The 223351-nt window shown below is 45.5% G+C and overlaps 8 protein-coding genes and 2 long non-coding RNA genes across 12 annotated transcripts; 5 read left to right on the forward strand and 5 right to left on the reverse strand.

Moving 5' to 3' along the window:
* Positions 1 to 320: 320 nt before the first annotated feature.
* Positions 321 to 62451, forward strand: LOC146207333 (oxysterol-binding protein-related protein 9-like). The gene is made up of 20 exons (XM_084576576.1): positions 321 to 419; positions 1559 to 1621; positions 3343 to 3421; positions 4070 to 4155; positions 5227 to 5325; positions 5760 to 5834; positions 6354 to 6404; positions 9900 to 9996; positions 10799 to 10939; positions 14942 to 14972; positions 19285 to 19352; positions 20520 to 20647; positions 21464 to 21672; positions 32941 to 33158; positions 35655 to 35829; positions 38417 to 38513; positions 41010 to 41135; positions 46344 to 46435; positions 51003 to 51108; positions 61899 to 62451. Exons 1-20 carry the CDS (start codon positions 321 to 323, stop codon positions 61989 to 61991), a joined length of 2133 nt encoding a protein of 710 aa, XP_084432702.1. The 3' UTR covers positions 61992 to 62451.
* A 67-nt stretch (positions 62452 to 62518) lies between these two features.
* On the reverse strand, positions 62519 to 72209 carry LOC146207334 (U6 snRNA-associated Sm-like protein LSm8). Its single transcript, XM_084585976.1, has 4 exons — positions 71923 to 72209; positions 71586 to 71626; positions 66752 to 66879; positions 62519 to 62693 (listed from the first exon to the last, which is right to left on the reverse strand). The coding sequence occupies exons 1-4, from the start codon at positions 71951 to 71953 to the stop codon at positions 62603 to 62605; spliced, it is 291 nt and encodes a 96-aa protein (XP_084442102.1). The 5' UTR covers positions 71954 to 72209; the 3' UTR covers positions 62519 to 62602.
* A 33-nt stretch (positions 72210 to 72242) lies between these two features.
* mRpL2 (mitochondrial ribosomal protein L2) lies at positions 72243 to 80166 on the forward strand. 2 transcript variants are annotated; one of them, XM_084585870.1, is made up of 5 exons: positions 72243 to 72334; positions 72681 to 72965; positions 74526 to 74774; positions 76699 to 76835; positions 79870 to 80166. In XM_084585870.1, the coding sequence occupies exons 2-5, from the start codon at positions 72704 to 72706 to the stop codon at positions 80128 to 80130; spliced, it is 909 nt and encodes a 302-aa protein (XP_084441996.1). In that variant the 5' UTR covers positions 72243 to 72334; positions 72681 to 72703; the 3' UTR covers positions 80131 to 80166. The 2 variants fall into 2 exon arrangements, with proteins under 2 accessions (XP_084441996.1, XP_084442042.1); XM_084585916.1 differs by having other exon boundaries at positions 72296 to 72413.
* Positions 80167 to 83411: 3245 nt separating this feature from the next.
* On the forward strand, positions 83412 to 113722 carry LOC146207336 (uncharacterized). 2 transcript variants are annotated; one of them, XR_014702623.1, is made up of 3 exons: positions 83412 to 83721; positions 99908 to 100178; positions 113599 to 113722. It is a non-coding gene; the product is annotated as an uncharacterized LOC146207336 (long non-coding RNA). The 2 variants fall into 2 exon arrangements; XR_014702637.1 differs by lacking the exon at positions 113599 to 113722 and adding an exon at positions 109481 to 109612.
* On the reverse strand, positions 87440 to 133706 carry LOC146207337 (ankyrin repeat, SAM and basic leucine zipper domain-containing protein 1-like). Its single transcript, XM_084586048.1, has 12 exons — positions 133484 to 133706; positions 133165 to 133315; positions 132033 to 132155; positions 126318 to 126432; positions 120972 to 121083; positions 117900 to 118040; positions 113632 to 113738; positions 109494 to 109629; positions 103863 to 103948; positions 99924 to 100175; positions 91762 to 91987; positions 87440 to 87697 (listed from the first exon to the last, which is right to left on the reverse strand). Exons 1-12 carry the CDS (start codon positions 133583 to 133585, stop codon positions 87509 to 87511), a joined length of 1740 nt encoding a protein of 579 aa, XP_084442174.1. The 5' UTR covers positions 133586 to 133706; the 3' UTR covers positions 87440 to 87508.
* Positions 133707 to 138816: 5110 nt separating this feature from the next.
* LOC146207338 (protein arginine N-methyltransferase 6-like) lies at positions 138817 to 159314 on the reverse strand. The gene is made up of 13 exons (XM_084586153.1): positions 159031 to 159314; positions 158894 to 158941; positions 158680 to 158813; positions 158567 to 158608; positions 158384 to 158484; positions 158237 to 158284; positions 157052 to 157120; positions 152807 to 152880; positions 148482 to 148564; positions 148222 to 148331; positions 145627 to 145736; positions 144968 to 145075; positions 138817 to 141866 (listed from the first exon to the last, which is right to left on the reverse strand). The coding sequence occupies exons 1-13, from the start codon at positions 159099 to 159101 to the stop codon at positions 141782 to 141784; spliced, it is 1083 nt and encodes a 360-aa protein (XP_084442279.1). The 5' UTR covers positions 159102 to 159314; the 3' UTR covers positions 138817 to 141781.
* A 182-nt stretch (positions 159315 to 159496) lies between these two features.
* Positions 159497 to 171742, forward strand: LOC146207339 (pre-mRNA-splicing factor ISY1 homolog). Its single transcript, XM_084586277.1, has 9 exons — positions 159497 to 159672; positions 159793 to 159815; positions 159889 to 160055; positions 160434 to 160546; positions 161117 to 161178; positions 162627 to 162682; positions 167767 to 168014; positions 169266 to 169358; positions 171544 to 171742. Exons 1-9 carry the CDS (start codon positions 159670 to 159672, stop codon positions 171652 to 171654), a joined length of 876 nt encoding a protein of 291 aa, XP_084442403.1. The 5' UTR covers positions 159497 to 159669; the 3' UTR covers positions 171655 to 171742.
* A 703-nt stretch (positions 171743 to 172445) lies between these two features.
* SerRS-m (Seryl-tRNA synthetase, mitochondrial) lies at positions 172446 to 174442 on the reverse strand. Its single transcript, XM_084586227.1, has 2 exons — positions 173405 to 174442; positions 172446 to 173127 (listed from the first exon to the last, which is right to left on the reverse strand). Exons 1-2 carry the CDS (start codon positions 174194 to 174196, stop codon positions 172606 to 172608), a joined length of 1314 nt encoding a protein of 437 aa, XP_084442353.1. The 5' UTR covers positions 174197 to 174442; the 3' UTR covers positions 172446 to 172605.
* Positions 174443 to 182144: 7702 nt separating this feature from the next.
* Positions 182145 to 184422, forward strand: LOC146207341 (uncharacterized). The gene is made up of 5 exons (XR_014702782.1): positions 182145 to 182234; positions 182400 to 182543; positions 182695 to 182841; positions 182982 to 183115; positions 184229 to 184422. It is a non-coding gene; the product is annotated as an uncharacterized LOC146207341 (long non-coding RNA).
* A 10504-nt stretch (positions 184423 to 194926) lies between these two features.
* LOC146207342 (uncharacterized) lies at positions 194927 to 205966 on the reverse strand. Its single transcript, XM_084586371.1, has 4 exons — positions 205704 to 205966; positions 203892 to 204039; positions 200230 to 200363; positions 194927 to 198508 (listed from the first exon to the last, which is right to left on the reverse strand). The coding sequence occupies exons 1-4, from the start codon at positions 205762 to 205764 to the stop codon at positions 198240 to 198242; spliced, it is 612 nt and encodes a 203-aa protein (XP_084442497.1). The 5' UTR covers positions 205765 to 205966; the 3' UTR covers positions 194927 to 198239.
* Between the last annotated feature and the right edge of the window lie 17385 nt (positions 205967 to 223351).

Raw genomic sequence — 223351 nt, forward strand, 5'->3', positions numbered from 1 at the left:
AATAATAATAATAATAATAATAATAATAATAATAATAATAATAATAATAATAATAACAATAATAATAATGCGAGATGGCTTGGGGGCTTTCATCTGTTTACCGTTCCCCCTGCAGCCCAGAGGAAGTGAAGCCAAACACAGCCCAGCGGTGCAGCATCTGATTGGTTCGAAAACGGCACCCTGTCAGATCCACCGGAATCCAATCCAAGGCGTCCATTGAGCGGCCATGGCTGTGCGGACGCTCCGCGCAGCGCCGTCAGACACGGCCGGCGAGAGCCCGGTCTGAAGACGGCCGCCAAGAGGGCGCCGTCCCAGGCGCCATGGAAGGACCGCTCAGCGTGTGGACCAACACAGTCAGTGGTTGGCACCTTTGCTGGGTGGTGCTTGACGACAAGAGCGGCATGCTTTACCGGTTTAAGGTGAGCACACACGTCACCCGCCATGGCCGAGGCTTCAGGGACGCGTCCGACCCCCCAAATTATGCAACGTTATCTCAGCAGCACGCGGTATATAATTACTTGATATGTGATTAACCATTAGGAAGACCTGAACGATTTCTATTTCTCAAAAATGAACAGCTAACAATGGCTTGAAGTGTCTTTTACTGATGGGGTTGAATAGCGATATGTTGCCATAAATATGAATAAAGAAAATGCATTCCATTAAATTAGCAACCTGCCGTGGTGGTGCAGTGGTTACGGCGCTCGACTACTGTGCCCAAGGATGCGGAATCGAATCCCGGCCGCGGCGGCCGCTTTTCCATCAAGGCGAAAAGCAAGGCGCCCGTGTGCTGTGCGTTGTCAGTGCACGTTAAAGAACCCCAGGTGGTCGAAATTACCAGAGCCCTCCACTACGGCGTCTCTCGTAGCATGAGCCGCTTTGGGACGTTAAGCCCGGTAAACCAAACCAATAATCTGATGCAATTTTAAAAAGCTGCTACCTTCTACGCATGCATATTGAATACCCTAGCGTTCTATTCAGCCAGTCAAGCTCTTGGCGGGATAGCTGATTTTTTGACGACAGATTGCAACAGTCAGCAAAACATCGTCCCTGTCAGAGTAGCTCAAAGCCGCCAGATGCAGCTGTCTCAATAATTCTCCCCGTCGAATAGGTGGTGAGCGGACAATAAAACATGAACTCCGGTGTAAATATGTTTGCTTACGCATGCGTATCTCGTTCATAACAAACGCAGTTTCAATGGCGAAATATAATGCACAGCACATGAATCTGAAAAGCAGTTTTTATATAGAGATAAACTAATTTAAGAGTCGAGGCTTGGAAGACTAGGAATGACCGACTAGGGAAGTCTCGCATTGCAAGGCTCGATTGAGAGTAAGGAAAGTGCGCCTTTCGGCTGGAGTCTTCGGCGGAATCGAGGTCTCAGCGGACGTCTTCGCAGTTTTCCCCGCCGAATAGGTTGCACGCGGGAAGCTAACCTTTCCGTAATTAACCGCCACTTATATGAGCGCACTATCTTGGCAAATCTGTGACACTGCAGCCCTGACTGCGCTTTGCGGCAGCAGCAACTTGATCTCGCGGTGTTCTTTTTCCCGTGCAGTCGCATGAGCAAAGGCGCCAACGGTTCGGCCTGCTGGCGAAACTCAGCGGAATTAATCTCCTGGTGAGTGCTGCTTCGTACTGCTGCTTCGCCCAAGCAGCAGTACGCTAGTCGGTTCAAGAACTTACGCGTTTAGGCCTAAAATGACGTGCAAGCAGCGCAGCTATAACGTGTGCCCGAATACAGAGTCGAATGTCGCTATTGCGACCAGGACGTAGTGAAGGTATAACTACTTTCGCTAGGAAATGTTGCAGCCTCGATTCGACGTCCGTGCATTTTTTTTTCCTATCGTGTCATTTTTTTCCCCATGCAATTCAGAAAAACATCAATCGTTAATAAATCCGCGTTGGGCACTGTTTACATTATAGTCACTATAGTATACACTATAGTGTAGCGGCTACATGACACTATAGTGTCATGTCACGGTCATAGTAATGCAGGGAGCACTTCGAGGATAACACTCCTTTTATCCCTCAACTAAGTAACAAAAAGAGGTTGAACATAACGCCTACCCTAACAAATATTATTGAGTTTATAAATAAAAGCGCGAAGCCTTCATGCTCGTTTCATGTTCGTACTTCGAAAGAATATGCTCAAAACGGGGAACTGCGTTTCATATTATTGCAGCCGTAATTACGTGCATGTTGCCAGCCCGTCAGGCAAAGCCAGAAGTACGAACATGAGGACCGAACATTATATTAGCAAGCTATAGCGACCAGGTAGACCGCATTTGTGCCTTACTACAATGCAGCGACATTTTGAAAGGGGAACAGCACAGCAGCTTGCAAAGTAACGTCTGTACGGCGCACACTTGAAATAAAGCCCTCCTCCAGCTTGTCATGTCGACCTGCTGTCACGACATCGCTGCCAGCAACCTTGCGCGTGGTAGCGTGCCATCGCAGGCGGCCAGAAAGGTAAATTCGGTGGACTGTGATGTTGTGAGGAATAATCTCAGATGAAATTCGATGACAGGTATCCGCAGATATTTTTGACAGGACCCACGCAGCCAGGCGGGAGGGGGAGAGCGCACCGCCAACATTCGGTGAATCTGATCAACTCGCGTTTGACGAACATTTAGGCCGTGTCGTCATCTTCGGCGGCCGGAACATCGTGACACGCTACACGTCATGGCAATGGGTCGATGCCGCTGACTGGAGAACCTTCTTTATACTTCATACGCTACTCCATCCTTGAGCTGTACCCGACTGTAGATTTAGATTGCGGGAAACTGAAACATGTGCAATCTGGAGACGAGTGATGACCGTAAAATACTTACTACTTTGACGCAGTCTACAGCAGACGATGCGGGCGCCTCAAAAAACACGCGTACTCGAGTTCACTATTGCCCTTATCACCGCTATATATGGTGGAAGATGTTGACGAAATCTTCACTGTCTTTGTATTGCAAAAAAAAAAAAAAGAAATTTAAATAGGTAGGGTGAAGAGGTAATTGGGTTTTTAATAAGAAAAGCTGAGATCTTCCTCGACGCGATTTGAAGGGTGTGGAGATCCTGAGGTATTGTGAGGCCCCTCACAGTATAAGCTTATTAACACCGAGATTTCTTCCTGAGCACACACCTCTCTCTCTCTCTCTCTCTATATATATATATATATATATATATATATATATATATATATATATATATATATATAGTGTGTGTGCACCTTTGAGCAGAAATAGCCCGGCTGTGTTTAAAGTAGCTTCCTGGGGGTATGAATGTACCGAATATACCCTTGACAACTTCCCTACGCCTCTGATGATTGGAGTGTCATGGCGCGCACAGGGCGCTATTGTGACGAAGGACCCCAGGGAGCCCACTGGTTTCTCCATCGTCTCCGAAGGCCAGGAATACCGTTTTCAAGGTGAGCGGGTGGCTGCAGCGTAGTTCCCGACCAGGCCGCGTACAGCCGCGCACCGATGTCGATTCTGCTGCAAGCGCTTCTTAGGGATTCTTTTTTTTTTTTTGTAGCTTTTCCTAATGGGCAAACGTCGAGGCTAATCCCCTGCCGGGAAGGAAAGCAGACTTTTGATGATATTGGCATGTCTTGAAGCAAGGGATCTTCCACTTATATAACTGGAACTGCGATCCACGTATACATATCTTAAAATAGGTGGAATGGCATTTTTTATATTTCATCTGGGAGCGTGTCCCCCATATTAATTGTCTGTCTTACGTGGAGTACCGTTCTGGCTAACTTTCTCGGCTATAAGGAGCTTGCCACGAGAAGAAACCGCTGTGCGGGCACGAAGCTACACCGTTCGCCATATAAGTGGCGGTATATTCAGCAGCATATGAAAAAACTGTGAACATGCGCTGCACACATCTCTCCCTTTGATTGCCTCGGCTCGGCATACGGTGTAGCCTTGCATCATGCGCAGTGTACAATGTTCGTTCAGTGCAATGAAATGAACCGTGAAAATGGGCACTAAGAGACGCCGGCATGCATGCGAGAACAAAGATGGACGGCTGCCGTCGGCGGCCGCGAGTCGGATGAGCACCTCGAACGCAGCTCCCAGTGAGGATGAACGTGACTCGTGGGTGATGGAGCTGGAGGAGGCCGTGCTCCGACAGATGGTCTGCCGCCGGGCTTACCACGTGAGTACACCAATTCGGCTCGGGCTCATTTTAAATAGAAAAAGAGTCAACTAAGGTGCGGTGAGACTGAAAATGGTTTTCAAATGTTGGTTGTGTAGCAGTAACAAGAGCTATCAATGCGAAATTTGCCAAAAATCTATGAGCGCAGCTTACAGTATAGTTAAAAATAAATGAAAATAATGTATAGTATTCTTCGTTTTTTTTTTATTTGTGTTTATGTGCCTTTTTTTTTTTTAAGCTATTGCATGCTGATTGAGTCCGCAAGTTTTGTACCGGAGTTGAGACGGTTATGTTACACAACCATCGCTAAAATTATGCGGTCTGAGCAAATAAGATCTATCATTCTTTTTTTTTCTCGATGGCACAAAAATACAAACTGCTTATTCTGAAAGTTCTGAAATTAACTGAAATTGAGTGAAATTTGCTTGCGCCTTAAATGTTTTGAGAAGAAGGTATATAATCCTCCAATGATGATGTCTCAAGAAAAATGCAGATACAGCCTCTGAAAACGCTAGGCGAAAGCGGAAGCGAATTCCAGTAGAATCCTCCCTGGGCTGAAAACAAGACAGTATGTGAATGGAGATCGCTTTAGTCTCACAATGGACGTAATGAGGAGGGTGGCGATGGTATTAACTCATGTATGGTTAAATTTACAAATTTAGCATAAAAGCGCACTAAACGTGCACACCATGTCTATACGCATGAGCTTTCTATGAAAACCTGAGCGCTTTTGACTGTGCCTAATGAGCAGTGGGATTCGCAGAGTGTCGCTTCATCTGAGCAGTAAATCATTCTTAAACTTGTACGAAAAAGAACAGTTCAGTGCCTTTTCGCCCTCAGTGCATAAGCTTACGAAGGGCTTCTACACCCTCTTCGCGCCGCCGAGGCAAATGTTTCAGTCATCAAGGGGCGGGGGAAGTGAAAATCGTCAACCCAGTTACGTTGGCGACTCCCGGTACGGCGTCTGTTACATCCGCTACCGGTGCCAAAACATTGCAAAACGTCCCTTATAGAGTCTCCGCTGCGTAAACTGCTCGCCCTCGTCGACCTTCGCGGCGTATGCCATTGCAGATCTGGGACAGGCGCTACATCGGGCCTACCTTGGCACTGGTAAATGCCAAGCTGCAGGACGCCGGTCTCCTCTACGAAGAGCTGGCGTGCAGCTTGCAGGTGGGTGCCCGAATCAGTCGATCTGGCCGCTGTATGGTTATTATTTTTTATTTTATACGGACAGCGGGCGGACACCAAAATCCCCATCATAATTCGCGTAGACTGCGCGTCGACATGTATACATCGTTCGAGCAAACTTCTCACCTTAGCCACGAAAGAACTAGACTCCACTGTAGTGCCGATATTTTGAATAGTGCGCTCCTCTAAACACTGGTGTTCTGCACTTACTACTGCTTGGCGTGGTCATCTATTGGCGCATCCGTAACATCTTCTCCTTAATAGCCCTTCGTAATGAGTGTGCAAGCTGGTCAATTCTGAACAGTTACAAGAGCCCAAGGAGCAGCATTAAATGCAGCTGTCTTGGCTTCAACAGGCAGTAGAGGACCTTCGCAGCGGCGCACTTGGGTGAGCAATATCTTTTTTATTTCTTGCAGGAACTGGACAGGCGGTGGTCCACCGAAGATGCCGGCCAGCGAACGCGCTGGCCGGGTGTGATACGAGACTTGCTGGTTGGTATTCCGTCGCAAAAAAAAAAAAAAAAAAAAAAAAAAAAAAGAACGAAAAAAAAAAAAACGCTTGTGCGGTATCCTGCAAGGTACTAAGCGGAATATAGTAGGTGCCGCGCAAGGGCATTATTTATTAGCCTGTCACTTTTGTTATTTTGTAACTGTGTACAGGCTTGTAACTGTGTACAGGAGTTACTATATATATATATATATATATATATATATATATATATATATAATATAGCCCAACAGAGCGCTTATGGCATAAATTTCGTCTTCCAAATCTTTCCCGGGACTCAATTAACAAAACTTCATTGTCAGCATTTTTAATGCGAGTAAATGATAGACAATTGTCAATAGCAAAGTAGACCGCGCTTTCTATATTCGTGTCTCAGAGAGTTAAAGGACATTTTTTATGGACTAAACACCTCGTTTTCCTCCAGAAAATCATGTGTAGCGAATCGACCAACTTCATTCTCAGTATGTACAGCGCGTCTTTTCAGCTTCAGTATTTTTGCGCAGGCTTTTCTCACAACTGCTCGTGCTACTATGGCTTTGTTGGAAAACCTGAAGGTGAGCAATCCCTCAATCCTTAATGCAGGGAATGGAGAAAACATGCATGAACTTACACTAATTCAGCGAAGAAGAGAAAATTGAATCGCACTCAAAAATAACTTTGCCCGTTTTGTTTCTTTATTTAAGCTTAACGTGTTAACGTCGTTTTTTGAAACGTTGTTATTGTGGCGTTATAAGTGAATATAAATAATTAAAGATTTATCACTTTCAAAATTTGAATTACAACGCCCGATCATAACATTATCTCCAGTTTAGCTAATCGTGTTGCTTGCTGCAGTGCACTCGTGTGACCACTATGAACATCGCGTAAAGCCGTATTTACACAAGCTTAGTAAACTATGGCACCCGTATATGTATTTCTACTTTGTTTCTGAATATTTATTGTACAGTGATGAAAGGAAAAAAAAAATCCTTGGGGCAACTACTGCCTTGATCAGATACAAACTACCTAATAGAGTGAGCGCAGTGAACTCGGGCGTCGAAGATTTTTGTTTCATGGTTCAAATAGGTCGTGCCTTTGCGATCAAGAAAATGTCCAGATAGAACTTGGTGCCGTCTCTAATGGTAATCCTACAAAAATACACGAGGTCCAATAGGTTCAGTGTATTTTGACCTCATCAATTTTACAGACAGCGAGCTCCCTTAACATCAAGGTCCAAATACATTAAAACTGGTCACGGTAAAACCTCATCATTAAAGAAATCCATGTTAACAGGGCCGTAGTAACCCGGCATATTTGTGCGCTTTGAATAGTAGACGGGAAAAAAAGTCGAACGCAGTATAAGAGCAATGTATTTTGACGTGTCATCAGAAAAAAAAGAACGTTCTATAGAAAGACTCGAACCCAGACGAAACGTCAAAATGCATTGTTCTTTTTCTATGTCAATTTTCTCGTCATTTATACCCGTTGCTTGAGCGAACACTTCTAGAAATAGAAAATAGAAAAAAAAAAGATTTGCTGTAACAAACTGATAGCCATAGTGGACATAATTTCGTGCAAAGCTCTCCTAATCATACAGCAAATTCACTAAAATGTATTAATTTTAGCTAACGCAGTACGGTTGTTAGTGCCAACAGGGAGATAGAAGCCGTGGACAAGATGGTGCCGTGTCTATTTTTGAAACCTTGAGAAACTAATTGTCTAAAGCCCTGCAAAAGAGGAATTTCAGCGCTTTTTCCGCACAAAATCAGAACTGAGCCTGAGAAGCTCGGTGCAGACGCGACATCAGCCGATGACCCGTTCAAAAGTGACTGTAGCGCCCAATTCGAACTGCATGCATTTTTGTGTCGCGTATTTACCGCTGTTTCACAATTAGCGGGAAACTGGGCACGCGTGTCCGCTTTCGTTATTAGTTGCCGTCTCTTTTGTAAGTATGCGGGTGCGTGTACATGTCCTAAATCTTGGAACATACCACTTACACGTGATTGTTTTTCACTCGTATAATAGACACAATAGGCACATATATTGTACTGGTTGATTTTGGGCGCGCCTACTTAAAATGTGTATGTTTCAATGTATATTGTGCCCCTTTCCAGCAACGACCTCAAATGCAAGGTCAGCAGTGTGTTTGCATTAATCATTTAATTAATTATAGTAAATAATAATTTAATTGATTGCTTAATTAATTGGTTGATTAGTTGATTGATTGGTAGATTGATTGATTGATTGATTGATTGATTGATTGATTGATTGATTGATTGATTGAATTATTGATTGATTGATTGATTGATTGATTGATTGATTGATTGATTGATTGATTGATTGATTGATTGATTGATTGATTGATTGATTGATTGATTGATTGATTGATTGATTGATTGATTGATTGATTGATTGATTGATTGATTGATTGATTGATTGATTGATTGATTGATTGATAACCGCTCTCGTCGAGTGCCTTTGCGAACAGGCGGTCCCAATTACAACGTATGTTATTCTTCTACCGATTCTTTCCGGCTGTCGACGTAACGCTTCGCGAAGTCCTGTGGTGCCGCTGCGTTCCCAGTTTATCTTTAGGTGCCCAACAGCCTGTATGATATTTTGTTCCGCAGCTTTCTTGAAGAAAAAGAGCAGAACTTCCGATTACGAAGCGATATTTTAACACGATCGCTCTAAAGCCCCGTTCACAAAAAGAAAATAATAATAACGGCGTAGGCATTGACGGCGTCGTTGTCGGGGTAGGCGTTGTGAGTGTAAAATCAGGAGAATGGTGTTGGCAGCTGGTAGCTGGCAGCTGACATGGCCAAGCACTGAATGGAGATAGGGTTGCCTGGCGTTGCGTTCGGCAGGAGCTGCCAACTCGGGGCTCTTCTTTGATATGGGATGGTGATATTTCAGAATCAGCCTGGCAGGACCCTTGCATTCTGAGTCAGGCCGGTTACCCTAAAGCCACGCAGGCGCGTTCTTATGGGGTTTTATATGTTCGGTAGTCGCCTACGCTAGCGCATCATCCCCTTAAACGCGAAGCTTAAGTGTCGCCCATAATTTATTTCCAGCGACGGAACGAAATAATTTGTATGACGCGTTACAGTAAAGGAGTCAGTTCGAATTGGCACCGTAGTCACTGGAACACGTCAGCTGTGGATGTCCCGTCAGCAGAGAGCTTCCTGCGCGACCAATGCACGCTGTCTTGGTTTCGTGTGCATGAAAAAACGCCTGATTTCCTCGCGCTGCGAGGCTTTCCCTCTTCGTTTCAAAAACTCATACAGCGTCGCTTGTTCACGGCTTCGAATCCCTCATTGACACTGACTACCAAAATGCATTAAATAAAAAGTTGATTACCATGCTTTAATTAATTAACTGTCTAAATGGAACAGTTTGGTGCTTAATTGTGTCCGACGAGGCTGAGGTTACCGCAAATGTTTCTTTCTTTTATATTTTGCACTTCTTGCTCTTGCGATTTTTTTAAAGTGTTCGCCAAAACGTCCTGTACACAAAAATGCCGTGGTACCATGTGGCGCAATTTGAAGGTTATCACGCGAGCGTCGGCCAGCCTAGCGTTCCAGGCGCCTAGCAGCTGTTTTCACAGCAGGGAAAATCACGATTTCGTATTCTTCTCTCCCTCCTTCGCTGTTCCATGCTAGAACCATCCCCCCCTCCCCCCGCGACAAACACACCACCTTTTCTTCTATTCTAAGATTTTCCTTTGCTGCAATAAAGTGCGCACTTGATTACCTCTTACCATCTCTGGTGATAACAGAATTGGGGGAAATATTTCAAATAAAAAAGAAAAAATTACAAAACTACTAACTCAGAAGAGAGTGGCGGCCGCTTAAGAAAGAGCAAGAAAAGTGAGGGAAGCTTGCCTGATACCTACGTCGCCACGGCAGAAGATACTCACGTTCTCGGTCGACTCTCGCGCGATAACCTTCAAATCGCGCTAGACTGTGACGCGGGCAGTAACAATGGCAACACAGTAGTAGTGAACTGTTCACAGGTGGCGCGACTATTGCGTTTGGTATAGATGAGAGCAAGGCACAAATATGCTGCAGGAAATTATCCTTCCTGGGCTCGTGGCGCAGCTGGACACGATGCATCCACGAAAGAAAGCTGCCACCATGATGAGCTTGCTGAGGACGCAGGCGGCCGGTGAGTCAAGGCGGGAGAAGAGGGGGCCAGTCTCGATTAGCACTGCGGCTATCGGAAGAACGGGAAGCGCATCATAATGCATTCTCTGCACATCTTGTCTAAGCAAAGCCAGTACAATCGAAAAAATCGAGCAAGTCTAACGAGAGCCAATAAATGGCGACCAAAATAAAGTCAATGAAACTTGACCCTAAAGAGAGTGAACAGAATTTTAACAAGACCTGCGGATCGTAAACAACTGTGGCGAAATAAACTGCCATAGAGAAGAATCCACAAGTGGCCATCTGTTGGCTTCGAGATTATGCACAAAACACTTTCTTCCCGTTCTTCCTTGGGGGCGCACTCGTGCACTCCTTGCATATAGCCATAAATTCCATGTCGAATGTGCAGGTGATTCCTTTTGTCTAACGCACTCAGTGGCCTGCACGTGCAAATACACTATCGCAACGCAAATCTTCAGTGCGACTCTCTCCGGCTGACTGAGTCTACCGCAGAATCACCACAATGCATTTCCATCAGTTGAGCAGGTGGCGGTGGCGGTGTAACGACAACAATGAGCCACTGCCTCAAGGAGCTAAAAAGAGCATTTCCTTCAGTTACACCAAGTCCTAATGGGCCCCCTAAGCAGTGAGTGGAGCAAGCTACTTAAAAATTGTACCTTATATTAAGACTGAACTATGTGTAGTTAGCCAATTACGAGGCGAATTTCTTTCTGAGGATTTTAAATATGGACACATTACAATTTTCCTCTGATCGAAGGCTGCAAAAGCATATCAAAGGCCTTGTCTTTTCACTGGCCGCGCAGGGTTGGCAGTGGACCCGCTCTCGACGCTTCTGCGTCGCAATCCGGAACCGACTCCAGAGGGCGCCGCACTACTGCAGCCGGCCGCACGGAGATGCCACCGCATGCGCCACCGCCCGATGCTGACCTTCGACCACGGCTTCGGTGCGTCCGGAGTGACAAACCGAAACAGAGGAGGACAGCCCTAACTCCATCCATGGCCTTAACATCGGCCTTTTCAGGATTGTACCTGTTTTTATCGAAAACCTAACGGAGGGATTGATAGCGTTTCTCTGAACCACAGGCCTTTACGGCCGATACACCGGCTGTGTCTGTAGCTAATACTTGGACTCGACCTGCGCGGAACCGCAGAACCGGTGGCTGGCCGTTCGACGACGCCCGAGTGCCGCGTCCCGAGCCCCCGAATGGCAGCGGTGGCGCCGACCGACGATTCCTCGGCCGGTTCGGAGAGTGCCTACTCCTCGTTGCTGCTATTCGAGACCGCCGCCACGAGCGCAGAACGCTCCGCCGGTAACAATATTAGTTACGTAAATGTTTCCAGCTTCCTTGGTGCAACATCTCAGTGCCGATAACAGTGAGAGCAAAAGCGAAACCGGTAAAAGGGTAAATATAATTTGCAGGGATTACGCTGATTACGTAAATCGCAGAAATTCTACAACAGCTAGGGTAACAAACGTTCCCACCATATTTTTTTTAATCTCCTCTTTTACCCACTTCCTTCCCTTCACGGCACTGCCGCAGCGCCCATGTGCTGTGTGATCACACCGCACGTTAAAAGCCCCGTGGTCGAAACTATTCTGGAACTCCCCATTACGATGCCTTTGTTCGCTCCCTCGTTAATCCCTTCCTCCACTACAGGGTTGAGATGCCAGGGGAAAAAGATTGTCGCCTTATAATATTAACGATCCTAGCACCTTTCCTTTCGTTAAACCCAATTTTGTTTTCCACTTAAATGCATGCTGCCATTGTTTTCCTTAAACCTACAGTCGATCCTCGATATAAATAAACAATGCATAACAATATTATGGGCATAACATATAGCAATAGTCAGTCCCCTTGCAAGCTTCCATAGAAACCTATTCATTTCGTATCTGGTTATTTTACGAAAGCACACTTAAGCTCCGCCATTAAGGGCATGACGCGACAACGGTAATGGCACCCGTCTGCAGCTCCCTTTGCGAATCCTCGTTCGCGTACACGCACTTCTCCACCCTCTCAATCTCCAATCGTCGATTTTTGCCCCTAATAAATAAAGCCCAAATACGAAACCGTAAAAACGTGCCTGTGTGCTCTAAAGGTAGCATGTCTGACTCAGAATGGAGGATTCCTGGAAGGTTTCATTCCCCTCAGCCTCCCATCTGAACTGAGAAGCCCGAGCTGGCAGAGTCTGCCAAATTGACCATGTCACGTGGTCGCCTGACGTCGCGCAACCCTACAACCCCAAAGTGTCCAGGCCATGTCAGCTTCCACCTATACCAGCTGTCAGAGCGATGACCATGGATTTTTACGCACAACGTCGGCATGGGATTTTCTACAGAACGGGGTGTTTACGCCATCGCTTTAAAAGCGTTTTTAAACTGCGTGGCGAAGTCTGCCATAACGGAGAACTCGTAGTAAAATCGCCGAATCAGTTCGTTCTGCAAAATTTTCTGTTGATTGTCATGCTGCCGTCAAGGCCGTGAGTTAAATATGCAAAGGGTTCATCTTTTCCCTTTTTTAAATTTCACTCCTCTCCCGATTACATGGACCATTCACTCTAATTGCAAAATACAGAATTTATTTACAGGTCAGCTATATACACATTGTAACACTTCTCTGCCAGGGTGCGGCCTCTCGTCACGGCACCCGTAGCCCGTCTCCTTTTTTCCTCCTGCGTCGATCGGCTCGCTTCAAAGTCGCTCTCTCCCTCAAAGTTTTCCTCGACAGGCTCCTTCCTCTGTCGTTTCGCCACTTCTATTTGTGGCATGGTGAAGGCGTCTTCGACCACCGCTACAACTCTTGACCGCCAGCGCCCGTGAAATTATCAGAAACCGACTCGCTGGCCCGGCGCGGGGATGGTTGCAGAAGCATCGGGTGTCTCTTCGCAAGCGACTCTTTTCTGCGGCCATTATTCTTCAGCTGGCCGTCAGTGCGGCGCCTTCACAGGCGTCTGCCATGACCGCTCTGTTTGCTTACACTCACACAAACGCAGACGCAAACACATACACATACACATGGCAATCTTTCCAACTGTTCGTTCTGCCCGCGATCAGGGCGCTCAACCGTGCACTTAACGCCGTGGAAAGTAGACGGTTGAGTCAAGAACGCAGAAATGGCTACCTACGCCACCAACGCCAGTTTTATATACAGGGTCTGCCACTGTTAGCGTGAACATGCGAAGAGATGTTCGCTATCTTCGAAAGGCCGTTGCTTACGGTGGACCCGGAGGTGGTGATTTGCATGGGCTGTGACTTGGCTTCAATACGCAAGGGGGTATGACGCACCGGATCTTCGAAAAGAGCGGCCGCGGGCTCGTGCGTTCACCCTAAGAGTTGACGGCTTTGCAGCCGCAGACAAATGTGAGATGGCGGCCGAAGGTGTTCCCGATGAACAGAATAAGCGAGTGTGTCAAACAGCTGCGAGGGATGATAAGCGCCCTGCCCAACATGATGAACAGGAGCGGATGAACGCGCGATGCATGTAAGACTCCAAAAGCGGTGAAGAAATTGAGCGCGTTGCTCAGCTGAGAAAAGCGGCTGGTTGTACCGTGGTAACATATCGTCAACCCCTGGGAGGACATACGCGCTGCCTTGCTCGAAGAATTAATAGAAGCTTGAGGGAAGACAGAGGCACACTTGGCAGCATTAAACCTGACCGATAACCAGCGCGGCCTCCACCATTTTTGAGGGGTCTTAGAATGCATCACGCATTTCCTACAAGACATGCTGCGAAGATGCTGCGAATGTTTTTGAATATTTTGAAAGGTATTAATGCTTGACGCGAATGGAGTCCTATATTCACAAAACGCACGCATACTACGAGAGATCAGCCGCTCCTAGCTCCGTCCAATACTGTGGGCACTTATTGTAGACCATATCACTCACATGTTGGATGATATGGGCGTGAGCGATATAGGCACCCACTTCGACTTGAGCCGATTATCCGCACCAGAGTCAAACATTAAAAAACATTAAAATATATTTCTCTTTCCCCAGTATTGTGTATGCTGAAAGCGGCAAATGAGGCAGGATGTAGCTCAGTAAATGCTGTGGTAAAGATAGATTAGGGCGAGATCATGAGGTTACCATTTTAGTGATATACATATAATATAAATTATGCAGGATAAATGAGTTGTGATGTTATACCTAGATATATGTATTTATTTATTTTAAAATACTATCAATCCCTTTCGGGATTATTACAGGAGAGGGCAAACCACACGCATATAATATAATGAGCTAAAGGACTGTAAATAAGAGTAATTTGAGCCGTAAATTCAAAGGTAATGTAAACATTGCGCGCATGGCATTCCACATGTTAGCTTTCTTCTACGGTCCAATAATTAATTACCCCGCTTCCTTTAAGTCATGTAAGCTTGCTGGATATTATCGTCATCATACTCTTCACCAAAGTAGAACAAAGAAAAATTATTATTACTAGTTGTATGGTAAAAGTTATTGTAGAGACAAGGCAAAATAAAAAAGCACCCGAGAATGGATCCTTGAGAGGAATTACGACATCCCGTGACGTAGTGTACTCAACGTTACCCACGTGCGTAGCTGTGGGGGTGCTATTTATAACGTGAAGCCGCTGCTTTTAGAACACACGTGTCTACTATGCCTTGGAAACAGAGGCTGGCGACAGGTCTTCTTTACGCACCTTGGAAAGCCATGTTGCTGTGACAAAACATTTCATCGGCATTTGGGTAGACGTGAGTCATCGCTCGGTATGCCGTTTTCTGAGTTGTCTTCACCTCGGGTAGAAAATATCAAAGGGATCCATCATTCCATGTAGCATATTTGAAAGGCAGGAGGAAACGAGGCGATTAAAGCGCTCGTTTCCAGCAGACCGGTGACGTGCCTGGGCTAATGCAGTACCGAGAAAGAAAAAAAAAAGACAATTTCTTAGCGCCAAACAGACTGGCCTGACTTTTTTTTTTTTTTTCAGAGACGCACGCTGACAAGAGCTCCAGGTCCATGTGAGTTTTCCAATTCTTCTCTGCAGATCACATTTCAGCAGTGATGTACTAAAAACATAAGGCGGCACGTTAACGTTATAAGTGCCTTCTGGTTAAATAGAGAGTTGGCTACTGGTGAGCTGCCATCGATATTGGGAAGTGGAATGTAAAGACAATGGCAGCAAGCAACTCACACCTGTCGCCGCTTGTATTCGTGCCTCGTTAGAGTAGCTGAAGTGTGTTGATCACTTCACTCTCTCTGCGAGAACTCCACTCCGTATCCGGAGGTTGCCCTGCATGCTCTGTACTCCGTATTCATTAGAAGTACGGGCTTTGACTTGTTCCTGTCACTAGGCTGTTAAAGTACGGAAATCTGTTACTCTTAATCTGGCTCCAGAGCTTTTGGGACTTGAGTGGAGCCTAAGTGGAATAGGAGACCAGTAGGATTGAAATGGGCCTAATAGCATAGGTAATCGGGCTGTTCAACAGCACAACCGTTTTTGGTCACTAAAGGAAAAATGCGAATTACACTACACGATTGCAATATCTCAACATTATATCTGACATTTAACTGTTGTTCTTCTACTTCTTGACTTTTTATATTGGCCAATTATTTATTTGCACATTATTACCTTGCTTTTCTTGCTGAACCTTGTTGAGAAAACTGCTGAGCAACTTGACTCTTTTTGTCAAGCCATTCGCCGTTATCAATTGGATAGTCATATTTCTGGTTCTTCTCGTGGGAGCAACCTTCCGGCATCTGCCTTCTCACCCCTAGAAGTTGACAAGGGCTTATCTTTCAATCCACTTTACGACCAGCCCTTTCGTGCACGAATCGTGCACCAATCGTGGCAGGTCACAACATGGCATACGCTGATACCCGCTTTTTCTCCCGGTGGGGCTTCTAATAAGCAACAACTACCCATAGTAGTATCTTCCTGGTTTGATGCACCATTGTCCTAGCATTGAATGAGGTCATATGAGCGGCTTCGTCAAAGTAGATGTCAAGGGAATCTTTTTCAGCGCACGTGCAATTTACCATCTAGGCCCAGAGGTCCTACGTACTCTTCTTAGCAAATGAAGTCGACTACATTGAACCTTGATTTATGACTTCTCGTTACGTTTTCCAAGAGCCGGCGCGATCATTCCCCTGTGCTCGGCAGACGAGCTGGACTGGAAACTGTAGAATTTATGCAATACCCTCCGTGGGCATTTTTATTATGGCGGTCTCTATGGAAGGCAAGGAAGGAGGTGAGGGGAAGAAAGAGGCCTGTGTCTTGCAGTTTCAAGTTTGGGGTACGAACTGAGAGGAGAAGGAAAGCTTTGTAAAAACAGTTAAAGTAGACTGTGGTAAGTAGCTGCTGGGTTAGGGAGAGACAGAGTGTAGTGTAAAGAATTTGTTTAACTGCGAGAGAGTGCGAAGTGGCTTAAGATCACAGTAGCAACGCCAGCGATTCACTTGCACTTATATATAGGCAAAAGTTGACACTGCCTTTGAGCGAAAAAGAAAGCATGACAGCCATAGTAAATACAGAGTGGTCTGTTCTGTTTGCCATTAACCTAGACGTTTCCTCAGAATTACGGCGCGCCTTTTCCCGCACAATGTAAAGAGCAACTATCGACCACTAAGTACCTGTGCGACGAGAGTGCTTTGCTGACGTTAAAGCCACTCAATGCTTCTGTGCGGACACTAGAAACTGCCAGATCTCTCTATAAATGCTGCTTTTCGATGGGAAAAGTGTGAGGAAGACGATGAGGATTGTTCAGCGCAGCGGCACTCCAGCGCCATCGCTGAACTCTGACGTGCATGTCTCGCGCTGGAGCTGTTGGTTCCAGCTGGCTGTCCTGCTGTGCTGCGTCCGTTAGCGTTAGCCACTAGTCGCCGTATGAAGTCAATAAATCCCCTCTTCATAAGTTACTTCTTTGCGGCAACAAAATTTACCACAAGACTTTAACCAAATCCGTGCCAACAACGCACAGCATGTCATGCTTGTTTGTCAGGTGGCTTCGTTTGTACGTGTTGAATAAAACGCTGAGCCGTCGCTATCGTATACAGAAAGCGTTATCTTCACGCCGTCGCCATTTACATGATAAACTTAGAATGCCACAACGTGTCGTGCACTACGAAGCAGTACGTATAAAAGCCCTCAGAGAGTCTGAATCACGAGCCTATATATCGATCGGCGATGCTGAACGCCACAACTTGCATTCACAATCAGCCGCGGTGAATACAAATGAAACCACTCGGTATATTAAAAAAAAAAAAAAATACGGCTCCAATCGAGCAAATCAGCGGCTGTCAGCGCGCGGGGGAAATCTTCATCACTGAATAGACTAAAATAATCTGAGGTGAACACAGCGAAGGCTAGCCATGCAGCATAACCAGGAAGGAGTTCAACGCTGATCACTCGCGCAGCAGCTTGCTGTCGCATACGTACAATTACCAAAGTGAAACAAAAAAAAAAAAACGTGAACCTATTCGTCCAACTTTCCCTTCTGTTGAACTTTACGCGGCCCTCTGTCTCCTGTCGCCTTTGTTCCTCCCCGCCTGAGATGTCTCATTAGTGCAGAAATTCTAAATTTTTGTGCTTCCATCGGAGCCAGTGGCGGTAACTGGCGGCTTTTCAATCATGAATGGCAGCGCAGTGTACACCGCTGTTTCCATGCTTGCAAAGTTTGGGCAGCACTGATGCCGGTGAAGCATGCCTCGCATTTCCGCGACTAGCATCAACTCAAAAAAAGAGAAAGTGGTGGTGTGACTGTGGCTATTGCAGCCTTTCTGGTGCTATAGTGTCCGGTTCCAGCGGTGTTCTCGAACCAACAAAACCTATGTTTTCAGCTCTATGCAGCGATTCCGCTTCCTTCAGCTCGAAAATGGAAGCTCGTGTAGGCCCACCCGCGATTACAGCAGTTTAGTGCGATTAGTACTTGAAACTATTCGCAAACAACCTCTTCTGTCCGTCTGGGGGAAGAATGGAGAAGTGCGTGTCGCACGCACGCGCCGCCTGCGTTTGTCTAGCCCCGGTGACTCGCGATGAGGAAAGGAAACGATCCGTATGTTATTTTCGAGGAGGTATTGTGAATGTGAAGACGGTGGTCAGTTGAGAAAAGGTTGAGCTGCTGAGGTAGTCAGCGGCCTCGAAAAGCTCCAGATAATCATGCAGTCTGGTGTTCTCAGTAGAGGTCTTGTCCTCGGTAAGCGCTTGTCCGTGTCCCCTTTCTTGTTAATGTCTTGTTAGCCTTTCGTCCATTTTTGTAACAGGTCAGGGAAGCAGGTAAAGCCATTCGAAAAAAACTACAGAAAACTTCTGTTGTTACGACAGAATTTCTGTGCGTTTTTTTGACAGAAAACCTGTTGTGACAACAGAACTTTCTATAGTAACATCAGAGCTTTCTGTAGTTACAGCAGAAAAGTGCGACAGAACTACAGACAACAGAAAGCTACTACAGAAAAACTACATAACTACAGAAAAGTACTACAGAACTACAGGAAAATTTGACGTTTACGACAAATTTTTGACATATTTTTTTTTTATTTTTTGACGTATTTTTGACATAGTTCTGTAGTTTTTTTTTTTCGGCTGGGAGGATAAAAAGAGGCCAATGTCATGAAGTTTCTTGTCTAAGGTACGAACTGGGAGGAGAAGGGAAGCTTTGTATAGAGAGTTAAATGGGACTCTGGTGAGTTGTTTGGTGAGAGATAGGTAAGGTATAGTGTAAATAATTTTTTTTAATTGTGACAGTGTGTGGACAAGCTGACAAACTTGTCGGTCTCAGAAACCAGAGGGCTGTTCAATGACCCTTCGCGCGAAATGGATGACAGATTGGCAGCGGTGACAGGGACGTCCAGGTTGTTTACAACTTTGCTGCAGCACGCAGTGCAGCGGTTTTGTCGAGTAGCATTATTACGAACTACGAATATTTGGGAATACTGCCTCCTCTATGGCTTTATGGCAGTGCTCATGGCACTATTACAGCACGTTGTGTTACGCGATAACAAGATTCTAGGAAACAACGACATCAACATGCTCCCTTTCACAGAAACATCAGAGAACTTTTTGAGCTCATTGCCATGCGGGGCGAAAATATCGATATATTTCAACAGGATGCTAGTACTGACACGCACGCAGGCTTGGGAGCAGAAGTCAAGCGCCAAGGAACTTTTTGGGCGCTATCCTTTTTGTGCCACAGAACGCCGAGCACGGCATAGAACAAAGCAATAGCAGCAACTACAGCTCCGCATGCACGTAGTAATGCAAGCACAGCATGTATGAACGAAATTGTGCGCTCTCACTTGCTATTTTCTCGAAGCTTTGTTTTTCATTGGCTCCAGGGCGACCGCCCTTACTGTTCCTTCCAAGCGCCCCAGCGCGCAGGTGGCCTCGGAGCGCAGCGGTACCTGTAAGTGCCCTCAATCTTTTCACTGATCTGTGAAATGCACGCTGCAACTGATCGCCTTGGTACAGGGGCCCAGCTTGATTGGCGGGCCAAAATGTGGTCACGGTATTTTGTTGTTCGCCCAGTTCCGCACTTTCGAACGCTTGAAAATTAACAAAGTTTTCCGGTTGTTTCTCCTCATTGTAATGCGTTTTCGGATACAGCTAATGTTTATCGAAGTGTGGCAACTATGGGCAAAGTGTGGGATGTAGATCCAGAACCGACTGTAATCACCCGTTGAAAAGGGTTTGGGTCATATCATCCTCATCATGTATCTTGTGTTCATACCCCTATTCGCACTAGCCAGCCGTGGCTTCGCGCTTCGGCACCTGCTTCGGCTGCGGGAGGTTGTGGGTCCGATTCTCGCTGCTGCCGGTCTACGCAGCCGGTCAATCCAATGGGAACAGGGGTCCTCCGGCCAAGCGTCCGGCTCTTCGGGGGTGCACCACCTGAGAAAGGAAAGCCGCATACGGTCCCATCGGCGCAACTATTTTGGTCACGATCCCTTTCCCAAACATTTCACCCCAGAAGAGCCGAGCATCAGGCGGGGGGAAAGCTTGTATCCATTGAACACCGGTGGGTACCCGGTGGGTACCCGGTGGCAGCGGGGATCGAACCTGGTACCTCCCGAATGCGAGGCGGATGCTCTACCAAAGGCCACGCTGTAGCCGGAAGCAGAAACTGGCAGTTGGGAGTTGGCGGTGTCCGTAGACGCATGAATTCGCTTGTCGAGTCCTTCCTCTGCATCGGCATTACAAGGCCCCGGCTGATCTTCGCGCTTCAACCAATGTCCGTTTCCCTCCACGTTCTGAAGCGTTTGACGCATTGTCTTACTCCTCGTTCGATTTCCTCGACGCGCCTGTCGCGCCGCAGTTGGATGGATAAAACCCTTTATTGGGCCCCAAAAGGCTATTTTAGAGCTTTGTAAGGTAGACCTCCTAGTCCGGCAGTCCGTTGGCCTTCAGCCCTGTTTACCTGTTGTCACTGGTGTTGTGCGTCTTCGCTGCACACACGAGTGCCGCATCGCTAGATGAGGCGGGTGTCTGGCGCGCGCAGACGACGTTGGCGTGCTAACGTGGCATGCGCAACTGTAAAAAACGCAGCCTAAATGCTGCGTCACTGGACGCGCAGCGGCAAACAGCAGCGCGCAGGAGGCTTCGTCGATAGCCGACCGGGCGGAGCCCGGCTGGCAGCAAGACGTCACCCAGCCTTGGGAAGCCCTGGCGCCGCTTAAGAAACGCTCTAGGACGCCGACCGTGGTACGTACTCTTCAGACTCTCGGCGACTGTCAATGGCCGCCAGCGACAAGCATGCTGGGCGTCAGTAACGTTCATCAGTAGAGATACCATGTCATAATGCTGAGAGCCGCGACATTCGCTTTTCGGTTCCATGTTGTGAGAACAGCTGACTTCCATGTGCAGAAAACATTGCTCTTAAACAAGTGTCTCCTATATGCCGACCGAATGTGGTATCAGTCACTTCAGCAGGCAGTTTGCCTCATTAAAAACAAGTGCCTTCTGAGCGAAGCGTGATCAAAGAACGAAGTTTGCTGCTTGGGTATACAGTGAAGCCCTTCCAGCACTGCTAAAAGCCAAAACGTCTTCAAATGTGAGGACAAGGCTTGTCCTTACTATGCACCTTACCATACACACATTTAAAGCGTCACGCACCTAATAAGCTCAAAGCGTACGTTTGCAGGACGTTTCCCCTCGTTGTAATGCGTTTTCAGTTACAGCTGATGCTGATTGGAGTGTGGCAACTATGGGCAAAGCGTGGGATGTCTTTTGTGTTCATGCCGCTATGGTCGCACTAGCGTGATCGGTAAGGCCCAAGTAAACTTTAGCAGGAACCTATATGGGTACGAAATAAATCATATTGCCTGGTTTTTTTGGGCAAAGACGCTACATATCTAGAACAAGCTGCATTTTACAACCATCCCGAAGCTGTGTTCACATTTGTTTCCTCATCTACGAAAAATGTTTGATGAATACATCATGCACTGTGAGTATGTTCGGCGCCCTTAAGTAGCATAATCAGATAGATACACCTTTTAATTTCTCCTTGTACGCCGCCAGCTGCCCACGGCGTTGCTTTCCGGCAACACTGCTTGGGGAGAAGAGGATGAAGTGTGGAGTCCGACGGCGCGTGACCTCCGCGGGCTATGTGGCCCCCTACGGTTTGGCGCGAGTTTGCTGCCGTTGGACTACCCAATGTCGCTTCTGCAACCCCGCTCGACGCTGCAGGCACTTGCCGACCTGTTCGCCTGCCCCGAACTGTTCACCGAGTACGTTCGCTCCCGCCAAGCGGTCTTAGCTTTGCAGTACCGCAGCATTGCTTGCCTCGCTGGTTCCAGTTCTCTGCTGAAGCATCACGAGATCGAGCACGCCTCTGTTAGGTGGTAGATGGAGGTGGCACGACCGGGCACTGATTGGTCAGAGGGCTGCGTGACGTCACGAGACAACATGGCATGGGCGAGTTGGCAGTGTCTGGCAACTCGGGCTTTTCCTTCAAGATGGGAATCGAACGTGGGAGCCTATGATCCAGAGTAAGGCAAGCTACTGATGGGATATACAGGCACTTTAGTACGACTTGGTTGAAATGGGGCTCTATCATGTCCGGTGAACATTCACATATTTTGGTAGCTTACGACCATCTGTTAGTGAGTATTTGTGAGATAATAGACGCACGCATTAAAATTAGTGATGAAGCTAGTAGCAAAGTGCATGCACGCTAAAGAGGATCCGCAGGGGGGGCCGCTGTCGCGTCATATTCTTAATGACGGAACTTCTTAGCTTTCTCCCAGTATAGTGTTCGAGATTTAAATGCTGCAGTCTCATTTACGCCTCTGTGACGCAACGCAATCTGCATAAATTTTTGTCTTGCAAAAGCGTTTTACCGAGCTTTCGCAAGTCCCCCACGTAATACTCCTCTGAGTCCTTATTTCTCGTGTTTAATTCAATGCATGTAAGAAAGGTTTATGACCACCTCCAAAGCAAACAATAAAACAAGCGGTGAAAATAATGCGAGTTCTATGCATCATTTGGCCATCCTAAACATCACTATAAGCATTACGCGTTACTTTTTGATAGGCAGGAAATAGACACATGCAGGACAACATACGCTGGCAAATACTAACACCAGCTGCAAAAATTGTTATATTCAATCAATTGCTTAAGAAGAACATCGATGCCGACAACATTACTTTCAGGGGCCTACGTAATTACTTTAACTCGTACAAAGCAAAAAAGAAACAAGGCAAAAAATAGTATCGCTAACGTTTCATTTACCTGTCCTTTCATGGCGGAGATCTCTTTTCGTGTCTACTGTTGTAATTCCTGCCCAAATTATATGATTTCTTGTTTAAACCAAGCGTTATATAGATGTTTCACTTTGTTACGAAATTTTCTATATTTGTTGATGATCACTAAAGTTTGCTGTATGTATGGTGTCTTGGAGCTGTGGTGTGCCTATATGTGTACGTTTTAAAATGACATCTTAGTATACATGTGCTTTTCTTTTTCTTGTATGCTTGAATTTTAATGAGTGTGGGTTTTAAGTACGTAATTGATATGAGTCGCTCACTGATACGTGAAGTTGCCAGTACAGGAAGACTGCGGCGTTGTCAAGCTGCCAATATGGCGGCTTTTTGTGCGCGGCTCCGGAATAGTGCGAATCGAGGTCATTCCCAGACGTTTAACGGGTGTGGGAACGAACGTTCTCGAGACATTGCTCACAAATGCGCTGCACGAAGAAATGTTTAGATTCGTGCCGACACCTTTCTGAGACTATATAACACTCAATGGTCGCACAGTCGTGGTGGCAAAGCACTAATTGCAAAATCGCAAAATGGATCACAGCGCCCATTTGCCGTACTGCCGAGGGTCTAATTGCATTCATTTTTTTCTAGGGGGGGGGGGGGGGGGGGGGGGGGGGGGGTAACTACGTTTCAGAGAAAAGTTTCAAATGTAACCTTAATAACATCCCAGTAGGCCCTCTATCGGCACATTCAGTGTGGGCCGCGCTGTTTCATTTTTATACATTACAGATTTTAGCAAATTTCAGGGTAAGCAAGCGAAAAATAAAACCATTTGGGCCGCGGATCGAACAGCCCTTTGTTAGACAGTCAACAATGCATGACGCCGCAAATATGTTTAGCACCCTTTACACTAAAAGCTTTTCTCTCAAGACATGGTGGCCTCTTCATTAGAGAAAAGCGCGAATGATTTACAGTATATGTGTGCATAGCTCGCGTTTCTCAAATTAACTGTTTCTCAGCGCAGCAGAGATGAGGGCAGTCGCATGTTGATGGACTCATTCACGGCCTAGTGCACTAATAAAACTTTTTATTTCAGACAGCGATATGACCTGTTAGTAGGCGGCCTCGTATGATATTACCGTCGTTGTGCCGCCGACATTGAGCGTTAGTAAGAATGCATCTTTCTTTTGTCTAGGTCCTTGTCTCAGCAGGCTTTTTTTTTGCGTGCCTTTTGGGTGAAGGCAGCATACATCTTGTGCGGTCTGTGTCGAAGATGCATGCCACCTTTGCCGTGGCAGTTTCATATAAGAGACCCGCTGTAGTTCATCGGTTCGTTTTGCGAGTTTTTGCATAGCAGTCATTCCAGTCATGCATTTATGTTCCCTGCTCTGACTTTGTCTCCTCGTCAGTCAGTGGGAACTCCTTCACGAGGAGCATTTTGGCTGCTTGTTAATGGATGTGGGACCGGTAACTGTAGGCAATGGTGCACGCTCTTGAATTCTTGCTTGAGGAAAATTCAAGAATTTTTGGAACTATGCCTATATTCTGGTCGGCAGAAGGACTCGCTAGTTTCTAAGACCATACCACACGAAAGCCTCCACAAAGTCTACGTCCTAGCTAGAAACTTATTCTGCGCTTGTAGTAGCAATGCACACTGTATGGCTGACTCCTGTTTCTATAACTTCTCACACTTTCCTTAGGCCTCTCTACGTAATGACGGTTTTCCTGAGAGTTGTGTGATAAAAGCAGTTTGCGCTTGAACTTGGCACAGCGAGTGGCAAGATTGGAATAAGCCGCTGTCTTCAGGCATTCTTGTGTTCATTCAACAGAGCATTGATAAGCCGGCCAGTCTGCCCAATGTAAAACCGATTGCATGGCAAGGTGGTATGTCGCTTCACAAGGCTGTAATGGCTCATATGCAGTACTTTACCTCTCACCCTTGTGCCAATGCATTGCAGTTGCCACAAGGAAGTTTTATTTATTTTTTCTTTCTCAGTAAATGAGGCTCTCGGCGTGAGCGTTGAAGAAATTATCTTACTCAGTGTCTGCTGCCTAGATTTCTCAGTCTGCGGTACAACATGTGCAGGTACGTAGTATCGATAAGAATTTTTTCCAGGTTAGAGAAGTCGAGTGGTCAATGACATGCGTCTTGGAAATAGGGTCTGAATCAATTTGATGTAGACACAGGATGCGCTTATCAAATATCCAATGGCGGCAGGTTTCCGTTCTCGGCAAGATAAAACATGCTCTCGAAACAGTGGCGATTCCGACAACGAAACTGAAGCTCAGCTGCGGTTCCTAAAGTCGAAAACTTCCGAAATATTCCAATTTCTTCTGTCCAAATGGCGTCCAGCAGCAAAACTCTTTAAGTTGCCGTCTGCGCAGCACCTCGAAGTGTGTTCAGATTGGCAGATAGCCCTAGCCAGTGACTTAATAGCCACCGTCGTCACCTTCAATACATTCATTCTGCGCTGCTGGATGTTAATACGCCTGGACACACCGTGGAACCGAACTTGTCGAGAGGTACAGAGACTCACCACTGTCACCAGTGGCAGTATTATGCATGCCCCTCACAAGGTTGAGAAGGCGTCCAAGGCTAGAAAACACTTCGATAAGGTCGAAAAACAGCAGGCTAGCGCTACAGCCCGTCAAAGCGTCAACACCTCATGCAGAAAGCAGAGAGCGCCGCCGAGTGCGGTGTTCATGAGGAGCGGCCGGTAGTGGTGTCAGATGCCGCGAAGCTAAGGAGACTAAGCGTGCCGCCCGGCTTGGTAAAAAGAGTAGCAATGGTTAAAAGCGATTAAACCAACTTTCACGAATGGTACCTGCGTTGCATGGTTCCGCTAATACCACGTGTTCAGCTTACGTCATCGCGCCTATCACGTGATCTCTCACGTTCTTGAGAATGAATCACCTTCCAGGGTCAATGGTCAAGGTCAAGCGAAGGTCAAAGGTAGTTAGTCATGGGCAAGTGGTAATGCACCTGCGTACGGTGTAGTCTCCAGTTTGATCGTGGCTCAGTTTCAAGGTCACCCGGAAGGAATCAAACGGTCCCCGGTTTTGTACTTGTAGGAGTAGAGCTATCACTCTAAAAATTCAGGAGAAACGCTTAGGTCTGTGAAGGCGAAAGCTCCCAAGCGGCTAGTAGCGCGACGTTCTCTGTACTCTTTGTGCTTCTCTGACGAAGCCCACTCCACTCACCGTCAGTTTGCAAACTCCTCTGGGACTCCGCGGCGAAACGCGGCCTCATTCCATTACCATTCGCGAGGTGACGCTTTCTGCGCTGTTAGCCCGGTCGCACGATCGTTCCTTAGCCGGCGCTCCCTGCGCTCCGCGTTTAACACCAATTTACGCAGGCTATTCCGCTTCAGAGGCGATATTTTCAAAAAACTGCAGAAGCATTTCAAGCATTGCTTTTTAGTGTGTAAACAAAGCGGCATTGAAAAAGCAAGAACTGTCCCATGTGACCGAGATGTGATTGAGATGCCTGAATTGCTACGCGAGAGCCTTATTCATGCAGCCTCGAAGACAAATCAGGTCCGCATTCCTTGATAGTATATCGGGCGTTGTTTATAATGCATTTTTGCCCATAATTACAGTCAGCAGCGAGCCAACAACAGTTGTAATCGCATATATCGCTGGAATCTTAAAGTCAAGAACGACTGGTTAATGGTTACAGAACGTTGAATTTCTATAATAATAATTTTAACAGCGAGATACAGATTTATTTCTAATCTCGCTTTTTTCGATGTAAAAGGTCGGTAAATGATGAGAAGAGCCAAAGTACGTTATACTGAAAACAATGTAATTAATCGATAGAAAAACAGCGACTAGCTGACGCCGCTAGCGAGTGGAGCGAGCCTGGAAGCGAGTGAGAACGGGATGCACGCACCGTGATCCGCCGCTGTACGGTTGCTTTCTGCGGATGAAGGATGCGAGCGCTATTGCATCCCCCTCCGGACCGGTCGTCTCGGTGCGCCCGCATACTTGCGGAGCAGGTCGGCGTTTCCGCAACCGGAGAGCACCCTCGCCTCCACTCAGGAAGAGGGGGGGGTCTCCTCTTTCTGCATGCGGCGACGGTGTTCTACGCAGCACGTTGTGTTGACTAGCTAGCGACGTCAGTCAGTCGCTGCTAGCGCTGCCTCCGACGACCCCCTTTTTTTTTTTTCCTCGTGTGCTCCGGTAGCTGCGCGCGCTCCTGCCCCCATCATTTGCCGCTGAGTGTACCCCCCCCCCTCCTCCTGCGAGGCTCCGGTGGCCAAAGCGCCGGCTCGAACGGGGGGGGGGGGCTGAAAGGGGGGCGGAACTGGTTACGAGGCCGACGCCGACGCCGCCGCGAAACCCAGGAACGGCCGCCAAAGAGCTGCGCTCTAAAAAAACACCATTTCATTCGCAGCAATGTTTAAAGCGCTAGAATTACAACAAGTGCCTTTTTTGTTTGCCACAGCCGCCTTTCCTTTGCTCGATAGCTGATGGTTCACAAGTTCATCACACTTTACTAATCGTTGCGATCAACAACTTTTTTTCCATTCCAATACATTTTACTTTGACAGAGAAGGCGAGAGAGGTTGCAAATTTTAATGTTCCAAATAAAGCTCACAACAGCTCCCTGAAAGTCACGGCTTACTCCCAGTTTTCCGTTCGTCGTACCATTGTCAGTGGTAGGTAATATTGTCACGGTGTGAAGTCTCTGATCAGAACTCACCGCGGGACACAGGAGTAACAGAAGTCACAGTGCGGCAGGAAACTAGCAGGCCCGCTTCGACAGAAGAACTTCAGTTTCTTCGCCTCGAGGAGACGAACGTCGGTTTCTTCGCCTCGAGGAGGCACACGCTCGCGATCAGCACAGAGGGAAAATAAAGAATGCAGCGTGTCATTGCCCCCCGGGTACAAGAAGCATCGTCCCGATGCTGGGAGTGTGGGTAGAGATAAAGAAAAAACCATTGCACGAAGGGCAGTTGCTCGCGCACAGAAAGAGTCAACACTATCGGTCGTAATACGGTTTCAAGCGGACCACGTGGACCACGTCCGGGAGCGTGGAGCGTCGGGACTTTTTAAATCCATCAGGAACAACCTCATAGTTTAGGTCCCCAACTTGGCTTACCACTTTGTACGGGCCAAAGTAACGACACAGCAGTTTCTCGCTGAGGCCTCGTCGGCGTACAGGAAACCAAACCCAGACGCGGTCTCCAGCTGTGTACCGGGCGTCACGGTGTCGGAGGTTGTATCGCTGGGCATCGCGGCGTTGCTGATTCTGAATTCGCAGCCTGGCCAGCTGACGGGCTTCTTCGGCGAGGTGCAGAAAGGTGTGAACATCTGGTTGTTGGTTGCCGTCGTCTAGATGTGGTAACATGGCATCAAGCATTGTGGTCACTTCGCGGCCATGGACCAGACGGAAAGGTGTCATGTTCGTTGTTTCCTGGACCGCTGTATTGTATGCAAAGGTAACGTACGGGAGCACTTCATCCCACGTTTTGTGCTCTACGTCGACGTACATTGAGAGCATGTCAGCGAGTGTTTTGTTCAAGCGTTCGGTCAAGCCGTTCGTTTGAGGATGGTAAGGTGTTGCTTTCCTGTGTTCAGTATGACTGTGAATTAAAATCTGCTGCAGCAATTCGGCTGTAAATGCGGCTCCTCTGTCAGTAATCAAAATCTCCGGTGCGCCATGGCGCAGGACAACGCAATTGATGAAAAACTTTGCAACCTCTAAGGCAGTACCGTTGGGTAGAGCGGAGGTTTCCGCGTATCGTGTAAGGTAATCCGTGGCAATAATGACCCACCGGTTACCGGACTGTGAAAGGGGAAATGGTCCCAGCATGTCCATGTCAATCTGCTGGAAAGGCCTCGACGGTGGGTCTATTGGCTTCAAGAGTCCGGTGGGCTTAGTCGGCGGCACCTTACGACGCTGACAGTTGCGACACGTTTTCACATAGTGTGAAACGTCTGAGTTAAGTCGAGGCCAGTAGTACTTTTCCTTGAGCCTTGCAAGCGTGCGCGTGACTCCCAAATGTCCAGAGGTTGGTTCATCGTGGCAAGCTTGTAAGATTTCATCACGTAGACACATAGGTACAACAATCAGGTACGGCGTTTGGCTGGCGGAAAAGTTTTTCTTCATGAGGACGCCATTGCGCACACATAACGACGACAGAGCACGCTTGAAAGCTCTCGGAGCGGTTGTACATGCACCGTTTAGATAGTCCATGATGTGACGAAGTTCGGGATCTGCAGATTGTCTTTCAGCGAGGCACTCTGTGCTGATGGCATTTAGCAGTATGGCCTCATCAGGAATTTCATCTGCGGGGGGATCTACAGGGGCCCGTGAGAGGCAGTCTGCGTCCGAATGCTGACGGCCAGATTTGTATGTGACAGTTATGTCGAATTCCTGTAATCGTAGACTCCATCTTACAAGACGGGTTGAAGGGTCCTTTAGGGTTGCAAGCCAGCATAGGGCATGGTGGTCAGTTACTAACTTGAATGGTTTCCCGTAAAGGTATGGCCGGAACTTCGACGTCGCCCACACAATGGCTAGACATTCTTTCTCTGTTGCGGAATAGTTCGCTTCCGCTTTAGATAGACAGCGACTGGCGTAAGCGATTACACGTTCTTGGCCGCCCTGGATTTGAACTAGAACGGCGCCCAGGCCTATGTTGCTTGCATCGGTGTGAAGCTCCGTGTCGGCGTTTTCGTCGAAGTGAGCCAATATGGGAGGTGTTTGTAGGCGGCGTTCAAGCTCTTTGAATGCTTGTTCCTGTGGTGCGTTCCAAGTGAAAGGCGTGTCTGTCTTTGTCAGACGTGTTAGGGGCTCGGCGAGTCGAGCGAAATCTTTGACGTAGCGCCGGTAGTAGGCACATAAGCCAAGAAATCGTCGAACAGCTTTCTGGTCTTTGGGCGGAGGGAAGTTGGCAATAGCTGTCGTTTTCTCTGGATCCGGCAGGACACCAGCGTGGCTTACGACGTGCCCCAAGAACTTGAGCTCCGTATAAGCAAAATGACATTTCTCGTTCTTTAACGTAAGGCCAGAGGATGTTATGGCTTGCAAAACAGTTTCAAGGCGCCGAAGGTGCTCCTCGAACGTTGGAGCGAAGACCACAACGTCGTCAAGGTAAACGAGACATGTCTGCCACTTGAGATCTGCAAGTACGGTGTCCATAAGCCGTTGGAAAGTAGCCGGAGCAGAGCAGAGACCAAAGGGCATAGCCTTGAACTCGTAGAGCCCATCCGGAGTAATAAACGCCGTTTTCTCGCGGTCCCTCTCATCTACCTCTATTTGCCAGTATCCGGATTTCAAGTCCATTGAAGAGAAATATTTCGCGGAGCAGAGGCGATCCAAAGCATCGTCGATACGTGGCAGGCGATAGACGTCTTTCTTTGTAACTTTGTTTAGCCGGCGGTAATCCACACAAAACCTCAGCGTACCATCCTTTTTCTTCACGAGAACGACAGGTGCAGCCCATGGACTCCGCGAGGGCTGGATGACATCGTCGCGAAGCATCTCTTTCACTTGGCGGGTGATAGCGGCGCGTTCAGTCGGAGACACTCGGTAAGGTGACTGTCTGAGAGGTGGCACGGTATCATCCGTAATAATACGATGCTTGGCGAGATCGGTTCTGCCAACACGTGAAGAGTTGGAGAAGGTCGCCCGATAGCGCTGGAGGAGCTGGTTCACTTGGCGATGCTGCAGTTGAGAAAGTGCAGGGTTAATGTCGAAGTGTAAATCGGTGGTAGGCCTCTCCATTTCGGTAAATGACAGCGTCGCAAGTCCAGAGGCTTTTCGAACATGCGTGATACCGCAAATATGGGCCACTACAGTCCCACTGCTTAAATGCTGGTGCTCACCGCCAAAATTTGTGAGTAGGACGTCTGCTTTGCCGTCTTCGAGGCGAACGACTCCTCTGGCTACAGCAAGACTGCGTTCGAAAAGTAAGATCTGTTTACTCTCCATGACACCTTCAAAGTTTCGCAGTGTATTCGCAGCCACAGACGTCATCACGCTGGAACGGGGCGGAATAGTGACGTGATCATCAAGGATGTGCAGTGCTGTCGGTCGCTCTGAAGCACTGTGTATTGCGTTCTCAGTCGATAAGGTCACTGACTTAGTCTGCAGGTCGATAACGGCTCCATTCTCTGCTAAGAAATCCATGCCAAGGATGACGTCGCGGGAACACTGGACAAGTACGACGAAGGTTGCTAAGTACGTTTCTTCTTGCACAGTTACCCTAGAAGTGCAGGTACCGGTCGGCGTTATCAAGTGGCCTCCGGCGGTACGAATTTGTGGGCCTGTCCAGGGTGTAGTCACCTTTTTCAGAGTGGCGGCGAAAGGCCCACTCATCACAGAATAATCGGCGCCGGTATCCACAAGCGCTGTCACGTCGGTTCCGTCCACTGAAATGTTCAGGTCGGCGGTTACGGCTGTGGTGTTACCGGAACGTCGCGGGGTCCGGTCACGGCTGCGGTGTGGTACTAGCTGATTTCGTGTCGTCGGAGAACTGGAGCGCCGAGGCAGCGGATCATTGTGGGGCGCGTCGTGTCGTCGTAAAACGGAGTGGCCATCCGGTTGCAGCGGTGGAGGAGCTTGAGAATTTCGTCGATGAGCAACCTTCCCTCCAAAGGTTGCCGCGTCTAGTTTTCCCGATGGGGGCTAGGGGAGCGGACCCGCGTCAGGCCGGCATTACCACGTGTCTGCGAGGAGTATTGGCCCGGTGAAGGCGACCGCGAGTAGTCATAGGGCGTTCCGGATGATTCAGCCAGGTACGCGTCAATGGCAGGGGGTCGTTCGCCACGCTGCGGCTTTCGCGCGTCGGCGCTAAATCCCGGCAGACCCATTCGTCGGTAATAGCAATCGCGGAACAGGTGACCAGCTTCGCCACAGTGGAAGCACAGCGGGCGATTATCGCGAGTGCGCCAGACGTCGCTTTTGCGTGGACGCACCTGAGAAATTCGAGCGGGAGGTGCTTGACGAGTGTATGCAGGGGCTGCTTGGTGCTGACTTGGAGGTGGACGCTGACTGGGAGGTGGACAGGCACGACGAGTGACTGCGGCGTAGGTCATGGCCTGCTGTGGTGGCATTGTCGGGAGTGGCTCGGGTGGGTTGAGTGCCTGGTTGACCTCTTCCCGAACCATCTGAGAAAGGCTGGATACTTGAGGGGGTGCTGCCGTCGAAAATAGTTTTTGCAGCTCCTCGCGTACGATGGCCCGTATGGTCTCACGGAGCACGTCAGTGCTACCAGTGTCCGCGATGGCGGCAGCAATAGGGATGGACGGCCGCTCGTAGTGCTTAGATCGCATCTCTAGAGCCCTCTCAATGGTAGTGGCCTCGGATACAAATTCCCCGATGGTCTTGGGGGGACATCGCACTAATCCAACGAAGATCTGTTCCTTAATTCCCTTCATAAGATATCGAAGTTTTTTTTCTTCGGACATGTTTGGATCAGCGCGACGGAATAGCCTCGTCATGTCCTCGAAGTAAACGAGGACGCTCTCGTTAGGGAGCTGAACTCCCGTCTGTAGGAGCAGCTCGGCGCGTTCTTTCCGAAAAACGGTGGTGAAAGCTTGCAGAAACTGGTCCTTGAAGGAACTCCACGTTGGGATAGTAGTCTCATGATTTTCAAACCATGTGCGAGCTGAACCGTCAAGCGAAAAAAATACATGTTGCAGTTTCTGGTCGTCGCCCCAGCGATTGTACTGGGCTACTCGCTCAAATTTATCTAGCCAGTCTTCCGGGTCGTCGCCGGGAAAGGCTTGGAAGATGGGTATCTCCCGCGGCTGCTGCAACACGAAGGAGGGGGCAGTGGTGTCTACCTGCGTCATTACGGGTGGTTGTGTTGTCTCCGAAGGTGGTGCTGGAGAAGATGGTGGCGGCCTCGCAGTACGAGAAAATTGTAGAGGCGCGAATCCAGGATCAAGCCCTCGAAGCCGTCGGCTACTCTGATGGGTAGGCGTAATCTCGATGGTAGGAGATCCTTGAGGGCTGGAGTCTCGGCTGGTTGGAGGTGTTCGGAGCATGGGTTGCGTTACCCAGCACCTCCACCAGATGTCACGGTGTGAAGTCTCTGATCAGAAGTCACCGCGGGACACAGGAGTAACAGAAGTCACAGTGCGGCAGGAAACTAGCAGGCCCGCTTCGACAGAAGAACTTCAGTTTCTTCGCCTCGAGGAGACGAACGTCGGTTTCTTCGCCTCGAGGAGGCACACGCTCGCGATCAGCACAGAGGGAAAATAAAGAATGCAGCGTGTCAATATAAACACCCACGGCGAGTTTCTCCCAAAGCCGCGTTGAAAATTGATGTGGCATTGCAGGATCGGTACGTCCACGCGTGCGTCTGAGCGGATGCTGCGCGCTCTGCGCTGGTACCTGGCAGGCCTCTACTACGTCAAGCGCGGTGACGACGTCACCAAGCCTCTGGATCCGGTGCTGGGAGAGACGTACCGGTGCTCCTGGCAGCTGCGCTGCGGTGACCGGGGCGGCAGCGGAGACCTTCACTACGTGGCCGAACAAGTGTCCGTCTACCCGCCACGTAAGAAAAGATGGAACGCCTTCCCTGCTGCGCATCATATGCTGATCTGTTCGTGTCTTCAATTGTCTGCCGTAGATATGTTCGGCTATCATTTTGTACCGTTCAAACATGGGCTCATAAGTGCCAATTAGAAGCTGTGATGAGCGTACGCGTCTCCTTTACGCTTCACGTTCATTGAGCACTATAGGCGCCGGGACTGGTTCCGAGAGGCGAAACTGTCGCCCTATGACCAGGCACGAGCTTGGAGCTTTATTAGGTAGGGCAGCGAGAAAACTTGGGCGGAGTGGCTTGCGGAATGGAACAGATTACGAAACTTTAATCATCCATAGTAAGACATTACAAATAAATTTTTCTTGGAGTAAGGTATTTTGGTGCTATGCATAAGTACAATATCCAGGCGCTTATTTATCAGTTATTTCTTAAAATTTGTTCGTTCGTTCGTTCGTTCGTTCGTTAGTTCGTTAGTTAGTTAGTTCGTTAGTTAGTTAGTTAGTTAGTTAGTTAGTTAGTTAGTTAGTTAGTTAGTTAGTTAGTTAGTTAGTTAGTTAGTTAGTTAGTTAGTTAGTTAGTTAGTTCGTTCGTTCGTTCGTTCGTTAGTTCGTTAGTTCGTTAGTTCGTTCGTTCGTTCGTTCGTTTGTTCGTTTGTTTGTTTGTTTGTTTGTTCGTTTGTTCGTTTGTTCGTTCGTTCGTTCGTTCGTTCGTTCGTTTGTTCGTTTGTTCGTTTGTTCGTTCGTTCGTTTGTTTGTTCGTTTGTTTGTTCGTTTGTTCGTTTGTTTGTTTGTTTGTTCGTTTGTTCGTTTGTTCGTTTGTTCGTTCGTTCGTTTGTTCGTTTGTTCGTTTGTTTGTTCGTTTGTTTGTTTGTTTGTTCGTTTGTTTGTTCGTTTGTTCGTTTGTTTGTTTGTTTGTTCGTTTGTTTGTTTGTTTGTATGTTTGTTTGTTTGTTCCCTAATGAGGTTTCGACTTCGAGACCAGGACATCATAATCTGAGGTGAAGTGGGCGACAAACTGAATATAGTAGTTGCGGTCAACTAATTTAACCACATGTTCGTCTTTCGGTGAGGTCGACTAATGAGATGAGGCTTTTCGAAGTTACCGTGCCTTTAATATGCCGGCGTTGACATGGCACCTACTAAATGGGCCCAGCTGCAAAGCAGCACATAGCCTGATTCGCTTTGGGACGTTAATCCTTATAAACCAGACCGCAACAAAACAGCACGCCGACACACCGCGCTACGTGAGGAGTGTATCAGCGTTCCATTTATGTCCAGCGGTGAAACAAAGAAAAACGCGTCTCGAAGATTGGGTGGTGTGGTGTGCAATTCGGCTGGCTTCCTACTACTGGAAACAGCAGTGACTACGAAAGACTAACACAATGCACTCCTCGTCTTCGCTCTGCGCGGATCGCAAGCCCGTATCTCCCCGAGGCAAGAAAACTGGAGAACTGGCCTTCCCCTGTCCCTGCTGCTCTGTGGTCCTCGGCGACTTCAAGCAACCCCCTCCCGCTTACTTTCGGCATCGCGATCGTGAAGAAAGGGGTGGTTAGAATCCAGTAAATACGGTATATGTAGGCAACAACTTGAGGGAAACAGCTTCGCAATTTCTGTTAGACTGCCAGAGCGTGGATGAATCTCGGCTGCTGCCACTGCTTCACGCTTTCACTCATAATTCCAAGTAAGCGCGCCTGCATGAGGTACCCACAATATAGAGTTTCTTAGCATTACGTAGAAGAAAAGCTGGCAGCGCTGCATTTCATCCTCATGCAGAGGTGCAGGGATATCGGAAAGATGAGGTACGTATGGGTATTCTTGGGCATAAAACACGGAACAAGCCTTACCAATACTACTTTTTTTTTTAGGCAAGCGTCGAAAGAATGTTGTCAAAGGTTTTCATACCAGCCTAACATTTGCGTCAAATTTGTTAAAAGAGTGAAAACACACAAATAGGTTTGCTCCAAGAGTATTTCCCCAGGTCGGGAATTTTTTTTTTATTTCGTTGGAAAACTGGTGGGCACCCGGCGGCACTGGAAATCGATCCAGCATGGTACCTCCCCGAATACAATGTCTACCTACGACAAGGCCACTTCTCGTAATTTATTCTGCGCACAGACGACAGTATTGTGGTACAGTACTAATTTCAATGCAGAGTCCACGTTTTCAAGCCAACACAAGCCAGGCCAAATACGAAACCTTGTCTTCCCGACATATCCGCGTGGGACGAATTTTCAGGATCGCGCATACAGTGGCGCTATAGCTTTCCCCGTCATTAATATTCAGACTCTGGCACCCATCTCCTTTGGGCCTTCATTCGGCTGAAGTTAAAATGAGGAAACGCTTGTTCATCACAATCTGATGCACATTCAACGCACACTATCTGACGACGAAATTTTCGATTAGGCCTAATGCCGCACTGCCGAAGGTTATGGAGACAATGAACCATTGCCTATCTGCTGTCGCTTGATTGTCCAATAGGGCGCATCTTTCTCAACCGCCCTCGCAGTGACGTGTCTGTACGCCGAGAGCACAGCCAACGGCATCCGGCTGTGGGCACAGCTCCAGCCGGAGACCTTCTGCGTGGGCTCGTACCTTCAACTGCGCCTGCGCGGAAAGGTCAGCCTCTACGTGAGCCAGTACGCCGAAGAGTACCACTTGGAGCTACCCGCCGGATGCATACGGTAAGACCACTCAAGGCAGCTCGGAGGGCGTTTATGCTCAAGCGTTCCCCAGCGCAGGCCTAGTACCCAAGATTTGTTAACTACTTCAGCTCCCTCCCATCAACCAGAAGCCCATTCCATGGATTTTTACGTGCAAAATTCTTCGCTTTCACTTACAAGAAAAAAACTGTAAAACTGTAGTCACGATCGCTATCAATACGCGTCATTCTGTCACTCATTGAGAAATATAGTTAGGCAGCACTCTGCTCACCGAGAACAAGCTGGCCAGCTTGTCCACGCTCTCATCATTAATAAAATTATTTAATAAATTATTTACCCTATACCTTACCACACTCTTACACAGCAACAATTCATCGGATTCTTTTCTGCTCTTAACGATAAGTCTCCCTTCATCCTTCCAGTGCATATCTCAAACAGCAAAATATGACACTGAACTCTTTCTTTCCCACCTTCCTCTTTGACTACCACAGAGTCCACAAGCCTCCATGATTATCTTTCATTCTCCAAGACCGCTGGACCCAATTGATCGCTCTTTATGTTCCCAATGCCTTCCTCCCACTTAACCTACGGCTCTCTCCCTCCCCGTCGTATAACACCAGGCCTAGACGATAGGCAGATGGCTCGTGCATGTGACACATCACGCCCCACCGTTCCACAGCTAGTCGGCGGCGTACATCGACATGGAGTTGTCGGACACACATGGAGTTGGCGCTGCGACTTATGTCATCTATCCTCTCACCTCGGTTACATACCTCTGGCCCGTAAAGTTAATTAGCCTCCTGCCCCTATAATTGCCACTGACCACCATCGACATATATGTACAGGAGATTGGCCTAGCCTGTTCCCCTTCAAGATCAGAACTCTTTCTCAACCGCAGCAAGCAATACGATTCAGTGAGTCCACCGATCTCCCTGAAGCTATAGATACCCATCCCAACCCAGTAGCATCAGGTCTAGTTCTTCATTCCCATGGCGCGCACGGAAAAGTCATAAAGACTCCAAACGCACGTTCAACAAATCACCCGACTGATTCGCCGCGTAGCGAGCCATCGGGCTGGCTTACGCGAGAAAGCCACGCTTGCTCTCACACAGGTTTCCATTTTAAGCCTAGCCACATATCTACGACGTGGAAGCAGCGGAATAAACGTTACAGCTCCCATACGGCGCTGGCAGTAGCCGACAGTCGTGCACAGCTTCTAACTCCGGCTCGAGAATCATTCATTCCACCACAGAAGCAAAAAAGGCAGCCATCGCGCTTGCTCTAATCTCTACGTCTGCAACCAATTATCTCTGACTCCAAATCTGTCATTCTCAACTGCGTCAATGGCTACATATCCCGCACCGCTGCTCATTTACTACGCTTCTGGCAGCCCGGCACCCCCTAAGACTCATCTGAACGCCAGCACAGCGCATAGGTCAATTCCCTAGCCCGAGGTCTCACATTTCGGCTGGAGGAGTCCAGCCCCCTCTACAAGCCGGGGAGCGCCTGATCTTCTTCCGCGATAATCCCTCGTTTTACCGGGACAAACGAAGGGACTGCACACGTCCAGTCCCATCCGCCACCACAGCGCAGGCCGCACGCTGGCGACGACTACAAACTCTGACTGCTCCGTACCCTACATTACTACATTCCCAATACCCAGACCAATTCTCTTCCTCATGCAGTTCGTGGCAAGCCTGCAGACTTTCTACACACTCTTTTCACATGCCCCACCTTCACTCATCCCCCATCACCAAACGTCTCAAAGTGGGAGACTCTTGCGACCAGCACTTCCACTGAAGACCAGCGTCGTATCCTATATTCAGTGCTATGGGAAGGATTAATTGGGCTTCAAGGGATTTATTTTGAGTTGTAAGAGTGTCCTCACAGTGGGGGAACACCCAAGAGTCATGCACGGGGCTTCGCCCCAAACATTTGTATATTTGCAAGTAAAATTTCTACCACCCCAAAAATTCTCCCCGTTGTGTGCATCGTCGTCGAATTCACTCAGATGCTCCCCCATCAGTATACAGTAAATAATGGCTCCCTTAAAAAAACGGCCCCTGCAGATTTCCACGACGACCTCACTCCAGCCCTTCATACCCTCCCGCCTGTCATGGTCACAATGTGGTGGATCCCTAACCATGATCGCAAGCTTTGACCTGGTCCCTCAAGCTCGCCCATATGAAACTCTCTTCCGGGCGTCGGTGAGCTCCTGGTCAAGCTCTCCGATATGGAACGAGGCTATGCGCTACAGACATGTCCTCAAGTTACCTTATTCACAGCTGCGTGACTCCTTTCAGACAATGCAAACCTCACTCTCAACTCAGCGTCACCCAAACACTTATTCTCCGCGAGCTACGCGCCAAATACACCTTCTCACATTAGCTCGTCCGCACCTCTTCCGCTTACTCTTTAGAACTGTCGCGTTAAATACCTCTCAAGCGCACAATTTCTGTACGAACGGTATCGATGCCGGTTACCCGCACGTGGACACCACATCCCTAGCGCAACCGCACTGCGAACGAACTGAAGTATTTTCCCTTAATAGACGGTCGTTTTTTCTCCCGTCGGCAGGCGACGTTTCATATCAACATGCTTGACGCAGGAACGTTGCCAGCAAACCGTGGTTCGAGTTCTGTGGAGTCGTCAACGTCGCATGCCACACGACCGGTTATCGCGCCAAGCTGAAATTTATGGCCAAGGTAAGTCTGACTTCCGCACGTCGGCGCTTCAAAATGCGGGCGGTGCAGATAACTATATGCATGTACATGATCGGGGCGGGAAAAGCCACGTTTTTCTCTTGGCGAGATAGCTTGCCATGCATAGTGGCAGGAAGCCCATGAGAGAACACACGCCCTCAAGAGGCTAGCATAAGCCGCGCTGTGGGGAGCTGGCAAAAATGAGCGCACTTGTAAACGGTGTACACAAATGGACGCTCTTGCAATTCTGAACCACAGCATCAGCGTGGATCAACCACAAGGACACTCATACAGACCATGTTCTAGATCCGCTGTGAGTACTGACCTTATTTCTCTGAAAATAAAAATGTTGAGACGCTTAGCCTGATCATGAAAACAGGTCTGTATAGCAGGAGACCATCTTAACAGCGCAAAGTATGGGATAAGAAGACTACGAGCGCTGTCTTTCTTGTCCCGCCCTTTGCTGCGCTGTTTATTAAGATGATCCCAAATCAACTAGCCCACCTGTCTATCCTTGAACAGGAAGTCATCTTCGGCGGTATTTTCATACACAAGTGGCGCAGCATCTGATTTCTAAACGCATATGTATTTTAATGCGGCACGCACAGTTGTAGTATAGAGTTAATCTCGATAAATTCAATCGTGTTTTATTGTGTTAGAAATAAGTGGAATGCCACCACGAAGAGATCGGTGCCCTAATTCTGAAGCCTCTGCTACCTAGTACGATTAACAGGTGGCACAATGGAGGCAAACAAAAACCTCCTGTTTCTTCTCGTGAGGAAGAGGCGTGGGACAAAAGAAAAAAAAAGAATTTATTATACAAAAAATTTGTATATAGAGAAAAGCCTGCTTCATTCAAACTGATAGCTTCTTCAATTCAGAGCATAGGCCAATAAAGACATTGCATATTCACAACTTTGCCTCTACGTTATCAGTCATATCGCACTTTGTATACTCATGCTGAGAACGTCGTTAACGCATACCTCGTCACATATTTCTAGCAATCATCGCATGTTATTTTTTTTTTTCACCATAAATGCAGCAAATCCGAAACTTTATTACGGCCTGCACGCATCTCTCCACGAAGTAAACCATATCACAAAAAGTCTGTCTCTAAGCTTGAGCAGATACAGAGACGGGCGCTACGGTTCATTTTTTCCCGGTATCGACGATTGGATTCAGTGATCCCTCTTTATGCTCAAGCCGATGTGTCTCTTCTTTCCCACAGACGAAAAAAGACTAACTTTGTTTTATTGTGTAATAAATGGTTTAGTCCTGGTTAAGAAAGAACAATACATAAACGAAGCAAAGACGCGCGTCACTCGTAATAAGCATAATAAACACGTCCAGGTAGAAAAATTTTTTAAGGACTGTTTTAAATACTCTTTTTTTCCTGCCACATCATCCGACTGGAACAGCCTTCCTAACCACGTTGTGAATGCTCAATCCCGAGAGCAATTTGCTACCCTTATATGCAAATATTTAACGCAGGAGTGCACATAATTTGTACATTACATTGACTGTATTTTATGAACTGTGTTTTATTGACTGTACTTGCTGTTTTATCGTACTGGCCTGCGTTTATAAATTTTGATGTCAAACCCACTCCTATCTTAGTCCAGATGGACTGATAGTATGTGCAAATAAATAAATAAAGTATACCCCTCGAAGCTTGGAACTTTGATTCAAAGCTCTCCATATATAGCGAAGTCATATGATGCTGCGTCTCGTTGAACAATTTCTTAGTGCTTTTCAATGGTCGGCGTTTTACCAAGTGAGAGTAGAACTGCGGATAAACGAAGTGGACGCTGTCGGTAAGGTACAGCTATATGAGGGCCATTGTTTGCTTGCAGCTTTTGGTCACGTCTAACCATATGCCTTCTAAACCGATCTGCTGCCCATGTTACAGCTATCGTCAGGCGCTGGCGGCGTACGAGTGCCATGCGCATGCGCAGTCAGCTTCAAAGCGCTGATGGCAAGCTCTAACTTTCTACCAACTGCGCATAAAGGTTGAGCACGTTCCCAGTAAAGCTAATCAAAAGCCTTCCGGCATAAAATTACTGTATACTTCAAGGCGCAAAACACGCAATCGGAAACGGCACCAATGTGCCGCTGATATGGGAGCACATCTGCCACTATTCTGCCACATGTTCAGGAAGTCATCAGGGAGCAGTTGGCATGTCGGTGTTGCCCAATGCGCCTAGTCCAGCCGGTGTAAATACGAGAATATTCTAGGTTGTCGTCTAAGAGAACATAGGCTATACTGGTGCTGGTTAACGTCGACTCAGACCAAAAAATGGTCGCCTGTGTCGTGTGTTCCTTCTGTATGTTAACAAACAAAAAAGTCCCTAAAGGGTTACCATATTTCTCTTTCCGCGCAGTTAACTCCTCAATCCTCCGCCCACTTCACATTCAGCTCCATCTTTTCGAATGTCTATTCCACTCAAGCCGTGCTTCTTGGACAAGATGTGCGCAGGCAATGATGTCGCTCTGCCGCAGGCGCCGGTGCCCGGGAGCCAGAAGCACTGCGTCCAGGCCGACGTGTACAACCCCGTCTCGGATCGGCCTTTCGTGCGACTCCGCGGCCGCTGGACGGACAACATAATAGCCATATGGGCCTCCGGCGTACGTGAAGGCGCAAAGCATTAAGGGTACATTGCAATGGCCCATTAATAAGTGTCTTAGATGCGTTCGCGGACTCGAGTGGTGCCAGCGGTTCTGTAAGCACGGAGGAGTCCCGCTCCCCATTTCGCGCTAAGTACGCCGACTTGCAGCTGTGTTCAACAATTCCGCACTCATTTGATGTCCCCAACCTAAAGTGTCGCGCATAACCGGCCCAGCCGAAACACCGTACAAAACACCGCACGAAACGCGCAAAAACCCTTTCGCGCCCCAAGCGGAAGCCATACTTGGACGGTGCTCATCTAGACGATTTGTCGGCTTCGGCACGACTATATATTTAGAGCACATAGATGCTGAAATGGGTTCTCGGGGCGGTATCGCCGCTTCAGCACCTGTAATTAACGATGCGCAATATTTTAAATTTATAGACCCGTACTCTTGGTGCCTGAAGCTCACGTGGGCCACGGAAGAAATTGGTGCACTTTAGCGAAACTGATGTACTCGGTTGGTGTACCCGCACTTGGCTGTGTCGGGTGCGCATATTTAGGCTTCATTTCTTAGGAGTATAGCGTTGGGGGTAGGGAACGGAGGTCACGTGTTCTGACATCTTCACACAAATTCGTACATGTCACCGTAGTGGCATGCCGAAGACATTGCACAGTACACTCATTTGACTGCACCGCTTGCCAAATTCCAATAGCTTACGTACGCCCCTCTGGTGCTCTGAAATTAACCGCAGAGTGAATCCCATCCTGCTCCTCATGATAGGACGCTCTGCTGGCTGCTAATCCAAGAGAACAACTGATTCAAATGGCCGAGTCAAACAAGACGCAGATGCCAGCGGGCTCCTGAACCGCTAGAGGCCCTATCTGGGATACTACGAAAACAACCGTCGTATAATAGTTTTTAACGCGATCGCGCTAAAAGCCTCGTTGTCCAGAAAATCGGGCATCGGCGCTGTGAGAGAAAAATCATGGTCATGACTCTGGCAGGGGACATTGCCGTGCACTGATCGGTCATCGGGCTGCGTGACGTAACGATACCACATATGACGCGGCAGAGCTGGCAGGCGCTGCCAACTCGGGCTCCGCCCATTGGGATGTGAGGATGAGATCGGAATGCACTGCTCCAAGACCCTCGAATCACGAATTAGACGCGCCAGCTGCCCCATGGCCAAGCAGACACATTCGCACGGCTTGGTTAAAGCGGGTTTTTATATCTATGTCGGTTAATCTTTCAAATATAGTGGCAGCTTACGACCAAATGATAACTAATGAATATGTGTGGGATAAAAGGCCCAAAATAAAAACTGGTGATTAAGAGAGAGGCGAGGATAACATAGATACATGCTATCCTCGAACAACACGTTGGTTGGCATGCCCGTTTGGCATTTGACCGTCGTGCGGTAAAGGTGACCGACAGCTTTAAGTAATCAGTTGATATAACACAGAAATAGCGGGGTTCCTGCGACATCATTACAACCAGGCTCACCTCTAATACGCACGTTGCTCCAGTGGTGACACCCTCACTTCCTAAAATTTTCCATCATGGTGTGGTTCACATTTTGTGCCATTTTACGCAGAGAGGACGTTTGAATAGCATTGTACGGGATAATATTCAGTCGCTCGTAGGAAGAAGCAAAAAGTTGGCTAAACTATACAAGGCGGCGGCGATAGCTCCGTGCTGAGGCTCCCTATGCCCTGGCTCCATCGCGGCCCTCATATAGCACGAACTTCCGACGCGAGAGTTCCGAAAGTTGAAGGTAACCCCTTGGGGCCGTTGTCGCTTTCGAAATGCTCGCCACGCCACTAGTGTCGGAGTTGACAAGTACATCCGGGAGTGGATCCAGCCGCGTCGTCTGCCGGCCATGCGGCGTTTGCATCACTGCGTAAACCAGCATCCGCTGCCAATGCACTTTGACACAAGCTTCGGATCATCTTCAGCAAAAATTAAAGAGCACTGCAGAATCTGCATTGGAGTAATGCGAGAGTACGGATGCTGCTGTTGGTTGCTTCTGGTTGCTTCTAGTTGCTTAATTCTTGTTTTCCCATTTTAGTCTTTGATACTTTCAAACTGCGCGTCAATCCCTTCCTATGGCCTTTTTCGGCTCTACTTCCGGTTGCGTGACGTCACATTAATTCACTTCTTGTTTATTCATTTTAGTCTGTGGTACTTTCAAATTGCGCGCCAATCCCTTGCTATGCCCTTTTTCAGCTCTACTTCCGGTTGCGTGACGTCACATCCTTGACGTCACCCTAAATTATTTATTTATTTATCCTCAGGGCCCAAGGGCATTACAGAGGGGAGTGGGGGTGAACTAAAGAAAGTAAAACACAACACCGCAAAAAAAAAATAATAACACAAAACTAAATGGTCATTATACAGTAAATGTTAGCGACTGCGCAACAAGATATAAAAATACAAAATCAGCAGCAACGCAACCAAGCAGTAGATGTTGAACAAGCAAAAGCACCGAAAAATGACAGCAAAAGTATGTTGAACATTGGAGCAAAAAAGGTTAGTAACAGCTGTACGAAAAGCAATGGCATCTGTAATTTCAGCAATGGCACGAGGAAGGCGATTCCAACTGTTAGAAGTGTTTGGAATGAAGAAGTCATTGCAGTATTTGGTGCGACATAATGGAATTCCTACTTTGTGATGGTGATCAATGTGTGATGAAGTGTAGGACGGTTGTGTTAGAAGTTTCTGTCTGAGATATGTATTACAGTGAAAAATCTTATGAAGCAAACGTATCCGAAATACTTTTCTGCGTTCCTTTGGAAGAGGCAATGACAGGGAAGATTTCATGGCAGTCACGCTAGAAGTGCGATAATAGTTAGACAATATAAAGCGAGAAGCACGATTCTGCACACTTTCAAGTTCAGTAATGAGTGAAACGACGCCTGGTTCCCAGACAGAAGCTGCATACTCCAGTTTCGGACGAACCAAAGTTTTGTAAAGGAGAAGTTTGAGTGCGCTAGGACAATGTGAAAAGTTTCTTCTGAGGTAGCCAAGAGCTTGGTTAGCATTATTAACTACGTGATGAACATGCAATTTCCATAACAAGTTATTAGTTATGTGAACACCTAAATATTTGTATGAAGCGACAGATTCAAGAGGAGCAGTGTTGAGGTAGTACGAAGGAGCTGATGTGCTAACGCGAGTGACACGCATGTTTACACTTGTTAATGTTAAGCTTCATATCCCAACGCTGACACCATTCACAAATGCTGTTAATATCGGACTGTAATATAGAGACGTCATGATCATTGTTAATTTTACGAGAGATAACACAATCATCCGCAAAGGGACAAATTGATGAAGTAAGGTTTGCCGGCAAGTCATTTATGTATATGAGGAAAAGCAGGGGTCCTAAGACTGAACCTTGCGGCACACCGGAATCAACTGGGGAAAACCTAGAATCAGTATTATTTGCTGTTACGAACTGAGATCGATTAGCAAGAAAAGATATCTGCAACACTGTCTAGTAAATTATTTTCATTTTCATCTGGGTTTTCCTTCAGGCCGTTTATAATAATATTGTTGCGACGGGATCGGTCATCAAGGTCATCATTCTTTGCAACCAACCTAGCCACAGTTCTAGTTAGTGTGTTAATTTCGGAACGCAAAACATCTGAATCACTGGCGCTAACTGACGCTAGATGGTGACGCTTCAAGTGCAGCCACGCGGGTTTCAAGCGCATCAAAACGTGAGTTAACGGAAGCTTGAAATGGCTTAATATTTCCACGGTCCTCAGCCATCTGCTTCTGTCGTTGAAGAACTTCGGCAAGCATGGTCACAATGTTATCAGTTTCAGTTGAACATGTTACAGCAGTCGATTGTTGAGCGGCCTTTGCAGAGCGCGTGCACAGTACAGAAGGACTGTCATTAGGCTCATGATTTTGATGAGTTTCCGGGCTTCTTTGAGGGGTCAGATCTAGAAGGTCTTGGATTGAGCTCCACGTCTCCACTCAACAAAAGGAGGCTGATATAATGCATGGCGTTTGAACACAAATCAACTGCGTCTTGTGGGCAAAGAAACAGCACCAATGATCGATTGTCTGATTTTAGGCACCGGGTATTCTCAAGGTAGCATACCTGCACAATGAGACGACGCTTTAGCATTGTGTCACAGCCGCTGTTGCCTTGCCCACTGAATGAAGAGGCCTCGGATGGCGCTTTTAAGCTCTTGGGTGGTGACGTCGCGGTGCTCCCGATGTCGACGGTGCGCTCACAAGTACCAAAGTTCCATGAAACAGGCAGGAGCCGGCCGAGCCGTTGATCCACCCGGCAAGCCGTAACTATCGCACACAGGGGCGATAGGGCAGTCGGGCGATGCACTGGCGAAGGTTTCTGCGTGCTGCTCGTAAGTCGATGACCCGTCTGGGAAACATGCGCAGATGACGCCACTTGGATTATTGTTCCAAGAAGCCGGCTTGACGAGGCATCCAAGGATCTGCACAATGAAGAGACAGCCCTTTAGCATTGTGTCACAGCCGCTGTTGCCTTAACTGTATTAACTACATTAGTCTTTGGTACTTTGAAATTGCGCGCCAATCCCTTCCTATGCCCTTTTTTGGCTCGACTTCAGGTTGCGTGAGCCACATTGTTGACGTCACCTTAATTGACTGATTTAATTAGTCTAGTATTCGATATATTCAAATGTGGCGCCAAATCATTCGCTAATGAGACCATTTTAGCCTTTACTGTTTCATTTTTTGCCTCTAATTAATTAACTAATTAACTTATTGACCTAATTATTTTTGCACACATTACGCCACCCGCTATCGATTGACACCACTCATTAACCTCAACGACTTCTCAATTACTCAACTGCTGCGGACAGCTTTTACATTTTTTGCCTGTAATTAATTACCTAATTAACTCATTGACCTAATTATTTTCTCGGAAGCAACATTACGTCAGCCTCTATCGATTGACACCACTCATTAACTTTTACCACTTCTCAATTACTCGCCACTGCTGCGGACACGATTTTGCGGACGCGTGGCTCGCACGCGTGTAAGTGCAACGACCAGTAGGCATGTCATCGCCATGTCACATGGCGAATCCCCCGATGCAGTTAGTCTTGTCAGTTTTTCTTCTGCGCGTTTGTTGTGTAGTTCTGTTTGCTTCACCTTACAATAATAAGCACGAAGTGATTTGTACGTTTCGCGGAACGCAAATGAGGGAGTGTTTATTTCATTCAGGAGGTGAAAGAGATCCTGAACTCACGGCTACTGAAGCGGGCATGGCAAGGAGCTACGTCCATCTTGGAGGACAACGCCAGGAGCTCTACCTTGTTAGTACCTCTCATTTCCGCTGTTGTGACTTGAGCCACGAAATGATCGCATGCGACGGCTGTGTTTTTTCGTGGTGCACAACCAACGATGTTTCAGGCCGCAATAACAACGTGGTCTGGTGGCACCACAAATATCAGCAATTTTTTGTACGTGTGGGTCGATACACTGCAGCACTCAATACATGCTAAGTTTCAAGCAAGAAAACAAAGGTGTTATCCTTTGTTCTGAAAAAAAAGTGCTTGCGAAATCGTCTGGGTCTGCAAGAGCTCTGCGCGTAAAACAATATAATAATTAATTATTTAACTCCAGGCAATGAAAACTCTACTCTGTTCCAAGCCTAGCTTCTTTCTGACATCCCGCAATCCTTGCTGACAACGATGTGTCGTTTAGTCTGCGCAGTGTCCGCACAACCAGCCTGTGAGAAAGCTACCAGTAGAACAAGAGTCGGTTAGAGAACATGTGGCAAGCACTCGCAACAACCACGCCAAGGCTGCTAGGGTCACGGACGCCAGCAGCCTTGGACTCCAACCGCGGACAAAGGAACCGCAACGCAATTCTCGGAGTTTAGTAATGTTTTCATTTATATAGTTTAAACTATGAGCAACCTGTCAGTCCAACTAAAAAAATAAAGGTATCAGTCCGTCAAAAGTCACGCCAAAGGGGTTTGCTTCTAAACAATGAAAGATGCTTCTTGAAGCACACCTAAAATAGCTGAGGTTAGAGGTGAGCACGACATTTCTCGTCTCGTTACAAGTCAAGAAGCGAACTCCTCCGGGCGTACATTTTTGACAGACTGCATATCATTGGCATACAGCCAGAGCACGCGTCCACAAAGCTGAAACTTAAAGGCATGGAATAATAATGACGACTTCACAGTCCTGATTACTTGCGTTCATGATATGCTTAGGATCATTGTTTTTCATTGCATTCTAAGAAAACCGAAAACAAGGCGAAGACGTGCATAAGTGATATGAGAAGGTGTCATGTACTCGCTTCTGCAATGGTACAGCAGCACTTTATCTAATGCTGGCCCACTCGCTCAACCAGGTACATAACGTGAGCATAATAACCAAGCTCTAAAGAAAGAAAAAAAAACTTCATTATGATTGTCCCGTGGCCCAATAATATTATTATCCCTGTTACATTTTTAAAGTGGTCCCCGTTCACCGAAAATCCGGCGTCGATGGCCGTCCGCCGGCGTTGGCGTTGTGAGTGTAGCACGGCCCTGTTCAGCTGTAGCTGGCAGCTGACATGGCCGAGCACTAACTGGACGTAGGGCGTCCTGAAATTACGTTTGGTAAGAGCTGCCAGTTCGCGGGCATCTCCTTACACATGGGAGGGTGATACCAGAATCTGCCTGCCAGGACCCTTGCATTCACGTTACCCCTGGGCCACGCAGGCACGTTCATACGGCTCGGTTAAATGGGAGCTTATATGTGGGCTAAACGCGGAGCTTGAGTGTCTCCCATAATTTATTTCCCTGGCAACATTTCTTTCGTCAGTAGCGATTTCTGCCATGATCGCAGACGCATTAACAGTATTTGCCATAAAACTTTAAACAACTTATTGCTGCACAAGGACAAACACGCACACATGCACAAAAACGGCCGTTACGGCTCAATTGCTTTGTCGATCACCCAAATGTCGCTTGTTATATCCCAGCCACGGAGGCCCTATTTTGACTGAGGGAAAAACACCCTTGCGCTGTGCGATGTCCGCCCAGGGTAGAGAATGCCGGCTGGTCTAAATCAAACCGGAGGCCGTCCCCCGTAGCCTATGTGTCGCTTATGGAAATTAAATACCTAAATGTAATTTAACGGACAAAATAAAAAGAAGTTATAGATATTATTAGATGAAAAAAAAACTGCTATCGCGGCAGCGGAAGCCACTGCAGTCTCGTACTATAGGGACTCCACCTATAGTGCTTGTGAGAGGAAGGCACTAAGCCTGATCCCAGAGCAATCTTATGATGTAACTCCCTCTTTTCAGATACAATAAACGTTTTTACCACCACCACTACCATCTGAGATGAAATAAACACTGAAATAGCCATTGAATTATCAAAAACGAAATCTCTAACGACTATCCCTATAAGTGCATTCTCGATTATAGCGTCACGTGTTAGTGACGATCCCGAAACCGGCAAACAAAGAGACTGGCGTTGGACTGAATGAACTGTTCATTAGGCTGACCTGCGCCAACACCACCTAGACTACTACAAGGTCTGTGCAAGCTTATGTGACGTCATCGTAGTGAGATCATACTGAAAGCCGGCTTCACCCTACGCGGTTGCGTTTTTTTTTTTTTTAATTCAACGCTGCTCTGGAGCTACTACCTGTTGAAATTTTTAGTGCTAGCGATGGAAGAGGGTTATACTTGTGTTACCTGTGTTATTTAATATTGTCAGTCTTTTGAAGTATATGAGAAGTTTGACACAATCCACCTGGCATTTATTTCAATGGCAGAAATGAAGTTGCGAGGAAAATTTTACCTTCATTCAGATTTACTTGAATAAGCATTAAGACAGGCACAAATTTCATCTGAGAGCTCATTTATTGTAAGATGGATAGATAAAGCTAAGAATGGTAGGCAGAGATATTATTCAGAACGGTTACCTTGACGACACTCGGTGTAGCTTGTCGTGAATACGAATGCGCTTTCACGGAAGTGCTGGTCTCAAAGCTGTAACATAAATATAAAAAAAAAGCTGTTTAAGCTAGGAGCAGCGATTGCTATGAGTATATTAACGCAGAAAGCAGCTAACTCGGCTTTAAACCAGTCATAATTACTACGGCAACTACGATCACGTGGCCACTAGCGAAATAAAATTGTTTCCATAAGAAAATAATTTAGGTTGCAAAACAATTTTGTTCCGCACTCAAAACAAGGCGAATGCTACTCGACTATAGTAGCTGTGCTGTCCAATTGTGTGCTCGATATGGGCACGCCTACGCTTTAATCAGTTCAGTCGTGTCCGACTCTTCGTGACCCTATGGACCATATCACGCCACGCTTTCCGCTCTCTCACTATCTTCCTAACATCACATAACTTCATCTGCAGCGCCTCGAGGATGCCATCTAACCATCGCGTTCGCTGCCTATCCCTTCTCCACGGTGACCCTCAACCTTTCCCAACATCAAATCTTTCTCCAGCGACTCCTCTCTTCTCGTCAGATGACCAAAGTAGCTGAGCTTTAACCTTAGAATTTGACCCTCCAATGAGCAGTCAGGGTTTATGGTCGACAATATCGACCATATGCCCTTTAATACACTGTGCTAAATAATCAAATAGTGGTGAATAGCAGCACGAGTATTAGGAATCAAACAAGAACGCTTTCTTACCACGTCATCGGTAATAACTAATAAGTTTTTCCATGGCACAACTTTTGTCCACGCTGCATTTTGAGCCGAGTCCGACGGAAACTTGTATCAGTAGCGCTTTGGATCCATTGGCATAGTTAGAGCGACAGTTTAGCGCACAACAAAACCCAGACATTCAAGATACCTTGCTCGCAAGCGCCTATGCAGCACAAATTAGGAACACAGCAAACACAGGCCTAAAACACGCACACTCAGGCCAAGTCGTTCCAGATCGCCTTGCTTGCGTACACTTGCGCTCGGAGCCGCCGATCTATCCCCAGATCTCACTGTCGTGACGTAGGACTAGTGGAAATGGGGACTTGCGCTGGCCTTCTCTTAGTCTAGTGGGTGTTGCCTGCACCTGTAAAAGGACTAAGTAACTCGGCGACGGCGATAACAGCATGCGTGCTCGTCGGTCGTCGAACAATTCTTGCCATCGCACTGTCAACGCTCAATTTAAAGGTGGCGAAGAAAGATAAAGCCGCGAATGGTGACTGGAATTTTAGAGAACCATCTCAGCGCATCTCCCGCGACAAAGAAAATCTTAAAGCTGCGTCTCACGCCAAGGGCATGAACAAAGAATACGGAATCAATCCATGTGCTAGAATCACAGTGATAAGGCCGCGCGGCGGCTTTCGAAAAAGAACAAATTAACATACGAACGGTTCGCGGCAATATGTTTAGAGGAGAGCTGCAGAATTTTTGTGTGGGGTTTTTAACGGGTCAGCATAGTACGTTCCCAGAGAATGTACTAGAACGCATGGGCTGCAGTTATGCTGTAAAAGCAAATTGGCTCATAGGAAAGAAGCGAAGTATCTGTCACACTTCCCCATGGACACATGAACCACGCCGTAAGAGAAAGAAAGAAGGTAAGAAGTTGCGCCCTAGCGGAAGGCTACTGGATAATTTCAACCACCTGGGTAAATTGTAACCTGGGGATCTTTAACATGTGCTGACAGCGCAGTATACGGACGCCTTTGTGTTTCGTCTCCATGAAAATACATCCGTCACGGTCAAGTTCGAGCCCGGGTACTACGTTTCAGTAGTCGAGCGTTTAACCACTGAGCCACCACGACGAGTTCTGCAGCTATGCTGCTTAACCGTGTTTTATCAAAGGCAAGATTAACACGAAGTTCACCGTTTTCAATGTCAGCCACGGTGATAGCCGCAAATGCCGAGAAAAAAAATGTTTTGCAATAAATGCAGGTTATGGAGCAGTGTTTGCGATGCACTGCGCCGAAGACATCTCAGGGAGGCCTACCAACGCCGGCAGGATCTCCTGCAGTCGTCCGACACTGACTACGAGCCCGCGGTAACTATGAACCTGCTATCTGGTTTTATTTAAAGGTGGATAAATGTTACAATATCGGATATAACATGAAAAATGTAAGCCCAATACTCACGTTTGATTCTTAAATTGTCTTCTATTTTACTTGCATGTAGAGACATGGACATTTCTTTGCTAGAGGCCGAATCACTGCTTTAAATATGCTTTCGTGTCACTAGGCGGCGATATGATAGCGTCGAGGCTATGCTGGGTGATGGCTAGGCGCATGCGTGTCTGCACTGTCACTGGGCTGTGACAAGTTTTCCGTGATCACAAAAGAACGCACAGGCGTAGAAGAACTGAAATTAACTCTTTATTGGGCTGACTTGCGCCCTCAAAATATCTGGACAACTCGGCGGCGGCGATAGCAGCAAACGTGCTCGCTGGTCGTCGAATTATGAATGCCTGTCACACCCGTCAACGCTCGATCTAAAGGCCGCAAAGAAACATCTAGATAGAGCCACGAATAATGACTAACATAACCTGGAACATTACGTGTTACGTGCGGACAGCATTTACGGCGGAGCTCACTGAAGAGTCGCCAAGTTTTTCGTCGAGCGCATTCTCCTGCGACACGGCGCCTCCGAAGTGCTCATCACGGACAGGGGGACAGCATTTACGGAGGAACTTACTCAAGAGTCACCAAATTTTTCGTCGAGCGCATTCTCCTGCGATACGGCGCCTCCAAAGTGCTCATTACGGACAGGGGGACAGCATTTACGGAGGAACTTACTCAAGAGTCACCAAATTTTTCGTCGAGCGCATTCTCCTGCGATACGGCGCCTCCAAAGTGCTCATCACGGACAGGGGGGACAGCATTTACGGAGGAACTTACTCAAGAGTCACCAAATTTTTCGTCGAGCGCATTCTCCTGCGATACGGCGCCTCCGAAGTGCTCATCACGGACAGGGGGACAGCATTTACGGAGGAACTTACTCAAGAGTCACCAAATTTTTCGTCGAGCGCATTCTCCTGCGATACGGCGCCTCCAAAGTGCTCATCACGGACAGGGGGGACAGCATTTACGGAGGAACTTACTCAAGAGTCACCAAATTTTTCGTCGAGCGCATTCTCCTGCGATACGGCGCCTCCGAAGTGCTCATCACGGACAGGGGGACAGCATTTTAGGAGGAGCTTACTCAAGAGTCACCAAATTTTTCGTCGAGCGCATTCTCCTGCGATACGGCGCCTCCGAAGTGCTCATCACGGACAGGGGGACAGCATTTACGGAGGAACTTACTCAAGAGTCACCAAATTTTTCGTCGAGCGCATTCTCCTGCGATACGGCGCCTCCAAAGTGCTCATTACGGACAGGGGGACAGCATTTACGGAGGAACTTACTCAAGAGTCACCAAATTTTTCGTCGAGCGCATTCTCCTGCGATACGGCGCCTCCAAAGTGCTCATCACGGACAGGGGGGACAGCATTTACGGAGGAACTTACTCAAGAGTCACCAAATTTTTCGTCGAGCGCATTCTCCTGCGATACGGCGCCTCCGAAGTGCTCATCACGGACAGGGGGACAGCATTTACGGAGGAACTTACTCAAGAGTCACCAAATTTTTCGTCGAGCGCATTCTCCTGCGATACGGCGCCTCCGAAGTGCTCATCACGGACAGGGGGACAGCATTTACGGAGGAACTTACTCAAGAGTCACCAAATTTTTCGTCGAGCGCATTCTCCTGCGATACGGCGCCTCCAAAGTGCTCATTACGGACAGGGGGACAGCATTTACGGAGGAACTTACTCAAGAGTCACCAAATTTTTCGTCGAGCGCATTCTCCTGCGATACGGCGCCTCCGAAGTGCTCATCACGGACAGGGGGACAGCATTTACGGAGGAACTTACTCAAGAGTCACCAAATTTTTCGTCGAGCGCATTCTCCTGCGACACGGCGCCTCCGAAGTGCTCATCACGGACAGGGGGACAGCATTTACGGAGGAACTTACTCAAGAGTCACCAAATTTTTCGTCGAGCGCATTCTCCTGCGATACGGCGCCTCCGAAGTGCTCATCACGGACAGGGGGACAGCATTTACGGAGGAACTTACTCAAGAGTCACCAAATTTTTCGTCGAGCGCATTCTCCTGCGATACGGCGCCTCCAAAGTGCTCATTACGGACAGGGGGACAGCATTTACGGAGGAACTTACTCAAGAGTCACCAAATTTTTCGTCGAGCGCATTCTCCTGCGATACGGCGCCTCCGAAGTGCTCATCACGGACAGGGGGACAGCATTTACGGAGGAACTTACTCAAGAGTCACCAAATTTTTCGTCGAGCGCATTCTCCTGCGATACGGCGCCTCCGAAGTGCTCATCACGGACAGGGGGACAGCATTTACGGAGGAACTTACTCAAGAGTCACCAAATTTTTCGTCGAGCGCATTCTCCTGCGATACGGCGCCTCCAAAGTGCTCATCACGGACAGGGGGGACAGCATTTACGGAGGAACTTACTCAAGAGTCACCAAATTTTTCGTCGAGCGCATTCTCCTGCGATACGGCGCCTCCGAAGTGCTCATCACGGACAGGGGGACAGCATTTACGGAGGAACTTACTCAAGAGTCACCAAATTTTTCGTCGAGCGCATTCTCCTGCGATACGGCGCCTCCAAAGTGCTCATCACGGACAGGGGGGACAGCATTTACGGAGGAACTTACTCAAGAGTCACCAAATTTTTCGTCGAGCGCATTCTCCTGCGATACGGCGCCTCCGAAGTGCTCATCACGGACAGGGGGACAGCATTTTAGGAGGAGCTTACTCAAGAGTCACCAAATTTTTCGTCGAGCGCATTCTCCTGCGATACGGCGCCTCCGAAGTGCTCATCACGGACAGGGGGACAGCATTTACGGAGGAACTTACTCAAGAGTCACCAAATTTTTCGTCGAGCGCATTCTCCTGCGATACGGCGCCTCCAAAGTGCTCATCACGGACAGGGGGGACAGCATTTACGGAGGAACTTACTCAAGAGTCACCAAATTTTTCGTCGAGCGCATTCTCCTGCGATACGGCGCCTCCGAAGTGCTCATCACGGACAGGGGGACAGCATTTTAGGAGGAGCTTACTCAAGAGTCACCAAATTTTTCGTCGAGCGCATTCTCCTGTGATACAGCGCCTCCGAAGTGCTCATCACGGACAGGGGAACAGCATTTACGGAGGAGCTTACTCAAGAGTCACCAAATTTTTCGTCGAGCGCATTCTCCTGCGATACGGCGCCTCCGAAGTGCTCATCACGGACAGGGGGACAGCATTTACGGCGGAGCTCACTCAAAATTGCTTGAGTGAGCTCCGCCGTAAATGCTGTCCCCCTGTCTGTGATGAGCACTTCGGAGGCGCCGTGTCACAGGAGAATGCGCTCGACGAAAAACTTGATGACTTCTCCTGCGGTACCATTAGGCAGTGCTTTAGCTGCGGCGTAAGGGGGGTAAAGTAATCGGTGGCCACGATGACCCACTTTTACCCGCTGATGAAGTAGGGAAGGGGCCGAGGAGACCAATTCCAATTTGCTGAAACGGCTTGGTCGGGGCTAGTACAGGTTTCAATAGCTCAACTAGCTATTGGCAATAAAACAAAAGCATTTTGCTTGTTTGTTTTGGTTTATTTCTTCAACCCCCTCCAGCATCCTTACGCTAGATAAGGATAATTATGGACAGGAAGACTCCGAATGTTTGTTCGCCATGCTGATAGAGCTATCAGAGAATATTTTGGGGATTCCGTATAACAGGTAATTGATGCTTTGAAATTTCGGCATGTGTACGTACCTGAGTTTATCAGTGTATTGGAGAAAGCTACCAATTTAAATATTTTATATTAAGATATTTTGCCTGTAAACTGGAACATTTTTGAAAATTCGGCCAGTCAGTAAAGACTAAGAAATATCCGCGTAGAGTAGTGGTTATAGAGTGCTCTTCTGGGATACGGAAGGGTGGCGGCTCGATTATAGGCGTGGACAATATTTTTTCTTTGGTGCCAGTTCACGAGGACACGCTCTGGTGACACGCTTTGGTAACATGCTCAGATGACGCCACATATCAGCCAAGAAACGCTTTCTCAAATAATACAGTAGAAAACCACCGTTACACTCCCGGTCGCTTCATTTTGCTGGATATTAGGGTCCTGGATCTCTGTGCCTTCCATGGAATACCATTCAATAGAATCTCCACCATTGGTCTGTTAACAGTAAAGACGCAGTATCTGTCACACTTCTCGCTAAACACATGGAGTGTGGTTGGAGTGAAAGAAAAGTTGCCGTAGCTAGTGGAGGGTTCTGGAATAGTTTCGACCGCCTGGCGATCTTTAAAGTGCACTGAAATCGTACAGCACACGGCCGCTTTTGTGCTTCGCCTCCATCGAAACGCAGCCACCGCGGTCGAGTTCGAACCCGGTACTCCGCCTCAGTAACAGAACGTCTTAAACCTCAATTCTAGGAGTATTAATTTCTGCATCATACATCGCAAAGGTCAGTACGCGCAGCAACTAACAGCAGGCATTTTTAATTCTACGCGGCTTGCCTTGCTTCGAGTTGTGCCCCGAGCACTACAGAGGCTGCAGGCGACTTATAGCGTACGCGAGCGTGGTATGGCGACGGGCACGCCGGTTTTAGTGGAACATCCAGGTAGAACAGTCAATGCCTATATCAGCGCTTGAGCACCCCCATCGCTCAGTGACATGCAGAGCGCTCCTACCAAGAGAAAGCACGAAAACGATACTATGCTGCGGTAACCAACGCGCAAGAAGAGCTGAATAAACTGCGGAATTATTTTTTAGTGCGGAAGTACTAATCTGGAGGTTCAGAGCATAGCAAAATCGTCCGACAGTCTAGCGTTTCGCGTGCCCGAAAACTGTCCGCACCGCTAAAGCCCCTTTACGCACCGCGTGGGGCTTTACGCACCGCGTGGTAGCGGCGCCCTCTCGCCTGGACAAGCACACGGGCTTTCGAGACAGTACCCCGTCCAACCGATCTCAAGGAGGCAAAACGCAATACCACGCCGGTTGTTTTCGCCCGTTAACCAAGTCTGAGGAGTAAATCCCCGCCACTTTTTTTATTGCGTAAGCAATACTACGCGAGGTTTCAGCCCGTCGCGTAAACTCGGCCGGTAGCCAAGTTTGACATTTAGAGCGACTGCAGATGGGGCCCCTCTTCAAGCCGTCAGGTAAACCCGGTCGGTAGCCACGCCACGCCGCCCGGTAGAAGAAAGAACAGAAAGAGAAGCTACGTCGGCTTTGCTTACGCGACCTACCGGGTTTAACTAAAGCTAAACCCCAGCTATCGTTTTTTTTTTTTTTTTTCCTTTTGGAAACAGAGGCATTTGTTTATGTCGTTAGGTTTCTTTGGGAGTCTATGGCTTGAATGAATGGCTTTTGGATGACATTAACTGCATATATAGAAATAAAGCGGTCACCATGAAAAAAATTATGCAGGACGCTTAAGCTCCGCCTATGAAGCTAGCGCGGATATGACGCGATAGCGTGTACAGCTCCGATTTAACCGCCGTATAAGCGTGCCTGCGTGGCCTAGGGCTAAAATGCAAGGGCCTAAATGGCAGGCTGATTCTAATTTCACCCTCCCATGTGAGAGAAGAGGCCAGAATTGGCAGCTCCTGCCAAACGTAATGTCATTTAACTCTAGATTTTCAGTTAGTGTTCGGCCATGTCAGCTGCCGGGTACCACTTTCCACCACTATGTTAGTGATTTTTCGCTCACAACGCCGCCATGCGGCCGCCGACGCCGGATTTTAGATGAACGGGCCTTTAAAGCTGTCGCGTTAAAACTGCTCAGGTCAAACCTGTCGCTACTGCGGCCGTTCTCTGCGCGCAGTTTTCATTCTACATAGCGCTGCAAATTATAGATGATTATGTTGCACTTGAAGGTAAGAGTGGCTGACAAGGACGCACAAATTTCGCACGCGCTGATATTGAAATTACACATCACACTCCGCTGGCCCTAGTTTTCAAATCTGTTCGGCTACTATATATGTTTCCCGACTAGCACGATTTATTTTACCTTCGCGATCCCGCGCAAAATGTATGGCAGGAGGGTTCTATATATAACTCATTTACTGAAGTTTCCAGATGACAGGCCTTCCATGCTTTCTGCTGGCTGGCAGTGCAGAAATATCGCTTTTCACGCAGACCAATGTGCTTGTTCTCTTTATTTGAAGCACGCGGGTTGCCACAGTAAAACCTCGATTTTAAAGTTAGCGTATTTGAAATTTTAACTCATGCTCGCGAATCGTGTCCGTCCGTCCGCCCGTAACGCTTTCGTTACGTGGGAGGCGGTAGCTGTCAGCTTACATAGCCAAGCACTAACTGGACGTAGGGCTTCCTGACATTACGTTTGGCAAATGTCAACTCGGGCCTCTCCTTTCATATGAGAGGGTGATGCCAGAATCAGCCTGCCAAGAACCTTGCATTCATGTTATCCCTAGGTCACGCAGGCACGTTTATACGGCTCGGTTAAAGCGGGGCTTTATGTGTTGGCTGGTAGCTTGCGCTATCCCATGATCGCGAAGGTTGGAGTGAAAACAGAGAAAGAGGTACCGTAGTGGAGGTCTTCGGACCACCGCGCGATAGAGGCTTTCGCCTCACCGCAGTTTAGCGATCCAAAGTGCCCCCTAGAATTTTTAGATAGCCCATGCAAAACAGAATGCTCATTTACACAAAAGTTGTTGACAGTCCGATAATTTAAAACGCTAACTTCAGCAGATGATTCGATTAATCCCCCCTTTTCTGGCCGGACCTCTGCCCTTCCTACACAGGCGACCTCCTAGCATGGTAACTGCAGGAATAGCTACAATACACAGGAGTTCCGCACGTGAACCACAGGCCTGCCCCAATGGGACGGACGGGCGAGGACGTTGGGGGCGAAAAGAATTGACCGTAGTATCGTAAAGCATCGGAGATCTGAAGAAAAACTGCGTGCCAGAGGACAGAGGTGCCTCGCTGCATCGAAGTTCAAGTCCCGAAATGGGGTTAGCGGAAATACAGTGAAGTGGCTCCTTCGAGCCGCTTGGGTTTTTTTTTTTTTCGACAACCGACGGCACCCTGACTGCGGAAACACAGGAGCCTTGGACCTGTTTTGGCCTTGACAGAGCGGACCCGTTTCCGCTTCCATGATAAAGACGACGTCGCCTCTCTGGCCAGCAGCATCACCGACGCCCAGGATCTGAGCCACTGCCCGTGATTGCGACAGAGCACCGACACTAGAGGATGGTGAGCGATCAGACTACCTCCTCTAGACGCCCATTTTCGTAGAATATATGCTTTTAACTATATGGCGTGGATGTTGGTCCGTTCCTTCCTCAACTCAGCGCGAGCCCGCGTTGCAATTTGTGACCCAGATTAGGGGCGTCACAAGTAAAGCACACTCCGATTCTCCGTACGGAATATTGCGGAAGGGGGAAGCTGTGCCGGCGAACGGCTATGTGGCTTGCCGATCATTGTCTTACATCAAGGGGAATTGTACAGTCTGTGCCAAAAATACATAGCCCAAGGTGTTTGCTTCTAAGCCCTGTTGAGGAGCTTGTCGTGAATAATAATGCCAACAGTAATAACAATAAGTTGCTTGATAATGGAAAATTCTCGCTTTCTGCTGCCAACCTGGTGTATGGCTTTGAGTAACGGGAGTATAACTGGGGGGAGGGGGATGCCAGGGGGAAAGTAACTGACGTGAGGTCGGCTATGACGGGCGCGAAGTAAACCACTCGACAGGGACGGCAGGAACGAAATCAGGACAGGACCTGTGGCTTGCCAAGGTACAGGTCCGATAATCTAGGGCAGAGAGCTCTATGCAGCTGGCGGCGCCGGAACAGCAGCTCCAGGAAGGAGGATCGGGCACGCCGAGGCGTGTGGGAGCGCCACGAGGAGTCCGATACGTGGACGTGAAGGCTTGATATGGAAAGTGGGCGCCGCTTGGCTCTGAGCGCGACAACAGCGATGGCGAAACAGTGATGACAAGCTGGTCTGCTGCCTCTCGCAACATGGGTCGGTCCGAAAGGTCCTTTCCAGTGATGATGCAAGGGAACGTTGAATCCCAACAGCATCATGCCGGTAACTGGTCCGAGGCTACACCGCGAAGAGCTCCGGGCACTGGGAGTCGCCCTCTCCACGTGGTCCGCCACCGTAATCGCCACCCAATGCAGCGGGAACGTCCGAGGTGAACGCGAAGACTGGAGAAAGGCTGCTGTCACCGGGAGTTGCACGCGGGCGGCTGGGGACTTGCGGCAGGCAAGCATTCTGGATAGGGCCAGCAGGGAAGCTAGGCGCACTGTCCTGGTGCTACGCTCGGGCGTAGCGAGGACTGCAGCAGGAAGCCACCGCGGCAGCTGAAGAGACAGCTGGAGAATCGCTGCAGCAGCGCGGCGGGTTGGACAACTGGTAGCAGGGCAGCACGTGTTCCGGAAAGCACCTTCGTCCACACGAAGTATGCGAAAAGCAGGCAGCAGACAGGTCTGCGGGGGTCGCCGCGCGAAGATCGCGAACAGCAGCAGGGAAAAACTGTGGGTACCGCTGCTTGCATGGAGGCAGCGCGGAGGGGAACACTGAAAACCTCCGTTGCCGGCGGCACGTAGAAGTCGCGTGTACGCTAACGCACACTTAGTGGTCATGCCGCCGCCATGAGGTACAGGGCGACGGCAGCTGAAGGGCGAAACTCACCCACCCAGTACCGCGGGAGAGCCGCGATCGGCCAAAGAAAATCGACTCGGCGGCCAAGACAAGAATCAGGTGCCTCTCCGAATCTGGGAGGACTGGGAGACCTCACTGCGGTCAGCGGACCCGGTCAGGCCGAAGATAGTCGTCAGCCAGGCCGCATACGTCATGGATCAACATCACATGAACTTTTAGATCGCGAGTGGGGTCGTGCGGAGACCCAGGAAGCCTGCGTGCCTCGAATGCTTCGCATAATGTAATGAAGTTTCTTCCTCCTCGTCCTGTCGTGCATCTCCAACGCTCGCCATCTCGTCCTCGCCCTTGTCCGAGTCTAGAATCCCACCTGTGCTTCCAGGAACTTGGTTGCAGGGCTCTTCGATCGTAACTTTTCTTTTTACAAATTATTTATACGGTACACGCCCCGCCAAAAGCTTACGGGATCTGCTTCAGACTCCTGCAGAGTGCCTCGTTTTGAACCCTCAGCGACCACGATTTCTCGCAAGCGCCCCCGATTTCGACCCTTTAAAGCTTTGGACTGTCAGATATGCTACGAAACCCAGATAAATGTTCATTCTGGCACACTTTGGCGCAGTTGCGGCCATCTTATAAATATACAATGCAGCAAATCTCGTCTGGTGCAGTTGACACATAAGTGGACGCACTAAAATTTGCCCAGTAGTGCAGCATCCATGCTCCCCCTTTCTATTCTATATGCCATTTTTAGCTCCAATTTCACAGTTCATACTGGTGTACAGCCCTTCAGTTTTTATTCATACTACGGCAGCATTCACCAAAAAGATGTTGAGGGCACAATTACTATACGTGCAGTGAAGGTAGAAGCATAAATGTGCCATGGTTAATTTTGTTTGTTGTCATTCTTGATTAACCCCCCCCCCCCCCTTTTTTTTCAGTGTAACAACTGCTGATTGCATCACTCATTCAATTTCGAATTCGGCGCTCTTTCCTGACCAGTCTCCAGAGTGATGATGTCACGGTACTGCTTGACCAACCCGAGACTTCGTACCATTTCGTTCCGTGAACAGCGGATGGTTTCGCTAGTGATGAGACATAAAAGGCTTTCGCTTTAAAATCACTGCCAAAGGCAAACACGTTCCACCGCTGATTACGTGTGATAGCACGATAGCACAGCCGCATGACATTGACGAGTTAGACACCCGATCCTGTGTAGGTTGACGGTTCAGCTTCCAACCGATGGCATGCGCAAGTTGGGACTAGATCTCACGCAGATAATCAGTCTCACACTAGTGCAGCAGTTTGGACCCACATTAGTGCTCCAGAAATAGTCTGCTCAGCTTATCGACTGCAAATTACAAGTGCTCTGTGCACATGCACGCAACCTCATCTGTTTTGACCCAGCGTGCCCTGCGTGGCATGCTGGACTACCATCTGGCAGATGCTATCAAAACCTCGCACAGAAATGCCGCTGCGAGAGCCGGCTTTGTCCACTGGAATAGCATGTATATAGCTAGGAGGGGGCAGAACAAGGTTGACATCCTGCTGGATTTGACTTCTTGGCAAGACTAAAATATTTAGAGGGATGTTCCACATTAGTTTCAGAGTTCTGCCTTAATGAGGGAAATTTCGCACATGCAGAAAATAACACTTGGAAGAATGAGTGCAGTTTGTGAATTACAGCGAGCTAGGCATTGATCGAGACACTACATATGTCAGTCTGGCTTAAGCTTTTTGATTATTCGGGACCAGCTGAAGAAGCCAAACAGAGGCTTTGTGTTCCCCCGGTCCTTTTGGCCAACAAATTTACGTGCTTCCTTCCCTAAAACTAGGTTTCGCGTGTTCATCACATTATTGACTGAACAAGCAAAATCACGGTACCAACATATTGCAGTAAATAGCACGGGCTTTGTAATAAAAAGCATAATTTGGAAAAGTGACGCAAGACATTTGGTTTTCGCTTGTCAATCAAGCCTTGACATTTGAACTATTGTTCTGCATGTACACACTGTCACTTCACTTCTTTGTGCAATACTTCCCTAACGTAATGCCCTTAGAGTGCAACATAGGTACATTAATAAATAAACAAACAAATACCAATGTGGTTTATTTGAATTCCTTGAATACTGCAATTATAAGCATTTTTTTTATTGCAGCTATTCAAGAAAGAAGGGGACATGTTCCTCTACAAGGCTGACCTCAAAACAAGGCCCAAAAGTGCCGGGAACCTTCAACGGAACCTGCACTAGCAAGACGCGACTTCAGTAGGGAAAGCATTGCTTTCCCATAAGTGTACCAGCACATAAAATTCTTTCTCTAGAAGCCCTGAGTCTCAAGCCATTCCCAAAAGTGCATGCACATGATTTCCCATTTTTATTTGCCTTGTGTAAGCCACACTAGTCATTGGTCGTATTGCCACACGTTGCATAACTCTGCAATCATGGCAATGAAGGACAGCATTCACAGCAAGTGAACTAGTATTTTAAGAAAGAAGGAAAAGAAAGCCTCTGGCCACACAGTTTTACTGAGTGCAGTGCAGCACCATGATAGCAGGAAACAAATCTACTTTAGAGCTACCTGGTCTGTGTTTAAAGGTGGCTCTGCTCTAAAATATGATCAAATAAAAAATAGAAGAAAGAGGTACCCAGTGATTCCTTCCCGTTTCTTCCTCCATTGGCACACTACATTGCGCAACTAGTATTTCTCTTGCAGCTGAAAAGCACACAGCAATACTGCATGGCTTGAACCTAAGTAGGCCGCACAATGTGACAGGGCAAAAAGCTCATAAAATATTTTACTGCAGAGCAGCCCTTCGCCACCAGGGCATTTGTCCAGAAGAGGTGCGACGATGGCGCCGCTGCTAGTGGACCACTGCATTCAGTGGCTCAGCACGCATGTTGGCCAAGTCCAGGTGCATGTCTAGCTCATCATCCACTTGCCCGACGACAACCCTGCACAACGGTAAGCAGTAAAATATACTCGGTCAGCTGCATTTCCCTTCTGATGAAAAATGCGACAAACGACAAAAATCCTTTTTGGTGATCCTGGAAGTCTTTGAATCTCGTGTGTGACAAGGAAACAAAACTGATTAAGATATGCTAAAATATTTCAGAACAGATGCCCATGCCTGTTTGAATTAAAATTGGTTAATGCGAACAACAGACTGAATATTTATGGCTGAAGCCAACAGAGGACATGCTGTCACAACATCGTGACCTCTTTGGTTTCTTCCTCCACTATTTGATGATATTGATTCATCAACACAGTAATGTAGGGACTGACCACACATGCACTCACTACAGACAAGAAATGCAAAAAAAAAGATCACATCAGCAGGTTCTAAACATAGTTTTACATCTAAAATATCTACCTACATGTAGAATGCTAATGAACAACACAGTGCCAGCCCAAAAGGGCCAAACTGTGCAGAGGTCCTGCTTTGAAACACTGTCCTCTTTTGATGTTATATGTATTTAATGTTTCTTATTGTAATTATTGCTACATGTAGAATGCTAATGAACAACACAGTGCCAGACCAAAAGGGCCAAACTGTGCAGAGGTCCTGCTTTGAAACACTTTCCTCTTTTGATGTTATATGTATTTAATGTTTCTTATTGTAATTGTTGCTAACAACATCTTAGCACTGTCTTAAGGTGCTGGCCTCTGAAACATTTACGATCTATACTTCGTTTCATACATCAAGTGCAACACTGCCAAAGCTAGAGCCCTTGTTTGCGCTCCCAACATCCGTGATGAAAAATAGTGCCTGCTCTTGACGACAGGAAATAATAGTTGCTTTGTCTGCAAGCTTAATAAATCTTACATTTGTCATCAACTCCACAAAAAGCACCTTTTTTAAGGAGAAAAGATCGGATTCGGCGAGTTTGTATGTTTTGTTTGTCGTTTTCGTTTGTGTCAAGTTTTCGCTGCCCCGCAACCCTGCCAGCAGTGCCCTCCGCGCTGCACAACGCAGCGACCTCGACTGTCTCTTCGGAGCGGATTTTTTCTGTAAGATCCGCACTGCGAAGATGTCCAGACACCCGAAACAAGTTATTGCAAACGTGTATGCTCGGAATAGAGCCCGTTTCCGCAGAAACCACTCTGCCACGAAACGAGCGCGTAGTGATACGCCTCTCTGTTTTTTCTTGCGTACTACTTGTGTAGCTTTCTCTGCGTTGCACCTGATGTATGAAACAGAGTATAGCTGTGAAAGCAGGACTTCACGAGAATGCACTGTGTCGTGGTGCAGCAGCTCCTGTCGCCTAGCTACAGAAGAGAGTGAAAACTCTGACAATTTCATTCTATCATGGCTCTCACTGAAATGCCTGATGTGTGCCTAACATTCACATTGCTGATATCGCACATCTGAAGGGTGGCACATACCCTTAAGCAGCCATCATAAAAACCTGAGTAGCTCATAGCCCTTTAATAGAATGGCAAACACAGCCACAGGCAGAAAGTGTAGCATGGAAGGAAAACACGAATATGATTAACAAAGAACAACTTCAGTTCCACATAACAGTCATCACGTTTCTCGATGTCACACATCCTGATACACATCCCTAGACATGTGCTGCACATTAATTATACTCAGTTTCATACATCATGTTGCAATGCCATCCTAATGCTTCATAATGTTCAATGCTGCCAAAGCTGGTGCACACGCTCACACCAGCCATGTTCATGGCCAAGAAGTAATTAACAAGTACCATGCATCGTGACAAAGCTCAAGTATCATGACTGGCAAAGAAGTTCTTAAAGCTGTTCACCTCATACTATATTTTCATGCTGTCACACATTGAGACATCAAAGGAGTGACATGCAGCGGGCTAATATGCGACTGGCAAACCCAATTGCTCATAGTTCACTTGTGTTCAAGTAGTGGGTCACAGTCAGCGAAAATTATCAGAGAGCCTAATACAGTAGAACCTCGGTGTTACGAATCTCACAGGGTCGCAAAAAAATTTGTATCATCCGTATCATCAAAACGAAAGAAAATAAGTATGCAGAAGCATAGAAAAAGCAGTCGTGCATATCTGTTTACATTCGAGAAGGCTTATTACAGTCGCGCGCTCACTGTTCGGCACTCGTGGCGCACGCAGCGCGACAGACGATCGCAACGTCGGCGAAGCGAGGGCCGTGTGCCTCCGCAGACTTCTCGCATCATGACAAGAGATGGCGACATGCCAGCCGTGCGGCGCCGCAGACTGCTCGCGATGCGTACAGCGTGCTTAGCGGTCGTGATGTCATGTGCAGCCTATGCGCGCCCGCTGCGTGCGCCGCCGACTACTACTCACGGCCGCCAGCCACTGCAAACACTTTGCGGCGTGGAAAACGATCGCGATGCCTGAAATGTACGGTCCACCTGCCTCCGCATACTTCTCGCGGCACATACAGCATGACTGGAGATGGCGACACGCAGGCGGCGTGGTGCCGCAAACTGCTCTCGGATCGGCATCGCGAAGCCAGCGATGTCCAGTCCGTGCGCACCCGCCACGTGGGCCGCCGCCAGCTACGGCAGTTGCGACGTCTGTGGTTTGTGGGCCACGCGCCACTGAAAGCTTTTCGCGACGTGAGCCAAACAAAATAATAACGTAGGCGAGGTGCGGACCACGCGTCACTGCAAACTGCTCGTGATGCGTACATACAGCACGGCTGGCGATCGCGGAGTCAACGATGTGCGGGCACTGCGTAATGCTCAAGGTTGCGGTCACAGTTCGCGCATTCATATCATCCGTAGTGGCGCGGGACAGTGTTCGGAACATCCGAAATTTTTCGCATTGTACACATTGCACTCTGGCTGGGGAATTTCGCGAATTCGTATCATCCCGAAATTCGTATCAACCGAATTCATATCACTGAGATTTTACTGTAACTGGTCACTTGGTTGCCATGAGTGATTTGCAATGCCAGCACTTTATTTTATGTTACCCATTGTTTGAAAGGCATGAGTGACATCGGAGGACGTACTACTTCTGCAGGTTTGCCGATGTTGCTTGGTACATATAAGATGGAGTATGTCTCCTTAGTACAGTAAAACATGTGGAGAGAGGCACATAGATGTAATAGCACTGCTCATTGTGCCCTACAACAGGAGGACGCAGTACCATATATAGTGCAGAAATGGAAAAGGCTACAAATATAGAAGACCAATAATGAAGCACAGAAACACCAGGAAGCAGCAGAATATGAGCAACATGTAAGGATGTTGAATCCTTGGGGACATAACGTGACAAAGAGAGCGGACCTTCCAGAATGAGATGAAGCAAGTGCGGAGTGCAAAGAAGCAGTGACATATGAAGCAAAAGTGAAAATCTGACATTGTCCAAAAGTCGACCACAATTGCCACTCATGCCTGGAATGACAGCAGTGCCGTAATATTCTGGGCAACTACCGTATTACATTACACCGGCACACACTCTGATGGATGCAGCAACTTTTCAAACAGCACATTGTCATTGACATCAGCAATAAATGATGTTCAGTGACAGCCACAGCGCAAGCAGAAGAAACGTGGTAGTACACATGTGTACTGCATGCAAGAAACTTTGTAAAAGCAAAGTGGCAAAGATGCCTCCACTTCTGCCATGGGAAGGAAGTGCAAGGCTACTGACATCCACATCATACAGAGACTTCTGGCACTTTACATTAGCTGTGCCTTTTTTTCTCATTAGAACTGTAAATGAGCACAGGGATGGTACAATTCACACAACTGGCATCCTCGCATCTGAATTCTTACCTTTAATGAAAGCATGCACATTTTTTCCTGCAAGTTTTGAAAACTAATAAAATGATCCCTCTTTAGTGCTTCATTATGATAGACCTTCCTGCATTTTCAACATTGTATAGTTTTAAACAGGGATGAAAGATGCAATAGTTTCTTCCCACCTGGGACAGCAATACACTATGCCATGACACTTGGCCAAGGACCTATTACGACCCCTTTCGAGTTAAGCAGAATTCCATTGCACGTTCCAGACAACTGCACTAAATGTTGTGAAAGACCTACACATTGTCCCCCCGCACTATGTACAGGCCCAGGGGCACCTGCTCCACACCATGGTCCGAGCTGTAGACTCTCTCATGGCTTTCATCCAAGATCAGGTTGATGGTCTGGTCAAAACCCTTCAGCGTGCCCTGGTGGAGTACAGAAGAATCAGGAGGACTATCAGTATTTCCATCACAGCTGTGATGGCAAATGGCACTCAGCTTTGTTTCAGGGCTCATGCCACAGTTGGGAAGAGAACAGCACACACCATGGCCCAACTACTATTCAAACTTCACCCTGTTTGCTTCGTGCACATCTGCTATTGCACAATGGCAGCAAGCATTTTTAGTTCTTAAAGGCACTGCATTTTACACTTAGAGCCGTTAACAGGTACCCACCCATAGTCATTGTGCAACTGAAGCCAGTTGCAGTCATGGTTGGTTTATGGAGTTTAACATCTCAAAGCGACTCAGGCTATGAGTGGCACCATAATGGAGGGCTCCTGAAATTTCGACCACCCGAGGTTAACACGTACTGACATCGCAGAGCACATGGGTGCCTAGCTTTTCGCCTCCCTCTAAAAGCGGTCACCAGGGCCAGGATTCGAAACTGCATCCTTGGGCAAAGTAGTCAAGCGCCCTAACCACTGCACCACTGCGGCGGGACATTTGCAGCCATCATCACCTTCTGGACCACACCCGCAGCAAAGCAAATGCTTTTCCCATATCCCTCCAATTAATCTGGTCCTGTACCCATGCCCATTTCTTCTCACTTTATCTGCTCTGCAGAACTCCTGCACCTTAGCGTTACACCTAACATTTTCCATTCCATAGCTCTCTGCACTGTCCTCAATTTAAGTACAACTCTTTTCGTTAGCCTTCATGTTTCTGCCCCATAGGTAAGTAAGTAGCGCTTCTTTTTTGGCTTCCCTTATCATGGTGCTCTGATTGGTGCCAAACCAAAACACGCAAAGCCAAGAGCAAGAAGTGTGGAGGAGAGAACAGAACAGAAGAAAAGAAATCAGAAAGAAAGGAGACAAAATGGAGGGATGCCATCATGAAGAGAGAAATCAAAAGAGAAGGAACAAGCAGAAGAGAAAAATAGGGTGAAACTGAGGAATGACATCTACTGCTCAATGCTTTAACTAAGCTTAGTTTGGCCTGTTTTCTCTTTCTTTTATTGCAATGTCACTAAGTGCAAAGGGGTAGCGCCAAGAAGTGAGCATGTTTTCGGCCCACCATAGAGAACACAAGCTTTCTACAGCAGCATGGCAGAGGGGGTACTGATATGATCGGGGTTCCAGCTTCAGCGACCGACGACAGGAATCAAGCCAGGCCAGCGAGCAGCAGCCTGAAGGTATCGTGCCAGCGGCAACATCGCCACCACGTGCGGAGGCCACATCGTCGCCACATGCGGAGGCAGTCCTCTCCAATCACCTCGCCAGGCCGCCAACCATTCCGGGAAGCCACCCATTCATGTTTAATTACCTGCCTGGCACTCGCCGGGGTAACCACAAGAAAATTTTCCCTATTGTTGGCGAATGCAAAAGCATGCAGCTTTTCGCCGAACGGGAGTGCTCGTGAAATTCCAAGAATTAAGAGCAGTGTGGTAGTGGCCTTTGCCGGGGGGGCGAACTTCTCAGAATCTTGGACTGCATTTGTCAGCTCAAGATTGCCATCGCTACCAAGGAAGTTCACTCTTGCCACATGAAGCTGTGCAAGGAGGCTCTAGTAGCATCGTCGGCAGTGGGCGGCACCTCGAATGCTCGCAAGTGTCTCCCTGATTGAACTGCCCAACATGAACTCTATTTCCCTAGCTCCCTAGCTGGAGACAACAAACCATATTTAAGAAGTGGAGTTGTATCCACGATCAGTGAGCTGAGTAAGCTCTGTTTTCTCTTCTTGACCTGTATACACTTCATCATGTAAAAAGTGTATATAAACGTCCTTTCTTCGTCACTCTCCCTGCTGCTCCCCGTCCGATGTCTCGTCCTCCTTGTTGCACTATCAAGAAGTCTTGGCTCCTGACACCGTCCACATCAGCACTAGCAGCAGACAAGCATGCATATCAAAGTGTACCACTACAATCCAAGTTGCTTTTCCTTTTTTTCAACGAGCTACCCGAGGTATCACTTTACATACTTTTTTGTTCTTACATTACTTAGAAGAAAGGCCACTCAGGCAGGCCGCAACATGCACAGGAGCAGAAAAAAATTATGGTTCACACTTAAGCTCCGCCTTTAAGGGTATGATGGGATAGCGCAGGCTACCATCTGGCATATAAACCCTTACTTTAACCAAACCGTATGAATGTGCCTTATAGTATAGAACGCCTCACTCGGCATCCAAGAGCACTGGAAGGTTGATTCTTGTTCCACCCTTTTACCTCAAGTATCAGCAACCTGAGTTGGCGGGTCCTTATAACTTTCTGATATCAAGTGGTCCCATTAAGTCACACAAACCATCTAATGATCAGCATAGTACCACCTGCCAGCACAATGCTCGTGGTTTTTCATTCGCAACGTTGATACCAACGCTGAAACTAATGACAGTGGCGAATTATCTGCCTCATGTGCCCTTTAAAGCTACCGAGTTAAAGGTGTCTCACCACCAAAGTGAGTCCAGCAAAATGCTGCTGGGAAGCAACATGTGGTATAAGTCTCGTTTTGTCGACTATGGGGAAATTAAAGTCCACTGAAGCTGTTTGCTATATTTAGCACCATTGCGTAGTCCATCATGCAGTCCCAGTGACATAGGCGCAGCTGCTCCCAATGCAAAACTTAAACTTAGACAAAAAAAAAAAAAAAAAAAATTGGGAAAATGGGGCCCGTGCGTTCTCCTTGCACAGCTATTCCTGCTCCCTTTCGTGCAAGCGCAGCGCTCTCGTGATGCATCTGTGGCGCGCTGCAGTATACCGTCTGTGGTGCGGCTTCACAAAGATCTGCTTGCTTGACTTTTATTTTCCTTAAATATAGAAGAGGAGTGTGCGTTTGATGTGCTTGGGTGTAGAGGAGGAAGTTGTGCTTGGGTGTGAAAGAGGAAATCTAGGTTCCTTTGATTGTACCACAATTAGTTGTATGCACCTGTGTTGTGTTTTCTCTCTTCGTGTTGTCCTTGTTGAGCCACTGTTCTGGGTATCATGCACCTAGCCCCACAAGCAGTTATTTTGGGAAGGAATAGCACTGGTAAGACAGAGGCAAAAGTCTATGCTAGCTCACATTTGTAAGTTTCATAGCAGGATTGATCAAGCCATGAAAAGTGAGAGCTTTGCATTCAAGGAAGAAGATGCCCTAGAAAGGCTGGAACTAAAGCTCACTGTAAGTAAGAAGCTGTGGTGTCCTTCATGTAAGTTATCAGAAGTAACATGCACCAGAGAGGTAATATACAGTGTTTGGACCTCTTCGCCTGTGAGTTGGAAATACATTCATGCTGTATAATGCAGTGCTTCGGTCAAATCAATGCATCAATAGTGAACCCACGAGAAATGCTTTCTGATGAGCAACAGAGCAACAATTCATTTCTAATTCAAGGGGCAGCTTCCACTTCTTTAATGTATCATTAACCTGTTCTCTTCTCATCTCATCCTCCATAACAGGCAACAACACCACTATTCCTGAACCAAAACCTGCTGAATCAAATCTTTTTAACTTTCTGGACAAAGGCATTGACTGAAAAAGTGCATGCCCTGTGCCGCTCCCATCCTGCAATTCGTTCGGAATGAAGGGTGCTAATGCCGGCATTTAACAGGCATCACCCGCCACGTTTCTCCCCTGTAGCCTCGACGGCTCGGGGAGACGCGACGCTGGCATCACGCAACCAAGCTTGAACTAGCACTTGCATAGTGCCTCGAAGAATGCTTGGTTCCCTGATGACAGCTAAAGCAGAAATAAGTTCTTAATTCAAAAGCACCACTGTAATGCCCCTTGGCGCTGTGGGTAAACAAATAAATAAAACAAGCACACAAGCGAGGCAGCTTCATCTGCTGTCATCTGAAGTGAGTACTATGCATTTCTTATGCTTGTACAATATTGGCCTTGAAGAATTATTAGTACTGTCAAGGTATTAAAGAATAGACAGAACTACAGGCAAAAATATTGCTGAAGCATGCTATGGAGACATCGGGTCTACTGACAACACCCTGTCAACAAAATGACAATGCAGATTCTGAAGCATTTCATTGGCTTCCATTTATGTATGCTGTTGCGAAGAGAGAAAAACTAGGCCATCAACATTCATGCAGTGTGCACAAGCATGCATCAAGAAAGCATGCCGACAAATGCTTCACGCAAAAAAAAGCTGCGTATACAGCAATGCATTTGGCAGCACAGCCATGATGGACGGCTTTTGAGAAACTTGGTTCCAGATGATTACTTCTTACAAATGTCTACGCAGTTGACAATGATGAAGTCTGCGTGAGACACCTCGGTAACTGGTGTCAGAGACGGAGACCAACGCAGCAGTCCACAGAACACAAGCACTCTAAAAGCAGTTTGCTATGCACACACTGCTCCTGCTGCCAGACAGATGTTACACGCGATGCATTCGTTAGGAAAGACTCAGTAGTGCCATCACCTTTCTCCCTTATCTTGCATATGTGAAATGCTCGCCGTCGTGGAGACATTTCCCGTGGCGAAGTTCCATGTGCAACGTCGGGAGCTGACACTACTCCGTGCTCGAGTGTCAGCTCGGCGCCATGCAGTTTTAGTAGCATGCAGCGGTGGCGTAAGATTGCTACACAAATACACACACTGAACTCCCTACTAAAATAATTCTGTTACACAGGCAAAATTGAAACTATTACTAAGTAGTAGTGAAAGCCAAAACATGCAGAATATTTGGCTATAAATGGAACTCACCACAATGTGACGCCCGTCAGCAGTTATGATCGATACTGTATCTAGGAAATGAAAGTGAAGGAAATTTATGATGACGGGTGCAGACAGTGTTTACCCATTAGCAGGCGCTACAGCCTTGTGAGAAAGTGATTATTAATTTAATTCACGTTATCGTAACTACCAAAAAGGAATATACATGGATAACTACGATCTTGCACTCAAATCAAATTATGTAAGCAAATAGGCGGCGAGAATGAGTCGCACACATCTCAGTACAGTGCCTTCTGAACTGTGACACCATAACCAAAACATTCCCTCCTTACATCACGTGGAATTGACAAATAAATAAAAAGGATACGATTGACATATCCTTCAAGCGACGCAGCCATCGTTGTCACTGGGACAGGTAAGAAAACGACAATTGGTTTGGGTCTTGGCGCCAAGGTGCAGTATCAGGCAACAGTTCACAACCGAGCTAAATGTCCGTTCATGGCGATATCAACATCACAGCGCCAAATACTGCTGACTACGCGAAAACTACACGAAATTTAACCAAACTAGTCACACGCTCACGGAAACTAATGAATATACAAGGTGCCACTACTCGGACTACTCCGCTTCTATACCGCTTCCTAGAAAACAGCCATGTCTTGGCTACTGTGTAGGCTGCAAAGGCATCGTAGGCTATGGCTAAGACAGGTACAAATCTTAGACAAGACTAGACAAGGTCGCAAGGACCATCGGGATTCGGGCATCGGGTCCATCGTTAGGCAAGATGCAGTTATTAGCAAAGACGTTGCGCATATATTCATTTGTTCGTGCGTCGATGCGCTGAGGTGTTATCTGGTTGTTAGTGATTCTGGCTTATTTAGTGTACAAAATTTGGTGTGCTGACGCCAAACCCCGGCTTTCCAAGGCCACATGAAATTACACCTTGCATGCGCATGGTTTAGCTCCATTCGAAAGGAACCGGCACATGCGCGTTGTACTAACATCTCTGACGAACAGGATCAGTGTATCCGCTCGAAACTGGCTGCGCCGCTGTGCTTAGAGGGTGCTGGTCGCACGCGTGTTCCGAAAGCGCCGTCTTGCAAGTGTTTTCGTCTGATCTTGCAGGTTGTCCAGCACCACATCAATCGATGGCGGCAAGCCTGCTTGCAAGTTTTGCCCGTGCAGCGACGTCGCTGCTGACAGTGCAGTTGGAGACGCAGCTGCAGAGTGTGCGATGCAAATCAATGCGGGCGTCGCGTCGCATTCGAGGCTATCCGCGGCCGCTGCTGGATGGTGTGCCACGTCCCGAGCCACACAAGTACGGCTGGTTGCCCATACTTCCTGAAGATGGTGTGTACACCACCAAAAAGCTGCCCATACGCAAGCTGGGCGGCCGGGATCCAGTTACAGGTGGGCCATGCTGCTTAATCTCGACCGTTTGGTGCACTGTTGTTGTGGCTGTAGGAAGAAGGAAAATAAAATGCACGGGCCTGCTACTGGCTCTGTAGCAGAGCCACCTCCGCTGCCTCGTGCAGACAGAAAAGAAATTAGAGAAGAAAGAAAAGGAATAGGGAAAGAAAGACGCGCGCCGCAACAACAGCCGTCGTCCACCACCGAAACGGTGGCGGGTGTAATGACGGCCTACAACACAACCGTTTGGTGCGCTGCTAGAAAACCGGAGGTCTTAATTCAACATCGTTTACGGGTATACAGTTCCACTGTTGACAAGGCCTTGCCGAGGTGCCGCTTTCTGATGAACACTGTAATGGGTGCCACACGCTTTTCTGGTGAGCAGTATTATTCGTATTGCTGATGCCGCTTTTCATGTTGGAAATATAACTGTGGTAATGTGAAATTCAGTTGCATAACTTTCATGAAAAGTTGCAAGCGACAGAAAAAAATGGCAGTGGCTCAGCTCAGCTGTACCAGGATATATGTAGCGAGAGGTACGTTTCCCTGGCTGAGCTTGTTGTGGTCATTTATGCTTAGCAATGAGAGGCAGGGTATACACATCTCTTATTCATTTTGCTTGACAGAGACGAAGACTGCCTGATGATCTGTGAAGTAGCATGTAGCAGTCTCAATTTTGTCTATACAGTATTTCGATTTGGCAGAGTCTCCAAACGCAGTCACATACATTGGATTACTCACCGGCGTCAAGTCCATTTGGTACCACAGTCTCTTGCACACACTACACACATGTCCAAACGGATTGTTCACAGTCTTCTTCAAATGTCCGGGTACCAGATGCACTTTCGGAAACTCGAATGGAGTGATCTGTCACCCGACATATGCCTTACCTCTTCTGTTGGTTCCCGTTGACTGGACTCTTCTATAGGCCCCATCTCTGCAGCTATGCGCCGTGTATTATGCTCTGCAGTCTGGCACCACCGTTTGGCAAGCCGTTCCTCTCTCTGTTCGGGCGCCTCCTCTGCTCTCTTAGCCTTCTCACGCTCATTCTGTTTGCTGCTGCTATGCACTGTTTCTTGCGCTCTGCCAGTGGATGCATTTCAATGGAGGTGAAACGGAGAGGCGTCCTGTGCTGTGCGATGTCGGTGCACATTAAAGATCCCCAGGTGGCCGAAATTTCTGGAGCCCTCCACTACGGCTCCTCTTTTCTCTCCACTTTCTCTCCCACCTTCCTCCTTTTCCTTACAGGGCTGGTCAGGTGTCCACAGAGCAAGTGTGACAGATACTGCGCCTTTCCTTTCCTGTGAACCAATTTATTATTAATTGTGGTTGCTAGGCAATGGCACAAAAAGCAGTGTGACCACAGCACGGCCACTGCCACAGCGAAAATGCGACTTTGCACCCAATCTAGCTCTCGCTACAGAAAATAAGGGATCTTTGGGATAAATAAGATCATATGTGTAAGATTGGAAAAGTGCTTACCACAACAGAACATGCTGAGACCCTACGTCACAAGGGAAAAAATAAAATACCCGCTTGTGAAATATGTTGTTTCTACAGGGCACGTCGTAGTGAGAACCATAGGAGGAGGAATGAAGCGCTACTTTCGCTGGATTGATCACAAGCGGTTGCCAAACGAAGATGGCACCAAATTGGAGGAACGGGTTTACAAAGTACGGTACGATCCACTACGTTCGGCACGCCTTGCCCTTGTGGCTTCAGGTGACCACAAGCGCTGGCTGACAGCCACCGAGGGCATCAAGCCTGGTGACATCATCACAACATCGGGCGACATCCCACGTATCCCAGGTGCAGTTATTACGTGTGCTTGTGTGACCTTTGTAATATCTGGCACTTGACAGCATATTGGATAGTGTAACTTAAGCTCACCTGGCTTACTGTCTCTTGTTCTTCTTTTAAGCAAATTTGGCTATGTTGATCAGTGTGACAAAGACAGTACTAGCAATGCAAAATGAAATAGAGCAGTAGACTGGCTCACACAGGACCGGAAAGCATGCTCGCTTGTCCTTGTCCATTTTGCACCAACATTATTGCTTAAATCATGTGCCAGTTAAACCAGGAATCTAACATGTGTGTGTGTGTGTGTGTGTGTGTGTGTGTGTGTGTGTGTGTGTGTGTGTGTGTGTGTGTGTGTGTGTGTGTGTGTGTGTGTGTGTGCGTGTGTGCGTGTGTGCGTGTGTGAGTGAGTGAGAGGGGGGGGGGGGGCAGCTTTCTGTCTTGTATTGACAGTAACCTGACAAACGTCTTTGACGGCACCAAAGTTTTAAAGGTGTTTAGGTGTATGTCAATGACATTTTCTTTTAAATGAACAGGATTACATGAACTACCATAAATTGATGGATAAGCTGCTAGGTACTTTTAGACTCCATGGTAGAAGGCTAACCTTTATGAATGAGGTTCCAAGTGATAAGAGCCTTCAGTTCTTGGACACAAAAATTTTTCTTTCGGAGAAGCATCTGTGTTGGTTATATCGTCCCCGAGCTGCGAAAGATCTTGTGACGTATGGATCAGCACATTCGAAGATGATCAGAAGAGGTGTTGCAGCAATGTGCCTTGAGTCTGCGCTCATGAGGTCGTGCCGGCACAGAATGAGTGAGTTTCCTGGAACAACTGTCCCGCTTGGACAATGCGGGCTACCCCTGCACGATTCTGGCGGCGGTAAGTGAAACCCTCCTGCAGAAAATGAAAGGGAAAGTACGCAAAAGGGCCCCAAAGAATGGTACAAAGCCTGTAGTAGTGCCTTACATGCATAAGGTGGCACACAACTTGAAGAGAGTGGCTAAAAGGTACGGTGTGCCTACGGTGTTTTCAGCATTTTTAAAGTTAGGCCAACTCTGCTCTCGCACAGCAAAGGAGAGAACCAGGCCCAGTGGTCGTGCCAAGAAGCATGGCAAGCCCTACGCTAAATGTGCAAAAGGGGTTATTTCACTGACATGTGGAAAGGTCTACATTGGCCAAGCAGGTCGCAGCATTAATGATCATGCAGGGAAGCATGAATGCACGTTACAAGATGGGGAGTGTAGAATGAATTTAACTGAACACTGCCGAAAATCCAAATGCCGGCCGTGACTGAATGAAATAAAGATTGTTGGCAGGGGCAGCAACACCGTAATGCTTGAAGTAATGGAATCTTTTTGATAAGGAGCGTGCACAACTGCGTCAGCGATACGTCTCTTGTCTTAGAAGTGAATCTGCCTTGCTGAAATCTATTTTGTAGGGTGTGATAATGCGTCTTGTTTACCAGGCATGTTGTGGGTATATCTGTCGCGCATGTGCTTACATGTGCTATATTACATGTGCTTACATGTGCTATGTGTCAACTTCTCAGTAAACTAGGTGTTAGTTTGCGCTTGTACTGTCGTGTTTATCTTTCTTTGTGTCGTCTGTTGCACATAACCTTTCATGGCATTACAAGATTCATTGCGTAGACGTGTGTCTTGCTGTAAAATGGCTGCAAGTGCTGGCTGACGGCCACTGACGGCATTCAGCCTGGTAACGTCATAACAGAAATGTGCTGTCGTGTCTGCGATTGTTCTTTCTTTGGCCTTTCATGCTCCCACTATTACCACCTGCAGTGGTTCAGCTGCTCTATAGGTCCCATTGTGTGTATACTTCAATGCACGGAATTTGTGGATGTTCTTGGAAAATTTCTGTGCTCGGATGGACACCAAGGTCTGCTAGTGCAGATTCAAATGTTTATTTTGTGCTGCAGTTCAACCCAAGGATGGGGATGCCCACCCGCTGGGTGCCTTGCCGGTATCTACACTGGTGCACCACATTGAAAAGTACCCTGGCGAAGGAGGTACACTGTGTCGGGCTGCTGGTGCCTCCGCTCAGATCCTTCGCAAGGTAGGTGGCTGCACCTAGAGGAGTTGTTTTTAGCAGCAAGCAGATTTCCTCTTTGAGAGCAGCAGGGACTGGTATGGCACCCTCTCAGTTTTTCACAGCGATGCTAAAGCTACGGTGAGTGCAGAGGTGGCGTTCTGATGGTGTGGAATGTAGTTCCAGAATAAAATGGGCATATGAGCATATGGTATAACATGCTTTAGAGTGCACATTCATGAAACATTATTTCAAATCGAGCCTTAATGTATGCTCACATTCCGTGCATTCACCACTTTTGCCTTCGATAAAATTGCATGGCCAACATAGCAGCAAGCCTGAAAGCAGAGTATCTTGCTTCGGATTGAACTCGCCATTCTTACTGGGTTTTTCAATATGTTCATTAATCATCAGCAGTGCTTCAGGCTTTAGTTTAGCCTCAATTCACCTACAGCAGCTTCCATGAGCGCAAAATATGTATTTTTTATTTCAGTTCTCCCTCCTTCTTTAGGCTTTTTTAAGCCTAAAGAAGAAAACTGGTTTGTTCACAAAAATGGTTGTAGTCAATAAAATTATGGTGCCACTAGGCTGAAATTGTCGCCATGGCGTAGTGGTGCCCTGGTTAACGTGCCCGACTACTATGCCCAAAGGTGCAGTATTGAACCCCGGCTGCAGCGGCCATTTTTCAATGAAGGCAGAAAGCAAAGCGCCCATGTACTGTGCGATGTCAGTGCACGTTAAAGAACCCCATGTGGTCGAAATATCAAGAGCCCTCCACTACGGCATCTCTCATAGCCTGAGTCACTTTAGGACGTTAAACCCCACAAACCAAACCAAACCAAACATAGATCGAAGTAGATGTGGGTATGTGACAAGCAGCATAACATCGTGCAAAATGCACGATGTGATGTTAAAATAACATCAGTAAAAAAACTAGCAGGTGGACAAGAAAATGACAGAAAAGTGACAAATGGCAAAAAAAGCCAGAAAATGCACTTGACGAGTAAACATTCAAAACACAAGAGCTGCATGTGTGTGTGTGTCCCATGTGAATGTGCTACTTCATCATTAATGCCTATTATGCAATCCTCATGGAGGCTCCGAAAATTCCGACCACCTGGAGTATTGCAGTGCACGTTAAAGAACTCCAGGTGGTCGAAATTCCCGGAGTCTTCCACTGTGACGTCCGCCATAGCTTGAGTTGCTTTGTAACAATAAACCCTGTAAGCTAAACCAATTCATCATGTTCCGTAATCTGCACTGACTAGCCTAACTACAAACTGTTGTCTAGGCTATCAGTGTTGATTGTTTTACCTAGCAGGTGCAGAAGACCTTTTAAGATTGTGTTTATTTTAGAAAGTGTCAGAGAAGGCTTGCTGGCACTGCTGTACATTTTTTTTTTTTTAGAAAAAAGGGGGGGGGGGGGGGGGGCATGGAGTATGCGAAATGTCTAAAACATTTCCGTACTCGACTGCATTCCAAATTCTCATAAAATGTTTCAGCTTCTTTTATTAATTTATCTTGGCCAAGGTGCCACACTCGAAACACAATGTTTGCATGAAAAATGTTGCATGTTAAAATTTGAGCATTAGCAGTCTGAGAAAATTATTTTTATTGCTTTACTAATCATGCATAATTGAGCATGTGACAATCAGGCATCAAGCAGTGTGGTATCGAGCGCATCTCAAGACTGCTTTGAGGTGGTTGCTCATTTTTTGCTGCATTGGCAGCTGCATGACTCCAGATACACAGCTGTTCTTTCAGAATGCCACTGAGCTCTGGAATAAAACATGACACCGAAGACTGCTGCCCACTATTGCCTAAACTGTACTGCAAAATAATTCTAGTATCTAATGAAAATTTTAAACAGTGTTCACCTGCAGCATGCTTCACCAGCATATTCAGGATAAAACCTAATGGTGCTCTGAAATGTGGCTGTGTAGGTGCCGAAACTGTCAGAAAGGGTGAAAAAGTGCATAATGCCACAGTTTTTAAGGGACCATGAAATGATATTCACAAAGGCTAGAAAGATTGCACAAACGATTGGCACTAGCAAATGTGACCGCGCCGCAAAAAGTCTTAAGCTGGATTTACTAACATGTAAGAAATCAGTGATCGAAAGTAATCCTTGTCCTCTCTAGCCCCAGTTCAGCACATGCCGCAAGAAGAAAAAAAAATTAGCTGTGGTTTAACTAGTGGTTAAACCTGGAGTTACACGAGAGCTATCAGCATAACTACGCTTAGGTTCAGATAAAGACATGGCTTTTGCACATAGTTTACTTTACGGTTTCATCTTTATTTATGCCATAGGGGAATCACTTCACGTATGAGCACCCCTTGCCTCTCGTCGTTGACCATTCTCATTTGGGTGTAGAAGACTTCTAGTGGTGTGACATTGTCTTTATGTTGAACTCCGGGGCACACCGCCGTCACAACGTTCGAACGAACCTTCTGTCCTAGCTACTCGCTGTTACTGTTTGCCTCTGCCAACTACCGAGTTATCTATCTTCTTCTTTTTCTTCTTCTTCTTTTCCTTCTTTCTTTGCTCTTCGGACAAGCACGGCAAAATGGCGAGACTGTGGCCAGTGTAGCTCTCGCTACAAAAAAACTAAAGGATCGCCACCGCACCCTCTCCCATCCACATCACTTGGGCGTGCCCAAATGAGGAGCCTCACCCAGTCTATCCACTTTACATCAGTAATAGACCAAGAGTAGCTAAAAATGCACAGTGGTGTGTCAGCCTAATTGGTTGCGAGGAAAATTCCTTTAATTTCTAAATTATAGGGTCTGCACAGAGGTTCTTAATTTGACTCAGATATCACAAAGTCCTTTTCTACAGATTTGTTGCATTGTAATATGACTCCGTAATCTTTCAGTGTCCCTCAAGCATACCATGGGGAAGTTGGGAGAGTTGGATGCGAACTCATCTGGTCAGGGACAATCATATTGGAACCTGAAAATGCTCGCAGTGGCTTCTGAAATGATAATGGCACCAGATGCTGTATTGTTACCTTGGCTTTGCATGTTCATTAACTGATTTTAGCCTTTGCTCTTATTGCAGGTGGAAGAGAGAGTGATTATACAGCTGCCATCTAAGCTGCAAGTGTCGCTGAGCGAACGGTGCATGGCAGTGGTTGGGCAGGCTTCAAATGCGCAGCGTCGGGAGACTTTTTACCCAATTGGTAGCCCCAACAGGTTGCGTCGTCTGGGTCGTCGACCACGCTCTGGCTTCTGGCATCGTAAAGATGGCTACTGTGGGCGGAAGATTCGTCCCCCACCACCTGTCAAGGTGTACCCACTGCAGAGGCCTACAATGCAATAAATGTCATGCCTTTGCTGTGTCTTCAGTTCACAAAAACTGATTAAAAATCATTTAGTAACAAGCTGCACCTGTCAGCACATCATTAGGCAGTTGTTCACATAGAAAAATGCTGGTGGCAAGTGCTAATGGTGGTGTGCTGACAAGCACAGCTTGTTCTGGACACCTCTCGTCATTATGTATAACTTGACCTTATGTAGCTTTGACAAGGTCACTTTAAAGTTGCTTCAGTCAATGACATTAGACGGACTTCATCCATGTGAGAAGCTTGCACTTCATTTTGTCTTTGTGCATCTTTGAGAATAGGCTCGTATCAGCTCGTTAAGTTCTGCGGCGTGTGCAAGCAGGTGGCGAAGTAGAGAGAGTAAGGGAAAAAGTGTTAGACGATGGTGGGTGACAATGGACATTTGTCATTTCTGACAGCAACCCCTAACCACCTCTCCAATTCTCTCTACCCCACCGCATGCCTAGCCTGGACAATGAACAACCCACTGCCTATGGCACAGCCGCATTCCATACAATGGCCGCATTCCGCATGGCCGCATACAATGGCTGCATTCCTGTGTAACGGGGGATCTCTGTTTCTTGGGGAGGGGAAGGGGGATAGAGAACCACTATTAATTGTTCATTGTCGTAAGAAATAATTTTGTCGTGAATAAAAGTATCACCACCACAACGAAACGGGAGGAGGGATCACTGAAGCATAGGAATGTGCATCTGAAGAGTGGTTACCACAGGAACAATGCGAGAGTGGATAGCTTGGAAAGAGGAACTTATTCAAGAGCGGAAGAAACTCTAGCAAGTCCCTCAGACTATGTGGCCTTGCAAGAAGAAAAAATGCAGAACATGTCAACAAAGCAGCTTGCTGTATGTCATAGAGCAATTAATGCTAAAGCATTCGTGTTGTACACTACTCACCTCCAATTACAATTTTTTTTTCTGCGCTCTAGACAGCTATTCGTAGACTGCTTAAATGCAAAAAAAAAAAAAAAAAAAAAAAAAAAGGCTATTCAACCTCTTTACAATAGCTGGATGCACATACCTATATGCTGGCAAATGGATAATGTGCACCCATATTTTTGCATGTAGAGTACTACTGAATGTCAAATCATTCAGTATATTTTGATCTTTTCCTATTAGGTCTAGCTGCTTGGTGTTGTGTATTTTTACAAGTGTGTATATGTGTGCACTTAATGCAGAGCATTTTTGTCAGCAAATAAATAATTTGAAAAATTGAGCTTCATTTAGTCAGCTGCTTCATGTAATATCATTATAGCAGTTCTCATTCTATGCAAGATCTCTTGTGCATTAGAATTGAGAATTGTTGGGTATATGCCATATTTAATGTCTTTTTGCACAGTTTGGTACAGTCTGTAGTGCTGTTTATTCATTATGTCACCGTACCAACTCGCCCAGATGTCTCTTCTATTACTAACTTTGTCCAGGATGGTAGTTCCAAAAGTTGGTCCGCTTTCTATGCATTGTCGCAGGTGCAGTAAGACAGAGCTCAGCTAGTTGGTGCAATATTCTCAAACGCACTGTGCAACGGACAAGCAAGTAGACGTGGAAAGCACTGACTGTCCACAGTGTAATTTATTGGAGCAATAGCGTGTGTAACCAATACACACATATATCAAATTGCAGAAAGAACTCTAACGCATGTAGAAACATTTGCACCAAAATTACGACCTCAAAGAGTATGTACTGCCTTTGCATTCATAGACGTAAGCAGTTCTAAGTGTCTATGCTAAATTTTTGCTTTACATTACTTTTATTTTTTATATATCTATGTCTGTAATAGTGTCCCTCCATCTCTCCCCTATTTACATTTTCTTGTCACCGCCCACCCCGTAATCCTTTTCTTTCCTGGCTGCTTTGATCGGTGAACTTGTACGGGCTTCATCCACGCAATGGCTTAAATGAAACTTTTATTGCAAGTTTTCCTCTCTGTCGTCATGGTGGTGGAAGTGGTTTAGGTTCCTAAATAAAATCGAAGGGAAACGAATGCTGCAGCTGGAGTAAATACAGGGACAGATAGAGGTACTGAGGGGAACTATAGCAAGAAAGTTGTTGTTGTGGCTGTAGGAAGAAGGAAAAGCCACCTCCGCTGCCTCGTGCGGACAGAAGAGAAAACAGAGAAGAAAGAAAAAGATAAGAAAGACGCGCGCCGCAACAGCCGTCGTCCACCTCCGAAGCGGTGGTGGGTGCAATGATGGCCTACAACAGGTAATAATTCGGCGGTGGCAGGCTAGCCCCCGCCGCAAGCGGCGTTGAATTACCTGTCCCAGCCCCATCAGTGCTAGGAACAGAGGAGAGCTTTAACATCGAGGCTTTAACACTCTAGTGTACTACACTGGTACAATATTAGACAATATGCGAAACTGTTTGGTTGTTTCGGTTTCCGGAAATAAAGCGTTCAGCACGGCATTACTTCTTTTGTTTTTTTTGCGCTCTGTGCTGCAACTTTTGGTTGGTTGGTTTGTGGGGTTTAACGTCCCAAAGCGACTCGGGCTATGAGAGATGCCGTAGTGGAGGACCATAGCCTCCTCTGGAGGACTCCGGAAATTTCTACCACCTGTGGTTCTTTAACGTGCACTGACATCGCACAGCACACGGACGCCACTCCGTTTCGCCTCCATCGAAATGCAGCCGCCGAGGCCGGGATTCGATCCCGCTTCCTTAGGCACAGTAGTCGGGCGCCTGTGCCCAAGTTTAGAGCCCGGCCTAGAAGTACCTACCCAAGTGTCGGGTGTGTGCGTGCGTGCGTGCGTGCATGCATAACTTTATTAAGATGCCGGCAAACAACGCGTCGTGACGCTGGACAAGCGTCGACCCGTGGTTCCTACTCTCAGTTACATGCATAAAAAAAATGGCTTTCCGATCGAAGAAAAGTATGGTTATAGATAGTTACAGTGCCTATAGCATGCTAGATAGTATGGTTTTACGGGTTAATTTTGTTGCGACGTCTATCGTTAAAATAAAAATCTGTACACATAGCAAACCTTGAAGCTTTCTTTTTTTTTTTTTAAATGCAAAACCTTTAGCAATAAAATAGTGGAACAGATGCAGAGTGCAACTCGGAGAGAAATTTGGTCAAAAGTAAAAATATAAATTGACCACGCCGCGCCGCCATCTGCGCTGCGCTGTAGCAGCCAACGTTTTTAGATTAGGTCCGCACCTTACTCTAAAACCTAAATCTAAAACCCTAATCTAAAAACGTTGGCTGTAGCTGCGCCAAGGTATATATACCTTGGCTGCGCGAAGAGGATTGCGTGAGTGTAAGTTTCCCAACTGGTATGATACAAGCGATACAAGTCAGAGGTTGGCGCTGTTGGCGCTCCTATGTTCAATGTGCATTTGGGGCATATGGAAGTTACGCAACGATTTTCGATCCAATCTTCGCGGTAGTAACAGTAGGACAGTAGCGCAGTTCAGTAGAACAGCCGGACTCGAGCGGCGGTGGCGGCGTGGACACAGGTAGCACGCTCGAAACTACACCGTGCTCGAAACACGACTGTGCTGTGTTGACTGTGTTCCTGAATCTACCAATTTTCATTGTATCGTAGCAGCAGCACCTCTGCGTCAGTGAAACGGGTATGTTTTTTTGGGTGAAAGGGTACAAAACTGCGGCCGAATCACGCGTATGGTGTGAACAGCACTTGTATATATATGCTCAAGCGTTCTTTTTGACTTTTCCAAACAGTCCTTGTATCGGCCACACCATCGGTACTTGTTTTACCAGCCGCATGTTTGGTGCATGCGGCTGGTAAAAGGTCCTCTCAAAAAGGCCCGTCAAATGATTGTCACCCGTGATTGTGCGCGCACAGCGACGCGGGAGATTCAGTCGCAGCGAGCTCGCTCACGTGCGGCGGCTATCGACACAGGGATTTGAGGATAATTGTAATGGGCAGCAAAGCATTATTTTTGGTCAGTGTGAGATAGAAGCATAGCTGTCCGTTCTTGTTTTCTTTTTGTTTCGGTTACTCATCGCGCTAATAGCTGTTGCACATGATCCCACGCACACTGCTTGCGGGTACCTGTGCACCCTGTAGGATGCGATAAGACCAAACTAGGTACGGAGAAATCGTATTAAAATTGGTCTCACGGCCTGTCAGGTGCGCGCGCTACTGAAGACAGCCTTCCGGTAAGTTTGCCCTGCTGGAGGCAACGTTTCATAGCTAACGAGCATCCCATCTGATCGAGGTTTGCATCGGCGTGCACTAGTACAGTGAACTATAATATTTACTACTAGCACTGGGAGATAGCCAAAATATATTTTCAGATATGTTGACGATTGTGGTACGGTGTTAATGCGCGGTTTGTATCTCGTATTATAGGTTTTTTTTGTTTTTCTTTTGCAGCAGGGTAAAGCGCTGAAAAAGAAAAAAAAAAAGAAACTCAACTTATTACGCTTCTATAGCCAGACAAACAGCAGATACCCCTTCTGAACTGCGTCGCCGTCAAACACACTGCTCACCATACTAGCTGCTGAAATGTATTCCTCATATGTAAAACATTCTGCTTTCGCATTCTTTATGAAGAAACCTCGAAAACCAGAGAGCTTTGGGCTGGCATAAATACTTGCATTACATAGCACTGCTTGTTCTGGCTTACCTTGATGTGTAATACTATGGAATATTTTCAGCACTACTGTACACACTTCACATCCCAAAGCATTGTAAGAACCCCTTCTAGGTTTGGATATTTCTAAACAGGCAAAGTGCACAAATTAGGAACATGCAATTAACTGTGTGAAATAGCGGCTACGCACTGTGAAACTGGGGGAGTATAAACCAAAAGCCCACTCGCACTGCCTCCGAATGTAGTCAATTTTCCTTCTTTTGTGCACGACGCAATTAGCGCATCCACATCATGTAAACTGCATAGAGAATTTATCGCGCATATTTGCAAAACAAATGCACTTGCATATTAGATGCACCCATGGAATTAAAATTTGTAAAATTATCGACCGCAGTGCAAATTTTACAGGAGGTGAATGCAATTGTGAATGAATTATGAATAGTGAGATTTTAAGTTCTGAATCAATGCATTGGCTGTCAGGCACTCCATATTGAAGGCAAGCAAATATAACGGTTGGTCCTGTATAACCATAATCCATGCTTTTATGAGCAGTGGACATCGCAAAAAGCTGAAGCAAATGAAAAGGACTGTACCCACGTGGTACATGTAACATATGGGCAGCATGTAATACATAAAAGAGATATGTGTGCTCGCAGTGCCGACAGCGCTTTGTAGATGGCATGAAATTGGTAATCCTCTCAATGCCCTTATGCTGTGGCACAATTTATACCTGCATATCTAGAATATGTTACAACTTCAGGTTCAGAGAACATCAAAATGGCGATTTTTGGGGGTTGTGCACTGTTCAGCCTGTGGAGGTGGTCCCATGAATAACAAGGCAATCATTCACTGCAGGTTCGGGGACAAAAACCATGTGAAACATGTGAATGCCTTCTATCCACCCGAGTAAAAAAAAGAGCTTTGGTTCCTTCATGGTGCAAAACGAGTGGAGATTGTAGCGGCACAGTTTAGAATTGAATCCCGATTACGCAACCTGTAAGGTAAAAAATCAGTGGTTGTTCACAAAATGAGACAAGGCTGTGCGGAATGCCTCTTTGGAGGCATGTGCCTCCATTCTTTCAGTCACAGTTCAGTTCAGTCGTTCAGTCGTGTCCGACTCTTCGTGACCCTATGGACCATGTCACGCCACGCTTTCCGGTCTCTCACTATCTTCCTAACATCAGTCACATTTGGCTGCAAAGACGACATCATGAAACTATGATGGCGATAGCAAACGTGCTTTGCCCAGAAGCCTTTGCGTTTATAGCTAGCAGTGTGAAAAACAAAAACAGCATTTTTAGTTGCGTTCATATCTTTTTTCATCTATCACTGCCATTTACAAGTATGGTTGTCCCAAGTGATGGGTGATATACTCCTCTGGAACCTGGATGGGATGCATTAAAATCTGCCAGTTATCATTGCAGTCAAGTTCTAGCACATTCTAGTGAACTAGTAAGTACTACCTTAGGACTCTTGTATTAGGCAACACACAAAATATATGTAATGCCTTCCAGTCTACGTACACATTCATCTGGGTCCGAAAGCCATTACTGCACATTAAAATAACTATAGAAACTTCAATACTTCACGAAATAATTTGAGACTCTTAGAAGACATTGCAATTTTGCCATATGATGGTACCAGTCCTAACCAGCATCCATTTTTATTGCCATTCCTGCCGCTAAGACATGTGAATTCACTGCATCCGAACTCCGCGGTGTTGAAAAGATATAAATGGAGTGAAAATTAATTGTAAAGCAGAGCAGCAGTCCAACCAATTGCAGGCAGCCTAATATCTGTTGCCAAAAAATGGCATTGCAAGCTGCTCAGTGTAATATGCCGATCCTTTAAGCCGGTGAGCCCCGCTGTGGTGCTGCCACTGAGTGGTTAGGACGCTCGACTGCTGGGCCCAAGGATGCGGGATGGAATTCTGGCAGCGGCGGCCGCTTTTCAATGGAGGCGAAAAGCAAGGCGCCCGTGTGCTGTGCGATGTCAGTGCACATCAAAGAATCCAAGGTAGTCGAAATTTCTGAAGCCTTCCACTACGGCATGTCTCATAGCCCGAGTCACTTTGGGACTTTAAAACCCCATAAACCAAACCACAACCTTGGAGCTGTTGAAAATACTGTTAGGATTTCATTTCTCCTGTCAGTCAACACAACCTACACTGTACTAACAGAAATTAAGAAATCAACAATTGATTTGCATCGCGAAGACTTTAAAAGTTCTTAATTGCCTCTTGTAATAAATAAAATTCCTCTGTAAAATTTACCATTGCTTTGGTGTCAATTGGAAAAGATTTGTCATTTCAAAAACCCCACTGACAACGTGCCTTGTTAACTCTGTCCAATTAGTTGTGCTCCATGGCGCGTATGTGAATTTCGTGCAGGCCAATTCTGCGATTCAGAGTGCCTTAGAAACGGACTGGCCCCATCACAGGATGCCTTGGGACCCCAGTAGAAGCCACCACGTGGTGCCTGATGCTATTCCCATACCACACAGCAGGCGCCACGAGGTAATCAGAGACCTCCGCCATTCTACCAGGGAAGGCAGTGACACACCTGAGACACACTCGCACAAAGCTGGGTCAGCTGGAAAGAGGAATGCCAGTACAATGACAGACCCACAGCAGAGGAAGCCTCCAAACCACAACACATCAGTGCCCTCAAACTCAAACTGTTCCAAGAACAAGGTGCCCTTGGAAAATGTGCCAAGAGAAAGGCCGCGGAGCTCGAGTGAATGAGGTATGGTTTAATTTGAAAATTACTGCAACAAAAAAAATAACCAATGCGAGACATTTTTACGTCAGATGTCGAAAAGACCATCGTGGTTTAAGTGGCAGCGGCCACTGTCCCAGCACGCCAGCTGCCTTGCACGCCCACAACGTGGTCGCGAGAAGGCACAGAGGCAACCACAGTGAACGCTGGCTATGCTTTGCCTCAGCTGGCAGGGGTGGCCACTGCGGCTGGTACTCCACGCACCCTTCCACCTGCATGGACAAGAGACGGTTGCTTTGCTGTTCAAACTACCTCATACTCGGCAAAATGCAGTGACATTAACCTCGCTGCGTCAAGTCAAGGATGTTATTACCGATGAAAGCAAGAGACCCCCTCCGCATACCCTCAATGGGCCACTTTTTCGGAGGCAACGAAACTCAAGGATGGCTACTCAACAACTTGATCGCATTCATATGCCAGCTGATACTCCGTGCAAAGACCGAGTGAACATGAACGAGCTAGAATCATCGATCAAGAACAACATACAACCCCCTAAGACTGCTATTAGTGATGTTCCGAACAAGGAAGTTTGATTTAAAACTTTGACATGATTTCAGCGATGCTGCTTGTGCGCTTATGGCATTATGTTGTTTTAATGTGTGTTAGTTCCTAGGTGGACTTTGTGGTACAAACAACTCACATATACATAACCAGACTAAGGTCTGCTAATTCCCTTGGTACTTTACAAAGCAGTGCCTTGAAACAACTGTACAAAGCTAGCATGAAATGTACAAGAAGTTATTTTAGCAGGAAAGGCCTCCCGAGTGACAGGTCACAAGAAATAAACGGCTTTGTTCAGTACCACTCAACAATGTTGCTGCATCCATTTCTGCTGAAGTCCTTTACATCATGTGTGATTTTGTATGAGAGAATAAGGGTTTTTACGTTACTAACAAAACTATGCAGTGGCATGCCTCGCTACAGTTCACCGCCATCATCCTCATTGTCAAAAGCAGCAGCAGCCCAAATATAATGAAAGACAAAGACTTCTTTTTTAAATCCATCCTTCCAAGTCACCTTGTCCTTTACCAGCTGCGGTCACCACGTTCCCACAAACTTCCTAGCCTCACTCACCCACCCGATTCTCTGCCACACTTCTATGCTTGCATCGTCTTGGAATCCATTCAGTTACCATAAAAGGTGATCGGTTGCGTTGCCTTCACATTAACATGCCCTGCACATGCCCATTTCTACTTGATTTCAAGTTCAATAGGATATCATAACTCATGTTTGTTCCTGCTCCCACTCTGCTCTCTTCGCGTCTCCTAATGTTACACCTATCGTTTATATCCCCATAGCTGGCTGCATTGTCCTAAATTTAAGTTAAAAAAGGTTAGCCACCACATTTCTGTCTCATAGGTGAGTACAAGTACTATACAGCTGTTACATCGCCGCGAACCACTGAAATTTTTATTTGTTGTTTTTTAACAGCCGCCGATATGTGGCCTTATCATAGTGACCGTAAAGTATGTAACTATCTCGTGCCCTTTGTTCCCATGCGGTGTTTTGAGACTCAACGTTTTTATTACCGCCCACAAGCACACCAGGTAGTTCAAAGACAGCAACTGTCACCGCTGCCGAGTTGCTTTCTGCGGGCACAAGTCAGCCCCAAAAAAGGTAATTTCAGTGCTACTACGCCCATCTTTTTTTTTTGTGCCCACAGCACTGTCACCACCATGTGACAATATGTATGCCATCCTCTTGGGGGATACTGGTAAACTGCTATTCATGATGAGCAAGTACTTGCAGCCACTACCTGTCCAAGAAGGCTGTATTCTTTTACCACTTCCAACATTGCACTGTACAAACTGCAGTTCCCTTCCGAGACTGCTAAAGGTTAGTTTTTTTGCATATCAATCTTTAAACTTGCCATTTGCATTGCCTATCAGCTCTTCCATCATGATTTGCAATTCAACCCCAGAGTCCTCCGCAAATCATGGATTAATAAGGTGCATTAATGTAGCAGCATTAAAAGCCCCATTCTGAAGAAAACTTGGCATCGGTGTTGTCTCGAGCGAAAAATCATGAGCATATGCCTATGGCAGGTGTCATGGTCAGTCAGACTGGTCGGCCGGTTGTGTGGCATAGCAAGGCTACACATGGCCAAGTCGGCAGTGGCTGTCAACCTGGCTAGAAGAGCCTTTGAGATGGGAAGGTGGGATCAAAGTTGACATCGTGAACCTTGGTCCTCGTGTCAGACATGCTACCCCTAGGTCCTACAGGCAAGTTCGCACAGCTTGGTTAAAGTGGGGATTTTTATCTGCTTCGAATAGTCTTTCAAATAATGCAGTCGTTCATGGCTGCATGCTAACGAGCATTTGCGTGATAATACAGCACATATTGTTATAGTGTGTAGCCGAGATGCCATAAGACAACAAGGATGTTTGGGTGCTGTGTTGAACGATGACAATGACGCTGAAGTTGGAGCTGTTTTGTTGGTGTGTGTGCACTGGTCTTTCAGTGGTGTTCCTGGCTTTGGAATGTGACTTGCCACTCGGGAACGCCCCATAACAATATTATAAAGGATTATTGACAAAGCAAGTAGCTTACTTGCTAAGTGCATGTATGCAGGCGAGGACTGCGACAGGAGCTGAAGACTGGAGGATTAACACTGTGGCATCACATCACTGAAGTGTTGCACCAAATTTTCTTCATTAACCTCGCACTCCAAATCACAGAGGGTGATTCCATGCAAGATTGAACAAATGATGGCTGATCAACTTTCAAATTTATTTCAAATTTGTATACATTGTGTGGGGACTGGAATAATATGATATGCAATTAGTTCTGCTTCCAAAATTTTTTTTGAGGCACCAGAAATTAATAATGATGAAGAGGTGGAGAGCAGCTTTTGCATCCTCTGGTGTTCTGGCCAGCTTTGGTTATGAATCACACAAAATATATTAGAGTTAGGTAGCTAAAGTTGGTTTGACCAAATATATGCAGGTTTTTATTTGTGTTTTTATTTTTGTTTTTTCTGGATCTAAGTGTTTTTATAAAATTTGTCAGAATCGACACGGGAACCTTTTCTTGTCTACTTTGCAGGTCCTTATCTTGAAAAATGCTTGTGACAGGGCAGCAGTATTTACTATGTGTTACATTCAATGCAAACTTGTCTGTCAAAATGGTACAGCTCATATTTATATAACTTTTCAATAGATACGAACGCGTTAATTTAAAGGAAAAGCACTGAACAATGGAAAACTCTGTCAAGGATATATTTTTTTAATTTTGTGCACTTATTCTTCCCTACATTAGCATTTACAATATTTAAAAACGTATTGCGTAATTTTGTTGCACTAGTAGTTATGGCCCATCAAATGAGACCCTTACCCAAGGATTAAAAATTGTTGTAGATCTGACTTTTTGTCCATTAATTCTATAGAATGCAGGCGGGATTGGATTTCAGCTTCTTTAAAAAAAAAAGAAAGAAAGAAAGAAAGGGCCAGCAGTAGTGTGATGATGTCAGCTGAACGTCAATTTCGAGACGATTTGGTCACTAAAGTGGGCACAAGTACGGGGCTACAGAAGAGGCATGTACGCACCTCAAATGCTCATTTTAAGAGATGGTGCAGTGAGAGCTGATTTTCACATCCTCAGTCTGACACTGTTCGGAACAGTAACACTTCTCTGGTAGCCGCCAACGTATGCGCACTGGAGCTTCACTATTCTATCCACCCTTTGTTTGCACTGCAATCAGATGCTGATAATACAGCAGCAGTGGAAGCAAGATCAAACCGCTATCAGGGAGCTGTGAGTGCTTGCTTCACGCATGCGGGCAACAGCCGCTGCTGCCAGAGAAACTGCGCTGCACCAGTTGCCATCGCTGAAAAGCATGAATGTGGAACTCCAATGGCAAAGCAAGATATCAAATGTCAAAGGAAACAAAAGCAAAACTATCGGTAACTGGATGCGCTTGCCTACGTCAGATGACAGCAGGCAAACAGCCTGAACTGGGCTATTTGCCACATATCCCGATGTTCACACTTCATTTGATGCCGATAGTCATAGGCACGCACAGAGTTCTCCATCATCAGTGAGAGCAAAGTTTCACTGCAGTTTCACATTGCGCTGCTTTTGAGGTTTGGCGCAGTCTGGCGCAAGGGTGACATCACTCAACTAGCATGCTAGCAAAGCTTAAACTGTATCTCTCTCTCCGTCCCTGTGTATTTTGCAGTTCAACATCACCTGGGACCCTTTTTGAGAGGAAGCCTCAGTGGGCTGGTAATGGACAGAGCAACAATGTGCTAACAAAGATACAACACAGACAGTGTACCCTGGCTGCCAGCTGGTCCACCTGGCGCAGCTGGGCGGCCAGTGCATGCAGAGCCCCATGGGCTGTCCGGAGCTCGTCACGCAGGTGCCGGATGCTGCAGAGGTCACGACCCAGTTGTAGGTCCTCGGGCTTCTGGCTCAAGTGTTGCCTCAGGTGGCTCACAGACACCTCCAGGTGGCCTAGGTGCTGGCGCACCGTCGACACCACGGACACTGCAGTGGGGCACCTGCACAGCACCACAAGACCTGGCACCATCATTCGTGCATCTATTGGTCCTTAAGGCTTTCTTTCATTTCTTGGCATTGCATTCCCATCTTCATTTGCACTCAAAAATGCGCAGCTCTCTTCGTTCACGCAAGGAAGAGGACCATTAAGTGTTGAAATCTCAGGGCGGTAATACTACACCCAGGCTGCTGATAAATGAAGTCAAAAAAGCCAGTTGTTAGCACAACTCCTGTCCAGCCACCCGGGGGTCTTTCATCAACAGTCCTTTAGTGGCATTAAGTGACAAGAAAACAGGATATCTCACCTTCCACGTGACAGATTTTATCTTTTGGCTGCATTTGTCCGAGAAATGAGTTCCTGTGCCCGTTCCTTTATTCAAAAAACAATTTTCATTGTTTTTTTTTTTTTCTTTCAGTCAGTTTCTGCTTCTTTCTACTTTCTGAGAAACGAGACACATGATTAGAAGTGTCCCCTTTACGCTGTAGTCATGAAAACTGTCGCCCGATTATTATTGCCTTAAATGTATATATCTGTCAATAACACAGTCTGATTTCTGCCGAAAGTCATAGTTCTGTGTGGCCTGTAGCTTAAGTGAAAACAAAAAACATAGGAGCCCTGAAACATCTCTCTGGTGATAATGGGGCACATCTTAAAATCATATACCCACCTCAAGAGCAATGTCTAGACTTGCAATAATATTGAGGGAATATCTATCCTCCAAAGTTCCCTCAACACCAGACAGACCGCATTCACTTTCATTCAACTTTCCCCCCAGAAAGCAATGCCCTGGCTGCAAATGGGGTGATTGCCATGCACCACAAGTTGCATTCCATAACCACCACCTCGAGGAATGTCACACAGGCTTGATTACAGCAAAAATCAAACGTTGTGAAAAGCCAACAACAGCTTACTATATGGTTGGCTGAGACTCGCTATTCTCTATCTCTGCATTTCATTAAAGCACTACCAGAGCTACGATGAGTGCAGAGGCGATGGTCTGTCACTGCGGAACGCCAGTAAACAGTGGCCTTAAAGCGTCAGATGACATGTTTCAAAGCGTGCATTTGCGAAGCGCTATTTCCTAATCGAACCTTAATGTATACTAGACATATAAGCTATTTCTCGAATTTAGCATTCGTAATTATTGCGCATGCTGAAATGACATTTTCAACACTGCAGCGTGCTTTGAAGTAGGCCGCCTCGCTACACAGTCAACTGGTCTTTGTTACTAGATTTTGGGGTTTGTTCACTGGCCATAAGTGGTGTATCCAGTGTTCGTTTGGCCCCATATCACCTACAGCCACATTCACAAGTATTAAATTGCCTTTATTTTTTATTTCGGATGATGGTTTTGCCTCTCTCAGGTGTCGGCCTAGTGACAAAATGGTTTGCAGTTCTGAAAACTAGATGGCGCCACTAGGCTGTAGTTGCGACCAAGGCTTCGATTGTGTATGATGACCTAAAATTGTGGACGTGACAAAGAAACGTTACTCAAGAGCATATTCTAAAACTTACGAACGTTTCTTCAATGTTTGGCACGTAGACAGAACTTATTTCTACACATTTAAAGCCACATTTGCATATGCCGAGAGGAGACGATGTGCAGATGAAGTGGCGCGGTAAAGTACACTTAAAGATCCCTCGTGATTGCAGGGGTGGAAGCAGGCTTGGGCATTTTGGAGCAGCTTTGGAGATATAAAACGAGAGTATTGTAGCATATAAATTATGTTTTGGAGCATGTTTCTTGGCTCAACTGCTTTTATTAACGACAATTTTCACTTCCTGACTTAGACATCCTATTTGAATGCTTCCTATTCAAAATTCAATGATTTGCCGACTATGCACGCATCTCTGACAAGCGATGACAAATAGTCGAAAAACACGTACAGATCCTTAAAGTTACACAAATGACCTGAGCAACAATTTGGAAGAGGCTGGCAGCAAATGGAATGCTTGCTTCTACACTTCATTCATCATAACCATCATCGTCAGCCTGACTATATCCACTGCGGGGCAAGGCCTCTCCCATGTTCCTCCAATTAACCCGGTCCTGTGCTAGCTGCATCCACTGGACCCTTGCGAACTTCTTAACCTCATCTGCCCACCTAACTTTCTGCCGCCCCCTGCTACGCTTTCCTTCCCTTGAAATTCAGTTTGTTACCCTAAGCGACCATCAGTTATTTTCTCTTCGCACTACATGTCCTGCCCATGCCCATTTCTTCTTCTTCATTTCTACTAGAATGTCAGTAACTTGAGTTATTTCTCTGACCCACCCTGCAAGTTTCCTATCACTTAATGTTACCCCTACTATTTTTCATTCCATAGCCCTCCGCGTTGTTTTCAACTTCAGTAGAACACTCTTCGTTAGCCTCCACGTTTCAACTCCATAGGTGAGTGCAGGTAAGATGCAACTGTTGTGTACTTTCTTCCTGAGCGATACCGGTAAGCTGCTAGTCATAATCTGCGAGTGCTTGCCAAATGCGCTCCATCCCAATCTTATTCTTTTTGTTATTTCCTTTTCCTGGTCCGGATCTGCGGTTACTACCTGTCTTAAGTAGACATATTCGCCTACTACTTCCAGTTCTTCGCTACCTAATGTAAACGGCTGTTCCTTCCCGAGGCTGTTGAACATTACCAATGTCTTCTGCATATTGATTTTCAAGCCTACCTTTTTGCTATTCCTGTCTAGGTAATTAATCATTCTTTGCAGTTCATACCTGAGGTTACTTAGCAAGGCAATGTCATCAACAAATCGCAGATTACTAAGGTATTCTCCATCAACCCTTATCCCTAACTGCTCCCATTCCAAACCTCTGAATACTTGCTATAAGCAAGCTGTTTATAGTACTGGGGAGATTGTGTCTCCTTGCCTAACACCTTTCATTATCGGAATTTTGTTACTTTCTTTATGCAGAACTATGGTTGCTGTACTGCCACTGTAAATATCTTCCAGTACTTTCACATAGAACTCATCTATGCCCCAATTTCGCAATACCTGCATGACTACCAATGTTTCTACTGAGTCAAATGCTTTTTTGTAATCTATGGATGCTGTGTATAAGGGCTGGTTATCTTCTGAGCATTTTTCTGTCACCTGATTGATGGTATGGGTATGATCGATAGTAAAGTACCCTTTCCGAAAACCTGCTTGCTCTTTTGCTTGGTTGCAGTCTAAGGTTGTCTCGATTCTATTAGCGATTGGTAAATACCTTATACGTAACAGACAGTAAGCTGATTGGTCTGTAATTTTTCAAGTCCTTAGCATCCCCTTTCTCATGAATTAAGATAATGTTTGCGTTCTTGCATGGTTCCGGTACCGTCGATGACACCAGGCACTGCGTAAACAAGGTGGCCAGTTTTTCTAGCACGATATCCCCCCTGTCCTTCAACAAATCTGCTGCTTCCCTACTGTTTTTCCCTACCGCCAATCTCATTATTGTCCTGACTTCTCTGGCTACTGTAGAGATCAGTATAGAACTTTTTGGCTACTTTGACCATATTTTCCATATTCGTGATGACATTGCCTGCCTTGTCCCTTAGCGCATACATCTGATTTTTGCCTATGCCCATTTCTTCATCGCTTTACAGATTCCCCCCTTCTTTACAGCATGCTCAATTTTCTCCATGTTATACTTCCTTACATTGGCCACTTAGCGCTTATTGATTACCTTTGATATCTCTGCCAATTCTATCTGGTCTCTTGGATTGGAAGCTGTAAGGGACCGACGGGCACCAGATTAGCGCGGGCCCCGATGGAACGCTGTAGCGAACGCACTCGTGACTACAAGCGGGTCGGGACAAGAACGCTCTGTTCTTTTCTTTCCTTTTTTTTTTTTTTTGTTGGATACACCGAGTTGAATGCGCTGTCTCAACCGCGCGGGGGCAGGTGAGACGCTCATTCATGAAGCGCCCAATGGAAGGATGCGACCCGAGGAGTTTTGCCTTTCCTTTTTTGTTTATGAGAGAGAGGGTTTAGTCATCTTAAAGTTGAAGGGGGCGCTGGACATCAGAACCAACCAATACAGTCGATGTTTTGTGGTGATTGGTTGTGACGGAATTTAGGGCTGGACCTAAGGGGTTTAAAACCAAGCCCGAGGGCATGGTCTGGCGTTCCGGACTAGGTTTTGATGCTCGGCATCGTCGGCTATGCCGCGGTGGGAATAATTCCCTTTTAGCCGGTTGCAACCTGTATCTCTGACGTAAATGTTGTAAATATCGGCTGTGTGTATAAAATTCAGTTTTTTTCTTCTCGTCAACACCTGCCCTCAAGTCTTCGCTCATACCGTTTCCGACGGGGTGTCTCTGGCGCGAGGAACCTCCACTGCAACCCGTATATACCGTCTCTGGCGGCGCACCCCTGGTGCACAAGGTAAAAAGAACCACCGTCGGAACTTCACTGAAGCTTTAATACTTTTGTTTCTTAATAAAATCTTTCATCTCCTTAGACAGCTTACCGGTATCCTCTCTAACTATCCTACTGCCTACTTTTACAGCACACTCAGTAATGATATCTCTGACATTTTTGTTCACTGCTTCTAGTCTTCATCATCGGTTAGAGCTGAATATCTATTCTGTAGCGAGACCCTGAACTCTTCTGCCCTCCCCCTCACCGCTAATTCATTGGTGTACTTCTTTCTTACTAATCTGCTTCATTCCCTCTTCAGATTTAGATTAATTCGAGACCTTACCATCCTGTGGTCACTGCATCGCACTTTCCTGATTACCTCTACATCCTGCATAATGGCGGGGTTAGAACACATTATGGAGTGAATTTCATTTTTAGTCTCCCCGTTAGGACTTTTTCATGTCACTTCTGGTTCTTCCATTTGCCGAAGACGGTGTTCATGATTTCTAAATTATTGCGCTTTGCAAACTCAACTAGTAACTCCCACTGCTATTCCTAGAACCAATGCAATAGTCACCTACTGCCTGGTCTCCTGCCTGCTTTTTCCCTACCTTGGCATTGAAATCACCCATTAGTACAGTATACTGCGTCTTTCCTTTCCGCATTGCCAATTCTACATCTTCGTAGAACCTTTCAGCTGCCTGGTCATCATGACTACATGTAGGTGCGTAGGCCTGTACAACCTTCAGTTTACACCGCTTATTCCTGTCACCCTCTCATTAATGCTATAGAATTCATCTATATTACCAACTATATACTTATTGACAAGGAAACCAACTCCTAGTTCTCGCCTCTCTGGTAAACCTCGATAACATAGTGCATGCCCATCCTTCAGTACAGTATATGCCTCATTCGGCCTCCTAACCTCACTAAGCCCTATGAAATCCCATTTCATACCCTCTAGTTCCTCTAACAGCACTGCTAAACTAGCTTGACTAGGTAGGGTTCTAGCGTTGTTGCCAGGGTCTTTTTCCATCGGCGGCCTGTCCAGCGGAGCCAGAAATTCTTAGCACCCCCCAGCTGCGTCACAGGTCTGACCGCCGCCATGGTCGGTTGCTCTGCAGCCGCTGGTGACGGAAGGCCGAGGTTTTATAGGACTAATCATGGGAGGTTGCGGGCAATTACTGCACTAGGGTGCAAACTCCTGTTCTATGCAAACTCCTGTTCTAGTGAGGGAGTGCGTTGCCAGAGGTGTTTACCGACATCAGGTCGCACACCAACCCTGTTTATGCAATTCCATCAACACGTGGATATTTTTTTTTTTTAATCCAGTGAAGAATTGTGTGGCACCGGGATTTGAACCATGGTCCTCTTGCATGCGAGGTGGATGTTCTACCTCTACGCCACTGCTGCAACCTACACTTCACATCTGAATACCAACTTTAAAAAGCCATTCACTATTTTGACTTAGCAGATTCAAAGGTGGAGTCTACCACTTTGATACGCTCCGAAGTACAGTCGAACCTCACTATAACGAACACAGATATAGCGAATTATCGGATAAAACGAAATAAAATAAAAATTTGGTTGGTCTATGGTTTATTCCTATGGGAGTTCTTTCTGCATAACGAAAGAAAAATTTCAATATTTGATGCTAGATCAGTTATAACAAAGCAGTATTTTTGCATTAAAACGGCAAAAAACACCAAAAACACAATTTTTCAATCAATCGAATCGCCCACCGCAGAAGTTTGTTTAAATCGCCCACGCGTTTGCATGCCGCGTCATTTAGCGGCGGCAATAAAGACTACCGCCAACGGCTTATTGCCTTCGAGATCAAAAACCCGCGCGCGGTGATCTCGAAGGTCATGAACGCCATGATCGGACTGGAGCAGCGCCGCTGAAATGCGTTTAAATCGCCCGCGCATTCGCGTGCCGCGTCATCTAGCGGCGGCGACAAAACGATCCATGGCCTCCAAGATCACACCTTCACGCGCGGCGATCTCGGAGGTCATGAACGGCCATGGCCAGACTCAACGTCACCGCCGTCGCCGCTGCTCGAGTCCGGCCATGCAACGGCTGACAGACATGTGACTGGCATGCCATCACCATTGCCTCGTCATGGCATGAGCCCCTGCCGCGCCTTTGCCACTGCGACTGACCCGTGCGCGCTCGCTACACTCCCCGAGTCCTTTGGCTCCGTCGCGCAAATTGTGCGTGGAGGCAACATCCCAAATTAGTATTCATTTTTGCTCCTGAGATTCGTGCTTATACCCAGTTTTTAATATAAAAAATTGCGTTTTTGCACCTTTGTGTTCTCCATATTCGTGCACATTTTAAGTTTTATTAGCAAGCTTATTTACAGGAATTTTGACGTGCACTTTTATAACGAATATTAGATATAACGAACAAATTTTCGTGCCTCGTACTACTTCATTATGAGGTTCGACTGTACCAAAACTAGTTTTTAGCTCATATTGATGAGCAGCAATGCTGTGCTGATAGCATTCTGGGCACTGGTCAGTAGTGGCTTCAAGGAGGATAGCGGCACTGAATGGAAGCCTTCTCCTTCAGATTCTTTACTTCACGGCCTTCTGACACTGACTCCTCACATTATCACTTGAGCTATGCTTCGGCTTCCTCAATTTCAGTATGCCTTGTGTGCCTTAAGAACACTTTTATTGATAGGCACCTATGCAATGTCACCCCCATAACAGTTCAAGTATGCTCTGATCTCGCATACCATGACAACATCAGTGATGAAGTACCTGCTGGTTTGCAAAGCTCGTATGGTTCTTTGGAGCCAGACAACCAGTTAACAGCTCGTAGCAGTGTGCAGTGTCCGCTTCATTCACTCGCTGCTTTCGCTTCTTCACCCGTGGCGATTCAAAAGGCTGAGAGAAAGTGCCATGTAACATGCACAGAGCATTTTTGTTTTATTGCCATGCCCGTGGTTTCCGAGCAGGCGCTGAAGCAGAAGAAGAAGAACGCTCGGTCACCCGCAGCTAATGCTTTTGCTCCACATTCGGCTCAACAGCGTTGAACCCCTTTTTTGTTTTTGCAGTCAACTTCGTTCAATCATTTGTGACTCATCTTAAATTTTCTTGCAAACAAACATTTATTATGCTTCATGCTTTTGTAGTTTATAAATATTTTATACGCATTACACTTACCACGAGGTGCATTATACCTCTGCCATTAGTGTGCTGTACACAGTTTTAACTAAGCGGTCCCTATACCGTGTACATGCCACTCGGATGTCATCACCCTGCTGCATTCTTACAGTCGCTAAATCAAATCGCATTGGATTGCATTGGATTGCATGTTTTAAAAGCTACATCGTTACCGGCCACTAAATTTGATGGAAGAACACCACGGCAGCCCGTTTAGAGCAGTTTTGATGCAATATTGCTTTCTGAAGCAGAATGGAGCAAATGGAGCAGCACTTCCACCCCTGTGATTGGCTGAACAGGGCCCCTAGCTTCCACAGAGCTGCAAGCGATGAGATGTATAGGTTGACACCACAGGGTATGCCACACTGCTAAGCCTGGACCCCCTTACTCCACCTTTACGCAGGGAGTGGAGTGCTCACGTGATGGAAGTTGCTCTCCGCACGTCAGTTACGCTGCTCCTGTGCCAGGGCAGCTGGTGGGCCCGACGTATGGCAGCAGCCAGCCGCCTCCGTGTGCCAACCTGCTCAATGCCGGCCCGCTCGAGGCCAGCTTCATCCAGCCTCAGCAGGTCACTCAGTGTGGTCACATTGTGCGCCCGAAGCGTGACCCCGAGCTCCACCATGTCGAGGGCAGACAAGAACGACTCCATCCCATAATCAACAGTGGCAGAGCTGGTGAGAAAGCAGAGCCCGCAGTTCACAAATAAATGAGCCGCCTTTGCATGCACACGCAATCTATACTGTAATGGGCAAGGTAGAAGAAGAGGTGGGCTGGACTGTGTTTTGCACGAGTAGCACGAATGGCTGGCATTATGTCGGGGCCTGATCTGCCTCTCCACTTCAAAGAGAATGAGAACTGAGCCTAGTTGGTTGTACACGCTCTTATTAATGTGCCAAACTCTTCATGAAACAGTACAAACTGGGCGAAGCGCGAACTGACAACTACCTATGTCACGATCTTGTTGTAAAAAACAGTTGTCAGTTCGCGCTTCGTCCTGTTCGTGTTCAGTTCGTACAGTTTTGTGATGAGTTTAGCACGTCAATAGGCAGTTCCCACTTCAATTTTGGCGGCAGGTGCAGAATGCCTGCACAATGCAAACACATAATCAGGATGAGACAGGACTTCCTGAAGACAGGACACTCAGCACCACTGAGTCTCACTCCACACCAGTGGTACCCCACTTTGAAACCTATTACAAGCTGCAATCAAATCACAGCTGATGGCGGCTCTACATTTGTGCTGCCTGTTGTTCATCCTCTGTCTTTCCTTGTATTGTGTCTATCCTTCCAAAAATGAGCCGCCCTCCTACGGGACATCCAGTGCGAATAACAAGGCTCTTGGGCCAGGGTGCAGCATAAGAAATGTTGTTCACACACCTACGAAAAGGAGGTTCCTATGCTACACAATGTAAGTGAGAGTTAGAAAAAACACAGTTTAATTTAATTCGTGGAGTTCAGCACCCCAAAGTGATTCAGGCTATAAGGGACACCGCAGTAGAGGGTTTTGGCAATTTCAACCATCTGGGGTTCTTTTAACACACACCGACATCATAGAGTCAATGGGTGCCTCACATTTGCCATCAAAATGTAGCCTTGCATCCGCAGGTTCAGTAGTTAGAGCGGCCTAACCACTGAGCCAGTGCAGCAGGACATTAGAAAATCACGCGTGGTCGAAATGGCAGCTCTGTCCCACTTTCGCTGCTCCACCCCTACCTTTATGGTGAGATTTGGGAATCCACCCTTTAGTGTGCCTTTCCTTCCTTTGTCGCCAGTTATTATTATCAATATCTGGAGATCAAAACTGCACACTTGATGGCCACACTACCATTTAAGGCATGAACTCCATCTCAAAAGCAGACACATCGCAGAAAATAAAATACTGAGTGGCAACAGCAGCTGTCCGCACAAGCAAGCACAGCCTCATGAGAGTACTTATGACTACACCCCATGGTGCGTTCACTGTTTCCACTGCCTCGTGTGGTTGACTCTTTAAATGGTGCCGTGACGGGTCGACAGCACCAATCTACAAACAGCAATCGCTATAAAATACCCTACGAATTCTTAATTAGAAAAATTTTCGTTATTGCTTACAAAGCGGTCAAGATCCAGTTGTTTAGCATGGGCAATTAAAAGGAACTAAAAATAATGGATGGATAGAATCAACTTTATTACATTAAAAAAAATAATAATAAGTCTTCCAGGGTGGTCCCCTACTAGTCCAGGAGTCCACGGGCTTGTGCTTCACATAGAGCCTGATCCACCAGCCATTTCTGGCCAGCAGACTGAGCGGTCCGCAAAGCAGCCTCCAGGAAGAATAAGTGGGTTGGGGGATGGGGGTACTGCCTGGGGGGGAAGAACATTCCCACGCGTAGTCGAAAAGTGAGGATTTGGGCACGCCACAGGTGTCACAGAGAGGGGGCAAGCCGGGGTGAAAGCCGAAGTGAAAGCACGAGAGACGGTAGGGGGAAATGAAGCAACCCGCCTGCAATTGTCGCCATGTGGCACTGGATAAGGGCGACAAGGTGTGGTGGGGTGGTGGCAGTGTAATGCGGCTGTGTTTGTAGAATGTGGTGATTTAATGATATGCAGAAAGGACCAATGTGGCCACTTGCACGTGGTTGGGTACCTGATCATCCGGGGCCCGGGAAAAAAGTTCTCGGGCCAGCGCATGAATGCGCTCATTACCGGGGATTGAGGCATGCCCAGGGATCCACGGCAGATTAACCGTTCGGTCGAGAGAGGTGGCTGTGGCAAGGATATGATGGGTGGCCGGTGTCGCCACGCCGTGTAGGTAGTGGCGGTATGCAGCCTGAGAATCGGTGCAAATTTTGGTTACTTCCTTGTCAATGGTGGAGCGGGCCAGTGCAAGTGCGATGGCAGCTCCTTCTGCCTCTGCAGGCAAATTAGTTCGGATAGTGGCGGTGGCCCCCACTCTGCCATCTTATTTTGGTAGGCTGCAACTGCCATGAAAAAAACCTACTTTAGAATTCTTTGCTGAGTCGACATGAAGGATATCGGAACTGTTGCTGTATCTTTTGGTATAACAGCAGACTCAAACTTTCCACCTACTCTGATGAAGGGTAGCACCCATATGCGTGGTAGAGGCTTCTGGTATATGTGATCCTGCGTGCGCGGAGAGATCGTGAAAGGGGTAGGACCTGCTGGGGTGGGGATGGATGGATTGAGACAGAGTTTTCGCAGTAGGCATTGTCCTATTTCCAAGCGACTCAGGCAGACTAATTGGTTGGTGCATTGAGCCTCTATTAATACGTTCACGGTATTGTGAGTACCAGTGGCCAGCAGACGTTCTGTGCTAACCGTCTGCGGAAGACGTAGGGCGGAGGTGACAGCCGTGCATATTAGGATGTCCGCCTGCTCTGTTTGGCGCTAAGTAAGTATATGGTATGGGAGGTAGTATGTAATTCGACTAATGATTAATACATTGGTCATATTGAGAGTCTTGAGTTCAGACAGCCCATGGTTGTGCGCTGCCATACGCCTGATTAGTCTAGCAACTTGTTTGGTCTGCCTTTACTAGAGCTGAAGGGTGGCGGTTGCATCAAGCGCGTTGTTAATGAAAAGGCCGAAATCTTCACCTGAGACACAATGGGCACTGGGTTTCCGTACATGTGAAGTTCAATGGGGGTATCACTGGGTAGGGGTTTCAGCTGCAATAGTTCCGATTTAGTTGGAGAGCAGCGGAGGCCTTGTTTTCTAAATAGGTGGTGGTGATGTCTATGGCAGACTGCAAGATATCCTGGGCTGTTCCAAGGAATCCGCCCGTTGTACAGAGGGTTATATCATCTGCATATATGGCTGTGTGGAGTTCTGGGATAGCAGCAAGGGCTTTTGCTAATGGCGCTAGGGCCACATTAAAAAGTAGCGGTGATAGGACTACTCTTTGAGGGGTTCCCCGGTTAGGCAGGGGGAAAGGCTGGGAGGTAATATCCCCATATCCCCAAGGTAAAGTCGTGCTGTGCGTCCCTGAAGGAAGGCTCGAACATATTGCCATATGTGCGTGCTGCAGCCCGTGGTTGCTAATGTCATCAGGATATGGTCACGACTTATCGTATCGAATGCCTTGTGAACATCCAGGGCCAGTATGGCGCGCATATAGGCTGTACAGTGCTTAGTATGAAAGAGAGACTCTATAGGAGCAAGAAGTATGCGCGTCTTGCGCCGAGAGGTTTGAGCGGAAGCCAAATTGAACATGGGAGAGAAAGCCTGTTGTTTCTAGGAACGGTTGCAGGTGATTGAGAATGACATGCTCAAAGAGCTTGCCGACACAGCTCATTAAAGAGATGTTGCTCACCCAACAGTAGACATTGGTGAGAGGCCATTGAGACCAAGGTTACTTACGGCCGCTTGTCAGTTGTCTGGAACCGTCGAGTGGATTCCACAGCCGCAAGTATCTTGGCCCGTTCGTCGGCCGATTCCACGCCCATCTGTAAGGGACACAACAAACCATCAGCAGCAGAGGCTGCATTGGATTCGTCATTGCAAATGCGAGGCTATGGTTAAAAGTAAAATTACACAACATGTCTGAAGTTAACGAGGTGACCTGTATATCCCAACCACAGGAAGAAAACCCAGTAACAGTGTTTTAACACCACCACGCCATGTTCCAAGCACAGGTGGCAGCAAATAAAAAGTGGCAGTGACGCTGTCTACATGCCTGTGACTTCAAATGATAAATATATATATATATTTATTAGAAAACTTTTGCTTCCAGCAGTGCTTTGTTTTATCTGGACGAAGATACGTCTCAAATCATATGAAAACCTGTGAAGAATTTTCTTATACCTATTAACAGAAAGCTAAACATTGCATTTTGCACAAATCAACAATGGCTAATTGACAAAATGACATCTTGCAGTGCTGCTGTCCCTCAGTTATGAGCTGACCAGTGTTCTACGCTCTCCTGGCAAATTTCAGTACTGGCATTGCAGCTGCTGGTGCTCTCTTTTTCTTAGGCCCTGTTTCACCTGAAAACGATGGTTGGCCTCCTTTCCTGACCAAGTCTTACTCTTGGAAACAAACGCTTTTTACAGGGGAAGTAGGGCACTTCTGTTGGCACTTCAAAAGCTTCACTGTTTCCGTGATACGATAGCCATACATTTAACATGATCCTGTCAACAAAATGGGAAAATACTGTACGGGCACCCTCGACTTTAAAGATTCCCCTGAATATGTCAGCGATCCTTCGAGCCGGTAACACCTATAGATGAGTAATACACGGAAACAAACCTTGGCTTGGGCACATTATGACTTTACTTTTTCTTTCTATTAGTCAAAACTTAATGTAACGAAGTCCCACTTAAAGCTGAAAATTTCATTACATTGTGAATTTCGTTACGTCGAGGTTGCTATGTTTTAGCTGCCCAAATGTAGTAACAGGTTCGTGGAATACTGCTGGGAATTTGTAAATTACGAATACAGGACTGATTGACCGACTGATAAACTTTATTGCAGAGAGGAAGCTTGAGGTAGCCGGGGCCATCTTTCGCAATTACTAGGTGAGCTCCTCATTACATGAGCACAATGGAGACCGCCGCGGCTCGGGCTCGGTGGACTAGGGCCTTCTGGCTCGCCAGATCGGAGCAGCCGAGCAGGGCTGCCTCCCCATTCCCCCAAATGGGGTTGGGTTTGGGGGCGAAGTTCGAGGTTGATTGGCATGCCCACAACATGTGGAAGATGTCCAAAGACTTCTCCGCACAGTGCGGGCATTTTCCTGTACAGACAGGATCAAAGTGTTTTAAAACTGCCGGGCACAGCAGCGTTTTGGTGTAAAGACAGAGGAGTGTGCGTTCCTCCACCTTTGTAAGGCCCTTACAAGGCTTGGGATAAATTGCATACCCGAATTGAGCAAGAAATTCTAGCAATAATAGTGCTAACAAGGGCACCGGATGTTATTTTGTATATCAGAAGCATGAGTGACAGTAAATGGGCACAAACGCATAATCTTTTTCCGCACGCGCAAGAGTACTCAAAGCCACCACCAGATGTCGCCACTGTTATTGTCATCATCATCATCATCCGACATTTGCAAAGGAAACAAGTCTCTAGATCAGCTGATGTAGGGACTTTAACGAAGACGCTGTCATATTATAGTGGACTAGATTAGTCTATGTCTTACGCCCACGCCGGAGCGCCAATCTTTTGCTCAGGCTTCACGTACGCGTACCGTATTTACTTGCATAAGAGCCCATCTCCCACTTTTGCCATCATTGAAAACTCGGAAAAAAAAAATCTAGTCGTTAGCGCATCTCTCCCATGGTGTTGTGGTTTGGTTTGTGGGGTTTAACGTCCCAAAGCAACTCAGGCTATGAGGGATGCCGTAGTAGAGGGCTCCGGTAATTTCGCCCACCTGGGGTTTTTTAATGTGCACAGACATCGCACAGCACACAGGTGCCTTGTTTCTCGCCTTTATCAAAAAGCCACCGCCGCGGCCTGGGTTCAATCCTGCGTCCTTGGGTTCAGCAGTTGAGCACCCTAACCATTGCACCACCCTGATGTGGGGCGAACATGAGGATGAGTTACAGGGTGCAATACCCAGCAGAACGTCAGGTATGCAAACACTGCTCTACAGCACAAGCCAGATGTTTTCTTGTGAGCTAAGTACAGAAGATTGCTGAGGGCATCTGTGCACTGGTGAAACAAGGCCCATTTACTAACTCCATCAGATAGACACCTTGATGAAGTACGTGCAGAGATGTTTACTGAGTGCATTCTGCATGCGAGTGGTTTCTCAGCGTTAGAAGAAAATAGCCCCCCCCCCCCCCCATCTCCTTTCCTTTAGGGTGCAAAACTAAGACGCACCATGAATTTTTCCAGAATATTGCACTTTACTGTAGGCATCTTTAAATGAGGTGCAAAAACATCACTGTATGTCTCCTAACATTAGCCACTGTTAAGCCGACACAGTTATTTTTACAGCGTGCAGCAGGTGCAAGGTACGTCTGGCCCAGCCGCCAAACCCAAGTCATCCGGCTCTGAACCGATGAATAACTTCGCTGGTCGGCGACCAACCTGGGCTACCACAATCAACGGCAGCCGGATTTGTTCCACTGCCTGCCATTCAGTCGGCACATTCTTAGGTCATGTCCCACTAAATGCTGAAAGATTCGAATAGTTTGTGAATATTATATGCCATACGATTCAATTCACAAGACATTTTTACTATTCGAACCTCCTAAATGCTCACTGGGTATGTGCTTCTAGTTAGTCCGAACTGGCAGAGAAATATAGCGACATTTCCTGATGGAGGAACCTAGCAGTTGTTACGTGAGTTAATTTGCTATTTCTGCATAGAAGTGACTTCCAGTATGCAGCAAAAGTCCGTAAGTGGTGATGTACCGACGCCATCAAGTGCTGCTGCTGCCGCCGTGCTTCAGTGAGTCTGAAATGAGTGCAGCGCCATACAGCACATTACTGCGTTGTATCATGATGCACTTGCAAGCTAGATGTGAGCCTAACTTGCAGCGATCCTCATGTTTTGAATCATCATACATACACACATAGAAGAGGCCCGAGTTGTAGAGGATAGTGAAAAGGAGCAAAGATGCAGCCTGCACGCACTGCTGCAGTTATTCCACGATGTCAGTTTTAATTGTTCACAATTTCCATTACAGTTGCAATTTAGAAATTGCAATTAGGCAAAAGAGGACAAGGAAAAGTTTCTTCGGAAAAGAAAAATCGAGCTCCAACCCAGCCCACGCAACTGCACCCACACATAGCGTGGCCCATCATGCACTGAGACATCTTTGTAGTTGATGACAGTGATGGTTGGTGGCCATCATGGGGCTTGCGTATGGTGAAACTGATATGCGGGGGCTAAGCGGGCTGTGTCAAATGTTGCGAGGGAGCGTAGAAAAGACTGCCCCACTCATACTGCAGTTCACATTGGTGCCACCTTGTGTTTCGCCAGCAGCGCATTGCCTCGCCATTAATGGATAGACAATATCGCCCCTTCAGTAAGGAAGCAATCACAATACAAAGCTTTACGGCAGCCCTGAATAATCTCCTTTTCAATGCAAGAATTAAGGAGGGATGCTGCAGCTTTCAGCGGCTTTACCTATTTTCTTGTTTGATTTGCACAAAGCATTTTAGGCTCACTGAAAATCAGTTTGTGACTGCACTTACAAATCTTCATGAATAATAGCAACATTTTTTTCTATTACCTATATAATCCTTGACTCTTACGCAAAGCCTACAGTGTTAACAAAATGTGGCAGAAGGACGGTTCAACATTCATTTCGGTTTCGATGGCAGGCTGCAGGTCAACAAATTCTTAGATCTTATTTTTTCTGTAAGCCACGAATGTTCAGTTATAAATTTTTGGGATGCAGTTTATAGACAAGGCAAGACAGAAGAAAATATAAAACAAGAATTTAAAACTAATAAATCTGAGCACAAAAACTTCGTGGCCCGGACTACGATTCCCGGAGTGCACCGAAACAAACCGAGCCAAAACAGATAAAGTAGTGTTGAGAAACTTGCTGCGCAATATGACAAGCTGGACAGAAAACCAGAATGGAGAAAAATGTCAATTGTTGATCATTTCCCCGATTTGCAGAATCAGTGAGTTACGCAATAATTTCTTAAGAGTACCTCCTGGCGGATTTCAGTAATGGAACTTCTTGATAGCATAAAAAACAAGGCATATAGGCAAGTATGAATATTGTTACGGACGACACCAACGAAGAAAAAGTGGGCAGTGGCGCGGACAGGAGCGCTCGCGCTAGGCCCGGCAACATTTTCATTAAACGTCATCTCACTGTCATCGACCATCTCTCTGTCCTCTGTTCTCCTGTTTTCATCGGCTTGCCGTATCGTAACATTTGGTTGGAGGTGCTGGGTACTTCATCATCACCCCCCCATCCTGGTCCGGAGCATCAGCGCCCTGCGACTTCTTGCGCCGTCGGCAAAAGGTTAGGAGGCACTGCATGGCTGTTCCCCAGCCTGCCGGACCCAGCAAGACCTTGCCATTCCTCCGCCCCGTCCCCCCCACCCCGACCACAAGACACGACGAAGGAGAGACTGACCGCGAGACGCCACACATGACCACAAGACACAAGGAGAGACCCGAATGACCTAATGTGACCCCACTGACCTGATGTTCCGACCAAGGACCCTACGACCCAAGACACCGCTACACTTCACGACATTCTCCCCTGCCTACGCCATGCAGTGTGTGCCTTGGCCTCCGCCATCGAGTCATGGCAACGTGTGGCCTGAGAGTGTCCTGCCAAGGTTCATCACGAATTATCGTGCCGGCAAGCCATTCTATTCTTCCTTATTCCTCTTCTTTTTCAAGCATCTAGACACGCCCATCATCATGCCATGGAATCATCAACATCGTGCATTTCCTCGTCCACGATCGGGACGATCGCTAGGTGTCCCCGGGTCATGTTACGGACGACGTCAACGAAGAAAAAGCGGGCAGTGGCTGATCGCTAGGTGTCCCCGGGTCATGTTACGGACGACGTCAACGAAGAAAAAGCGGGCAGTGGCGTGGACAGGAGCGCTCGCGCTAGGCCCGGCAACATTTTCATTAAACGTCATCTCACTGTCATCGACCATCTCTCTGTCCTCTGTTCTCCTGTTTTAATCGGCTTGCCGTATTGTAACAATATTTTTAAAAAACAATTTCTCAGTCATTTTTTGCGATTTCAAAGCAGCAGCCGAATAAAATGGCACTGAAAAGGGGCCTACCTAGGGTAAATAAAAATATCTAATTATACTGATAGATACCGGACAGCCTATTATGCCGCCGCAAAAATTTTTTACCTAGCCTATGTAGTATAACAAAGTTATTGCAGGTTAAAAAAAAATTCGCCTCAGAGTTTTCTCTTGAACTCATACATCAGCGAGAAAAATATTACAGAATGGTACTGCACTCCATCTACAAAAGCATCCCCCTCAGCAAACTTAACTTGGTAGTTAACATTTTTTTTTTTTCCACGAAATTGCCGCAGTGTATACACCCACCTCGACCAAGGCTTTGTCGTCGAGACTGAGCATCTCCAGGAAACCGATGCTGTGCTTCTGGAGTAGCGGCAGCCACTGCTCCATTCCAGCAGCAGCCAGGACCAGCGCCACATCACCAAAGGCTTCCTGGAACTTCCTTCAGAGCAACCATAGTGGTGTGCCACTTTAGACTTGTACCCGACACCTAGGCCATGCAATCGGGCTATGGTACTACTACTCTTGCGCACACCTTCGTGTTCTCGCAGCACCCTGTTGAAAGCGACGACCCATAATAAATTAAGCAAAAACAAAATCCACAGCAATGCATACCAGACAAAGCTCCAGACTCGCAAGTTTGCACTGGGACAACTGAGCCCCACAACTACAAAAACAAAGTACAATCACCTAGCACCTTGCCCTTTCACTGCATTGAATGGAAAAACGACTCACAACAATGGGTGCGTTGTAAACTCACATAATTTCACATGAAAATAGGTATACACGAAGCCAGAATGCAAGCAAGCATTCATAATAATCACGTAAGCTTGCATAGCACACAGGCATAAAGTCAGAGCAGCATAAGAAGAGTACTCTTTTGTGTTAAGCTGGCATTATTATCTTGCCCGATTTCTACTCCTTTAGTATTATCAGGTGAATAGTAAACTTTTTTCCGTTCCTGAGGAACCACTACAAAGTGCCACGGCCACCTAATCTTAGAGGAACACCGGATAAAAATTAAACTTGGTCTGCACTAAATAGTCACTGTGAATGAAGAGGCTACCTTATCTGAAGGCAGAGCTTGTAGTACAAGGTTTTCTCTAATGGTGAATTCCAATCGCAGAGCTGGAGCACTTCCAGAGCAACGTTTTCTGCTTTTTTTTTTTTTTAGAAACTGCATCCGAAAAGCAAATCCGGAACATGGACTGTGTCTTCCGAATGCAGATGAAGGGCAATCACTGAGCCAAGGTCATTCTGTAGAGCAGTCAAAGCTGCTCCCCCGAAATCGACGAAACCAGCCAGAAGTTTGCGTGACGTATTCCTTCAGCTATGATGCCACTGTACTTCATCGCTCTCTCGATTTCCATTTTCGAAAGCGTGTTGCCACCGCGCTTGCTCCGCCCTCTGCGCTTTGTAGCAGACGATCAGTATACTTGCTGCCGCTATGTATGCAAATCCCTGTCACTGACTGGCTCACTCTCTTGGACACAGCGAGTCAGAGAACACCCTCAGCTCAAAGAATGACTGCAAAACTATGCGCAGAAACTCTTTATGAGCTTCTATTTCGTAAGCTAGAAGCCACTCAATCACTGATCTATTTTGAGAGACAAGAATTGCGCACCGTGACTTTAATTCCAAAAAAGTGTCAAACTCTTCACCATGTGTGCCCCGCTTGGTTGTGTGAACATGAATAAATAATCGCGTAGACTGTTTATGTCAACCCCATCTCAGGGGGCAGCGGGAGCAACATAGATCTGTTACAGGTTTGAAAACAGACAAGTGTACATGAATGACTCGTTTTATTGTGAAAGCAATACTCCGACAGCCAAGGCGAGACGAGACCTCGGGTAGCCGTGGCTATATCATGAAGAGGCGTAGCTATGGCGTGAAGAGGCGTAGCTACGGTTTCCTCATAAAAAAATCGGCCTGCCATGACCTTTGAACTCGCGTTACTCCTATGCCACGAGCAGGAGCTGCCAACTCTGGTCGCTCCTTTCATATGGGAAGGTGATATCGGAATCAGCCTGCCAGAACCATTTGCATTCTCGTTACCCCTACGACATGCAGGCAAGTCCATACGGCTTGGTTGAAGCATGACTTTATATGTGGGCTGGTAGCTTACGCTCTCACATCATACCCTTAAAGGATGAGCTTAAGTGTCTCCAATAATGTAACACCTTACACTGATAGGGCGTGATAGGGGAATAATGTAGCTTCCGCCGTTGCTTTTGCAATGCAACTAGGGTTAACCAGAGCTAAACCACAACTAATTGTTTCCTCCATCCGTTCACAAGCGCCACCTACTTGCTCCGGCCAGAGCACGAGTGATCCAAACGCAGAGTCGGAACACATGCACTCCACCAGATCTAGGAGCTCTGTCGCGGAGCGTGCAGATCGCTGTGGTTTCGCAATTGGAATTCACCATAAGCAGCTTGGCACCTTCTGAAACGCTATCTTTACATTATAAATATATGCTACAGCTGCCGCAATGGAATCCCCATAAAACACTGATGGGCCATTATGGGTGGACATGGTCATTGTAGAGCCATTCATTCAGCTGAGCTTGGCTACGTAGTTTATCCAATTAACTCAGAGGATGAGCCAACATGTGGGTTGGTTTGATATGCTTATCAAATCAAAAAGTGTGGGCGTGATTGTGCCAGGATGCCATCCGTGGCAATTTATAATAAAGAGGTTGCATTTCTTAACATGTAAGAAGACTAGATGAGTTACTTGTGCCTTTTTGATATGAATTCTTGCCCGTGCACGCGCTACTGATTTGATCACATCACATCACATCACTTTATTACCTTAAAGGCCCCCACAGTTCGGGGGTATTACATAAGGGGTGGGTACACGTATGAAGATTATACAGTCGAACCCAGATAATTCGAATTTTGGTTATATCAAACTCACCGAATATCCCCTTGAAAATCCCATGTAAAAATATAGGAAAGTTGCGTCGTATATCGAACTCAATTTCACCGGTCGTTTGGTATATCGAACTCCGCAACAGGCATTGGACGGTGCGCCTTCCCCAAAGACGATCGCATCACCCTCGGCCCTTTGCTGCGCGACGTTTTCAAGCCACGCACGGAAGGAATGAGAGGGCACAGATAGGCGGCAGTACCGCGCCCTTTTCCCAAAAGCGCGTTCATCTGCGGTGATCGCTGCCGAGCTCCAGCATGTGACGTTTGCAAGCCATGTGCGTGAAGAAACGAGAGGGAACCAATGACGCTGTGGTGTTAGAGAAAGGGGAAAAACGCGATAGAGCGAAGTGCAAGGGTGTGCCCACTCTTCTGCTGAGCTTTATCTCTCCCCTTTCTCTCTTTTCCTGTCTGCATTCGCAGCACATACTAAGTATGCGCGGACAAGCCAGCTCAGCACGCGGCAGAAGCTTTCTCCAGTGTGTGTTGTGAACGCTTTGCGTGCGGTGGCTGACGTGCGATGTGCGTCTCGTGTCGTCGTACTGAACGTGCGTAAGCTACGGCGGCTGTGGACGCTAAGAAGCGGCAGGATGCGATGGTCGAAATGCAGGGACACCAGCACCAAACGCTTATTTATTTATTTTTATTTTTTTTTTCAAATTCTCGGCGGCAAAAGTGGGTGGTGGGTTGACTATGCGACAAATACAGTGTCATTTTTTATGATTGCAAGTGGCGTCTCAAGCAGATTTCTGTATATCGAATTATCAATATATCGAACTATTTTGCGATCCCCTTCGAATTCGATATATCTGGGTTTGACTGTATACAAAACAAACATATGGTCATGATGATGATCATGTGTATCTTTTAGTATTTAAGCCGTCTTCGTTGTTTCCGAATAAATCAATTGCAAGTAGCGCCCTGTCCTCTTTCTTGCTTGTTGTGCTTATATAAGTTCACAAGCATGAACCAACTAGCCTCGCAATGCATATTACAGTAAGGAAGACCTTCCTGCATATCAGTACAACCATGTAACAGCAGGAGTAGCTTCCCCAAATTACAGCGTTATCACATGCACTTTTCTTCCCTCTCTTATTTTTTGCCCATCTAGTAACCTTGCAGCGCATTGAGCTCAATTTGTATCTGCACGGAGCAATGCAAGCCAGGCCTCAACCTCGTTCAAATTACCAGCAGCCCTCTCTCTCATACGAATGCAAATGAACTGGAAGTTCATATTAACCGTGAATTAATGGCAAGTAGAACTTAGCAATAAAAATCATTCTGCCAACATTTGAACTAAAGCCACACACAAAAAAAAAAAGCAAAAGCTTGACGACAACACACCTGACATACGGGGAGCTGACAAACGTTTTCGGTTATTATGGCACGATATAGTGTAGGAAAAAAAAAATAATAATTTCAAACCAAACAATGTGTTAATACCATTAAGAGTTATTTTCGCTGCATTTCTTTGGTCTTAGGGATACATTTTAGGCTGAGCAGAAGTACTTTACCTGGAAGGTTGGCTGACGATCCATGGTTCCCCCATGTCAAGGCCAGCCATGCTGTGGCCACCCCGACTCTGATGTTCTGCTTCAAATCTGGACAAGATCTCTGAAAGCTGTGGCAAAAGAAGGATGCAGTTACTGTGAGAACAAAAAAATTAAAAGAGCACAAAAACCCATGCAAATAAGATGTTCTGTTAAAACATCTGCCAAAGTCCTGTCGCGCCCCAGTTACGTTTCAATTGCCTACAAAGTTCTAGCCTAGTAAAACATGTTGGGACACTGAACAAGATTGTGTTGTTTCACGTCGCGTTACAAATGTGTTCTTTCAGCGTGCGAGCTGCATCGCATTCAGCACTTCAAAAGTTGTGGGAGGCAGGAAAGCATTTTTCTGATCTGTTTTTAGAACTGAGCTGTAATGCGGTCATCCTATGACAACTCATGCGTGGCTCCATTTCCTAAATGTGCCTCGTGGTGGCCTCATAGCCTTCAGGTAGAGTTCATGCTCTAGAGAAAAGGGTGGGGAGGGAAGGTGACTGTTTAATCGTTGAACACACCCCCAAGTCTCGCACTTTGTACAACCTTTGCCATCATCGAGCGGGACACATATTTGTTAGACACCCCTGAACGCTTTGAAACGCATCACACTGCATGTAGCTGGTAGGTGACAGTCCAAAAACGTGGCTGGTTTGACACAGAGAGCATGTTCTTGGAATACTGCCCACAAATGCACTGTTTAAAAGCACCTGCAAGTCTGTCCACAAATTTCATGAACAGAAAGCGAAACTATTTTCATCATCAAGTGCGATGCAGGAAACTTGGAAATGACAGTATCGCCTGTCATTGCATTTCACTGCTGCCCATCAACCAATGTTCTAAAGTCATGTTTGCATTTTGAAGCGAAAGCTTTACACCATGTATCAGCAAAGGTCAACCTGGGCATCCGCTTGGCCTTCAACAAGCCAGAGGTCACAGTATGGCTATATAGCTGATTAGCCATAACACCTATGGTGTACACAACCACTTGACCCTTGAGCTTTGACAGCAGCTACAGCCTCAAGTGTTCCCTCTTGTACTTAACAGTGTCTTCGACTCCTTAGTCTCGCTATTTCAATCACTACAAAACCATTTCTGCCCGTGTGTAAACCTAAGCATAATCAAAGCAAAACCAAGAAAAACAACGCTTTTGCTTCGCCTAAGTTTAGCAGGGTTAAACCTCGGCCAGTTCTTTAACTCACAGGCTTTAATCATTTATGGGTTTGTCAACCAATTTTTCAGACCCGGTTTGAAAAAGCGTCCGGAAAACCAGGAAATCAGAAAAAAAAAACGAATTCACAATAAAAAGATCACTTTATTTACCGAGCGGCTTGAAAAAGATTAGCTGTGGTTTAGCTTGTGGTTAAACCTGGAATTACGTGAGAGCAATCTGCATGGCTGTGCTTAGGTTCAGCTCGAAAGTAAAGACATGGCTTTTGCACATAGTAGTTTATGGTTTCAGCTTTATTTATGCCATATGGGAATCACTTCACACACCTCTTGCCTCTCGTCGTTGACCATTCTCATTCGGGCGTAGAAGACTTCTAGTGGTATGACATTGTCTCGGAGTTACGCGAGCGCAATCTGGATGGCTATACTAAGGTTCTGCTTGAAAGTACAGATATGGCTTTTGCACATAGTAATTTACTCTATGGTTTCAGTTTTATTTATGCCATAGGGGAATCACTTCACATTGACCATTCTCATTCTGGTGTAGAAGACTTCTAGTGGTATGACATTGTCTCTACGTCGAACTACGGGGCACACCGCCGTCACAACGTTTGAATGAACCTTCTGTCCTAGCAAATTGCTGTTGTCGTTCGCCTGTACCAAATACCAAGTTATCTGCCTTTTTCTTTTCCCTTTTCTTCTTTTTTTTCTTCTTCTCACAGACAGGCACGACGAAATGGCAAGACAGTGGCCAATGTAGCCTTCGCTACAAAACTGGTCAATCTGTTTCTGCGTCGATCTCCTCATTCTCACAGCCAGTCTCCTCTCCAGCGCGACAGCAGGGAAAACCGCGCAGCAGTCGATGTGGCACAATGTTCCAACAGAAAGGTGCTGGACACCAACAAACCAGTTCGGGCAAAGCCTCATTGCTCCCACATGACCCTACATCAGCTCACTAACGTTGCAGTTTGCGCATGTTAGTATAGCATGACAGAAATGAACAGCGCGCACTGGACGAGAATACAAGAAAAGGAATGACGAGACACTTGAGCACTCATGTGTGTCTCATCATTCCTTTTCAAGTGTAATCGTCCTATGAGCGCTGTTCATTCCTGTCTATATTAGCTTTTTTTTTTGCCCTCATGAAAAACAAAAAAACGTGCCAGTGGCGGTGGCTGTCTTCGTGAGAACGGTGGTCTGCTGTGCGTGTTGGTTTCGAAAAAGACAAACAAAAAAGCAAGCCAGTATTAAAAGTGTACAATAAATGCACACCTCATTAATATTGGTAATCAGCAATATCAAAACAATCTAGAGAATGTAATGAGCTCTAATCTTTCAATAGCTTGCCACAACTTACGAGATTGATTTTGATACAGCGATTCAAAAGTAAAGCAAACCCGTTCGATAAACTGTTTGCCAAAATGACACACTCACACAACGGATTGCGGCTGCAGCCTCTTGTGGGCACGCTGAAGAGCAAAAGATCCCACGGCGCAGAAAACAGCCAAACGCCAAACTTACGGTCACTTTCTCATTGACTGTTAGAGAGATTCGTAGAATGGTGCTAAACAAGTCTTTTTTATGTCTTCATTCCAATCACTCCTCAGAAGAAATGCGCAGCAGCGCCTGCTTCGCTATGGCACTTGCATGCAAACTATGACCGATGGCAAACAGACTACAAAAAAGGTAATTCTGTCATCCGCTTATTGTTGCAATGCCAGACCGCAAAAGTGTGAGTTTCAAATTCTATTTAAAATGACTGCGCTCCAAAAACAATGCTATGAAACAATATCGAGGTTAGCAAAACATGTCACTGTCACATGAATGAGACAAGTAGTAGACGATTCGCCGACGAGTGCCGGGTGGAGAACAGCAGCGCCAGTTTCATCTAGCCACCGTACTTATGCTTACTGGTCCGTCCTCCGAGGGGCGGAGCTCTATCGCTGCTGACTGATGAAACCATGGGGCAGGGGCACATAGCGCAGGATGCCTGATTTCAGAAAGTAACGGAGCAATCGGTGTGTAGCAGGTATGTGTGATGTATGCAACGCGGGTTCGAGGTTGCACATAAACAAAATGGCAGCAATCTTGCAGCAGTTTTTCATAGCTTTTGACCCGCGATCGAGAAAAAAGGTCCGGAAAACAGAACGAGAAAATTTTCGAACGTCCGAAACTTTGGTCAGCGTCATACAACTCTATGGAGTGCATGATGGTGCCATAGCAGAGTCCGAATAATCAGGCAGGTCTGGAAAACTGCCATCCAAAAAATCGACTGGCAACTGTATTTATCAGTTTTTTTATTCTGCTTTATTCATTTGATTATTTTTTTCCTAGAAAGGACACCACAAGCAATTGGCTGTGTCACAGCCCAAGATGTGTCCATTTACCAATATTAAACTGAAGTTTTTAAATGGGCAGTAGAAAGAATTTTGACTGCAATGTTTTCCACAATAATCAAAACACAAATTTCAAAGAAAGGTGGATGCATTGCAAAGCAACACAAAAAACTGAGTTTCAAATGTTCCCGTTTTGGAAAAATGGCACGAAAAAGGAAAGTAACACAGCCCTTGACCAGCAATCACTGCTTCTTTAATTACCTTTAGTCAAGTTACACTACTAATATGTATGCTACTCTAAATATCACTAGGCTAGCTCGCTACTAGACCTTCGTGGAGAAAATGAAAAATTATTGCCATCAACCAGTTTCACATGCAGCCATCATCCTAAGTGCATCAGAAACACAGCACCACGTGCAGCAAATGACAAAGGGCGAGTGTATGCTTCATGACGCCAACAATCACGAAGACAACCAGAGCAGCGGGCAGCTTACAAGAAAATTAAAAATAAATAAATAAATAAATAAATAAAACACTGTGAAGGTCACACCAAATTAAATTAAATTAAAAGGATCTGTGAGCTAATCAACAGGCAAAGTCTTTAGAAGCCACTAGTCAACCAGGCAGCACCAGCATGCAAGTGGCAATCTGTGAAAATATTGCATTGAAGCTTGAATAGGTGTGGAATGACCATTCCCTCAAGCCAGAGGTTTGCTGCAGTATCCATTCACTCACAGTATTAAAACCTTGGGAGAGGGCCAAATCAGAGGGCATTTGTCCATCCAGAGAAGCCAGAGTGATCACATCAGCAGGAACCTTCCGTAAAAGAAGCCGGGCTGCTCTGCCCTGACCCCCATAGGCTGCCCAGCTGAGAACCTGTCAGTGGAAGCAAAGGAAATGCGCTTGAGGAAGCACTGTGTGACTAGTGTGTATCTCCTCTCGCAACAGTTTCCATTGCAAATTCAGTGTTACTGCAGTCAGTTACTGCAAGTGACATTAGGGTAGACAAGAATTCTACAGTAAAATCTCGTTAGTTATAAGAGACACTTGAAAATGATTTGGTTGGTTTTACTACGTTTGCCATGCTAACAACATTGTATACAAGAGACATAGCTACAAGAGACACTCTGTTATAAAGGTCCATTTTTGTAGGTCCCTAAAGTAAATTCTTCACTATTTATAAGAGACACAATTAACCAGGTACACTCATGCAACACAGCTGACTCATATCAACTCGTATGTGCAGCAGTTTAGATTCCCTTAACTAAATTCTGTTTCATACCAGTGTCCTTTCTTCATTGCACTATGTAAGGAACCGAGAAGGAGTGCCTCCTCTCGACTGAGAAGTTAAAACGTCCCTGTTGTTTCAGTTACACAGGAATGTGATACAGTGGCTGAAACAACAGGGACCTTTTGACTTCCCATTCTAGTGGAGGCATTCCTTCTCGGTTCCTGACATATTGCAACAAAACAGGACACTGATATGGAACAGAATTCAGATAAGGAAATCTAAACTGCCGCACATATGAGTTAGTAAGAAATTTTGGTTACAAGAGACATCTTTTTCGGGCCCCTTAACTGTCTCTTGTAATGAAGTTTTACTGTACTATGTGGATTACTCGAGCACTGAAGCCACACCGAACTGGGCACAAAAACTCAAACCTTTCCTTTCAATCGTACAAATACAGCAACATTCCAAGTGGCAGCATCAGACCAGATCAGGAGCCCAGTTTGCAAAACAGCTGAGCCTGCACAGCTGTGAGCTTAGGGTGAGCTATGCCAGATGTGCAGAGAAGCTTAGCCCTAGCAGCTGCTGAAAACTTGCAGGCTTGTATGCGCCACATACGTTCCTTTTCCTGCCTCTAGACTTCAGCCCTCTGCTCACGTCACTTTGCTCATTACTGTATCAACGAAAATGTCACAACCCAAGTTGCGTGAGCCAAGCCCTTGAAGTCAGCTCATTTTCAAAAAAAAAAAAAGTTACAAGGGTTCAACGCTGCTGAACCAAATATTGAGCGAAAGCATTAGCTGCGGGTGACCGAGCGTTCTTCTTCTTCTCTTTTTCTTTTTCCTCAGCCCACATATAAAGCCCCGCTTTAACCGAGCCGTATGAATGTGCCTTAGTGACCTATAGGGGTAACGTGAATGCCAGGGTCCTAGCAGGCTGATTCTGACATAACCGTCCCATGTAAAATGAGAGACCCAAGTTGGCAGCTCCTGCCAGCCCAAGTGGGGTGTGACGTCACAGCGTCACATGGGTAAGACCATGGCTACCGGCCGCGCTACGCTGAAGGCTCGAAACCTAAAATAGTATTGCTTTCGCAATAAAAACAAAACAAAACAAATAAAATGCCCTTATTGCAGCAAGAATGTGTATGGATGAAAAAACCAGTCATTGAGATTATGCACTGCACTCGGTAAAGGCCTGGAGCAAAGTAGACCTTTTACGATGGCAAGGACACTCCACACACTGCAGAAACAAACTCCAACAACCAGGTACCTGGTGTCAAGTTGGTGCAGCGTGACTTGTAAGGTGTTTCATTAATACACTTCTTAAAGAATATGCACAGTTTGCCCAGGTCTTACACTAAGAGAGTGGACTTTTACTTCCAGACAATGTTTCAGGCACGAAAAATCTTCAAGTCTTCTTTGCAGCCACAAAAAGCCAAAAGCACAATTTTGGACCAAAAGCAGATCTGTGACATCTGAAAGCTGCAAGCATCGCCACATCCCCGCATGCTCAAGTGGAAAACCACCATACTGTCATGAGACATTCAGAAGCATAGATTAATACCTTCATGTGGGCCAGTCGGTGAGACCTTATGGAGAGGTGCAGCGCAAAGGAAACAAGAACAAAACACAAGGTCCAGTTTGCCTTATGCCTTGTCGTCCTTATTTCCTTTACGTTGCACCTTTCCATGATTCTGAAGCAACAGCCGCTCAGTCTACTCAGATGCCAAAAGCTACCGCTTATGCAGTACACAGGTTCGAGGAAATGTCAAGAAAATTACAGAAAAAGGTTACTCTCCTTTTTTTTTGGTTTGCTTAGTGGAGGACACTAATCGAGTAATTACTCGTGATAAGAAATTACATGATGAAGTAGAAAAGAGGAGAATCTCCCACTCGTGGGTGCAAGTTCTCGGACCAACATTACTGGTTGCGCATCAGCCGGTGGCGGCCACGGGAATGAATTACAATTGTACTACATTTCAAATACAGATAGGCATGTTGCTAGTATTTTCTTTTTGCTCTCAGAAGCCTTCTTGCCATTCCAGTAGTAATGTGAATGAGTAATCTTTAGTACACACAGCTGACACGAAGGCCTATTCACAAAAGAGGGGTAAGTAGGAACAGGCACACCACGTTTGGACCTCAATGCCTGGTTCCATTGTTCCAATGTGCTGTAACTGTTCCTGGCACAGACTACTTGCAGGTCGTGCAGTGACACCACTACTACTAAGCCACCCATCACAGTGGTAGCAGATGGCTTCACCATTTTGGGATGGTTCTGCTTTGACACGTGTGGAAGTGTGCAAGCAGTGAAGAAACCTTGAAACATTGCAATTGCTGCTCAGCTTTCATTCTAAATTTAGACATCATTGCCAAGATTCTTATGGAATAAAATTTCTATGATGTCAATGGATTTCATCACTTTTCTGGGGGGCCATTCGATAATCTGAACATTTTGCATGTTCTTCAAAGTCCAAATTAATGAGCTTTCACATAGTGACTAAGAGAAAACGGTCTGGGGGCAACATAAAGCAAATAGAACACAATAAGATAAGGTAATGGGCATCTACTGCTCACCGACCATCCCTGGGCGTCCATACATCTGGTATTGGCTCCCCGCTCCAAGAGGAGCTCCAACAATTCACAGTACCCCTCCCGAGCAGCCAGCATCAGGGGTGTGGCACCATCCCTGTTGATGAGACCAGCATTTTTAAATATTTTGTTTCCTAACTGACGGTCTACAACTTGGTGTGACTTGTTCTGCACTGCAGTCAAAGCTTGGGTCACTTGAACAGCATGAGCACTCCTGCTATTCAGTATCCATCCACGCACGCGGATGACATATTTGTTTTGTGTGCATTGCTCATAATCAGTTTCCAAACACTTAACAACACTGTGACATCCATCAGAGAAGCAGAGATGATGCGACCAGGAACAACATCATTACAGGCATGATGTCATACACATTCTACAGTGTATGGCTCAGTGTTTTGGTTTAGATTTATTAGGATTAACGCCCCAAGCAACATTGGCTATGAGGAATACTTTAGAGCAGAGCCCCAGAAATTTTGACCACCTGGTGCTCTTGAAAAACCCCTTGGTGTGATGTCAGTGTGTGTCACATGCACTGACTTCGCACAGTACACGGGTGCCTTGCATTTCGTGTACATTGAAACAAAGCCAACATGGTGGGGATCGAACCCTAGTCCCCGTGGTCGGCATTCAGGCACCCCAACCACTGAGCCACCGCGGAGGGGCAGCTTAGTGCTTAGAGCCATACTTTCCCCTTATCGCAGCCATTGCTGCATTAACTATTTTGAAGCAGCAACGTTACGACCCGGCTCTCGCACTACTCATAGATTTTCTGGAAGCGCATACTACGAAGATTCTCCGTCCCTCTATCTCAGCGTGATCATGGTTTTGTATGCGAAACAGTGTATTATACAACATCAACTTCGATCCGACGAGAAGAGATTATTATACAACATCAACTTCGATCCGACGAGAAGAGATTATCTCCTTGTCGTGCCAGTCACAAAGAAATCTTGCAGGCATGTCATGACGAGCCCAACGCGGGTCACCTAGGGTATGCTCGAACTCTGGCTTGGATTAAGAAGAGTTATTACTGGCTGCAGTACAACTATGTGAGAACATGCCATGATTGCCAACGACGGAAAGCACTGCCTGTGAAACCAGCCGGCTTACTGCATCCTGTACAAGTGCCCAGATACTCATCTGAGCAAGTTGGCACGGATATATTGGGTCGTTTTCCAAATTCCGCTTCGGGCAACAGGTGGATTATCGTCGCTACAGATTACTTCACGCGTTACTCCGAAACAAAGGCCCTCCAGAGTGGCACAACAATCGAGGCAGCGAAATTTTTCATCAAGCACATCGTCCCGAGGCTATAATAACGGATCGAGGCACTGCTTTCACTGCCGAGCTGCTAGAGTCTATCATGCAGCTAAGCAGCACTACCTATCGCAGATATCAACCGCCTACCATCCACAGACTAATGGCTTGACAGACCGTCTCAACAAAACTCTCGCCGACATGATGCCCATGTACGTGGACGTTGAACACCGGTCTTGGGATGACGTCCTGCCGTACGGCACATTCTCGTACAACATGGCGCAGCAGGAAACCACACAAATGACACACTTCTCTCTACTGTATGGCCGCGAAGTGTCAACAATTTTGGAAGCCATGTTGCCCTATGACGGCCGTGACCTCAAAGTTGGTGCCAAGCAATTTACTCAGCAAGCATAAGAAATGCGACAACTGGCGAGGGTACGCATCCGGAACCAGCAAGATCGAGATGCCCAACATTACAACCACAGCCACCGTGTAGTGAGCTTCGAACCGGACGACAGAGTGTGACTCTGGACTCCAATTCGACATCGTAGCCTACCAGAGAAACTTCTAAAACAGTACTTCAGCCCCTACAAAATAATGCTCCGTCAGCTGAGTGACGTCACATACGAAGTGCTTCTGGACGAATTTTCCACTACTCGTCGCCAGCAGAAACTCGAGGTTGCTCACGTCATGCGCACGAAACCATACTTTTCGCGAGAACTGCCCTAGAAGCTTAGCACACCGCCTTACCGCATGCTTCTTGTGAGCAGTTATTTTCTTAATTTATTCTTTTCTTTCAAATTCATTGGGTCAATGTTTTCTTAGACAGGGCGGTAATTCAGTGTGTGCAACAGAAGTCGCTGGGTGGCTGCTCATTGCGAGTCTCGTGCGTCGACTAAAGAAGCGGAAGTGCCCTCGTGACGTTCGATGCGAAGAGGCTGAAGTTGGGTGCCGACCATCTCTCAGTGCTCTTGGCCTGCTCTCTGGTGCCTTCTGGGTCAACCCCCATTAAATCCTTCTAGTTACGAGCCTAAACGGCTATGTAATACTGCCCTCACGGTTAGTCATCATGGAAACTTGTCCTGTTCTCGACTCTCCTAGTTGGTACAGGATAAACACAGGAAAGTGGCAGCGCACTTTTGCCCGAAGAAGCAACTCCACCCAAAATAAGAAGATAGAGCCAAAGCTCCACACGCGGATAAACTGCTGGGAAAGCGGTGTAAGGTCTTCCATGGTGCCTTTCCCTTATTGGCACAGACAAGAGTGAGAAAAGGTTAGAGGCTGAATACTTCCTACCTTTGCAGCGTGGTATAGCTCTATAAGTGGCGTTATATACCTAAACACAGAGCATACACGCTCCTGATGCAGAAACTGGAAAAATATTTGTGCCCAGAGGTGAGTGCCGTCTAGATGACAGCACGCGCTAATTGCAGCCAGTTTTGCTACGATACCATGTGGCCACCAAGGTCACAAAATCAAGGCAAGGCGCACACATAAGCAATCTCGTTTAGAGGTTTACCTGTATGAAAACTTGAAAAAGGTCACTAAGAAAAACAATTACGTCTGCATACGTCTCTGCATACATCATTACGTCTCTCAGACAAGCGGGCGCACTCCAGTGGAAGAGCAGAAGTAGAATCACTGGCTTCCAATGGTAGAGGAGGAGGGCTTTTCCCCTGCTGAGAGCACCCAAGTGCACTTTCGGCTGCTCACTAGTCTAAAACGAGAGTAGAGGAAGTCACATGGCATAAAGCGTCATATCCGTGCCATCTTTTTTTTTCTCTCTCTCTGGAGTCGGCGACGCTCCAAATGGCGGCTGCAAAGCATCGGCACTCGGAGAGCTCTTTGCAACCAAGCGAATTTTTGTCAGAAGCGGAAAGCATTGCTCAGGTGCTGTATGCATGTTTGAGAGTCACTGCTGGCATCGAAAGGGCCAAAGGAGGCAGCAGATCGCCGCGCTGCGAGAACAAGGCCTACAAAACAAGTGGTTCTTCACGAAGCGTTGGCCTCTCCTTGGGTTGCAACTGCCACCACTGCGGGCAGTTGAATGCTGGGGCAGGAGAATGCTGGGGAGAGAAGTGTGGTCACGTGGTCATGGTGCGCTGCTCTCAGTGGAAGTACAGTTACACCCTCACTCGGCGTGCTCCTGTACTGCTCTGCAATGCTCGGAGCCTCCGCTCTCGTCCCCCCCAACCAAATGCGCCAAAAGAGGCCCACTAATTTTTTTTTTATTTCAGGATGGCATCACGCCTTCCTAACGCCTACGCATTACTTCAAATGCATCCACATGCTGCTTGTAATATGCTGAAACTGCATGCTTCATCACGACGCTTCACCTCATGGAATGTGTAGTGAAGCGTCCTTGATACGCAGCAAGACATGAAGAGGCATCACTGCTACTGTGTCACGCTGTGAAAACGGTAGTGGGGGCATTTACAAATTTGGAGCACTTCTTAAACGTCCTTGACAATATGCACATAAAGCACCTGACAAAAACTGAAAAAAGCATTGGAAAAGCGGCGATTGGTATGCACTGCTCGTCCCGTGTGTCCTTTTGTTTTTCGCAACTCTGCAAGCATAGACTGTCTTAGGTGCCCCGTGGTGTGATGTCACAAAAGCAAAAGATACGGAAACTAATTCTTTTGCATTTGTCAAGCAGAGCACAGTGGTGTATAGTGTAAACTATTGTCATTTGTTGCAATCATAAATGTTCCTCTATCTCAGATCATGTATTATCACCATGAATCTTGCATGTCGTTCGGCCAAATTACAAGTAACAAAACATTACCAAATAGACAGTTGGTGCAGTGAGTTTGTTATATCAAGAACGACTTCTGCCACCCCTTAATGACAAGGAGTACATTGAGAAACTTCACAATATAGAAAAATTTGCTACACCAAAGATTACATCAAGCTTTAACTGTACTTTTTAAAGAGAGAGAGAGCTCTCACACACTACACTTTTCATCTTGAGGTTGGTTTGTTGGTTTGTGGGGTTTAACGTCCCAAAGTGACTTAGGCTATGAGAGACGCCGTAGTGGAGGACTGCGGAAATTTCTACCACCTGGGGTTCTTTAATGCGCACTGACATCGCACAGCACACGGATGCCACTCCGTTTCGCCTCCATCGAAACGCAGCCGCCGAGGCCGGGATTAGATCCCGCGTCCTGGCGACGATAATGATATACTGATACGAGCTTCCTACACAAACTATCCCAAATTCTACTCATACGCCCACAATGCCGTGAGTACTATTCCATATACCATACCACCTGGTATGCCAAATGGGCGCGGCAGTCCCCCCATACCCAAACCCTATCCTGTTCACAGTGCTCAGAACTTGATAAGCGCAAGCTGGCAGACCAGGTCAGGCTCATGACAGCCATTAGTGCAGCCCTGAATTGAGGGCAATCCCAGGTGGGGTAAACTTCTTTTTGAACCAACAAACATTTTATCGTAATCTTGTGTACTATACACTGCACTGCGGTGCCTTTTTTTTTTTCTTCAGTTTATTGCCCCCTCGATATTTTTGAAAGATTATGTAATCTATGCTTTCCTTACACCTGCTAATTTTGTATAAAAATGCTGCAGAGTATTTTTCTTACTCGTGTTATTAATTATATTATGCTAAACAACTTTTTGTATATTATAAATTTCAGTAAACATTTCTTCCACCCACCCAATCTCTAATGCCTCTGCGTGGGCCATGAGAGAATGTGACATACCATCCTGTACCTATTATGAAGAATATTTGTATTTTACGCTTTCTATACGAGGCAATCAAAACACTGCTTATAATTATTTGTATTTTGCATTAGCCTTTCTTGCCTGCCCCAAGGGTTTCTGCTCTGCAGTATTAAGTGAATAAAAATTTCTCATACCGCTGAAGCTCTCCTGACACATGACGGACACATCTGTGTGTTTAGTTCAGCATGTTGGTTGGCTAGCTTATGGAACTGACATACCGAAGCGACTTGGGTTATGAAGGGCACTCCACTTCCATTGACTGGCAAACATGTCACACACATGTCACAGAAAGACCAAAACCGGAAAATGAAAAACATGCACCTGTCAGCCAAGTCAGGGCTTGCACCACGCTCCAACAGGATTTGAGCGCATTTGACCAAGGCGGGCTCGTTGCCTATGTGAGAGCTGCAGACAGCCATCAAGGGTGTGGCAATGCCTGCAAGGGTAACAGTGATGCACAGCCGTTCTTTGACGCCAACAAGAATACAATGTTCAGTAAACAGGCATCATTAAAAGTCACGCATGTTCAGAGAAGGGCCCTACTGTAAATCCCGTTTTACCAGGCCACAACCACACAGAGCTACCAGATGAGAACAGCATACGGGGCACATTTATTCTACCACCACTGCTCCATAGTACACCACATCAATAGTTTTCTCTGCTGCTTGTTTACTACAGGAAGATCTGCCAAAAATATTCAAAGTCAGCCATTTTAGCCAAAGTTGCAAGACAACCAAAATGTGATATGCTTAGAGGATCATTTCGGAAGTCCCAGCTCAATAATAAATTTCAACGCCTTCCAACAGAATCTGAGCAGCCATTAATATATGAACTCAAATTAAATTATTAGTACACTGCAGACTATATTTAAGGCAAGTGCATGAAAATTATTCAGCAGTGATGTGAGGGCATACGGTGCGCGTCCAATACCTCTGAAATGAGAACAAATTAATGAAATAGCCTTGTAGGAGAAAAAAAAGAATTAGAGCAATTTAAGCATTTATTGCACATTTAATGGCATTCTAACCATTGCACCAGCAAGGCGTCATGTGTACTCGACCATCACCCAGTCTATTATCTTCTTTTGGGTGCCATGAAAATTGAGTGTTTCCTACAAATACCAACAACTCGCTCAACTTTCCAAGAAATCCTTCAGTGTCCTCACACTGTTTGAAAAACTGCAATAAAGAACTCAGGCAATCATCAGCAGCATCACAAGTCACCAGCGCAGGCTTAAGCATAGCTTGGGCATCCCCTTTTGCTTCGGCGCAAGCTTATTTTCCAATGCGCCAGTGACCTGCACTCCACCTTTCAAAATACAGTGCAAGGAAGATATATCAATAAAGAACAAAGTTATGTCCACAAGCAAAAAGACACACACACTGGAGAAAGATCCTTTACGGTCTTTGAGCATTTTGTACAAGTGGCCATTCACACAATCATTCGATAAAACTACCGTCAATAGCAATGGCAGCTTCTACGGAAACAGACTACAGGCAATAATGAGATGTCTCTTGAAAATTTCCACCACAGCAAAACCAATAGCTTCTCTGACTGCCACAATGGTGCTGTCTGGGTACTTGACTACTACTAAAGCACACTTCATGCACAATAACAGTCCATAGGGTTGACATCTCGGAGCTGGGAGACCACATGTTCGCAGTAACATGGTCATTGACACCTTCGACCATTTGTTCTTCAGCTGCAAGGGCTGTATGGGACGGTGCAGAGTCTTGCTGAAAAACATACGGCTTCCCTGTGCTACAGCAGTAATCCAGCACTTGAGAAGCAGGCTCAATACCCCAGTTTAACCTATGGCATTGTTCCTGGCATCTTGAAAAAAGAAATGGGGAACCATCATGTAACCTCCACTGCTTGTAACCCCATGATTATCAATGAAGCAGAAAATATTGTATAAATGACAGCTGGAACATCCTCGGGACCTTTACACAGTCACTGATCTTTTGTAGCGAAAGCTTAGCATAGCTAGAAGCTGAGCTAAACTAGGCTAGGTTTGCGCATTTCGCCGGTGCCAAGAACAATGGCTGCCTGACTGCTGGCTCTTCCGCCACGCAACATGTGACGTGACACAAGCCACTACTGCGCATGTGCTGTAACCATGGCAACCAGCTGCGCTGTTTCACAGGTGTTCTGCCGCTGTGCTCGCTACAGAGAGGAGAAAGAAGGCAGTGGCATCCCAGCCGATATGCGCGTCGGTGCGAAGAGAAGCAGAAGGCTAGTTTCTGCACTGGGTATGCTCGCGCCGCCGCAGGGAGCTGACTAAGTGGAGCAGGAAAGCGTCGACCGGCATTGCATGTGCAGGGCATGAAAGTGGATCCCGCCTGCAACAGAGTAATTTCGACCACCTGGGGATCTTAAACATGCACTGACATGCGCAACTCATGAATGCCTCTCTCCATTTCGCCTCTATTGAAACGCAGCTGCCAGCGATTGGCTTTGCGGGTACTATGGTTCCACAGCCGCTTTCACTCTACATTCGATTCACCAGCGTTGAACCCCTCTAATTTTTTTTGCTGTTCTACTTCTGGTCCTAGACATACCTTTCGTCATCAGAGGAAAACCACAACATTTGAAGTTCCTCTGTTTAAATCTGTTCATGGGGCACTTTTCTCTTGTCAGGCACTGTCCTTGCTTTTCTCTGAAAAGAATTGTCCTTTCTGCCTAACACAAGGCTCCTGCTAAAGGTCTAGTGGCCCCATCAACCTGCACCTTCTACGTCAGAGCGCTCATCAATAATAATTTGGATGCAACAGATAAATTACGGCGCCATATTGTCCGAGTGCAAACAATGGCATTTCCTGTAGCAAACTGCGTCTATGCAGCCTCCATTTCCATACTTTGAAATTGAATGACTAGCAACCTTCAAGAAATAGCTATCTCTGAATCGGTCTAGCCCACAGCCAAGCAGATAACTGCATGCCTCTGTTTTCCAGAGTTAGCTGGAGTTCTACCATGCTTACCTGCTGCAAAAAAGGATTTGCAACCAAGACGTACGGATAGTGCGTCACCTAAAATGCGTGTTCTCAAATACCCACCGCATCCTGTAGCTGTCAAGGTACTTTACACAATGCCAAACTTGCAAGCTATTTCAGTCTTCGAAAGCTGGCTGGCCAATTTGTTTGGCCAATATGTTTGCCTTTTCACGAAGCTTGAGCAACTTTTTCTGAGTGGGGAAAGCAGAGACAGCAGAAGTGCACCAAAAAGCTTTCATTTTTTGTTGTTTTTTTTCTCTCTTTGAAAGTGCTGTGTGGGTGCTTTAGTACAGCTGCACAAGTGGGGCATGTCGGCCATAAACATTCAACTTCTCCGTTTGCCGCAAATGACGCCTTCATCCTAAGTGGATTTTTTTCCTTTTTTTTTTTTATCACTCACTCTACCAAATAAATGTCCCCACATCATCCATCTTATAGAGAGTTCATCTTAAGGAAGTCTACTGCAGTTTCTCTGTGTGCTACAACACAAGAAATACCTGTGCTACAAAAGCTTCCCATGCTTGGTAGAGGGTACTGGACTGAAACCTTGTGTTGGACAGAAAGAACACAAACCATATGACCTTGCCATTGCTTTCAGTAAAATATTTAAAAAATGATTTCCTTATAAGGTATTACCCAATCAACAGCTCCAACAAATGTGAACAAAACGTAAAATTGTCAGCTGGGTATGACCTGAACAAGCTAGTCATAATTTACTGAAAAAAGCAATGCAAAGAAGACAATAATAATAATAATAAACTGGTTCACAGGAAATGAAAGGCGCAGTATCTGTCACACTTGTTCTGTGCACACCTGAACCATGCCGTAAGGGAAGGGGGAATGTAGGAGTGAAAGTGGAAAGAGAAAAGGGTGTTATAGTGGAGGGCTCCGGTGTAATTTCGGCACGCCCAACACACGGACGCCCCTTCGTTTCGCCTCCATCAAAATGCAGCCACCGGCGGTCGGGATTGAACCAGGGCACTCCGGCACAAAGAAAACAAGTGAAGAATGTCATTTTGTATTTCACCCTCGTCTTTCTGTAATGTACTAAAATGTTCACATGCGCCGCACTACCAGTGTGCGCAGAGTTGGTAAAAAAGAATCCTCACAGTGAAGTGGGCAAGGACAGGCTTTAAAAATTAGCAAAAAGTGTAGATGCAAGAATGCCTGAACTTGTCATCTAAAGTCCCTTGCACCATATACTCATCAGTGCATGCTTCGCCAATTTGAATGTGGAAGACAGTGGCATGGATTAAGATACAAACGATTTCAATTATCAAATCAAATACTATATTATGGAATGTAGATTAACCAAAGTATCGTAATTTCACAACATGTCAAACTCTACAGAAGAAGGAAGCAACAATGCTCTGAGAAGCATGGTTTTAATGCAAGCATATCAAGGCTCCCATTCAGCAGAAAGCCCAGTGACAACATTGCGTAGTTGTTGACGCAGAAGGCGAAAAATCACATGCATGCCTCCGGCAGGTGGTAGTTCACAGGTGACATGGCCAGGCACTTAACAGTCAATGAATGGTAATGTGACGCCACAAGACTATATGACATGGTCGCTCACTATGCTATGTTGCTACAATTCAATTTATGGCCGAGTTGACAGGAACTTTATGGAGGCTGAGATAGGAATAGAACCCAGGACCCTTGGATCCCAACTTGCTACCTCTAGGCTGCCCAGGCGCTTTCATATAGCTTGGTTAAAAGGAAGCTTCATATCGGTGTCGGGCAGTCTTTCACATAATTAGGTAGCTTATGACTGCATGCTTACGAGTGTGGCAGTTTCAGATTTAGCAGCTTAATAGTGGCTATAACTCCATGTTGGCTTTTGTCAACACTGGCACTGATGAAAAACAATAGCATTACCGCTTGATCCTTGAAAGAGGTTGAAAAGTTGAGGCTAGCTATGAATGGTTTAGCCTTGTGGATTTACTATCGCTACACTATTGGAGCAAGCTGGCATAAGAGTGGCAGTAAACTGAAATGACAAAGCACCCGTTACGCTGTTTACTGAGCTTCACCAGACAAAGCCAATTTCAATGTCATGTACACCCTTCTGCAGTTCAAAATGAAACGAAAAGAAAGCAGGAAAACAAATTCAAGCAAATTATTAAACTGGCACTGGCAGACTCCGCATGATTATCCAAGTATAATGGCGTCTTCAACATTAATGCAAGGAACCAAGCATAGTTCAAACATGCATCTTTTAAACATGAACAACTACGAGATAGGTCACGGTAGTTTCCCAGCACTAGAACCTCAAAGCATCAGCAAAGGGACACACTGCACAAAGGCCATTTTCCCAACAAAACAAACATATGAGAATGAGTCCAGAAATTTATTTATAGCCTTCTAAAATGAACATCATCAAATTGCACAGAACATCACACTAAACTGATTTGTATTCAACTTTGATAAAAACATATTTACATGTGTACAATGGCATATTCACTGAAGGTTTCCCGCTGTGTTTGCGTACTGCTTACTTTTATGGGCATAATGCATGCTCAAGCTGCAAAGTTATGCGCTAATGAAGTGAATTGATATTTTTTTTTTTCTATGTAGAACACAAAGCGATGTGCATTAGTATCTCGTCTAATGAACAAGAGTGCTACGATCTTCACAGAGAAGAGCAACAAAGATGCGCAACCCAATGCATATTCCCAAAGTTGGTCACAGTTCACTCTCATGTAGTGCACTGTTTTTCACTGTGACCTGCTGCAATGAAAGGCATTCAGTCAAGCCACATATTTGATGCTATGTTACTACACAAGTGGACAGCTAGTTCTGCAAGTCTGGACACGAATACAGCACCGGAGCACTTGTCCAGATGTGCAAAAGACATTGCAAATGAAGGCGGCTGGAGCTGCTCTCCCTGAGAGGACCAACAAGTGGCAGAAAGGAAACAGCAAGTCCATTCAAAAATAGAACCTATTCTCATGACACAGCACTTGCTGTTTTTAATATGTGGGCAACTAGCATTGGAAAAACCTTAATGCAAAAAAATATGACATCGCCGCTGCAGACCAACCTTTGTTGAAGTTTGCATCAGCTCCATTGTCAAGCAGAAGTTGCACCATTTCTGCACAGCCGCCGGAGCTGGCTTCCACCAGAGCAGACCAGTCACATCTGGATTCCAAGTTCACATCCACTCCTGGTCAGGAAAGGGCAACATCAAGTCATTTTTACTCCTGCCATGTTTTCTTACTACAAACTATCAAACTTAGGTGCAGTGGAGCATATGTTGCAACAAGAGCTATTCCAGAGCTCGTATTCCGAGTCTGCGTCGTGTTGAGAAGTGTCATTTTTGCCCACATCTGATGGGTGAAAATGCCAAAACAGAAAGTGGTGCAAACTGCGGTTTTGGTGTTTCCACCAAAAAGACGTCTTGTGGTCAAGGCAAAACAGCCTTTCTGAAAACGACACAAACTGGGAATACGGACCCAGTACTAGGACACCAGCAACCACTACAATATTTCATTGCATACTATGCTAGAGTATTTTTCTTGTCTTTACGTTTTAGCACGAAAGGTGTTTTTTTTTTTTTTTTTTTTTCCCACGCTAATGCAGCATGTGACTGCAGTACAGTTTGCTACACTGACTTTTCTGTCCGGGCTTTTGACTGCCACCGTCCGCCTAATGCCAAGGTGCGTAATGCTCCCTGCCTACGCCTCTTGTGTTAGAACAGATACAGAGTTGTGGTGCAGTCACTGCTGGCGTACAGCCGTCAGAACGCTTAACACGAATGCTCCAGCGCGTGGCCTCGACGAGTTTATGCGCCGCTGAGCGCTGGCCGAAGGGTTCGACAGCCTTTTAGTGTTTCCAAAGAGCACCGTTGATCTTTCCCGGCCCCAAACATATTGTACAGCGTGATTTCAAGCCCAGCGGCTAGCGCTGAGTGATGCAAATATTCTTCCAAACCCCGCGCTCAGCATTCGTGTTTAGCGTGCTGACGGCTGTACGCCCAATGGGGTGACCGCAGCTGAAGATAACAAGCTAAAGCAAATGAGCAGCACACAGTGTGAACGGCTGAGACTCCAGAACAAACGATTTGACACATTCCTCGAGCGCAGTACTAACCATTGGTGAAAAACGAATACCGCCTCTCAGCGCACCCCACAGCTAAAAATTACTCGCACGACGGCTTTCACCGAGCAACTAACCTTGACTAATCAAGTTACGAGCAAGTTCAACGTTGCCTCTCGCCACTGCCAGCCGAAAATCTTCCTGCAGCTCGGCCGGCGTTCGTTGCGGAGCTGAGCTTTCACCTTCTCCAAGTGGTGTCTGGCCATTTTGAACGCCAACCGCAGGAGCCTTGAATAACGGAAAGATAAACAGGCAGGAATAAGATAAATTAGAAGCATTTACCAAAGGATCATGCAATGCGATGCGCCAACTCTAAAATCTGGGCAATTTAGGCCTTGACAGCGCTGCAACCACGGCTGCAACACAACAGCATAATGTCGAAAGCACTTTTTGTACCAGGCGGTGCTTGTGACCACGGGAACCGTAGTCCTCGGGAAAGACCATTTCATCGTCCTCAGAGTCCGTCCAATCTACGTAATCAGCTGGTAGCCCTGCCATGTTAACGAATGCGGGAGCCTAGAAGCCTGATACAATAACAAAAAGATTACACCGCTACTCACACACCGAACAGTTTCATGTAGCATAATACATGCGCGCCTCGGCAACGGCTTTGGCCATCGACTTTTCTTTGGCTATATCGGCCATATCGACTTCGCTCGTTTCGGTTTCGTTTGGTACCTATGTAGTACAGTCTATGTGATACAAAGCAGCAAATTTCCCACGGCCGATGGCTTCAGCCGATTTTAAAGATATCGTTGCTAATAATTAATGGACACTGAAAAAATGTTCACCAAGAGTGAGGAAACCGATACCACGCGCTGAGCAAAGGTTAAAGGGGTCATGACAGCTAATATTTGAGCATAAACCGATTATTGCGTTTCACTGCACACACGTTAAATTATAAATCCTCGAAATTTGAACTCATTCGGTTCAGCAGATAGTTTTAAAATGAATTTTTATTTAAAATATCCAAAGCAGCTTTCTGGTCTCGCGACCATTAACTGCTGACGTCACAACGAGATCTCATCATGTCATCTGCTACATGGCGGAAGTACCAAGGTCAATGGAAGTACACTTGGTCTGCTATTCGCGGTGTCGGCTGCGCTCTTGCATAACGTCTTGCATACAGGCCGTGGACGGTGGTCACTGAGCGCGTTTGTTTTCTTCAGCGAAAATATTTTATTCAGATATTCTTTTTTCTTTGACAAGCATTCACTATAATATGCGACCTTAGTGATCCTCGAACTTGGTTTAGGCTTCTAGAGATTGTAGAGGAGGCCGAAATCGATGGCCTTATGCTGTATTATTTGAGCATTCAATCAGAATCATATTATTCTTATGAGAGTTAGCTTGTCTCTCTCTCTCTCGTCTACTCTTCCGCAGTGACGCCGCCGCGTTTCCCTCTCTCCTCCCGGCCTACCTGGGACACCTCCTCTCCCCGGTCCTGTCGCAACTCTTTCGGAGCTTTTTCGGCGGTTTACCGTGCACGCGCGCGGTTATTTTCCGCCGGAGAGACGCCGCATTGTTTGTTCCGCATATATTTGTTCGGGCAAATTAAAGCTCACGCAACTCGGTATTTGTCCCCTCTGGCCCGAACCCGATGGAGTAGCGGCTTATCGCACCGCGGGTTGGGTCACAGCGACACGCCGGAGCTAGAAGGCGACTGCAGCGTCTAGCCCCATTTGGCGCATTATTCCAAGAGTAACCCCCATAACTTACAGTGCACAAATGCGAAAGCCTGAAGGTCTATTCACACTTGCGACTAGATGAAGTCGCGCGACTGGTAGTCGCGCGACCAGAGGAGAGGAGCTATGTTCACACCTGCGACTGCCGCCTTCTCGAAAAACGAGTTGGGAGTAGGAAAGCTGCAGGGCGATGACAGCGAACGTCGGTAGCAGCCGCTTGCCAGACACTTCAGCTTTTTCAGGCGAGAACGCCGACGACGAATAGACGGTGTCAATATAAAATGTTGCGCCTGCGTGAAAAACCCATTTCTCAAAAGTTCATAGTACTTACCGGATAGTCCGAATATCTTTCCGATCTCCTCCCAGGCCATATCCTTCTCCCTGTTTTTAAATTCCGGATGCCGTTTGTTGAAAGGGGGGGGGGGGGGGGGGGGGGGTATTCTTTAATTGCATTGAGAAGGTGCTCGATCGAGTACACCGGGAGCTCGCTGATTGGTGAAATGGTTTGCGACTAGTAGTCGCGCGACTGAAAATTCGAGCAGTGCCCGATCGGCCCGCGGCAGTCGCTTTTCGACCGATGCGACCATTTGCGACTGTCGCTTTTCGACCAAAACGGTCGCGCGACCGCTGCTAGTCGCAAGTGTGAACGGGCCTTGAGATGTTGCCGCCCAACACGGTACATCGCGCGCCCCTGTATCCCGCTGATACATCTCGCGGACAACACAGCATTAAAGGCCCGTTCACACTTGCGACTAGCAGCGGTCGCGCGACCGTTTTGGTCGAAAAGCGACAGTCGCAAATGGTCGCATCGGTCGAAAGGCGACTGCCGCGGGCCGATCGGGCACTGCTCGAATTTTCAGTCGCGCGACTACTAGTCGCAAACCATTTCACCAATCAGCGAGGTCCCGGAGTACTCGATCGAGCACCTTCTCAATGCAATTAAAGAATACCCCTACCTTTTCAACAAACGGCACCCGGAATTCAAAGGCAGGGAGATAGGATATGGCCTGGGAGGAGATTGGAAAGATATTCGGACTATCCGGTAAATACCATGAACTTTTGACAAATGGATTTTTCACGCAGGTGCAACATTTTATATTGACACCACGGTGATTGACATCGTCTATTCGTCGTCGGCGTTCTCCTGGAAATACGAGAGCGCGGCATGCGTACCGGCTCGCCTGAAAAAGCTGAAGTGTCTGGCAGGCGGCAGCTACCGACGTTCACTGTCTTCGCCCAGCAGCTCTCCTACTTCCAACTCGTTCGGAACGAGAACTGAACGAGAAGGCGACTGTCGCAAGTGTGAACATCGGTAGTGGCGAGCTCCTCTCCTCTGGTCGCGCGACTGGCATTCGCGCGTCCTCATCTAGCCGCAAGTGTGAATAGGCCTTAACTCTCACAGATTCTGCAGTGATCTCAGAAAATTTATCTTAATATGGGTACCATGTTGTAATGATCTGTAATAGTAACACCTAGATATTCTACAGCCGGCGATTAATTACACATATAGCCGTTAACCGAGTAATAATGTTAATAATAATAATTGGTTCACAGGAAAGGCACAGTATCTGTCACACTTGTTCTGTGGACACCTAAACCGCGACTTGCGGGAAAATCTGTGAAAGCAGCGGCACCCTTTTCATGAGGGCAGCTTTATTTCAAATACTTTTGCCTCACTCTCAACACGTGCATGATATTCTAGGTGTGCCAATAGTTCTCGTTGCAGCAGTCACATAGTACTCATATTTACGCAAGCATTTTAAAACTTGCTTTTGCAATTGCACATCTTTCAAAGCACGAAAAGGAAAGTTGTCAACATAAAGCAATCCCTTCAGTGATGACAGTAAAGGCGGCCCATGTTTACCTACTGCAACTCTACTTAGAACCTATCCCAGTAGTGTAGTAGCACGTGTTTTCCTCTGATAAGTACATAGAGCAGCAACCACTACTTATCTTCGCTTGCTGCGGCTCGACAGTTCCGCTGCCAATTTCAAAATAGCACCTTCATCTGCCAAAAGACCGCTCAAATATCTTCAATGTTAAGACACTGGCAAGATCAATAAGTTGACAAGAAAAATGACAGAGGTTTAACTCTACTTAGTTCTGGTTGCATTGCGTGAAAGCACCTGCTGCGGTGTTTGCATGTTGCCTCCGAGACAGGAGGGAGTAGTACTGTCTCGGAAGTAGGTGTACTTCCCCAGGCAAGACTGAGAGGATGCTGCTGCCATGCAGTGTGGTTAGTTTGCGAACATGCAAACATTAAGATGATTTCACTAGGCTCTGAACCTCCAAACTGGTGCTTTCTCACTAATTACGTAAATTAAGGGCTCCTTAGAATAAGTTTACAAAATAATACAGAAGTTTGTTTTGGTATAGGAGCGTGTGGCACTGACAAACACTCTCAACGTTTTCCAGTTAACATGAGTACCAAGGGCCGCCACTGTAACGGCAGAATATCGAACACAACATGCAGATAACATGGTTTTGGTTCCCGTCAATGGCATGTAGTGTATGTACCATACTGTAGCCTCCATTTTTCCTACTAAAATAAAAGGCGGCTATGTCCATACTTAATTTAACTTAAGTCAACCACAAAGCCAACACCCAAAAATTGAACACCTCTCCTTTCCTCAAGTTGGCCAAAGAAACAATTGAACAACAGCAGGGATGGCACACAAGCAGCAATTATTTGCACGAATTTGCTCCCGTTCATTTATCGTCATTGCTGACAACCTTGTCACTGCCTTCTTCGTACAGTGCACAATCTTATCTTCTATGCCATGAGTGCATTGGGGATGCTGTACTTTTGGAATTAGCGCGCAACCAAGCCTTCTGGGATGCCATCCCAGGTTGCAGCGATCCAGCTAGCTCCAACTCCTAGAGACGCGTTGGATGCGGCCTGCTGGAGTTTGTTCCCACGCTTCACTCGCATAGTCAACATAGAATTTGCACAGCCAATCCTTAAAAGGCTTGTTTAGATAAACATCAATAGGTTGTAGCTGGCCTGTGATGCCAGCAGGTATTACCGCAATGTTGAGCCAATGCTCAAGTGTACTTTTATCGGCATTGGCAGGAGATAGTAATGGCGAGCATTGTCTCGTTGGCGTTCTCGTCGGCTACTTGTGAGCTTTCTTTTTTTGCTTTTATAAGTTGCTGTGCTTTATGATACGGCAAAATCCTTGACTCTAAGCCAATTTGAGAGTTTCATATTTCATATTAAAAAAAAAAATTCTATCAGCCTAGATTCAAAAAAATATGGTACACATCTTTTTGCCTAATTTGTCAAGAGATATCCCTTATAAAACAATCACTCGATTCCTAGATTCAAATAAATATGGTACACATCTTTTTGTCGAATTTGTCAACAGATATCCCTTCTAAAACAATCACTCGATTCATATCCATCTATACTCGGCAAGATCCTTAAGGAAAACAAATAATTGTTTTCTTGCTTTCAAAGGTGGATGCCTCCAGGTTCCTTTAAGCAATGGCAATGTGAAATGCCATGCCAGCAGCTCCAAGTTTGTAAAGGGTATGCTGTTTTTAATCTTTTACACAGAATATAGCATGACCATGCTGCTGACAAGCATGTCTCAACACTGGCAAAAAAGCTTCATTCATGCTTTGGTAAAAATCACTTGCCATCGTGTTCAGATATGTGGCGCAAACAAACACAAACACTAGCCCCTCAAGCCGTTATTTTGAGATCACTTGCCATCATCATCATCAGCCTGACTATACCCAATGCAGGGCGAAGGCCTCTCCCATATTTCACCAATTAACCCGGTTCTGTGCTAGCTGCATCCACTTGACCCCTGCGAACTTCTTAACCTCATCCGCCCACCTGATTTTCTGCCGCCCCCTGCTACGCTTTCCTTCCCTTGGAATCCAGTTTGTTACCCTAAGCGACCTATGAAAGAAGCACGGCCGCTCGATTCTTCGAGCAGCCGTGGAAGAAGTATACAACCTTTTTGTTTCTGTACCATTACTAAGAAAACAGGTTCTTTGCCAGTGGCAATGTGACAGTGAACAAATGAGACTGTATGTACTTAACAAACAGAAAATTCACATTTATTTCACAATGATTCATTTGCAATCGATAAAAATGTTTCCAAATATCCTGCTTTAGAGCTACAATGTAAAGTGTTCCAATCATAATTCAAATTCACTCCATTCCAAAAACACAACACTCTGGTCACAACTTCTACTCAAAAGCAAAGAAATGAAGTTCGGTCAATTTAATGTATTGCAAAAGAACTTACTGAGCAAGTGAGAGAGAGAAAGCAAAATGTTTGTGGAAAATTGTTGACAACATCTGTACAATAGGCCACTAAAGCTAACGATGACATCAAACTACTCTTCAAAGCATTTAAGATAGCACACACAAGCTGCTGATAATGCAAGCATGATGCAAATTGTGCCAATTTTTCTCATTTTGCTATTACACTGCTTACCCACTTCCTAATAAGAAACGTGTTATAATTTGCAAGGCAGTAACTGACAATATCAGCTCCTCGTACCCTTCCACTCTCACTAGTATACTATATAAGCAAACACAGTAGGCCTTTACAAAATAAGGTAAACACAATCATTAAGAAGTTTAACCTACATTTTTATAAAAGATGGGAAGAAATGCAATTGCCTGAGAAATGCAACTCAAATCACTCAGTTCAAGACATTAGTATTAAGAAGCTGTCCATTTGTTTGAGCTTAGCCGCTTGGTTCTCTAGCTAGTTATGAACTTAAAAAGTCCTTCGCAGTTCCTGATGCAACATCAATAGCCGTGCCTCTAACTAGCATAGATATTAAGTCCTTTTGATTATAATTGTGTTCTGAAAACTTTTGTGCAAACCTGTTACATGCCAAGACAAATTTACTTTCACCACAAGGATATTTATTCCCCGACAAAGAAACTGCATGAGGAAGGCAAGCAGATAAAATATTCATCGGATCTGCTGCTTCTGTAGCAGTGGGGACAAGGTCTCTGTCCTTACCTATTATGGCACATTTTGAAAATGAACTGGCATCTCCACTGCACTTCTGAAAACATCATTTCACCCACAAAGATAAATCAATGTCAAGTCAGCTACAGCTGCAATTTACATCACCTGCTTCATTCCAAGCTTTTGGGTACAAGTAAAACTGATCACTCAAGGTAGCCACCATGCCGAAGCTTCTAAGGTAAGGTGGCCTTAGATGCTGTAGGACATCACCATTGGGCAAAAACAAATAAGCACTGACAGCTTCAACAAAATCAAAGCAACACACCTGTGCTGCTGATCAGCTAGAGTGGTTCAAGCCTTCATTAGCCATGAATGTGTTTTGACCACCTTGTTTGTTGGTCAATGCCTTATCAAGGTGCAAAAGGGTAAAACTGAAGATACAACACTTGGCACATAGAGTGTTACACAGTAGAACCTCGATGATACGAATCTCACGGGGTCATCCGAACATTTGTATCATATCAAAATGAAAGAAAATAAGCATGCAGAAGCATAGGAAAGGCAGTTGTGCAGATCAGTTTTTGTCCGAGAAGGTTTATTACAGTCGCGAGGTCACTAATTGTCACTCGCGGCGCACACAGCGCAAGCGGCGATCGTGACGGCAGCGAAATGCGGGCCGCGGGCCTCTGCAGACTTCTTGTGGCACGTACAGCACTGAGAAGGCGATGTGCCAGCCACGTGGCGCCACAGACTGCTCGTGATGCGTACGGCGCAACTAGTGGTTGCGAAGTCTACGATGTGCAGCCGTGCGCGCCCACCGCCGACTACTACTCAAGTCAGCGCGCAGCTGCAAACTTTTCGCGCCGTGGAAAACGATCGCAATGCCGGCGATGTACGGTCCACCTGCCTCCGTGTACAGCGCGACAGGCGATGGCGACATACGTGCGGCGCGGCACCACAAACTGTTTGCGGATCGCGATCGCGGAGCCAGCGATGTGCGGTTCGTGCGCGTCCACCGCTGCCAGCTGCTAAGGTTACAACATCTGCAGTTTGTGGGCCACGCACCGCTGAAAACTGCTCGTGATGCGTACATACAGCGCGGCCGGCGATCGCAGAGTCAAAGATGTGCGAGCAGTGCGTAATGCTCAAGGTTGCGGCAGCAGTTCGCCTGTTCATATCATTCGTAGTGGCGCGGGAATGCGTTCGAAACATCCAAAATTTTGCACATTGTACACAATGCACTCCGGCCAGGGAATTTCGCGAATTCGTATCAGCGAGATTTTACTGTAGTATTTCCTGATGAACCCAGTCCTTGTGGCTTTGCATGCAGAATCTATGGTATTCAGTAACAATGAGTGCTTACAAGTACCACCCACCCCCCTTTTAAAAAAAAAAAAACGAAAACAAAAAAACAAACAAACAAACAAAAACATCCTTTTTCTTCTATGCTTGTCAAAATGTGATGCTTATACACCCATGCATGCTTTAACAGATACCAAAGACTATGATTTGTGCTTGCAAGGCATACAATGCCTGCACTGAAACATGTCCAGCAAGGAAATGTTTCATTTCCATTTCATTTTATGCACTGCACTTCATTGAGCTACTAAAGATTAGGGTGATAATGCATTTCCCTATATAAAAAATGATGGAAAAAATTGCAGTGCATTCTCTCCTGAGCTTAATGATACCTGCAGCAGGTATTCCTTTAATGGAGCGATGTGTGCTACTGCTCTGACATCCCTCAACCCCAATCCCTTGAGAGCATTTACAACAGTCAAAAACTGCAGAACAGATTTTGCTGAACTAAAACCAGCATGCAGAATTTCGCCAACAAGAAGTGTTCTGACACAGCCGTTAAAGACATACTTGCCTCAACAAATGCAAATTCTAAAATGCAAAAAAAAAAAAAAAAAAAAAAAAAATGTGTTATGAGATGAGAGCTGGATGTTTATCTGTATAACCTGAAGGCCAACTTTTGCCACTGTACATGCCATGTCAAATAAATAGACACAGTGAAACAGCACTCGAAAAAAAAAGCCAGGCTGAATTAAAAGTGTCGCTGTTCACGGGCCACAGTCATTCATTCGATACACCTGCTTTCGTGGTTGCCTGCCGTCCACAGTGAAGGCCAGCTCCACATCCAACATTCTGCACAAGAAACGGTAACACCAGTAAGTCTCACACTCTGACACGTAATCCCTAATGTAAATAAAAAGGGAGCAATCTCTGCCAATACTACACGAAAATTCAATTGAAAGGAGTCGATTATTGTCCACCCAAGTGCAACCATACAGTTACAAAGTAAGGCTACATGGCTTTATCAAAAATTTAGTAGCTGAAAAAAAAAAGGGGGGAGGGGAACTGTTCAGTGGACCTTCAGCCTTTCCAGAGCAGTTGCTCTACTAACGAAGCTAACCAGGACGGCTAGTGCCTGGAAGGGCAAGGCTTATTTATTAACAATTCAAGGTGGGAACAGTGTTAATCCATCATATGTTGTAAATTTCGGAGGAGTATTTACACTTTTAATTAAGGGGGATGTGGGGATCAGATCGCGAAAATCGTAAAATAAGCTGACTTTAGAAAACTCGGCTTTTCGGCATTTACAACACTCATTCTCTCTTGAACTGAAATATTTCACCCAAAAACAAATTCTAAGTGCTCCAAATAAGTATACTATAGACACAGTGTAATGTACACATACATTGGCAATGTATGCCAATTAAGAACTTTAAGGCTTGTTTTCTCAAAAGTTTGTTTTGACCATAATCAATTTGCTCGTGGAAAGCATAGCACAGCAATGGATGCATGGATTTGAATGCTGTTATTATTATTATTATTTTTTTGTAATTACTGGCATGTGTTTTGCATCAAGGCAGTCTCAGATTTACCACCTAAGCTCATATTTTTTATTATTAACGAGTAATTAAGCCATGATTCATTCTGATCATTCGAAAAGGTGCATACTGTGTCGGTTAAGAAAAGAGCAAGGAAGTTATGAATGCCTTCATTTAGATTACACTTCTTATGAAGTATTAAAACCACTTACAGACCCATAGCCAATGTTGTAGTCATGCTAGCCTTTCCACAAGCAAGCAAGATGTGAATAGCATGCAATGACAAAACAAGAGCTACTGAAGATATCAGAGTGAAATTTTATATTATATCTGACCGTTTGATGGTATTTCAAGCCAGTGCACTAATTTTCATTGCTCTAAGTGAAAAAATATGAAAGTCTGCCTCCAATCCTCTGATACCCTCTTAAAAGCTATTGCATATTCCAATGTTTCAAAGAAAGTTCCTAGCATTCAACAACAAAGTATGCATATTTCCGGGCTTCAATAACGAAAAGGGACTGATGGCACCATTTAACGTGCTGCTAGAAATTCATGCTAGCAGGGGACTTAAGCAGGCTTATTGTAGAAAAGAAAGACATCATGTTTGAAAGTATGTCCAGCTATTGTTCAGCAAAGAGCCCATGCCTAGCACAGGGTGTTAAGCAACAATAAAAAATAAAGGCTGTTTCAACACGTACCTCTATACTCATTTCCGCAAAATATTCCAACACTATGATGCCCTATGTTAGAACAGTTTTTACCCGGGGTGGTACGAATGTTTAAAATTCCAAATACAAATGGAACAGCGTTGTTACTCAATTTGTATTAGAAAAACTGATAGAATTCAAATTTTCGAGCATTCCAAAATTACCGAATACAGCGGAAACTTCACCGCAATGCACGCGTCACTGCACTGAACGCTTCAGCGCTATGCTTGGCTGCGACGCAGTGAAGCATCCTCAAACCATGATGGGTGGTCATATGCAGACAGCGATCATGCAGGCGTTCAGACAAAATTACCGTGGTGCAAATGGTTTTTGCAGTCTGTTCAGGTCCATTCAATAATTCGAGGTTTCAAATAAGTAGAAAATTTTTTAAGGTCCCTTGAAGGCCGAATTAAGGAGAGTTTACTGTATTTGGCAGTGATATAACCGCTTCACTCAGTTTCATGCAGGTCCGTCCTGTGCAAAAACCTGTACACGGAATCGTGTAAAATATATTCTGGATTTTTCAGTAGGGTATACACATCTGTGCAATTCTAGTTTAATTTTATTAGTAAATGCCACGTGAAGTCTGAAGTAAGCAAGACAAAGAATGTTTGCAATTTCTTAATTATCAGCTTTTTTTTTTTTTTTTTCAATTTGATATTTGAAGGCTTTTTTTCTTTGTTTCACATATTCATATTCGATTCATATTTGGAAATTTCAACTTTCGCGCATTCTTAATTGTTACTGAAGCTCAAATATAGAAATTATAGATTTCCAGCTGCCAGACAGAGTGCCACTTGATGCAAAATCTAGTTGTAAAGATTTTCACCGTAATATCAGTAGCGTCTTATTTCTTCATGCTGCACTCGATTTTGGTCTCCTTGCAGGCTAAGCAAATAACCATCGAGTACTTCAGAACTGAATTCCAATGCAAGACAAACTAAGCTTTAAAATTACTACAAAAGTTAAGGAGTTGGCTTCTTTTAAACCTACCATGAAATCTGCAAGTAGCAATTCGAGTTTCCCAGCCTTACAGGGGTCCTATGGCAAGCTTTAAAAATTGCAGTAGAAGACTATTTCTTCTGCAAATGTAAACACAGCAGCCACAATATGAATGAAAAAAATGAGAAAGAAATGACATATGCGCAACAGAGCGCCACTTAGCATTATGACTGATGGAGAGGAGACATGAGGATGATTTGATTTGGTTTGGTTTATGGGGTTTAACGTCCCAAAGCGACTCTGGTTGTGAGAGATGCCGTAGTGGAGAGTTCCAGAAATTTCGACCACCTTGGGTTCTTTAACGTGCATTGACATCGCACAGCACACAGGCGTCTTGTTTCTCGCCTGTACCATAAAGTGGCCGCCACGACCAGGATTCGATCCCGCCTCCTTGGGTTCAGCAGCACCATCAAATGGTGCAACAGACACCTTGATGAAGCCCGTGCAGAGCTGTTTACTGAGTGTGCTTTGCATGCGAGTGGTTTCTCAGTTTTACGAAAAAGTAGGTCCCCCCACCGCCCCCTTAAGCAGCACAAGACTAAGAGGCACCAAGAATTTTTCCAGAATGTTGCACTTTATCATAGGCATCATTAAATGAGGTTTGTAACAGTGGCTACCAATTTTGAATCATGAACACGTCAGGTTTATCGCTATACTTAATACTCAGTTCCACGCTTGATCAGACAGATTAGTGTTCACAGCTCACCGATGGTGGTCGGCACTTGGGTTGATTGTGATGGTTCCCCGAATCTCGGAGTCCTGCTTCACATCCACAGGGTTTATGTACAGCACAGTCTGTTGCCAGTGCGTCTCCCTGAAAGTCATGAAGGCAAAGTCATAAACAGTGCCCAAAATCAGGTAGAACCTCCCACTAGTTTATTGTGATAAAAAAAAAAAGAACAGCTTACAAGGCACAAAAAAATCACATTCTAGGAAGCACTACTGCTTTTAAAATGCGAAATTCACCACTAATGTTTATGTCCCATGCACTTTCCAAGAGTGGCCTTTGCAGTTCATTAAAAGCTTCATGGACAATAAGGCGAAAAGCTCTAATGGACACCAGCAGGAAAGATTTCAGTGTTTTCCCACCTGTTGTGCCTACAGCAAATCCAAAGATGACGCAAATGCTCACAAATAGGTTACAGAAAAACCTCTAGTGGAATGAAAACGCTGACAAAAACAAGCCCCAGTTTGAACTTAGAAGCCTGAGCAATAAAGGAAAGGCATGTCTTGTCTTTAAATTTCGGTGAGCAGTAATCTGCTAAATAGTGCTCAAATGAGAAAAGAGCTTTAAATTCCAATTAGGCTTAAATAACAGTGCCCTTGGCATGGGCATTTCAGTAGCAGCAACCACAAAGCACTCACGAGTCATAAGGTGAAGTGGAAAGGATAACATCACGAGGAAATTCCACGGAAAACCAAATGACGAACGCATGGACCCTGCCGTGGCCATAGCAGCAGCACATAAAGTTTTCCTAGAAAGAAAACAAGAACGAAGAGCATAGAAGAAATAATAAGGATGAGACAAAGAAATGATTGGAAGATAAGGCAATCTTATAATGCCTGACAACATTTAAACAAACTGGGGAATACTGCGCTACTTGATAGACAGAGACAAGTGAAAGACGACACACGAATGAAGCGCAAACTTAAAACTGTTTATTTTTATCAACAAAACACGTACATATATAGTACATATAGCATTCTGTCAAATCACAAACACACATTCATGCGTGTGATCACGCACGTTATCACTTCGACCACAACTCCGCATCTGTGCAGCTATCATATCTAGCTCCTCTTTTGTGAGAGCCACAGATGATGTACTAACACACGTATCTTTTCCTGCTGACTCAATTAAGAAGGCTTCTACGATTTCTCTTTCAATTCTTTCCTTTTGTTTGCCTACAATTTCAGTCCTGTGGAATAATGGTTTGCAGCTAGTTTCGCACCGCAAGCAATGTTGCACAAGATTTCCAGGGTGGCTGATTTTCCCACAGTCATTATGATGTTACAGGAGCCTCTTATTAGCACATCTTCCCGTTTGTCCGATGTATTGCTTACCGCACAAAATTGGGATCTTGTAAATGATTTCATCCTGACAAGGTATGAACCTTTTTTGATGTGCAGTTTCACATTCCTTCCTCTTACCACGCTTGTCATGCTCATTTACTGCGTTACAGAGGCTTATCAACTTTTTTGGAGCCCTAAATATCACCTTCACATTATGTTTCTTTGCTACCTTCTTTAATCTATGAGACACTTTATGTATATACGGAATTATAACACATCGCTCTCTGTTGCCCTCTTCTCTCTCCACCTACGTTTTCTTCGTTAGGTTTTTCAGCAGCTTTTCTGCCACAGACGAAATGACACTATCTGGAAAACCACTGGCTTTCAGCCAGGTTATTTGCATGCCGATGCTTTCTGTCATTTTGTGATCGCAGAACTTCTTAATGCTCTGCAACATGCACGAGTGGGCAACGCTCCTTTTAACAAGCTTGGACTGGCTGGAATCGAATCTCATGAGGCTTTTTTCGTTTTTGGTATGATACCACCAGCATGTGTGCATGGGGGTCTCCTGTATTTGTAGATCAAGGAACCTTATCATCCCTTTATCAGGTATTTCGTAGGTAAAGTCAAGCCCATTGAACTTGCACTTGAAAAGCGCGACCATCATATCCGCGTCGACAGTACCAGATCTTTCTGTACTAAAACAAAGCAAAAAATCATCTACGTATCGAAAGCATGCTACAACATCCCTGCTATCCAGTTCAGGTTTTAGGCTGCGGTCTCTCTTTGCCATGTATAGGTTTGAAAGAGCCAGGCACGGCTCGATACAAATGCCTCTTCGCCGTGCGTATATTTCCCCTTCGTACAGCATATACAGGGATCCCAGATACACCCACAATAGTTCAAGGAAGCCGCTGACGCTGACGAAGGAATGTGAAACTGCACATCAAAAAAGGTTCATACCTTGTCAGGATGAAATTATTTACAAGATCCTGATTTCGTGCGGAAAACATTACATCGGACAAACGGGAAGATGTGTTAAGAAGAGGCTCCTGGAACATCATAATGACTATGGGAAAATCAGCCAACCTGGAAATCTTGTGCAACATTGCTTGCGGTGCAAAACTGGCTGCAAACCATTATTCCACAGGACTGAAATTGTAGGCAAACAAAAGGAAAGAATTGAAAGAGAAATCGTAGAAGCCTTCTTAATTGAGTCAGCAGAAAAGGATGTGTGTTAGTACATCATCTGTGGCTCTCACAAAAGAGGAGCTAGATATGATAGCTGCGCAGATGCGGAGTTGTGGTCGAAGTGATAATGTGCGCACGCATGAATGATGTGTTTGAGATTTGACAATGCTATATGTACTATATATGTACGTGTTTTGATGATAAAAATAAACAGTTGTAAGTTTGCGCTTCATTCGTGTGTCGTCTTTCACTTGTCTCTGTCTATCAAGTAGCGCAGTATTCCCCAGTATGATCAACCAACTGGCCCCCGTGTTTGCATTGTTGGCATTTAAACAAATTTAGTGAACATATCTAAATAACTGAGCTGACTTATCCAGTTGCAACTATTAGACTCCTTACTAAATTATTCTAACATTCATTTGTTATTTACTTAATTAACCACTTTGCCCATAACAATGAAATCTCTTCAGGCAAGGCATACTGGCGATCATTTATTTCTGACATTTCAAGAAATATAACAAGCGAAATGAATCCCACCCTAATCATCATGTTTTTGAGTTACTCATATGCCCACCTTTGACTTTAACCAATCACATATGCCTCCTGAGATCAGTCAAAGTGGGGACTTAAGTCACAGTACGGACCCTACTCATTGCAGGTCACATATGTCCGTCATTTTCACTGGCACAATAAAAATTATTACTTATTTTCATTTTTCCAAGATATTTATAGAGTTGCTGTCCATGTCAAACTCACTTTAATGCATTGGAGCTCTTCAGATTTGACAGTGTAGAGGTCAAGCTCGAGGAAGCAGGTGCCCCTAGAGATCACGTTTTCTGCATCCACCGTTTTCACGGTTATGTGTTCTGACAAGGAAGAAGAAAGGGGGTCACCACCGCCACTCATTTCCGAGAAAAATTTCTTTTAAAACCTTTTTTAAGCACTGTGGTAAAAAAAAAAAAAACACACACACACACACACACACGAGGACTTTAAAACAAGAACATGCCACTTACTGTACATTTCAGTCTTCGCGAACTCTGTCACACAGGACATGTCTACGTGAAAATTGTCCTTGACCATCTTCCAAAAATCAATCCTGCACGAGTAAACGTCACAGTAAGTTCACTGAAGATACTTTCAGCATAACAGTCATATTTACAAGCCTTTTTCTCTTGTGCATAAGTATTGCTTGAGTTCTGAATTCTGCAGCTATCTGTAAATAACAAGAAAAACAAAGCCACTGCGACAAATGTATGTTGAATAAAGGCTGTTGAGTTTTTAAGGCTGATTTCTTCACATGAAAGCATTTCTTGGTTGCTTGCAGCATACAATAAACATCCTTAACTGCTCAAAGGGAAAAATTAACACATGATCAACTAGCTCGTGCCATTTTGTTTGCTTATTAGCAACAAAAAAATTTGTTACAGAGCTTGGACATAAAGCCTGAGAGCACCACAAACAACCTGTAAGCAAACATGACCTCCCCCCCCCCCCCCCCTCCCCTCTTCTTAGAAAAAATATGTATAACTTATAACTTGGCATCCAAAAAGAGTAAGTTTTTCTACGGGTAGAATGAAAGGGAGCAAAAAGATTACATTTAAGAACAACTAAGCTTATTCTACCTTTGTTTGGTAAAAAAAAACAAGCAATATGCTTCTATGTAGGGAGTATTTAGTGGTCACATAAATGATGTGCCCCCTTTTAAATTGCCTCCACCTGTATATTGCCTTCATCAGATGTAGCACATCACACATGTGCACATTTCATTAAATAAGAATGAAATAGAGTCCATAGAATCATAAAAGTTACACGGATTTCACAGTTTCTTGGAATCAAACCCAAACCCACAAATAAATAACCCTAAAAAGATGTCACCATCTCATTCATTTCCACGAAGCATAGGTTAAAAATACTAAGCTACGTCAACAATAAAACTCCGAGTTTGCGCTCTTTTACTAACACCTGCCTAGTAGGAACAGTATACAATAACTTCAGTCTTTCAAACACACACACACACACAAAAAAAAAAATTACTCAAAGGGGTCTGTGGTGCTTTTATTCCTTACCATACTCAGCTAAACAAGCCTTATTTGTTTCGGTGTTCAGGCATTTGCATTCTCATGCCTCAGCCCTTTGCTGAAAAATTATAACATTTAGTATTTTAATCCACTCCCAAAATGCTTCTTTGGGGCTGATCATGCTGGAATGTAGCAGAGATTTTCAGATAAATATAAAGCAAAAATAAGGTGGTTACCTGACTGGACTTTTTGAACAGTTGAGCGCCCAATTTGAACTTTGTTCCTTCATACTTGTGATATGGACCCACAATATCATGTCTGTGTATGTTAACATATTTATTTCAATCTAAAGACGATAGATATTTTTTCCAAAACACGAGACATGAAACTCTTAGGTCGGCTTAGATTCGAGGATTTAAATATAACTTACAGTAGAGTAGTACATGACAACTCACTGAAGCTATAAAATTTGCACAGAGCTAGTGCCCTCACAAAGCTAAACTAAAAGCATGCACTGCTGCCATTGAAACTCACAGCCGACACTGGTCGTGGAGCTTTGTTGTGCCTCATGACCTGGCAGCCTGCGCACTGGATATTAACGATGATTGAAAATCTGCAAGGCGCAGATGCTAGGCTTTTAGCACACTTCAAGTTCATACCAATTATTTCTCATGATACACATACAGTCGAATCTCATTATATATGAAGTCGTACTTGGCTCAAAAATGCGTTTGCTATGTCTGGTATTGCTTTTAAAAGTACATGCACAAATTTTTGCAAACGAGTCTGCTCAAACCCAAGAAAAATGTACTTTAATAGGAACGATAAAAAATTGTTAAAGAACACAATTTTTGAAATTAAAGCTTGACATAAACATGAAGTCACTCCTTTCGCTCATACTGGAGAGCAAAATGAATACTCAAGTTGGGATGTTGTCCCGCCTACACAAAGATTTATTTAAGAAAAGGCACAGCCTTGGCCATGTCGGCGTCGTCTGTGCTGTTTAGAGCTTGCTCTTCTCTTTCCAGTTCTCTATCGTCAACAGTACTTGTATCATTTGCAGGAACCAGCTAACTGACGATTTCATGGTCGGTCAGTTTGGGAGCCATGGCACCATGACCGACTTGTCGTCAGCAGTAGCGAAATCCTCAGACATAACATTGGGAAGCGTCAGTTGACGCGATGTCAAGGCTAACACTCTTCAGATCATTCTTCATGGCACCTTCGGAGTGGATGTCTTCAGTCGGCACTTCAATTTTCTGCCTCGCCTTCGAGACTGTCGACACGCTAGGTACAAGAATCAAGCCCATGGCAACATCCTTTTTCTATGCCTGCTCTTCACCATCCTGAAGTCATGATTTTCATCTCAAGCAAAACTGCTTTGCACTTCTGCACTACCATTTTGTGCGACAGAGTAAACGAACTTGCGAAGCATAGTGCGCGTGCACAGGTTGGCTGAAGTGGTGGCAGGGGCATGCAGCACGATGAGGTGATCATTCGATCACATGCCAGTCATGTGCCTGTCAGCTGTTGATACTAGTTTTTGTTGCTTCCCCTAGATGACGCCGCATGCAAACGCATGGGTGAGTCAAACACACTTCTGCATTGGACAAATCGAAGGATTGAAGTATTGAGTTTCTTGAGTTGCTTTTTAAACCATGTTAATGTGAAAATCTACTTTATTATAACTGATCAAGCATCAAATTTTGAATTTTTTGTTTCGTTACATAGATAGAACTCCCGCAGAAATAACGCAAAGACCAAATAAACTTTAATTTTACTTTGCTTTAACTATAATTTGCTCCATCGGTGTTCATTATAATGAGGTTCAACTATAGCACTAAAACCATTGCTCCCGCGCCTACCCCCTACTCTCACCAAAGCTGGTACAAACATCACAATCATATCTGGTGGCATGACAGGTCAGCTACAGCCTGCTGACGTCTGCACTGACACGCCTTTTAAAGACCAGATGCAAAAGCTTTATGCAGACTGGCTCACTGAATGCGCAAGGTAACCGCAACCGGCCGCATCAAACCCACTTCACTAGGATTAGTAGCAAGCTGGATTGCTGCAGCCTGGTATGTCAGAAAGTGCTGCATTTTGAATGCACTTGATGGAACAAAAGATTGTGCACTGTTTGAGCTGGACAGTGACGAGGAGACAGCATGTCAAGTGAGTGGGGGCAGGTTGCAAATGAATGCTGTTTGCATTTGTAGCTGTTGTCCTTGTTAATTTTTCTTTAATTTTTTATTGGCTTAAATTCAGAGGGGCCTTCAACTTTCGTGGGTAGGCTTAGAATCGAGGTAAACCTAGGTTAACTATAGTACAAGCATTTCATCTCAGAAAAAAAAGAAAAAGAAAATTGAAAAGAAGCAGTAAAACCGAACAAAAGCTCACAAGAACAATGAACAACGCTAGGGTGACACCCCTTATCTTTTCAAATTACTGCAGAAGCGAGCACTGCTGTGGTGATGCCAAGATGGCAAACACCGTGGCCACCCAAAACGCGCAGCTGTGCGCTTGTCTGCCAAGGCAACTACTCCATGCAAGCTTCCACTGCTTGTGTACAAAGCCAAGCACGCTTCTGATTGGTAGTGCTCAATCTATGCAACAGACAATGGAAATGTGTTTCCAATTGATCTGACCATTTTATTCTGGATTTTCTCACTGGAATAACATCTATTTGCAATGCCCTAATTTCAGTGACTCACTTCTTTTTGCACTGGTGTATAGAATGCATGAGGGATCTTTTTAACCACAAACAGCATACCTCAATAACCCATAATTAATATACTGTGCAACATTTTGAGTCACATGGCACTTTTCAGACCAGGGGGTATATCTGAAATCTGACTTTTTAAAGAGAAAGAGAATGAGAGAAAGTGAATATATTTCATTCAGGGCAGTAGTCATGGCAACAGCGAGAGCACAGACACTTTATAAGCAGCCTAAAGCCTTGGGTAAGTGCTTACGTTCAACAGTGTGTGTCATGGGTCTTCTGATGAATGCCTGCATGGCTGCAATGTTTGGAAAAGAATGTGTTTGGAGGTGTAAGTAAAACTGAATTTAGCCTAAAGCCTGCTTGCAATTTGCTGGCCAGAAATAAGATTATCCTGCAGAATATTCTTCTCAATAATATGCATTAAAGAGCTAAAATTTCTAACACCTTCGCAATCAAAATACAATCCTAGCACTGGCAGAAGGTCATGGGCATGCCCCTTGCTCTGCTACTCTCACCTACAAGCCTTTCGCTATTTAATAGAAGTGGGGAAAGCACAACTGGAAGCGAACACTACAAAAACAAAACAAACACTTGCCTTTCAAAGCCTTCATCAGGGTCAGTCAGAGGGGCGATGAACATGCGAGCTTTCTCAGGAAGCAAAACGCCATCCTAAGATATGAAGGAAGACACAATGAAAGAAAAGGAGGCTCAGTGGCGTGACAACTGCTATGCTGCCTTTGTTGCATAAGTATAGCAAGGCTTTTAATAACAAACTTAAAGAACGCTACGGGCTTTTTGAATACTTTGAAGATAATCAAAATCCTTAGGGCCACCTCTATACAGGATAAAAACATAGAGTTTTCAAAATACCCAGCAGAAGTATTTTAAAACTGCAAAGACACAAAAGTGAGCTTTGACCAAACTATGATGTCATGAAGCAATGGATGTTGTCACACAATCTATTGTGTGCATATTAATTGGCTAGACTAAGTAGAAACTTAGTCATTATTTTTTTTAAACAAACCAAAAACAGAACTAGGAAAATTTGAAGAACATTTAAGCTTTTGTAATTATTTATTTATTTCAAATACCTCAAGGGCCCTTGCGTAAGGGCTTTACATGAGGAATGAGCAAACAACCTGGTGTTAATAAAACAATGTCTCTATGGCTTTCTTGAAATGGTCCGGGATTGTATGAAGGAAAGATTGTTCCAGTCACAAGCTGTTTGGACAAAGGAGTGAGTGAAGATGGGTGACTAAGCAAACAGGAGGTGGGTATACGGCCTTGTGGTGATTTGTGCGGGCTGAAGAACGATGACCAGGCTGGACAGGACAGTTATAAGGAAGGTTGCGATACATTTTATGGTACAAGCATAGTCTTGCAACACGGCATTGCTGGAGGTTAGGTAGGCACGCATTATTTTTTAGACAAGCAACACTAGTGGAGTACAAGTAATTTGAGTACATGAATCGAACGGCGTAGTTTTGAGCAAGTTCAATAGATTTTAGACAAGCAGCACTAGTGGAGTACAAGTAATTTGAGTAGATGAATTGAACGGCGTAGTTTTGAGCAAGTTCAATAGATTTAGTTAGGTTAAGTTGAGCGGGGTCCCAGATGGTAGATGCATACTCTAATTTCGCCGAATTAATGTTTTATAAGCTAGTAATTTAACCCCTAGTTAGTTTTGAGCAAGTTCAATAGATTTTAGACAAGCAGCACTAGTGGAGTACAAGTAATTTGAGTAGATGAATTGACCGGCGTAGTTTTGAGCAAGTTCAATAGATTTAGTTAGGTTAAGTTGAGCGGGGTCCCAGATGGTAGATGCATACTCTAATTTCGCCGAATTAATGTTTTATAAGCTAGTAATTTAACCCCTAGTGAAGCCAAGCGTAAATTATGACGTAGATAGCCGAGAGTTCTATTAGCGTTGTTAATTATGCACATAAAGTGCATGGACTAATTAATGGTACCCAAGATGTCAACCTCAAGATATTTAATGCAATTGAGGGATGAGGCACTAGAACCGTTGAGATGATAATTTGAGGTGGGGTAATTTTGTCATCTGTGGAAGGAAAAAAGCGCAGTTTTGTTAGCGTTTAAGACAATCAGCAATCTGCAACGCCAATCTTCCGAACTTTGTAGATCAGACGTAAGAATATCGTTATCTGCAGCACTATTAATAGAACAGTAAATGACACAATCGTCAGCGAATAAGTGAATGTTTGATGAAATATTAATTATTAAGTAAGTCACTGATGTAAATTAAGAAAAGGAGAGGGCCAAGGACTGTGCTTTGTGGCACACCAGAGAGTACGTTAGAGAGCGAAGATTTATGGTTGGCCTCTACAAATTGCTGATGGTTAGTGAGGAAATCCTATATCCAGTTGAAGACGAGCGGGTTAAAGGTATTACGACATGAAAGCATTAAAAAGGCTCCTACCTACAGCTCCCCTTGCAAATTCTGGCACACATAGGTGCGCTGTGCTATTAGCTTAACACAAATCCCTTGATTTGTGCCTCCATCAGCTCACACATACTCCTTCAGCGCATCGTTATAAGCTACCCCATTAGACAAAAAGCCATCCAACAGATAATAATACCCGCTTTAAGCAAACTGTGCAGCGTGTCTGCGTAAACAAGAAGTAGTGTGTCTGACTTGGAGTTGGCGGCTTCTCAGCCATGTGATGTGATCTCATGATGTCACACAACCCACTGATCAATCAATGTCACCTGCCAACTACCTCCTTCCAGAGGCATGCTCATGGTTTTTCACTCACAATGATGAAGCTGGTCTTTTGCTGAAAAGGAACCTTAATGCCACTGTGCTAAAGGCGAGCGTACAAAATTTGACAGCACACGTGCAATGCATACTTTGGAAGCAGCACCCAATTGAGGCCATGAAATAGAAAATTTTAAGATAACTTGTGCCAAAAATGCCAGCAGGCAGCAAAAATTGGCATAAGAGATCAGAATACTGTAAAAAATGCGCTGTGAAAATTTTAATAAAAGCCACTGGGGTAGAAAAAAACACAAAGGACATTTTAGACTATTTACGTGCTGTGAAGGCAAAAGCGTGAATGTCTTATAAGTTTATAAGTCGCATGTTGCAAGCCATGTCACAAGCTAGCCTCCAACTTGATTAGAGCAGCTGTATGCTATGTCCAACAGGATATCATATGAAACCACCCGGAATGCAGTACAACGAACATTTGCATCACAATTATGAAATAAATGTCAGGAAAAGTCTTATCATTAAGGGCACAGCACATACGCTGTTGATTCGAATCAATATCATGAGCTAGCTTGCGACTTGACTACAAGACAAGTTATGTGAAACGAGAAATCACATGACACTACTTGGAATGCTGTATGATGAACAGTTGCGTCACAATTTTGATATGAATGTTGGCGAATGCACGCAGTCAGAGCCATTCCCAGTTGTAAACTAGCCTGCCCTACCTGATTTATGCCATATGCAACAGGAAATCGTACAGCATCACTTGAAACACTATAGCTGCATTCGATTCAGCTGTGATTCTCTGCACTGCTGAAACTGGTTCACGGTGCGCTGCACCAAAGCACTAGATTCACAGTGTTCCAGGCCCAGAAAAGTTGTACACATATTGATGGCACTAGCAGACGACGCGCACTGCCGATGAGATGCTTGTAAACATCGATGCTCCACTTAGGGACATTTCTTTCCCGTCATTGACGGATTCGGTGTCATTCTCCGTGAAAATGGCGTGTTTCTCTAAGGTCTCTTGTGACAACCTGAATGGCCTCCCGAGCTCAAAGCTGAAATATCTAGCAACAGCGCTTCAGTTCTACGGGAACTCTGTTAATTGCGGTCTGTCCAAACTAGTTGATCTCGGTCTGAACCACGACGCAATAACTGTGTTGCCGTGAAGGAGAGCTCGGCGTCAAATTCTTCGTCCTCACTGCCGGAGGACTCCAGAAATTCCTTAAAAATGACTTCGACAATGTTGTTGTCTGTGACCTCGCAAGGCACGAAAATAGACACACCACGAGAACTTACAGCCCACGGCGCAGGAACTGGCGAGCAGACGACAAGGTTCGACAGAAAAATGTCGCACCAGTGATGTATGGCGCTGCTGACGCGCTGCACTTGAACCACAAAACTGGAAATGTACCTCGTCAGCACCAGACTAGCACTGAAGGAACTTTTTCAGAATTGGTGCCGAGAGCCAGTTCTGAATCGAATGAACCTTATATAACAAACGGTACAAACGGTTGTATTACACTTCTATGCAAAAGTCAGAATAACTGCCGCCACCAACTAAATGTATGAGATTACCTAAATGGTAACTTCGATCTGCATCATGAGAGTAGACATCACTGCTTTTGCATTAAACGGCCGCTTGATGACATACTGATGTATTTGATAACATATTTTTACGAACCATCTCTCGGCCGCTGACGAAGTTTTGTCTAATGGCTCTAGTAAGGCTTTCGCCTTAAAAATGCCAACATTGCCCTGTGAATGCTGCCACAGTAAATAGATTTCAATAAGAAAAAAAAAAGCTGGTCAACATGCACTAAAACCTAGAGACAGCCCTCTCCTATTTGGTAAGTTTGGCTCAAGGTAAGTGAATTCAGTCACTGCCACATTACTACAAAAGCTCTCGCACTCATGTGCTGACCAGTGAGGATGTTTTTGAAGTGAGCATAGGAGCAAGAGCTGCACTGGTACGGCTATCACCGTAGTCCATTATACACAGTCAATCTTTAGTAGTGCGTAGTGGCAGCCGTACCTTTGCTCCTGCTGGTAATTAAAACTGCACAGCTTTCATATGAAAAAGCAAAGAAGTGAAGCACCTACCTTTTTCAGCCACTTGTCTCTTGCAAATATGACCGACTGAAGCATGGATTCATACAGGAGCATGTAACCCTGGAAGAACAAAATGGCAGTGAAAAATAAAATAAAGCACAAGGAAACAGTCTCGTTAGCTAATAGTCATTCCAGAGAACCCAAGAAAGTCATATGCACCAACAAGAATGAGCCTAGTCACACGCTTTAGGCAAAAAAAAAAAAAAAAAAAACATACAGGCATGAACTCAGACATAATTATGGGGTTGGGCTTTCAATTTACGTTTTAAAAATTCGGCTGACTTTCTTCAGTTTTAATTCAAAGCACAAGTTTCATTTGAAGGGGGGGAGGGGGGCTTGACTCCGGCTATGGAAAACACTGAAGTAGAGGAGTCAGGAAATTTTGACAACCTGGGGTTCTTTAATGTGCACCGACATCACACAGCATACGGGTGCCTAGCTTTTTGCCTCCATCAAAAAGGTGGCCACTGCGGCCGGGATTCGATCCCGCATCCTTGGGCAGAGCAGTCTAGCGCCCTAACCACTGCACCGCCGTGGCGGGGCATGAAAACATAAGTGGAAGTTTATTTCTAAGAACAAGTTTAACATATATATGTTCGGTTGTCAAACTGGTTTGAATAAAAGCGCAGGTATCACGTGGTCTATATGCTGCAGGCACCAACGGTAATTCTGCTTAATTGTTGCGGTCACCAGAATGTGATGCTTTAACATATATATGTTCGGTTGTCAAACTGGTTTGAATAAAAGCGCAGGTATCACGTGGTCTATATGCTGCAGGCACCAACGGTAATTCTGCTTAATTGTTGCGGTCACCAGAATGTGATGCTTTTTTGTGACCCCCATACAGGATTTTGTACAGTGTGCTATATGCTAATGATAAATTTGACTGTCTAACTGCTCCAAACTGGTGATAATAGTGAGAAAACAGTGCTTAGCTTGCAGACTGACGAGGCAGTGCTTTCCTCTCTGCAAGGGCAGCTAAGCAAGTGAAGCAAACATAACCGTTGCATCATGTTCCTGGTTACCCGATTTAGTTAATTTTCAACTCTGACTGTGTGTAACTCATGCGTAACAGTTTGCTAGCTGTGCTCTGCATGCCAAAAATATTATAAAGCAACAATCTCTCCAGAAATCCCTCATCCAAATGGCAACTGTAGACCGTATCCATTCATTTACCATCCATTCACTGACGATGGCATCCACCTTCTCTGGCAGTATTGCATCCTAGAGGAAACAAGGAATGAACGATCAGCATACTGATATGCGATGACTACCATGACTAATGCACAGCCACTGAGCTAGAAACAGTTTATTTTGGCTTACCTCAACCTTGCTCTGAATTACGACGACTTGGTCGTCAACTTTGTTAGATGAGACAACTTTTTTGGCCACCTCGGCTACGTCGCTGGCTTCCACAGCATACACTGCACACAAAAGGTATCGTTACAAAACTTCCTGACGCCTGAGACGTCATTGCCAACTAATGAATGGAGATATCAGCCTTGCCTTTTCTCGCCCCGGCTTGGGCGCAAAACATGCTAAGGATGCCTGAAACCAAACAGAGTAGGCACTTATTCAAGTACACATACCGGGAGGTACAGCGGCTATTTGTTTCAAACCTGTGCCAGCCCCGAGGTCCAAGACAGCCCGCTGATAGAGGTTGTTGTAGTTGTTCAATATCGCTTTCCTGTACGTAAACGTCCTCGCAAAATCACCAATCATCTCTCTGTGGATATCGAGTCCTGCGTAGCACCTTCATCCAGAACAAGATAAAACGCTTTCGTGAGCAGACCCCATCATATGTAAACGATGCTCTCAATGCATGCAACTCACTTGAAATATTCATTGTCATGTCTCGTCCTCAGCTTAAGGGACTCCTCGCTGAAATGTACAATCAACGAAAACACATGTCAGAGTGTGAGAAGTGAGCACTGCACACAACCCGCGACGACAATTTTAAATAAAGGCACCTTTTCTCTTCAGAGTCTGAGCGTTTTCGCTTGAGGTCCGGCTGCAAAGGAGCATTGTTGACAGCGTCCATTTTCTTGCGGAGACCTTGGAACGCGGCCAACGATCACAAAGCTAAGGTTCGGCAAATAACACAATCCGATGAGCCCTCATACATTTACATTTCCTTAATGCGACGTATCTGTAGGAGTAAGATTACTTTCTGAAGACCCAGTAGAGTTTGCAAAAGAAAGGTGATACCATGCGGGATCGCGCCGATCGCGCTGCGACGCGCATTCGTCAAGCAGTGACCATCTCACCTTCTCTAGTTTCGCACAGGCAGTATTAACTCAAGCATAATAACAATTATTTATTTAAACAAATTTAAAATATGTAGCTTACAAAAAAATTGTTTATTAAATATATTGTAAACATAAAATAAACGTTGCAGTGTGCATTTGAGTCACGTTTGAGCCACGTTCGAGCCAAGCCTAAGCCAAAGTGGCATGGCCGCTTTGCTCCAAGAAATAAAATCGCAGCGATCGGAACTTCTGCGTTGTGTTTCGTGTTCTCTTGAACCGTTGAGCTCGTTAACTGCTTGACAAGGATAAGATATAGTTATTCATTTCGGTGTTCGTGAATTTCTGCAGTACTTCATCACAATGGTAAGCAGCATGTCTGTGCGACTAAACTTCGCTTCAACATGAATATGTCAGCTTGCCTATGTTCGACGTCTCTTGATTGCTCATGTTTGGAATTTTCCTTTCTCTTGTGCTCCACCGTAGGCCCGAAACGCAGAAAAAGCGATGTAAGTACCTTCATTTGTGCCCTTTCTCCTGTCGTTCTACGTGTGTTGTTTCAAATGTTGTCTTCATTCCAAGGACAACTCTGGCTCGATGGAGAGCCGCGCAGTTGGCCGAGCAAGGCAAGGGAGTACAAGAGAGGCGACCATTCCTCGCGTCAAACTGCCACAATTTGAGAAAATGCGAGAAGTGGAGGATGCAGGTTATACGAGAGATTGCCAAGAAAGTCGCCCAGATACAAAACGGCAAGTTGACATATATATTTGGGCTCATAGGTCCAACCTGTTTTTGAGAATGTGATTACTCAGTAACGCATTAAACAAACAACAGGTTTCAGTGCACTACCTCAGTACTTGCGTTTATGTCTGCATAGGGTTTTCGGTGGTTTCTTGTCTCTGCTACCAGACTTGCCCCGCTAAGTTTGACTGTAGAGTGTGCATTTATAAATAGAAATTAGAGCGTTGTAGTGTTGCTTACTGCATTTAATTGAGGCAAATGATGCTTGCCATTATTGCCTTTGCTGTGGCCACACACATTGAACTGTGGTGCTGCATTGTTACTGGCCAGACTTGCATTTTGCTTAGTGCTGCATATACAATTGTCTGTTGTTTTTTATTCACCAGCTGGTCTTGGAGAATTTCGCATCAGAGATCTTAATGACGAAATTAATAAGCTGCTTCGAGAGAAAGGACATTGGGAAGACCGGATCAAAGAGCTTGGGGGGCCTGACTATGCTGTGAGTACACAAGAGCTTGTTGATGGGCAAATTGAGCCGACTGTTTTTAATCATTTTTTTTTTTCTTGCTGTAGAGAGATTCCTCAAACTTTTTTACCATTGAAGGGTGGCGACAATTTCTGGATGAAACATTGGTGCACTAGTTTGTTAATGGAGACGAAGCCCTTCCCAAAGGCAATGAAATAATCATTGTAGGAATCTTAGAGGAATGATTAAATCTGCAAAACCTGCATGTTCTTAATTATATTCATCGTGCTGTGAGTTGTGGCAGCATTTATACACACATTGAGACCTTCCGCTCAATAAAGCTGTTGGAAGAAAGGTCCAAGTGAGCATCATGAAATTCTTTATTCAAATGTCATAAAGAAAAGTACACAAGAATGTTAATCTCTTACTTTGATTTTCTTGGTTTGTTTTGACTTGCATTATGTGAATGCCTGTTTGTGTGAATATTTTCCAGCTGTCCAGTTAATTTAATACTTCAAGGTCTCATTGCTGTGATGTCTTGCTCTGTTTAGCTTTGTGTTTCTGAGGCCATTGAACAACTTGTGACTATTGTGCTCATAACAGAAAGTGGGCCCCAAGATGCTTGACCAGGAAGGCAGAGAGGTGCCTGGAAACCGAGGCTATAAGTGAGTATTGTTAGCATTTCATCCACATTGTTGTTGATCATTTTTCTGTTTAACACCGTCTGGAGGGCTAGGCTAGCAGCTTGAGGTTGAGCATGTAAAAAAGCTCCAGGTGGTCTAAATTAAACCAGAGCCCTGCTCTATGGCATCCCACATCGCCTATGTGTCACTTCGACACGCTGAACCCCACAAATAACAATTTTTGTGACAAAAGCTATGCAATTAAAATACATGTGATAGAAGAGAAAGTTTTTCATTGCTTTAACAATGTGAGGTGAAAACAAAATAGAGTTGGAATGTTATACCTCATGCTCGCCCCACTAAACCAAGACTTCACTGACCATAGTGAATGTTAGATGTCGAAAGCATCATGCATACAAAGCCAAGTGATAACTAGGCGGATACAATGTGTATGAAACAAATGGAAGTTGATTCGATTGTCAGTCATGTTACTGACAAGAACAGCTAAATAATTTTTCTCATAAATCTAAATGTCACATAATTTTGCTACAAATATGTTCTAGATGGAGTTCTGATGGGTGAAAGATTGATAAGTCTAAGATATCTCTTGCAGTTTTATTGCAGGATCGATGTATGATAGACAAGTAAGGCCAAAGAACTCATTGCAATATGTATGTAAACTCTGATTGTACGATGCTGAAAAACAAGGTTTCGGCGTGTTTGCTTTGAAATAGTTGCATGCGTTCATAGGTGCATAGCAGAAGTATTACAGCTTTTTACAGAAGACTTTGAATGTGGACTTTTCAGTTGAAATTATGCAGGGTGACTGCCAAGTATGAAATCACGTTGGCTTACTGTAATTCATTCAGCCCAGTACTCGGGTAGCAGGGCACTATGTTCACCGGCGTATGGGGCAATTTGAAAACAGGTTATTTTGTTTTCTCTTTATTTAATAACAGTTTGTTACAAAAAGAAATATTTTTATGCACTGAAATTTATTATGATTTCAGCAATCTTGAGTAGTTCAGCAGTAATTGCCAGAACTGTGTCATGTTTGTAAATGGTAACATGTTACTTTTGATGGCACATGGGTCATTCACGTAGAAGTTAAAAAAAGAATAGTCGTATGTACTGGAGACTAGTAAAATACCGTTAAAAGTGGTTGCAGGTTTTAGGCATGACCATCTATTAATGACTTGGTAGTGAATACATACAGTGAAATCTTGTTATTTTAAAGCCATTGGGACAATGAAAAATGTTCGAGCTAATCAGGTTTTAATGTTAGCCAAATACAAAAAAGACATACCCAATCAAAAAATTTTAATTTTTGGGGACATGCTGCTCATATCGCCTGATATGTGCACGAGTGTGGGTGGATGCGTGAGTGCGCAGAGTTTAATATTACTTCAATGGGGTACATCTAGAATGCAGAAATTAGAGAGTAGCTGAGCACTGTTCTAAGCAGCTTCTGTTTCTTTCCTGTCAACCAGATACTTTGGTGCAGCAAAGGATCTTCCAGGTGTGCGGGAGCTCTTTGAGCAAGAGCGTGAGTATATAAGTGTACCCAATAACATTAAGGTCAATACTGTAATGAGATGACCATAGTTGTGTACTGCATAGACATGGGCTTTCATTTTTCAATTTTGGTCTTTCCTTCAACATTTTGGTGGTGGAGTACTTTCGGTACTGTTATGTGAACTGAAAATTGACTTGTTTTACTAGCCCTTTCCCTGTTCGGGTTTTCTTTTGTTAAGACAGGGGGTTACAAACAACTGTAGTCAGGTATATGTCAGGTCTGTAATAAATGCCGCACAGAATTCCTTGTGTGGTGTAATAAAATATCAAAAACTGATATTTATTATTTAGCACAGTAATTCCTGCATTGCATGCTATCTTGCATGGTTAACATCTGTTTCTCTTTTTTTTTCTTTTTTTTCTTTCTTTCTTTTTTTTTTTTTTTTTTCCTGCTATAGCTACGAACGTATGCTTTGTTTTAGGGCATGAAAAATATTATAATGAAGCAAACCCTAAATAGGTAGATTGTACTAAGTGAATTTTCCTGTGATTTACAGTTTTCAGTTATTTTTTCTTGTTCCCTCCTTAGGTAAACAGTATGCTCAGTATGCTCAGGAGTGCAGCGGTGGCGTAGCGGTAGAACATCCGCCTCGCATGCAAGAGGACCGGGGTTCAAATCCCAGTGCCGCGCAATTCTCCACCGGATGAAAAAAAAAAAAAAAAAATCCGAGTGTCGATGGAATTGCATAAAAACAGGTTTGAAGTGCGACCTGATGCCGGTGAATACCTCCGGCAACGCACTCCCTCACCAGAACAGGAGTTGGCCACCCTGGTGCAGTAATTGGCCACAACCTCCTATGATAAGCTCCATAAAACCCCGGCCCTCAGTCACCAGCGGCTGCGGAACAACTGACCACGGCGGCGGTCAGACCTGTGACGCAGCAGGGGGTGCTAAGAAAGCCTGGCTCCGCTGGACAGGCCGCCATTGGAAACTGACCCTGGCAACGTTTAATGCTAGAACCCTAGCTAGTGAAGCTAGTTTAGCAGTGCTGTTAGAGGAACTAGAGGGCATGAAATGGGATGTCATAGGGCTTAGTGAGGTTAGGAGGCCGAATGAGGCATATACTGTACTGAAGGATGGGCATGTCCTGTGTTATCGAGGTTTACCAGAGAGGCGACAACTAGGAGTAGGTTTCCTTGTCAATAAGTATATAGCGGGTAATATAGATGAATTCTATAGTATTAATGAGAGGGTTGCAGGCATCGTAATTAGGCTTAATAAGCGGTATAAACTGAAGGTTGTACAGGCCTATGCACCTACAAGTAGTTATGATGACCAGGCAGTTGAAAGCTTCTATGAAGATGTAGAATCGGCAATGCGAAAAGTAAAGACGCAGTATACTGTACTAATGGGCGACTTCAATGCCAAGGTAGGGAAAAAACAGGCAGGAGACAAGGCAGTAGGTGACTATGGCGTTGGTTCTAGGAATAGCAGGGGGGAGTTACTAGTTGAGTTTGCAGAGCGCAGTAACTTACGAATCATGAATACCTTCTTCAGCAAACGGAAGAACCGGAAATGGACATGGAAAAGTCCTAACGGAGAGACTAAAAATGAAATTGACTTCACAATGTGTTCAACCCCCGCCATTGTGCAGGATGTAGAGGTAATCGGGAAAGTGCGATGCAGTGACCACAGGATGGTGAGGTCCCGAATTAGCCTAAATCTGAAGAAGGAACGCAACAGATTAGTAAGAAAGAAACCCATCAACGAATTAGCGGTGAGGGGGAGGGCAGAAGAGTTCAGGATCTCGCTACAGAATAGGTACTCAGCTCTAACTGAGGATGGCGACATTACCCTAGAGGCAAGGAACAATAATTTCAGAGATATCATTACTGAGTGCGCGGTAGAAGTAGGCGGTAGGATAGTTAGAGAGGATACCGGTAAGCTGTCTAAGGAGACGAAAGATTTGATTAAGAAACGCCAGAGTATGAAAGCTTCCAATCCAACAGACCAGATCGAATTGGCCGAGATATCAAAGCTAATCAATAAGCGCAAGGTGGCCGATATAAGGAAGTATAACATGGAGAAAATTGAGCATGCTGTAAAGAACGGGGGAAGCCTTAAAGCGGTAAAGAAGAAATTGGGCATAGGCAAAAACCAGATGTATGCGATAAGGGACAAGGCGGGCAACGTCATCACTAATATGGACAAGATAGTCAAAGTAGCCGAGGAGTTCTATACAGATCTCTACAGCAGCCAAAGTAGTCAGGACCGTAATGAGTTTGACGGTAGGGAAAAACAGTCAGACGTTCCACCAGTGACGAAAGACGAGGTCAAGAAAGCATTAGAAACTATGAAAAGGGGGAAATCAGCTGGAGAGGATCAGATAACTACAGATTTGCTGAAGGACGGGGGGGATATCGTGCTAGAAAAACTGGCCACCCTGTATACGCAGTGCCTGTTGTCATCGACGGTACCGGAACCATGGAAGAATGCAAACATTATCCTCATTCACAAGAAAGGGGACACTAAGGACCTTAAAAATTACAGACCAATCAGCTTACTGTCTGTTACGTATAAGGTATTTACTAAGGTAATCGCTAATAGAATCAGGACAACCTTAGACTGCAATCAATCAAAGGATCAAGCAGGGTTTCGGAAACGGTACTCTACTATCGATCATATCCATACCATCAACCAGGTGATAGAAAAATGCTCGGAATATAACCAGCCCTTATACATAGCATTCATTGATTACGAAAAAGCATTTGACTCAGTTGAAACCTCGGCGGTGATGCAGGCATTGCGAAATCAGGGGGTAGACGAGCCGTACGTGAAAGTGCTGGAAGATATATATAGTGGCTGCACAGCAACCATAGTTCTGCATAAAGAAAGTAACAAAATTCCCATAAAGAAAGGTGTTAGGCAAGGAGACACAATCTCCCCAGTACTATTCACAGCTTGTTTAGAGGAAGTATTCAGAGACTTGGAATGGGAGCAGTTAGGGATAAGGGTAGATGGAGAATACCTCAGTAATCTGCGATTTGCTGATGACATTGCCTTGCTAAGCAACTCGGGGGATGAACTGCAAATAATGATTGATGACCTAGATAGAAAAAGTAGAAAGGTAGGCTTGAAAATCAATATGCAGAAGACTAAGGTAATGTTCAACAGCCTCGGGAAGGAACAGCAGTTTACATTAGGTAGCGAAATACTGGAAGTAGTAGGCGAATATGTCTACTTAGGACAGGTAGTAACCGCAGATCCGGACCATGAAAAGGAAATAACAAGAAGAATAAGATTGGGATGGTGCGCATTTGGCAAGCACTCGCAGATTATGACTAGCAGCTTACCGGTATCGCTCAAGAGGAAAGTATACAACAGTTGCATCTTGCCTGTACTCACCTATGGGGCTGAAACGTGGAGGCTAACCAAGAGAGTTCTACTTAAGTTGAGGACAACCCAGAGGGCTATGGAACGAAAAATGGTAGGGGTAACATTAAGAGATAGAAAGCGTGCAGAGTGGGTCAGAGAAATAACTCAAGTTACCGACATTCTAGTGGAAATTAAGAAGAAGAAATGGACATGGGCAGGACATGTAGGGCGAAGAGAGGATAACCGATGGTCGCTGAGGGTAACAAACTGGATTCCAAGGGAAGGAAAGCGTAGCAGGGGGCGGCAGAAAGTTAGGTGGGCGGATGAGATTAAGAAGTTCGCAGGGGTCAAGTGGATGCAGCTAGCACAGAACCGGGTTAAGTGGAGAAATATGGGAGAGGCCTTCGCCCTGCAGTGGGTATAATCAGGCTGATGATGATGATGATGATGATGATGATGCTCATTTATAGCATGTCTGCATGTTCCTGCTAGACTTATCAGAGTTTCGTCGGAGCTATCACCAAAACTTCCTAGCTGCTAGCGCCAAGTGAAAAACAGCATTGATTAGTGTAGGATGCTTGATACAATGGCATCAAGATGGTGATAGATCGGTATGCACATTGCTTAGCTGTAACAAGTACAGTTCAGACTTGCTCTGAAGTGAGGGAACAGTTTGGGTGACAAGTGAGATTCAGTTGGCTATATGATAAACTTGAAGAGACTAAGGAGGCTATGGGGTAAACGTGAATATCTTTCTGGGATCATGCTCAAGTACCTGAACCAGATCTGTATAGATCCAAGTAGTTAGACAGTCTGGATTAACTACATACACTGATTCCTTGGTTATTTAATGTACCATGTTATGACAAGTGGCATATGCTGGTTTCCTGTTTTTATGTATGATGTCCCACGAGCAGTTAGTTGATAGCAAGCCACTGTTGGCCATATGCACGTGTGGTTACCGGGTTGCCTTGGCCAAACGATGGTATATACTTTACTTGTGACTCTCTCATGCTGCTGACCATAATGAATGCAGCTGCATGACTTTGAGCTCTCATGATGCTGCTTTGTGTTTTCTACCTCAAAACTTGTAACAATATATGACCAGAAGTGAAATGGCAACATGCAGAGTTCACAGCCGATACACACTGTTGTGATAGACTAAATAAAGCCCTATTGTGCTTTGTGGGCTCTGTGTGAATCTCATAATTTCCAACTTGTGCAGTGAAAGAGAAAACAAACCTCTGAGAGCATTCTCTACTGCTTGAGTAGGACGGTGTAACAGCATTCATGCTTAAAACTTCTAAAATTAAAACGTCAAGTTGGGCTAGTTGGTAATTTCTTGTTGTAGCAGTAAAAACACAGACACAAAGAACACAAAACACAAGGGACACCCGCTAGCGGGTGTCCCTTGTGTTTTGTGTTCTTTGTGTCCGTGTTTTTACCGCTACAAAATGATTCTGCTAAAATGCTTGCTGTAGCACAAATGTCCATGAACAGCCTAGAGAAAGGAAGACATTGTAGTTTTGTTTGAAGTAGACCTGCTGCTGCCACCGAGACGCTTTTAGGCTCCGCTGCTTGTATGACAGAATATAGAGAACACATTGCAGGTGAAGAGATGAGATTACGAAATTAGCAGGGAAAGGGAAACTGCAGTTAGAGCAGGGTAGGAATAATTGTAGAGGAGAGCCCTCTGTCCTGCACAGGATGTGATCTGGTTTTAATTGTGGTGATTGCAGCACCTCCTCCTCCAAGACGGACAAGAGCAGAGATCATGCGGGACATTGATGCGGACTACTACGGCTACCGGGATGATGACGATGGTGTCCTCATGCCCTTGGAGCAGGAGCAAGAGAAGGTGGCCATAGCCAAGGCTGTGCGCACGTGGAAAGCACAGAAGAAAGGGATCAAGTTGGGAACTGAAGGGGACAAGGGTGCAGCTAGCGGCGAAAAGGAGGAGGAAAACATCTATGCTGTGGAACCGGAGGTACCCGTCTCACTCTTGCTACTGGAGTAATTTGCTTGCTTTATTTAGAGCTCAAGAGGAACTGAAGATTTGTTCTAAATCTTTATTAGGTATACAGAAGTGGAAAAGCACCTGTAATGCTAATGTCAGCAGTCTTGGGCTTGGTGTGCCATGAAAGAAAGGCCCACACTCTAGCAGCTTCTTATTTAGTAGGTGAGATTTACAAGTAAACAGAATATGTGATGAAAATAGTTTTGCTGAAAATTTTGGCTGGTATGCGAGCTTTGCTGGAAAATTTACATTTTGGGTGAAGTTAGAGTAAAAACGGTTTCCATGCAGTGGAACTTTCTATTTATGCGCACCATGTTACTAGACATATGCAGTTTTACTGCAAACATTGCATTGCGTGCATTTAGAACATTTTTATTTTTATTTTGAGAAAATATGTAATGGAACGTAATGGAAACCACTGAACGAATTGTTCAAATTTTTGTCCAGGTAGGCAACAGCATAGGTAAGATTGCACATCAGGTTTTATTTATATGCAACCCACTGTTGACATTACTCAGTAATGGAGCAATTTTTCACATGTTCAGAACATTTTCGGAAACAATTAAGGAGGTATAATTTCTTCCAATAAAACTGGATATTTTACTTTCTGCTATGTGAACTCTTTATTACCTTATTTATTAATATATTAGAGTGCATATCAACAAATGCCCACTTTCAACATGAAAAAACTAAATGCTTAAAATTTTCATGGTGCTCTTCTTTTAATGCAGTTGCACTTGGATGCTGTTGTTTTGTTGCATTCTCGCTATAGTACTTTTAAAAGTGGTCCCAATAAACAACTGCTTTGATCCCGGTCATGATCATGAATAATAAGCAGCTAAAAGCCCCCTAATAGTTAGGATGCTTTTGCACAGCAATTTTAAGACCCCATTTTAATTTTTTTTTTTTTCCTTGGCCTATAATATGTGTTCGACGAGTCTGTCTTTTGGAAGTTTATTTAATGCTGGGCACAGTTCCTTCTTCACTCTTTGCCAAGCAAGTACAGCATCTTTCGGGGGAAAAAAAAAAAAAAAAAAAAAAAAAAAAAAAAAAAAAGTACAGCATCTGGGCTACCACAATGTATGTGGATACTAGATGGTATGGATGTGCGGTAAAATTGTGCTCATGCCCGTAACTATGAAAACACTTTTATCGAAGGGGAACTGCAGCCGAAAGGTGGTGTTTCTTTTCTGTAATTGAATTTCACTTTGGTTCATTCAGAGTGACGAGGAAATGGAGGATGAACCCATCACAGAGAGTGCGGAAGAGCAAGCGAGGTTTATCGCCCATGTTCCAGTGCCGACACAGAAGGAGGTAAGCTGCCGCAAAAGTTTTATTGTAATAGCAATACTGCGCCAGGTTTCAAGCCGTCGCATGACCCTGGTGGAGGCCACGCTTGGCCTTGAACAGCCGAGGAGGAGGAGGAGCAAAAGAAGAAGAAGACTGATAACTTACGCTCTCGCGTCATACTCTTAAAGGATGAGCTTAAGTGTCCCCAATAATGTAGCACCTTACACTGATAGGGAGCGATAGGGTTGAATAATGTAGCAGGCAAAAGAAGCTTCCGCCATTGCTATCGCAATTCAACTAGGGTAAACCAGAGTTAAATCACAACTAATTTTTTTTTCTTCAAGCATTGCGCACCTGCTTATTTTGTTGCAAGCAGTTTGCTGGGGCAGTGCAAGTGATGATGCAGGGAGAAAAGAAAGGTTGTTTTTTGAAAAGCAGATATTTTAGATGGCATGCTTCAAGCTGCCACCAAAGAGTTGCAAATTGAAGTACATATATCTGGTATGGAGGCTAGAATTTCAATTTTTTTTCCTGTTATGTTTTATGCAAGATATACAACTTTGAGTAACAAAGTTGCAAACGAGCTAAAAAAAAGTGAGTTGAAGTAGAAAGCATTTAAAGCTTGTTACTTGTAAGGCAGCAAGGATCAGTGTGGTAAACTCACTGCAGAGGCCAGAGCCTCACTATGCATAGTGATAACCATAAACTGAGCAGCATTGATCCAGCAGTGCACAAGGTTGTGATGACACACCTAAATACAGAAATTTGCCATAGCGCTTTCATTCCAGTTAACTGTTTAGGTTCACTTTTCATTCGCATGTTTAAAGCTGGGGTTATATATATCTTCTTTTTTTTCTGTAGTGGGGAGCTGTGATGGCTTTAAAGATGTGCCAAGAAGCTTTGCAAGCCGTGGTGGTTGTCGCTTCCACTCTGACATGCATGCAAAAAGAACATGCGGACACATGACCCCTTAAAAAGGAAAATAAAAATGGCAGGAGATTTAGCATTGTTAGGCCAAATGTAAATTAGGTGTGCTTTGGTTTTGGGTCACACATACTCATTAGCATAAAGTCATAATCTACCACATTATGCAAAAGACCACCTAACATAGATGCACAGTCCTCCCAAACCAAGCCGTACAAGTGTGCCTGCGTGGCCTTGGGGCAGCATGTTTAGACTCGGAATCCAAAGGTTACAGTGGGCTAGATTCCCACATCTGCCTAAGTTGGCAGCGCTTGCCAATTCAGCCAGCCATGGCCTGTGGTTTCGCGACATCACACAGGCCGCCAACACAGACATGCGTTGCATGAGAGTCACTGCTGCGCAAGCCTGGAGGCTTCAAGACGTCATTCTATGGCTAATGGTGGGGTGAAAAGTCCAGTGGTAACACACAACAACTGTGGCTGGCTGTAGAATGAAACAGTCTGCTGTAACTTGAGCAATTACGGTATGGTCTGTTTGAAACTAAAGTGGGTGAAGAAAGGACAAGTACCGAGAGTGCTACCTCTGTCACACAAATAGTTTCGATCCTCATTGAGGTTTTCAAGAAGGATTGAAGCATGCAGTGCTGCACAGGTGTTTTGAATGACCATTAGGAAGTTTCCTTCATGTGTGTTAGGTGGTGCCAAGTGTGCTGTCAAGATTTTAAAAATGCCATAATATAAACGAGCATAATGTTCTAACAGTATTCTATCATGCTTTTAATACATTTCATTTGTGTTATTATTCGAGGTTTTATTGCATTAATTTCTTATATTTAGAGCTCAGTGATGACGAGGGTTTCAACGTCCACTCTCGAGTGTGCTTGAAAAACCCAGAGAGCACTTGAGGAAGCGGCTTTGAGCCAAGCAGGCTTGTTGAAAGTTGCCGTGCGACTACCTCGATCATCACCGAGTTGAATGCAGATAGAGCTCAATGAGGATCGAAAGTGTTCGTGTGACAGAGGTATAATCCAAGGAACAATTTTTTTATATGCCTAAAACATGCTCCAACATATTTTGTAGACTTTTTTTTTTTTTTTTTTTTTCGTGCGATGCTTCCATGTGGAAGTAGGCTCCGAAATTTTATATCTTTGGAAGAAATTGAGTGCCAGGCAGTGACTGTGATGATTTCTTTCGTGCATAGATACTTAAACAACCGCAGGCAAATAGAAGGCTGATGCCAAGGGAACTGTTCGTGTTAACCCTGCACGAAATATGGTTTTGCGCAGATTGAAGAGGCCCTGGTGCGGAGAAAAAAGATGGAGCTGCTGGAAAAATATGCAAGTGATGTTCTCCAGCAAGAATCCGAGGAAGTAAAAGAGATGTTGGGGATACAGTAGCACACTGTGTCCTTGGGAAATGTACAGTTCTTATTTCACTTTTAAAATAAAATGTTTCACGGCTTTGCACAGAAGTGCAATAACTATAGGTTCTTGCTCTGCAGACATTTCTTTAACCTCTTCCAGGTAGAGCATAGCAAAATATATACCATAGAACAAGAAAAGTTGCAAGCTCCAGAAGTCCATTTGTTTCGGTGTCAAAATCTTCCACTGAATGACGGACCCCAATAACAGAACACTTATAGTACCACAGGCTATTTTAGTGGTTTAAATGTCATCATCATCATCATCAGCCTGACTATACCCACTGCAGGGCGAAGGCCTCTCCCATATTTCTGCAATTAATCCGGTTCTGTGCTAGTACAGTACTATGGAAAAATCATGAAAGTGGGAATATATTCTCATACAATACATTTGTGAAAGCAGTCCTCTATTCTGAAGCAACTGAACTGAAGGGATGTTTCAGATTAATTTTAAAATATAAATACTTTGAAGCAAAAATTTTGTTTTCAATGTCCAAAGCAAAGAAAAACTCACCTTCACCAGGATACAAAATGTGAAAATGGTCATGCCTTTTATGTTTTAATGCACCAACAACAGATATCAGAAGTTGACTGCCATCAAAACACTAATGAAATCCTATGCTTTAGTTAAGTAGAAAAAAGTTAATTTCGAGCGTTGAAGATAGAGTAACATTCATTTATGTCGTATATTCATAACTTCATTCTGATGGCTTGCAGAGCATGTATATGGCATTTCTGTCCGAATAACTGTCACAAAATCACCTGATATTATTACTGCACCAAAATTTATTAATTCTTCGTAATGACCGACATTGTGCACTAGCCTAGCTAGAACTAAAGCTTTAGCACCAGCTAAAGACTCAATTCGAGACAATCAGACCCTTTCTTATTCAGACAGCATGTCTTGTGATCTGGAGATGTGCTCACATTACCTATTTTCCATGAAATAAAATGGCACCCACCGAGGTGTCCGCTCAGTGCCAAATGGTTCCATTACAGTCTTGTTGTTCATATACCTCCTCAGTGCCTCAGGGATAACCACAGAATTGTCCTTTTGCTGGTAATTCTCAACAATGGCAGTGAGCATCCTGGGAATAGCGCAAGCCGTGCCATTAGTTGTAAAGACATAAGACGGTGGTTCTCCCAAAGTGCGTCGGCATGTGATGCCAAGCCGGCGACTCTGGTAGTCGGTGCAATCCGAAGCACTGGTGATTTCGCCATATCGTCTGGAACCAGGCATCCAGGCCTCCATGTCCAGCTTTCGATACGCCGGAAGGCCGAGGTCGATGGGGGGCATGTCTAGGAGCTGCACGTGGAGGTTCAGGTCCCTGCAGATTTCCTTCTGGATCTCAACAAACTCCTTGCGCAGTTCAGCACTCTGACCAGGCGGAGCGAAGCCGTACATTTCCACCTTGGTGAAGATGTGCACGCGGTAGATGCCCTTTTCCACCTGAGAAAGATAAACACAGTTTCCTATTAACAAATAAAAGGAACATTAGATATGCACATTTAGATCGGATAATAGCGCTAAAAGCTAAAGCAAGCCACATGAAACTCCAAAAAACTGGCATGAGCATTGTATGCTTGAGAGGGTAAGGTTAATATAGAATGTAGGTGAGTGCCCATAAACAGCATTAGCAACTTGAAAGCTGCTGCCGAAATATGTCGCTACTTAAAATGAGGATTTTTCCACAACCCATGCATACAAAGTTAAAACGTCACGTCACCTTCGTGGACGATATCTCGGCTCGATAGCAACGACTGACTGCCATGACGCGCTGCGGCAGGTCAGACATCTCCAAGCACTGGTCGCGGTACATGTTGGCCAAGCCCATCTCCGCCGTGCCCGAAAGGCACACCTCGGTTCCCCAGTTTGTCCTAAGCCGGTACACCTGATTTCGTAGACCGGTCGTGAGCATGCCACATGCCTCCATGTGCTCGGGATGCAAGAGGTCTGGAACATAAACTGGTGTGAAGCCTTTCTTCAGCAATTTGTCGACAGTGAAGGAGACCAGCGCTTCCTCCAGCCGCGCTAGGTCACCGCGAAAGAAATACGTACGCTCGCCGCACATAACGTTAAAGTTAGGGTCTGCCTGAAGCAGGCCCATCCGCGTCATGAGGTACTCAAAACGCCTCGGAACGAAGTCCATCTGCGGTTTCTCACCAATGACGTCCACGACAACTGGTTCGTCGCTCTCTCTTCCCAACACGTCCGGGTGCGTCATGTTGGGCATTCTAGCAATGGCACGCTGCAAGTCAATTCGCATCTGCTCATTTTTTTGCTTCAGCTTCAGCTCTTCCCACAGCTCTCTGATCTCGTCTAAGTCCGCTACGCATCCTCTTCTTGTGAGGTTTTTTGCGATAAGGTCGTGGTTCGCAATGTCCGCGTAGAACTCGACGTCGAGGTCAAACAGACGGTTTGTGCCCTCTCTGAACAGTCTTGCGGGAACTAGAGACTGGGCTCCACGCCTCGCAGCCGCAAGCAAAGGCCTGATGAGACGAATGGTGCGCATAGGCATGCTGACGGCTAGGTGGAACAAGCGTTTACAGCACACTGTAGTACTCTATCACCACCTAGCATGCTCTCTTCTCACGTAACTACATTGGCAAGCAACGCCAGTCCTTTAGCCTTAATCACCGAACGCATGCAAATGAAAACACGTCTGCTGCAGTCAACAGTCGTATAGTGGCACGGTGGCCCTACAGTGTACTATATGCATGCGTAGCTAGCCCAGTGCCTCACATGGAGGCGTGTAGCCTGTAGGCAGCCATATTGAGAATCATGGTACGCAGACTGGAAAGCCTACCATGCATGCCTAAACCGCCTAAACTGCCCAAACCACCCAAACAGTCAAAATGATCAACGTTCCTGCAAGATACGTGTGTACGGGTGGGCTTATGCTTGCGCGTTGAAAATGTAATCAGTTATGAGGACCAGCGCAAAAGAGACAAAGGACCGAGGAGAGACAGTGGATAGACTGACACACTTAACCATACACTTAACACCAACGTTGGTGCATAATGCGCTATTTAGTGCTACAAAAAAAAAAAAAAAAGAAAAAAAAGAAAGAGAGCTGAAAAAAAAAAGCAGGTTTTGCACCTAGCAACCTTTCGCCGACCTTTTCACGACACTGGGACTGGAGAAATCGATTTGACTGGGCTGACTGGGCTGTGGAGCAGGGAGCAGGTGTTGGGGGAGAAGCAGCTTTTTATGCTGTTTCCTGTGTTACGACCCGTAAGTTATGACACAATCCAGTCAAAGATAAAGAGATTAGTACAGAGCGGACACTCAGCGAAAACTGGCCCCAGGAAATGACGCCTCCCGGGCCCTGGTGCAACGTTACCACGTTACTAGAACAAACTCAGTTTCACAGCTTCCCATACCGATAGCCCAGTTACAGTGCTCCCACTCAGCGAAAACTGGCCCCAGGAAATGACGCCTCCCGGGCCCTGGTGCAACGTTACCACGTTACTAGAACAAACTCAGTTTCACAGCTTCCCATACCGATAGCCCAGTTACAGTGCTCCCAATATTCTAGTAGAGCACTGAGCCCAGCGGAGGAGAGAGTGTCTCAAGTGGCGGTCGCGAGAACTAGCGGCGCTGCAGTCAACTCTTGCTCCTTACCGAGCGCGTCGTCTGCTACTCGCGGCGCGAAAGCATGGAGCGGCCAGCACACTCATAGCTTTTGCGTGCTGCTGTTGCACTGCACATGGCTACAGTATAATTATAACTACATTACGACAGCTTTGGCTTCGAAGCAAAGCATTATCTCCATTAATTAATTTGTTAATGCTATGAAACAAGTGTGAGCGCCGTCGGCTTGCTCACTCTTGCCAAAAAAAAAAAAAAAAAAAAAAAAAAAAAAAAACTCCCTGGCCTGTGTTTTGTATGTTCTTTCAGGGCATAGATCTCGTCATGCAAACAAATTAGCCAATTTTTCAGTGCATAAGAACACTAACCTTAGAACGTAACGCAGTGGGTGTCATGTTTACTACTGCGCTGCGCAGATTGCCTCAATTACACACAGAAATCTGCTAGCCTGGGCAGCCTCCCAAGCATCCTTGGCCGACCATTTACGTGTGGCCGACGTTCGGAAAATGGTCGGGAGCCTACTTAGTCGGCTAGTAAACCACGGCAAGCGGTCGGCCCGGAGGTAGCCGCTAGCCATTTCGGCAAGTAGTTCGCAGCGGGCTTTGGCCCGACTTTTTGGCCGGACTAAATGCCGGGCACGGCGCCAGGTTAATGGCAAGAGTGCGGCAATGCGTCGGCCCGACTGTTGAGGCGGTACATTGAAAAAAGGTTATGAAGAGCATGACTGCTACTTTTTTTTTTAAATTTGCCTGTTACTCGGCTTTGGTTTTTCGCGATGTTATGTAATTTGCGCTTAGTATGGAACAAAATGATACATGCTATTTATTGTAAATGTTTTGTTACATTAATTAATGCTATTGTTTGTTTAACTTGTCGCTCACATTTTTAGTGAACCTTATAGCTGTTAGTAAAATTATTTACCGAGTTCTGATAAACAGCACGCCACAAGGTGACCGCGATTTCATGTGTAGATCATGTCATTATACATTATACTGTTTGCTTATTACGAAGCGCAGCTGTAGGTGATGTAACATCAGTTATATTTTTGGCGCACAAGCTCCCGTACACCCCATTTAGCCCGTATCACTCACTGAAATTCGCTATATGGCAGCTGGGCACTTGAGTAGACGCAACTTCGCATTGTAAGGGAGGAGAAGGCTATTGTGTAAAATAAAAGAAGCGGACAGAAGAGAAAAAGCACACGGGGGGCAGAAATTATGCGTAGGGCACTGGCAAGCCTTGGCCGCGGCGAACGCTCCAGCAGGCAAGCAGAGACAAATTCTAAAAACACTACTTCGCAGCAGGAGAAGAGAAATGCGTACACGGAGGGAGACTCGGACGAAACAAAACCGACCTCACGCTCGGACGTTTCGGAGGAAGGGCGGAAAAGAGGGGGAAAATGGGAAGGGCGGGGCAACTGTGTCACCCCCGCAGCTCGAAAGTTGGTGGCGAGCGTTCCTGACTGGGCGAGAGAAGAAATGTATACACGCCGACTTTGAAGAGAGCATGCAGTTTTGTGGTATTTGTATACTATTTTTGAAGGAGCTCTTTTCGAACAAAGTTGTCTTACGATCAAATACATGAAGAAAAAAAAAACGAAGGAAAATGATTATTGTCCAGGTTATTAATCGCATACTGTTTTTCTCAAAACAGTCTGGTAAAGCTAAGAGCCGCGAGAAAACAGGCCAGCGTCCTTGTCATTTGGTTTTGTTTCTTTGCGTGTGGCCCATTCATCCTCTTTTACGACCTGCCGGGGTGGGACGGGCGGCTCTTTTCATTTTTTTTTTTTTTTTTTCGGAAGTCGGAGGGGCGCATTTTCGCAGCGAGCGGTCCGATTCTACACCGGAAACTAACCCCCTCTCCTCCCCCGCTTCTTGTCAACAGTTCTTGGAAGACTCGGCAGCTTGTGCTCGTGGGTGCGTGCGTGCTTTCAAGTTCGTTGCAGAAGTGTAGAGCGCGACCAAGAGACGATCTCGAGCGCGCGAGGACGCTGTACGTGCGAACGAAATGTTGGAAATGCAAGCGCGTTTTCCAAAGTTGCGCGTTATTAGTTAAAATTACAAGACAGTCAACTTTGTTACCTTCAATAACTAGGCGCTGGACAACCAGACCTCTTTTTCATTCGCATTTATATATTGTCAGGACAAGTGACTGTAACAGTTTTCAACCGCTGTATCCTTTCAGTAACTCCGCCAAGCCATCCTGAAGTAACGCGCTCCTCCGGCGCGTTTGGACAAAAAATATCGAAGATGCTCCGCTTTTTCTGTTTTTCTGTTTGTTTGTTTTTTCCTTTTTTTCTTTTTGCTCAATAATGGGAGTGTGGTTTCATAGGAACGATACAGTTGATTTTTATTTATTTTATTAGTATTTCGCTTTTGTTTTACAGATTGTTTTGAATTATGGCTTCTATATTTTCTTGCTTGTTACTGTCCACTCCTGGTCCGCGAGAGACATATTTTCTCAACGCATCCTGCATATCAATATGAGTTTGAGACCCCTATGTTATACAGAGTGATTGAAAATTAATAATATTTATTGAGAGCTACACGAGGTACGCGCAATAAAAGAAGCTAATTGAAAAGAATTCTTTCCTGAAGCAGCTGCCGCAATTTCGGGTTTTTGTTGTGGCTTCAGACTAATAATATGGAGAACTTTTAGTTTTAAGGCGTGAACATGTATCGGAAGGGATTAAAGCGAATTATCTGTCGTACGTACTAAGCCGAGAGATCGCTTGTAGAATAGCCCTGCATATGGAAGGAATGCTGCATAGGTCCAGAAACTTAAGACTTCTGCTTGAAAAGTACCGGGATAAGAGAGTAGAAACGATCATGACGTCATAGGCGTGAACTTCAACCATTTACTTAGCAGGGAACCAAAGAAATCTTATTGATAAACATGGAAATAGCAAAGCACACTGGGACAATAAATAATGTTTCAGTAAAACAGCAAACAGTACCGAACATATAAGGTAGCGGCAAGAAATATATAATGCAGTGAGTTTCTGGTCACACGTTGTATATCAATAATGCGCAGCTGCAACAGGACTCCCTCGGGAGCTCTGACCACCTAACAAATTTCCAGACAGTCGATTGCTCGATCCTTTGTGCTCACACATATACGCGTGAGCCGCAGGCTTGCGTCTTTCAAGACAAGAACCGAGTTCAAATCACTTCGATGTACAAGTGACCTTCCTGAGTTTGATGTGCCGCGTCAACAACCTCCGGATAAAGCTTTGCTCTCCAAGAGCTAACAGATGGCTATATCTAGGTGAGACGCACTAGCATGGGGAACAGTAGACAACGGGGTCACCGAAAGAATACGATCGACCGCGTTCCTATTCTGCCAAATGATCAATCCCACGGACTTCACTACACGTTGTTCGAACGCTTCGCGCGGCCTTCCACTGTGCGACGAAAAAGCTCACGGCGCTAGGCAGCGGAATGTCCAAGCTGCGACACAGTCCTTAAGGACACGTGTGTGAGACTCGACCTGACCAAAGTTGATACAGTGCAGATCAATATGCCAGCTGTAAAGCCTGTTTAATTTGGTGGGGATCGAATACGCCACACTCAGTGCGCCACCGAAAGTCTCTTCCAGCATGCGGGAGATTGGGTGCAACAGGCGTCTCCCACTTCGCATACATTTGGCACATATGTGTAGGGGCGCAGAATAGCAGAGCGCTTCGCAGAGATTAGATACTGCTATGGCTATCCATGCTCCGTCTACGAACATCTCCTCTAACTATGCGAACACGTGCGCCTGCTTCCCCTGACCATGCACTACAAACATCTGCCTTCTACTTCCAAGCCAGTATAAAAGTTAAGGCCGCCCAACGTAACCTATGTGATCCACTAACTCGGATACCCAATAGCGCACAACAAAGGGCATAATGAAGACAAGGCGGAACCCAAATAGGCGCCACCACCAAGCTATAGTGAAAATATAATCAAAGTAGGTTGACTTTGCAAGAGGAATACACAAGAAAACACGTGCTAAGCCATGCAGGGTCGTATCATTGGGAGGCTGGATCAATAAACAATCAAGGAACACAGATGTGGGAAAGTTGGCACCTGTGTGCACTAGGCTTTATCAGAAGTATCGCGCATACGTTAATTAGCTATAACTTTAGGATGAACAAGATGTCCGAGATTATTGAGTTAATATCTATCCCTAGTGTGACTATTGTGACTCATGCACGTACGCACGCACGCACTTACGCACGTCTGCAGTCGCACAGAGTAAATTGTTCCACGACCTTACACAGTGGTACGATGGAATAGTTAATAATAATTGAAAGAAGGAAATAAAAATTAGGGGGACGCTCAAGCTTCCCCTTAACGTTTGACGGGATACAACGCCTTCTCATTCTTCTCTCTATCTCTCTATTTCGGCGGACAACCGCAGTTAATTGCAAATTGGTTATAGGAAAGTAAAGGCGCAGCATCTGTCACAGATCCCGGTGGGAACCTGGACCGCATCTGCATATTTACTACCACATTCCGAATATTTCAGACAAAACTCGACGATTCTCAAGCGAAAACCGGGTTAGCGAGGTGGCTTTTGGACCAAATGAGCTGTAACGCTTCGCATATATATGCTGCACTCTCGATAGACGAAACTCGGGTATATTGCCGACATGAGGATAAATGGAACAGCTTGGGACAAATATTTGCCCGCCTCAGTTAAAACACGGGGATTAGGAAAGCTTTATTCCTTATATATCAATATGCCGAGGCCGACTGTGTTTATCCAGAACACAAATGTGGTCCTGATAGTTTTCAAATAAAAATGAAAGGCACGCAAAGAGCCGATCGCCCGGACGATTCGCCTGTCGGACGTAACTTCCTGCGAACACAAGCATTGTGCAAAAAGTAACATTTGGTTCTTTTGAGAAAATTCAAAGGGATTGCGTTTTGAGAATCCCGCGCAACATGACGAGGATCGATCGGTTCCTGCACCAGTGGCGGTCTACATTGTTAAATTCTTCAACGTCAGCCTCACACGCAGAAATATGGTATAAAATGCCAGAATATATATAAAGTTCCTCGAATCCCCTTTTCCCCAGCCGCGTATTCACTGCTGCTATAATATATCATTAAATAACATTGTCCATTATCAAAGTAAAGTCTCCTGCAATACCGCAGGTTTCCCCTCTACATTCCATGAGGCAGTCGGCTTAGCAGGAGAAAAGTGGAAAATTCGTATCATTGAAACAGCTATTTTTATGCAACATTGAGTTATACCGCGTGCATGACATATATTGACACTATATCATTTGAGCCTGCTGATAGAAATATACATTGCGCAACAGGAGGTGAAATTAACTGTTATTTATACATATTTTGAAATAACGCTTTAACCGCGCGCTAATTGAGCCGCGGCGGGTATGGTACACTCTGTGGTTGATCGCGAGTTGTCATGAACTTATGCTTGAATTTGTGAACTGGTAGGCGCTGATTGTCTGTTTGAAGCATACTTAGTATTAAGTGCCTAAGATTTGCGCGGTAACTGCTATGAACCTACGAATGTAATTGTCCATTTTTTTTTATGGTTAAATGGTAACCTCTGAATTTAAACAACCTCATCATAAAGTTAACCTATAACATAACTCTAAGCAAACCCACGGTAAACCGAAGAGATCACGTGCCTTTAAGGTTTATATGTTAACCGTCAATTACTTTTGCCAGTGCCCTCGAAACCTATCAATCCTAAACGCCCTTAAATTCGTTTCGCAGCCTCCGTGAGTTTACATTTCGTACGGGGTCAAGAAAAGAGGCGGTGAGCTTTTATGAGCTTTCATCCGGATCCGGTGCACTTTGCCCTGCGACCTTCTACTGATTTTCATGCATCCCTAGAACAAATGGACAAAATATATTTTTGTCAGAAACTTGCAGCAGTTACTATGTGATTCAATCGTTATTTACCAGCTTGAGCTCGAAGTCACGGGCTTTAGTCGAGCTGCAGAAGCCGCATTATGATGGAAACCAAACGCGAAAACGGAAATGTGGTTTGCGATTAATATGACAGCCCGAGGGACTCTAAATAACCCACGTACTGCTTTGGGAAGTATAAATCCGCATGGACTATGTAATCTCTGCAAAAGCACTCATAATATACAGTGTTCTGCAACTTAACCGTCTTGGAAAAGTTTCCAAGACGGTTCCGATAAAGTTACTGGACACTATATACGTAGCCAGGTCTTGCTATTTTGGCTAAATGAAGCTGCAGGTGTTCTACTGCCCCACACTTGGTTTATGTGGAAGATATTCGGTTAAAAGAACATTACATACATTCACTCCAAGCCATATTTTTTTCATGCAAAGAACTACAGCCGCTGGTATCAAGACGGGGGTTCTACAGAAGCCGTAGAAAAAAGAAAAGAAAAGAAAAGAAACTACCTCGACGCTTCTTGAACGACGAGGGAGGGGGGGGGGGGGGAGGGGGAGTACGTGAAAAAGAAAGAAAACTGCTTCTCGCTGCGCGGGACCCGCTGCCCCCCATCGGCCCATCTCTTTTCCTTGCGGCAAAGCGGAAAGAACCACGGGGAGGCGAAAGGCATCGAGGCACCCTACCGCGGGGGGCGACAGGAATGCCGAAGCAGAGAGAGATAGCGCGAAAAAAAAAAAAAAAAGAATTGCATGCACCGCACACAGGGAGATTCTCGCTGCTTTTTGCAGCTTCTCTCCCCCCCTCCTCCCTTCTTGAGGTCACATGTCCAAATGGCGGGAAAACACATCCCGCGCGAGCTAAGATGCGCGGCCGCGGCGTCACTCAGTCGACGGCCAGCCTCCGTGTGGGCGCGATGCGTACTGCCTAATCTTATCGTCCGCTTTTATTTCGCGCAAATTCAATCTGTCTCAACCTCAGCTGGTGCAGTCAGCGTTTGAAAAGAACAGCCCATATATGCAGCTGATGATTGCAGCCGCTTGTACAGATTCTTCGTGCCGAAGTTCACCAAAACATGCGTAAGTACATGATCTTTCGGTCTTGATCAGAGGAGCTTTTTGCTAGATTCGATATTATACTGAACATAATAATGTATTGTTTTGGAGCATATGTTCGTCTTGTTATATACCCCTTGCATCTTTCTTCATATATATATATAATTGGTGTGGGCGCTGATCGCGCAGGAAGACTTGCTGAGCCGTTTGGAAACAAGGCTGCGGCTGGCTGCGGTGGCAGAATTGGCTCATTTTGCAGTCTGGGTCCTTCGGTATCTCCTGCCCCAAAATGCTCGCCTTTTAACATGGAGGGACACTCACTATACCGATCAGGTAAGTCCAATTAGCACATATTTTGTTCGATACGACAATATACTGCAACTGTTTCTGGAGCGCGTATATATATGCGCATCTTGTTACTACGTGCATTTTTTTTTTTTTTTTTTTATAATCGATGTGTGCGCATTTCGCTCTGATTGCGCAGGAAGACGTGCTGAGCCGACTTGGAAACGATGCTGTGGCGGTGGAATTAGCTCTTTTCGCTGCAGTCCGAGGTCCGATCTCCTCTGCCCCAAAACGCCCGTCTTTCACTTCATATCGAAGTGCATGCACTGACATGTATACCCATCAGGTAAGTCAAATTAGCGCTGATTTTCTTCTATACGATAATGAACTGCAACTAATTATGTATTGTTTTGAGACTTATGCGCATCTTGTTACTGTAAATGCATATTTTGTAATTGGTATGCGCGCCCTGCGCTGATCGTGCAGGGAGGCGATATCAGCTGATCTGGAAACTGGCTGCGACAGTGGAAGCTCGTTTCGCCGAAGCCCGAAGTCCTTGGTCTCCTCTACACTAAAACGCTGGCCTTTCACTTCTTTATGGCGGTGCACTTGCCGGACAGGTATTAGCGCTGATTTTGTTTGAAAAATTCGATTATCCGACTCACATCGATGGGACGCATGCAACCCAGTTAAATGTCAAATGCTATCACTGATATAAATATTGCAGCACCCCTCGCCATAGGAGCGATCAGAAGCTGTACAAGCATCATCGCTGCTGCCAAGCAAGCTCGTGCCAGGACTGAGTACAATGTTTATGCCGTGTTTATTATTATTATTATTATTTTTTTTTTTTTTTTTGCTGCTGTAATGATGTCTATACGTGAAAATTGATGATTGAGTGATGCGGTATGCTGGCAAGGTAAGTGAGCCAGTGCGTTCATTTTGTGGATTTTGGAATTATATATGTGATGCACACAGATCTGAGCCGTTTCACATTGATTTTGCTCTGTGCGCTTGCTTTCTGGGCAAGCAGTTGTATTTTCATCGTGCGGATTATTTCCTGGTGCTTACATGCTCATGAGGTGTTCAGCTAACCTGTTTCAAGCTTTAAAAATTTACAACGGGTTCTATAAGCTTCTAAGAGTTGGGCTGTCTAAATAGCCGAATTTTTAAAATAATGCTCGGTTGTTAAATAACGAAAATAAATCAGATGACTTATCGTTAAATATCCGGTCGCTTTTGCTGTAAAAGTTCCATCTAGTTTGAGAAAATTAAGCTGTATTCTACGGAATAAACTTATTGTAGGTTTCATGGAAATATCGCGGAAACTTTGTTCAGCCGCGTTGGAATCCCTCATACGCGCTCTATGACAAGCGGGGACACTTGGTTTTGCTAGAATTATTAAATTGCAGCATTAGCATTCAAGAACGCGCTTCGGGAGGATAAGGTTTGACTGCGCTACGGTTTCAAATTGCAACATCATGACTCCAGCAAAACGAAGTGATCGCGCCTTTCTCGCGGATTCACGGATCCTGATTACCTATTGCGGCTTTGCGCTAATGCGTTTTCAGTAGGGTCGCATGAAGTCAAGCGCATAAAATATATTGATGTGATAGTGCAGTTGGTGGCAGTGAGCAGACATTATTTTTTCTACCTTTCACCCTATATTTGCCTGCAATGTAAAAGTCTAGGCGAAAAGGAAATATTTCATTAAAACACTTGTCTTCGTACAGCTGACCAAGATGGAACCTGCCGCAGATCCGACCAGTCGCAGACATCAAGTGATCGACAGGCTGCCAAAAGAAGGAGACCAAGCCTCAAGCCCATCTTCCATATGTGGCACACGCGCAGTCATATATCCACGCTTATTAAAAAGCAAATCGCGAGCTTTTTCTGAACGCTGTTGACAAATAAATTTTTCACCAAATACTGCAGCTTTTGTTTCTTCATGGCATCAGAAAAGCTACTGCTTTTCTTGATGCATTTGTATGTGCTACCCCGTTATATATGCATGGCCCACGATATATTAAATGCATGGCATGATACCTGCACGAGGGGCGATGCCGGCCACTAACCGGCGTCGGGAAGCAACCGGCCGACGTATGGTCTTTCGTCAGCAAAATGCTAGGGCAGACGAGCGGCCGACCATTCAGTAACGCTGGCAGACGGCAGGCCCACGTGCGGCAGGTGGTCGGTCACGTCGGGCCAAAAGGTTGGGCCGTAGTCGATTGCCTAAAATCGGCCAACGTTAGGTCAGTGTCAATCCCCGACGCCGGCCCTCATTCGGGTGCCGAAGGTCGGCCGGCCACTTTTTGGTCGGCGAGAAAGGTCGGCCCTATCTTTTGCCACACACTTTTTTTTGCTTGGGCTGTTCATGCAGTGCATGAAGTCTGGCTACTCGCGTCAAAAGATATAGTGAACACAGATTACGCATAAATGGCCTCCGTCGTCGCCTAATCAGAAGCGCTTTTCTTAGTGTGCCACTTTCGAGGTATGGCGTGGAACATAGCTCCGGATCGGCACTCTCGCACTCCCGTATACAGCAATATGCGTTAAAAAAAAATATATATATATATATATATATATATATATATATATATATATATATATATATATATATATATATATATATATATATATATATATATATATATATATATATCTTTGTCGTCTAAAACAACGTCAGATGTGAAGAATTATTTAATGAGTTTACTAAAAGAGAAAACAGTGAGAATGGGCGTGTGCACTGCGAAAGGAAATGACAACAAGCGCATGAGTCTATTAAAAAAACTGATATTGCGAGTAATCAAGTCGCACCCCTGATAGATTCCCCTCCTCCTGTATACACACACACACACACACACACACACACACACACACACACACACACACACACACACACACACACACACACACACACACACACACACACACACACACACACACACACACACACACACACACACACACACACACACACACACACACACACACACACACACACACACACACACACACACACACACACACACACACACACACACACACACACACACACACACACACACACACACACACACACACACACACACACACACACACACACACACACACACACACACACACACACACACACACACACACACACACACACACACACACACACACACACACACACACACACACACACACACACACACACACACACACACACACACACACACACACACACACACACACACACACACACACACACACACACACACACACACACACACACACACACACACACACACACACACACACACACACACACACACACACACACACACACACACACACACACACACACACACACACACACACACACACACACACACACACACACACACACACACACACACACACACACACACACACACACACACACACACACACACACACACACACACACACACACACACACACACACACACACACACACACACACACACACACACACACACACACACACACACACACACACACACACACACAGACACAGAGAGAAAAGAAAAACGACATAAGTTTATTGCTTGTAGAGGAAGTTAATGCAATTTTAAACTAGCACTGGACTGCAGTTTTAAAACACGCCAAGGTATGTACAGCGCCGGAAAGGGTATTAGAATTGAATTGCATGAACCTATGCTATTTATTAGCACAAGAAAAAATCATAAAAAAATGCAATATTGCCAACAACACTAATGTCGAATGCTAATGAAATGCAGCAGACAACCAGAACTTGACTTCATCAACATAGACAGACATCGCAAGGTTATACACACAATTAAGAGGAGAAGATTATACTTCTTTTGGGAAATATTTGAGTGGGCAGCATAATTCTTTTTTTTTTTTTATGTGTGTACGTGTGTGTCCAGTGGGAAATGTGCGTTAGCGATCCTAACTTCCCCTGACCACTTTTTTTTTTTTAGCATGTGATTTTGTATTGGTTCAACAACAAAAACCATATTTGCAGCGAGTTCACTTCAATGCATGCATTAATGAGCTCATATGCTCATATGCAGCGTATCTTGAGCTCATTCAGTAGCTTAAAAGCTTTTGTGCTTGCCAGCCTCACAAAAAATGCAGTTACGAAGCCGTTCGATATATCTAACCTCAGTCCAGGCAAGAGCTTGACGTACCAGCCATTGCAAGTCTGGAAGGCCTGGCTTTTAGATGCCGATATAGATCATCTTCTGAGCTTTTTAGATGCTTACCTTTTCACAATGTGAAACAGCTTGAAGAACCGTGAAGAAGCGATAAGCTATACTCCCATCCCTCCTAACTCCTTCATTACCCCAAAAGCGGCCGAAAGTCATCCCTTCAATTAATAAAGGCTTAATTCATTCATTATCTTTTTTTTTTTTTTTTTTCTTGTCAGCTGCCAAGCTCGCTGCGTTTTCTACGCCGCATGTTCAGTTATTTTGAAAATGTTTTAATTTTTGTGATCATCTTGCTTTTTGAATTTCTCTGCCGTTCTTAGATGTCTCCTCTCTTCGCATTAGCTCTGAGTTGGAAGCCCCGTGCACAATTTCGCTTCATTGACATGCTTCAGAAGAGCTGTAATCAACGCTCAATTCATATGATATGAAAACTTTATGCGCAACATATCACTGTCGTGACTATTAACCGCTCAATGGCAAAAGTATTCTCAACAAGCAAAATTCCTCACCCTCATGGCTCGTTAATTTCCTCGTCGCGAAAATACTCAAATTTCCTTCGAATTGCTTGTACGGCGACGAACTCAAAATTATCCAAATCAAAATCCGTTTGTGCAGCTCAGCTGTCCGATTTGTGCTATGTACACTGATAGGCTCCTGGAATCTTGCATGTTCTCTACTGGCACTGCTGTCGAAACACTACGGGGCAGCGCGATTATTAGGGTGCTCTCTTTTCGGTATATAATGCCTTTTGCATTCGAAATATGTGCCGGAAAGAAAATAAAGAGCCTTGCTACACGAACTATCACGAGAGTACTTGAATATAGTTCCTTTACTAAATGCAGATCAGAAATTGTTCACTTCGAAGTAAATTATACCTCTATGTGCAGAGCTTGTGCCCACACTTTAATCTCGAGGAAGTCTATCAGTGACACGAACAAATGACGGACTTCCAATTCGTTTCAATAGGCTTCGTTGCGCAAGGTGCAAAGCATGCAGGCAAGCATGAAGAGGCCTTATGTTAAAAAAAAAATATATATAGCAGAAAGCTTCGTCTTAAAAGAGGACGCGATAGCGCCTTTAATGCCGTATCTTCGTTCCGCCAATTTTAAGCATCTAAAGGCTGGTACATAGTTGGCAAAGCGTGCGTCTATTTTTTGTTGATTTTAGGGTAAAGACGCAGCATCTTCTTGGCGCACAACCTATGTTTACAGTGAACGGCATAGAATTGGAGGCACACATGTCGGCGGCTTGAATTCCTGTCACAAATTGGAGCTGAAACTGGAAAAGAAGCTGGATGCTAAATAAGAAGCGAAACATTGCATGACAGCACGCTGAACGCTGCGCAATGAACAGCTACGTCATATTTTTTTACGAAATGACTTGCGCCTCACCATATCGCGTAATAAAAAGAAATGAAACCGAACAGCAGAACGTTACTAGAACGCTGGTTCTGGCCAGCAAGTCGACAACGCTGTCACAGCTGTTTCACGGCATTAATTTTCGGATCAGACAAAAGTGTTCACTGAGGTAATGTATGCCTTCGAAGCCAAAACTGTCATAATGTAGTCATAACTGCAGTGCAGCCGTGTAGAGTGCAACGGTAGCACGTAACAGCTGCGTGTATGCCGGGCGCTCCATGCTTCCGCGCCGCGTGTAGCAGACGACGCGCCCGGCAAGGAGCAAGAGTATTGGATTGGAAAACATTTATTGTCAGCAATGAGCGATTTGTGGGCGCTACACTTAGATGGCCTCAAGTCATTGCTCTCGGCGACCTTTTGAGCCCACTCAGTAGCCCGAACTTGCGTTAACGGGTCTGAGCTGGCCAGTATAATAGCCTCCCACCGCTCAAAAAAAGGGACTGGTAGGTCCGTTGGTGGCGGCGCTTTTTTGCAGCTATTTCGCCGCAGTGTTTACAATTTGGATTGTATTGTGCTGGATACATGTGCGGTAATTTAGAAGGGCTGAAGAAGGCACGCGTCTGGAGCCGACGCCAGATTACTTCCTGCCTTTTGTCTAGTTTCTTGTCTGGTGGAGGATATATCCGCCTTTCTAGTTTAAAGTGATTAGTGTAGTCATGAAATGAAATTAGTGCATCTCTCGAGAAATCGGGGAAATCAACCTGGCTCACTGCTCGGCTGACATAACCTGTGAGCCAACTCGTTTCCTTTGTTCCCCGAGTGTGCCGGCACCCATATTAATTCCACCTCTTTTTGGTTCCAGTCCTTTTATCTTAAAATTCGCTCTGTCTCTTTGAAGATCATGCCCCTCGCAAAATTGTTTATAGCAGATTCGGAGTGGCTATAATTATGGTAACCGCTTTGGTGCTGACCATCGCCATGGCGATAGCCGCCTCCTCCGCTGTCCCTGAGTAGTTTGTTTTTATTGAACCTGTCATTAATGTTTTACCCGAGTCGTTCACGTCCACGATAGCAAAAGAGTTGCCTCCTTTGTATTCCGCCGCGTCTACATAAACAGTGTATTCAGAGCCTTCTAACTTGGCCTCAAGGGCCTTTGCTCTTGCTTTTCTCCTGCCTTCATGAAAAGCAGGGTGCAGGGTGCAAGAGCAGAAGCGCGCTCTCCTTCGAGACCGGCCGTGCTGCAGCGCCGCTAGTTCACGCGACCGCCACCGAGGACACCTTTCCGGGCGGAGCTGTGAAACAGAGTTTGTTCTAGTATAGTAACGCTGCTGGTGAGCAGGCTGCACCGCTCAGAGAGAACCGTGTGGGCCAGCTTTAACGTGCGATGTCAGCGCACGTTAAAGATCCCCAGGTGGTCGAAATTCGTCCGTAGCCCTCCACTACGGCTCCTCTTTCTCTCTTTCCACTTTCACTCCCATCTTCCTCCCTTTCCTTACGGCGCGGTTGCGGTGTCCACAGAAATCAAGTGAGACAGTTACCGCTCCTTTCCCTTCCTATAAATAAATCAGTTTTTTTAAATCAGCCGTCAGCAGTCGGGATCGAACCAGGTATCAGGCGTATGAATCAGTACTGATGTTGTTGAACTTACTGAAATGTAAAAATATTTAGCCACAGAGAGTTTAGCATAATGAAAATAAAATTATTGTCACAGAGAAAAGCAGCACCAAAATATTTCTTCAGTCATAGCAGAAGTGTTTCTGAGGGGAAGTGGTTTCATTCACATGAAACGTGAGGCACAAAAGACTGAAATGCTGATACTCCAGTTTTGTGGTCATGATCAGCACGGTTTGACACGTAGTGGGGAGGAGAAATTAGCTGATTCTATAGAATGAAGTGACAGTACAGTTTATGAAAAGGACTGAGACGGATATTTTTTGGCAGCACGCTAAGGATTGTAAAGAGAGATAAGTTTTCACACTGGTTACGCTTGCAGCACGATTAAAGTTAGACAAAACAATACTTGTGGCATTATTTTGGAACAACTCTAGCAAAGTAATTCATATTCCAGTTTGGAACGGATTAGTGTACTGTAAAGCAATAATTTATGAAATGATAAAGTTTTCATGTTTCGGCATACTTAGCCCATTGCATCTCTTCAGTCGCTTTGGGACGTTAAACCCCACAAACCAACTCAGCCCATCATGTGGTTAACCTTATTAAAATGTATTTGATGTGGTGTGATTAGATGAGGTCTGTGGATGCCGACATTTTTGTATGTAGTGACAGATTCTTGGGGAACGTTAATTAGGCAGTATCTGGAAGGGGTGCTAGCGTGTTGGGATACTCTCATAACTTTACATTTGTCAGTGTTTAGGTTCATGAGCCTATTGTTGCACCAAGAAGTGTAGAAAAGATCGCTATGAAGAAAGCATCATTACTTGTTTTCGCTAACAACATAATTGTTATGAACAGATGAATGTTAGATGCTGCTCTGGAAGGAAGATCATTAGTGTAAATGAGAAACAAAAGCAGTCCAATGACTGACCCTTGAGGCACCTTTGATCAAACATACTGAAAGGTGAATTGTAGTTGTTAGTGCAAACAAATTATGATCGGTTAGGAAGTATTTGATCTATTACAGAACTTTACGATTACCGTTCAATTAATGTTTAAAAAGCAATAAGCAATGACATAGCTTGTCAGAAGCCTTAGATGAAGTCGAGGAAAATGGAATTGGGCTGTGATACGCTGTCTTAAATAAGTTGAAGCTTGTTAGTGAAGCAAACAAGTTGGGTATCACATGAATATGATTTTCAGAAACCGGGAGCCATGTTGTGCTGGTGTGAAGGAGGATATCAAACTCAAGAAAATTAACAAGGTTTGTGAAAATTACATGTTTCAATAATTTGCAGCGTATACTGGTAAGAGAGGTGGTACGATAATTCAGGTGAAGTAGTAATTCCTGATTTGTGCAATGGAACCCCCTTTCCAATCTTTCATCGTATGGATAATGTTATGTTGAGATGTTGAGTGATTGTCTAACATCTCTATCACACCTGGAGGAAGGGGAAAGTTTTGAAGTACCATAATATTAGGTGTTGTGCACCTGCACGAGCTGCAGCCACTCACCACAAATTTGCTCATTTCATTCGCTCACCTTACTCTCTGCCACCCCCTGCTATTGCCTTCTCTGAGAATCTAAATGGTTGACCTAAGGGCATGTCAGCTGGCTGCTCTTCACTTTGCATGTCCTGTCCATCTCCATTACTATTTCCTTTTCTTGATTTATCTGTGGTATCACTGACTAATGCTCGCTAACCAGCCAAACAATGTCTGTTAGTACTTAAGGGATATTGAGGATAGTGAGTCCTTTTTTTTTCTCAGCAATAATTGCTTCTTTGATTATTTATGTCTACGTTGATCACCTATTTCTCACCTATTTCTCACATTGTCATTTTGATGTCTATCCTAAGACAGTTACTGTGTCTTTCCGTTAATTACAAATTAATTTTGTTACTAATGCAATCATATTAAATTTCACGTGAGCAGAAATTTTGTGACTCAAATGGTGCCACGAAATGTCTTGACTACTCAAGAGGTTGGTGACATCACAGCGTGACATGACAAAGTTGGCAGGTTCATTGCCAGGCATTGATCGGATGACGTCGCCAGGTTTGATGTCATGACACCGCATAACATGGCTAAGTTGGCAGATGGTCTGGCAGGTAGCAGTTAGCGGGTGACAAGGCCAAGCACTGATTAGCCGGTTAGTACGTAATGCCATGAGGCCATGCCACATGGCCTAGTTGGCTGCTCATGGCCGAGCATGGATTGATCATCTCAGTGGCTGACTTTTGAGATCACGTCACATGGCTGAGTTTACAGTTGGAAGATGTGCCGGTTACTTGACATGGCCAAGAATGGTGGTGGTAGGTTGGATTCACAAGCAACTATGAGTGCTAAAAAATTTATGAAAACAGTAAGAAAGTGGTGAGCACATCTGGCTACACTTAAAGAAACCTGAAGCAGCAACAGTGCTGCTTATGCTGTCACATACCACTCTTCACGCCTCGATAACATGAGAGGTTATCAGATGTGGTAATCTGTCGATACAGGCTAACTTCGGTTTGTTTTTGGTGTCCTTTTAGGTAAAAATACAGCATTTTGAGTGAGTGTTTCAGCTAGCAATCATTAAATAAAGTTTTCTTACAAGGTGTTTTCAACTCTCTCTCTGCATGTGTTTCACTTCAGTAAAGTGAAAACTCGCTCAAGTTCTGTAGATTACCATGTGAAAGCATGCTTTGAAAGATCTCATTAAGTTCACTGCAGATTCCACATTTGACCACAGGCCCAGATGGGAAAATGCAGTGGTCATGCTGCAACATCTGCAGCTGCAGTACAGATGGGAACAGTCATGTGTAAAGTGCCCACACAGACTGGGACTCTCAAGCGTGATATGACTGCACAGGCTGAGACAATTATGAGCCACGCGGCCGTTCAGACGGGATGACAGCAGTGCCATGCGGACATGGGCCAAGCCCTACAGGACACTTGTGATAGTGCTATGGAAAACATTCGAAATATGTGCCATGTTGTGCTTTGGGGATTTTCTTAGTGTACACCCTAGCCTCAGAACTGAAGGGAAGTGTATCCTGTGTACCATTTTGTGTGCTCCAAGCATAAAAGGCATTTTACAAGGGCATGAACCCACTAGACATTACAACGCACCTGGATGTCCTGCAGATGTCCAGGACATCCATGGGACGTCCACTGGTGTTGTAATGCCAATTGGTCAGCTCCTAGCTGGCAAGCCGTTCCACACTTCTGCCAACATAATGCAGAGTAAGTAATGGATGTATATATTTGAGATACCCGTCATCTATTTAAGGCAGGGTATGCCAATTTATTTGCTGTGCTGTACAAGCATGTTTCAGCTGATTGGAATGAAGACTTGTGCAGAAGAAAACTTGGTTGTTTTTTCTGAGCTTTTTTGTTTGTGTGAACATTCAAGTAGGGATCCAGCTCTGATGGTGGCCGCCAGCTTCTGGTTTTAACAGATCTGAACAAACAGTGCACAAGGACTAACATAACACAATGGAATGCAGTTACATCGCTGCACACAATACAATCAACAAAAACAAAATCCACAGTAGACGTCAACAGACAATAATAATATTAATAAAAAACTGTTTTACATTGTCAGCAGTTACAGTAAGACAAGCATTGGAACTTCCATTAGAGAGGCAGTACATCATGAAAATGGTATCTTAATGCAAAAAGCTATAATAGGAAGAACGGTACAGTAAAGTTAGGCAAACAGTGTGTCTACTGAAACGTGGCTTTAGGTTGCATGAATTAACAATGTAATGATTGGATGTTTTTAAAGGTTACACGTCAGTCATGGAGCTAGTAGCTGGTTAAGGCAGAAAAGTGTAGAGGGCAGTTAAATAGCCGTACAGTTTCATCCCAAAACTGCTGCGCTGTGGGCATTGTGTCTGCTGATGGAAGCACTATCCTCTTTGTAGCTATATGTGCATAAGTTTGCCAAGTATGAAAAAGAATTAGTTTGTGCAAAATGACAAATTAATCGGTTATTTCTCTACTAAAGTCCAAAATGAATTCTGGACACGTGCTAAAAGGAATGGTAGTTAGCAAACTGGATAAAATATGTTGTCCATAATTACTGAGTATTTCATTTCATTTCATTTCATTTATTTTTCCCTTAAAGGCCCGAAAGCATTACATAAGGGGGGAGCAAACTCAATATACAATGCGAACAAGAACAGGAAAACATAAAAATAACAAGAAAAGAAAACAGAAACAAGAGAAATAATGCAAGGGTTAGACGAAATTCATTTATTGATTGCTCGAACTTTGTTCCCTTCCTTATTGAGTGACCCAATAGTTCTGACCTGTGTTACATAGATTCCCCAATTTTTCACTTTCTCTTTACCTACATTCTTTCAGTTCCTTTTAGTGCATAGCTTTCTCTGCATAACTATGTTTCAATCAATCGTTTTCTCGCCACTACATTTTACCCTAAATTCAACAGCAAACATTTATCTATAGAGACAGAGAGGAAAACCGCTACTGTCTGGTCGTCAGCAGGACATTTTTTGTGTTCGAAGGCAATTGTGAGGGAAAAAAAATTCATGCTCATTGCCTTTGAGTTCAGCTACTGTTTCGCTAACTGTGCATATCACATTAAAAGACTACCGTCAGAAGCAATTACTGCTTAGGATAATGATACCTACTGTGGTAGTTGTGGTATTCAGCTACTGAACAAGAAGTGCGAGATAAGGTACCAGGTATATCGGCTGCGCATTTCAATTGAGTCAAAGTGCGAAAGATGCCTGTTCATTGTGCACATTGAAGAACCCCAGGTGAAGATTAACTCAGGAAGATTTTGTATCCCTCACCTGACCTCAATTTGTTTGTGGTGTCGCAGATGTCATCCAGCAGTTGAAACAAACTGCATGAAAGAAAAAAATTCGTTTGAATTATCGCTTTCTTGAATCCACATGGCTGTTCACGTTTCATAATGTACTGCACATCATTTCGAAGACGGAACACTGTAGGTTGGCACACTTGCATACACAAGCATGAGTGAAGGTGACAGCAACAGCTATAATTTGGTGTGTCTGCTCCTTTGCAGGGTCTAAATAGCATATTAGTCAGCAAAGTAAACTTATGTCTGTAACATCTATACAAATTCTTCACCTTTATTGGAATAATGACTGGGTGAAATTTCTTTTTGCAATAGTACCAGTTTTTTGTCATAGCCACGTTATTAAGAAACAGATATTTGATTTGCAAACAGGTTTTATTGTTCAAATTCTTGATCAAAAAGATATTCGGACAATTGACAAAATTGATGCATACAAGATTTATTGGAGCAAAGACCAACAGTGTGACATAAATTGGCATTTTTGAACACAAACATTTAAAAAGTGGAAGGTACAATGCAGTCACTCGTAACTGGCAAAGGTAATGTGAATAAGGCTGATAGAAATTCTATGCCTCATCTAGAGAAGAGTGTATATTTAACTGGCACAGTGGCACATAGTATATGTTGTTCTTTGTTCTTGTTGCAGTGTTTCATGTCCCCCACGTCTACATCCAAGAAAAGTTAACGGCTGGCTAATTCATCAACAAATTCTCAAACTGCATCACATTGCTAGCAATTTCCAGCCAAGAAAACTTCTGAAAACAGACAAGTGGTAAAAATTTGACTAGCAAAGGCTTTGGAGACCTTAGTGACAGCAAGAACTAAATGAGAAAACGTATATGCTGAGTACAAGATAGACTTTCTTTGTCAAGCTGACCAGTCAGCTCAACAATTTGCAGATAAGTGGCAAAACACAACATGGTCATTTTAATTTCTGCAAGCAGTACCTAAAAACCACAGCAAAACAAGTAGAGAGGGAGCAGCACGCTGCTTTTTAAAAGGTAGACTGTCCTCTCATGAAAGTAACGTGTAGAGCAAAGTACACCATCGTTGTACAAAGTAACATCCATGCTCCTTTGGTAACTGCCTCACAAGATACCACACATACCTTATGTACAAAATGGGAGCTCCACTTGATGTAAGAGTTAAGAGATTATAAAACCAAAACTGGTTGGTCATTCTGTTGCTGTGCATTGATAACACAAGATATAAAATGCCAAAACAAACAAACCAGGAGCAGAAGTAGCCTCTCCTATCACCTATGCCTACCAAATGGTCCGACACACCAGTACCTGCAGGTATGTAATGACACATTTCCAAATGCCATAGCACAAAACAGCCAGTGCTAAAAATAAGGTGAGAATTCAAATTTGGCTGCGGATATGCCATGACTTCACAATAAAACATGGGTGAAGTTGCATTCAGACGACCATATGTGTGTAGGTAAAGCCTCTCCACACTGTTCTTTCGCAATTTTGGCACACAAGGTCATTGCATGAAAAAGGAGGCTACGCATGCACCATACACATGTTACAGATGTCGCAAGACAGAACGCAACAGAAACATGGCATTGCCGAGGTAAAAGCAAACAGTAGGAGCAGGGTGTGTTGGGTATTCAATAGCATATGACAAATTTCTGCTCAGAGTGATTATGCTGCAAGCATGCATGAACAACCAGATCAAAGCATGCAACTGTGCCTTTACTACCATAGTAATCATCACTGCACAAACTGCTAAACACATCAAGTCAAAGGCACAGTTAGTGACAAAAAAGTACAGAAAAGAGCCTTTCTCAAAACACATCTACAGCTCAATGTGCTTTCAGAGGTCATGGGGCATAGCCCTTGCTTTACATACCTTGATGGTATGCAAAACTAAGAAGCTTTTGCCAGAAACTTTATGCAGAATTAAAACTAAATTGCACACAGGAACTCTTAAGACACGTCGTCAGCACGCAGGCATGGATCGCCTGAGAGTGCTGTGTACAGCACATCATACACAAGCCTAGGATCATGCATTTATGGCTCGGCGCGTGTAATATAAAAGTGAAATGAACACAGTCTTAGTATGAGCACTAAACCTAGACCTCACTTAGAGTATTTTTCAGTTTTCTGGCACAGAAACTGAGTAGTAAGCAGTATCTGCTTTGAAGAACTCTTGAAACCATAGCTAGATTCTCATGGCACAGGATGCTTTCAGAGCAACATGCGTAAGCATGGGAAGAAATCGGCAACATTTGTGAATGCTAAAGCTACTCAAGTTTTGCAATTGCTGTAAATGAAGGTCTGAACCAATTTCAAATTAGAATGGTAGATACAGGTGCATCATTTGCATTTGCACGGAGCGATCTCCATTACCCACTTTTTGTAAGGTGAAGCTCTGCCTCACCCTAATGGAGAACAGAAGAGCTGTGACTGAACTCAATTCATGCTGCACTGTGCCATGGCATAGCAGTACCAAACCAAGCAAAGAAATACCAAACCTAATCCTACGGTTTTTGCTGCAGACACAAGATACACTTCGTTCCTGCAGATGTCGTCACAGTGCACGGTACTGATCCCACAATGCTAGAATGCACCACGAGATAATATGACGCTCGCTATTAATGGCGAGTTGTCACATCATCTCAAAGGCTTCCAATCCCATGCCTGCCCCACGCACACAAGTGAAAATCATTCTGAAAAATTCTGCAAGTTCTGCAGACAGCTCTTCTGGAATGGTAAAGATGTGAAAACTGAAAACACTGCTTGTAGACCTGCTGTGTAAACTTTCTGTACTGGTTACTAACTTAGCTTGTCTGAGGAGGTAACCTCAAATAAAGTCCTCCAACACAGTGAACCCGTCAAAAGAATCTACACGTAAGTATCTTGCAGGATTCCCTGCATGTAGCAGCCTGAATTCGTACTGCTCAAGTGCAACTTTTTAAAAATAAGCACATAATGCCACTGGTGAATAAAGTGTTGAGTCATACCTTCTAAAACATTAATCAGAAACAACACACGTAAACTAAAACAGACGAGATCCATACACTGAACTCAAGCAAGACTGTGATATGCACCACACACGTCAATTTCCAAAGGCTAGACAAGTAGATACGAAGACAGTGTCACTTCAAGCACAGCCTTGCACCATTGCTACACCAAGTGCAGCTAGGTGTGCAATTTAGGACTCCTAAACCTTTTCTGCATTCACAAGTAAGTAACATCAAAACCTGCTTATTATTGCCATAACTAAACATTTGAAAAGTGTATCTCTTCCACTGTTATTTGAAAATGCTTGCAATGGAGAGTTTAGTGCACTTGGAGAAGACAGTCATACTCTGAATGTCTCTAAAATTCCAGAAACAGATCCTCGGGTATTAGTTCCATGATTCCAAGTACACTTAAAATCCACTTTACACACATTTTCAAGACATTACAAATAAGCGCATCAAACAAAACTGGGTGTAAACATCTTGTGATTTCATGTCTTCTTTCACAGTTTTTGTGTCAGGAACGCGGTTCCAACTAAAAACTTATTTCTGTCCGCCAGCTATACATCTGGCATAAAAATAAAAGTATGTGAAACAACACATCGCACCTCAAATTATCCGAGACAGCACGCTAAACATTGCTGACAACATACGTAAATCGAACATCATCATCAAAGCACTGCCCACCTGCCCGGAAACCATCCTTGACACCAGTCCATGGTTCCAATATCTCGCATCACACACACGCACAATCAGCTTGGCCTTTCACTTGGCCGGGTAGCTAGGGTTGTACGGAGGTTGCTGCATTGGTGGTGGCTGCTGCACGGGCATCACGTTGTCCGTATAAGGTGGTGGGTTTCCGTAGGGGGAGGCGTAGTAGCCATAGCCAGGAGCAGGCATGGCAGGTCCCATGGGTGCTGGCTGCACAGGGTAGCTGGCCGGCTGCTGTGGGTACGGTTGTTGAGGATAGGGAGTCACCGAAGGCTGCATCATGGGTTGTGCCGCCGGAGCTGCTGTGGCTGGTTGCCCACCGCCTGGTTTTGCGGAGAGAGAAAAAAAGGTCAATAAGCACCAGAAAACAGGTTTGCCAAGACCACAAACAGCTTGGGTGCGATCTTGTTCACAGAAATACCTGTTAAGGTCAACACCATTCACAGCACCTTTTAGAGTGATAGTTATTATAATTCCGGTGCTGTTTGCACAGATGTCTGCACGAGTGAGTAGAAGGGGTTGTGAGAAGGGAAAATGTCATCAAGAAGTCTAAAAGGAGATCTAGGCACGAGGGGGCTATGGTCATCCACGATGATCTCATTACAGCGCGCGTCTGTCTTTCACTGCTAGGTACGAGTGTAGCCTCGAGCAACAGGGCTAAGAAGCACTTACAATTTCTTCAGTTCGTAAAATGCACTTGGCTGTTCCTGTCCATTTCCATCAACTGTGTCCACTATCTTGAAATTTTAAGCAGTGCAGCTCTTGAACAATGAAGCTATTGGCTTTGGCTGCCGTTCACTCATCCTGAAGACCTGTCCCTCGCATAAACTTTTAGAAAAAAAAAAAAGTCACTGATGGTCAACTAGCGGAAGCACGATATGGGGCACTCGGGACACTAGTGTGGCGGGCGTGATTCGCTGCGAACGTTTAGACGGAATGCCCCTATGTGATGCAGCAGAGTTGGTGCTACAACATGTGATGTTAGGGTGCACTGGGCTCCAACCTGATGCCATCACTGACTACCTACCGGATGCACTTGAATTCGAACAGACTTGTGATCAAAACGACAAAACGCTGCCTGGAATATTGACGGTGATTTAATGCAATGAGGAAATGTTCATAGTTAATTTTTTTTTAGAGTAAACAATGCTTCAGGCATTGCTTTTTTTGTTATTGTTTTTACTGTCTTGGCTTGGCCGTGCAATAGCTTCTGCGGCCTACCCATTAGTAAGGGCACAACCGTCATCAATATCATCAACACACCTGTTCCATGCATCCGCATTCAAAACGTATTCACAACTGGCGCATGTGAAGCTGGCCATGGCTATGTGACATCATACTACCATATTTACACGAACACAAGTACTGAAGTTCTTTTACCAATCCCAAAACAGAAAAGTATATCTTATCAAAAACTTCAATGAACATGCATAGCAGCTGTAGTGAGTGCACCATGTTTACCTGCAAGTTAGTTCATACTTGATATGTCACATTGGTCAACCCTCTTAACTTTGAAAACCAGAGAGAAGGACTGGGATGTCAAATGCTGACCAATGAAAGCCGAACCACCTTCATTCAGGGGAACACGGAAAACTTCGCATTGCTATTGCATATAAAAGGGTACCCCGACTATATTCCCAGGTACCTTCCAAACTTTCCCCGGCACCATGCCATTTGACACCTCTACACGTCTGCATAGCATGAAGCTCTGTGCACCTCCTTACCAACAGGCAGTTTTAGTAGGGTAAATGTAAGAGCTTCTCATCTGAAAAAATAACTGTGGTAATTGCGGAGTCAATGATAAGATGGCCGTGTGGCACTGAAAACTGCTCCCTGTTCGTTTTGTGACTAGCGATCTTGCGGAGTTAACAATGTGTGGGCATGTAGTGCATAGTGCTCAAGGCTGCAGTCATGGCTTCCGCATTTGTATCATCTGCAGAGGCGCGGGAGTGTGCCCAGATCATCCAATATTCAGCCCATTGTACATGTATGTGGCCTCACAAGTTCAAAGTTTTACTGCTTCATGGCAGCGATCATTACTTACCGAGAACTCGGCCTCGTTGCTGTCTCCGCCTGGCCAGCAGGCAGCAGCTACAGCAGAAGCAGGACACAATCACCACCACCACCAAGGCAATGATGATCACTATGATCACTCCTATGATCACTCCTACAGACTTGCTGCATGAGCCAGAAGGAAAGGAACAAAAGAAGTCACTCTGTGCTGCAGCCAGCATAGCCAATACGATAAGAATGGCTAAAACAATATGCTAGTGAGCCACAATGCAAGTATAAAGCTATAATAAGGCAGGAGAAGGACATAAACCTTTACAATTGTAAATGTAGTTGACTAGCACGAAATGACAGTCACTATATATTGCACAAGCTTGGCCACAGTTCGGAACAATGAGAGAAGACAGAACCTTGCCCCTCACTCATATGCAGCATGAAATCCCCTCGATAAGCACTACTGCAGGGATGGCCATACTGCAGCTCGTGAGCCACATGCACGTTTTCGCAGGCCCAAGTCTTGTGACTCTTTTTTAGTCTCGTGACTCTCTAGCATCTGTACCCCCCAAACCACATCTAAGCTGTTCCAGAGTGCAATGTCATTTAATCCAAATATCAAGGCACTTGCTTCATTGCACTTGCAGCACGATGCAGAGGTACAATGAGGGCAGTCAATGTGACCAGCAATTTTGTTAGGCTAAACAAAAAGAATTTGTCACCCCCCCCCCCTCTTTTTTTTTACACCTCTCACTTAAAAAATTATTACTTTTTTTATGGCTATTAGCATATGGCTGTTTGGCACAAAAGCATGTGACAAATATGTCAGTAGCAGTGGCAATGGATTAAAGGAATGAATGCTGAAGCCTAGCATGCATCCTGTTTTGAACATACACCTTGTAAGCTGTACTTTCAATGAAGCTGGCACGGTGGTTACTTTGGGTTTGGTTTGGGAAATTAATGCTTAATCGTCAAAAATATGCTCACTGATGTTACCCCCCTCCCCGCCCATACACAAACACCATTTCTGAAAAGCACAGGAACAAGAACAACAAGATGCACAACAGAAAGTACCCACGCAAACCAGACATACAGTTCTTGGAATCCTCAACATTCATCAAACTTTTTCTGTACCACAGAGATCTGATCACGAATGGCCATATGCCAGCATGGTCGGTGAAAGCGCTGATAACTCTAGTGTTTTACAGAATGCTGAAGTGAAACCCAGCCATCAACCAATGCTGATACATTTGGAATTGTGTACACCAAATCAAGATGAAAACTGAACTTTCAATTGAAAGCACTGCACATGCATTTTTATCTTGTGGCCTTATAAAGTTGCATCTACAGTTTGTTCCTTCTAGGACGGCTACAACAACGAACATGGCAAGGTTGATCTATTGGACACTTGGCCTCCCAATGGAGAGCAGTCAGCTCAAAACACATGAAGCCATACCAGTGTCATGAAGCAGAGCCTGAGGGAACACCCCGGTCGATTTCAAAGATTGCCTATACTGCTTCACTAGCCTTAAGCAGCTTGATATGAAGCTGTTTGCGTCTCCCATGGTCTCAACAAGATGGTAATGTCGTATGTGATACCATTACAGAAACTAGTAAGCCAGCTATGTGCAGCTTGGAAAGCATCAGTTTTACTCGGTCCGGTTATGGTGGCACAGTTAATGACACTGGGCACCAGTGAAAATGTACTCAAGGCAACATAGCAAAAATAATATGCAATGTATTGTTGAGAATGCTGTTTCCTTTGTTTACTTTTTTTTTTTCTTTTGATTGCAGATTTTACAGCCAGTTACAGGCAAAGTTTTGCTAGCACAAACTAAATAAAGCTGCAAGAGAGTGAATATTGTGAGGAACGCCATATTTCCTCAAGGTCATTTTTGGCTGCATTTCTGGGCCGTACCATCATATTCAAAGTCTGTTCTAGAGGAAGGGAAGCAATATCAAGTGTGCAACTGATGTAAATGATTTAGCACAGGGTGAGAATAGTGCCCAGGTTGATCCATGGATCCACAAGCAGTCAAACAGTTTTACTACTTGAGAGAAGGAAATGACGTATTATACAAAGTGACCTTACAAAGATTAACACTCATCGTAAACTCAACTGCTGCTACCTGACGAGAGGTCTGAGCATTACTTACTCTTCTTTCCTAAAACGTCCTTCTCAAAAATCAGCCTTGTGTGTAGTCAAGTGAAGTGGCAAAAACTGTAGGAGTAACTTATATGAGCGCTGTATGAACTTTTTGATTCTGTGGAGACAATTTCTTGCTAACCGTGTACGCCACATACATTGATACCAAATAAAGTTTTGAATGTTTCTGGTGAAAGCCACAAACGTGAGCCGAGCTGTATTGTCAGGGTGTGGAGAAAGGTGCCTGCTGAGAGGTCAAAGTTGTACACTGGCCATTTGCCACAAGCAGTGGAAGGTTGCTGTCTCCATGCAAATTAGGTGGGCTCATCAATGAAGCCACAACAGGCTGCTTAGCAATGGCATCTGTTTTGTCCTTTTTAAGAGCTGAGCATTGCCCATAGAGGGCTAAAAAGAAAGCAGCAGCATGACAGAAGCGTGAGCTGAAAGGCAGCTTGGATGCAGGCATGCTTCAAGTGATATGACTTGGTACCATCTAATGACAGGAACCCAGTCTATGCCAAATCCCCTTTTTTTCAAAATCGTGCATTCCTGCAGTTTTAAAAATTTTCAATAAGACGCAGCCATTAGACTGACTCATGAATACATATACAGCAAAAAAAAACCAGTTGTTTAGAAGAACACACAGTTCCCGCATGACTGCAGTTATTGTGCCAAATATAGGCCAAGCAGGGGAGGAGCACCAGAGACAACACGGTGATTATCACCTGATAATCCGTTTGGGAGAATGAATGGCTTTAAGCAACTTGTTTCGGTGTTTATTTTTGTAGTCGTGGTTGTAGCTGGAGCCCCGGAAAGCATAACAAGAAGAGAAGGAAAAAGCAGGGAAAACAGGGAAAAGACAAGTTCCCAAGAAAGACTACACAACACAGGACACAAAAGCTATCGGTTCTTTACTGCATGTCTCTATCTTTACAGACACAGTCAGCAGCAAAAGTTTGCAGGTATTATTGCAAGAAATTTATATATATATATACATATATATAGCAAAGTCTCAAAGGCCTATTGCCTCAAATGCGGAGAAGTGCAGGGAAAAAATGTATGCCTGAGCATTCCGTAAACTTTTATTGCTGACTGTATGTGCACTGTGCAGCAGCAAAACGTACACCTTTGGCAGAAATCATGTGCAATGGGTCACATGGTTACCTTGTACAAGCACATGCTTAATAAATTTTCTTGTTGTATTTTGTAGCATAAGCAATCCTATATTACCCGGCTGCCACTATGCTTGTTGGAAGGATCAGTGAGGTAGGGTAAGCAGGCACATGTGCCAGCTGTCCACACACACACATCTTACATTAAACCCTAAATAACTGTTAACAAAATGTGTAAGAATGCCAGCCCTGCTAACTTTAACTAGTGCGCTCGACAACTCGCTGAAATGAACTGTACTCAATTCCCATCTTCCTCCTCTACTTCCACAGCAAATGTTAACGTGCAACGCTATAAAAACAAAGCTTATTGCTGCTGGCTGCATCAGGTCATCAACCTAATATTATGAAAGTGCTGAATGGTAAGTTTCTTATGGGGTCACTCACATGGCATCTGAGTAGTTGTTGAGGTCACAGCAATAGCGGAACTTCTTGGTGCCGCAACAGTAGCGTTCTGAGGGCCTGTCCAGGGGCCCAGGACACGAGAAGTACTGTGTGATGTCAAACACCTCTCTAGTGCATGTTGTGGCAAGAGCTGGAAGCCAAGAGAGGAATGTATGCATGCATGTCGTGTAGTTATAGCAGAAGTTTACAGGATGTGGACTTGTGGGAAAGAATTTATTTCTAAGTTGTCTAGTTAGTGAATGAGCTGATATTTTATCTCCAAATAGAACACTCATGTTTATTAAGTTAGCAAGCAATGTTTTTCAATTCCTCATACTTCCATTCAGTCATTTATCTTCTGAGGTACTATCTTCAACTCTTGCATATGCCCACTGCGAATGTCAGCAAAAAACAGGCTGGTTCACTGATGCTACCACACCATACATACTGTGACAACAGCAGTTTTTAATATATTGGAAGCACTATGGTCTGTACAATTAAACATTGATCACCAGAGCCAGTCAGGCTGGTAAGCACATTGTGCCATGATGCCTTTCGCTGTTGTTTGACAGCAAACAGCTATGTTTATTTCTTATTTTGTCAATACTGCAGTCACTCGACTCCAAGCAGGGCCGGCATAAAATAACACAATGGAAGTTACATACACGTACAATGCATGCCACTGGAAATCAGCAGTGCTGTATGAATAGACATTATGATACTCCTACACATCTCTCCAAAGAAATGCGAAGCTTTTGTTTCTACAAAAAGCCGTCCGAAAAGCTGAAGGTATAACAGGAAGTGCTGACCTCTGTTTGCAAAATAGGCAGATCGGCCAGCAGTACAATCTGCGTGTATGCCAATTACGAGTGCTGTAAGCAATAATATACCTAAGAAACTCTAAAAAAAAAAAGATATAAATAAAGCAATGACAGGTATCAGGAGGTCTCAGTCTGCTTTAAAGCTTGAAGTGGCTATCAAAATATTCATGATGTACAGTTTTCCGTGGAACTATTATCGCGTCAAAATGTTCTGCGATATTTCTGCTCCCCACACAGTACATCTTTTCACTAACGTTGCACGCCTTTTAGGAATTTGATACCACGGGCTAAGCGCATAAGTATACGTGCTCGTTTCTACAATAGTTTTTTTTGCAGAAAATATATAATCGATAATTATGTTCGTTTCACATTCAGAATACTGTACTACAGCATTTTGTGCAACGCTTACGAAGAAGGAAAAATGTGGCCGAGTTCGGTATTATGAACAGGGTCACAAGCTTCACCGACAACATAGCTTTGGAGGGCGGGCACAGACACGATCATGCAAACAAACTGAACCAAACTGAATCGCGGACAGCTGAAAGGGCACAAACGATTGATTTCTGAGTAGTCCTAGCATACATAGTCATTTCCATGTCACTGATCATGAACGAATGCCATTTCTTCACTATTTTAGCCTTAAAACACTCCACGCAAACCGATCATCCGAAGCACTGAAAGGCTTAACGCTATACATTAAGTGTGGTCCGTCACAAGGATTGAGTCCCGAAAATCAGTATTGTAATAGACAGATTTCCTGTGACATGGAGTGGACTGTCATGTTCGGCGGCAAACAATCCACGCGAGAAAGAAGCGAGTCGATGGATCGCTCAATTTAACGCAACAGTTTGCGTTTAACCGTCAGTGCGTGTCGCGTTCGAACGCACGAGTGGGTTCAAGCTCTTCCTGCAATGTAATTGGCCTCCAGGTGAGCAACCCGCAATTCTGCAACGCCAGAAATATTCTTTTAGACAATGGAGAAGTCTGTACGTACCGTTCTCAACGACTGTTGTCAAGAAGACAATGGTCAGGCTCACAAGAACGTAGACGTTCATTGTTCTTGTTCGCGTCCGCGTATGCGGCAAAGGGCTTTCCGGCGGTCGGTTTTGTCTCGCGAGGCAAAATGAACCAGGCGCGTCAAACGCTAGAACGGGCCGAGAATGCAGCGGCCAACACCGACAAGATTGGTAACCCCGCGATCGCGGATCCGTGCCCGCTGTAGCCGATTGCTCACGCTGCCGACGTCATCAAAACAGTCAGCCGAATCGAAGAGCACGTGATCACTGACGTCGCTCAGAGATGTGGTGACGCAGACTTGCGGACTCTTGCTCCCTTGCGCTGCGCCAGCTGCGCTGCGGCCGCTGCCCATCCGTCCTGTCGACTCCCCGTCGCTCTTTCGCCACAGAAAGCGCAACTATCGGGAAAATTTGTTACCAGAGCGAGCGATGTAAAATAAATTAGCAAGTAGATAGAACAATAGCATATGCAAAGAAGTCAGTGACTTTCTTTTTTTTTTTTAATTGGTTCACAGGAAGAGAAAGGCGCAGTATCTGTCACACTTACTCTGTGGACACCTGAACCGCGCCGTAAGGGAAGGGATGAAGGTGGGAGTGAAAGTGGAAAGAGAGAAAGGGGAGCCGTAGTGGAGGGCTACGGAATGATTTCGACCACCTGGGGGATCTTTAACGCTGACATCACACAGCACACTGACGCCACTTCGTTTCGCCTCCATCGAAATGCAGCCGCCGAGGTCGGGTTCGAACCCGGGAACTCCGGACAGTGGTCGGGCGTCTTACCACTGCACCACCCCGGCGTGGCGTAAAGTGATAAGTGCGTGATTTCCCCACTAGATTTCGCCATTTCCGCTACCGTGTGCAAGATAAGGGCGATAGATACATATAGCGATATAACCGCCTTTGATAGAGCAGCCGATTGCTTTGTCGTGTAAGTACTGTACTACACGTACAGTGGGACCACTTACACCGTGAGTGGGACGTTATCGAGATATTTGCATGGGCCTTTGTTCCGACCGAGGCGCGTTATCGACGTTTGCGCATTTCTTTTACTTGTTCCGTGAGTTAGCTTGAGGTATAAGGCACTTGCAGTTCATTTATTCAATAAACGTACCTTGCTGGGCCAGTTGTGCATGGTTAAGGAAAAAAAAAAAAGCCTTCGGAAAAGAACGCGTTCACGAGGAAAATGAGTACACGGGACGATAATGGAAACAATTTTGGCTAAAGGTACGACGGACGGATCCCCCCGCTGTGTTTTGAGGTGGTTTGTGGGGTTTAACGTCCCAAAGTGACCAAGGCTATGAGAGACGCAGTAGTGGAGGGCTCCGGAAATTTGAACATCTGGGGTTCTTTAACGTGTACTGACACCGCACATCACACGGGCGCCTGCCTAGCTTTTCGCCTCCACCGAAAAGCGGCCGCCGAAGCCGGCCACATCCTTGGACAGAGTCGAGTGCCCTACCACTGCACCATGCACCACCCTGACGGGGCTTGATGCCGCGGCTAAAGATATACATACATCGGACGGACCCGGTAATTTTTCACAGGGTACGTCTGTTTTCAAAGTTCGACGCATCACTCGAGGATTACATAGGGTCGGTACCATGGGTACGTGTTCTGATCCATTAATGACAAGGTCGGAAAATCCAAGTTGACTCAATTTCATAAGCGTGAGCAGCGCAGTGGTTAGCTTCAGTCACGGATTTCACTTGTCTACACTCTGCATGCTGTACACTGTTGGTACAAGTCACTGGGTAGCAGCGTTTAACTGAAAGTTTAGTCCTGCCTGTTTGCATGCGAACATATCTCCTACCGTGCACTGAAGTCCTGCGCGCTGCATATATCTTCCGCTCGTGTGCGTGTGACGGCGGCAGCGAGGGCCTTCGATCGGCTCACACTAACGTCGAACCTACGGGGGTTTAAACCTGTGCGCGAAATTTAACAAGACTACAAAGCTGCAGGCTGAACAGTTCTCTAGTCCTCCCTTAAATACCAAAACATCGCCTTACTACGAAAAAGAATCATTCGCGCTTCTGGTTTTCCGGCTGTATACTCACACTTTGCGGTGCAGCGCGTGTTCGCCTTGCCAGGCTCGTCGGCCGGCTAGTCATCGCCGCTGTACCAGCGTAGGCCTAGTAGATTAGGTATGCCTTTCAACATGACCGTGAGGTATAAATCTAAATGAACGATTAAATTACAAGCATCCTCTTCCCTCTTTCTGCATGTAAAGATACCAGTAGCTTAGTATACCGGGTCTCCCAGCTAACTTGAACCAAGGGTTACAAAATAATATATTTGAGGTAGGTTAGTGAAACCGATTGCATACAACTGCCAGCCTGTTTGCGCACTACAGGCAATGTTTTGTTTTGCAATTACTTAATTAGTTAATTATGTTAATTTTTCTAATTTATTAAATATCAACTTTAGACCAAAAATGTGAATTGGAAAGTTGTAGAGCACCTTCAGAAACCCCCATTTCATTAACTGCGATAAAGAAAGAGAGAAGACGACGAAGTGTCACTGCTGAGGTGGCTGCTCATCGCTTGAGTGAAAACCTTACCTTTCGCGTAAATACGATCCTTACATCAAGAGAATTGACTTCTCAGAGTCCGAGGAGGTTCCGACGCCTCATGTGTCATCTGGTAGAGTGGCATTCATCACGTAATTCCTGCAGCTGAACTGCGCTCTGGGACTAGGCCTAGTGCCGTCCGTGGCACGCTGGCGGAGGTACCTTCGTCGGCGCCGCCTGTCTCGACGGCATTACCGACCGCACAATTGACATCCGAGCCTGGATCCCAACTCCTGGTTCCTGCTCCTGGTCCATCGGCTGCAGCACATATCCTGCCGTCTCAAAATGCACATCAGCCCGTGAGTGATCTGTCCCGAGGGCGGAGGTCGGGAATGGCTAACCAGCTTCCACTTGGTGATGGAGTTTCCACCAATGTGAGTGAGCAGCCGAGCACGCCAATGGACGTGTCTTCAGCGCTACCTTCTGGACGGGCGGCACAGCGCGGTGCTCAGAAGCGTCCTTCAGAAGACATTGCACCGAGATCATCTACCGCAAACAACAGTTCACAAGGCAAGCGTTCCTGTACAACAACTGATCACCCGGTATTTTCAACACCCGGATCACCATGCTATAAAGTGACCATTAAGGCTCTGACAACCAAGTGCCTTACTGAGATACCGAACAGAGTTATTCAGGCGAATCTGGACGCAAGTCTTGGAACCAAGGGTTTCCGTGGTTTCACGACCAGGAAGAAGTCGAATACAATTGCTGTGTGGCTCCCGAGTTTGGCTGCTGTTGATGGAGATTCTTGATGGAAATTCTTAATATACGCTGATGACATCACGGTGTGGAGCACACACAACGACCTACTGACTCAATCATCGGCCCTGCAATCAGTTTTAGATATTACGTGCACATATGCATCTTCCATTGGCCTTGAACTTTCCGCCAGTAAAACTACGTTCATATCAGTCGCCAACCGCTGCGCCGCCGTAAACTATCAGCAACTCCTATTCGTCTATATCTATCCGGAACCCCACTTCAGGAAAGTCCAACAGTAAAAATATTGGGCTTAACAATTCATGAGTCAGGAACTGGAACTGCATGGCTGTCTGGCGCTAAAAAACAGGCGTTACAGACACTGGGTTTAATTAGACGCATTGCTCCAAAAATGGGCGGCGCTCGCTCAGATGTTGCGAGACAGTTGGTGAGGGCAGTTGTGCAACCGCGCCTTGTTTATCAAGCCCAATTTCAGCATTTGACAAGGGCACAATGGGATCGACTTGAGGCTATAAATCGAGAGGCAATGAGGGTCATCACCTGCCTCCCTCGCATTACACCAGTCGTGGCGCTCCAAGAAAACGCACAACTAAACACAATAGATGAACTGGTGCAACAACGACGTGATGCACGCAAGCTTAAGGCCACACTCTCTCACGCAACGTGCGCTCTGAAGGCTTATGCTTCGAAACATTCAATACTACCACCGCCACTGCCAGTTCTTCCTCCTTGGCGTTTTGTACAGCTGAGCGATAACAAGCCAACTGATTTGCGCCGACCAAGAACACAGGAAACGGCGTCGTCACTTCGCGACCGAATTATGGAACAAGACGCCCGCTTGCCACATGGTTCCATTATAATTTATGTCGACGCAAGCATCAAAGCCTGTGAAGTGATAACAGCAGTTTACTGTCCTAGCAAATCTTCATTGAACAAGACGTCAACATTTCAATTACCGGAACCTCCATCTTCTTTTTGTGCGGAACTGCTTGCAGTGCAAGAGGCGCTTCGCTCTGTGACCGCCATTCCCATGCTTCCCACGGCCCATATTATCATACGTACAGATGCTCTCCAGGTGACAAAGCTACTTAGACGAGTTAGTAGTAGCCCGGAAATCTGCCAGAACATACACAGTCTAGCGGCTCGCATACCAAATCCAATTCGTATTGAATAGACCCCGCGTGACCTTTTAAGTGCTCAAAGCCAAGTAGATTCTGCTACCCGCCTTTCAAACTCAACATCGACATCGCCAAACCTCATAAAATTGGACAATGCCACCCTGCTTTTAACAAGAAAGGAGCACCTCCGGCGCCGTACACGTGCTCTTATACCTCCGTGTACGGTAAGCCTCCCCCGCGGTCTAACCCGTGCAGAGGAGGTGGCGCTTCGGAGGATTCGAGTTGGGGTGGCCCTAACACCAGCAGTGATCCGAAAGTGGCCACAATTTCGGTATTTATATTCACACCCTGGGTGCCCCATCTGCAAGTCAAGAAATATAGAAGCTGACATCCATCACCTACTGTGGGATTGTCCAGCGTTGAAGCCAACGCGGATCCGGCACCTGGTGGCAGCTGGCCTCTCCCACCATAATCCGGTCATATGCTGCTTGGACACTGGGACCGCATCATCGTTCACTCCTCGATTTCATTGCATCAGCCAACCTTTTTTCATTTATTTGACCACACCCTTCATCCATCATAACATTCCTTTTATGCCCTGAGGCAATAAACTTCGCAAAAAAAATAAAGAAAGTCTCACGTGTATCTTTTTTTTTCCGGGCTCAGAAGAAAGCCCGCGAAATACTAATAATACCACGTGACTAGCACATTTGTGCGCCGCGATTGTGGTGCTCTCAGTCGTGGTTTGAGCGAACGAAATTAGCTGCGGCCGTGTCTTCTTGGCCCCGTTAAAGCAGCAGGCCGATATGCCTGCGATGGCTTCTTCGCCCAGTTCAGACAGCCGGCCCACGTGACGGTGCAGTAGCAGCGAGAGCGGCGAGCCGACACCACCGAGATTCTAACAAGGCCTCCTTCTCTCCCATCAGCGAACGCCACGACAAACGGATGAGCGATAAGGTATCAGCTACTGTATCTGCGCATACATGCTTGGGTAAAGGGGCGAGATGACATCATGTGACTCGACTAAAATTAGCGCTGCACCTTCATTTGCCGGTTCTTTATCGTCATCCGCCTGTCGTGATGTAGGCTGCTGCGGTGCGCAGGTCTGGCCAAAATCGCGGTGGCGACGGGCGAGCTCGAGCTCGCTCGAACCATCGCCAACATTTCTGCCTGCCGCTGCAACGGGACCATCGGGTCACGGCCGCAGCTGATTTCGTTCGCTCAAACCGCGACTGAGAGCACCACAATCGCGGCACACAAATGCGCTAGTCACGTGGTATTATTTGTATTTCGCGGGCTTTCTTCTGAGCCCGGAAAAAAAGATACACGTGAGACTTTCTTCATCGCATTTAATGGAATGGGGGTTTCTGAAGGTGCTCTACAACTTTCCAATTCACATTTTTGGTCTAAAGTCGATATTTAATAAATTAGAGAAATTAACATAATTAGCTAATTAAGTAATTGCAAAACAAAAATTGCCTGTCGTGCGCAAACAGGCTGGCAGTTGTATGCAATTGTTTTCACTGACCTACCTCAAATATATTATTTTGTAACCCTTGGTTCAAGTTAGCTGGGACACCCGGTATATGTATGCATGATTACAACGCATTACAGATGGGTGTTCTAAGTTCTAACTTTTCAGACACGGCCAGGTGCCGGCATTCGACCTTCGGAAGTCGGTGCAAGATCCAAGAAGACAACGCAAATGCTAGGAGCAGCTTGCTTACATTACGAGCAGATCGAGGTGACAGCTAGTGCGAAGCGAAATTTAAGCTGTTCGTGAATGTGCGCACGTCCGCTGGTGTACATCGCATCGCTTGCATGCAGCCTGTACGCGGAACAGTGGTGCTTACCGCACACTACCCTGAGTGAAGACAGTGATCTGCAGCTACGTTAAAATCAATGAATCCTTCTTAACACCTCTTCAAGAATCGCGAAGGCTGACTTGGCTGAGTCGGCTGAGCTTATGCACACGTAGCAAGCCGAAGGCGGACATAAATAGGTCACGTGACTCTAGCCATGAGCCTATATCGACGCCCGCTTTTTCTTTACCGAGAATCGAATGGCTACGTCACACGTATGTTTAGAAACTTCGAACAATATTATTCGGTGAAAACTGCCTCAACAAAGACGGATGCCTTTGTGCTTCAACAAAAACAAAGCGGCTGGCTGTCCCTGTAGCATTTTATTGGACCAAGCATGGTAAATCATCAATGGCCAATGCTTCCATAATTACCACAATTCTAGACACCAATCAAAATTTGTGCTTGAATGTGGTGACAAGCCTACCATTGGCCATGCATGGACAATCATAGGAAAGGCCATGGATCATGCACACCTATACGCAGACACCATGTTGAATCCAAGCACTTTCTTTCATTGTACGCCAATCATGTTGGCGAATGGGTATTTTAGCCTTTTCCTAACACCTGTTTTCAGCACAAGCCAGTTGCTTCTATCCTCCTGTAACCGTATCCAACATTATATACCTGTATTTGATTTTAAATGCCTCTAGGATTTCTTTGCTACCTGTGCTTTCTGCGGCCGACGATTCTGACATTATTGAAGAGCGGGTACATTTATTATCTCATTTGTTGTCAAAGTTTCGGCCGGAGCGCGGTCTATGCAAAAAAGTCTTGACAATGAGCCGGCTCTCGCTGAGAGGCGCTGATGGGCCTCTGCATGGAGTTTATTGAACTCTTCCAAGTTACTTCGTGAATATATATATATATATATATATATATATATATATATATATATATATGAAGGAAAGAAGCCAACAGTCGGCGAGGCCAAAGAAAGCGTTGGGGATAGTACTTTGTCTTTTTTTTTTTTTTTTTTTTTTTTTTTTAATGTTTACTTGGATAATCACAGAAATTAGTAGTGTAATCTGTTTAGGGGAAAGATAATTAAACACAAAGTAGAAGAAAAAACAACGTGCCGATGGTGGGAGCCGAACCCACGACCTCCGAATATCGCGTCCGGTGCTCTACCAACTGAGCTACATCGGCCGCTGCATATATATATATATATATATATATATATATATATATATATATATATATATATATATATATATATATATATATATATATGCACTCACGAAGACACAGACTCCAGGCTCGAAGGTGGGATGCGAAGCCAAAGAACGCATAATAAAACTTTTTAGAGCGAAAATATGCATTACATAGCCCTATTGCGAGAAAACCCGGTGGCGTGCACTAGAATAGTAGAAAAATCACGAGCATACCACTGGCTGCTGGTGCTCCGCCGGTGAATGGATTGCAGGCTCGAATATGTCTGTTGTCTGTATGTGTGTACGATCGTCCTCACGAGCGTGCATGGTAGGGGACATAGCAGGGCACTGATTAGTCACCTAGCTGTTTGAGCGACGTCACGAGAGCGCATGTAATGAGCGAATTTGCTGGAGCTGCCAAATTGGGAGTCAGATTTGAGATGAAAATCAAACCCACCTTACGAATCGAACCCTTGGATTACGAATCCGACACATTAGTACGGCGTTGTGCCTTCAATGAAAAGCGGAGGTCTCTGTAAGTGTGCCAATATGTGTATAGGTGAGAACTGATAAGTGATACAACGACAGTGATAGCAATTGGATCAAAACAAGGGATTTTGTTATGACATTTTCACCCTGCATTCGTACCCCAACTCTACTTCTTTTCTCCTCTTTCCCCAGTGCGGAGCAGCAAGCCAGGGTATCTTTACCACCGGTCGACCTCTCCTCCTTTTCTTTCATTAAATAACTTTCTCTCTTTGTAGTACGGCTTGGTTGCTTGGTTAAAGCTTGACTTTATATCTATGTCGCTCCTGCCAACTTGGACTGCTTATCTCGTATCACGGTCCTCCTCACGAGAATGCCTCTGGCAGGTGATATATTGCAGGTGACATGGCAGGGCATCAATTGGTCGGCTGCAGCGTGACTGAGCAGTTAAGACAGTAACATAGTGTAGGGTCAAAGTTAGTACAACATTATGCATAGTAATGACTCACAGTCACAGTCATAGCTCAGAGTATCCAACGTAGCGTGACCTGAACATTTACAAAGTGATACAACGTAAAGTCAAGAAATCCTTTCGCATTTTTACGCGTATAAGCATGCCAAGTGTCTCAACGGAATTTTTTCGACATAGTTGAACTATCGCTGTGAATGCGCCCCACCGCGCTCGGATCCCGCACGCGTTACTTGGGCACTTTCACTGAGAGACCCCAGTTTAAGTCGACGGGGAATGGGCAGCTAAGAAAATATATGGTGAGGTGTCGCCCTAATCGGTCGTGCGCGATTGCGAGAAGCAATTTAAGAATATATATTTGTAAACTATAGGGTAGATGCAGAGCGTATAAATTTGACTCGAATACTCATAAAGACCACTGCTACAGACATGCCGCGTTTGAAAATTGCCGCAAATATCTTTTTAGGATCCCTTTAATAATTTCACTCAATAATAAGCAAAGTTGTAGAGTCTTGGGTCTCGTACACGATGAACTGCGGACGTACTTTTGTGGTTGAGGACATTAGCAAGTTTCGCAGAGGTACCGCAGATGATGCGCCCCAAAATGTATGTCGAATTTCCGGAAATGGTCGAAACTTCCGCAGCCCTCCACTACGGCGTCTCTCATAGCCTGAGTCGTTTTGGGACGTTAAATTCCACAGACCATACTATACCAAAATGTATTATCTGAATAGAATTGTTTACTCTGATATGCAAGAAGAAAAATAGCCGGGGTTTACATTCGCTTAAACTGATTAAGACATGAGAAAACAGTTTTTTGCATGGTTTTGCTTGGCAGTTTATAGCTTTGGTGGACTGGCACAGTGTTTGGTAGTCTGTAAAGTGCCTTATTGCATGACACATAATGGGCGCTTCATATGTAGCTGGTTCGAATCACTATCGTAAAATAGCCTCCAGCCTAACCAGCAGATGGATACTGAATGGAAGCGAAATGGTATTATACCGCTGCAAAAATAACATTTGCGTGGTAATTTTGATATAAAACAGGGGAAATCTCTCTACGTGAAGGTCCGTTATTGATACCTTACGAGCAAATGGCGCGTCAGAAGCGATAAGGGGAAGAGACATTCTGCAAGGCCGTCTGTTAATTGTGCTTGACTTCGTTCCACTTGCCGCTTTTCTAGCTTGATTCATCGGCTGATGTCACAGCTGCTATGGAAACTCATGAAGAACACTCAATGTTTATGCTCGTCTCTGGCGATGGTATGCTCTCGCGTCCTGCTCTACTATAACCCTGTATTTACAGCATATATTTACAGCATGACATATATACAGAGAGTAAAACTGGAAGTAGAAATGAATTTACAAAAAGAACCCTCTGCGTTACTTTACTCTTCGACCTAACTGGTTAGAGCCTAAGCAGAAAAGCCGCGTTACATGCCTACGCATGGGGCCCCAGCTCAGACTGGACTGAACTCTCTTGGATCACGTCCCGTTTCACACCTTCACAAAACAAAGAAATAGGGGCGGTCATTTTCAGAGGCCAGCCCCACACATCAACTGTCCAATCAGGAAATATGCTAGATGGGCACAGCCCTGTGGGTTGGCCTCAGCCTCTAACCCAGGGCTCCACTAGCAATTCAAATTACAACAAAGAGCACGGCGAAACTCTTTCTCCGGTGAGGGTGTCGAACCCTCTCCTGGCGGGAGACTTTCTTCCCACTTGTCTCCCGTACACCGCCGCCCCATCCACGCTGCAGCTACTGGTTAAATCCTTTCCACAGTGCATTACCCCGCGCCACCCGTGTTTACCACTACGAGCAACGACATGGAAAGGGAAACGCCGGGTTAAAGGGGAGCTTCTGGCTTGCCCGCTCTGAGAACAATGCCCGAGTCAAATCCTGAGTGCTTCTTCGGGCGCTCTTTGTCGCATCAGCGGACAAGATAAACGAGACTGCCTTTCGCACTGCTCAAGGTCGCAGTGTAAAAAATGACTTAAGGGTCATTTGGGTGCTACAGGCCAGTACGAAGGGTGCCATACATGCGATCACCCGGCAACATGTTCCGCTGTGCCTCTCCTCATGAATGACCTTCGGGCTAAAAGGGTCCCGCAAAGCCGGCGCCCACGGCCTGGTCTGCCTTCCCCACACGCGGCACGCGTTAAAGGGCGGTTGGCGGCGGCATGCAGAGACGCGCACCTGGAAGTGATCAGTCTCGAGCGCGGCCTACAGACGGGTTAAGCGTGCACGGCACCACCGCGGACCACATGGACAGCTATACCGCAGACATATCAGATGGGGCGGTTATCTTATGTGCGCCACGGATTCCTAGTGCGCGGACCGCAGGCTGAGCAGGCGGGCCCGGAGGCATGGGCTGTCGGCCAGTGAAGTTGGGGCTTGGTGTCGCGCAGGTAGGCATAGCGGGTGAAAGCGGTGGCCTGCTCGCAATTTCGGCATAAGTCAGTGGGGAGGCGGCCATACGCGGTGGGTTGCCGGATGACATGATCTCAGCAACCTACTCCTGGATGATACGTTGTATAGGGGTAGACAGAGATAATGGATCAGGGCGGCAGGTAACTAAAGACAATTGACGAGTCATCTTTTCCCGTACAATCTGCTGAATTTGCTGGAGAAGCGTTGTGTGACCTTGAGGAGAGGTGGGAAGATCCAGAATCGAAACGCCGTTATCTGAGCAATGTTACGGCGCGTCATGAGACGCTGCTTTCGGAGCTCGTCATAACTCTGGCACAAAGAGATGACGTCAGAAGGGGTTTGGGGGTTCTTGGAGATCAACACCTGAAATGCGTCATCTTCAATCCCCTTGATGTCATGCTTGATTTTGTCTTCCTAAGCCATAGATTGATTAAGGTGTTTACATAGGTCGACAACATCCTCGATGTACCTGGTAAAGTTTTAGCCTGTTGCTGAGCCCGAGAATGCAACCGTTGTTCGGCGCGAAGTTTGCGAACAGTAGGACGGCCGAAAACCTCGGTGAGTTTAGTTTTGAGAGTCGCCCAGGTAGAAATATCAGCTTCGTGGTTTCGGAACCACAAGTTGGCGACGTCAGTCAAATAGAAGGTGATGTTGGTGAGTTCAACGCTGTCATCCAACCTATTGTAAACACTCACACGTTGTACGAGGTCAGCCATGTCCTCCACGTCTGTGTCATCCGTGCCACTGAATATGGGTGGATCGCGCTGCCGCACTGGTCCTTAACATATAATGGCTTTGGGGACAAGCGGACCTGGTTGAGCCGTGGTGTCGGTATTATTGGTAGAGCCTGTTATGGTGCGACTTCGGTGCTCCAGGATGGGAAAAGGCGGCACCTCCACCAACTGTAATGAGGCGGATTAAGCAATTTGCAATGCAATAGCTTTACTGGCACATTTCTGCTGCCAAGGCCGGCGTTCCTCAGAGCGGGCTCGAACTTCGTCTTCGCAACTTTGTCGTCTTCGCCATCTTCGCGTTTCGCTCTTCTCACAGTTCCAACTATCCGACCTACAATATATATACATATATATATATATATATATATATATATATATATATATATATATATATATATATATATATATATATATATATATATATATATATATATATATATATATATATTACACACCTCGTGTACCTGTTCTGCCACCTTTCCGCTAATTAGTCCCCAGGCAGCAGTTTATTTTCTTGAATATTATTCAGAGCTAGAACATTACCAGCGCTACTTAGCGCTGTTAATGTCCTAGCTCTGAATAATTTGTTTTCAGTGCCATATTTTCAGTCCTAAAAACTGTCCATGCATTTTTATAAAACATGAACGTGCACGCGATTGCATGCTGCTCTTATATTACGATGCAGAATGTGACCAATCGTTAATTACAAGTGAGATAAAAGAAGCATAACGAAATTGCTGTATGTTCTTATCATTGACACCTAAAACCCCTCAAAAACACGAGTCAGCATGAACAGTATAATTTCTTCTTGAGCGTGGAAAAATGACAACAAAATGCTTATAGAAAAAAGGCGAGAGAAATATTAGGTAGAAAACAATGAAAATTTTGCTCGCCCTTTGAAGCTTGTACTCAGCAGGGGTTGAATATCTGTCGAAATTCAGTAGAATAAAAAGGTGGTTAATAGTTCGACAATAGAGTTTCAAAACCCATTTTTTTTGTAAGGGAACACGTACGCAATACTTTTACCCACTCTGCATGCCAGAAAACGCGACACCTATGATTATTAAGATCTGTACACTCGTTACCCAATTTACCTTACAAATGCCATTGCTCCTATTTCTATTTCCTATTTCTCTTTGCTCCTATGCTATTTCTCTGTAAAGGTCGGGGAGCGAACACCAGAACTATGGGAATTCTTGATAGTGTGTTGTCCCTCGCTACGATGAAGTCTGGACGCGGAATCGGACACCGCAATGCCATCTGCGCAGGTTTGCACCTCGCCTTTCGTTCTGCACTCTGCACCAAGGGGCGACCAAAGCAAGGGTCCCGTGCTTCGGTCCTGTGTACTTGCCCGTACATCCATTTTTCTTCTCAACGTTGCATCTGCGCGGCGACAGACGCGCTCAAAGAACAAGAGTCCGAGCGTCAAGGAATGAGAGTGCACTAGCGAACATGTCACCGAAGTTGAATGAGAAGAAAAAAATAATTTTGAACTTGAATAAAGTAACCTTTTTGTCTTATTATTAGCAGGCAATTCTTTCCACCCCAGGCGGGATGAATTATCCTCGGTTCGGTTCTTCAAATTACTTCTCTCTGAGACACTTGCTATGCATGCGCCACTTTCTCGTTCTTTTTTGCGTCTTGCTCCACTCCACCTTATATAAAGCAGTGCTCATGCTACTTCTGCTGCATCACATGAATTTAATGAGTATTCAGTGAGTATAAATTGGATGTTTTGTACGCATTGTCACTTTAGGTATTTCAAACCGCTTCAATTTTGTCAGCTCTGCATCAAAGGCAATGCGCGTATAAGCTGTGGCAGCAGTGACCACGAAACTTCAGCCACGACAGTATGCCGAGAACAAATATCGGCACTCATTGGCAATATATTACGGACGTATGAAACGTAGGTTTTTTTCGAAACTATCAGGTGTAGGTTATGATGCTGTTAGGATGGTCTTTCTGAAGTCTTTCCAAAGGCAGCACCTGGATGTTTGCAGACAGGCGTCAGCAACATTGTGCTTTCGAACAACGCAGGCGCCTCCCATTCTCGCTGAGCTCCTTATAGGCTGGCAGCTGCAAACGTTTTTTCACCAAATGCCTAAGAACTAGCTCTGTAAAACTATCGGAAGCCATTAAAAACATATTAAAATATCAAAATTGTGGATCCGGCACCTGACCGCGCATTGATCCGTATGAACGACATTTTCGTTTTTGTCGTTTTGCGTCAGTCAAATGCTGCTGACTGCTCTTGTGCAAATATCGCATATATATTTTAACTGCAGTAATGAAAAAAAGAAAGCGGCATTAGCCCAGTGTTCTTGTGGCGAGTTGATCTGTTCGCGTCGCCGTTGGATCTAAATGCAGTCTCAGCGCAACTGCCATCACATTTATCCTGCTTCCTTCAAGGTCAGAGCTCTTTCTCTCCGCGTTCGCTGTCCTCTCCCAGAGTGGCGCAGCTGGCGCCCCCCCTCCCCCCCCCCCACACGCGCGCGCACACACACACACACACACACACACACACACACACACACACACACACACACACACACACACACACACACACACACACACACACACACACACACACACACACACACACACACACACACACACACACACACACACACACACACACACACACACACACACACACACACACACACACACACACACACACACACACACACACACACACACACACACACACACACACACACACACACACACACACACACACACACACACACACACACACACACACACACACACACACACACACACACACACACACACACACACACACACACACACACACACACACACACACACACACACACACACACACACACACACACACACACACACACACACACACACACACACACACACACACACACACACACACACACACACACACACACACACACACACACACACACACACACACACACACACACACACACACACACACACACACACACACACACACACACACACACACACACACACACACACACACACACACACACACACACACACACACACACACAGCCTGGCCCAGGCGTTCACTGCGGCATCAAATTCTAGCGGACTGAACGACTTTCCTGCTTCTGTTCTCTTCAGCTCAATATCTAGAGTGCCTCGGTTCTGGCAGTATTGATGCAACAAGTATAGAACATATATGAGGGTTCTCAGGCAGCTTCCGCCCTCACCGTTCGATCACACTCACTCGACGTGTCACTTGCGGTAATACAGTTCTAATGTTCTATTTGTCCACTGCTAGGAAACATGGTAGTGGTGGTGAACACTAACTAAAGTTTACGCGCAACAAAATAACTCCGGGATTAGAAGGTCGGGAGGCCACGACTATTGCTGGTTTGGTAGAGCACCGTATTCGACATACGGAGGCCATGGGTTCGAATTCCACTTGCGGCACGTAGTGTTTTAACGCGATATCGTTAATGGCTTGTTGTACACATAATTAGATGATGGCGTCGTGAGCGAAAAATCATGAGCATACCTCCGGCAAGGGCACGCGTGGTAGATAGCAGGCGACATAGGACCATGTTGGTTGTCGGGTTACATGACGTCACGAGACTACATGACGTATGGCCAAGAGGACTCGGGTTCCTCGTTTGAGATGAGAGGATGAGATAGAAATCGAACTCTCAGCAACCTTGGATTTCGATTCAGACACGCTGCCACGCAGGCACGAGCGTATACGGCCGACACCACCGAGATTTTAACAAGGCCTTTGCATCACCTTCTCTCCCATCAGCGAACGTCATGACAAGCGGATGAGCGATAAAGGATCAGCCACTGAATCTGCGCGTACAGGCTTGGATAAAAGGGCGAGATGACATCATGTGACTCGACACAGATTCGCGCTCGCACCTTCATTTGTTCGTATTTTATCGCCATCCGCCTGTCGTGACGTAGGCTGCTGGAGTGCGCAGGCCTTGCCAAGATCTCGGTGGCGACGATACGGCACGGTTAGAGTGTGTCTTTTACGCGATAGCGTATAAGGACCTCGCGTTCTGCTGAAAGCTCGCTGCCGTCCTGCTGTGGTCTGAAGAAAATCCTGGTTGGTCGATAGGGTCATGACGTCACAGCAACATAACCTCGCGCGAGAATTTTAAACACGTCACATTCAAAAAAGGTAACGAATCGGGGAGGATCCAAATGACGCTAAACATCGACGAGGAGGCTCCTGTAATGGGGATAATCCAGAAAATGCAAGTAGTTCATCGAAAGAAATTCACCGCTATTGAGGTTTGAATCTAGACCCCTGCATGCCAGACGAGCACGCAACGCACAGGCCTCGAAGGGTCGTTGGCACCAATGCAAGCGTTGCACCTAGTTAAGGTGGAGGTTTGGGGAAGTTGGTACATCGTATTAAAGAAATGTAAACCAGCGCAGAACACGGGGTGAAGAAAGAACACGACTACACAACGAGCTGTGTGTAGTCGTGTTCTTTCTTCATCCTGTGTTCTATGCAGGTTTTATTATGGGGCACCTAGTGAACGTGTTGTCGTGTGTATGACTTACTGAAATGTGTCTGGCACGCTGAATAATGAAAATGCGGTGTTAAAGGAGCCATCGCGTCTACTCTTGAAGTGAAGTTTAAGCATTCTCTTTATTTTTATCTATGTCGGTGGGTCCTCCACATATTGTGGAAGCTTACGAATGACCTGATTAGTCATCATCATCATCATCATCATCATTCTAACTATATCCACTGCAGGGCGAAGGCCTCTCCCATATTTCTCCAATGAACCTGGTTCTGTGCTAGCTGCATCCACTTGACCCCTGCGAACTTCTTAACTTCATCCGCCCACCTAACTTTCTGCCGCCCCCTGCTACGCTTTCCTTCTCTTGGAATCCAGTTTGTTACCCTAAGCGACCATCGGTTATCCTCCCTTCGCACTACATGTCCTGCCCATGCCTATTTCTTCTTAATTTCCACTAGAATGTCGGTAACTTGAGTTATTTCTGTGACCCACTCTGCACGCGTTCCATCTTTTAATGTTACCGCTACCATTTTTCGTTCCATAGCCCTCTGGGTTGTCCTCAACTTAAGTAGAACCCTCTTGGTTAGCCTACGTGGATGGTAATAAAACCCAAGTGAAATTGTCAGTTATTAAACGAGTAACAAAGTGTGCGTGCGTGAACGAAGATCCTAAAAGGGCACCGCAGACGTGGTCCAGTAAACCTTTGGCGTTGTATCCCTACAGATGGAGCTAGGGGTTGCTCAAATTTTTTCTTTTGCTTTCTCATAAATTATCTTTCACCAATAAAATTGCTGCATACCACTGAATTTTTCTTCATCACCACTAGTTGAAAAATGCATTTCTTATGTTTTCCTTCGTTTCGTTTACAGATTCCATTGACAGCTAGCGAATGTATGGTACACAGACAGCCATGCAAAAAACAAAAACAAAACAAAATAAAATCAAAATGTATAGAATTTGAATGAAATCATTCTGTCGCACTTCGCGCCTCATATATAACCAAACACCATATCACCACATATGCCTGCTGCGAAAATTAAGGCCTGCCATTACAAACAGAGTCATACACAATTTTTTTTTTCGCGCTTGAAATCTACATTTTAGCCTTTGTGCTCAAAGATGTTTCTAAACAAATGGCGCCTATTATTTGAATGGACATATCTTGATTTTTGTTGGCACGGCGCCTGATTTCAGCTGCAGAGGTATGATGCTGCAAGTGTTCCACTACAGCGTGGCAAGTTGTGTTCCTATTTTCATTGTGCATTGCTGGCACCAGAAAACTAGCAGTGACAATTAGCAGCTGTTTTCTTCGCTTTAGTGGAAACATTCCCGTGACGGTATTTTGAGACATGATTTTACAAGAAAACTCCAACAGCAATGCCTGAATGTGCCTACAAGGCACTCACAAAGTGTATGCGCGCGAGGGGAAGGGGGGGGGGGGGGGGATTCCGCTTTTTTCAGAGCGTCTCCGCAGCGCGGCGTCGTTTCCGTGAAAATTGCCTATGCGCCATAACCCAGTCGCAGGTTTTGCCTTCGAATGGCTGACACCGGCTTGAGATTCCGCAGCGCTG

This window comes from Amblyomma maculatum, chromosome 1 (genome assembly GCF_055883805.1).
Source record: "Amblyomma maculatum isolate TAMU_Amacu chromosome 1, ASM5588380v1, whole genome shotgun sequence".
In the NCBI taxonomy this organism is placed as follows: domain Eukaryota; kingdom Metazoa; phylum Arthropoda; class Arachnida; order Ixodida; family Ixodidae; genus Amblyomma; species Amblyomma maculatum.

Excerpts from the sequence above, each read along its gene's own strand:
- LOC146207334 (XM_084585976.1), bottom strand. The coding sequence starts at position 71,953 with ATGGCTGCGTCGCTTGAAGGATATGTCAATC. Across the intron at positions 71,627-71,922 it reads GCTTGAAGGATATGTCAATC|ATACAGTATCGATCATAACT; the intron begins GTATCCTTTTTA and ends TTCATTTCCTAG. Across the intron at positions 62,694-66,751 it reads ATAGTGCGGGGGGACAATGT|GGTTGTCGTCGGGCAAGTGG; the intron begins GTAGGTCTTTCA and ends ACCGTTGTGCAG.
- LOC146207333 (XM_084576576.1), top strand. The coding sequence starts at position 321 with ATGGAAGGACCGCTCAGCGTGTGGACCAACACAGTCAGTGGTTGGCAC. Across the intron at positions 21,673-32,940 it reads TGCCCCGAACTGTTCACCGA|GATCGGTACGTCCACGCGTG; the intron begins GTACGTTCGCTC and ends GTGGCATTGCAG. Across the intron at positions 46,436-51,002 it reads AACGCCAGGAGCTCTACCTT|GTTATGGAGCAGTGTTTGCG; the intron begins GTTAGTACCTCT and ends CAATAAATGCAG.
- LOC146207337 (XM_084586048.1), bottom strand. The coding sequence starts at position 133,585 with ATGGCAGGGCTACCAGCTGATTACGTAGATTGGACGGACTCTGAGGAC. Across the intron at positions 126,433-132,032 it reads TGATGCAAACTTCAACAAAG|GCATTGCCACACCCTTGATG; the intron begins GTTGGTCTGCAG and ends TTACCCTTGCAG. Across the intron at positions 100,176-103,862 it reads CAGACAACTGACAAGCGGCC|CTCTGCCACTGTTGATTATG; the intron begins GTAAGTAACCTT and ends CTTTCTCACCAG.
- mRpL2 (XM_084585870.1), top strand. The coding sequence starts at position 72,704 with ATGGCGGCAAGCCTGCTTGCAAGTTTTGCCCGTGCAGCGACGTCGCTG. Across the intron at positions 74,775-76,698 it reads CGACATCCCACGTATCCCAG|TTCAACCCAAGGATGGGGAT; the intron begins GTGCAGTTATTA and ends TTTGTGCTGCAG. Across the intron at positions 76,836-79,869 it reads CCGCTCAGATCCTTCGCAAG|GTGGAAGAGAGAGTGATTAT; the intron begins GTAGGTGGCTGC and ends CTCTTATTGCAG.
- SerRS-m (XM_084586227.1), bottom strand. The coding sequence starts at position 174,196 with ATGCCTATGCGCACCATTCGTCTCATCAGGCCTTTGCTTGCGGCTGCG. Across the intron at positions 173,128-173,404 it reads CCGAGATATCGTCCACGAAG|GTGGAAAAGGGCATCTACCG; the intron begins GTGACGTGACGT and ends TATCTTTCTCAG.
- LOC146207339 (XM_084586277.1), top strand. Across the intron at positions 159,816-159,888 it reads CGAAACGCAGAAAAAGCGAT|GACAACTCTGGCTCGATGGA; the intron begins GTAAGTACCTTC and ends CTTCATTCCAAG. Across the intron at positions 160,056-160,433 it reads AGTCGCCCAGATACAAAACG|CTGGTCTTGGAGAATTTCGC; the intron begins GCAAGTTGACAT and ends TTTATTCACCAG.
- LOC146207338 (XM_084586153.1), bottom strand. The coding sequence starts at position 159,101 with ATGGACGCTGTCAACAATGCTCCTTTGCAGCCGGACCTCAAGCGAAAA. Across the intron at positions 148,565-152,806 it reads CCTGATGAAGGCTTTGAAAG|GATTGATTTTTGGAAGATGG; the intron begins GCAAGTGTTTGT and ends TTACTCGTGCAG. Across the intron at positions 141,867-144,967 it reads CCAAGTGCCGACCACCATCG|AATGTTGGATGTGGAGCTGG; the intron begins GTGAGCTGTGAA and ends TTTCTTGTGCAG.
- LOC146207342 (XM_084586371.1), bottom strand. The coding sequence starts at position 205,764 with ATGAACGTCTACGTTCTTGTGAGCCTGACCATTGTCTTCTTGACAACA. Across the intron at positions 204,040-205,703 it reads GACAACAGTCGTTGAGAACG|CTCTTGCCACAACATGCACT; the intron begins GTACGTACAGAC and ends CTTGGCTTCCAG. Across the intron at positions 198,509-200,229 it reads GCAACGAGGCCGAGTTCTCG|GCGGTGGGCAACCAGCCACA; the intron begins GTAAGTAATGAT and ends CCGCAAAACCAG.